This window comes from Phascolarctos cinereus, unplaced genomic scaffold, assembly GCF_003287225.1.
Source record: "Phascolarctos cinereus isolate Bilbo 61053 unplaced genomic scaffold, phaCin_HiC Scaffold_726;HRSCAF=1367, whole genome shotgun sequence".
Taxonomy (NCBI): domain Eukaryota; kingdom Metazoa; phylum Chordata; class Mammalia; order Diprotodontia; family Phascolarctidae; genus Phascolarctos; species Phascolarctos cinereus.
In genome coordinates this window covers 204,741,292-204,973,971 of record NW_027556098.1, presented here as the reverse complement: position 1 = coordinate 204,973,971, position 232,680 = coordinate 204,741,292, and the positions used below count along the sequence as shown (strand labels likewise).

Sequence of the window (232,680 nt, the reverse complement as noted above, 5' to 3'; positions counted from 1 at the left end):
TTTGGGGTTTTCTTGGTAAAGATACTAGAGTGGTTTGCCATTTCCTTCTCCATCTCATTTTTCAGATGAGGAAACTGAGGCCAACAGGGTTAAGTGACACAGTAAGTGTCTGAGGCTGGATTTGAACTCAAATCTTCATGAGTCTAGGCCCATGCTCTATCCACTGTGTCACCTAGCTGCCCTATTCTTTGTTACCAGGAAAAATGTAATCTCTGGAGGATGGGGAGGGAAGGTACTTCCCTCTCTCCCCAGACATCCAGAAGTAAATGTTCTTATAAAGATAAAAGGCATCGACAAAAATTTTGATTTTTTTTTTTAAGATACTCAGTTAGGGAAGATAGATTACCATACAGAGGTGAGGACCTATTTAAGATTTTTTGCGTTGTTCAGTTGTTTTTCAGTCATGTCCAACTCTTCATGACCCCATGTAGAGTTTTCTTGACAAAGAAACTGGAGTGGTTTGCCATTTCCTTCTCCAGCTTATTTTATGGATGAGGAAACTGAGGCAAAGAAGGTTAAGTGACTTGCCCAGGGTTTTGCAGCTAGTAAGTGTCTGAAGCTGAATTTAAACTCAGATGAGTCTTCCTGACTTCAGGCCTGGGACTGCACCACATAGCTGCCTAAATTTATTGTGGACTTAGTCAAAATGGTTGTGTGACATTGTCAAGGAATGTTCATCATGTAGGTGTACTAGCACAGCAGGTACAATGTGGAGGTAATCCAGTGTTAGGGTTTAGAAGTTATGAGTGACAGTAGGATAAAGAGACAAGGGATTTAAGGGTAGAGGACAGCATAAAGCTGAACCTGTTAACTGGAGGTCAATATTATAGAGGGGGAATGTTAGGATAAAATACAAAGGATGAACTGGGAAAGCAGGAAGGGTTGAAGTAACTAAAGGTTACAATGAGGATGAAGAATAGTTTTAGAAGGAGTGGAGGAGGTGGGGGGGTGGCAGAATAATCAGTCTGAGAGAATTGTTCCCCAATTCAGGATCAATGAAGTCAAACTTTCACAGTTGAAAATTCACATCCTTGTGTATGTTTGAGGTGGAAAGAAGGGGAAGATGGTGGGATTTGAGGAAATTACTAAATTTGGAGCCCAGAGTATGAGGGTGGAGACATTAACATGTATATTGAATTCTGTAAGTAAGCCACTTTCTAGAGATGCATGTTACCAGAAGGAATATAGAAAACATTTCTAGGGATTATCAAGTTTGGGTTCAGAGGAAGATTTTAAGCCAGGTGCTGAACTTCTTCTTCAAGGAGGAAGAATAAATAGAGGGCCAGGTGATAAAAAGTGACCAGGATCTTGATAGGATGAGACAACAGGTTGGCATATATCTCAAAGGGTTTCTAGAGAAGAAAACAAAGAAAGGGTCGTGATTTTGGGTGATCCTCTACTAAGGCTGCAGAGGCTATTCTCTGTCCATCTGACGTAAACAAATGATCAAGAGATTTTTAAACTGAAAAGGGGAGGAGATAGAGAGAAAATCACTCACAAATTTCTGTCAAGTCAGATACAGAGAATAGCAGGTAAACCACAGAAAAGAACAGCAATTTATAGAAGATAATGTCCAAGAAGAGAGGCACAAAAAAACCAATGGATTTAGATGTCTATTCACAAACATGCAAATCTGGAGTAGTAAACAAAGTGAACTATGAATACCAATATAAGAAGACAACACAGGCCCCCTGGGAATCCCTGTTACTTGCTGCCATAGGACTCATGATTGGAACTGGAGGAAATGGCATTTAAGATGATGAAAATGTCCCAATTTGAAGAAAAGAGAGAGAGAGAGAGAGAGAGAGAGAGAGAGAGAGAGAGAGAAGTAAGATGAGAGGAGTCTGAAAATTATATAATTACATGCTAATAAGCTCAACTTTGAAATACCTACAGACCAGGAAGAGTGGGCTTTAAATATGCACATTTAGTAACTGGGACTGGACCTTGATCATTGGTATGGGGAATTCCCAAGTGAGGAAATTCCCTCTGCCAATGCAAAGTGATACCTCCTCTGCAATTTAAAAATTTTAGGGAGTTGCTAGAGCACTCATAGGCCAAGGTCATACCAAAGGTTCCATGCAGCTAGTACCTGTTAGAGGCGTGACTTTAACCTAGGTCTATCAGGCTTTATGGATAGTTCTCTATCCACAGATCAAAAAATATCTATTATAGATACTCCTGATGAGGTCTAAAGGTTTAGGGGTTAGGGCTACTGGGATCCCAAAATCATAACACATGGTTCCTGCCCAAAAGAATTTGACTCAAGCCTTCTTTCAGCCAGAGACAAGGTTTATTAAAGATCCGCCATATTAGCCAGACTCTTAAGGAATATGAGCAGCTGTAAGCTATTGGCTAGATTGTAAGAATCTGAGCACCTTAATGGAGGCAAGATGGACCTTATATATAGAAAAGCTACGGGAAGGATCTTGAAGTGGCCAAGCAGTCTGCAGGGACTGTGAGGTAATAGTAATAGAAAGCCAGGGACCTGGACCTCAAGGCCAAGGGAGAATGGAGCCTAGCTAGGATTAAGGGTGGGAAATGGTTGGAGGCCATAAGGTGGGGTTAAGAAATGAAAGGAATTTTTAAAGTTATCTAGTCCAATTTCTTTGTTTTCTAGATGAGGAAACTGAGGTCTAGAGAAACAAAATAATTTACACAAGGTAGTAACTGGAAGGGTCAGGATTCGAATCCAGGATATCTGATTCTACATCCAGTGCTCTTTCAATGATACCACAAAGCCTCAATGTCTGTGTCATTATTAAATGTTTTAAATAATAATTATTGTCTCACCATCCTCCAAATATTACTAGTTTTTCTAATTGACAAAATTCACGATCCTGTCCTTGTGAATTTGACTATCATACAATTTCACCAGTAACTTAATTTTGATTTTAGATGCCATGGGTACAAGGAACACCTTCCATTGGACAGCATTTAACTAGGACTTTAGAGTGGGGTCAGGGTTAGGACCTCAAGGTCTTTCATGTTGGAGGTGTCCAAGGTTCTGATTGAACCTCCTCAGTTTGGGTAGGAGCAGGGTAGGAAAGGAGCTGTGGCTGAGAAATCATTGCTCACTTGGGGACCAGATTTTCAGTGTGTACAAGCTAACTTCAAGAGTTCAGTGATAATGGAACTAAAAGGATAGGAGATGTGGGGTGAGGGGTGGGTGGGGAGGAGGGCCTAAAGAAGTTGCCTCAAATCCAAAAATCAAACCAAAATTCAAGGGAAGAGAGACAGTGCTGGCAAAAGATTGTCTCTGAGCTTTGGGCTTCAGTAGTTCAGTACCTGTGTCTCCAAGAAGCTGTAGCATGTGCAGTGGACACACTTCAATAAATAATAGTAAATAATATATGCATAAATATGTTAGTAAATAAATATAAAATATTAGTAATATTTTGTAATATTAAATAGCTAATATTTATATATGTTATCTCACTTGATCTTTACAGCAATCGTGGGTGGTGGTATTATTATCATCCTCATTTTACAGATGAGGAAACTGAAGTTGAGCAAGATCAAATGATTTTTACAGCTAGTAAGTGGCTAAAACAAGATTTGAACTCAGGTCTTCCTGACTCCAAGCCCAGAGCTTTATTGACTATACCATCTAACTGTCTCTGTATTGTGTAGTTTTGGGTAATTTAGAAGAAATCATTAGTCCCTGAGAGTGCCCCTTCTGCTTCTCTTAGGCTGGGAAAGGTCACCTCAGTCACTCCTTTCAGACCACTTCAAGCTACATGAAAGAAAGTCTACTTCTGCCATGTTCTTCTGCTATAAGCTGTCATCACATAGTCCTGGAAGAAGACTCTACAGGAAAAAAAAAACACAAGCAAAAAGTACAATAGGGTGGTTGGGCAGGAAGAACCACCAGTAGCAGGGGTGACCTTACCCTATCTTTTCCCTTTGCCCCATGATCTGAGCTCAGCCTGCTCAGACTCCATGCACAATGGCATGTGCTCATTTAGTCTGAGAAGGGAGTTCATGGACAATGTTCCTGAATCCAAATGAAGACATATGATTTCTTTTGCAGTGTGAGCCTGGAATCTAGCCTCCTAGCAAAGAAAGTTTTTTTTTTAAACTGCATTGAGAGTTTCTTTGTGAGTAACCCCAAATTTGAGAGTTTTAAATTGAGTGAGTTTGGAGGTTGGACCTTCTAGGGGGCAAAGGGGGACTGCCTGCTCAGTTTTGCCTCTTGGAGAAAGAATCAGATTGCTTATTTGGCTCCACAGCCCAAGGAACATGAAGGGGACCTGCGACTTGTGGGATTTGAAGGGATTTGAAATGCCTGGTTCTACAATAACTATTTTGAACAGTGCAGGTCCAGGGAGAAGATATGTCATTTGTTTAGCAGACCCAAAATATAATTGCATTCCAAGGGGAATTTATGGGCTCTTGAAATGTTTTATGTATTTTCTCTATCTTTTAATGGCTCCTATGAGTCTTTTACATCACTTACTTTTTCTAATGGGGTAAGATGAAGAGTCTCATGCCAAATTTGCATTTATTACCTCGAGTGCTATAATGAGAGCTAGGGACCCTACTACCCACATTTAGGGAGATCTAGATATGAGCTAACCTAAGATAGACTGAGATTTCTTGGATTAAACTTCAAGTAGAGGTATAATGAATCCCACTCCACCCCCACCCCTCAGCCCACCAGCCGAAGAAAGAAAGAAAGAAAGAAAGAAATTTACCCTTCTGGGTAAGCATACAAGATCAGACCTGGGCTGTATGAGCCCAGAGATGTTTAAAAGTGGGATGGGGTGGGGGTGGAGGTTAATAGAGCACTGCTAACAAAGTAATTTCCCCGTATGGGTGAAGAGGGTACTAAGAACTGGTGATCCAGTCTTCTTAGTTAGCTATGACTCAGCCAATTAGGAAGCATAGTAGATGGAGCACTGGGCTGCAGTCAGGAATCCAGCCTCAGACACTTACCTAGCTGTGTGACCCTGGGCAAACCACTTAACCTCTATCTGTCTCAGTTTCCTCAACTGTAAAATGGTAAAAAATAATAGCACCTACCACTTTGGGTTGTTGTGAGGCTTAAAAGATACAGTATTTGTAAAGTGTGTAAACATTATTCGTGAAGTTGTAAAAACAAAACAAACAAACAAAAAAAACACAGTACCTGGCATGTAGTAGAGGTATAAGAAATTCTTCCTTCTTTCCTTCCTTTCTCCCTTCCAGCCTGGGCCAGTTTGGTGGTTCATGTTTGGGATTGGAATGAAACAAGACACTCATAGATCATACATTTGACAAAAGAAGTTTACTTATCAATAGCATAGAAATGCTATTCAACAAGGATGTAACATTAATGGAACTGGACAAAGCTTCCCTCACCTCCACTTTTGACATGGTGGTGGATCTTGTTAAGTTGTTTTGGGGTGTGTGGGTTGAGAAATCTGGAAACCACCACAGCTGCTTGTGATTCAGTCTTGTGAGGCCTGCTCCAGGTTTGCTGAGGCCTGATCTTTGCCTGCATTCCCCTGCTGAACTGCATTTCTCTCCCAGCCTTGCGCAATAGACCTTTCCAATCAACCATCCAGGTTGTCTTGGGCTAGAAATTTGTTTCACTCTGTCTTTTTGTGGGTTCTGCTGCTCTAGAATTTGTTTAGAGCCATTTTTTGCAGGTATTTGGAGGGGTTTGGGGGAGAGCTCAAGCAAGTCATTGCTTTTACTCCACCATCTTGGCTCCACCGTGGATCTTGTTAAAAGGGTGTTTGAAGCCTAAGGAACCCCTAACTTCTTGTGTGCTGGGCTTTTATACCTCAAGAGGGAATTTTGTGTATTGGGGACAGCAAAGAGGTCAGTTTGGCTAGGACATAGAGGGAATAACGTGAAATTAGGCTGGCCAGATGGGTTGGAAATAGACTGTGACTGAATATTAAATGCTGAACAAAGAACTTTTAGGTTGTCAAAACAGTATGGGAGCAGCTCTGTTATAGGGAGCCCTTTAGGCAATTATGGTGTAGTAAGGATAAATAATAATGAATTTAGAGTTAGAAATTCTCATTTTGAGTCACTACTTCAGCGTTACCAGCTGTGTGACCTTTGGGCTGTCATGTAACTTTTCTGAATCTTAATTTCCTCATCTATGAGGTGTTCCTATTGTGAAGTTCAGTGCTCTTTCATCTTCAAGAACTCAGCCCTCAGATGACCATATAAGTAATTTTTAAATAACAACCATTCAACACTATCTAGTGTTAGTAGTGTCAACAACCCAATGCTCAGGCTTCTATTTCTTTCTTGTATTAATGTCATTTTGATTCTTGATTGAGGAATCTCATGTCACCCATGTTTACTATGGAGACCCTCTCATCCTAGGTTTGTTTTCCTTCTTTCCTTCCTTCCTTCCTGCATTTGTTTTTCTATCTACTGTGTACCAGACACTGTTCTAAGTAGTGAGGACACAAAAAGAAATGCTAGAGCAGAGTTTATATAGCAGAGTAAATAAAAGCAATTGTAGAAAGGTGAGAGTACTAACAACTGGAGAGATTTAGAAAGTTCTCATGGCACTTGAGGTGAGGATGGTAAACGTGGGGGACAGTATGTGCAAAGGCAAGGAGATGAAATGGTGTATATTGGTACTAGTGCACCAGGATTTTGTGGGTCCCTTTGTATTTGGCCCAACCCTACTCTGCACAATTTTTATAGGTTTGGGTCATTCTACTGTTAGTCTCTATTTTGCTAGACTAAAGCATTCCAGTCATTTTAGACCAGTTTTAATTGTAACATGGCAGCCCACTATCATCTAATATTCAATCATTTTATACGCTCTTTCTGAACCCTATTTAGTTACATAATAATATGGTTCTTGAAGTGCATAGGCCATAAAGAAGTACGCACAGTTTTCTAAGTATTGATGTACAGTGGTTTTAGACAAGGGAAAGATAGTGCTTTCTATTTTGTTGACAATATCTTTCTCAGTGATTATGAAGATTATACCGTCCCTACTAAATAGCAGGATATTGACACATTGCCTAAGTAGTATTTGCAGTAAATTTCAGTAACAAAGGTCACAGAATTAACTGCATCTCTTCTAAATGACTCATGAATTATGTTAGTACATCAAGGACCTATGATTTCAAGTCACAGATTGGGAGAATGAAATAGGAAATCAAATATTTTCCACAATGTGGTCAATACAAACAGTAAATATGGACAGATTCCTGGCTGAATAGGGAGCTAGGGTTATTTTATTTGGTTTCCTTGTTTTTTCTTTTGAAAAATACATTTTAATTGATTCTAAAGATTGCTAATTATAGTCTGTGCCCAAAAGTCAATTAAAAAAAAAAAACAACACTTCACCATGGACTTTTTACGACTTTAAGCTGTTGTAGAATGATTTTGGAGTTTAGTGCCTGGGTAAAGTTTGTCTTTGGTTGTGCAGGTTGCATTTGCACTGTCAACAATAATTAAGTGCCAATTGAACCTCATCCCTTGTGGGAAAAAAAAATCATTTTAGATGGCCAGCCCTGAGACCCTGGTGATGCTTTCCAGAGCAAAAAGTTCACAGGATAAAATGGAAAAATCTCAGCAGCTCCTCCTTTTCTCTGTCATCCCTGTTTATGGAAACATAAAAATGTGAATGAGTTGCTGTTGGTGCAGTCTCTCCTTGTTTGTATCGCCTTAGCTCCATAGGGACAGAGGAGGAGTCCAGCCCAGGGGATGGGTTTCTACCTTTTACAAGCTTTCTCTGTCATGTAAGTAAGTAATCACTTCTGCTTGGATCCCAACAAACTGACTTTCAAAGAATCAAGCTGAATCGGATCACACAGTTAGGATGTAGCCTTTCTGCTGACTGGCATTTAAATCTCAGTTTCTATTGGTTTATGCAGTGAACAGCTGAGGGTCGCAGGAGTAGTTACTGTTGCTCTCTATTCCTAAATAAAGCCAAGCATTTTGCTGTTTCTAGATGGACAGTCATCAAGTTTGTCATATGGCCCTTTGCTCATACTACTCGTTCCCCAAAACATTTTCCAAAATCCATCTTTCTCTTCGTCCACATTGCCAGATTTCTGGTTGTCTTCTTATTGGTCTAAGTACCTCTAGCCTTATACCCAGTGACAATCATTCAGTCTAATATGCCTCTGTTAATAGTGTTTCTCTCTAACCAGCTTATGGTTGCATGATTTCTCTCATTACCAAAACCCTGCATTAATTCCTCCTCATACTTCATCCTTGCTTTGAGTAGAATCTATCTGATTCTACTCAAGTGAAATTTCACTAGTTCCATTTTGATCCTTCTCTCCTTCTGTGGTGCATTGGAAAGAGACCCGGATTGGCAGTCAGGGGATATCTGGTTTTGACTCCTGCTACCTATGTGATGTTGGGTAAGTCACCTCTCTGGGAGTTAGTTTTCTTCATCTGTAAAAGAAAAAAGGCTGGATTTGGTGACCTCTAAGGTCCCTTTCAGCTGCAAATTTATAATCTCTCTCGTGTCCCCTGAACAAAAACCAACCCTCTTCCTTAACTTCTGTTGATTCCGGTACTACACCTGTCTACCTGTCTCCCTGACTTGGACCCTCTTTTTCAGAGAAAGGGCAGGGAGGAGAGGACTTAGATACCATGTACTATGCCTAAGTGTGTTTCCCAGTATGTAAAGGGAGGCATATAATGCTTGTACTACCTACCTAGCAGGTTATTGTGACAAAAGCATTTTGTAAATTCTAAAACACTATGTCAGCATGAACTATGGTAATGATAGAGAGACCATTGAGCTTTAGACCTGGTCCTGGGTTTATCTTTTTTTTCCATACTCATAATGTTCTTTCAGGCAAATAACATAATCTCTTCTTTGCTTTTCCCACCATCAAAAAGATAATGAAGCTTCTTCTTTTCAGATTGTGCTATTGTGAGCTTTTTGTGAAAACCTTTGAAGTATTTCAGAATAATAGCTTATTCTGAAAGAGTGCTTTATAGTTTACAGGGTATTTCCCTCACAAAATCCTGTGAAGCAAGTAGGGCACATACCTCTATATTTATGTTTGTTTTTTTTTCTTTTTGAGGCAATTAAGAGTAAGTGACTTGCCCAGGGTCACACAGCTAGTAAGTGTGTGAGGCCAGATTTAAACTCAGGTCCTCCAGATTCCAGGGCAGGTGCTTTATCTATTGCACCACCTAGCTGCCTTTATATTCATGTTATAGATTTAAAAACAGGTTAAGGGAGATTAAGGAAACTGATCGAGGTCATATGGTAACTAAGGTTTAGAAATAAAAATCAAACCCAACTCTTGTGACTTCAAGTCCAATACTTTGTTTTAAAAAGGAGTTTCAATTGTTTTTTTCATTATTTAGTAAACTTCAAACCCACTTCGCTATGATGTCCTTGATTCGAATTCTATTATGTTCCCTTGGAAGGGGTCCTGAGACTTGAGAGGCCCATCTGGGGAGGAAACAGCCTACTCAGGTTTGAAAAAAGCAAGAACGAGTTGATTTACTACCGTTGTGGGCACAAAGAAGAACATTACTTGTGGAGAAAGAGCCGCAGGAAAACTTTTTGTAGTGAAAATCATGATGTTCTTTTTGTAGCAAATCAATACCCATAAAACTCAAGTTTGGAATTCAGACTTAGAAACCACAAAGTGGGTTTATTTTAAAATGTGTAGTCTGTCATCTCTATATATTTTTTGCTTCTAATATAGTAAATTCACAATTTAGCATTCATATGCTGAGAGATAGTTTCATATTTCCCCATATTCTTTCACTGACATTGAAACATGAAGAATAGTTTTTTTTTCTTTTTTAACTTCAAAGAATCCTGAAATTATAGAATGGTTAGGCCTGGAAGGAATGGTAGTGATCTTCTCAAATCCCCTTGCTTTCCTGAGGAAGGAACTAGGGCCTAGAGAAAGATAATGAATTACTTAAAGAGCCTTTCCCTTCCCCAAGTTGGAAAGTAGAACTTGCCATTGTATTCATTCATTATTCAGGGTGTCTAAAAGGTCTTAGATTTCATCGCTTATTATTATGAATATCATTATTAATAGCAATAGCAACAATGAAAGCAGACATTTATGTTCAGCTTTAAGCTTTGGAAAGAACTTCATTTACATTATCACACTGAATCCTAGCAACAACTCTGTGAGGTAGATATTCTAGCCACCATTCTCCCCATTTTATAGATGAGGAAACTGAGGCTCAGAGAGCTGACTTACTTATAGTCACACAATTAGGAAGCATCACTGGCAGGATTCAGAATCCAATCATTTGACTCCTAGTTCCAAACTTGACTTGGGGCAACCGAAAGAGCAAAGAAAAGACTGGAAAAGGTTGAAAAAAATTAGAATCTACTAAGAAACATTTGGATTATTTTTGTGTAGAGAAAAGGCGGTTATGACTTGACCTCATAGCTATCTTCAAGTCTAAGAATATATTATACATATATTACCCAGAGGAGAGAGACCAGCTGCTTTTTATCTGTCTTGAGGTTAGAACAAGAGGAAATGGGCTTAAAGGATTGCAGTTTAAAAAAAAATCACTTTAAGCCATTGGAGAACTTCCTCATAGTAAAGAGTCAAAAGAAATGCCCTTCTCTATTGTCATTTCAGGAAGGATAAAGCCCCCCACTACGTTCCTTCTGCCCTTATGGTTCTTTGTTTATATCTCTCTCCCTCCCTCTCTTCCCACCTCCCCTTTTCCTTCCCTCTCCTTTTCCCTCCTTCCCTCCCCCCTCTCTCACTCTCCCCTCCCCTTTCTTCTCCCTCCTTCTCCCTGTCCCCCTCCCTTTCTCCCTTTCCCTCTGATAACAATAGCTACTACTATTTACTCTGCATTAACTTCGCCTTGATCTTGGATTATAAGGTCAAAGGACATCAGACATCACCTGACAAAATGCCAAGGAATATCCTCTAAACATTCTGCTTCTCAGTCTATTGCCTTCCTCCTTCCTATTCCAATAGGAGTTCTCAATCGCATAAATAAAAGCTATCTCCCATCCATTACGAGCCAGCCATTAGGCTACCTGTTACTCTCCCTTCGTTGTTTCCTTAATAAGTATATTTTTTTAGTAAATGGGAGACCCAAGCAATATTTTGGTACACAGTATTTGATTTAGAATTCTTCTCCATTTATTTTGCCTAAAATATCTCTATAAAATTATTTTGCAAACAACCTAGAGTTTGATGAAATAAAATAAGAACTGTTGCTTTTTAAAAAATCTGAGTCGAAGGCCTGTCAGAGGAAAAAAGTGTTATAAAAGTGAGACATACCATCTAGGGCTCAATCTCCTCCTAAGTGACTTTTCAACTTTCCAACCTCCTTGATGTCTTAATTTTTCATCTATAAAGCAACAGTAAAGACACATGGGGTTGTGCTGAAGCTTCGTGTTTAGATAATATTTAGACCTATAAAAAGACAGGAAGTAGAGGAAGTACTAAGTTAAAGACTGTTAGTATTGGAAGGAACTTTGGACCACTGGGTCCAATGCTCACATTTTACCAATGGGGCATCAGCAATTGTGCCGATTCAGTGGGACAGGCTGTCCTATCAATATGCTCTCGTGACACTTTTTGTGTGACTCAACGTAGTTCAAGTTTTCACTGGGCAACAACCATGCACAAATTGCTATGCTTGGCAGAGCAGACATCTATGGATAACTGAGAGAGTCTGCACCCTCCAGGAATTTATGGACTTGTGAAGGAGGTTAGAGAAGTACACAACTGACAATAACGGAAGACAAAATATGACTAATGGATTAAAACACAGGTCCTATGTTGTTTCAAAGGAGGAAGAGATCATGTCTAGTTATGGGGAGAGAGGAGCAGAAGATGAAACAAGGCTCCAGGAAGGAAATATCATTTGAGCTAGGCCTGAAAGATGAGCAGAGGGAAAGGACCTATATGTGCAAAAAATATTTTTCTCAGTGAATTTATTATATTGGAAGCAAAAAATATATAGAGATGACAGACTATGCATTTTAAAATAAACCCACTTTGTGGTTTCTAAGCCTGAATTCCAAGCTTGAGATAATAATTTTTTTGTGCGAAAAACCGGAAACTAACTCAGTGACCATTAATTGGGAAATGGATAAACCTTGAACATATGTGATTGAATATTATTATACCATAAGAAAATAATATAATGGATTCAGAGAAACTTGAGAAGATTTTTTGTGAAATGATGCAATGATGTGAACAAAACACAGAAGATAATTTAGATAATGACCATCATAATAGAAATGAAAATAATTTCGAAGGGCTTATGCACACTAATCAAAGTAGTGGCCAATTATGACTTCATTAGGCTAATGACAAAGTAGGTTTCCAATCTCTTGGAAGAAAGGTAATGGATAAGAGATGCAGAATGAGCTGTGTGTTTTCAGACACAGCCAATGTCTTAGTTTATTTTGTTTGATTATGCTTATTTGTTACAAGGGAGGCATCCTATTTGGGGTCAAGTAGTATTTGTGGATAGTGATAGTGATGCAAGAAAAAGAAGAAAAGAAAGAAAACAGAATCAATTAAACATTAAAAATTCATGGAAGAGGGGCAGCTAGGTGGTGCAGTGGGTAGAGTACTGGCCTTGGAGTCAGGAGGACCTGTGTTCAAATATGGCTTCAGACACTTGACACTTACTTGCTGTGTGAGCCTGGGCAAGTCCCAATTGCCACACCAAAAAAAAAAATTCATGAAAGGGAGCAGAAGGAAGTTTAGAAAGGATGCAGATTGTTCCATATCTAATTTATGTTTGTATTTTTTTTGCTTTTTCCCACTCTCCCCTCACTTTCTCCCCCACCTTCTCCAGATTAGGGAGGACCCCTCAGACTAGAGCCAAAAATGGAATTGTTCCTCAGAAATCTGAGGTGGGGGTGGAATTGAAACATTGGGAAACCAGGCCCTCTATATTTATCTCAGTGAATTTATTATATTGGAAGCAAATTGCCAATTTTGTTACTTGTATGTTAAATTGAATATATGTTTAAAACTTAAATAAAAGAAGTCCATGGTTTCATATACAATTCTTTTCTTTATACAGTAAAATGCTCATGTTTATTGAGGTTCATAATAAAAAAAAAATTAAAGAACAAATAAAAGTTCAGAGTAACATAAGCCTAGCATAAAGATCATGTTTGCTCTCTAAGGATGAGATTAGCAAAGTATGGAAAAGCTTATAATCAGTAGGATGGCTATGTGAAATTGAATTTTTGGCCATGGCAACCCATGAAAAAAGAAAAACACAAAATGATTCTTATTCTTATGTACTCCATTTCTGCTTCTCGTGAGATCTCAGCAAAATGGTAGAAAAGGGGGCAGAGAGTGCTAAGGATCACAGTGTTTAGATTATTCAATTTAATAACAAACATTTATTAATCAAAAATGATCATTTAGTAGATGCCTGCTATGTGCCTGCACTGTGCTAGGTACAGGGGATATGCAGACAAAAATGAAACAGTTTTTACTCTTGTGGAGCTTACATTCTATTGAGGGAGACAACAGGTCCATATGTAAGTATTAAAAGTAATAGACAACATAAATACGTGGTAATGGGGGAGGGAGGAAGAAGCACCAGGGAAGACTTCACAAAGGAGGAGGAGTTTGAGCTCATGTAGCTCTCCAAGCACAGCTAAACTGAGCTTCAGGAGTTATTATCCTTTGCCAGTCTCTGTCCTTTACCCATCCTTGGGATCTGCCCTGAGTTCGTTGCTCTGGGGATGGCTGTGTCCTCTATAGAGGGCCTGGTTTCCCAATGCTTCAATTCCATCCCCACCTCAGATTTCTGAGGAACAATTCCATTTTTGGCTCTAGTCTGAGGGGTCCTCCCTAATCTGGGAGGAGGTGGGGGGAGAAAGTGAGGGGAGAGTGGGAAAAAGCAAAAAAAGCACAAACATAAATTAGATATGGAACAGGCAGTTTTATTACTCTCCATCTCCCCCACAAAAAAGGGAATGTTAAACAATAAAGAATTATAGAATGATTACAATCAGTTCAGAGGCTAATATTCAAGCCTTGTTGGGATATTTGCAAACAACTTTTTTGCAAGAGCTGCCTTTTAATTATTTTACATTTTCTCTCCACTGACCAATGCCAAGGAGACTTTCTTTCACTGATTTCTCTCTATAGCCAACTGTTTCTCTCTTACCTGTTGTTACCACTATTGTGGATTAAACTGCTTTGGCGGCTAATATCTGACTGCTTAGGTGTCCAGAAAGGGGAGAAAATGTCAGTTACCATTTGAGGTCTCATGAAGCCCTATCCCAGAGGAAGGAAGGAACAAACAGGATGTGGTCCCATCCTAGTCACAGGCTTGAATAGGAGACCACGAGCTCATGGCTTATGGCCTAGTGCAGGGGAAGAACATCCCCCATACCGACCTTCTGGAACTCAGATAAGCATCTGAGACTGTCAGGAAGAAAAAACTTGAAGTATGAGCAGAGAACTTTTAATATATATATACAACTCAATAGTCAGTTTAAAAAGTACTCAGGATTGACAGGAAGCAATCCCAGAATATTTATAACTGCTCTGAAATCAGGAGGGGAAGGAAGAACTCTTACATCACATAAACCCAAGGGGTTACTGCTAGACTGAATTTTGAAGGAAAGTGGGGTTTCTGAGAGATGGAAATGAGAATCAAGTGCATTGAGGAATGAGGTGGGGTGGGGTGGGGTAGCTAAGGCAGTGCAGTATGCTGTGGTAGACAATAAGGATAGAAGTGAGATAATCCCTGCCCTCAAGGAGTTTATATTCAACTGAGAAATAACATAGAGATCTATAAATACAAATATATACAAATAAAATGCCAAGTCATTTTGGAAGAAGGAAGAGAAATACCATCTGGGTGGATCAGGAAATGTCTTATGTAGGGGTTGGGACTGGCTGGTCTATTGCCTCAGCTCCAAGTTTGGAATGAAAGGATATCCTCATAGCTCATCAAAAAGAGGTTTATTTAGCAGTGGCAGTGAAAGCTATAGAGCAGATATTAGTACAGAGGAATGCTATGTTCAGGATAGGAACTATCCAGGATAGGATACTATGTATATCCAGGATACAGCCTAGAATTAGATGAGTGAAACTTCTCTTTTGCTGGTATTGATCATTCTGCTGCCTGTGCTCTGAAGTTTGATAGAGTTCTAGTTTCCTAAATGTTTTTATACTCAGGCAATGAAGAAACTAAATCAATGGCCCAAGCCTCAGACTCTTGAGACAATTAAATCTTTAAAATGCTTTCAATATTGTTTAAGGAAAAACTAGGCTAACTTGTACAAGATGGGGGGTGGCCCTTAGGACACTGTTTCTACAACCACAAATTGGAATTGATCCTTGAAGGGGACTAGAATTTTCCAGAAGTGATGATAAGGTGGGTGAATATTCAAGGTATTGGAGATAGCCTGAGAGAAGTGGAACATTACCTAGGTCCATTTGATTGTAGGGTATGTGAACAGCAGCAATATAAAATTAGTCTAGAAAGGAGGAAAGGTAGATTATGAAGGGCTTGATAGGCCAAACTGGTATTTTGTCCTAGAGGGAATAGGGAGCCACTGCAGTGTCTTGAGGATGACAGGTAAAACCTAATACCTAGGTTTTAAAAATGTCAAGTTGGTAGCAATGTGGGGTAAAGATTGGAGAAAAAAGTGACTTGAGACAGACCAAATAGGAGGCTGTATGGTCCAGGCAAGAGATGATCAGGGATTGATCTAGAATGGTAAGTATATGAATATCAAAGAAATGGATGTGAGAAATTCTGTGGAGGTAGAACTGACAATGTTTGACAACTTATGGGATATGACAGTGGAGAAAGGTAAGATAGATTGAAGATGCAAGGATGACTCTAAGATATGAATCTGAGTGACTGGAGTGTTGGCAATATTCTCAACAAAAACAGGGAAGTTAAGAAAGGTGTTTGTAGACTATCTACAAACATCAACTTAACTGCTGGCAAACTAAATGTGAGTGCTTTGTGAACACCCAATGGATATGGCACTGGAGGAACTGAATTATAATGCTCTTGGCATTTTCACTAAAATTGAAATATGGAGCAAAAAGGAATTTGCAGCTAAATGGAAAGATGGCTCACAGGTTCTACTTGTAGAGGTAAATTAAAGACTTGGGGGGGGAGTTGGTTTTATATGTCCAAAGGCAAGAAGAAACAACATTTAATGGGACATTTGGCCATGTCATATTACAGTTATCATAATGGCCTTTTTTTTTAAGGCAATTGAGGTTAAATTACATAATAAGCATTTTCCAAAAAAAAAAAGTCATGAGGATATTTATAACCTATTTGACACCACTAAACACCCTCTCCTCTTAGATACTTTACTCTGGGTTTTCATTTTTTCTTGGTTCTCCTCTTACTTGTCTGATCTCTCCTTCTCAGTCTCCTTTTCTGGATCATCATCTATTTCACACCCCCTAGTTCTCAGTTTTCTCAAAGATTCTTTCCTGAATTCTCTTTTCTTCTCTTTCTACTCCTTCACCTCATCAGTTCCCATGGATAGATATCAGGTGACTTAATCCATATGTCCAATCCTAATCTCTTCCCTCAGTTCCTGTTCTAGATCATGGACTGTCTGTTGACCATTTCAAACTGGATATCCTATAGACATTTCAAATTCAACTCATCCAAAATATGTCATTACCTCTCCTCATACACCTACCCCTGTACCAAAATTACCTATTTCTGAGTATGCCACCATTCTTCTAGTGTCCCACATTGACAACCTCAACATTATCCTTGACTCCACATTCTCCCTTTTCACTTATATCCATTCAACTGCCAAATATTGTCATTTCTACCTCCTCAATATTTCTCACATCTGACCCCTTCTTTCTAGTCACACAACTATCTCTTTAATTTAGGAGAGAGTTTAATTAATAACAACAACAACAACAAAATTTAAATCCCCTCCGTCACCATCTCTTACCTGGACAATTACAGTAACCTTATTCTCTTCTAGCCTCTCTCCAATCCATCTTCATGCAACTGCCAAGATGTTTTTCCTAAAGTGCAGGTCTCATCAAATCATTCCCCTACTCATACTGGTTCCCTGTTGCCTAGGATAAAGTATAAATTCAATTTAACATTTAAAACTCTTCAAACGTGGCCTCAACCTACCTCCTTTCTGGCCAAATAATACATTTCTCCCCTTCCTACACTCTGTGATCTTGCCAAACTGTCTTGTGTAGTACTTCTCATAAAGAAGACCCTCTTACCTCTGTGTCTTTGTACTGGCTGTCTCCCGGACTTGGCATGGACTTCCTTGCCCCTACCCCTTGGAATTCTTTGCTTCCTTTAAGACTCAGCTGAAGCACAACCTTTTCCATGAAACTGTTCATGATCCCTCCAGTTTCTTGTGCTTCCCCTTCCAAAGTAGTCTTGTATGTATTTATTTACTTTACATATATTCCATACATGTATATTTATGTATGTGTCCCCCCCCCATAGATTATGAACACTTGTAGGACAAGGGCTATTTCATTTTTGTCTTTGTACCCCAGTGCCCAGCTCAGTGCTTACCACATGGTTGGTACTTAGTAAATGTTGGCTTGCATAATTGATTGATTGATTTACCAAAATCTGTCAAGAATATAGAAGTAGAGATAGGAAGCAGGGAAATTATACCAAGAACTTGATAAAAATATTCAAATTGAATTGACACACATTTTGAAAATGGGCACAGGGGAAGGTGTACAAAATTGTTGGAAAATATGGATCTGAAGTAAGAAAGGAATGAAGTCAAAAGCTTTTTAGGCTACACAAATACCTCATGGTTTCATTTTGCAAATATTTTCTTCAATTAAGAATTAAGAAGCATAAGGCATGATGAGCACCAAATAATATCACAAAAATTCCATTGATTATTTCTCAGTATGCAAGAAATGACTGATTACTGACCAAGGAGTAATTTCTTAATCAGCTGGCTACAACATCAGATTATTAATTTCTTAGAGCAGAAATCAAAATCAATGTCAGCTTATAATAAAGAGGAAAATTAGACTATAGGATGCAAAATAATTTTTTAAAAAAACTTGTACCTATTGATACTTAAAAATGAGAGATGGATAAAAATACCAGACATTAAATTTAACTGATGTTAATCAGTTGTCACAAGGAAGAAACTAAAATAACCTAGGAACTCCCTTGGCCAGTAAACATTGCTGTTATTATTGCTGTTGTTACTGTTTTTATAAAATAGATCTCCTTCCTCTCCTTATGGCAACCAAGGGCAGGATCATTTTAGCATATATATGTTTTGGTAAAATCTTATAGAAAAGGAGAGCGGAAATTATGTATAGTATTACTTCATAAGACAGAATTAGTAGAGAGAAAGTAAGTTTACAGGAAATTTGTTCATAGACATAATTTATCCAGATCACTCCTAGGGCAATTAAGGAGGAGGGTGGAACTAAGACAACAAACAAATAGGAAAATAAAAAGATCTGTCAACCTGCCTACAAAAGCTATTCTCTCCATTAGTGATAATTAATGATAATGAACTGTCATACTTAAAATTAACATCAGTGGGTTTCATGAGGAAGTAGAAATGCATTAAAGATAACGAACAAGTAGTACAGATGAACCACATCATATATGTACAAATAAGTCTGTGTTAAAGATTACAACATTTTGAAAATAAGTTATTGAGAGATCAATTTCTCAAAATATCTGAGAGGAGAGAACAGAGAACATTTGTGAAAATCACAGACCTTATTAATAAAAATATATCTAGAAAATATAAATAATCACTATCCCATCTGCCATATAGCTGTAATGCCATATGCCTATATTTCACATCTTCACAAAGCTTTCATGAGAAAAATACACAAACTTATAGGATATTCTTTATGGTGGTGTGAAATTAAGTAGGAAAGCTTTCATAAATGACCATACAGCAGAAAGCACCTTCATGGTCATACGACTGACTGAAAAGTTTAGAGAATATGAGAATCTAGTGCCCTTATTTTTTTCTATTGTGTTCCTCCACCCCCAATCCTAGAGCATGCCCAGTCACCATTCTTCTTTCTAGGTGACCATAAAGAAGCTTTAAGGGGAGACTGCTTCCAGTTATATCTGACTTATAACTAAGGCATTTATGTTGGGAGATGAAGCAGAATCCTCTGACTGCTCAGCTGGAAAAACTGATAATTCAGTGTATCTACAAAGGGGACCAATTTACTCTCCCTTACTTTCTGTCTGTGAAATATATGCACTTCTTTCTGAGCTATGTGGTTCTGGGAAGGGACAATTGTCCCATGATGTACCCTGCTTCTATGTAGCCATAGGCACATGGCCGACTCTGACTTTTTTTCTGTTCTTTTCTGATCTTAGGAGGTTAAATAACCTCCGCATGTTGTATGTGACCCGGACAGTGACATTGTGAGTTATAAAAAGTCTCGAGGTCCTGGGAGAGCTGTGAATGTGATAGCTGTGGTCTCTCCAGAGTGGCAGTGACCAATGGGAATAGATGCTTCTTCATTGGAGGAGTTGGCCAATGACAAGAGGTAGATTGACCTTATCCGGGTTGTTTAGAGGCACATAGATATTGGGAATGGTTAAAACAGTGTCAAGCTGAGGTGGAATGTAACATGGCTAATTAGCAGTATAGCAAAGCTGGTAAGACTTAAAGACCAGCCACAAAGCTGATTATAACCATAGTTATAAATTAAGTTAATGAATTCTATTCTAATAATTCTGTTATGATACATGCCATGATTCTTCCATATTTAGCATTTTGTATAAGAATAAATTACAGTTTCATACTTATTTCATTTTGAGTATTGTGTAATTCCTTTACTCCCTGCTTTGAGGAGTGCTTTCAACATGTTTACCCAGACTTTCACTTTTAATTAGTATTTTCCCCAGATACCAAGATTGGGGTTTATTATTGAGCATATAAATATAAGAATGGGGATCTGAATCCCCCTAATTAGAGGTTAGGATTTCTAAGTCCAGGAGCTATCATGTACCAGAGAGTGATACAAGATTCCAGCCTCTGTAGTTTTTAAGTGTTAGATTTCTTCAACATAAAAAGCATCCTATTTAGTAAAGCAAAATGCCACATTAAATTCTCTCTTCCAGCAAAGGGGGTGTCAAGAGGTTGTAATATATTATCCATAGAGGTATCTTTCTTTCACCTTTAAACATCATAGAAAAGAAAGAGAATAAGCATTTATATAGCACCTACTATGTGCCAGTCACTATGCTAAGCACTTTACAAATATTGTCTCATTTGATCCTCATAACAACCCAGGGTTCTATTATCATTCTCATTTTACAGTTGGGTAAACTGAGATAAGCAAAGGTTACATAACAAGTAAATGTCTAGGGCTGGATTTGAACTCAGATCTTCCTGACTCCAGGTTATCCACTACACCACCTAGTTGACTCTAATCAGAGATGATTGCTTGAAAGACATAACAATTAAGATAACTGTACCCAATAATTCTGGTTATAAATATCAAATGAGATATAAAATAAGAAATTATAAGCTGAACAAAACTGTTTGTTCCTTTGATGGAGGTTGTTCTATCAGAGTACAAACAGAAGATGGATTCTATATAAATAATAAGGTCCTCCTGAAGCTAGTAGTTATGTATGGCATTGTGCTTATTACGTAAAATTCCAGAATAATGAAACGCTTCCTAAATGTGACCCATAAAGACTCCAAAAAGGGCTATGTTATATATATATATATATGTGCGTGTATGTATATGTATACATACATATACATACACATACTAATAAATACATATTTACAATATATGTATATATGTATGTGTTTTTATATATATATACACATAAACATATTTGGACCAGAATCCACATAGTCTGTACATGCATGTGCATATATGTACATATACATACATGAGTTTATGCTTAGAATCTATACAGTATATATATTTATATATGCATGCGTATATATGTATGTGTATATATTTTTGTCATTGTTTAGTTGTTCAGTTGTGTCTGACTCTATGTGACAAAAATCCATGGGGTTTTCTTGACAAAGATATTGGAAAGATTTGCTATTTTTTTACAGATGAAGAATTGAGGCAAATGAGGGTTAAGTGACTTGCCCAAGGTCACATAGCTAGTAAGTGTCTGAGGCTGGATTCAAGCTCAGATCTTCCTGGTTCCAAGCCTGGTGCACTATCCACTGTACCACCTGGCTGCTTCATGTATTGCTTATATACACACTCACAAATGCTGTGCAGATTCCTATATATCTATGTCATTTCTCTATGTATCCCTCTATCTATCTGTTTATCTGTTTCTTTCTCTCCCGTTCCCCTCTCAAACAGCCACAAGATAGAAAGTTGGTTTACTTTTGAGAAATTCCAGAGTACTTTTATATTTTTTCTCTTAATAGTATTTTATTTTATTTTCCAATTATGTATAAGGATAGTTTTCAAGTTTCATTTTTGTAAAGTTTTGAGCTCAAATTTTTCTCTCTTCCTCCCTTCCCTCCCCTTTCCCCAAGACACCAAGCACTCTGATACAGGTTATACATGTGCAGTCATGTTAAACCTATTTCCACATTAGTCATGTTGTGAAAGAAGAATCAGAACAAAAGGGAAAAAAACATGAAAAAGAAAAAAAAAGTAAAAATAGTATGCTTTGATCTGCGTTCAGAGTCCATAGTTCTTTCTCTGGATACGGGTGGCATTTTCTATGGTGAGTCTTTTGGAATTGTCTTGGATCGTTGTTTTGGGGAAAAAACTAAGTCTATCAAAGTTGGCCATCGCACAATGTTGATGTTACTGTGTACAATGTTCTCCTGGGTCTGCTCACTTCACTCAGCCTCAGTTCATGTAAGTCTTTGCAGGTTTTTCTGAAATTTGTCTGCTCATCATTTCTTATAGAACAATAGTATTCCTTACTTTCATATACCACAACTTGTTCAGCCATCCCCCAATTGGTGGGTATCCTCTTGATTTCCAGTTCTTTGCCACCACAAAAAGAGCTGCTATATGTTTGTAATGTGGGTCCTTTTCCCTTTTTTATGATCTCTTTTGGATACAGACCTAGTAGTGGTATTGCAGGATCAAAGGCTATGCACAGTTTTATTGCCTTTTGGGCATAGTTCCAAATTGTTTTCCAGAATGGTTGGATCAGTTCACAACAGAGTACTTTTAATGACCTTAGGCTGAACCTTAAAACAAAAGCTCAGGTTTTTCTTCCTCAAAACAATTTGGGCCAAGTGACTTGCCCAGGGTCACACAGCTAGTAAGTATCAAGTGTCTGAGGCTGGATTTGAATTCAGGTCTTCCTGACTCCAAGGTTGGTGTTCTATCCGCTGTGCCACCCAGCAGCCCCTGTTTTTGTTTTTAAAGTGACAACAATCTCTGACAAATTAGAATTTCAAGACACTCAAAGAACAGTGGGGAGATACATGGCAGGTGTAAGCAAGACGCAGCAATTTGCCAACAAAGAATTGCACAGAAAAAGCAGGTGGAAAAATGTTATCAATGCAATGTAAGCTTAGAAATGGTTTTGCGATGGTTATTTAGTGAGACTGAGGGATAATTCTTGTGCTATATTGAGAGCCCTACAATGTCAAGAAATCTAGAAGAAAGTCTCCATTATGTTGGGTGGAACTCTGAGAAGAATTTTTTGAAAAACATGAATGCCAAACAAAATGAGACATTGTGATTAAATTGTGACTTAATAGTCAGAGTACCACACTGATAAAATCACATCCAACACACTGTCCAGAAGGACTTATATAGCAAAATTGTAGATAATGTTGGAAACATAGGTTTGAATCTCTGGCTAAGTAGTTTATATTTCTTTATGAAAGCAATGGAAAATCATCGATACAAATTTTTGAATAGATGGGTAACATTGATCAGAGGAGCAATTGTTTAATAGTATGTGGAATGGATTGGAGGGGAAGAAAACAACAGGCAGGATAAAAAAATAGTGCAGAGGAGAGTTAATAGAGGTTTAAAGTAGGAGATAGAATTGAGAGAAATATGTTTCAGAGGTAAAGTCAACAATACTTGGCAACTGCTTGTATCTTCTGGGCATAGGGAGTGGAGTTCCTAATGATTAGTGCCATTCCAAAGTAGAAGGCACAGAAATCTGTCTCAGCTATCTATGTATATCCCTAGGGTCCCATATTCCTCCTCAATGGAGTATTTCAAGCAAATGCTCCTGTCAGCAATAATGAAAGGGTTTCACGATCTGGTCACTTGGATTATCTGGCTTCTGAGGTTCCTAAGAATCTGTGTTCTTCTGCAGTTTTTAGTCCAGATGACTGGAAAAAAAGAGTGATGTTAATTGACACAGGTGAGATGCCTCAGTTCACAGTTCTGAGGAAGTAAGGAGAGGGTTCTTCCATGAAATGACACTGTTTTCAGCTGATGGATTAAGTAAAGCAAATCATCATTAGTTGAATTCTAACGCTCCTTTCTTGGTATTGTATTTCTGATCTTGCTCTGTTTCGAGGTACCTACCAGTGCTTAGGGGCAGCTAGGTAAGCCAGTGGATAGAGTACTGGGCTTGGAATCAGGAAGACTCATCTTCATGAGTTCAAACCCAGCCTCAGAAACTTACTAGCTGTGTGACCTTGGGCTAGTCACTTAACCCTGTTTGCCTCATTTCCTTATCTGTAAAATGAGCTGGAGTAGGAAATGGCACACTACACTCCAGTATCTTTGCCAAGAAAACCCCAAAATGGAGTCACAAAGAGTCAAACACGATTAAAACAACTCAACAACAACAGTGCTTAGCACAACCCTGCAAAGTAGTATGTGTTTAATAAACATTTATTGATTGATTGGCTGCTTTCCAGAAATTTTGTTGAGCATCCTGGATCTGTTACTTTGTGGATTGTTGATGTAATCAATGCCTCTCTGGACTTCTTCCTCTATGTAGGATTGGCCAAGTGATGGGCAACAGAGGAGTACGCAAGGAGAAATTAGAAGATACAGCACCTAAAGAGAGGTGTGATGGATAAAGTAAAGGCCCGAGACAGGTGTTATACATCTGGCCTTAAAGGGGGATAATGTCACCAGAAACTTGCCTTTAAGGATTCAAGGTTGGAGATGTGAGGGCAGGATTATGGCAACAAGTTTTTCCTTGCTGGTGCTGCAGTCCATTTCCCCTGCTTATAAGTGAGAACTAGTGCAGTAAGAAGCCACCAGAGTTTTAGCTGTTGAGAGTTTCAGTTTGTAATGGTTTTTGAGTCCATGTCCCCATGCTTTCATAAGGAATTAGACCTAGGTCCAGAACTCCTGAGTCTTCATTTAGTGACTAGCCCTACCGTAGACATGGGTGAATATCAGTTAGAAACTGGTATGTTTCTTATACCTCTTCGCCCACTTGCTCCATCGCTGCAAGGAAAACAATGGAGAACTAAGGAAATTACACTGGCTTCCCAGAACTCATGGATTTGGAACTTTCCATATATTTTTGGGGAGTTGCCTGCTTTTAGAAAGTGTAGGCTCACAGTCATATGGTAGACGTTTTATTATGTAGTGCTTTAATGTTTCTATGCTAAGAGCAAAACACTGTATACAGTTAAGCATGTTGTGCTTATTCCTGTGGTGAGGCACTTTATTCCAAACTCATTTGACTAGAGGCCATTATCAGGGAACTCAAGGAGGAGGCTGATTAAGGCCAGTAGGTGGGAGCTCAGAGTTGATTCTGATTGGGTAAATCCATGAGTTGGGATGGCCACTTTGAAAGAGGTAGAGCTGGAAGAGAAAAAGACATTCTGTCTCTGAGAACCATAGAGACCTTGGTACCCCTGAAGCACTTCTGCTCCATAGTGTGGAGTGCGTAACTGCTACAATGAGAATATTACTGCCCAGTTTCTGGTCTCTACTGTTGAATAGGCATAGCTTAATGGATAGCAGTGCCGCTTAGTGGTTAAATTGTCTTTGGTCAATGGATTCTTATAGGCTTGCTGACTTCCCCTCATCCACTGCTAATCCTTAGCATATAGCACCTTCTTCCCTCAATCCATTCCCAAAAAGCCAGGGGCAAAAAAACCAAAAGGTCAAGATAAGGAATTGACTTGGGGTCCAACAAAATGAATTTGACTTTGGACATGTTGAAATGCTAGAATGAACTCCAAATGGAGATCTTCGAGAGGCAATTTCTGTTCTCCTCCCCTTAAAAATATTTGGAGTATCTTTTGTTTACTTATCACCTCCATATCCCAATATATCCTATTTCCTCCCTCTTCCAGAAAAACATCTCTTCTAACAAAGTTCTTTTTAAGAGAGAGAAAAAAAAGTAGTGTAGCAAAACCAACCAAGATATCAACTAAGTTTGGCAGCATTTAAAAAATATGAACTCTGGGGAAAGATTCAAATTTTGATAACTATTGGTTTAGAAATCATCCATTTAGAGGTAATAGCTAAAACTATGGAAGTGGTTTAGGAAACTGAGGCTCACAGAGATTAAGGAACTTGCCCCATGTTATACGGGTGGTAAATAGCTTAGGCAGGATTTGAATCTAGGTCCTTGGATTCCAAAAGCATCACCTTAATTTCGAAGAAACCAAAGAAAAGACTGGAGAATACCATAGTGGTCAATAGTATCAAAAACTGATGAGCAAAGAAAACATGAAGAATGAACAAAGACCATTAGATTCAGCAATTAAGAGGTCATTTGTGATCTTTGAAAGAGCAGTTTCAGCCAAATGATATGGGAGAAAGCCAAATGCTAGATGTCGAAGTGTGTTAAGAAAGTAGAGGCAGCAAGCATATTCTTTAAAGCCTTTTGTCCATTAAGGAAGCAGGGATGATTGTAGTTTGAAGGTGGAGGAGGGTTGAGGGAAGGTCTATCTCTTCCTTTGTCATGGGGGCGGGGAGGAGGAGTGAATAGAAGAGCAATACTGAAGTGGAGAGGAAGGAAGTTTAGGGATCTCCAGTTGAATGACCTCAATATCCTCAAAAGACTGGAAAATGGGGTCATTTGTTAAAAGGAAGGGGATTGGAAGAACAGAGGAGTTGTAGGAGAATGGAAAATAGGTGAAAGAGAAGCTATGGGTATTATATAAACAAAATAGAATGGCTGGACCCATACCATGCAGTTTGTTTTAATAAAAGAAAAAGAACTCCAATAAGAGCTGAGTCATGCAGAAAAGTCCATTGGCTTAGAGTACTTCATTAGTCTGCAATTTATTCACATTCAAGATCTCTAGTCAAAAATTTCCGTGTCTTCCAGGTCTGTTAGTAATTTGTTTCCCAGTTGTTTTTATGAAGGTTTTCACTGATAGAACAGTTGTAGTTTTCTTCTATAAAAAGTTAAAGTTGTTCCAAAGTATTAGTTAAGTCTAGAGGAATACTTCACAGGAAGCTGGATCATCTAATCCAACAAAGTGTTTACTAAGCACCAATTAATCTCCAGGCATGATGCTAGGTACTGGAGATGAGACGACAAAAATCTAAAATGGTCCCTAGACGAAAGTTTTTGATATCCTACTGGGGGGAAGCAACATGTCCATAATTTAAAAATGCCCTTGTCTCTGGGAAAGATCTCATTGCGTCACTCCGATGGATGTCTAGTTGGGTCTTTTTCTTCCTTCTTTAAGAGCATATGGTCCAAGATGATTTCTTTATCATGTTACTAGTTACATATCGCTACAGACCACATTGGTCTATGAGTCACTATTTTCACTGGAAACTATGTGAGTCTTAACATATTTCAACCTGCTAGAAATTGCCTATTCCTTCTGAAATTAAAAATGATCTCTTTGCTTCCGATACCATTGTGTGTACATTACGCAAACAATATAGTGACTCATACGCTAATTAAAACGTTTCACTAAGGAAACTAAGCAACCATCAGTAGGTACACATAATATTTCGATCAGCTCATGGCCTAGGTTAGGAGACTGAACTTGTAGGGAGAGCCTTACTTATCTGCCACGATAATAGCCTGCAGTCCAATAAGTGCTTAGGACCAATAAACAACTTGGATTTTCTAACCATGATGATATAAGCTCACATGACTAATAACTCTGATACCTTAAAACATTCAATAAGGGTTTAATGTTATTACTAAGGATAACTAATGTTATCCTGCTTAAAGTGAGTCATACAAATCAGCAAATAACTATTTTTGCTACTCGTTTATTTAGGGTTATTTGTGCATATGACTCAGCTCATGTTATGAATAGAAACATAGGCAACATAATTTCAACTGTTTTCCACTTCAGAATCCAATTCAATCCAATATGCATTTGATTGGTATTTATGTGCCAGATACCTAGGGACTAGGTATACAAGCTAAAAATAGGCTTATCATTCTACTGGAGAAAATGGCATGTACACAGATTATAAGAAAATAAAGAATAAAGGCACAGAGAGAACTAGGTTTGTGATTATTTATATGTGGAAAGCATAGTAGAGGAGGAAACTCTGTCTACCAAAGCAAGTTGTCACATTCTCTGTCATCTATAACTCTGGAGGGTTGTGTAAAGTGACTTGCCCAGGATCAGATTTGCCCAGTATGTGTCAATAGTGGGACTGGAACCTAGGTCTTCTTCAGAAGTAGAACTGACACCCAGGTCTTCTTGACTCCGGTGATAGCTTTCTACTCACTGCAACAAAATAAATGCAAAGTGATTTTGACAGGGTTGTGGGAGAAAGTAATAACAACTACAGCATCAGAAAAGGTCTTATGTAGGAAGTACAAAAGAAAAGTATATAGATTACATGTTGTAGGATCTAGAATTCCCCTGCACAGGGATATTCGTGATCTTATACCCAGCCCCAGCCCCACCCCCAATAAACAGTGGGACAAGTCCAATACCAAAGGAAGAGGCCAAAGAGCTCCAGATTGATTACAGGTAGTAGTTTAATCAATTAGATGCTCACATTAGGGCAGTATGGTGGATCTCTGCCAAGAGTTTGATAGTCATTGATCTGGGAAGGTTGCCAGAATATAGGTTGAATCCCCACAAAGACCCCAGGAAAGCCAAGTGGTAATCATAGAAATCAGGCAAAGAGAGGAGGAGCTATAGAGCACATCATTACTGATTGGTAGATATTTTGAGTTTCTGCTTAGTAATGAGTTCATTTCCAAGCTTGGGTGTTATGCCAATGTTATTGAATGAATGCCCAAACACAGGGTTTGTGTACTGGTCACAAACTGGTCACGAATTGGTCACTGTGGCTTTCATAGGTCACAGTATCTAAGTTATGACTTAGGAGGAGGAGGTGTCTAAATTCTGATTTTTAACAAGTCACTATGTCCAGGCTTCCACCCTTCACAGAGTTTACATTTATGGCTTTCACTTCTTACTCTCTTTTATGACCTTTTCTCAAATCAGAACCCCACATGTTTGCCCTGATTTTTCAAGTATTAAACCAACAATATGTCAAATGTAGCAAACCTTTCCAAATAATTGGTTGAAGGTAGTAAAGGTCATTTCTGTAGTTTGTTGTTGACTCATCACAAAGGACAGTGAAATTGAAAGGATTCCCCTTACCACATACCCCAAGTAGAATATAAACTTCTCAAGGGCAAGGAATTTTGTATCCCCAGTTCATTAGCACCAAGGCCCGGTAGCTAGCAAGTGCTTAAGAAAGATTTGCTAATTTATTAATGTGCTAGACTGTACTCAAAGCATTTTTATTATTTTTTATTTTTTTAGGCAATTGGGGTTAAGTGACTTGCCTAGGGTCACACAGCTAGTAAGGTTTTTTTTAAGTGTTTGGTCTGAGGCTGGATTTGAACTCAGGTCCTCCTGACTTCAGGGCCAGTGCTCTATCTACTGTGCCACCTTGCTGCCCCCTAGACTGTACTCAAGACGCTAAGGTTTATAATTAATTCTCAATAAGCTAATATTCTAATGGGGAAAACCACAATTAATAAATACATATTTAATAAATATACATCTAGGTCCTGATAAATATGAATAATGAATTCAATGAAGTGGTTGTGTTATTTGGATTTGCACTATTAGATGTCATAATTATATATAAAATATGGTTATTGTTTTCTGTCCAATGGAAATATGTAGTGAAAATTTTTTAAAATAATTTGTAACTGTTTAATTACATAACATCACAGCAGAGAATAAGAAACTGCATTTCCGATTCAAGTTTATTACTAAATAACAGAGTAATTATAGAAAGCGAAGTCTACAAAATTAAAAGTAAAAACTTACTAAATTTGTACCTAAAAATAAGCCTCAAATGACAAAATATGATGAAAATGTTGTTACTATAGTTCAAAATAGTTCAGCATTATAGTCTGAACTGTCTTTTCCTTGTTTAAATCTTCATATATAAGCTGGTAGGTGCAGAGAGCTTTATCCACGTCTTAGAGATTGTACGCTCACATCTTTACACAGTGAAACTTTTAAGTGTAATTGGATGATGTGGGATGTTATCTGAAAACTGTAATGTTATAAAACAATAGAGCTGTCATTGAAATTTTTTTTTCAATAGCTAAGCTAAAAAACCTTTAAAATCAGCCTTTGCAAACAGCTCTAGTCACCCATACTTTCTTTTTTTTTAAGTACTAAAAAACTGGGAGCAATCAATGGTTGCAGCCTTTCAGAGCCTGAAGATTTCAAGACTAATAAAGAAGCATTGTTTCAATTTAAAATCTCCTCTTCTACTTTACCTTTCAATAAAAGTGTTAAATGATCCTTTTTCTTGTGTTGTGTCCTACTCTTTGTGACTCCATTTGGGGTCTTCTTGGCAGAGCTACTGAAATGGTTTGCCACTTCCTTCTCCAGCTCATTTTACAGATAAGGAAACTGAGGCAAACAGGGTTAAGTGAGTTGCCCAAGGAAACACAGCTAATTAAATGTCTGAGTCTGGATTGGAGCTCAGGTCTTTCTAACACTAGTGCTTTATCCACTGAGCCACCTAGCTGCCCTAGGTGATCCTTAGATACTTTAAATAAAACTTGAGGGTTTTTTTTTTACTTCTTAGAAACTTAAAAATAAGCCTATTTTATCCACATATCCTTCTTTGATTATTTTCCTCAAGATATCAGGGTGTTTAGTTGCTGTGTACTCATTTGGACACTGGCTGGCTCTTTAGTAATTTTCACATTATGAAACTGAACCTGATTTTTAAAGCAACTAGGCCAACCAATGCTTGTGGTAAAAGCTTCTTCACTATTTGTTTCATTTCCAGTTTTTTTGACTGCCTTAAATAAACTAGAAACTTTTGTCTAAGTAGCTGCTCTGCGAAGAGGAATGCATCCTTTATTGGAATCTTCAAACCATACAGCTAACAGACACCCAATTTCTATCACTGTAAAACTAGTAGTTATTTGCAAACTGCAAAAAGCTGAAGCAACTTTGCCTCTTTAAAACATTTAGCCTGTAGGCTTTATGATATTCTGTATTGTAAATTCAGATATTCTGACATCTCATCCCATTTTAGAGTTACTGTGTCCCAATTCATGCCTTTCAATTATTTAAAATTTTTGTTTTAGTATAATAACAAGCCTCTTCTTTTTGGCACTGTCAGTTTTCCCCTCTAAAGTATTCATCTTTTTATCAATTTTGTTAAGGGCATTTAAAAAAAAATTACACAATTGTTCGTAATATGATTCATAGCAACACATCATATCCACGTGAGTCAATAGGCAAGCATTAGATTGATGATGTAGCTGCATGTTTAAATCTCCAACTGACTCAATTTGCATTAATTGGATTCCAGCAAACATTAAATACAGCCTGTTTCTTGCATTATTTGAACTCACATTAACTGTGACCTAAATGTAAGGAGAATAAATACAAATACATACAAAGTAGTTAGAGAGGGAGAGAATTGACAGTTATGAAAATCAGGAAGGGCTTCATGTAGAAAGTGATGATTGAACAATGCCTTGAAGAAAGAGCTGGTATCCTGAGAGATGGGAGTAGGAAGTGCATTCTAGAAATGGGGGATGAGGGCCAATGTAAAGGTAGATGGAGGGCTGTATGGGAGGAACAAAGGGAAGGTCAGTTTGCCTGGAGCACAAAGCAGGGAGAAGTCATCTATAGTAAGGTTGGAAAGATAGGTTGGGGCTAGATAATAGTTTATATTTTATCGTAGAAGTAACAGGACCACGAGAGTTGCTTGATCAAGAGGGTGACGTTGTCAGATCAGCTCTTGAGGAAAATCATGTTGTCATCTATATGGTTAGGAGTGAGATTCAAGGCAAGAATGTCAATTGAGAGGCTATTTTAATCTAGGCAAGAGATAATGAGGGCCTGAACTAAGTGAATAGAGGAAAGGGGTCATGTGATAAAGCAAAATAAGCACTTCATTAAGATGATTTGACAAGAATAACTAGCGATTGCCAAGACATTTAAAATGGCTCCTGTGCCAATGGGTCTTTTGTGGAAGGTCAGTGTTTATAGGAGAAGCAATGGCAAGATTTTGCAACTGAGTAAATATATGGGGTGAATGAAGGAAATCAAGGAGTACAAACTTGGTACACTTGACAGAAATAAGGAAGTTTAGAAGAGGGATGTGTTTGGGAGGAAAGAGAATGAGTTCTGTTTTGGACATGTTTATTTTTGAAATGTCTCTTTGACATTCAGTTTTGAATGTTCAATAGGCAGTTGTTAATATAGGACTGAAGCAGCAGAGATTGAGGTTGGATATATAGATCTGGGTGTCAACAGCATAGAGAAGATAATTAAATTCATGTGAGGTCATGAAGTCATCAAGAAAAAATGTAGAGACAGGAAGGGGCCTACCCAGGATAGAGCCATAGGCAAAACTCACAGCTAGTGGCATGATATGGGTGATAAGCTAGCAAAAGAAATAGTCAAGAAGGGGCCAGATAGGTAGTGGAGAAAACTCAGAGATGAGAGAAGATGCAAGAGGGTAGGAGCATCCATAGGTTGAGAGGTCAAGAAGAGTGGGGACTAAGAAAAGACCACCAGATTCAGCAATTAAGAAGTTATTGGTAACTTTGTAGTGATCAGTTTCAGTTGAGTAATTGATCAACAGAACACAGTATTTGTGAGCTTAATAATAATGCTAACGGCATTCTTTATAAGTGCTTTACACGTAATATAGGCAAAGTATTTCCTTTTATTCAGGACTTGAAGGCTAATGAATCTCAACAAAATGAAGCCAGGGTTTTTAAAGGTTTTACAGGAAAGCATTTTTAAATGCATACTATGTGCCAGGGACTACACTAGGTACTGGATGTAAAAAGACAAAAATGGGGGCAGCTAGGTGGCTCAGTGGATAGAGCACTGGCCCCGAAGTCAGGAAGACCTGAGTTAAAATCCAGCCTCAGACCAAACACTTGACACATACTAGCTGTGTGACCCTGGGCAAGTCACTTAACCCCAATTGCCAAAAAAAAAAAAAAGACAAAAATGAAATTTTTCTACCCTCGGAATTTACATCTCCCTAGGACTTATTCTCTACCAAGATAGCAGAAGTGCAATGTAGTCATTCAGTATATGACTGGTAGCTATGGATGAGTCTGTGACCAGAATCTAGCAAAATAAGCACTTCATTGAGAGGATTTGACAAGAATAACTAGTGATTGCCAAGACATTTAAAATGGCTCCTGTGCCAATGGGTCTTTTGTGGAAGGTCAGTGTTTATAGGTAAATGATTAATGAATAGAAAACTCTGGGCCAAAGGAGATCTTTCACTCATATGGAGAATATGGGAGATTATTAATTTAATTTCACCTAGAAATTCAAAAGAAGGTCCTTATCAAGAAAACCAAGGTGTAATTGGTTTTTGCTTAGTCCATTGAAAAAGCATGAGCAAACATTAAATAAAATAGTATTTAAAGCTGTCTACAACAAGGGCAGGTGCTGATGGGGGGTAGGGCATGATTCCTGTCTTTAGGGGTCCAGAAACTACTATATCTATGTCTCACAATTCAAGATCTTCACTAGCAGGGACAGCAGGCACTGGGAAAGGTCAAGGAAGGAGAATTGCGGACTGGCTGGTAAAAGCACAAACAGTAAATCCATTTTTATGAAAATGATAAATCCAAGAATGCAATTTATGCCAAAGTGTCAATATTGCTCTATTTTTGTCTTATTTGTGTGAGAAAGGATGTCAACTCAGCTTAAAAGATACCTGTTTTTCAGAAATAAATGTTTTTTACTTAACTAGGCCCATTGCTCCTGGAACGAATCTTACTGTTGAACTACTGCTACAATCTGTTTTTCAGTTGTTTCTGACTCTTCATAACTCTGGGGTTTTCTTGGCAGATGGGTTTGTCATTTGCTTCTCCAGCTCATTTTACAGTTGAGGAAACTGAGGCAAACAGAATTAAATGCCCAGCGTCACACAGCTAATAAGTGTCTGAGGCTGGATTTGAACTCAGATTTTCCTGACCCCAGGCATGGTATTTTGTCCCCACTTGTAGAGGGGTGGGAGAAAGTAGAGGATAGTAGCTCAACATAGAGGATAGTCTGACCTTGGGCAAAGATGATAGCTTTTCCTTTCTGCCTCCTCCCCTAACTTTAACCAGGCAGTCCGCAGTTCCCCTTCCTTGACCTTTCCTAGTGCCTGCTTTCCCTGCTAGTGAAGATCTTGAGGTGTGAGGTATAGATTTAGTAGTTTCTGGACCCCCAAAGACAGGAATCATGCCCCCTCTGCCTATCAGCACCTGCCCTTGTTGTAGACAGCTTTTAACTTCTTTGCTGTTTGTGAAATATGCTCTACCCCAAAATAGTAGAGATGGTGAAATTCAAACCAGATAGAATGGGTTTTGTTCAGGATTTTATTTTTAGACAAAGTCAGAAGGGGACTACTGGGAGGTGGAAAGGAAAAGATAAAGTTGAGACATAATTAAAATGGATTTTTTTTTATTCTTGTGCTGTCTTTGCCTGACATCTCCACAGATAGTTAAGAGATAACTATACATGTCAAGGAAACACATTTAAAAAAAACTCAAAGGCATCCTGACTTGAATGGGATCCACGAATCAATACAATAGCCAGGAATACAGGGGAAAAAAATTCTTAAGTAAGATTTCTATCAATCTTCAGAAGATTTCTAAATAGAACCCCATGACTGTCTTTGAGGTCTCAAATATCTGGAGACTTTTGTTTTTGGAATGAATGGAACAGAAATTAATTATGTTGTTAGACATCTCATAGAAACCAACATACTTGGGTGCATAGGCATGATTTCCTGATATCATCCCAGAAAGCTGATAATTCATAATCTTTTTTTTTCCCCCGAGAGGCAATTGGGGTTAAGTGACTTGCCCAGGGTCACACAGATAGTAAGTGTCAATGTCAAGTGTCTGGTCTGAGACTGGATTTGAACTCAGGTCCTCCTGACTCCAGGTCCAGTGCTTTATCCATTGCACCACCTAGCTGCCCCCAAAGTCATTTTTAAAGAAGCATAGCTGAGAAATGATGTGTTGGATTGGTTAGAGAGCTGGCCTCAAAGTCAGGAAGGCCTCACATGGTGGGAACAGTAGCCTACCATTACATTCAGGCAATTTAAGCTAGTTTCTTTTTAGGGTATTCAGATCATCTTTGAGACTTGATTGGCTCAGGTTACTGAAGGTTAAGGCTGTTGACCTCACTTCATTATAGCTTGTGAATACGAAATGGCCAGAAGGAGCATCGAACCCTCTATTTGAAGCTCCAGCAAAGGAGATGAATCAAGCTCAGCTGAATCAACTTGACATGTCTTCGATGCCTGTTTGTGTTGAATAACCTTCCCTTGCAAAAGGCTAAATAAATCTCCTTATGTTAACTGAATGAATTATGAATGTTTCATTTTATTCCAGTATTGAACCTAAACTACCAGGGGTTTGACTTGAATCAAGTCCAACCCAGAGCACCTGAGTTCAAGTCCCGTGTTTCACACATTCTGGATGTGTGACCCTGGATAAGTCACTTAAATTCTCAGCAATCCTCTAGATGATTTTCTAAGTTACAAAGAAAGTATGAAGAAGAAAAGAGAGAAGCAAAGTTATAAAGAAGGTACATTGAGAGAGTTTCCTCATTTTCACTATGCCAATAAAATCAGGAATGCGGTCCTAGACCTAGCTAAAATAACAAGAAAAATTTGTGGTTATCCCTGAAACATCTTGCATGGACATATATAACTTTGGGTGCATACTAAGGTGTATTTGGTTTCCCTAGAATCTGAATCATCCTAATGTCCACTTTCAAACATTATAATAACTATTCAACAACTGAAATTTTGACTTTGAAACACTGACTTTCTAGCTATGCTGGTAAGCCATGAGCATGAGTCCTGTGGGTTGGGAAAGAGGACCAGGAGAGAGTTAGGAAGGGAATGATAGGAGTCTCTAGACTTTTAAGTTAGAATGAACGCTATATTTTCAGAAGGTAAGGGGCAGGATAGAAGCAGTTGGCAGCAAGATCAGGAACTGATATCTAAGATCTGCTCACCTCCTTCCTGACCTATTGCTAACCCTCAAATCTTTCCAGATGAACTAGTCTTAACTAGAATTGAAGATAAACAGACACATGAAGCATCTGGGATTTCATAAGCAGGGGAACTCTCAGTGTGGGAATAGCTATCCAATTTTGACTAAATAATTAAGTCCCAGGAAATTGGCTAAGGCACAGAGAGGTTAAATGACTTACTCTGACTGCAGAAGTTACCAAATATCAGAGGAGGGATTCGAATGCAAGTCTTTCTGGCCCTAAGCCTAGCACCAAGACAAACTGCAGATATTCTTGAATAATTCACCCTGAAAAGCACTGTTATTTTAAAAGTTTTTTTAAACATTGCTATGCTCAAAATTATGTCTGTAGAACTTTAAAAATTTTATTTAAAGCAGAACATGAATAAGAGTAAAGTCTCATCTTTTTGCCATTCTATTGGTCATCAAAGTTTTGATGATGATCAAAAGCCCTTTTGACATTGAGCAAACAAAGTTATAGGACACTGACCTTAACTGACTCAGAAAGCACTGCTCTGGAAAATCATAAATCTATCCCCTATGGGGTAATTGAAGTTCACATTTTGGAGCTAGCTGAAATATTTTAAGAAACAAAATTGAAGATGGAATGATTTGTTTTTGGCTCACTTCCTTGGGAGTTATTTGTGACCCATGCTCCTCTGAAGTCCTCTTCTTTATTACATTTAGAAAGACTACAAGAATCCTAAGGTGGGACCTAGAGAGGTCATATAGTTCACCCTTCTCTGACCTTGGAATTTAGGCAGACTCATGTTCAAGTAAAATGAAATGAATGAAAAGAATATAAGTGCTTAGTATGTGTCAGACATTGTGCTATGTGCAAGGGATTCAAAGATTTTTTTTTTTAGAGACAGGTCCTTCCCTCATGCGGCTTTCATTCTAATGGGAAGGACAGGTGACTAAAGAAGATAGTTTGGTTCGGGGGAAGTGGAAAGGGTGGATGAGGATGGTGTGGGTGGATGACTGGATGTCATGTGAAACTGAAGCATGCCCTGGTGTCTAAGACCAGCCGGTCTATATAGTGGGCTAAATGGGCTATTCTAGATACACTCAATCACCCACCATCAGAGTTGGGGCCTGCAGTGGGAACTCCAGATGTTGCTGGATTAACTTTCTGAGGGACCAGAGCATGTATTAAGGAAGACAGCGGGATCAAAAACCTAGTATCAGCTACAGCGTGGAGAGTGTTGGTCCAAGGAGAGTCAGGTCAGTAGCAGCATTCAGGTGGTAAGATGAGGATGGGTGACTGGATGCTACATAGCAATTAGAATGGAAGACTAGTTGAGTCTTCCTTCAAGCTTCAATTTAGGTACCAGATCCTATGACAAGTCCGTCCTGTTCTCAGTTGTCAGTGATCTTGTGTCCCCGAATTGCATTGTTTTCACTTATCTGTATATATGTGGTACATCTTCCCCTCCCCTTAGCAGACATTTGTCTTTATCTTCCCATTGCCTAGTATAGTGCCCTGTACTTAATGGGTACTTAATAGATGCTGGTTAAATTAAGTTAATTAATGGTCACTAGTGGGGCAGGTAAGTAGCACAGTGGATAGAGTACTGGGCGGGAAGAATCATCTTCCTGAGTTCAAATCCTGCCTCAGACCCCGAGCAAGTCATTTAACCTTATTTGCCTCATCTGTCAAAATGTACTGGAGAAGGAAATGGCAAGTGACTGCAGTATCTTTGTCAAGAAAACCCCAACTGGATTTACAACCGAACAACAGAATGGTTCATCAGTTTTGTTACTTGCAAGGAATTTTTTTTGGGGGGGCTAGGCAATGGGGTTAAGAGACTTACCCAGGGTCACACAGCTAGTAAATGTCAAGTGTCTGAAGCCGTATTTGAATTCCTGTCCTCCTGACTCCAGGGCTGGTGCTCTATCCACTGCGTCACTTAGCTGCCCCCACAAGGGATTCTTAAAAACACTCTTTGGAAAGCTCCCTAATACTTACACAGAAGCATAATGATGTGCTAAACTTAAGTGAATTGGGATCCAAACTCTGTTTCAAGAATATAGACGCAGTTACATGGCTCAGTGAACAGATTACTGAGCCTAGAGTCAGGAATACCCGAGTGTGTGTATGCACATATGTGTACACACACACACACACACACACACACACACACACATGCTTATATACATTCATGCATGCATGCACATGTATATGTATATACACACATATACACACTCATACATATATGCATATATATATACATACATGCATACCTCATAATTTAACAATAAACATTATTTTTTAAAAAATCGTGGTTTCACTGTCTCCCCAGGAATCCCCTACTTTATTGATAACAAACTTCTTTTCATCTTTTTTCATCATTCTTTCCATCTTCTTGAACTTAGGGAAAATTGACTTTTGCTAGAAGTTGCCTTATTTCTAGCCACTCTCTCCAGGCTACCATATCCTCCTATATAGCTTCCTCACAGGGTTCCTTAAATGAAGTCAGGGCCTTCTTTGATATCTCTTGCTTTTTTATGGATTGGAACACATGCACTATTCAAAGTCTATCCCTCAGTTTTTGTACTTTGTCAAAGGCTTTTTCTGTGTCTACTGATATGATTAATTGTGTTAATTCTTTTCCTAATGTTTAACCATTTTTTGCATCCCTGGTATAAATCCAACTTTATTATAGTGAATAATCTTTTGGAAATATGACTATAGTATTTTTACTAGAATATTTATTTAAAAGTTTGTATCAATATTTATTAGGGATATTGATCTATAGATCTTTTACTGATCGCTTCCTAGTACTTTAGATATCAAGAACATTTATCTCATTAAAGGAATTTGATAGAGTCTGTTCTTTCACAAACTTTTGAGAATAATTTGGGTAGCATAGGTATTAATTGCACTTTAGATATTTGATAGAATTCATAGCTAATTTCATCTAGACCTTGATGAGGGCATTAGTGGGGAACAAGAGGACTTTTGCAGGAGATGTTCAACAATGACCCATATGTTTACCATTTATTTGACAATTAACTGAAAGACATAGAGAAAATCAATTTATATTGATTTCTTGTTGATTATGAAAGAGTTGTTGATTCAGTAAAACAAAATGTTGCCTTTCCAGCTCTTTGATAACAAGATATGTATTCATATATCAAGATCCTTTGGGATTCATTGGAAGATGTAATAATAGAAATAACTTCATTCTATGATCCTCTGATAAGAAACATTAGGCAGAATTGAAATAACCTGCTCAACAGTTACTAGCCACTGTGTTGGAGGAGATCCGGTATAGAATGGAGGTTAAAGAAGGATTTCCTGTGGATGGTGAGGTCCCACAGATACTCTTGTGTTAATTGCAATCATTCCCTGGAAGATCATAGAGCCTCCTGAAATCATTCAAAGGACTTGGGCTTGATTTTCCTAAAAATGACTAAACAACAACAAATCCACATAGAGAATGCATTGAGTTGGGAGACGCAGTGTTTTGGGCTAGAAATATCAAGGAAGCCAGTGTGAATGGATCACAGAATATAATAGGGTATGGGGGGTAGTATGGGGTGTAAGAAGACTAAAAAATGTATGTGTGGTGGATTATGAATGCCCAACAGAAGATTTTGTATTTGATCCTGGAGGCAATATGGAGCCACTGGAATTTATTGAGCAGGGAGGGTAACATGGTTAGACCTGCTCTTTAGAAAGATCTCTTTGGCAACAGAGTGGAGAATGGACTGGAGTGGGGACATGCTTGTGTCAGGGAGACCAACATGCTATTACAGTTGTGTAGTTGTGAGGAGATGAGGGCCTGAACCTGAGTGATGACAGTGTCAGAAGAGAGAAGGGACCTTTATGAGTGATACTATGAAGGTAAAATCATCAGGCCTTGGCAAAAGATTGGCCATGGGGGGTGAGAGTGAGGAGTCAGGAATGGACAGAAATTGTAGGTGGAAAAGTGACCCACTGTGGGTGTGTGTGCTGACTAGGAAAAACTATCTACTGCAGGAACCAGCAATTTCTTTCATTAATTCCTGTTCACAGGGAAGAAGTGAACCACCAACTCCAGAGGATTGGGACAATTAAGGGCAGCTGTCTCCTCTCCAACTCAAAGAGGGAATTCTCTTGACAGGCACGAGAGATCATCTCACACAATCTGGTTTGCTGGGCACAACACTCACTGGTCACAACATTCCTATCCACCTCAGTTGTGAACCTGGGCAGCTGTTGCCTAACAAACCTCAGCTGCTTCTTTTAAAGTCTTTGAAGAGAACAACACAGAAGCACAAACCTGGTGTTAAGTGCTTGATTCTGTGAAAGATCCATATGGCATTGTTATATTTGAAAATTAAGGTAAACTGAGTGACAAGGTTCTGAGAATGACCAATTTATTAGTTAGGCTAACAGTAACCAGTAAATTGGGTCAGTGGTCTCTCTCATTGACCAAAGACTCTGAGGGTCTGAGGCTGCCAGAATCTTTTAAATCCTAGATGTGTCTTCCTTCTGCCTGGCCTGACAGTACATCATTTTGCCCTCCTCTGGCAAAGGTAAGGGGCAGCTAGATGGCATAATGGATAGAGCTCTGGCCCTGGAGTCAGGAAGACCTGAGTTCAGATCTGGCCTCAGATACTTAACTGGCTGTGTGACCTTGGGCAAATCACTTCACCTTGTATGCCTCAGTTTCCTCATCTGTAAAATGAGGTGGAGAAGGAAATGGCAAACCATTCCAATATCTTTGCCAAGAAAACCCCAAATGGGGTCACAATCATTCAAACTGAAGCAACTCCACAACTTCAAAGGTAAAATAATCCCAATTGGCTGACATTTTAATGAGGAGGTAGGATGAAAGCCACCTCAGATCCTACTTGGGAATAGTCCTCAGATAATAGGATTAGGCTACAGACAATGGGAGTAGAATGTAGCAGCTTTGGTTGAACCAACTAGAATTTGGGTTGAGTGGCTGGTGAGTGAGGTTACAAATGAATTTACATCTGAGTTAAGTGGGTGGTGGGTGAGGTAACAAAGTTGGACCGTACCAAGGTGGACATACAGACTAAAATAAGAGTTGAGACTCAAATGACCTGAGATTACCTGAGTAAAGGCAATTACAAGACAAAGCTGGATCTTTAGGCAAGTTTCTTAGGAATGTGTTTTTCAGTCATTTTTTCAGTCCTGTCTTGACTCTTCATGACCCTATTTAGGGTTTTCTTGGTAAAGACACTGGAATAAATAGTTTACATTTCCTTCTCTAGCTAGTGTCTGAGGCTGGATTTGAACTCAGGAAGATGAGTCTTCTTGACTCCAGATATGTCACTCTATCCATTATACCACCTATACGAAAGGGAGTGGCATGATATAAGACTGGAAAGATCAGTTGGAGCCAGGTTATATAGGGCTTTGAATGCTAGGAACAGGAATTCATAATTTAGTTCGTAGCTGACTCCCATCTTTACCATTGAAAGCTGCTGAGTGGAGGGGAGATGTGATTATAGTGATGCATTTTGAAATCTTTTATGCTCAAGATTAGAAGATTAATTGAAGATGGAGTAGACTAGAGGCAGAAAGATCAGTTAAGAGGTTATTACAATATTCTAGGTGGGAAGAGATGAAGATCTAAAATAGAACTGAGTAGTAAAAGTACAAGTTAACTTATAATAGAATGGTTTCTTATTGGAAAAGATAAATTATGCTACCTCTTGTCCAGGGTCAAATATGTCATGAGTTACTAATAGAATAAAGCTATTGAATTTAGTAATAAAGAACAACTACCTGTTAATGTTTGAACATGTCATAATAAACAGAAGAACTGAATGGATGGTAGATGAAATAATATATCACGCCTTAAATTTAAAGTGACATTTTCTAGTGAAAATTGACATCACCAACAATGAACAAATGTATAGATAGTAAGTAATTCACAAAATACTTGGGGGTTGAAGCCATTCTTTTATACTCAAAATTTTTTTAATAAACAAAAATGAATGTTTATAATCAGTCTAATAATACTTCTTAATTCATAGCATGAGACTCTGGTATCTGTTCTTTGTTTTCTGCTATCAAAAGTACTTATATTTTTTCTCCTCCAGACACCTCCATTTTAATATTCACTTCTTCATTACTTTCAAGGCCCCACTCCTGACTCTTTGGACTCCCCCTCCCCCAGCCCCAAAGTATTTCCCAGCAGTTTCCTCACCCTGGAAGATCTGCTCCCCAGCATGCTCTAGCAGTCTTCCTGTTTTCCCCATCTTTCAGCCTCCTTTGCTGTGTGGAGTCTGCTCCCATTGGAATATAACTGCTTTGAGGGCAGGGACTGATATATAACAGAGTTATAAATAGCTTCTTTATGTATTGGCCGGGTCTGCAGTCTGGGTGCTGGGTCTTCCAGGAGGCTGTGGCTGCACTTGACTTGGGCCTAAACTGAGCCCTGGTCTCCAGGGATCTAACTCTGACTCTTTGTTATTACAAATCTTTATTAATGATTCAGGTAAGGGTATAGAAAGCACTCTAATCAAATTTGTAGATAATAAAAAACTTGAAGAGATAGCTAACCAACTGGATCCAAAAGATCTCTATAATCTAGAACACTAGGTTGAATTTAATGACATGAAATTCAATAGGAATAAATGTAAAATTCCTACATGTTTTCCAAAAAGTAAATTTTCAAAAAACTAAAAAGTAACAGCATCATGCAATGGAGGAATGATTTGGCAGGAATTTTCTGGAAAAGATTTGGAAGTTTTCACGGAAGGCAAGCTCAATAGGAGTCAATGAATGCATTGGCAGATAGGGCAACAAGCATTTATTAAGTGCTTACTATGTACCAGTCATTGTTCAGTCATTTTTTAGTTGTGTCCATTTCCTTATGACCCCTATTTGGAAGTTTTCTTGGCAAAAATAACAGAGTATTTTGCCACTTCTTCTCAAACTCATTTTACAGATGAGGAAACTGAGGCTAACAAGGTTAAGTGACTTGCCCAGGGTCACACAGCTAGTAAGTGTCTGAGGCTAGATTTGAACTCATGATAACAAATCTTCCTGACTCCAGGTCCAGCACTCTATCCACTGCATCACTTAGGTGTCCATACTATGTACCAGGCACTGTGGAAAATGCTAGAGATAGAAACATAAGCAAAAAGAAAAACAGTCCCTACCCTAAAGGTGCTTACATTCTAAAGGGGAAAGTTAAGGCACAGAGGCAAGTGGAAAAGCATGCATGTCGTGTTGGCACGTAGCTCAGATGTTTTCTGGATTCCTTCTTCCAAGAGTAGAGGAGGACAGGCCCTGGTCCTGGTCTGGGGCACAAGAAGACTTACTGAAAGGCCTTAGATGATTCCTTGCTGGTCAGCACTACTCTCTACAGATAGTGCTTTCAAATACCTATCTACTTTTGCCTCATGGGCATTGAAAACTTTCAATAATGCATGTTGTTTTCCATATTCTTAAAACAGAACAGCACATATTGAAATAGATGGGATGGATTGCTGGTCTGAGATCAAAGTAAAACAGATACACATACAACTTCCCCTCCCCTCAGCCCCCCATCATAGTTTGAATGTCTTGTGTTCCAGCAGCACACAAAGAGACTTCATGGTGATGTTCTGTGTGTATATCCCAACAGAGATCGAGCATTCCTGAATTGACATCAAACAATACTTTTCCAGATCAAGAGGCGGAAGACTTTTCATTTCTTGATAAAATTTCATTTTCTTTTCCCACGTCTAGAATTTGCGGATCATTGTTCTGGACAGGACCTCTTTTTGTGCCTTCTCTCTATTGTTTGTCTTTTAGTTCTCTCTTTTCCTCTTGGTGCCAACATGCCCTAGGCATCCACTAATTTTTGCCAATGGTTTCACAGCTTACCCATTCCTTTACACTTGAACCAGAAAACACCTTGTTTCTGCTGGAATCCCTCCTCCCACTATGAGATGCAATGTGATTTCCAATCAGAGGATGTTGAGTGGGAAGGGACTTTAGAGAGATCAGCTGGTAATAGCCCCTTGTTTGACAGATTGAAAAAAAGGAGGCTCAGATCTCTGGGGCTGTTTCCTTATCTGCAAAATGAGGAATTTGGAAATCGTGCATCTCTAAGGTTCGGGGATCCCTAGAAATGAATTGCCTAAGGCTCCAAAGCTTTTTTGGGAAACAGCACTGGAGCCAGAAGCCAGGTCTTTTGACTCTTCTTTCAGTGAATTGTTACCTCCTCCACATTGCCTCCTCATTCATTCTTAGTTAACAGTGTACCTGGAACCAAAAGACTGTAAAGATTATTTGCTGTGGCTTAGCCTCTATAATTATTTGTCTATGTGGGTGGTGGGCTGCAGAAAAAAAAAAAGTGAAGTTGTCTGACTTTGGAGTTGCTACAGGAGAAGTAAAATGATTGCAGACCCAACCCCTGCCCTCATCTCTGAAAATTTCCTGGTTTGGGATCATCAATAATGAATGGCTCATCACTGCAATACTCAGAGGGAGCTTACATTGCACATCTGAGCAGCCGGTTAGTAATGTACACTGGATAGATCTTTTTCAAATCCCAGGGCAGCAGGCCATTCAGGGCTAGTATTGCATTTTCAATGAGCTGCTGAGTGAATGCTTGGCATGTGTATTAGTGAACAGGCACACAATTAGCTTATTGTTCCTTTCAGCATTGTGCTGAGAGGATCTAAGAGATTGGGGAGGTGCGGGTAAGGGGAGGCAAGCGAGTCATCGCTGTGAATATTGAAGAAAGGAGTTACTCAGCCCGGCTTCACTTGCTTACTCTGGAATCACAGCTGTTTATTAAGAAGCTGTCTGTGTGGCTTGGAGAGGGTGCTGTGCCTAAGGAAAGTCAGGATCCCTGACATCACTCTATTTAAGCCCTCCAGAATTCTTTGCACTTCTGATCACCCCCATCGCTGTTATGGAGCCCAACAGTCCCAAAAAGATCCAGTTTGCTGTGCCCTTATTTCAGAGTCAGATAGCACCTGAAGCAGCTGAGCAGGTAAGGGAAGGGGGGCAATAACTGGGGATAGAGGGATGGGGGCGCCTTGCTAAAATTGCTAATAGGCATGCCTTCTCCTTAAAAATAACATGCACAGCTACTTGTCAAGTGCCTTCTTGCCTTTGTGACTTTCAGGATCTGGGCACCAGAAACACACAGGTTTCTAAATCTTTTCAGATTTAGATTGCACAGGGGGAGAAACAGAGATTAAAACAGAATACTTCATTTGTTATAAAAATAGAACTGCACTTTAGAAAATAGACTTGTCACTTAATTGAAACCCAAATATTTGTGTTATATGTGTGTGTTTCTGTGCGTGCTTAGTGATGGAACAGGCGCAACACTTAAGGCACAATATTTTTTTTAAATCTCTGAATTAAAGATTAGTAACAATGATTTTTAGAACACTGAAGATTTTTAATACAGAACACATTGCCAGAAAAACACAATATTTGTTACTTACATGCATGTATCACATTTTAATTTGTGATTAACAAAGATAAACATCAATCAAGTATGTATATGAGTGATATAATAGTAAATTGAGTCAATGTAAATATAATTACTGATCTGCTCAGTAATTTAAAGAAAATATTTTAAATCTCACCATCTTTTTCTTTTTTTCTTTTCAGTGCTTATGTATTTCAATATAGGCAAACATACCAATATAAAGAAACCAAGTGAGTGTGTGCATAGAATTCACTGACATCTACATCATTCAAAGTTTATATATCACCTTTAATAGGCAGTATTGTTTACTCTACTGATGCAAATATCCCAGCTAAAGGATGATTTTAAAACTATAATTAGGACTGAGGTAAAAGCAAAGAACTAGTCAGGATCTCCTACTCAATCCATTTCCTTATAAAAATTTAAAAGTGAATTTTCTCCAAACTGCTTTCCCAAAGCTTAGGAGCATTAACATATATTGTAAGTGATTTAAGCAAGCTCAAAGTTTCCTCTTAGACTTGAAAAATCTTGAGTAGATCACTCAGACTAGATATTTCACACCCATGAATTTGTATCTATGTCGAATCTGACAGGAATCCTGCCTGATCAGATATCATTGGTTAAGCTTTCTATCCGTATTCTTTTGAAATGTCTACACAGAATTTACCTGCATAAACTAGAGATTTAATTGGAAGGGAAAATTCAATAAATAAAATAAAAATATAAAAAATTCTACCTTAAGGATCCCCAGAAACCCTTGATTTGCCAAACCAATGAAAAAAATACAGGTAATCTTAATTGTAGTCTATATTCACTGAAGAACTAACCTTTTGAAGTCATTTCTGTTAAGTATAGTGTTAGGAAGGGGAAGCTTGGGAACACCAGTGAAAAGAACTACTATCTCTAGTGATCTGTAGACATCTGATTTTAACAAGCTCAGTCATAGTTCTTAGAAGCAAGGATAGTAGATCTGTAGATTACCTCTCAGCATTAGAATGTACAGAAGATAGCTCTTTGTCATTACTGAACTGTCATAACTTCCATATTCGAATTTTATTTTCAGTTGCAGTTTTTGATGCATTTGTCATTTTTATTCTAGAGCAAAGATTTGTATTCTTTTTTTTAGAGTGTTATCACAGACTCCTGTGGCTTTCTTATGAAACCTATGGATCCCTTCTTAGAATGATGTTTTTTAATGCATAAAATAAGATACGAAGGATTAAGGAAACTAATAATCATATTGAAATACAGTTGTCAAAATGCTTTAAAAAAAACTTAGACCTCAGGTTAAGGATCCATGCTTCAGAGCAACATTATATGCTATGGCATGTGACTTCTCAGGGGAAGAAACTGCTGTTAGAGACTGATGATATTACATTTTGAGCCAAACCTTTTTTGCCAGGAAGACTTACACATGAAATTATAAGTTATCTGGATTATATAAACAGGGGTAGTAGCTGCTTTTCATTGACCTTGGTCTGGTCTCTGTTCACAGATCAGGAAAAGAAGGCCCACACCAGCATCTCTTGTGATTCTCAATGAGCACAACTCACCAGGTAAAGACATACAGTGTCAATTAAATTCAAGAAACTGAGTGAAATGGTCTCCGAGAATCTAAAAGCATTCCATTGCCAAAAGCTTTAACTTACAGAAATGGAGTTAGAGATAATATAAGTCAGCTGATCCATCAAATGGATGATAAAGAGAACAGAAGAGAAAAAAGACTCAATCAGTTTGTCTCTGAAATGATACACTGGCCACTTTTGGCCGTGAATTATTGTTTCAATCAGCATTTATCTGGGTGTCTCTGTGGCATTTGGTTCAGTACTCGTTAACTAGGTTGGTGGAAAACTGCTTAATTAGGTTTTAGAGCTCAGATTTCAGCCCTAGAGATGATCATATCTTTACAGAGTAAGCTCTTTACTTATATAAACCTTATTGGAAGGGTGGGCTGTGAGCCAAGGTTAGATGCAGCTAGCCTACTGCTGATGTCACATCTACATAATGCAATTGACAAGTAACCAGATCAATCTTTAGCCCTGCCCCTTTGAAAGCTATTTCCAAGAGCTGTATGCATTTGGTGAGGTTTTATTTTCCATTTCCTGTACAAAAGTAAAACAGCATTATTCTTTCTGATAAATTGTTAGGCGTTGTAGGATGGTGCAAAATTTCTTTGTTTTGTGAAGGGGAGTGAGTTAAATTGAGATATCTTCTATACTTGAAACTCTAATTAAAAAAATGAAGCCAGGCTTTTTAGAGATCATACTATGATGAAAAAAAATGCTTACAGGCTGTGCTGGGACAATGCTGAAAAAAAATATATCTGAAAAGAAAACATTAAAAAAGTAAGAATTTAGGTCCCTCCAAATGACATTAAGGAGTGGTTATTAAATGGCATTTGTAGAAGCAGGAGCTAGGGCTACAAAAGTCATGGCATCAAGTAGGTAATTTCGTAAAGTTTGGTTGTGGAATTTTTCAAAATGAAACAGTGAGGAACAGGGTCAGTGGGAAGTCTGAGTGAGGAAAAAGCAAAGAACGTAAATAGAATAAAGGTTCTCTTTAAATCTTTTTCTCCTTTCCATCTACTTCACTGAAATAGGAAAGAAAGAAAGAGAAAAAAAGAAGAAAGAAAATGAGGGTGATATTCTTTCTGTATTTCTATTGTACTTGATTACAAAAAGTGGTTCAGATGACTGAGGAAAATAAAAGTTACTTATTTCTACTAAAAGTAAATAAATAACAACCTGCTTTCTCTTCTGAGGTTAGCTATTTCAACCAATATTTCCAGGGTTTGGTGATGTTTGCTTTTGAGTGGTGAGTGTTGGGTCCCAGAGGCACAAATAACAAGATTCCAAACCCTAATGACTGATGGGATTCCAGAATCAAACAATTATAGAGCTGAAAAAGACCTCAGAGATTATCTAGTTCAGCCTCCCATCTGAATCATGAATCTGTTTTACTTCATTTCCAAAGAGCAGCTGGATATTACTGGCTTCCACTTGAGCATTTCCAACGCTTTCATTTCTGCTTAGCTTTAATTGTTAAGAAGCTGCTTTTAAAAAATGGGCCAAAATCTGCTTCTCTCTAATTTCTACTGGTTTATTGTAGTTTTTCCTGATGCTGCTAGAGTATCTCTCGAAGGGCCTTTCTAGTTCTAAATCCTTTGATTCCAATATTATTCATAGGAGTAATACTTCATCTTCAAATTCCACAAATGTAATCATGCAAGCGAAGCCATAGAGTTAGTCAACATCCCAAGTGAAGAAAGGCCACTCAAACCGACCAGTTGGCTCAGTAGATTAGAATTTATTAAAGAGAGTCAGAGGATTTGGGCTTGAATCCCAACTCTGCCACTTTCATACCTGAGTAGTCTTGGTCTAATCACTTAATCCCTGTAGGCCTCAGTTTACTCATTTATAAAATGAGGGGGTTGGACCTGTGCCTCTGAAGTCCTTTCAGGCCTTAAATCTAAAATCTCAGGTTACTGTTTTGCCTCTCATTTAAAAAAAAGTTATGAAATTAATTATCAGTAAGCATGAAGATTTCAGTATGCAAAAAAAAAATTGTATATGAAATCATGAATTTATGTGCCTGGCACATAGGAAGTGCTTAATAAATGATTGTTAATGGTGATGATTTCTGATATACACAGTTTGTTGAAAAAAACTGTCTAATAAATTTAACACACTAGTAACAAAATTACCCTATTTGTGTCCCTTTCTGAAGTTTTTGTTCTCTTCTGTTTTAAAAAATGTTCTATTGATGCTATTTTCTTTCTTTAAAAAAATCTCTATCACTACTTATTCATTCCCCTTTCCTGTCTCCCATAAAGTAGAAGTTTTCCTATGTAACAAATGTTGTCAACACAACGACTATATCTGAAATTGTGTTTCATTCATTCATTGTGCTTCAGTCTCTAGTAAGTGACTTACCTCTTTGACAAGAGACAAATGACAGGTTTCATCATCAATGTTCTAAGGACAAAATTGGTTGTTACACTACTCAGAGTTTGCAGTCTTTCAAAGCTGTCTTCCCTTAAATTATCGTGGTCATGGTGTAAGTTGTCCTGGTCCACCTAATTTGACTCTTTATCAGTTTATACAAATCATAATTAGATTCTTTGAATTTGTTATATTAGTTATTCATATATCACCATTTGTCTAGTCATTCATTCTGCACCTACTTTATTTCCATTTCTTTGCTACGACACAAAGGGCTGCTATAACCATTTTTCTACATATGAGTCTTTGGCCTCTTTGGAGTATGTGCCTAGCAGTACTATCACTGGATCAAAAGGTAGACAATTTATAGACTTTCAAGATTTAGTTCAGCTTACTCTCCAGAATGATTGGTCATAGCTTCTTCAGTATATCTGTCTCCCTATAGCCCCTTCGACAATTGCCATATATTTCTTTCATCATCAATCTGATGTATATGAGAGAGAATTTCAGAATTGTTTTAATTTTCATTTCCTTATTATTAATGATTTGGAGTCTTTTTCCATATTATTGTTGATAGCTCACCTTTCTTCATTTGAAAACTTCCTGTTCATGTCCTTTGACTCCTCATACCCTGGGGGAATGGTTGTTAGTCTTATATATTTGCATCAGTTCCTTTTATATCTTGAATATTAGACCTTCCTCAGAGAAATGCACTATGGAGATTTTTTTTCCAATTAACTTTCTCATCTAATTCTAAGTATATTGATTATATTAGTCCTTTGCTTTCTCACTGGGACAATTTTATATTTAATTCCAATCTCTAGGTGGCATAGGGATGTTTCCCTAATTACCTCTATTTTTTTTTTGCTGTCTTTAAGCACCATTTAAAAATATTCATTTAAATAATGCTTCTGAGGAACACTCCATTGCCTAAAGAGCTCTGATTTCCCAGCTTCCACTCCCTCCTTTGTGGGAAGAGAAAAGAAGAGAATATAAAAACTATTGACCATAGCAATGCTAAATTATTGGATTGCCATTAAGTGGATGATGTTGGGTTGCTTTCTGGGCCAGTGCTTTGTGCAGACTGTAGTTTACCACAATGTACATCTGATATGCTCTAAAAGGTAAGATGTATTTACTTATGATGTTTTAGGTGTTCAGAAATTATAAGGCAAGCAAGGAAGCTGAACAACATCCCCAGGTGCAGTGTTTTTTGTAGTAGGAAGAGTTTCAAATTGGTCATCACAACATCTGGCTTCTCCTTAACTAGCTAGTTGATCTTGAGAAAATCCTTTCACATCATTGAGGCTCATTTTCCTTATTTGTAAAATAAGGGAGCTGGGCTAGATTTTGCTAAGCATGAACAGAAAAACTCTGAACATCTTCCCTTGCACCTGCCAAAATATTTTGTTGACACACCTTAAATAAGCTCTTCTAAAAACAGTTCTTCCTTTATGGTCCCAAAGAACTATGTGTTCTATGGCAAATCTAACTGGGGTATAGCATTAATTTCTGACAGAATTAATTGAGTTTTTGATTCACTAGCAAATGCATGGGGGGACAAAGGGCATTCTTAGAATCATCTGTCATACATAGTATTTGAAACTCCCTATAAATCTTTCTTTATTGTCAATGAATAAGTCAAAGAAAATTAAATTCTCTACTATAGAGGAATAATTATTGAGCTTTCTCAAATTTGTGTTAGATATAAGTGTTTGAAGACCAGACTTGCTCATTTTTTTTCACTCCTAGGCTATTTGAAGAACTAAGTTCAATTTTTTAAGCCTATAAATGATTAACTTGAGTAGGTTAGACTTACAAATGTGCAATTTTATATGGATATTTACTCCAATAAACAATACTGGATAAAAACATTTTAAATAGGAAGTAGCATGATATAAATATAGTGGAAGCAGCAATGAATTTGAAGTCAGAAAGCTCGAGGTCAGATCCTGGCTCTGGTGTATACTACCTTTCTGAACATAGGTGAGTATCTCTCTGGGTCTCAGTTGATTTATCTGAAAAAAAAGGCATTAGATTAGGTCACTTCTAAGGTCTCTTCTAGCCCTATGATCCTGCCCAAGTTCAGGTTCTACTCCTCATCATTATAACTAGAGCTAACCAGATTGAGCACACACATGGCAAGAAGGAGCCACCTTTGTGCATGATTCCATATCTGCCCTACAAGAATCATCCCAACCCTTTTACTGCAGGATTTCAACTTCTCAAAATTAGGATCACTACACTGGAGAAGGAGCAGCTAGGTGGTGCAGTGGGTAGGGTACTGGGTCTGGAGTCAGGAAGACCTGGGTTCAAATTCAGCCTCACATGCTTACTAGCTGCATGACCCTGGGCAAGTCACTCAACACTTTTGGCCTCAGTTTCCTCATCTGTAAAAATGAGCTGGAGAAGGAAAGGGCGAACTACTCCAGTGTCTTTGCCAAGAAAACCCCAAAGGGAGTCATGAAGAGTCAGACATGGCTGAAAAACAACTGAACAACAACAAGGCTAGGTCTATAAAGGTCTATAAATGGTCTTATACAGTGAAAATGTTACCAGAAAGAATGACATATTAGCACACTTATACTTGCTGCCAGTCAAAAGAGACCAGGATTCAGAGAATAAGAAAGATCTAGATATTTGTCTGGGAGGGAACATGGTTCAGGAAATTCTGGAATTTGAGGATAGCAAACCAGCATAGGGTGAAATGTGCCACAGAATGATCTGAAATAGTTAGGAGTCAGTGTGAAGATGCTAGGTGTCTGAGAGGTAGGGAGTCAAAGACAAGCTTTACCACCTTCACAAATGTTTTAGGATTTACCCTGTGTCTGATTTAGTATGAATCATTTACCTTTCAGTACATCAAGGTTTTCTTCTAAAGAGATGAGCTAATGACGATAAGTATTTTGACAACATTATATGTTACATTTAGTAAAAAAATAGGATAGTTATTGTAAAGAAAGTATACCATAGTCCTAATCCTTGGACATGATATTTTTGATCCAAGTTTATCTATGAAGTAAGTCTACACTTGTACGTAGAAAAAAAATCATATGTCAGCTAAGATCACATACAGATATAAAAAGTAAAATAACAGTCGCTTCTCACAATCTATTAAAATGAATTGAAGATTTAACAAAAAATAAAAAAGACATCTGGAACCAATGATAGAATCATAGGGCTGGAAAAGACATCGAAATTATCTAGCACATCCCTTTATCTTTGAAGTATGACCACACCCAAACCAATCCAGACAGCTGAGAATTTACTCTGTTTTTAAAGCCCTGCATAGCAGATTCCATAACTTTCACCAGGCTCCTAGTCCAGTATTAAATGATCTTTATTGTTATTATTATTACACATGAGGCCTTTCTTCTCTTCCTTCCCCCAGCTACTAACTAGCATCTTCCTCTTTGAGGTTACTTTGAACTTGCTTCTTATGTGTTTTATGTTTACCTGTATATAGACATGTCAGTCTCCTTATTAAAATATATGCTTCTTGACGACAGGAATTGTTTTGCCTGTCTTTGTAACCCTGGCTTTGAGCATAGTGCCAGGCACATAAAGGGTGCTTAATAAATGTCTATTAATTAATTGCTTATTTGCAACCCTTTCTGATATTCAAAATTAACTTTTTCTATTCTGTCCTCCATAGAAGAAAAGAATAAAATCATGGAACTATAAAACACTATAGCTAAAAAGGACCTTTGAAATCACCTAGTCCAAGCCCTTTTTTTTAAATTGTAGAGGAGGCAGCTGAGGCCCAGAGAAGTTTAGTGACTTGCTCAACATTCCACAGCTATTTAGTGGCAGAATAAGGCAGAATCCCAATTCATCTGACCGCCAGACGGGGCCAGCACTGGAACATAGGTGTCTTGGCTCAGAGTTCAGTGATTTTTCCAGCACACCATACTGTCTATGTTTGCTAGCCTTGAATATTTAAAAACAGTAACAAATCACTCCTAAATCTTCTCTTTTCAGGGTTAAATAACTCCAGCTTTCCTGCTAAGTAGAGTTCTTCAACTTGCCAGATTATCATTAGGGGTCTTTGCTGAACATTCTCCAAATTCTGTGGCCTCCCTTTGTGGAGCTCAGAGCTGCCCATTATGGTTTAGTAAGGAGTCAGCCTCAACAATGCCTTCTGAATATTAAAGATTATAGCATTCATTCTTTTCTACTTACTACTGAGCAAAGACAGTCTGGTTACAATTAAATTTAATGGATCTGAGACCTATTAAAGATAAGTGAACTATAAGAGGCCTGGAGCTAAGTGAAGATTGGGATATGCATCCAGAAGACTGGGAGCCTTCTTAATAGTTCATCACATATCTGGGGGAAGCAGGGTGGTGGCACGGAATGAGCCCTGGCCATTAATGTGCAAAGGTTTTCTCATGATCTTTACTGCATTCCCTTTCATGTATGAATTTTCTGTGATGCTGACTTTGTCTTTGACCCTTTTTAGCACCAGCCTGGAACTTAGGGTGAAAAACAAATCAGTTCCACTTCCTTACGCAGCAACCTTAAATTGAATTAATGATAAAATACTATGTGCACTGCATGCTTATCTCCTGGTCACTGTATACTTGGCAGAGACTGATCCTGACCCAGTCAGAGCTTTCCAAAGCATGAAGTTGCTTTAGAAATCTTTGGTGATATTCCTACTGTCCTGAGACTCTACATTTTCCCTGAGGAGCTATGTAAGATATGTGAAGCCAGAGAGCTCACTGCTGTGATGAGTACATTCCAAATTCCTTACTGAATTTGGGGGAGGGAGGATCTGTTAAGATATGTTGTGATTTTTATCATTAAGAGGAAGTTACAAGCTAGGACTGGATGATTGGATTGGGATGGAGTGGCATAATAGATAGAGACAGCATGGCTGGGGTTGGGGAGGTCACATTGAGTTTCATGGAAGATTTGTACAGTCCTACTGTTGGGTGTCAAGGAGAGGGTTCTGGATAAGAGTTCAATTGTTCCTGCCATTAGAGATTGCTGATTTGAGACTCAGGTGACTTGGAGTGGAAGACACACAGGACACTTTCTTTGGGTTTAAGTTTGCATGTGACTGAGCCATCGTTCAGAGTACAGAGATAGGTTATTTTTCTTGTCCATTTTAATCATTACAGATTACCCAGCATTTCTTTAATTTCTAGGATTCTTAACCTGGAGTCTATAGCCACCCCTTCCCCCCCAAGGGATCTATGAACTTGGAAGGGAAAAGTAATTACAACTTTATTTCAATGTGATTGTTTTCCTTTGTAATATATTTTCTTTCTTGTTTATTAAAAGCATTATTCTGAGAAGGGATTCATAGGTTTCAGTAGGCTGACAAAGAGATACAACACAAACAGAGAGGATACTGTACAGTAAACAAAGATACTGGCTTTAGCATTAGAGGACTTGAGTTCAAATCTTTTCTCTATCATTAACCATCAGTGTGAACTTAGTCAAGTAACAACTAGTGTGTATTTAGGCAAGTAACCACCAGTGTGAACTGAAGTAAGGTATTTAACCTCTCTGGGACTCAATTCCTCAACTGTAAAAACAAAATGGGGGTTGGGGGTCGGACTACATATCTTCTTAGCACCCTTTCAGCTCTACAACTATAATCCCTTGTGATTTTATGTCATATTTAATTAATGAGATTTTCTGAGAAATTGTAAGAAAAGTCTATCTGATTTCCTTAGTTTTCATTTCTAGTGAGACAGTGAATGCCAAACCACGCTTATTGATTTAAAGACCAGACATACACATGAATTCCAAGGATGATTCTATACTTTAGAATAGATTGATTCATTTTTTTCCACATAACTGTTTAGTTTGTGCAGCCAATAGCTAAAATCAGTGTATGTAAGTACCAGCCAAAGATGAACAGTCAAATTCTTATAACCTGTCCCCATTCCCCACCCTCTCTACCTTTTAGTGTTACTATGCCTTCCCCTCAGCCTGCACTCTGAGATGTGACACTGGCCTCTTTGCTATTCCTAGAATAAGATACTCTATCTCTCTACTCTGTGCATTTTCACTGACTGTCCACCATGTTTGGATTGCTCTCACTCTTTATCTCCATCTTTTGGCTTTCCTGGCTTCCTCTAAGTCTCAGTTAAAATCTTATCCTCTATGAGATTTTACAGAATAAAAACAAAATAAACACAAGGTAGCAAGGGAGAGTGGGCATTAGTGGAGGGGGGAGGGGTAGAAGGAGAGGCTTCATCCAGAAAGTAGTGCTTGAGCTTCATTTTTAAGGAAAAGAGGTTTCTATGACATGAAAGTGTGGAGGAAGTGTTTCAGGAATGGCGGATGATCAGTGGAAAGGTATTGAAATGGGAGATAGAGTTCTGTGTTGGAAGAACAGAGAAAAGGCATGTTTGGTTGGACTGTAGAGTACAGAAAATGGAGTAATATACAATGAGGTTGAAAATTAAGTTTGGTCCAGATTGTGAAGGTCTTTAAAAGTCAAACAAGAAGTTTATATTTGATTCTAGAAGCAACTGGGAGCCATTGGAGTTTATTGAGTAGAGGAGTGACTTAGACATATTTCATATTTTCATATAATACATATAATGATTAAAATATATAAAATAAACTGTTCGGGTAGCTAACATTGCCAGAATTTGCTCAATAGGCTTTTGCTCCCACAGTACACAGTGAACAATCTCTGTCTGAGATAAATTATGAATCCTAAACTATTTATTTTCTGTGGTCCAGTACAATTGCCAACCTTCCCCTAAGGAAAATCACTGAGACAGCTGCATAGGGGATCAAATTGTGTGTGTGCATGTGCGTGTTGGGGATGGGGGGTTTTGAATATCTGGATTAGGAATTTAGGCTTTACCTTGTAGATAGAAAGTCACTGAGGATTTTTGATTAGGATAGTGGCAATTTGAGTGTTATTTTAGGGAGGACTTCTTAATCACAAAGACTATCAGGTACTAGAATATAAGATGTAGAGAAGAAATAAATGAGTACTTTATTTTTAAAGACTAGCTAACTATTATGGGGATCTTTGTTGTATTACACTAAAACAACTTTTGTTAATTTTTAAAATATTAATACTTTTCTAAATAATTGGAAGGCATTGTTTTATAGTGGGTAGATAGGCCAAACTTGGAGCCAGGAAGTCTGAGATACAAGTCCAACTGTTGATATATATGTAATTGGGTCAATATGGGAAAGTCAATTAACTCCTCAGTACCACAGACAGTTCCCTGAACTGATGAAATCACCCATCAGGACTAAAAATAAAAGTAATTATTAAAAAATCTGAAATTATATCTTATTTCATTTTAGTGTATTTTAGACAATATTTTGATTTTTTTAAAATAATATTGCCTTTCTTCTATCCCATATTATTTATTTGATATGATTATTCTTCCCTCCCCTTCCATGGCAGCTGATGAAATTCATAGCAGTTCAAAAGAAAGAGGGAACATGTTTGAAACTACATCAAATTGAATTGATAACATTTTCCGAAAAATTTTCAGAAAGGTCTCTTGGACTTTCACGTCTTTATTTCTAAGGGAATAGTGGATGCCAAACAACATGGTGATTTAAATATTATCAGTCACTAAATCAATTCCACTTTCCCTGGTGCTGTGTTTCCACGAGTATATTAGAATTTTTTTCATATTTCTTCCAAATTGTTCTCCTAAGACACTTATGCCTGCCAAGATAATGTCCCATCTTCATTCTACGTCCCCCCAAAGGAACACATTCTAGTAGATTCAATAAGCATCTGTGATTTGATTATATTGGGGAACTCTTTCAAGGTACTGAGAGATTAATTGACTTTACTATGTTGACCCAGATAGTTTATAGTGATAGTAGGATTTATACACAAGTCTTCATGTCTCCAAGGCTGATCCTCTATTACTATATAACATTGTCTCCTAATTCTTTACTAAGTCCAAAAAAAGTGCTGATATATTTTTAAAAAATATTTTACCAAAAAAATTTAAGGAAGCAAAACAGAGTCCCACACAACAGTCAGCTACTTTTTTCTTATTAAATCTCTAAAGAAAGATAATTGTTACTGTAAGGGAGACAAAGACAAAAACAAACTAGTTCTTTCTCTCAAGGAGCTTACATTTTTTATGGGGGAGAAGAGGGACAGAAATAGCATGTGATTCATAGCTAAGTTCTGGAGAATGTGTTATGCTTTGTTCCCTTTTTTTCTTTCTTCCTTTTTCACACCCTCAAAACATTTACACCGAAACAAAATGTCTTTAAGAAAAATTAAACTGCTCAAATTGAAGAATTGTTAGTGACAGGAATGGGTTAAGTGATGGAGCCATAGGTTCAATCAATCAATCAACATTTATTAAGCACCTGCTCTGTGTCTTGCACTGTACTAAGCACTGGGTTTGCGTGACTTCAGTAGGTAAATCAATAAACACGAATATGTTTAGCAACTTCTTTGCATGTAGCTTTCTGTTAGGAGCTATACGAGATCCTCAAGATTTAAAATAAATAGTCCTAACCCTCAAGATGCTTGCAATCATTTGCTTCTTTTCCAGTATATATAGACTAATGACTGCTTGTTTTTAAAAATACAGGCTTAGCTTTGAAATAAATATGCTGTATCATATTTTTTTTTGCCAGTCATGGTTTCATTGATCTGAAGAAATGTTCTCTTCCAATGCAGATTGGTACCTGCTCTTCAACTCTTGTCTTTGAGTGTCACTTGGAATAAGGAGAAGTTAAATGTCTTGCCTAGGACTATGAGCTAGTGTGGGTCACCGGGACTTGAACTCAGATTTTCCTGAATCTGACATCATCTCTCTACCCACTATGCTACCTTGCCTTTCACCCTGAATGCATTTAATAAGCAGATATACATGATAATATATACTAGGAGACCCTCATAATTAATGGAGTGTTATAGAATACAACCTGAATTTAAATCTTGGCAAATGACTTAATCTCTGTGGGCCTCAGTTTCCTCATCTGTAAAATGAGAAGATTAGACTAAATGGCCTCTAAGGTCTTTTCCATCTTTAAGTCTTTGTTGTTAGGTATTTTAATTTAATATGCACATTCAGTTTTAGGATATCAAAGTAAGAAATTCAATGATAGCTATTGCCAATGGCTTTTATTACAAATCATAGTTAAGAACAGTAAGTCAGTAGTGCTCATTATAAGACTTCCAAGAAAAGAATCTAGGTACGAGAGAAACTTGTAATGGTACTTTTATTTCTTTATTCTGGGATCTCTTTCAATTTCCAAAGCCTTGTACAATTTTTCTTCTTTTCTTCACTAAAAAACAAACCAACAAACAAAACCCTACCACAGTTCCCACTAAACATTGGTCTGAAGCGTCCTCATGCCCCCAACAACCTCCCTCCCCACTTTAACATATAGTAATTCTATGAAGGTGAGGGGTAGTACTAAGGGGACGATTTAGGAAGGTCAGACCATCTCATCCTATGTACTCTGCCTGTAGTTTTTTGCTAAGGCTAATGATAGGAAGACTTTCCCAATCCTAAATATTTCCCCTTTCCAGATATCATAGTGCCTGAAATCTTTTTTTATAAACCTAAATGCTGTGCTTTTTATTCTGTAATCTTTGCTTTCAAATTTTTAAGAGTTTTCATTTTTTCTCCTTATCTTTCCTTTAAACATTTTATTAAACTTCTAACCCTCCCCAGAAATTCTTAAAGCCACCCCAATATTTTTCCTGAAGGTGGGAGTGTGGGTCCAGTTGTTTTTGCTATTAATCCTTTCTTTTGGAAATTGCTCCAAACTTTCTTTTAACACAGAACAGGGATTCTTAACCTTTTTGTGTATCATGAACTACTCTGTCAATCTGACGGCACACTTTGAGGAAGCTTAGTGACCTACTAAGCACTGGACTTGGTGTTAGGAAGACCTGAGTTAAAATATTGCTTCAAACAGTGGCTGTGCGACCTTAGACAAGTCACCTTTCAGGCTCAATTTCCTTATTTGTAAAATGGGGATAATAATAATAGCCTTTGCCTTCCAGAGTTGTTATGAGGATGAAATGAGATATCCGTGAAGTGCTTTATTCATCTAAAAGTGTAAACGCTAGCTATTATTATCATCCTGGCAAAGCCTATGAATCCCTTCTCAGAATAATGTTTTTAAAAGCATAAAATACATAAGATTACAAAGGAAGTCAATTATATTGAAATACATTTATCTAAAAAACATATTTTAAAAAACAAGTTCACTGAACCAAAGATAAGAGCTCTTGTCAAATGAATTTAGCCACAGTTTTGGGGCCACTTTTTTTGTTTACTCATTTCTTCAGTTTCTCTTCTGGTTTTCCTATTGAGGATTTCTTTCATTTTACCTCTTTTTGTTGTGATTCTTTTACTTTATTCCCCAATACTATGGGCTTTTTTTTTAAGGTAATAATGGGGAACTGACTTATTAGTACTGCTACTTTAGCCATCTTGCTACAAAGCTCTTAAATCTTATAAAAAGCAAATTATTTTTATACAGTAACTAGCCCCTAGTATAAATTATTTTACTGATTGATTTTCTTCTACATAGAATAGGCAGGACATGAAATAGAGTGAGAATATCTTAATTGGTCTCCCTGGCCTGCAGGTCTGATCCTTTAATAACTTTCTCCCTTTGGACCAGGGAAGAAATACAACTTTCAGAGTCTTTAGGGATTTAGGAGTCCTTGCAAGATAGCTAGTCCAAGCCTTCACAGAAAGACTGTGATACTAACATTCTCAAGAATATTATAAGAATGGCAAAGAATGAAAAATTGGGAGTGTATAGAATCCATTTGGAATCCAGTTGCTAGAAAAGTTTGCTTCAATGGAGCTAAAGTAATTTTGAAACTGGCCTTCTTCCTGATGGTGGCAAAGAGGTTATTGTGAAGAGTAAGAATGAGGGACATATATGCACATATTTTTTAGCTACTTGGCTATTTGAGGAGAAATAGATCAGATATTCACATATCTTCATGATAAGATTTACATGCAGAAATGACTATAAGATGACTATAAATACTAATTTTATCAAATTCAATAGCAGTGAATTAAGCACATTTTTAAAATATTGTAAGCTAAAAATGGCATTATTGAAGTAAACATTCACTGAGCTCAAACAATGAGATTTTTCTTAATTTTATTTTGAAACTCAGTCCCTTTTTAAGCTTCTTTTTAAAATATTTCTCATTTCTCTTTATTTCTGGTAAATGTTCTATCCAAATATATTCACATATAGGCAGTCATATACACATACATGCTCTACATGTCGTAAAGTTAGATATAGGAAGTTACCATGTAGGACTTTTGCCACGAGCAGAACAAAGGATTGGCAACATTTTTATGTGTTGTTAAACCCTGCCTAGCTGTGTGAGGGGCCACAGGTAACACTTAATGACTGTGCTCCATGCTGCTGGTGGGAGTGGATGTTTGCAAACTGTATTGTGCTCCTGTCACTCTAATTGAGGTAGAAGCAGCTTGAAAAGTCTTGCCAGCACCCTGAGAGGCAAGGGAAAATAGCAGTGGCATCTGACTCATGATTAAAGGCTGGCATAGCAGGAAGGATGATTCCTGGTGTAGGATTGACCTCTGGTTTACTTCAGAGTTTCAAACAAAAAAGTGAATTCACTGTTCTCCATGAATAGATGTACTGCACAGTGCTGGATTATATTCCTTGTCCTTTCTCTGAGATATTTGTCACTAGAGTTAATGCCAAATAGATAGTTTCAATGGTCACCTCTATGTGGATGATTTCCAAACTTAAAGCTCTTGACATGACCTCTATCCTTCATTCTAGTTCTATATTTACAACTGCCTTCTAGGCATTTCTACCTGGATGTTTGGCCAGCATCCCAAATTCAACATGGTAAAAACCAAACTTATCATTTTCCACCAAAACATCTCCTCTTCCTGCCTTCCTTATTTCTATAAATGGAACCATTGTTTTCCTAGTGCAGTGGATCAATTTTTACTTCGTTTTTTTCCTTGTCTGTTACCATGTCTTACTGATTCTTCCTTTGAAATCTCACATCCATTCCTTTCTTTCCATTCCTAAGATTGTTGTTAATTCATTTCAGTCGTGTTTGACTCTTCATGACTCTATCTGGGGGTTTCTTGGCAAAGATAATGGAGTGGTTTGACATTTCCTTCTCCAGATCATTTTACAGATAAGGAAACTGAGGCAAACAGGGTTAAGTGACTTGCCCAGGGTCCCACAGATATTAAGTGTCTGAGGCTGGATTTGAACTCAGGTCTTCCTAACTCCAGACCCAGCACCACCTGGCTGATCCATTCCATTCCTAAGGCCACTACCCTAATTTGAGCCCTTATGATCTCGTGTTGATTATTTTGATAACCTTCTAACTGCTGCCCCATTGCATCACCATCTGATTAATTTTTCTTACCACTAAGATCCCATTATTCACCTGCCTCAAAGCTTCCATTAGCTCCCCATTGCCTAGAGAAAAACTTTCAAACTACACAGCTTGACATTTAAGACCCTCCACAATCTCATCTCAACTTCCCTTTTCAGGCTTAGTTCTCCCTCTTTCCTCATACAACCTTTTGCTTCTGACTCTTTGCAGATGCTTTTCCTTGTCCCATTAAATGCCCTTCCAACTTTCATTTCACTCCCTCCCCATTCCATTTAGCTCCATTTATGAAATCCTATTCATCCTTTAATGCACCTTCCCATGTGTCATTTACTCCATAAAGTCTTTCCTAATGGTCCTAAGAAGAAGGGATCTCCCCTTTCACTGAGCACTTTACAGCACTTATTGCCTGTTTCACTGGCTTGATCTTCATGATTTACTACTTTTTATTGTTATTTGTGGTCCTTTCTTAGTCCCCTTTTATAGGGTAGGGATCATACCTCGTATGTATTTTTGTGACCCATTAAGTCTGGTACAATGCTGCATGTATAGCAGTCATATAATAAATAGTAATTGGACGTATGAGTTGGGGAATGAGAGGAGGAAGTGGGGCCAGTGAATTATACTATCCTAGCAACTCTTGTGCTTTGCCTCCGTCTTGTTTGACATGTTTTACCAAATAGATAAGTACGTGATTGAATGTGACAGATATATTGCTTCTAATTGATTTATCTTGAGTCCAAATTTACTTCCTATAATTTGTTTGCCTATTTTTTAATAAGTTAAGATAAAGCAATAGGAAGTCTCCCTCTAAAGACGTCATAAGCTGCACATCCACAAGATCCATCATTTCAGGGTCTATTAAAAAACAAATCAGTAATTTCCGGATGAACCTCTACATAGTGACTCAGGATTGCAATTGCACAAAAGTCAAATGGGAGCAAAAGAAGTAAAAGAGAGAGAGAAAATTATCTACAACAGGATAGTATCAAAATGGCCATTTCACTCCTCCTTTATATTAGGAGTGCATGTGACTTGATAATGATAATAATAATAGCTAGCATTTATATTCCTCTTTAATGTTTGCAAAGTGCTTGCAATGTGTTATTTTATTTGATTCTCATAACAACCCTGTGGAGTAGGTGCTATTATTATCTCCATTTCATAGATGAGAAAACTGAGGCTGACAGAGTGATCTGCCCAGAATCAAAGAGCTAATAAATATTGGAGGCAGGATTCAAACTCAAGGTTTCCTGACTCCAAACCTGGCCCAGTATCCACTGCTATGCTTTGATAGTTTAATGGATCCACGACCTTCTTAATGTGGATTTTTGCTCCAATAATATGTAGATTGGAGTCCATCAGAGGTGTGCTTATAAATATTTAGCAATCAACTCTTCAGAAAAAAATATTAAGAATATACTTTAAAGTTTAATCTACATTATTAATTTCCCCCCCATCACTTTCTTGTTTATCCAATTAGCAAAACAAGAAGCCAATCCCTATTTGTATGGAACATTTGCAGATTTCTGAGGTGAAAATGTTCACATCAAAAATTTAACAATCAGCTCTCCCAGGCCTGTTCCAGCTGGCTGCAGTGCTCCCCTGAGTGCATCCATGCTGTCTTATCAAGTGAATGTCTTATAATATTCTCTTCTAAATCCTCCACAGGGGTTCCACTAAGGTGTGGGGGCCTTCTTCTCGCTCTCTTGCTATCATGTGGATACCAATCAGAAATGTGTGCAGTCCATTGGTATAATAATACCCAAATCAGTGTATGGTTAATTCTGATGGTCTGATAGAATAAAATATACATTGATTTCATGTTGGAATGTCTTTGATTTTGTTGAAATTTAAGTATGTTAGATTGGACTCCTCCACAGATGTTCTTCTCCAATGTGTCATTCTACCATGGAAGTGACTCTAAGTTCCTAGGATGATAAATTTAGAGCTGGAAAGGTCTTTAGAAAGTGTCATCTGGTCCAACTCCCTCATTCTGCAGATGAGAAAACAGTGCAGGGCATGCTCATTTAATCAATAAACCAATCAATAAACGTTTATTAAGCACCTACTATGTGGCAAACACTGTAATAGGCACAAAGAATCCAATAATTTCTACTTGGAAGGACCTTATATTCTAATAGGGGAGGGGGAGCAAGTGCATATAGAAGTATACACAGGATAACCTAAAAGAAAATCAATATAAATAAATCCAAGTAGATAAATATAAGATAGTTAAAAAAAGAAGGCACTAGCATTTGAGAGAATCAAGAAAGGCTTTATGAAGAAAGTGGTGTTAAAGCTTCATCTTGAAAGGACAGAAGGAGATGTCATTGAGAAAGTGTGGAGACAGAAGACAGAGCACCTTGTGTGAGGAATGAGAAAAGGCCAGTTTGGCTAGATCACAGAATACAGGAGTGGCAATGATGTACAATGTGACAGGAAAAATAATTGGAATCTGATTGTGGAGGGCTTTAAAGGCCAACAGAATTTATATTTGATCCTAGAGGAAGTAGGGACCCACTAGTATTTACTGAGAAAGAGAAGGATATGGTGAGATCCGCTTTTAAGGAAAATCCCTTTGGCAGCTGTGTGGAAAAATGCAGAAAGATCCCTTTTAGACATATTTTCACACACTTGATACTTACTAGCTGTGTGACCCTGGGCAAGTCACTTAACCCCAATTGCCAAAAAAAAAAGTACAACTGAAAGAAATGCAAAAGATAGTGCAGAAGTGGAATTGAAAAGACTTGGTTACTAATTTGGTATGAGAGTTAAGAAAGAGAGAGAGAGGAGATTCGGAGATCGCTTTAAGATTTAAGCATGCGAGACTGGCAGAAATAGTAAACTCAAAGGAAGGGGCAGGTTTAGGGAAAATGCAGAAAGATCCCTTTTAGACATGTTGATTTTGAAGTTCTGGTGAATTTGAAGCAATGAAGGCATACACTAAGGTGATAGCTGTGAAAATAGTTCTTCCACTTTGCCTGAATAGTAGAGGTCACAGAAGGGTGTAAGGTAAGACAAGGGCGGATGGGGAGAGTGACAAAATATTATGGAGCATCTTGAACGCCAAGCAAAAAATTTGAATTTTACTTCATAGGCAAGAGGGAGCCATTGAGTCTTTTTGAATACATGACTAAGATGATTAGATTTATTCATAAGAAAGATTAGTCTGTTCCCCAGTTGATAAATAGTCAAAGGATACGAACAGGCCATTTTCAGATGAAGAAATTAAAGCTATCTATAGTCATATGAAAAAATGCTCTAAATCACTATTGATTAGAGAAATGCAAATCGAAAGAACTCTGAGGTGCCGCATCACACCAATCAGATTGGTTAACATGACAAAACAGGAAAATGATAAATGTTGGAGAAGATGTGGGAAAATTGGAACACTAACATTGTTGGTGGAGTTGTCAATTGATGCAATTGATTCTGGAGCAATTTGGAACTATGCCCAAGGGGCTATAAAACTGTTCATACTCTGATCCAACAATAGCATTTCTAGGTCTGTATCCCAAAGAGACCATAAAAATGGGAAAAGGACCCACATGTACAAAAATATTTATAATGGCTCTTTTTGTGGTGGCCAAGAAGTGGAATTGAGGGGATGCCCATCAATTGGGGAATGGCTGAACAATACTATTGTGCTATAAGAAATGATGAGTAGGCAGACTTTGGAAAAACCTGGAAAATCTTGCACGAACTAATGCTAAGTGAGGTGAGCAGAACCAGGAGAACATCGTACATAAGTATCATCAACATTGTGTGATGACCAACTTTGATAGACTTAGTTCTTCTCAGCAATGCATTGATCTAGGACAATTCCAAAAGACTTATGATGGAAAATGCTATCCATATCTGGAGAAAGAACTATGGAGTCTGAATGCAGATCGAAACATACTACTTTTCCTTTTTTGGGGGGGAGTTGTGGAGGTGTTCTTTCTTGTGGTTTTATTCTTTGGTTCTAATTCTTTACAACATGACTACTGTGGAAATATGTTTAATATGATTGTATATGTATGGCCTATATCAAATTGTATGCCGTCTTGGGGAGGGAGGAAGAGGAGAAAATTTAAAACTAAAATCTTATAAAAGTGAATGTTGAAAACTAAAAATAAATAAATAAATGTAAAAAAGAAAGATTAGCCTGGCGTCAGTATATGAATGCTAGAGTATATCCATGTAAATAGGCCTTATGTATCATTGGAAATTTGGGTCTGAAGCTATAGATTTTGGAGTTACCTGTATGGTGGTGGCAGTTGAAGAGTGGCAGTAAATGAGATGGCCAAGGGAGAGGGTGGAGAGAGAAATGAAAAGAGGGTGAAGGACAGAATCTTAGCAACCACTCTTCTTGTGTGTCCAGGAGAGGATGAGGACTTAGTAAAGTAATTGGAGAAGGAGCAATCAGAATTAGGAGGGAACTAAGGGAGTTGAGTGTCTCTGAAGCCAAGGAAGAAGAATATAGCAAATATTGTTAAATGCTAAAGGAGAAAAATGAGGACTAAAAAAAGTACATTAGATTTGATGATTAGATGAGTATTGGTGACTATTGAGAAAGCAGTTTTTCTAAAGTGCGGGAGAGGAATAGATAATAAATTTAAAACAATTGAGAAAAGGTAGTAAGGAAGTAAAAGTCTGTTGTAGATGACTTTTTCAAGAAATTTAGTGGGGAAATGGAGGAGATGGCTGGGAAGGAAGTCAATGGAAGATTTTTTTTATTTTTAAGGATTGGGAGAGTATATTTGTAGGTTAATAGGAAGGAGTCAGTGAAGTAGAGATTGAAGATGCATAAGGTGAGCTGATAAAGTGATCGAGAGCATCAGGATAACTCAATTGGTAGAGGGGCTGCTGAGAGTTCAATAGAGAGAGGGTTGAGCTTGGAGTGAGAAACACCTGAGTTCAAATTCTGATTCATATACTTACAGTGTCATCCTGGGCAAGTGACTTAACCTCTGTTTGCCTCAGTTTCCTCATTTGAAAATGAGGGGGTTGGTCTTGATGGCCTCTGAAGTCCCTTCCAACTCTAAATCCATGTTCCTATGAATTCCAAAGGATTAACAAATTGAGAATGGTAGAAGTCATGAGGGTGAAGGATATTAACGTAGTGGCTAGTAAAATATTGAAGTGGTGATAATAGGGTTGGTAAGGAGGTAAATGATTCAAGAAGTGAGGAGTGGACAATGTGCATTGAAGAGCAAAGGCTATTAGATTAGGATTTAGGGAGAACTGGATTTGGATCATGCCTTTGCTATTTGCTTGCTCTGAAATCCTAGGCAAATCATTCTCCTTGAGCTCTATTTCCTTATCTGTAAGATAATATCTGTAGTATTTATGTCATAGCATCAAATAAGATAGCAAGTAAAGTGCTTTACAAATTTTAAAAAGTGCTATATAAATGTCAGCTATCCTTTTAGCCCTTCTAGTCAGGAGAAGGAAGTAGCTTCCTCTCTTGATCTAAGTAGGCTGCCTTATTAACTTTTTGCAAGCAACGTAATTTTTTTCTTGAAGGAGGGGAATTTGCTTAGATATGGTCCCTGAGCAGTTTTGACATTCAGAAGTCTTTGCTTAATGAAGTATCCCAGGACGCACTTTCTACCCCACCTTAATGGAATCATTTTTTGTGCATTCCCTATTTGCTTTGAAGGTGAATGGGGTCATATTTGCTTTTTTGATGTTGTTAGGTTTTTTGGGAGTTTTTTTGGTTGTTTAGGTTTTGTTTTGTTTTTGTTTTGGGGTTTTGTCTGGTTTTGCTTTTCTTAGCATGTCATGAGCTGTTTTTGGCTTTTTCCTTTTGGAGCAAACAGGAATTAGAATGTTGCTTATTATTGCACATGTGAGTATGCTTCAATCTCTGCCTCTTGAAATCCTACCCATATTCCAAGGCCCAGCTCAAATGCTCCACCCCTCCTCTGTGAGACCTGTACTGATTCCTATTTTCCCCTCTTCTGAATTCGCATCTCACTTTGTTTGTAGTTCCACAGGACTTTTGATCATACAGTACTATGATTATTGATACACAAGTCTTATCTCTTCTTCCACAGAATTGTTGGTTTTTAAATCCAGACCTTGGCTTTTTTTGGGGGGGGGCGGGGAGGCTGGGCAATGGGGTTAAGTGATTTGCCCAGGGTCACACAGCTAGCAAGTGTTAGGTGTCTGAGACCATATTTGAACTCAGGTCCTCCTGACTCCAGGGCTGGTACTCTATCCACTGCACCACCTACCTGCCCCTAAGACCTTGGCTTTTGTTGGTTTAGGAGAATTCCCAGAAAGAAAATGCAGCTCTGCAATGACCATGCAGTTTAATTTGGGGGGAGTTGCTCGAGCATTGAGAAGTTAAAGGACTTCTCTAGAGTCACTCAACTGTTATGTGTCAGAGGCATGATTTGAATTCAAGTTTTTCCTGTTTCAGAGCTGAATCTTTCTCTTTCTCCAAGTGTCTCTCTGTGTCTGTCTGTCTGTCTCATTCTGCATGTCTATCTCTTTGTTTCTGTCTCTCTCTCATGCCATGTTGCTTCTCCATAAGCTCTTTTGAGGAGGAAGACAATATCTCATTCAACTTTCTGTTGCCTGTAGCGTACCTAGAAACTTCCAGTGGTACAGGTAATATAGGTTCTGGAGTCAGGAAGACCAGAGTTCAAATTCAGCCTCAGATACTTAATTGCTGTGTGACCCTGGGGCAAGTCACTTCACTTCCGTTTTCCTCAGTTTCCACAACTACAAAATGGGGATAATAATAACACCTACCTCTCAGCATTATTGTAAGGATCAAGTGAGATAGTATTTGTACAGCACTTTGTGCAGTGCTTGGCACACAGGAAACGCTTAGCAAGTGCTTGCTCTCTTCCCTTTCTTAGTGCCTTGACCATAATAAATGTATAATAAGGTTTGTGAAATGAATAAGTGAGGGCTATACTAAAAATTTCTGCAGAGATGATCATATATAAAGTGACCTCTTTTGGAATATGATTTGAAAGCTTCCTTCCATGAACAAAAATTAATCCCTGAGTCATGTGTTAGCATCATCAGTTACTCCTTTTGGAAAAAAAGCCTGTTTGGATATAAATGTACTGTCCTGTAAAGAGTGTCATGCAAAGAGTCCTGGACTTGGAGTCAAGTGGTGTGGGCTTGAATCTTGTGACTAGGGGTAACTTAATACTTTACTGAACCTTAGCTCTTCATCTTTAAAATGGGGCTGATGATTTGCATTAACTCCCTCATAAGGCTCTTGTAGGAAAAGTGCTTTGTAAACCACAGACCTCTTGGATCTGAAGCTCCTTCTGACTTCATTGTTTCTGTCTATGGCACCAATGTTCACGTTGTCTCCCATGTCTGAAGTCTTGGCATGGACCTTTCATTCTTCCTTCTTCCTTAACCATTGTGTCTGGCCAGTTATGAAATTCTATTCACTACTAGACTTTGCCAACAACTAGGTGGTGTAGTGGATACAGCTCTAGGCCTAACTAGAGTTGGGAAGACTTATCTTCCTTAGTTCAAATTTGGTCAGACATTTAATAGCTGTGTGACGCTGGTCAAGTCACTTAAAGCTGTTTGCCTCAGTTTTCTCATCTGTATAGTGAGCCGGAGAAGGAAATGGTAAACACTCCAGTATCTTTGCCAAGAAAACCCCAAATGGGGTCACAAAGAGTTGGATACAACTGAAAAATGACACAGCAACAATAGCAACTCGACCTTTGCTTATCTCCCTTCCCCTGTCACCACCCAAGAATGAGCTCCCACTATTACACACCTGCACTATTACAACACCATGCTAATAGGTCTTCCTACTCCCACACTTTCCTCTCCCCATATTGATACCAGACTAATCATCTTTTAGGCCATCTAGTCCAACCGTATCATTTTCAGAGGAGGAAACTGAAGCAGACAGAGGTTAAATGATTTACCCAAAGTCAATGAGGCAGTAAGTAGCAGGACCAAAATTTGAACCCATTTTTTTTTTACTCCAAAACCAGCTGCCATTTAACTATACCACACGACCACATGTCATTCCTGTCCTCAAAAATACACCTAAATATAGAACAAGTTTCTTTTGTCTGTCATTCAAGGCTCTCGGCAATCTAGTACCTTATCTTTCTGGCTTTAGCTCAGCTTACTTTCCTCCATGGTCTCTCCTATCTAGCCAAAATGCAAATGGTGCCACCGCTTGGTCCAGCCTCATTCAATGGCAGCAGCTTCTCTTGTCCCTTTGCTCTTCTATATGTGCAGTTCTAGGCCCAGAGTCTTCTTTGTAATTCTCTGAGCATGCCCTGGACTCTCCTAGTTCAGTGCCTTTGCACAGAACATCCTCTCCTCTTGTCTTTACCTATTGAGATCCTATCCATTCTTTAAAGCGCAACTCAGATGCTACCTTCTCCCTGAAGCTGGTCCTAATCTCTACTCTCACAAATAGCCTTTTCCCAGCCCTCCACAGCACTTTGTCCTGAAATTTGCTGATGTATCTACCGTATCACATAGTACTGTATTGCTCTTATTTGTGTCTTACCGTGGAGTAGTGGAAAGACCACTAGATTTGGAGTCAAGTAAATCTAAGTTTCAAATTCTCCTTCTGATACTTCCCAGATATGTGATTATGGATAATCACAAGTTATTTGAACTTCAGTTTCCTCATCTATAAAATGGGGATAATTCTTGGAGTTCCCACCTCCCAAAGTTATTGAATCAGGTAGGATAATGTGTTATTAAGTGTTAAATGAATATCAGCTATTATCATTGAATGTAAGCTACACAATAGCTGGTACCACCTTTTAACCAAATTTTATTTTTCCTCCAGCATTTAAAAGTGTATGTACATAATAAAAACTACCTGGTTCTTGAATTGATGAATGAATACATTACTCATTAAATAATTTATCCTAGTTTATTGAATTAGCTTCTAAGATCTGGCAGGGCCTTAAGAGGATTAGCAGGAAAGATAGGTAAGTTTCATAATTATTTTTACTTTTTTTCCAATAACAGTAACTCACATTTCTAGGCACTTTATGTTTGACAAAGCTGAGGTAGGTTAATATTACCATGATTTATCCTGATTTTATAGATGAAGGAACTAAGGTGCAGGGAGTTAAATGATTTACTCAAGCTTACAAAGCTATTTGTGATATTAATCATAGCTGATGCTGATTGAGCACTTTTTAAAAACCTGACATGGGATTTCATCGGTATAGATGAAGAATTTGCTTCTGATGCAGACTGCTATCTACTCTGCCATGTATAGTCTCTGAGAGTTGCCTAAGATTGGGAGTGCTTAAAGGTTCAGTGATGGGCCCAGCTGGTAGGTACCAGAGGGTGGCATCTGATCCTGAGTCTCATTCCTACACCAGCTCTTTATCCACTACCCCACATGACCTCTGCAGCACATTAAGAATGGCAAAGTGATTACATATGTTATTTCATTTGAGCTTCACTATAACTCTATGAGACAGGTGCTATAATTATCCTCATTTTACCTATGAGGAAAGAGAGTCAGTGAGATAAGCTACTTGCCTACAGTACAGAATTACTAAAAGTGCCTGATGTGGGATATAAATCCATATCTTCATGATTCTGAGTCCAACATTCTTTCCATGTACCACTGATTACATCCATTTGGGGGATGGAGACAAGGAAAAGTATAGCACATGGCACCCTCTGGCCTAACTGGAGTGCTGCCACAAAGAATTTTAGACAACTAGTGGTCAGAATTAGGGCATGGTGAGCCTTACAGGGCTGGATATCTCCCCTAAAAGGAGAGTGTGGTTGCCTATAGGATGCAAAAATTCACTTCATCGTCAGAACAGGAACATAGATTCACCTGTTTCACAATTTTATTGAGGACTGGCTGTTTACATGTGCATATTCTAATGCAAAATGCTTCATTATTCCCATGGCTCTACAAAATCCCAGACCAGGTCTCTGAAGGAACTATTCTTGAATCTAATTGAAGGTGAAAGTTGCTGAGCACTAGGAAAAAAAGAGAGAGAATTCTCAATTTCCTCCTTGAGTCCCTCCATTGTAGGCTTTAGCACCAGAAATTTTGAACCAGTGTTTTCATTATTTTAATATAGAAATACTATGATCTGATTACATCTCTGGATTGATTTTTTTTTTTCGATTGGAGTTGTAATTTGGGACTCAAATCCTAAAGTTGGTTTTGCCTAACTTGATTAAACCTGGGTCTTTTCCATATTCTAGAATAAAATCTATATGACATTATACAGCCTGGACTTTGTATGGTAGGTAATAATTTTAGAACAATTTGATTTGTTCTCTTTTTAAATTACCCTAATCTGGTTGTAAAAGACCAGCAAATTGGATATGGTGAGAAGAAGAACTAGATGATGAGAAGCAGCATTGGTAGAGTGGGGAAAACAACAACAACAATAACAACACTAGACTTGGAATCACAGTGTTGCAGTGTAAGAGGTTGAGAGGTTGTGACCCCTCAAAGACTGGAATACAGGATGAGTCGTCTGGAATGAATTCACAGACTCAAGCGTTCTTTAACTCAAGGTGGCAAAGATTTATTTTTATGCTTTTCAGTGGACAAGGATTCTTAAAGGATCCTGTGAGAGACTGAGAATGCAGCTAGGGTTTATATGGAAAAGAGCATGGGAAAGAAATGCCAGGGACACTGATGAGGTAATCCAAAGGTGCAGGTGTCTTTGGGGGCTATGGATGGGAAAGTACAGGGAGTATACCAGACAGGGAGGGAGATGACAGAGGTATGGATCTTTGGAGTCTGGCAGGAGGAAGAGTCTTTGGGCTGGCCAAGGATAAAACTCCTTGGGCTGGGCAAGGCACCCCTCTCCCTCTGTCTTGATGAGAGAATGTTCTGCAACAAGGGAAAGCTTTCTTACAAGACAGGAACTACTAAGGAATTGGGAGGCTTCCAGAGACATGATCTGAGGGCTGGGGCCTGAGCAGCCCAGCTCTGTGTAGCTGTACCAGGGAGAGAGATAAAGGTCACACTGAGGCCCATGCATGAATAACTGCTAGGCACAGTGTCCTTGGGCTGGGGAGTGGTTGTCAGAGACAGTGTTTCTGAGGCTAGGGAGAAATTGGGGTACAAGTACAAGCACCCAAACACAAGCACCAAAGCACCCCATCAACAGGACTTGGGCTTAAAGCCTGAGTGTGCTAACACCTGTGTGACCTTGGGCAAGTCTCTTTATCCTTTGGCCCTCAGTTTCCCCACCATAAAATGAGAATGTTGTATAAGATGACCTCTGTTTCTTCCAGCTCGAAATCTATGATGCTTTGCATTTGGCTTCTTTTTTTATTGCAAAATAAAGATTTAATAATTCCATTCAAGACTATAAAGCAATAACAACATATAAGATCTCATTATGGAAATGATAGTGTGTGAGTATGTGTGTGTGTGTGTGTGTGTGTGTGTGTGTGTGTGTGTGTGTGTGTGACTGTGAGCACGGGGTACAGATGTTCAGGTATACATTTGTAATAATAATAATCAGCAAATGAGGCCTAGATTTCTTTTATTTTCCTCACATTTAAAAAAAATGCTTTCCACAGTAGCTAATTCTCTTGAACTTGTTTCTTTCTGCTAGGAAGAATGAGTTAATAGTAACAACCTTCTAGTTTCAAGTAATTTACCAGGTACCTCAAACATTTACTGATTCGTGATGCCTTCCTTCCTCTGAAAGCTCTGATTTATATTGATTTGTGTGTGTAAATGATCAATGTCAACAATACTAGATGGGTTCCAAGGAAAGTAATTTTCAGTGTAGACCTTGCACTTTTTACCCTATTAACCTCACTCTTTACACAAGAATACCATAGAAACGACTGACTTTGACCCCAGATGATTATTTGCAAGCCATTAAAAAAAATACAGATCTGGCTTCACATTACAACACTCCAGCTGCTTTATTATTTTGAGATAGAGTCAGATAAAGTCCTTGTTCTGTTTATTTTTCACTTTTATCATCTAGGTGATTATTAACACAAAGAATAATCATTTCATTGTGGGCAGATAGCAATATCCTGAAAGACTACTACAGTTGTATAATAATTCAGCCACGAACCTGCTATCAGGTTCTCACTTGAATAACTGAGTTGCTCCCTTGGATTCTACTTGAAGATGTTTGTAGAATTGGTTTGGCCAACTAGTTTCATTGCTAGAACTCTTGTTTTACATTATATAGTGCTGGGCACAATCCAGAATTTAGAATTCATTTCATGGCCTTGATGCCTGTTACATTCATATATTAATGTACTTATATAAGATAAGAAATCTTCAATATTTCAATAATGGGGAAATCACTCTCTCAAAAAGCAGCCTATTCCCTTGATGGACAGCCCTGATAGCTGTAAAATTCTTCTTTATACTGATTAAGACCTGCCTCCCTCTAAACTTCTAGAGATTGGCCCTATTTATACCCTCAACTACCACGTAGAAGAAGCCAAATACAGGATTCCACTTGTACTTTGCAGTTAATTTTCTTATTTCCCTATTTTCCCCAAAAGTTTTGTGGATGGAAGACATCCACAGTTGGGAAAGGGTAAGGAGCAATACAATTTAGATTTTCACACTCGTTTCTACGTGTCAACTACACAAATATTTGAAGATGGTGATCATGTCACAATCCTGTCTCTCAAAGACTTTTCTTTTTCAGAGCATACATCCCAAATTTCTTCAACCGTTCCCTTTTTTGGTATGGTTTCCAGATCATGCCAGTCAGTTTCCTCTATGGATACCACAGTTTGCCAGAATTGCCATTTTCAAAATATAGCACTCAGAATTAATTGTCTAGAAGTGATATGACCAGATCTGAGTACAATGGGACTGTTACTTCCAGAATTAGAACATTGTAGTTCTATTAATGTAAACAAAGAATTAAAATTTTCATGTAAACGTGGTGATGGAGTGTGGTCCAGGGCAAAGAGTCAGAAGATCTGGTTTCAAATTCTGCCCCTGAAGTTTGCTACCTTTGTGATCCTGGGCAAGTCACTTAGTATCTCTGAGCCTCAGTTTCCTCAGCTATAAAATGAGGGGGGATGGATTAGGTGGCATCTGGGGTCCCTTTCAGCTCTGGATCTATGATCTTCTGGATTCATACTACTACATTCCTAACATTTCTGGAAGTAATGCTCCAGTCACAGATCCTCTGCATTAAAATTAATTTACCAGTGCTTATCTGAGGACAAATATAATTTGCTAATAGAAAATGCAGTGTTTACCTGGTAATTATTACTTTAATTATACTGCTGTTTGTTTCTATACACTTCAGGATAACCAAATGAACATCTATTACTGCTGCTAATCTTTAAGAGAAAGACTGCTGCATAGTACATCACAGCACAAAAAATTGAGATTTTGATTCAGTCCAAGTCTAAAATAGTCTGGGTCAGAAGGTATGCTCCAAAAGCCCCAGTAAGTTGCCCCTGTTGCATGGGTTCGCTCTCTGAAGTAACTAATAAAAATGGGTATAAAATAGCATACATAAACAAAGACTTAAGGGCTGGGCATAAGGAGTTCTCTTCTTCTGTCTGGCCCCACATAACACAGCACACGAGACACTTCTTTTATCATTTATTTGTTGTTGCTGTTGCTCAGTCATTTTCAGTTGTGTCCGGTTCTTCATGACCCCATTTGGGGTTTTCTTGACAAAGACACTGTAGTCAGGAAGACTCACCTTCATGAGTTCAAATCTGGCCTCAGACACTTACTAGCTGTGTGACCCTGGGCAAGTCACTTAATCCTGTTTATCTCAGTTTCCTCACCTGTAAATGAGCTGGAGAAGGACATGAAAAACCACATTAGTATCTTTGCCAAGAAAATCCCAAATGGGGTCATGAAGAGTTGGACACAACTGAAAATGATTGAACTTTAACAACAATCTGTACATAAGGATCCTTGCAAGAGTACATAGTGATTCAGTTTTAAAATATAATGTTATCTATGTTTTATTACATTTTTATTTATTTTATTACATATTTCCCAATTACATTTTAATCTGGGTCCAGGTTATTTTCTAATGTTGGGGGGAGGGGACAGGCAGCCCACAGGCTATGTGTTTGATGCCTCTGTTCAAGACAGTTGTTATACCCCTTATTAAAGGGACCCACTGGTGTCAGATATTAATGTGTGTGTTATAGGACCTTGGAATAACAATTATAACTGGTCCTTGGCCTTCATTAAACTTCTAATAATGGAGGCCAATAGGATACAATGCCACTTTAAACTGTTATCTTTCCACTATCTTAATAAAAAATAGTTACCAGACAAAAATATATTTGAGATGAAAATCATAGCAAGTGGGTGAAATTGGTGAATAATGGAGATAATGGGGTGAGAACTGATAACATCATACAAAAGATCTCAGTCATGCTTTCAGCTGGTTAAACTGGATATGCTGGTAACGTGGTTCCTGGTGCTGAGTGGAAGTAGTTGTGTACATAAGATCTGGAATGTAGAAAGTCACCCACACAAACCATGTGTTTACTTGCTTGGCCCATTTCACCGCACACTCTAAGTCTGTTGTTGAGTCCTTTCAATCGTGTCTGACTCTTTGTGACCCCATGCACTTCAAAACATGAAACAGTTAAAAATATTTTGGGCCAAAGAGCACACAATAGCTGGAAAATGCTAACCTTGTTAAGATACAGCGTTAGTGTCTGAAGGCCATTTGCATTTCATTTTTATAGCACTTTTTTGTTTGGCTAGTAGTATGACTTCTGAAATATAATTTTCCTGTGGTTTAAAGCCAAAATGAAAATTTTATGTGTATTTGGCTCAGGACTTTGAGAAAGAAATTCCCACAGTATCTCCATCTTGTCATGTGTGAAATGCTGGTCTCTCTAAAAACAAGTGCCTCAAATGAACAAATTCTAGGCACAGGTTGTGCTTGGATCCTCAAAATGGGAAGGAAGTTGGCAGGACATCTGGCATCATAAACTATTGGCACAAACGTGTGTGGGCAAAATTTGCATGGACAAACAAAAAGCCAAAGTTAAAAATTTGCCTCAAGGCTTAGAAATTCCATGGAAGACCTCCTATTTTTTTTTCTCCTTTTTCTTTGGTTAACAATGTCTTCAAGCGTACAGTAGATAACTAGTATTAGCCGAATGTGTTGAAACATGCGTTTGAGACCACGTGCCATGAAAAGTGAGACACAAGCTGGCAAGGAGGTTGAAGCTCTTCTTGAGATAGCTGAGGTATTGTAAAAAGGCAAGAAATTTAATGATTTGAGCAAAGAACAAAGCCCAAAAGATGAGCCAAAGAAAAGCAGTGATGTCAGGGTTGAGGTTACTTAGCTTCCTTTCCCTCAGGACTCTGTTGTTCATTGTGGTATATCTATTCGACAAATAGAAAAAGAAGAATGAAAAGGTCGATGAGTGGGGGGAAGAATTGCTTGCTATTACCTTGTGTGTGGTTTTATGGTTTTTATTATAGAGTCTACAATTTTTGCTTCTATAATTTTTATTCTTTGTTAGCCTGAATTTGGACAGGTAGGTGGTGCAGTGGATATAGAATGCTAGTCCTAAAGTCAAAAAGGCCTGACTTCAAATCCAGTCTCGGATTGTGGGCAAGTCAGTTTCCTCAACTGTAAAATGGAGATAATAATAACATCTACCTTCCCAAGGCTGTGAGGCTCAAACAAGATACTTGTAAAACATTAAGCATAGTACCTGGCACATAGTCGGTGCTTAATAAATGCTTATTCCTTCTCTGTCCCTCTTCTGAACTTAAGAAACACCAATAATCATGAACATTTCCATATATAAAAACAGAAAAAGAGGATTGTACATGAAACTATGAATATCTATTATGTAGAGCTTGGGTTCAACATATTTTAACAATGATGATGAAGATAATAATGATAATAGCACCTATTCTATGCCAGGCACTGTACTAAGTGATTTACAAATGTTGTTTCATTCGATCCTTACAACATCCCTGGGAAGTAGGTGCTATTATTATCTCCATTTTAAAGCTGAGGAAACTGAGACAAATAGTTTAAGTGACTTCCTCAAAGTCACGTAGCTAGTAAATCTCTGAGACCAAATTTGAACTTGTCTTCCTGAATCTATTCACTGTGCTAGTCTCTTTGTGTGTGTGTGTGTGTGTGTGTGTGTGTGTGTGTACATACCAGATACTTAAAGTGTATATCTGTATGCAAGTATACATACACATACAAACATATTCAACACATTAGTTTCAAATGTCTTGCTAATGTGCGCCTCTGAATGCACTTCTGTTCTCTTCTAGGCATTTTTAAAAATGCTTCAACAATCCTCTATGATATTACCTGGATAACCTTAGTTTAACAAGTCAGGTCCTCTTTTGAGGCATCAGGACGAGCTTATCTTGATGGTGTCATTTTGTTTTACTATCATTCTATAACATTGGTGTGTTTTCTGAGAACTTTTTCTTTTTATGGTTGAAGGTCTTCAGTGAGAGAGAGACATTGGATTTAGAAAATATGTTTAGTGTTTAACTGAAATTTCTCTTCTATCACTGGGTGGAATTTATTGACCATTTAACATGTAAAGGATGTCGTCCTCCAGCTGGGTATAGCAAATCAGGCACAAGACTGAAAAAGAAACTGACTTTTGGTTCATATGATAGCAGAATGGTAAGATTCCTATTTCCTTAAACTTTGCAAGTAGTTTAAAAATTAATACTAAATACCTCATTTTGTTTTCATAGTTCTTTTATTTTATCATGTTGTTTTTGACAATGAGTGGGGAGTATCTGTATCTTGAAATGAAGGACAAGCTTAGATAAATTTAGAGAGATTCATTACTGGAAGGTTGCTTATTAGATGCCTGTTTTATTTTGTTTGCTTTATTCATTTATCTATTTACTTATTTACTCATCTACTATCTTATGTGTGTATGTATGTATCTATGTATTCATGTATGTATGTATGTATGTATGTATGTATGTATGTATCTATTGATCTATTGTACCTATCTATAACTAGTAGTTCATCAAAACATTTACTGCTATGAAGGAGTAGTCTGTGTATTGGGAAAGAATATCTCCTACTTTATGTCCCCTGTGCCCCTGAAGAAATTACAGATCCTTGAAGTTGAAATTGAAAAAGTTTAATGATTATATAATAGCCATCTGTGCCATAATAGGATGGATGCTAGACATTGGAGACAGAAGGTTTGAGTTCAGCATCCAGCTGTTATATTTACTAGCTTTCTCATCTTGGGCAACTCTCTATTTTCTAGGTCTCAGTTTGCATATTTGTAAAATGGGAGTAATAATACTTCTGCTAACCTATCTTGCTGAATTGTTGAGGTGAAGGTGCTATGATAAATGTGACTTACTGTTCTTCCCTTTTTCATCTGTTAAATTTTTTTTTATCTCATCATTATTTTGGGTTAGGCCCTCATACATTAAAACTCTGTGATTCATAGCCAAGCTTCCCATTTCAGAACTACCATTCTAATCCTACTTTCATCCCTCCTACAAACAGAGTCATCCTTTTGCATCAAAGAAGTATCTAGGAGAATTGGAGGCTTAGCCATCTTTGAAATCCCTGCCAATGATTCTATAGGCCAACTGGTTTTTATAAGCTTCCATTGAAGTTAGCTATTCCCAGAGGATTAACTAAAGTCTTAAGAACTGTTTCCTTTTTGTAATGAATGAATTTAGAAGTAATTTAAGGGAGAAAAACCCAAGCAACCCTGCATTTTGGAAAGAACTTAAATAGATCACATGAACAAGCAGATGAAAATTAAGTTCTGGACAAATCTTTAGTAAAGTCTGATAACAATGCGTTGAAGGGATCACTGTGATTTGAACAGATCAAAAGTCTCCCATAATTGCTCTCTGGTCTTTGTGTCATTGTGGCTTGAATCCCCACTGCATTAAATTAATTTAGGATATCATTTTGGGGCATTGTTAAGGTTTCTCTTAGATATTTTACTTGGGAATAGTAACATATTGTGAGAAATCAATACATTAGTAGTGATGTTATTAGCAGAAAACAGGGCTCTACAGAGTATAACTCAGAAAAGATTTGATGGGAGGAGTCCCAAAAGGCCTATCTCCAAAGGACAGCACTAACAAGAAAAAATGACTTTTATGTGATGCCTTAAAGTTTGCAAGGTACTTTATATTTCTTATCTTGTTTGAATCTCATAGTGTCCTATGAGATTGGCACTATACATATTACCATCACTGTATTACAGATGAGGAAACTGAGAATCACACCCCCTCCCACACTGAATGTAGGGGCCAGAAAGGAGGATCAGGACACAGTATGAGAAGAAGCTAAAATGGAGAAGGCTCCCAAATATCCTGTTGGAAAATAAGAGACACATCTTCCTTCAGAATTTCCTTTAGGCTGTCCTTGGCTGTTACTGTATTTATCGATAGATTGAAATAGAGATGCTTCAGATGCAACAATCCAACTAATTGTGTCTACATCGTGTGAAGCATAGTATTAGGCACAGAGGATTAAAACTTTGAAATAAAATAATCCACATATTCAAAGAACATGGAACATATTTGAATAAAAGCACAAAGTAAATTCTATTATTCCTAGAAACTTTCATTCACTGATTGGAGGCTCTTTGTTACTTGTGACTTTTGTTGTCTTTTGGCAATAAATGATGATACTAGTGTTTTGCTTTGGTTTCATTTATTTGTTTGTTTTGAACTGCATACAAAACCTGAGGGTGGCTACACAGGGAAATTTTTTAGGCAGGACTATGCAGGAAACATGTAGATGTGACAGGTGTGGAATTTCCCCACAATGAACCATAACACATCTCTTCAATTCCTTAAGGTTACAAAGCTCTTTCAACAACCTTCTCACAGAGGTAGCACAAGTATTATTATCCCCATTTACAAATGGAAAAACTAAGGCTCAGAGTATTTGTATAACTTACGCAGTATTAGTAAGAGTAAATGGCACCAGAGAGGAGATTCAGGCTCAAGTCTCCAGATTATAAGTCCATTACTCTTTTTTTAAAATTTTATTTATTTTTTAATTAATTTATTTTGATTTATCAACAATCACTTCCATATGTTTTTGAGTTTGAAATTTTTCTCCCTCTTTGTCCCTACCACAGTGCACAATCTGATATAGGCTATACAAATACATTCTTATTAACATTATTATCACATTAATGATGTTGTAAGTAAGAATTAGAATCAATAGGAGGAACCACCAGAAAGAGGAAACAAAGCTCAACAGAAGAAAAAAAAAGCAAATAGTATGCTTCAATCTGCATTCAAACTCCATTGTTCTTTCTTTGGATGTGGACAGCATTTTCCATCACGAGGCCTTTGGAGATGTCTTAGATCCTTGTGTTTCTGGGAAGGGTTAAGTTTGTCAATATTAGTCATTGTACAACATGGCTGTTATTGTGTACAGCATTCTCTTGGTTCTGCTCACCATTACTCTTTTCAATACAACATGATGTCCTCAAGCTAGATGGATGATGGTAGGAGTAGAGAGATGGGAGACATTAGGTTCAGGTAAGGAGCAGGAAGACTTAGGTCCATAGTACCATCAATTCAGAGCTGGAAGAAATCTTAAAAGTCATCTAGTCCAGCCTTCTCCATCAGTCAGTCAGCAAGCATTTATTAAGCCATTGCTTAATGAAAAGCAAGGTTCAGGTAAGTTCAATGAATTCGCCCAAGATCACACAATAAATACTACAGGTGGCATTTGGATGCATCTGGTCTTAGGGTCTGAAGATCATAGAACACAGAACTAGAGAGGACTTCAGAAGGCATTTCACTTTACTGATGAAGAGTCTAAGACTTAGAGAGGGACTTCCCGAAATTCATAAGGTAGGAACTATCAGGAGTGGGATTTGAATCAGATACTCTTATAGCAGTGCCAGTGTTCTTTTACTCTGATTTTGGATCCAGTGCTGTACCATACAGTCCTCCCACTTTTGTAATGTTAAGTAGTAACTTAGATGGAATGAATTGTCAAAGGAATATAGTCCTACCTCAAAAAGGAATTCCAATAGTGGCGGTCATATATTTAATTTGTGTCTGATTCATCACCATCTGAGACCACATTAGAGTTTGGGATTCTGAGCAAACTATAGTCTTGAAGGTTTGAAAATCATTGACTTAAGATAATACTTGAGGTAGAAAAAAGTAGAGACTTTGATTCTTGCCGCTTCTGAGCAGCTGCAGACCACTTCTTAGCATTCTTCTTACCATTTCTTCCTATCTCCCCTTTCCTTGCCCTTCTTCTCAAAACTACTTTCTAGGGTCTTAAGGAGCAAACTGGTTGTAGTTTGTGGTCTTTCAATGTGGTGTATGTATGGTGCGTGTGTTTATTGTGGGTGGTGACATGTTAGCATAGAAGAGAGGAGGTGGAGTACCAGTCCTGACTATATCATAGTAAAACAACATACCAGGAATTCCATTTCAATTTAATAGTTTTAAATGATTATAAACTATAATAAACCAAACTTTGTTATTTATCAGAGCCTTGTTTATATACACATTGTATGGTATCACTAGTTGTAGAAATAAATTAATGCAACCAATTCCCCCAAATAAATAAGAAATATCTACACCAACATAGAAAAGAGTTCTAGAACCAAACACAATTCTCTACACATAGTAAAAGTCCAATAAATATTTGTTGAATTACTAGCATGAAAATCTTATTCAGTTCCTCCATCAAACCAAGCAGAAAAGGAGTAAATTCTGTGTAAAAGAGAGCAAACTTTACAATTAATGTCTTAAGCAGTACATTAAACTTAGATCACCCAGTTTGTCGTGTCATACATTTTGAGAGGCAGTCTCACGTGATAAAGAGAAGAACACTGGCCTGGAAATCAGAAGATCATGTGGTCTGCTGGAATGACTGAATCTGGAGTCAAAGTGTCTGGGTTTGAAGGTCCATTCTACTACTTACTACCTGTGTGATCTTAGGCAAGATATATCATCAATCTGGGTCTCAGTTTATTCTTCATTAAAAGAAGGTTCCTTCCAGTTCTAAATCCATGACCTAGACCTCTAAGGTCCTTTATAGATCTAAATCTACGTCTTATGTAGAGTCTCAGCCCTGCTACTTATACTCTCGGTGTGAGAATAGTCAAATCAATTAACCTCATGGAGCCACAGTTTCCTCATCCTATAAAATGGGAGAAGTAATACTTACATTGCCTAATTCAAAGGTTTGTTTTGAGGAAAGTGTTTTGGGTCTGTAAAATATTATATCAATTATTGATTCAAATTTAGTCCCTACCATGTCCTTGAAGATATGATTGAAATGGTGACTGTGAACAAATGTTAACACTTTAGTACTGCCTGAAATTGATCAGAATTTGAGGGCATTGAACCAGCAGGAGAACAAAATGATGGGAATATCCTATTAAAGACGAATTACAACTTTGTTCTGGAGATGTCTGTCCATTTCTGAGGCATATAACATAGATGCTGAATGGCTCATCTGAAATAAGTGGGCAGGCATTGAGCATCTCTGTAAATGTCATGTGATGAAATTAAGAGATGGCTAGATTGGCCATTCTTGCAATCTTAATAAAGATTAGTTGCCTCTTAAGCAATGAAGTTCCTGAATGGCACTGACTGTTCAAATCAGGCCAAAGATCATTTGGAATGTCATGTTTCATGCATTTTTAAAAATTTGAGTTCCAAATTCTCTCCATCTCTCCAGCCTCTACCCATTGAGAAGGCTAGCAATATGATACCCATTATACATATGAAGTCACGCAAAAAAAAATTTCCATATTAGCCATGCTGCAAAAAAATGTAAGAAAAATAAGGAAAGCTAAAAACAATATGCTTCAGTTTGCACTTATTAAATAAGAATTTATATTTCTGTCTCTGGAGGCAGATAACATTCTTAATCATGAATCCAGTGGAATTGTCTTGGATTATTACTTTAACCAGAGTAGCTAAATCTTTCATAGTTGATCATCATTACAATATTGCTGTTAATGTGTACAATGTTCTTCTGGTTCTGCTCACTTAACTTTTCATCAGTTCATACAAGTCTTCTCAGGTTTTTCTGAAACCACCTCCCATACTAATCATTTCTTATAGTGCAATAGTATTCCATCACAATCATATACCATAACTTGTTCAGCCATTTCCCAATTGATGGACATCTCTCAATTTTCAATTCTTTGAACCCACAAAAAGAGCTGCTATAAATATATTTGTAAATATAGGTCCTTTTTCTTTTTCCTTGATCTCTTTGGGATACAGAACTAGTAGTGGTATGGCTACATCAAAAAGTTGTATAGTCCTTTGGGCATGGTCTCAAATTTTTCTCCACAATGGGTAGAGAAGTTCACAACTCCACAAACAGTGCATTAGTGTACCAATTTTTTCACATCATCTTTGGCATTTGTAAAATTTATTTTCTGTCATGTTATCCAATCTGATAAATGTTAGGTGTTACTTCGTAGTGGTTTTAATTTCCATTTCTCTAATTATTAGTGACTTAGAACATTTTTTCATATGACTATTAATAGCTTTGATTTCTTTTTCTGAAAACTGCCTGTTCATTGTATTGTGATATTTCAATGTGACCTGATTCAGGAACTACAATGTAAGATATGACTGGTGTCCATATTTTAGGTCAGCTGATTCAGATAAACTATCTCCCTCTCCCTCTTCCTCTCTCCTTTCCTTTCCCTCTCCTTTCCCTCTCCTTTCCCTCTCCTCTCCTCTCCTCTCCTCTCCTCCCTCTCCTCTCTTCTGCTCACCTCTCTCTCTCTCTCTCTCTCTCTCTCTCTCTCTCTCTCTCTCTCTCTCTCTCTCTCTCTCTCTCTCTCCCCCCCTTCTCTCTTGCTCTCTCGAACAGACACACACATTTAGTTCAAGATAATGCTTTTATTCCTTCCCATAGAGTTAATCAGAAATTGATTTTTTAAAAGTTTCCTAGCATTTATAGATATTTTTAAAAAAGAATTTCCATTTTCTACTCAAAATGACTCTACATTATTGAATGCTTACATAGTGCCTTTTCCAAAACAACTGGGGGGGGGAGCAACAAATACAGAGAAACAAAGTACAAGTATTGTTTTCTACATTTTTTAGTTGAGGAAATTGAGGCTCAGAGTGTGTAAGTAATTTGCCCAGGGTGGTACTTCTAATAAATCTCAGAGCTGAGATTCAAAGCCAGGTATTCTGAGATCATGTCTAGTATTCTTTCCATCAGACTATGCTGTCTTTCAGAAAAGGACAAATAGGCATCCTTTTCTATCAACAACAAAGGAAATTGGTTAAAAATTTAGAAACTCTGGCATCACTTGGTCAAAGACACTTTTCCACCCCCATGTATTATGTAGTATCTGGGTTTACTATAAAAACTCTTTGTTGTTGTTGGGGTTTTTTTTTCTGCAAGAATCAATTTACGGTAAAAAAAAAAACACAATAAAACACAACCCTTTTGTAGTCTCAAAATAGAGCTATGACTCTGATATTCTAGATTTCTGGAAGAGGATAATCAACACTTTAAAATTAAGTTTCTTTACTTCACTCTACAAAATAATGTGCCCCTTGATGCTAAGGAACGTTCATTACCCTAAATTAGTGCCTGTGAAAAGAATAGTGGAAGTCAAAATATAAGTTATAGAACTTATGTCCCCTACACAGCCTGGAAAATGGGATATGAACTAACCAATGAGAGTAATTCCCTAGAATTTTTTAAATTACAAATTCTACTTATAATTTATTATCAAAACTTTTCTTTTTAAGATTCAATGATTAAAAAAATGTTCATTAGCCACCTCTAGTGTATAGAATGATGTGCTAGAGGCTTAAGGATGTAGGCGGCCTTAATACCTAATGTTTAGCTATGACTAGTCCCTATCTTCATGGAGTTTATAGTCCAATAGGGAGTTTTGACACAAAAATAATCATCATGTGAAATAATAGATAATTATGCACCTTATTAGGAAAAATTAGAAATAAAATATTATGTGACATCTAAAGGGAATGATTTCATTAGAAATGAAATATAACCTTAAAAATTTTAAATGAAATTAGTATTAATGTGAAAACAATTTCACATTGTTTTATTCTCATTTGTAAGGAAATGTCAAAAATCAAGTCAACAAATGTTTATTAAACACCTACTAAAGCAGTGCACTGTGAGAGATGCCAAGGAAGAGAACATCTCTCCTTAAGTAGCTTGCAACCTGAGGTGATATGAATGAATAAGTTAAAAAGCGCTATTAAGTGCTATGTGCCAAGCACTGTGCTAAGGTCTGGGAATACGAATAGAAAACTGAGGCTGTCTCTTCTCTAATTGAGGTCACATTCTAGATGGTTAAGACAATGTATGTTAGAGTATCCAGTTACAGGGCAGGTGGAAGGACCTAGTATTCCTAAGGGTCAGCTGTAGGGTGGATGGAAAGGCTCAGGGATCGTTAGGGTATATTAGCAGATGATAAATCCTTCTGACTTTATACTGAGCCCCCTTCACCTCCCTCCAAGATCCTATTCCTTGTGGGAAGAAAGCCCGAGCCCTGAATTAACAAGAAGGTTGGTAGGAAAGAGGGGTCCATGGGTGAGCTGGATTACAGGACCAAGAGTACAGTCCCAGATGCTTCCCTCTGGACCAGACAGGATGGAGATCTGGGCTTGTCAACTGGGCAGGTGTTCTACGAAAGTGGAAGGGAAGGGGAAGGGGAAGGCAGCTCATGGGACTTAATTCCACTGGGCCCTTGAGATCTACCTTCTGGGTGATCTGTGGCAGGAAAGCTTAGGGCATAAGAATAACAGATAACAATCAGAAATAATAATAGCAGCTCATGTTCATATAGTTCTTTATAGTTTACAAAACCCTGATCTCAAAATAACCTCTGGGAGAGGTAGTTTATTTACAGTGTCCATTTGACCAATGTGGAACCGAAGCAGAGAGAGGTTAAATTACTTGTTCAAGGTCATACTGTTACTTAAACCATGCTGACCCAGCATTTGAGCTGTGACTGTCTGACTGTACAGCCAGGGCTATTTCCAGGAAACTATGCTTCCTGTCCTCATGAAGGATCCATGATTTCATCAGCCTTTCACCACTAAAAAGCCATCCTGTCTATGACTTAATAGATAGCAAATAGATAAATTTGTAGAGAACCTAGGTTCTTTGGGGTGAGGGTCCTTACCTCATTCTTTACCAAGAGAACCAAGCCCATTCATTCACTTTGAACTACTCCTTTTCTCCTGCTCATCTCACAGCCCATGAGATCAATGTCACTGTCTCCTCCTTTACTCCAGGAGTTCTGATAAAACAATATGTTCTTCTCCTGGACAACCTCACTGCATGGATCCCTGATCTAATCCCATCTCATTTTCTCTGAGCATACAACAAACTTCATTATTATTCCTTCTTTCTCTTTAATTGTCAGTCTCTTACTATCAACTAGTTCTTTCCCTGCTGACTACATACATAAAGACAGTTTTATGGACTCAGTGAACAGTGTGCTGGGCCTGGAATATGGAAGGTCTGAGTTCAAATTCAGCTTCAGAGACCTAATAGCCATATGACCCTGGGTACATCATTGTTGCTGCTCAATTATTTCAGTTGTGTCTGATTCTTTGTAACCCCATTTGGGGTTTTCTTGGCAAGAGTGGTTCATTATTTACTTCTCCAGCTCATTTTACAGATGAGAAAATGGAAGCAAACAAGGGTAAGTGACTTGGCCAGGGTCACACAGCTAGTGTCTGAGGAGGATTTGAACTCAGGTCTTCCTGACTCCAAGTCTCTATCCATTGCACCACCTAGCTGCCATGCTGGGCATGTCACTTAACCTCTAATCGCCTCAATTTCCTCAACTGTAAAATGAGCTCCCACAGCTACCACTAGTTCAGATGCTGTTTACATCTTGCCTGGATGATTGTAATAGTCTCTTAATTGGTTCCCTGTCTCTCCTCCCTCTAATCCATCCTCCACACAGTTGCAAAAATGATTTTCCTAAAGCCTAGGTCTGACTGGGTCCTTCCCCTACTCAATAAACTCCGCTGAGTCCTATTACCTCCAAGAATAGATATAAGATCCCCTTTTGGCATTTAAAGCTCTTCGCAGCCTGGCTCCACCTTGCTGTTTCAACTTTATTACATTGTAATTCCCCTCCATGGTTTAGCCCAAATGATCTTCTTGCTACTTCTCCTATGGGACACTCAGTTTCCTGTCTCCAAGAGTCTGTGCACTGGTTTCCCCATGCCTGGAATGCACCCATTCTTTAACTTATAGGATCATGCATTTAAAGCTGGAAGAGATTTGAGTTCAGTAGATCCAACCCCCTCATTTTATATATGAGGAAACTGAGGCTCAGAGAGGTTAAATGAATTTCAGGGTCACAGACTAGTCAGTATTTGAGGTAAAGTTTGAACTGAGGTCTTCCTGACTCCAAATCCAAACAACCTCTACAATTCTGTTTTTTGAAATCTTTAGTTTCTTTCAGGACTTTCAGGTCAAAGGCCACCTTCTGAATGAGGCCTTTCTTGCCCAGCCCCCAGCCTTTAACCCCCCCCTAGCTGCCAGGACCTTCTCCACCCAGGATACCCTCTTCATAAATACCTATATATGTTCATGTTATTTCCTTCCTTAGAAATGTAAGCTCTTGAAGACAGGGACAGTTTTCCTTTTTTCTTTGTACCCCCTATACTTAGCACAGTTCTTAGGGCATAGAGGGTGCTTAATACATGTTTGCTGACTGGTTGATAGATAGATAGATAGATAAGTTCTAGGGAGTTGTCAGAGGTACAGACTTGCCTCAAGGGCAAATAGCTGGTATGCTTCAGAGATGGAATTGAACCACCCTCCCTATCCACCCTCCTGGGGTCTTCCTTACTCTACATCCATTACTCCAAGCTTGCCTGACTCATTAAAGATATTGGATGTTTAATAACAATGCAAGGTTTCAATAGCAGTTCAAGACACAACCACAGAAGGACCAACACACAGGTGGGTAATTAATCAATCAAGAAACATTTAATAAACACCACTTATGTGCCAGGCCCTATGCTAAGCCCTGGTAATTCCAAGACAAAGGCAAACTCGTTTCTGCTCGTAAGAAGTTTGGGGGAAAGGCAGCGCTCCATTAGTTGTGGAATGAATGACCCAGACCATGGCTGCTATGGGAGTTTAAAGAAGGGTGAGATAACCTTAAGGTTTGGTTGTCAGAGAAGGCTTTATGATACAGCTGTCAATCCTGCTGCTCCCAGAACACAGTGTTAACCTGCCAAAAAAACACTCAAGAGCTAACTGAGAAAGGATAGAGCAGCTACAAGGGTTAAATTCTAGGTTCAGAATCATGAAGAAGCTTCATTTGAATAAATTTCTCTTCTACAATTTAACTGACAAATGGCCATCTAGCCTGTGTTGGAAAATCTCCTGTGAGGCGGAGCCCAATGCTGCCAGAGGCAGCGCTTTCTACTTTTGTGAAGCTTTGTGTAAACAAGTTTTGTATTTTCCCCCCTTACATTCTGTCTGAATCTATCTGTATGTAACTCTCACCCCTTGGTTCTAGTTTTGTATTCTGTGGCCAAGCAGGAAAAAAATCTGATTGTTCCCTCTTCCACATGACAGCCCTTCACATACTTAAAAACAAGTACCAATTTCCAGTCTTAAGTCTCCTTTTCTTCTCAAAAGCCATTCTTAGTTCTCTCAACTGATTATCGTATGACATAGTCTCTAGAACTCCCTCAGATCCCCACCCCAACATCCAGGTATTTCAACAACAGTTTCCAATTCATGGTGTGGTGTAAGCTGATAGAACAATGCAAGATCAGCAGACTATGAGGGTCTACTGGAGTGCAGCACAGGGGATTAAGGTGAATAAGGAGGGGAGTAGGTAAGTCAGCTGGAACATTGATGAGAAACAGTCAGGAAGTTTGTGTTTAATTCAGAGGCAGACACATTTCTAAGCAGTTGGAAGCCAGAGAAGGGAATCAATGCCAATTGCAAAAGTCAGACCAAACACTAGGCTCAGATTCCTGTTGCAGAACAAATGACGGAAAATTGATTTGACAAAATATGCATGCCTTTTACCTCTTTTTGAAGTGATTGTGTTTAGATGGCCATAGACAACCAACATTTAGAGGATCCTTCACCAGGGAAATTGTACTCCACAGGGTAAATTTTGAGATGGCTTAAGATTTAGAAAGGTAGAGAAGGCAGGTAGGTGGTACAGTTTATAGAGTGCCAGACCTGGAGTCAGGAAGACTCATCTTCCTGAGTTCAAATCTGGCCTCAGAAACTTACTAGCCTTCTGATGCTAGGTAAGTCACTTAACCCTGTTTGCCTCCGTTTTCTCATGAGCTAGAGAAGGAAATGATAAACCACTCCACCATCTTTGCCAAGAAAATCCCCAATGGGGTCAGACACAACTGAAATGACTGAACAACAAGAAAGTTAGAAAGGACAGAGGAAGGGATCTCCTTCAGTGGATATGGCAAAAACTATATAATGGAGGTAAGAAAATGAATGGTACAGACCACAAGTGTTTCCCAAAGTACAGAAGACAGTCTTATTCAAATAGAAGTCAGATATGTGGGTTCTGAGGTCCCTTCCACTGTAGAGGATAAAGGTCAGGTTGACTGGTAGGGATAGTTATGTATCAGAGAGCCTTGGAATGTCAAGCTAAAGAATTTGGACTTTATCTTGTAAGCTTTGGGAAGTCACTGGAAGTTTCTGAGAATAATATAATGAAAATGGTTTTAGGAAAATAGATCTGTTAGTCATGAGGAAGATGGACTGGAGGGGAGAAACACTTAGGGATAGGAGACTGTGTAGAACTCAAAGAAAATGAGAGGCAATGAGGGCCTAGGGAGAGTTGGTGCCTACGAGAATTAATTGGAAGGGCTTTGCCATTTAGGAGGAACAATATATAGGACTGAGGGGAGGAGGAAGAGGGAGACATCCACAGTGGCGCTCAGAGTACAAAGAATGTTGGTACTATTTATATAAGTAGGAAAATTAAAATGAGATTATTATAATTGTGTTATGTATTTCAATACTTCATTGATCTGTGATTTCTTTAGAGTAGGTAGGGGTATTTGGTAGAGGTATTCCTTCCACCAACCCAAATCACAACTTCTTTACAATTTGGTAGAAGGTATCTGGACAGCTAAATAACTCAGTGGATAGAGCTCCAGGGCTGGAGTCTAGAAGACTCATCTTTCTGAATTCAAATCCGGCCTCAGACACTAGCTGTGTGACCCTGGGCAAGTCACTTAACCCTTTTGCCTCACTTTCCTCATCTGTAAAATGAGCTGGAGAAGGAAATAGTAACCCATTCCGTTATCTCTGCCAAGAAAACCCCAAATGGGGTCACCAAGAGTCAGACATGACTGACAAATGAATGAACAATAAAAACAGTGCTTTAAGATTTGCAAAATAGTTAAAAAATATTATCTCATTTTATTCTCCTAGAAATCCTGGGAGGCAGGGACTATTATTATCCCCAATCTGCAGATGAAGAAAATGTGGCACACAGAGGTTAAGTGACTTGTCCATGGTCATACAGGTAATAAGTAAATCTGAGGCTGGATTTGAACTCAGGCCTGTTCTTACTATAGGTCCAGTGCTCCATCCATAGATCTACCTAGCTGCCTCTAGGACTTTGGTAGAAGGCATTTTCTTAAAGTATTATTAGATATACCATTGTTGTTAATTTTTAATGTAATTATACACATATGTAACTTTCTTATATTACTCTTCTCTATGTACTTCTTTAGCTTATCCTGACTATTTTCTGTTTGATGAACACCTACTCTGCTCCTCTTCCTCCATGCCTTTACTAAGAACTATGCCCTATGCTGGATTGGCTCCCACCCCCCCCATCTTTGTCTGAATCCTTTCTTTCAATAACATTTGAATGGATCTGTCATCTCACTGATATGGGTCTCCTTCCCATCATAGTATCACAACACATTTATGCCTGCTCAGCCTGTGAGACTCATGGTCCAAATTCCCTCAAAATTTGCTATATGGGGTCCGCCCATTATGCTGGGGGCCTTCCTCTAGATGCCTTTCCCCCTTTAGATGTCCTGATTGTTGATTAGCTGTTCTTCTCTTAAAACCCAGCTCAAATGTCATCTTTTTCAGGATGCCTTTGCTGATCTCCTGGGAAATTTTTTGGTTTGGAACTCTAATAACACACTCACCATGTCAGGAGGCAACTAGGTGGCACAGTGGATAGTGTTAGACTTGGAGTCAGGAAGACCTGAATTCCAATCCAGCCTCAGACACTTACTAGCTATGTGACCCTGGTAGAGTGACTTTCTCACTCTACCTCAGTTTCCTCATCCATAAAATAAGGATAAAAATAGCACCTTCTTCTCAGGGTTATTGTTAGGATAAAATGAGATGATATTTGTAAAGTACTTTGCAAACTTTACAATGCTATATTATTATTATTATATTATTATTATTATTATTATTATTATTATTATTATTATATTGATGCATTACAACTACTTTCTGCATATTCCCCCTATCAGTCTACACTGAAATGAAGGTTCTATGAAGGTAGACACCTTGTCCTACCTAAAATGTCTCCCTTGGCATGTAATACAGCGCTCTGCACACGGTGAATTTTAAATAATAATTTAAAATATTTTGTATTACTTAATCATTACTGTAACTAACAGAAAAATATGAGAGCAATGAATACATAGCAAAAGCTGTGAAGATTAATTATTAAGAGAGATAAGCTGGGTTCGAATCCTACTTCAGATGCTTACCAACCGTGTGACCCAAGGCAAGTCACTTAACTTCTCTGCTTCAGTTTACTCCCCTGTAAAATGGGGATAATAATAGCATCCACCTCAGAGAATGGCTTAACTCTAATGAGGTAATGTCCGTGAAGCATTTTTCATAAAACTTAAAAAATGCTCTATTGATGTGACCTATTGCTGCTATTAGGATTCCACAAGCAGCCATTTAGGCTGTTGTTAGTGCTACAGCAACTATCATGTCCTCTTTCATGAGGCAGTTTTGCAATGGTTTGGCACAAAGGAAGCCCTTGTCCTTTCAGATGGATCTGTGCATTTATATCCCTGCAACTGAAGCCAGGCTTATTAGCTTATTTTGGGTGGTTTTCTTCAGGGTAGGTAGCAGCATAAAAATCTCTCTCTGGTGGCAAGGTGAGATCATCTGATATAAATGTCATTAATTAGCATGTTTAAGAAATCAGTTCCCTGAAAATCTGAACAAGCTGAAACTAGCTTAAATGAGTTAGATGCTTGTTTGACATTTCATGTTGAAACCTCATTAGAAGCCTGACGAGTTGTCAAACTATAATATGCTTATGAAAAGAAACAGAGCAGATTTAAAAGTAATAAAAGAAAATGCCCAAAAATGATTTAAAGTAATAGTACATTGGTTTGAGGCTCAGTAATTATTTCACAGTGCTTTGAAATACTCACAGGAAGTCTCTGAGGTAAGTAGATGAAAAACTATAATTCTCATTTATGGCTAGGTAAAGCTAGAGAAAAAAGAGAGAAATGTTTTAGGTAATAAAAAATGCACTTAGAGACTTAAATCCTGAACTTTGGAGATTTGGAAAAGAAACACATACAAAGTTGTATGCTCTGGAAAGAGTGATCAGAACTTTGTTCCATGGTGTTGAAATTTAAAGGCATCAACAATACCAACCTGGAACAAATTTCTTCTCCCCCACATCCCTTTCAGTGGCCAAATCTAAGTGAATTCCTTCCTACCTGGCCTCAGCCCTCATCATGGCTACCTTGTCTTACATCTTCCTTTGGCATACTCCAATCCCATGTCTCCAGCCGTGGCCAGTCCTTTACTAGTCTAAGAACCTCAAAATATTTTGGACTTGCTCCCCTACACCTCCTTCCCATAAACCCCAGCTAAGCCCTCCTTGCTTTCCCTTTTTCCTCCTGTCCCACAATACAAAAATTTCCGGTTACGACTATTTGAGGACAACAGTGTGGTGTAACAAAAAAGTCATTGGCCTAAGAAATTAGAAAATTTGTGTTCAGGTCACAGTTCTGCCACTAATTAGCTGTGTGAAACTGAATGAGTCCCTTCAGCTTTCTAAGCCTCAGCCTCCCCATCTGTAAAATTTGGATTGCAAAAGCTATCTTAATGGGTTAGTGTGACACAGGTGCTTTGTAAACTATGACATAAAAGTGTTATTATTAGTATAACAAAGTCCTCACTTACGCTACTCCATTTCATCCTCAGAAGATTAACCCACTAGGTGGAAAGTTTTCTTAACCAGAAGTCCAGGATTAGTGACTATGACTCCAGTCAATGTTTGAGCTTTGGGGAAAGAGCATGAGATCATACTCCCTTTCTATCTTCCTGCCTTTCAACTTGACTTGCAACCTCAGAGAAGAAAACAATCATTCTCCTCCTAAAAGCTATCATCTCCACCTCTGTTTGGACTCTACCCCTCTCCTAAGGTGCCTGATTCTCTTCTCTCTGTAAAATTTTTATTCTTTCTCTCATCCTCCCTCCTCTTCCTCTTTTTTTTTTTTTTTGGCTAGGCAATGGGGTTAAGTGACTTGCCCAAGGTCACATAGTTAGTAAGTATCAAGTGTCTGAGGCCGTATTTGAACTCAGGTCCTCCTGACTCCAGGGCCAGTGCTCTATTCATTGTGCCACCTAGCTGCCCCTCTCTTCTTCTTTTTAAATGTTTGGTTGATGCTCTTTAAAAACCCATTCACAGCACTTTTCAATGACTCCTCCCTCCTCTAATTAGAAGTTTCTTTGGTGACAAGAAATGCAGTTAGGCAAAATAAATCAAACCCCTGTCCGTATCTGAAGACGTAAGCCTCATTCCAGTCAAACAATCAACAAGTATTTATTAAGTGCCTAACATGTTGTAAAATATTGTGCTGGACTCTGAGGATATAAATCCAAAGAATAAAACAATCTCTATGCAGAATGAATTTACCTTCTAAAGGGGAAACAACCAATACATAAAAAATGTATGACCCACAGACATAAAGCTTATAAATACAAAATAATTAAATGCAAGGTAGTTTGGGAGAGAGGGAATTAGGAGTTAGAGGGATCAGGAAAGGTTTCATGTGGAAGATGCTGCCTGAGCTGCATTTAAAAGGGAAAGACTCTTTGTGGGATAGGTAAGGAAGGAATGTGTTATAGGCATGGTGGTGGTGGTGGGGTGACCAGTGCAAAGATATGGAGATGGGAAATGAAACATCATTAGTGAGGAAAGGAGATAAGGCCAGATTGGCTGCATCACAGAGTGCCGAAGGGGGAAAAATATCCAAGGAGGCTAGAAAGGTAGGTTGGAGCCATGCTGTAGATGACTTTAAAAGCTAAACCAAGGAGTTTATATTTGGTATTAGAGTTAATAATAAGGTACTGGAGTGGGTTGAGTAGGGGAGTGACATGGTCAGATCTGCATTCAAGGAAAAAAGACTTCGGCAGCAATGTGCTGGATGGACTGGAGCGCTGAGAGCCGAGGCAGGAAAACCAATTAGGAGACTGTTGCAATAATCCAGGTGAGAGGTGATGACTCTCTCCTAGTTTCCCTATCTGGTGTCTATCACCATTCTCTCAAGAGGTGGGAAGCATGTTTTGTTATCAGACCTCCAACGTCAAGGTTGGCCATTGCATTGATTTGTCTTCCCCCCTTTCTACAGGCTTCTTTCCTTTCTGTTAGTGTCTGCACCTGTAATTGCATTGTTGTGGGGCATTCCCAGTGTGCAAACCCCTTCTACTGATACAAATCAGCAATCTTTTTTGTTCATAACGAACGGTCTTAAAATGTTGTCCAGCATACTGAGAATCAAATGACATGTGAGCAAAAGTAATACTTGAACCTGGGTATTCATGATCAGGGCAAGCCTTCTATGTAGTATACTATATTGCCTCTCCTCTTTCTCCTTTAAACACTCTTAATTCTCCTTTATGTTGAGAACTTAATTCTTTGATCATGCACTCCTACACTCCTTCCATCTATGGCACAAAATATGTGTATGTATGTATATGTATGTACACACATATATGCTTTTTATAATTTAATAAAAATAACATTTGTGTGGTACCTACTATATACCATTCACTGGGCTGTGTGCTTTACACATATTATCTCATATGAGCCTTACAATAACCCTATAAGATAGGTGTTACTCTTATCCCCATTTTGCAGTTGAGGAAACTGAGGCAAACAGAGGTTAGGTGACTTGCCCTGGAATACATTGCTAGTGAATCTCCGAGGCCAGATTTGAAGTCTTCCTGATTCCAGCAATTTGGCTCTTTAACTAGATATACTCATGACAGGATTATTCTTCCCACTATCCACTCACTCCCTTTACTTTGACTTCCCTCAAAAATAGTCATCAAGGGCATTGCTGATATCCTGCTAAAAAATGCATATTGCTGCCTTTTAGTTCTTATCTTTCTTGATCTTTCAGCCTCATGTGATACTTGGGATTATTCCTCTCTCCTTGAAATTTTTTTTTTCCTGTCTTGGCAACAATAATTTTGTTGTCCTTTTCTCCTCATGCATTTGTGGGTTCCCTTGCTCTGCTTCATTAGACAATTCTCCTTCATACTGCCCTTAAAATGTGGCTATCTTCCAAAGCTCATTTACTGAAGCCCAGCTCTTTTTCTCATTGACTGAAGTATTTTAACTATTGTCAAGAAACAAAGCATAGGCTCCTAGATTTAGACCAGAAGAGACCTCAATGGTCATTTAGTCTAGGCCCCTCATTTTACATGAGAGAATAGAAACCCTGGGAGATTAAGTGACCCTCTGGTTCTTATAGGCAGTAGGAGGTAGGATCAGAATTTGAGCCCAGGAAAGCTAATTCCATCAAAGTGCCTTGATTCCTCCAACTATTTCTCCAGCCCTTGCCTATTTTTATTCTTTACCTCCCAAGAATTACCCCATCCTACACTGCTTGCGTCTTACCCTACACTACATCTTACTTTTTCAATTTTCTTTCTGTCTTCATTGCCTAACATAGTACCTCCTGCCACATGTATTAAGTGTTTGATAGATGCTTGTTGATTGATTGATTACTTACAAACACTGGACACGGAAATACTGAAGGGACACAGGAGTCAGTATGTCAGAATAGGAAGAGCCCTGGATCTGAAGGCCTTGATTTGAATCCTGGTTTCACTGTGTATTTAGTATATGTATGCCCATAGATGAGTTACTGTAACTCTTGGGGCCTCATTTTCCCCATCTGTAAGATGAGGAAGTTAGACTAGGTCATTTCAAAGGCTTTTCCAGATCTAGAGTCTATGATACATTACTTATATTATTCCATCTATGGGCTGGAAAATCCAAGACAAAGTCTAAGTTTCTACCCCTTCACAGTGCTCAGTAAAGCTTATCAATTCACTTTTTGCTTTAAAACATTTAAAAATTATTAGAAACCACTGAGAGATCTAAATTCTACAAAAAAAAATTCAAAAATATCCTGGTAGATTTATGATTCAAAGATCACTTAACTTGGGTGACGTAAAGGAACTTTGAACTGAGCTTTACTAATTAATAAGCCAACGTGTCTATACTTCATTTTCATGGTAAGATAAAAAGATATATTAACCAACACCAGGGGTCAAAGTTATAGAGAGATTTTGACCCTAAATAAGGAAGAACATAGCTACAGCTGTCCAATAATGAGATGGGTTGATTGGTGAAGCAGTGAGCTTTCTGTCACTGAAAGTGTTTAAAATAGAAATTGGATGACCATATGTCAAGGTAGCTAAAGAGGGAATCTTATTCATAACCTAGGAGTTTGTGCTAGATCATTGCTATTAAAGTAACTTCCAGCTTTAAGATTCTGTGGTTTTTATTCTAATCTATTAGTGATTTGCAAAACAATTGAGTTTCTAACTTCTTCACAAGATTCTAAGATGACTACCATTCTTCACACCATCTCTTCTCAACTTATTTCCTAAGGTTTATTTTAGATGTGTTACCTGGCATAAGACAAACAGGCATATAGTTTTAAAAAGAGGACAAATACCAACTGTGACCCTGGACAAATCTATAAGTTTCAGATTTAGATTGGTAAAAGGAGTTTTGTCACTATTGGAATTATGTTTGGACCAAAGGCAGAAAGGATTAACATTATTCAACAGGTAATATGTTCAGTTCTTTAGAGATATTATTCAATTTGATTATCATGACATCCTGGTGAGGGAGGTGCTATTATTTCCCCATTTTACAGTTGAGGAAACTGAGGATAGAGGTTAGGTGATTTGTCCAGGGTCACATGGCTAGTAAGCATCTAAGGCTGGATTTGAACTTAGGTCTTCTTGACTCCAGGCTCAACACTTTATTTGCCACACCACCTGGCTGGCTTAAACATTTATTATATGAAAGGCTTGGGGCCAGATGCTAAGGATAAAAAGATTAAAAACAATATATTCCATGTCTTCAAGGAGCTTACAGTCTATCAGTGGGGATAAGACACATATAAAGACATGTATGATACAAGGTAGAATGTTACAAGGGCAAAAGAAATATCTCAGTGCTATAAGAAATAGTAAGTGGAAAATCCCCATCATTTTTCTTTTTTGGGGGGTGGCAGTAGGCAATTGGGATTAAGTGACTTAAACAGGGTCACACAGCTAGTGTCAAGTGTCTGAGGGTGGATTTGAACTCAGGTCCTCCTTACTCCAGGGCTGGTGCTTTATCCATCGTGCCACCTAGCTGCGCCCCAATCGCTTTCAATTGGGGGAATTCTGATAAGACTTCATGGAGGAGTTGGCACTGTAGTACAGCCTTGAAGGAAGGGAAGGGTTCCATCAGATGGAGATAAGAAGGGAATCTGACCCAAACAGAGGGAAAAGTCTGAGTAAACTAACACAGGTATGAAAAGAAAAGAAGAGATTGGGGAGCAGTTCTGCAATATGGGATTGCAAAATGCATTAAAGGTGATAGAGTTCAAAAGTCCTGCAAAAGGCAGATGGGAGATGGATTATGGAAGATTTTTAAATTGGCAGACCAAGGAGGTTGCATTTGTATCTTATATAAGGATAGGAGGCACTGAAGATTTTTGAGCAAGGGAGTGATATGATCAGATGACTGCAATAGGATGATTGTTTCAGCTGATGCAGATAGGATGAATCGGAGATTATAGAGACTGGAGGCAGAGAGACAAGTGTGTAATGGAAGAAAGCAAGGGAAAGATGACTTCAGTTTTAAACCTAGGTCACTGGGAAAATGGTGACCAACCAAGATTAACCAAGATAGGAATATTTGAAAGAGGAACAGAGTTTTTTGAGGGGTGGGTGGTAGGGCTTATATGATAAGCTTACTTTTAGAAATGTTGAATTTGAGATAGCTGGCATGACATCTGGGTGAAAATGTCCAGCAGACAGTTGGATATGGATACTGGAGTTTAGAGAGGGGAATGAGCCTGGGTGTAGATGTGGAAGTCATCTGAATAGAGGGAATAATTTAAGGCATGGGAGATGATGAGATCACCAAGGGAAAGACTTTAGAGAGAAGGCTAAAGACAGACCTTGGGAAACACCCATACTTAGGGGGTGGAATTGGAGCTAGCAATGGTTATAGCAAGAGTTGTCAGACAAATAGGAGAACCAGGATAAAACAGAACTATGGAAACTAAGACATTCTGAAACATTGTTTAGCCTCCAGATTTTCCATTCTCTTTTATTGCTTATGTATTCTGACAATTGAAGGGGAAGGAATATATGAAGCCAGAAAATATGATACATTTGGAAAAACAATTGGCAGGCATGGGCATAGTCATTGTTTTTTATAATTCTTTCTTGTAAGCAAAACTTAGTTTTCCAAAAATATTTTAATAACTCAGTGGATAAGCTAAACAACCTTCTGTGGACTTATTTCTTCATTTGCATGCAACATTGCTGTTTTTCTTGGTTTCATGGCAAATATATATGCTTTAGTGCCTGGTCACCATGTAAACAATGACGACTATCAGAACCAAGGATCTTTGGCAGTGCAAGTTGTCCACTGTTTAAATTCTGTGGGACATTTGTAACAGTAAATTCAAAGTTCATTCATTTCTATGAGTAGTTCTAATCTGCTAACCAACTGTCCCTAGGAGGTATTAAAAGGCATTTGTGTGCCTTTGGAAAGCTTGTCTATTAGGGGCATTAGATCACTTAATTGCCCCAGAATCCTCATTGATGACTGCTCCTTTGGTCATTGCCAATGAGTTGGAATTTCAGTTAACACACCAGCGGAAAACCCTGAGTGACAGGATAGACTGGATGACAAGTGTGAGAAAATGTTTTTTTTTTTATTCCAGCTGGACATACTTATATGGTTACAACAGTAATAATAGCTGAAAAGTTCTACTTAATAGCACATGCTCATTCCATGGAAGATTAATCTAAATGTGAAAACTGATCCCCAGAAATAAACATATTTAGAGGGAAAGACAAAGGAAACAAAGATAGAAACACCTCCAAAGAGAAAGAAATTCATGTGCTTTAGAGTTTATAGATTATACATAGATATATCATTATCTAAATAGATGTATGTCTATAGATATCTACGTAAAGAGGTCTCTACATAGATATATAGATATAAAGATATATCTCTCTGTTTCTCTCTGTGTCTCAGTCTCTGCCTCTGTCTCTCTCTCTGTCTGTCTGTCTCTCTCCCTCTCTCTCCCCTTATAGGTGTGATGCCTTATAACTAAGTTCTAGACTGAAACAACATTTCACTACCATCTATATAACTCAAGCAAGTCCCTTTATTCACTTTGAGCCTCAGTTTCTTCATTTATGTAATGAGTGGTTGGTCTCTAGTTTTAAAATTCCTCTCTGTATGTCTATAACAATACAACATAAAGATATCTGTATTTATGTCAAGATACCAGTATTTATATTGAGAGACAGACAGAAGCAGAGATCTAGATAGATAGATACATACATACATACATAAATAGATAGATCTATATCTATCTATATACAGATATGTCAATAACATTTATTGAGCACTTACTATGAGCCAGGCACTGTGCTAAGTGGCTAAGGGTAAGATCGGCCTATCTCTCAAGAACCTTACCATCTCATGGTGGAGATAACATTCAAACAATTATGTTTAAACACAATATATACAAAAGAAACTGGAGACAGTTTTAAAGGGAAGGTACTAGTGTTAAGGAGGATTGAGTAAGGTTTCCTACAGAAAGTGGAATTTTAGCTGAGACTTGAAGAAAGCCAGGGAAGTTAAAGGACAGAGATGAGGAGGAACAGACTTCCAAGCCCACAGGACAAGTAAAAATGTCTGGAGTCAGGAGATGGTATATCTAGAGCAGGGGTGGGGAGCCTGTGGCCTCGAGGCCACATGGGGCCCTCTACATCCCCAAGTATGGTCCTTTGACTTGACAGAACAAATCCCCTTAATAAAAGGATTTGTGCTGTAAAACTCAGACTCAGTCAAAAGGCCACACCCAAAGACCTAGAAGGCCACATGTGACCTTCAGGCTGCAGATTTCCCACGCCTGGTCTAGAGTGAGGAACTGGGAAGAAGTCAATAGAATTGGATGATAGAGTATATGGAGTGAGGGAGTGTAAGGAGCAAGAAGACTGGAATGGTAGGAAGTGACCAAGTTATGGAAGTCTTTAAAAGCCAGAGGGTTTTCTGTGTCTGCTTTCTCCCATCCAGATATTTATATCTATAACTCTATCTATCTATCTATCTATCTATCTATCTATCTATCTATCTATCTATCTATCTATCTATCTATCTGCCTGAATATCCATTGATATAAATAAACCTATAGGTATATGCAGAGGGATTTTAGAGCTGGAAGGTACTTTAGTGATCAACAGTCATTGAACAAATAGACAACTGAAGCTCAGAGAAGTTCAGTTAATCACTTGGATTACAAAGCTCAAATAGTGGAAATCTGAATGAGAATTCAGATATCCATTTGCTCTTTTTTGCAACATTACACTGTCTTTAGTTTATGAAAACATGAGTGGCTTTCAATTTCATAATTTGTGATTCACATTTTCACTGCTCTAATTAGCTTGGTTCTTAAGAGGTCCTTGTGAAAATGGGGGGGAAATATATCAACTCCATAAAAATGAGATTGTGGTGGAGTGGAAAGAACACTCCTTTAGAAATCAAGATATTTGCTTTTTAGTGCTGGCACTTTGTTAACTTGTGTGTCATTAAGTCAGTTACTGTCATTTTTCTATGCCGCTCCATGGGTTGTTGCCAGATGGTACTCTCATTGATGCTGCCCCTTGCTACTTAGTTGTTTCTAGCTTCTGGCTTTGCTGAAATGCTCTGCTTGGCTTTGTGCTCCAAAGAAGACACTGGACAGGAGCCATGTAGACTGCTATCTTCCTTTAAGTAGCAAGATGATTAGGAAAATTAATCTCTCTCTAGAATATCCAGTGACTGAATTCTTTAACTTACCAACTTTTAAACTTGGAGTTAACTACCTGACAATTCTTAAAATTGGGGTTGTCTCAGAAATCTCCTTGTTCTATCAGAAGGCTAGAAGCAGGCTCATGATGTCTGAGGAATTCAAAATCCACTTTTCCATACCCTAAAGTTTGAGATTCAGGAAGTAATGTCTTTGTATCACTCTCTCAGGCTACATACAAGCACATGTCTCCTGGGCCACGTGCTTTGGCCACAAGTCACCATTAATGATGGCAACATTCAACCTCCCCCTTGCTTCATACTGGAAGAGGTACAAGGAGAAAGGTGAAGACTGAGTCTTCAAAATCTGATAGTACTCTCAGGAGTTCAGTTCTTACTCCAGAATTGATTACTTTATCAGAATCTGAGCAGGGCCAGCTTGCTTTTTAAAGACCAATAGGTCTATGCCTGATCCTCATCTAGGTCATTATTAATTATTCCTATTGTGAAGGCAAAACTGGCATGACTTAATAATTGCTTTCCATAGAGTGGAAGGGAGAGAAACAAGGCAAAGATTACTTAAATTTTAAACCTGGGTCACTAGGAAAAGGTGATCAACCAAAATAAGATAAGATAGGGATGTTTGGAGGAAGGGTATGATTTTTTTTGGTTTTGTTTAGACTCTAAACTTCACAGAACAAATCCCCTTAATAAAAGGATTTATTCTGTAAAACTTGGACTCAGTCAAAAGGCTGCGCCCACGAACCTGGAAGGCCACATGTGGCCTCCAGCTGCAGGTTCCCTCCCCCTGGTTTAGAGGAATGGACGGAAGGAGGGATTATATGACAAACTTGTTTTTAGATGTTGAATCTGAGCTGCTCATAGAACATCAAAGTGAAATATCCAGCAGGTGGTTGGATATAGAGTACTTAAGAGCTCAGAGAGGAGACTTTATCCAAGAGCTCTGTCCTATTACCTTACAAAAGGGAGACTTTGCCATCAGGTTGGTTAAAAAACTTCTCAATTTGATCACAGTTCCTCAATGTACTTTCTTTACTGATTTGTAAAGTCAATAATTTAACAGTGGATTATTATCTGTTGTTGATACTGAACAAGACATTCATGAATGGAACTGCAGTCGTTTCTGTAAGACCTCTCATGGCCATTTCCAACACTAAGATTCCATGATTGGGTTTCCATAATGTTAAAAATGTCATGTTTCTACAATTATTATGAATGATATTTATGTCTTATTCCTATTAATCAGAATAAACATGAAATTGAATTAAATTTAAGATGATAGCAAACATTTATTAAGAACTCATGCTCCCTCCCTTCTGGCTATATCACCTGGAAATGTTAAACTAATATTAGCTTCTCAAGGACTTTGTTTCTTGCTACTACTTATTACATAATTTGGTAGGGGATAGGGGCAGGAAGGAACTGAATAAAATAGCAAAGCTTGTCCAGTATTGAGATGAGATGATAGTAAGGCTTTGCCATCACTATCTTTCGATCAGAGAGTTCTCTTGAGGATCTGTGATTAATCCAAAATTTCATAGTATTTATAGAACTTGTTACTTCTGGACTAATTAAATATAGCTCCATTGTAGAAATGTTGACAGCAACTGTATTTCTGAATGAAAGAAATAATGACAAGCTGATAGCTTAAAAAAAGAAAAGAGCAGTTCTTCACCACCACCCGCCCCCAGCACAATAATTACCAGCCTACTGAAAAACTACATCAGTGCACTTAAATGTATGAGAATGGGTGAACTTAATTCAGAATATCATACATATACTACTGTGGGTGATAACCCCTTAGAAGAAATGGAGCAGCCCTCATAGACAATTAAAGGATGATAAAAGCAGTAGTGGGGTATGATCTCAAAAATGACAGAATGCCTGTTAGAATCCAAGGCAAACTGTTCAACATCACAGTAATACAAGCGTATGCTCCAACCACTAATGCTGAAGAGGCCAAAGTTGATCAGTTCTATGAAGACCCGTTCTATGAAGACCCACAGCATCTTTTGGAAATAATGCCAAAAGAAGATGTCACATTCATCATAGGGGATTGGAATGCTAACATAGGAAATCAAAAGATAATTGGAATAATAGACAAGTTTGGCCTTGGAATACAAAATGAAGCAGGACAGAGACTAATAGAGCTTTGTCAAGCTAATTTGCTGGTAATAACACTCTTTTTCAACAACCAAAGAGGTGACTCTACATATGGATATCACTAGATTTCAATATAGAAATCAGATTGATTATGAACTTTGCAGACAAAGCTGGAGATTCTCTATACCAGGGGTGAGGCACCTACAGCCTCGAGGCCACATGTGGCTTTGTAGGTCCTTGGGTGCAGCCTTTTGACAGAGTCCAAGTTTCACAGAAAAAATCCTTTTATTAAGGATTTGTGTAGTTTGGATTCAGTCAAAGCATAACACTTGAGGACCTAGAGGGCCGGATGTGGCCTCATGGCCTCAGATTCCCCACCTCTGCTATATATAGTCAGTTAAAACAAGACCTGGAATTGATTGTGGTTCAGATCATGAGCATCTTATCGCAAAATTCAGGCTTCAATTGAAGAAAGTAGGGAAAACTATTAGACCACATAGGTATGTCCTAAATAACATCCCTTATAAATATGAAGTAGAGGTGGTAAATAGATTTGAGGGATTAGATCTGATGGATAGAGTGCCTGAAGAACTATGGACAAAGGTTTACAATTATTGTACAGGAGGCAACAACAACAACAACAACAACAAAATTTTTCAAAAAAAAAGAAAAGAAAGAAAGCAAAATGGTTGTCTGATGAGGCTTTACAAATAGCTGAAGAAAGAAGGAAAGTGAAAGCTAAAAGGAAAAGGTAGATATACCCAATTGAATGCAGAATTCCAGAGAACCGGAAAGAGAGATAAGAAGGTCTTCTTAAATAAGAAGGCTTATTTCTTAAAAGAAATAAAAGAAGACAATAGAATGGGAAAAACAAGAATTCTCTTGAGAAAATTAGAGATATCAAGGGAAAGTTTCATGTAAAAATGGACATGATAAAAGACAAAAATGGTATGGACTTAACAGAAGCAGAAGAAATTAAGAAGAGGTAGTAAGAATACACAAAAAGATTGTTGGTTTTTTTGTACTTTGTTCTCTAAGAGGACCAATGACAATAGGAAGGTGATGTCATGATTTGCAAGTGAATTGGATTTCATTGAGGTAGGGCTGTGTGAGGTCAGCAGCCTCACACTCTTCTCCAGAGCCATGTGGGCTTAGCAGCAAGATATAGATCAGGACAAATGGAGATGGCCCCAGATGCAGTGGGAGACCTTGGCTTTTTTAAGCTAAGGTTTTTCCCAGGTCATAGTTTGTCTGAGGCAATGCCCATTCAGTGATTAAGTCTAGGCAAGAAATAAGGCCAAAAATGACCTCTTTTACCCAGTCAAAAATGAAACAAAACAATCTGGGAGGGGAAGAACTTCAGGATTTCTGGCCAAACAGAAACAATTGCTATTTACACTCATTCTGAGCCATGAAGCCCAAACAATGACCAAGTGAGACTTAGGCTGGTATCCATTATTGGCCAATCAGTGAGAGCCAGAGTGATTTGGGCTTAAGGCATGGTCCTTAAAAAAGGTATCTAGCTTGAAAACCCCAAGATATCTCGAGAAGTTTCAGTAATCAAAATTTATATTCCTTTGGGCTGAGCACCCACAGGTAAGGGTATGATTCTCAATGTGAACAGAGGGAGACAGAGTTGGAGGCAAGATCCCAACATTACTGATAATCACCATGGTGTGGTTACCCTTATAGAGCCAGACATCCCAGAGAATAGTCAGGTGGGCCTTAGGAAGCATTGCTAACAATAAGGCTAGTGGAGTTGTCAGAATTCCAGTTGAGCTATTTAAAAATCTAAGATGGTGCTGTTAAAGTGCTACACTCAATATGCCAGCAAATCTGAAAAAACAAAGTAGCCTTTGGAAAAGATCAGTTTATATCCCATTTCTAAAGAAGGGCAATGCCAAAGAATCTTCATATTACTGAGCAATTACACTCCTTTCATGTGCCAGCAAGGTTATACTTAAGATTCTGCAAGCTAGTCTTCAACAATATGTCAACCAAGAATTACCAGAAGAGCAGGCTGGTTTTTGAAGAGGCAGAGGAACTAGAGACCAAATTGTCAACATTTTCTGGATTATGAAGAAAGCAAGGGAGTTCCAGAAAAAACTTCAACTTCTTCTTCATTGACTATATTAAAGCCTTTGACTGTGGGGATCACAACAAAATGTGGCAAATTCTCAAAGAGATGGGAGTACCAGATCATCTTACTTGTCTTCTACGGAACCTGCATGTGGGCCAAGAAGCAACAGTTAGAACCAAACACGAACAACTAATTGCTTTAAGATAGGGAAAGAAGCACAAAAAGATTGTATGTTGTCACCTTACCTATTTAACTTATATGCAGAGTACATCATGCAAAATGCCAGGTTGCTGGCAGAAATGTCAACAATCTCATATATGCAGATAACAATTCTGATGGCAGAAAGTAAAGAGGAATCGAGAAGTCTCTTGATGGGGGTGAAAGAGGAGAGTGAATGCTGGCTTGAAGCTTAAAATAAACAACAGCAAAGATCTTGGCAACTGATCCCATCACTTCCTAGCAAATAGAGAGAGAAGAAATGTAAGCAGTGTCAGAGTTTATATTCTTGGGCTCAAAGATCCCTGCAGATGGTGACTGCAGCCATGAAATTAAAAGACACTTATTCCTTGGAAGGAAAGCTATGGCAAATCTGAACAGAGAAATCACCTTGTCCACAAAAGTCCACGTAGTCAAAGCTGTGGTTTCTCCAGTGGCAACGTATGATTGTAAGAGTTGGACTATTAAAAAAACTGAATGCTGTAGAATCAATGCTTTCAAATTGTGGTGCTGGAAAAAAAAAACTTTTGAGAATCTTTTGGACAGCAAGGAAGTCAAATCAGGCAATACTTAAAGAAATTAACTCAGGCTATTCACTGGAAGGTGAAATATTGAATCTTAAATACTTTCATCACATAATGATAAGAAGGGACTTATTGGAAAAGACCCTGATGTTGAGAAAAAATGAAGGCAAAAGGAAAATGGGATGGCAGAGGATGAGATGGAGAGATAGTGTCATTGAATGAAAATCAAACTATGAACACATATATAGTAAAAGGCACATATGGTATAAGCATATGGCTAAGTACTGGGCCACAGTAATTGGATTTACTAAACTATGACTCATCTATATGTGTGTATATGATTATAAGTTAGAGATAATACATTACAGTTGCTGATCTGCATCAGCAGAGGGGGTTTCCACACTGAGTTTCCCATATCAATAAGATCATGGTCCAAACCAAAAATGGAAATGACAACAAAGTATTGTGTGGGTATGTATGTGTGTGTACATTTCTGAGTATATATCCTCTCCTCCTCACCTCTTTCAGTCCATGAATTTCCCTTCCTTCAAAACCCAGGTAGAAAATTAGTACCTCTAGGAAATCCTCCAGGATTATTATAGTTAATTCTTTTTGCCATTTTATAACTCCTCAATCTTTGAAAATTCCAGTCATGCTATTAAGTTGAACTTGATAGATAGTTTTTGTTTTAAAAAACACTCTTCAATTCTTTTGTATCTGTCTGTGCTGTTTCCTTGATTATGGTATCTTGTCCTTGAAGGCAAGACCTCTGGTGACCTTCTCTTTTCCAACTCTTTCTCAGCTCCAGCAACTAAATGCACACAATGATGAATGCTTTGCTTTCTTACTGTTACTGACTGAAAAGAAAGTATATAATTAAACAAAGAAATTGTGTTACCTTATTTCTATCAGTTTGTGAAAACTCAGTGAACAAATGGAGGTGTTTTAATCTAAACTGAACACCATTTGGCATGAAGTAGTTAAAACTAATGCAAATTCAAGAAATGTAAATGCAAGAATACATATAAAAACTAGTCACTATTTCCTCAAGTTAAAAAAAAAAAGTCCAAAGCAACTATCCATTAGAAAAATAGCCTAAAAACTTAAGAATATTCTGGGACCATTTTCCTTTCTGTAGTAATCATCTCTGCTCAGTTCCAGTTCACACCAGGATAATGTCCAGCTAATAAAAAAGGGAAAAAATGTATAAACCAGCACTTTCAAATCTATGGTACATTTGAAATCTGTTTTCAAAGGTTTGTCTTTTGCCAGATGTAAAATGTACTTAGTCAACCACTCCATGTTCAAGGCCATTTGTGAAGGGCTGTCTATTTGTTTCTGAAATATTTATTCAAATTGCCATGTTTTCTCTCATAAGAATCCATTTCTAAGAAATATAATGATGTGACTTCCCTATTTCTCCTGCCTATTCCACCACAAATATCTCAGAAAAGAAGCCATGTTCAATAAATTCTAATATTACAGTCTTATTTTAAATGAAAAAACAATCTGTCTTACAAATTGAAATAAAAAAGCACAATGGAATTTTTTTAAAAGTACATAGAAGCATAATACAAGCACTCACAAAGTGTTATTTAAATACTCTTCATGGAGATGTATCTGTATATACCCCTTTTACAAATGTGTCTCATTGGTTATTGGTGGAGATAATTTGGAAAACAATTTGGAATTATATGAGAAATACCACTAAACTATTCATGATAATGTTATCCATATCTAGGCTATACCTCAAGGAAGTAAAAAACAAAAAGATTCAATATATACAAAAATATTCATATGAACATTTTTTTGGTAGCAAAAAAGAAACAAAGCAGGTATTCATTGATCAGGGAATGAGTGAACAAATTGTGGTATATGGCATAATGGAATATTATTGGATCATAACAAATGAAGATGAAGAATTCTGAGATATAAGAAAAGATTGTATTAATTGGTAGAGTGAAGTAAGTAGACCCAATAGAAAAATATGCACAATTTATCATCAAGCATGTATTAAGCATCTACAATGCACCAAGTACTGCTATGGGCCTGGGGATACAAAACCAAAAATTAAAAGATGCCTGCTGTCAGGGAGCTTTGCTGTCATTGTCATTGTTGAGTCATTTTTCAGCTGTGTCTGATTCTTCATGTTTTCTTGGCGCAGATACTGGAATGGTTTGCCATTTCCTTCTCCAGCTCATTTTACAGATGAAACTGAGGCAAAAAGAGTTAAGTGACCTCTCCAGGGTCACACAGTTAATAAGGGTCTGAGGCCAGATTTGAACTCAAGAAGAGGAGTCTTCCGGCCCAGCACTTTATACACTATGTCATCTAGTTGCCTACCTCAGGAAGCTTACACTCTATCAAAGAACTGATACCCTATCACAGTGATGAAAATAAAATAAACAATGACTACAGTAATGTAAGCAAAAAGAAACATTTACATGGAGCCAAACTCATATTAACTGCAGTGATAAATCTTGGTCTTCAATAAGAAATAATAATTATTTATTAAGTGACTACTAGTACTAGGCAGTATGCTAATAGATGCTAAAGATGCAAAGATAATGAATGAAATAATCCCAATTCTTGAAAAATTTACATTCCAACAGGAGACATAAATACATTTTTGCAAGTAAATACAGGAATCCAATGAATTTAGAATTTAGGGAACTAGCAGTTGAGGGGAGTCAGAAAAGAGTAGAGTTGGATCTTGAAAGAAGAAAGGGATTCTGTGAAGCAGAGGAGAGGGAAGGGAATGTCTTCTGCTTAGTGGGAAGGCATGGAGACAGGGAGTGGTTTATCACTCATAAGGAATAGAGAGAGGGTTAGTTTGGCTAGATCTTAGAGTATGAGAAGGGGAGTAATATCCACTGGGATTAGAAAGATAGGTTAGGGCAAGGATGGTAGAGGATTTAAAACTGAAAGGAGTGTATATTTGACAGAGTTCCCGGAGTTATTTGAAGGGAGTCGCACGGTCAGATGCCTGTTTAAGGAAAATCACTGTGGTGTCAGTGTAGAGGATTGACTGAAGTGGAGAAAGAGTTCAGGTAGGGAGGCCATTTATGAGAACATTGCAATAATCTAGGCAGAAAGTGATGAGGACTGAACTAAGGCAGTAACTGTGTGAACAGAGAAGGTGAATTGCTTTTTCAACTGAAGTAGATGCTAGCTATTGAGCTTATTTCTAATAATAATGATTTGTCCTTAAATAATACTTTTATAAAGCTTTTATATAAACTTTTATGAAGTACTATAAATAGCAAGGACCTTTTAGAGCACTCTGTGCCATACCTAAATATTGATAGATTGTATTGTAGACAGGACAATTGCGAAACTATATAAAGGTTAAGATACTGAAGCTATCAAGAGCTTGGAAGAGAATCCAGTTACTCTGATATTTAATGTTGGATTTATCTTTATCTTTTTGGTATTCTTACAAAAGAACCATTGGTTAGACTCTGTTGTGTTTGTCTTAAAATATTAGTCATATGTCAGTTTAAAGTTAGAATAAGAAATACCCCAGATGAGAAAAATTAAATAAAATTGAATAGGCTTTTGAGACCATGGTTCAGTTGACCTTTTCTTTCTGATATCTATAGTAAAATGTTTTGACTTCAGATGATAGGATGAAATGAGTTAGAAGTATCTATAAAAAAATTACCAACTTTCTACAGCCATCAAGTATATTTATTGTGGAGAGTGACACCTTGTGGATTTCATGTATACCATCACTTTTCCAACTTGTAGGTGGAAGGGCTAACTCAGTCCAAGAGGAATTTAAAAGGAGATTTTTTTTTTACTTCATTGTTTCTGTTATCATAGTGATTTACTCACAATGGAGTAATTCAAATAATAAGACTATGAAATCCACAATAGCTGTATCTACAAGAATGGTGAAGAATCCATAATGATCCAATTAATTTATTCAATGCAGCTAGCCAAACAGGGTGAAGTGAAAGTGTAACACAAACTATACATCGTGCAATTTGGCAGTTAGATCAAAGTACAGCAACCCGATATTTGTCAAATGGCTAGTGCACTTAGGGCTATGTCTACACCACTTATATTCTTGACTGTGGTTCCTGGCCAGGGGTGGTGGAGGGGAAAAGTATTAGCTGCTTATATTCAAAGCAATCCATTCCATTTTCTTGCACCACTCAACAGATTTTTCCTTGAGTTGAGTCAAAATTTGTATATCTGTAATTTGTCAGAAATAATAACAATGATTTCTATTTATATAGTGCTTTTAAGTTTGTAAAGTGCTTTATAAATATTGCATTTGAGCTTAAAAAAAAACCTTATGAGGTAAGTACCACTGATATTATTAGCCCCATGTTACAGACAAGGAAATGGAGACTCATTGAGGTTAATCAAGGTTTGGCTTCTTGATCCTTCCTATCGTATTTTTTTCTTTCTTTCTTTTTTTATAGCCACCACTCTTTATCTCATCCTGGGTTCTTCTCACAGAGTTCCTATGGGGGAGGATATGAGTTTCTATATCTCCCTTACCCTACTGTTTCTGAAATAAATATACTCCTTTTTTCAACTTTTTTTAAAAAGCTGTTTATATTGTTAATCACTACAGAGTAGCCAAATTACAGAATCATGGAACTGCAGAGTTTGAAGACTATAGGACAACAAGCCTCTACCTAAAGACTTTCAGTGACAGGAAACTCATTATTTCCTGAAATTTCCTATATTTTCCTATACCATTTTTTCAGTATCCCAATAAGTACTTATATTGAGTCAAAATATGCATACCTGAATTTATTGATGATAAAATTTCTATTTATATAATATTTTGGGGTTTGAAAAGTAGTTTATGAGCATTATCTTAATTGATTCTCACAAAAATCCTACAAAGTAGTTATTGTAGGTATTATCTTCACTTAATAGACAAAGAAACTGAGGCACATTGAAGTGAAAGGAATTGTGCACGGTCACAAACAAGTAAGTGTGTGAGGTGGAGTTTGAACCGGAGTTGTTCCTGAGTCAAAGTGCAGGATTCTTTTCATTATACTTTATTTTGCTTCTAAGTTTAATGAGCTCAATCCTAATTTTTCTATCACAAGAGAACCCTTAAAATAATTGAAAATCACTCTTGTCTGGGAATAGTCAGTGTTGGAGGAGTTGTGAAAAGATGGGTACACTAATGCATTGTTGATGGAATTGTGAATTGGTCCAGACATTCTGGAAAGTATTTGTAATTTTATGAAAAGAGTAACTGAAGTGCCCATACCCTTTGACTCACATATTCTACTGACAAAAAGAAAGGTCCAGACTTCCAGGAGCAGAGCCAAGATAACAGAGTAGAGAAATAACTCAGCTGGGTTCTTCCATCACTCTATTCCAAAAATCTTTAAAAAAAAAAAACAGCAACAACAACAAAAAAACCACCTGAAATAGAATTCAGGAGTGGCAGAGTGGCAGAGACAAAAGAGTGAGAGGTTCTTCCAATCCAAGGCAAAATGAGAGGTCAGAAAAAGATATCTGTGATGAGGGAGGAAGCTGCCCAGAGCACAGGTGGATGAAACACCAGTGGTGAGACTTAATGATGTTAACAGGATCAGCAGTTTTGGGAGTTCTCAAGCAGAAGATAGTAAAGGAACCTGACAAATGGTCAGAAAGAGACAACAGGGTACCCCTGTGCTAATACCGGACATAAGAACAGATATTGTTTGGCAACTCCATTGCCTATACCCACTCCTGGATCATAATTCAAGGGTAGAAAGGAGCACTTTTGGTCATGCAGAGAGTGGAAGCCCTGAGGGGCAGTATTACTTCTAGCCTCCAGGTATCAGGAAAGCCTGAAGGGGGCAATATCACTTCTGGTCCCAAGTAAGAAGAAACTGCAAGGAGCAGTACTGACTGCAATCTTAAGGGATCAGGGAATCTTCCTGGTTAGGGACCAGAGTGCAGACCAGGAGAGCAGTGAGCACACTTCTTCCTAGATCACACCGCCTAGGAAGCACTGAAAACTTCTAAAACCCCAGAACTAGCTCTGAAAAGAGTAGTGTTAAAAAATCCTGAAGCTTGAGACAGAGCCTCTCCAATCCCCACATAGAGAACAGGGACCAACATTAACATCAAAGTTCCAAATCCAGAAGTGAAGTGGGAAAATGAGCAACAACAACAACAATAACAACAACAAAAAAGCCTGACCAAAATTTACTGTGATGACAGGGAAGATCAAGATACAAACTCAGAAGACAATGCAGTCAAAATGACCACAAGTATGAGGCAGCTAGGTGGCACAGTGGATAGAGCACTGGCCCTGGATTCAGAAGAACCTGAGTTCAAATCCGGCCTCAGACACATAACACTTACTAGCTGTGTGACCCTGGGCAAGTCACTTAACCCCATTGCCTAGACAAAAAAAAATAACCACAAGTAAAGCCTCAAAGAACAATGCAAATTGGGTACAAGCCCAGCAAGAATCCTTGGAAGAGCTAAAAAAAAAGTTTCAAAATCAAATAAGAGACATAGAGGAAAAATTAAGTAAAGAAATAAAAACAAAGGAAGAAAATTATGAAAAGACAATTACAGCTTGGTAAAAGAAGCACAAAAATATTCAAGAAAATAACAAAGCAAAATTTAAAAACCAAAACTGGCCAAATTGAAAAGGAGGTATAGAATTCACTGATGAAAATAACTTCTTAAAAAGCAAAATAGGTCAAATGGGAAAAAAGTATAGAAGCTCACTGGAGAAAATAATCCCTTAAAAATTAGAATTGGGCAAGTGAAAGTTAATGATTCCTTGAGACATAAAAAAGAATCAAACAAAATAAAAAGAATGAAAAAAAGAAGAAAATTTGCAATATTTCATTGGAAAAACAACTTACCCAAAAATAGATTGAGAAGAGATAATTAAGAATTCTTTGGATTACCTTTGGATTACCAAAATTCTTTTGGATTAGCCTAGACATCATATTTCAGGAAATTATCAAGGAAAACTGCCCTAATATCCTAGAACCAGAGGGTAAAATAGAAATTGAAAGAATCCACCAGTCAATACCTGAAACAGATCCCAAAATGAAAACTCCCAGGAAAGTCAAATTCCAGAGCTCCCAGGTCAAGGAGAAAATATTACAAACAACCAGAAAGGAACTGACGGGGTGCTTGGGTGCTTATGTTTGGGTGTTTATGTTTGGGTGCTTGTACTTGGACCCCAATTTCTCCCTGGCCTCAGAAACACTGTCCCTGACAGTTTCTCCCCAGCCCAAGGACCCTGCACCTAGTAATTACTCATGAGTGGGCCCCAGCAAGACCCTTATCTCTCTCCCCGGTACAGTTCCAAACAGCACCTGAAGGAATTATTAGTTTAAACTGGCTTTGTACTGGGTCATAAAGACATTCATCCCCACTGGACTATCTATAGTACCACCCTACCTCATTATCTACATCCTGGGCTCCTCATTAACTGTACTGTAGACTTAAGACATATGTATACTCCCTACATGTATCTTGTCAAACAAGACATTGATTGGTGGCAGACTGGACAACTCTCAGTTACCCGGAACTCTAGTTGACTTAGTGATGTAGCAGGCCTAAAACCACACCTCCATGTGCCCCCCTTATGGGCTTTTCCTAATGAACTCTGGGTAAAACACCTGCACAGTAGGTACAAAAAGTGCATGTTTCTTTAAGAACTGACCACTCCTTAACCAGTCCCTAATCCCACCCTGAATCACCTAGTTAGCATATTTGGCACATGTTTTATTGTATTTTATCCTATGTAAACTTTAACTGTACCTCTCTAAGGTTGCAGGAATCCTTAAGAATCCTTGCCTGCTGAAAAGCATAACAATAAACTTTGCCACCTTGATTTAAAGAATGCTTGAGTCGGTGAATTCATTCCAGATGGCCCATCATGTAATTCAGTCTTTGAGGGGTCACAACCTCTCAATCTCTCAGCCCGCAACAGAACCATTCAAATATAGTGGACCCACAGGCATGATAACACAATATTTAGATATTTATGATTATATATTATATTATATGTTATGTTATATGTCATATTATATTACATTATTTTTTGTTATTATATATTATATTGTATTGATATATTACATATTGTTTATTTATGACATTCTGGATTGCAGAAGAGTTAGGATTATAACCAAGAATAATCTATCCAGCAAAACTGAGCATAATCCTGTAAGGGAAAAAAAATGAGCATTTAATGAAAAGCCCAGAACTGAATAGAAAATAAGACTTTCAAATACAAGACTCAAGCATAAAAAGGCAAACTTGAAAGACAAATCATATGGAACCCAATAAGTTTAAACTATGTACCTTTCTATATGGGAAGATGAAAAAAGTACATTCTATGAACTTTATCATTAATAGGCCAGTTAGAAGGATTCTACATAGAAAGAGGGTGTGGGAGTGAGTTCATTATGTTGAGAGGATGTAAAAAAAAATAGATAGGCAAGAAAGAGGGAAAGGAGAGGGAAAATGGGAAAAATTATTTCACATAAAATAGGCATGCAAGGAAGAGCTTTTACAGTGGAGGGGAATGTGGTGTAATGATTGAACCTCACTCATATCTAAATTGGTTCAAAGAGGGAAAATATATGCGTACTCAATTGATAATAGAAATCTATCTTACTCAACAGGGAACTAAGAAGGGAAGGGGACAAGAGAAAGAGGGGATGATGAAAGGGAGGGCAGATAAAAGAAGGCAGTGGTCAGAAGGAAACAGATTTTAGAGAAGGGACAGAATAAAAAGAGAGAAGGATAAAGAGAAGAAAATGGAAGGAAATGAACAATAAGTAATTACAACTTTGAATATGAATGGGACGAACTCATCCATAAAAAAGAAGCAGATAGCAGAATGGATTAGAAACCAGAATTCAACAATATATTGTTTACAAGAAACATACTTGAAACACAGGGACACACACACACACACACACACACACACACACACACAGAGTTAAAATGAAGGGTTGGAGAAGAATCTATTATGCTTCAATTGAAATGAAAAAAGGCAGGGATGGCAATGATGATCTCAGACAAAGAAAAAGCAAAAATAGACCTAATTAAAAAGGAAAAGAAGGGAAACTGCATATTGCTAAAAGGAACTATACACAATAAAGTGATACTAATACTAAATCTTTATGTACCTAATGGCATAGCATCCAAATTCTTAAAGGAAAAGTTAAATAAATAACAGGAAGAAATAGACAGTGAAACTATACTCATGGGGAGCCTCAACTTTTCCCTCTCAGTGCTAGATAAATCTAACCATAAGATAAATAATAAAGTCAAGGAGATAAACAGAATCTTAGAAAAGGTAGGTATTATAGAACGCTAAAGAAAACTGAATGAGAATAGAAAGAAATAAACCTTTTTCTCAGCTGTACATGGCACCTTCATAAAAATTTACTATATAATAGGGCATAAAAAGCTCACAACCAAATGCAGAAAAACAAAAATATTAAATTCATCCTTTTCAGATTATAATACAATAAAAATTACATTTAATAAAGGGCCATGGAAGCACAGATTAAAAGCTAATTGGAAACTAAATAATTCAATCCTAAAGAATGAATGGGTTGTCTCCAAGGGAGCTCCACCCACCTAAATATGTCCAGATAAGAAGTGAGCCTATGGCACAGTGCATAGAACACTGGTCCTGGAGTCAGGAGGATCTGAATTCAAATCCGGACTCAAACACATAATACTCACCAGCTGTGTGACTCTGGGCAAGTCACTTAACCCCAGTTGTCTCATTAAAAAAAAAAAAAAGGATGAATGGGTCAAAGAACAAATCATCAAAACAATCAATTATTTCATTAAAGAATGACAAAAACGAGACAACATTCCAAAATGTGTGGGATGCAGCCAAAGCAGTACTGAAGGGAAACTTTATGTCTATAAATATTTATATCAATAACAGAAATAAAGAGGAGCTCTCTCAAGCTGTTGTGAACTGATTCAAGCACATCCCTGAGATCCTTTTAACTCCCAGTTAGCACTAGACTCATGCAGATTACCCTGGAGTTTCACTCAGTAATGTTGGAGATGTTGTATACAGCTGGAGACTTTTGACCTGTCTTCTTACACCTTTACCCAAATCAATTTTTTCCCTTTCAAAAACTTAGAATCATAGAGTAAGGAGGAATTTTAGAGATCATTTCAACCAAATTCTACCTGGAAAATAAATGGCCCCTGTTTACTTTCCTGAGAAGTAGTTTTCCTACCACTCAATTGGCTAACAAGTACCTGATGAATTCAGTAATGTGGACTGTTGGTTTTAGAAAAAAACATATCTGTCAATTCTAGAGCAAATTTAGGTCAACAAAGAAAGCAGCTTGAGCTCCTCGTGTTGGAATAATTATAATTATTTACAACTTAGATGTTACCCACAAGACAAAATACATCCTTTAAAAGGAATCATTTATTCTCCTGGAGAAAAAGTGACAAATCCAGATCAAAACTCAGCAGAAAAAGCATTACCGTAAAAATCATATTCGATTAGAAACATATCAATTTCATTTATGCCCAAATAAACTAGAGCTGCTCATGAGATGGTAGAGAGAAAGAGAATAAAGGGATAAAATAAATGATAGATAAGAAATTAAGAAAAATGAGGAATACCCAAAAAAAATTTCAAAAATTTTAAAATACAGAAATTAGGCTGATTTTCAAGCTCCAGATAGTGTTTTCCTTCTGCTTTTCTTTTGTAACCTTTGGAAGAGAAAGCAGAAATAATGATATTGTAACTGAGTCACAAACAATTGCTGGTTGTGAATTTCTATTTAATGGGCAAAGATCATCAGTCTTGATAATTTAACATCACTTCTTTAAATATTTCCATATAAGATGTCTCAAACCTGGCATTGATTGTCCTTAAAATGAATGATTTTACAGTTAGGTAAGGAAGATAATAATATTATCAAACTTTATTAATTGAAAATGGAAGCCTGTAAAATACATACATACATACATATGCACACATACACACATACGCACACATATATTTGTTGCTGTTGTTTGTCTTTTATTTTCAAAGAAGACCAGTGATATTATAGGTAATGTTTTGATTTGTACATGAATTGGATTTAAGTGAAGCAAAACTGCACTAAGTCATAAGCCTCACTCTCTCTTCCTGACTCATCAAAGTCCAGTGGCAGAACAAAAGTCAAGACAACTGGTGATGGACCAAGATGCAGTGGATGACCTTGACATCTTCAATGTCTGACCAAGTGCTAAGCTATCCACAGAACCTGCTTAAGCTGCCGTTGTGGGCATTGGAACAAATTGTTCTCATCTGCTCATTCCACCAGGGGAAATCACATGCTTGGAGTAGACATACCCCTAGCTCACCAATGGGTTTGAGGCCTGTCGGTTACTCTCAACCTGGTTTAGCCCTTCTGCTAAGATGGTTTATCAGGGTGAGGCACCTGTGAATGTTACAGCTTCCTGGACCTACAGATGAGACTTAGGTGAATCAGGTGGACACCAAAGTGGATGAGCAGCCTGAAATATATCATATATATACAGCTATTCAAGGACTTGACAATTAAGTGAAATTTTTTTTTTCCCTTTTCTTCAGTTACATGAATCTACCATTTTCCTTTTGGTCTTGGGTTATGACTGAATCTAAAAACTCAAAGTAAAACACAACTGAAACCACTGGCTATTGGCCTTGTCTTGAGCCCAGAGTCATGGGGCAACAACAAAGCTTAGCAGAGTTTCACCAACAATGCACGTAACAAAACCCTTTTCTGTGGAATGAAGCTTGGTTTTTGAAACAAGGAGACTTAATCTAAATTCTATGCTTTCCTAGGACACTTGTATGGCACTACAAAAAAAAAAGAAGAAAATTTAGTTTCCTGATACTTGTGTATAAGAACTGTATGATGGAAATTTCTTCTACTAATCAGTGACTTTCTACGCTAGAAAGACAAACTCCCAGGAGAGTTATGAGTTGCCATGCAAATAAAAGACCATTGGCCACAGACTTTCTTGAATACCTCTGTAGTTTATTTTCACCCAGTTGAGCAGACACACTAATGGACAAGCCACTATCTGGTCTGAGATACACAAGACCCTTCCATGTATATAGTTTATTTTCATTCCACTGGATAGCTTGACCACTGCAGTAGAAAGCTGTGGACGGAAGGGTCTGGGAAGGATTTTGCCACTGAATCTGTTTGTCACAAAAAATCTGCCCAGAAATAACAGTAAGGACATTATAGAGGCTTTAGAAGACCTTATAAATGATCCCTACTGAATCTGTTCAACTGATATAAGGCTTCTACATGAGGAAACTTCCAGAGCATGTCAAACGTAGGCCTCAGCGTTGGCCTTACCTTTTGCCATTACAAAAAGGATCAATTCAATTCAACAAATCTTCATTTAATTTCTACTTTGTACAAGACACTGAGTTAAATGCTAGTATATGGAGCTCAAACAAACAATTCCTGCCCTCAAAGAGATTACAATTCCACTGAGGGTTAAAACTTTTCTCTATATAAGTAAATACAAAATGTATATGAAATAAATCAGAGTAATTTCATGAGGCAGAGACTACTAATACCTGGGCAGGGGCAATAAGCATAGGCTTCATGTAGGAAGTTATACTTGCCTGCTGCTTTGGAGGAAAATAGGGGTGCTATAAGGCAGAGAGAGACTGTGTCCAAGAAAAATGAATTCACTTGACAGGGAGATAGAGAAATAAAGTACAAAGTATCAGGAGCAGCTAATAGGCCCACAACAAGTTTAAGAAACATTTTAAAATGCCTACTACGTACAGAGCACTGTACTGAGACCTGGAGAAGATATGAACTTCAGATAGGATAAGTCTCTGCCCACACAATAGGCACTTAGTAAACATTTATTGACTGACTGATTTAGGGAATTATTCTTCTAGGATTAAGGGAGGTTCTCTTCTTTTGCTCATTTGTGTTTTCTAGGACTTTTTCTCCATGGTGAGTACTGGTATCATCTGCTTCTTTTGTGGTTCAGTTGTTTCAGTCATGCCTAACTCTTCATGACCCCATTTGGGGTTCTCTTGGAAAAGATGCTAGAGTGCTTTGCCATTTCCTTTTTTTGTTGTTGTTTGCTTGTTTTGGGGGCTTTTTTTTTTTGGCTAAGCAATGGGGTTAAGTGACTTGCCCAAGGTCACACAGCTAGTAAGTATCACGTATCTGAGGTTGGATTTGAATTCAGGTCCTTCTGACTCCAAGGCCACACTAGAAAGACAAACTCCCAGGAGAGTTATGAGTTGCCATGCAAATAAAAGACCACTGGCCACAGACTTTCTTGAATACCTCTGTAGTTTATTTTCACCCAGTTGAGCAGACACACTAATGGACAAGCCACTATCTGGTCTGAGATACACAAGACCCTTCCATGTATATAGTTTATTTTCATTCCACTGGATAGCTTGACCACTGTAGTAGAAAGCTGTGCTAAATGCTGAGTATACAAATAAAGGAGAAAAAAAAATGGGTCCTTATTCTTAAGGATTTTACAGTCTAATGGGGGAGACAACATGTAAACAAACTAGACATATTCAGGATAAATTCTGAATAATCTATAAGAGAAGGCACTAAGATTAAGGAAGACTGGTAAAGGCTTCTTATATAAGGTAGGCCTTTAGCTGAGGCATGAAGGAAGCCAGAGAAGCTAGGAGGCAGAGATGAGGAGGGAAGAGTGTCCCAGGCATGGGGGACAGCTAGGGAAAATTCTCAAAGTTGGGAGACAGAGGATCTAGCTTGAGGAATATAAGGGAAGTCAGTGTCACTGGGGTACAGAGTGTATGAAAAGGAGTCTATGCTTTAATAATGCCAATTTGGCAGCTGTGTAGAGGATGAATAGGAGTGGGGAGAGAGTAAGGAGGGGAAGTCTTGTATTTCACCTAATGCACGGTAAAAAGTAGAAGCTTTTGGTATGGTGGTGAGTCTAATTCCTAGTGAGAATACTAAGGAAACTATTTTGGTATGGGAAGCAAGACTGTCAAAAGAATATTGGATTTGGAATTATAAGACCTGGGTTTAGATCCCAGCTCTGCCACTTGCTGCCAGTATGATCAAGTCAATTAACCTCTCTAGGCTTCAGTTTTCTGATCTGTAAAATGAGAGGGTTGAACTAGATGAACTCTAAGTCCCTCTATCTATAAATTACTGATCTTATGATCTTAAGACACACTTTCTGGGCCTGTTTTTCCTTCTGCAAAATGAGTTTGAACTAGACAATTTCTGAGGTCCTTTCTAAATCTTAACACAAGGGTGGGGAACCTGCGGCCTTGAGGCCAAACTTTTGAAGTTTGGATTCATTCAAAGGGCTGCACTTCAGACCTGAAGGGCCTGAAGGCCACAGGTTCCTCATCCCTCTTCTAATTTATTATCCCATTATCTTAAACCACTTCCCCTTTCGGAGGCTAGCTTTTGCTCATCTGTAAAATGATGTTTGGACTAAATGACCTCTAAGCTCCCTTCCATAAATCTATGACTCTATGAGGATACACAGTCATGGCCATATTTGCAGAATTAAAGCAACAATCTAAATCTGGCTACTTCTTGGTTATATTTCTGTTAGGTTTCATATATGATTGAGTGTATTTTTTGATCAGAGGGAAAAAAATACATTTAATCTGTTTCTCTTATGAGATTTGGGCTAAACTCTGGTCATTTTAATGAAAGTCACAGAGAAAGAATATACTAACCCATTATCTTCTGAAGGAAAGAATGTTGGACTCATTGCTATTGAAACCAGTCCTCTCAAGGGACAACTCATATCCCAGATTCCAATTTTTTCCTACAGGAACAGAGCATAAGGTTCTGCAAGCCTACATTTTAAGTAGCTATGGAAATAGTATAGCTAATTCACACTTTGTCAAGAACTGTTTGCCTCCTACACTCTTCACGCCTGCTAAAGTATAACCAATATACCCCAAACTGTGGCTCAGGCCAAAGCATGTGCTAATTATAGCTCTATCTGGCAGGAAACAGATCATGACTTCCTTCAGCCCAGAAACAAGATCAGTCTTACTATTGGTCACCTCCAACTTATCACTCAGTCCCTTAGAGCTAAGTTTCATACCCCCGTTCTTTAATCTCAGTGACTGGTTCCTGACTGGCCATCCAATCTCTCTGTCTCTCAAGATCTTTGCCTCATTCCTGATGTGCCTCACACCTGGATGCCAGATTCTTCTGACTGACCACCTTGACCACCACATCTGCCTATGTTGTTTTTTAAGCTTCTGCTTTCAGTCATAGATGTAGAGCTAGAGGGTACGTCAGAGGTCATGTAATCCATCCAACTCCCTGATTGTAGAAATAAACCCAGTCCCAGGAGTTAAAAAAAAAAATAGGCTTGTCCAAAGTCCTACAGTAGAAGGTGTAAAAATCAGGATTTGAAAATAGGTAGTCTGAAATCTACTTTTCACTGTATTATGTTACCCCTTTGTTAGAAGTTTATATTCCCTTTCTCCCTCTCTCTCATTATATTTGTCTTAAATGGGAACTCTAGTTACTGACTGTTGGTTCATACATCTTGATAATGTCTCTATTTGTGTCCCTTTCCTAGGTTATACTTGTGATTCATATGCACCTAGCCCACTCAGGCTCCAAACTCCATTTCCCCCTAACTCTATAGAATCTTGCCTTCATTTTACAAAATCATATAGTTTTAGACCAGAAAGACCTAACATTGAGGAAACCGAGGCCCAGAAGTGTGTCTAGAGTGACTCAGATAAATTGAACTCAGGTATTCTGAGTCTTTTGACCCTTCTCTGTTTGTCTCCTCTCAGTTGCGATTCCTTGCTTAGACTCTTTCTTAGCTTGTGGCTTAGTCTGCAGTCCCCATTGGCCTAGTTTAATTTCCAACCTGAGTTTCTTCGAGTCTTTGGTTCTTCTACCAACAATGACTGAGCCCTGACAGATTTACTTACTTCCAAACATCAATGATCGTATTAATGTGGATATTCCCTCTACCAGTGAAAGTAGTCGGCTTCCCTCCAAGCCCAAGTTCCATGAGTTGCCATGGTCATCAGCTGAATCCATCATGTAGTGGCCAAATCTTCTGGTGACAAGCTTGTTCACATTTAGTAAGGCTGATCCTCTGTTAAAAGAGATGTGCTGACTATCCAGCCTGCACTTGAAGCCTTCCCAGCATAGTAGGATCTGTCAGAGCTTGTGTTCTAATGGTTAGCCAGGGTTACCTCTCTCCCATGATAAGACATTAGAACCCATTCATAAAATGAAATTTGAAGGATCAGTATGTACCTAGCAGGAGCCTGGGAACATATTTTAATAGACAAATGTTTAAGTGGGAGATGCTTTGCTTGAACTATTCACTAGAGTAGAAGCAATTTTTTGTAGTTTCATAGGCTTCCGATTCCCCAATATGCATGAACGACTAATAATTCAACTCAGACTAGGTAGTTTTGTGGCAGTGACACATTTTTCTCTGCTTGAAGATCACAAGCAGTCACTTGGTATGTTATAGAGAAGCTTCCTGGAAAGAGAAGAGTACATTCTGCTCTCTCACAAAATAAATAAAACAACAAATGATTTAGCTATTCACATGGGCCTGGTATTGAAATGATCCATCCCAGTCTCCACATTTATAACTCTCCTAGGGAAGTAGCTTATGAAGGTTTGGCCCCAGTGGTGCAGAAGGAGAGAAGAAAGTGCTCATGCTAGGTCACTAAGCCTCTTTTTATAAGATATATTTTCCATATCAAGGCTACTATTTAAGGATCCCTATAGGATGGGGCAATAATTTAGATGCTGATTAATACATGATGTTCTGTAGAACTGCAAAGCACTTACTTTCATCTCAGTGTAAGACCATTGGAGGAGGAGGAGCCTCAAGCCATTCTCAGCACGGCAGCTGGAAGAGTATAGTTTAATGAAGTACTTTTTCAGTGAAATGGTATACAGGGGGATATATGAATAATGCCCAACAGGATTTGCCACAATTTCTTTTGGCAATTAAACATAATTACATACGTGTCAGTACCAGGGTTTTTACTGCTGGATGTAAAAAAACCAAACAAACAACCAGACAAAGGCTTATTTTTGTCAGCATGTTTTGTGTACTTGCTTGGTTTCTGGCGCTTTTACAGTGATTGCCTCCATGCCTGAAATACCACCACCCCTCACCTCAGCCCTCCAGTTCCCCTATTTTTAAGCCTTAGCTTAAATCCCACCTTCTGCAGTAGGTTTACTCAGGTCCTTCCTTCCCCAAAACTGCCTTTCCTTTGAAATGACCTTCCATTTGTACTATAGGTATAAAAACACAAACATATACATAAATATGTATATATACTATATGTGGTAGAAGGGGATTCAGGGAGGACTAGAACCTCTGGTGTGAGGGCTTACTGAGCCCTTTTCAGGGCTGCTTATCCACCTTTGGTGTCCAACTGTCACCCAGCTCTCACCTGTGACTCCAAGAAGCTGTAGCATGCATAACGGCCACACCCTGCTAAAACTGTCTTGGCAGATGGACTAAACCAATTTGAGGGTAACTGACAGGCCTCAAACCCCTTGGTGTTATGGGATATCTACCCCAAGCATGTGAAGACTCCCCCACCCCTTTGTGGAATGTGTGGATGAGAACAATTTGTTCTAATAGCCATGAAGCAGGTGCTGTGGAGCATTTATAGCTTGGTCAGACATTGAAGATGCCAAAGTCATGCACTATGAGGTACAACTCTGTCTCACTTAAATCCAATTCATGTACAAGTGAAGACATCATCCTCATGATGTCATTAGTCCTCTGAGAATGAAGGATAAATAACCATATATATATATATATATATATGTAGGTATATAGATCATGTCTCTATTTGTGTCCCTTTCCTAGGTTACTTGTGATTCATATGCACCTAGCCCACTCAGGCTCCAAACCCCATTTCCCCCTAACTCTATATTTATATGTGTATGTGTATAGTTATTTTCATTATGTCTCTCCCTTGCAGGCAGGGACCATGTATTTGCATTTCTTTGGATCTTTTATCTCAGTGCCTAGCACATAGTAAGCACTTCATAAATGCTCGTTGACTGACTGCTATATTTTTTCCCCTTTTCATCAACTTCACATTTCACTAGGAAAGCATGTTGAATTGGCAAGGAGAATACAAATAATTTTCACCACATAAGAGTATATATTTAGAACTTGAAGAAACCTTAAAAGCCATTGAGTCCCTTAATATTATAGATGATAAAACAGAGGTTCTGAGATGTTAAGTGATCTACCCAAGGTCTCACATCCAGGAGGTGTCTGAAGCAGGATTTGGATCAATAGAATTATAGATTAAGAGATACAAAGGACTTTGGAGGCACTGAAGCCAAATCACTAATGTTAAAGATAAGGAAACAACACAGAAAGGTTAAGTTTTTGCCCATAGTTATACTCCTAGTAAGTACCTCAGACAGGATTTCAATTTGGGTATTTCTGTTTCCAACTCAACTTTTCTTTCCACTAAGCCATGCTACCGCTTAAGGAGCTCTTGAGAGCATGCTATAGCAGATAGCACACTGCATTTGTTGTTAGGAAAACTTCATTCAAATTCAGTGTCTTGTACTTACTTGTCACATGACCACAGACCAATTAATTAGCCCCTCTGAGCTTCAGTCGCCTCATTTATAAAAAGGAGATGATCTAGCCTCAGCTACTTATTAGCTCTGTGACAAGTCACTTAAACCTGTTTGCCTCTGTTTCCTCATCTGTAAAATGAACTGGAGAAGGAAATGGAAAACCATTCTAGTATCTTTGCCAAGAAAACCACAAATGGGGTCCTAAAGAATCAGACACAACTGAAACAACTCAACAACAATAATAATATGTAACAATTATTTCATAAGGTTAGTGAAACTCAATCAAAATAATGTAGGGAAAATGCTTCCAAATACTACATAAATGTCAACTATTATTGAGAGCAGGATAAAAATAAAACTAGGCAGTGACAGGAGAGATGGGAAATATAGGTGGCTTGCAAGCATTAGCAGGGCATGAATGTGGAAATCTGCATGAGGTATGGGGAATGTAACATGGATCAATAGATACTATTTGGGGATAGAGAAAACTCAAATTTGGGGCAGTTAGGTGGTGCAGTGGATAGAGCTCCAACCTTGGAGTCAGGAAGACCTGAGTTCGGATCTGGCCTCAGACACTTGATGCTTACTAGCTGCGTGACCCTGGGAAAGTCACTTAACCCTGACTGCCTCACCAAAAAGTGAAAAAGACAAAAACAAAACTCAAATTTGGTCAAGAAAATGATAAAGCCTACATCTTTTCAGTACCTTTCACTATGGCCCTTACTTGTCGAAAAAATTGAAAATATTTACTAAGAGATTATAAATGAAGATTTTAAATGTTAAACTATGTTTATATTTTGGAAGCACTTATTATTTTATCTAAGAAAAAGGGATATTATCTAAAGAAAAATAGACAATTATTGGTACTATCAGCTTCCACTTTTAGCTATTGTTCCTTTTCTGTAAGCTAACTTAGGTAGCTATTTGTCTGGTTCCTTTCCCAAAACTGCTATTTGTAGGACATTTTAAAATTTGATGTGGTTTCAGTAGGAAAGGACCGTTTCTCCTCAGCACTGCTTTTGGGAAAGGGGGTCAGGAAATGGTGCCAAGAAGAGACTTTGGGTTACTTATTTCCTTACAACACAAACATAATCATGGGATCAGTCAATCAATCTTTGAGCATATGCTAAATATTTACTATGTACCAGGCACTAAAGTAGGAATTGAGAATACAAATACAGAAGGTTGACAGTCTCTGCCATTTTGGAATGTGGTACTATAGAAAGAGTCAGGGGTCATAAATTCAAAGTCTGCCTCTGTCACTTGCTATCTGTGTGGTTTTGGGCAAGTCATTTAACATCCTTTAGCTTCCATACATTTCCTCACCTGTAAAATGAGAAGGTTGACTACATGACATCTGAGATCCCTACTACCTCTCAATTTATTAATCAATTGCATGGAAAAGAGAATAATTTTTGAGACTGGGGAAACAAACTTTAAGTACTCAAATGGATCCACAGATTCCATAATTCCCTCCCCCAATATATCTCTCAATCCATCCATGCTTAGTCATCTTGTGTAATGATTGTCTATGTTTTCCTAAAGGTTTTCCATAGGAGATCCACTCTGTTTTGGAGGAGGCCTTCCTTGCTGTCTTTTGATATCAAGAAGGTATCAATGGAATAATCTAGATATCTACCTGTCTCCCCAGGCTCTTGCTACGTGGCCAACCCATCTTCTCTTCCTGTCATAAATTCCTTGATAGTGTACTTCTGTTTTTCTTTTGAATTCCTCATTGTTTATGACTCACAACCTGCTCACACCCACCGTATACTTTTCCTTATCCTTTTCATGATACTCATCTTAAAGCTTCAGGAGCTATCAGGAATGGGGAACCTGTAGCCTTGAGGCCACATATGGCCTTCTAGGTGCTCAGGTGTGGCCCTTTGACTGAATCCAAAGTTCACAGAACAAATCCCCTTAATAAAAGGATTATTCTGTAAAACTTGGACTCAGTCAAAAGGCTGCATTCAAGGACCTAGAAGGCCACATGTGGCCTCGAGACCACAGGTTCCCCACCCCTGGATGATGTTCCATATCTTGCTGCCATATAGCAAAACCAGTTAAATATGACTAAAAGATAGGTCTTTGCTTTCATACATCAGGTCAGTAAAAGAGTTCTGTAATTTCCTGAAAGTAATTCAGCTCTCTCTTCTCCTCTTCTTCTGTTGAACAATCTCTAAAGGGTGTCCATTCAGATGCAAGTTAAAACCTGGGAAGTTTTGAGAAAACTAGGTCTATACGACCCCAAAACATCTTAGCAATTAAGTCAAACCACCTAAATCAAGTGATTAACAGGCATTTAAAAACCATCTATTATGGCCTAGATACTATGTTAGACACTGGAGATATAAAAATAAAAGTGAAACATTGCCTGCCCTCAAGTAGCTTATATTCTGAAACAACACGTATACACATGTACAAAATATGTGAAAAATACCTAAAGATAACTGAACTGGCACACTAGGCAGCTGGGGGCATCAGGAAATTTATCGGCTTTTTAAAAATATGTTTACAATTTGGAAAAAAAAAATCACTAGATTGGATATTGAACAGCCCTTTGGAGCTAGCCCCTCCTCTGGATTTCCTAGTTTCCTTCTAGCCTGAGCTAAAGTCCAGCCTTCTGCAAGAAGTTCATCTTAGTCCTCCTTAATATATTAGTGTTGTGCCTCTGAGACTAGCCCTGATTCATCTTGTATATATCTTGTTTGTATATAGTTGTTTGTACATTGTCTCCAGCACTAGACTTTGAACTGCTTGTCTCTTCTTAATTTTTGTTTTTGCCTTTCTTATATCCCCAGCATGTAGCATAGTGCCTGGCACATAGAAGTACTTAATAAATGCTGATTAGCACACACTGGTTGTGGGACCTTGGGTAAGACACCTAACTTATCAGTGTCCCTGGCAAAATTTTCCAATCATGTAAAAAAAAAAAATATATATATATATATATATATATACACATACACACATACACACAAAACCAAAGGAACACCCATCTCTCTCTATCTCTGTCTGACTGTTTTTGTGGGTCTCTCAGCCCACACATTTCACTTGATATACATTGTTAAATACTGTTTCTTGCTTACTGAAGAGGCTTTAAAATGTGCTTGTCAGAGGGTGAAGCCAGTGGATGACATGCTAATGGAATTTATTTGTATAGTGTGGCTCTGTGAAAGGTCCCACCAGTGATGTCAGGGCTCAAGTCCTTTTGAAAGTCTCATTCCACTGCCAATTCATGAACTCCCACCCATGGGTGGTGATAATGTGGCTAAACCACTTTTACATTTCCTGCTCTGACTATGCTCTGACAAAAACCACATGACTGTGAACAGAATGATATCATATTTCTTTATCACCCACCACAAGGAAGATGTTCTGGGAAAACTGTGAAAGCTTCTGGCTGTTGTAGTCATTCTAGGAAAGGACAAGTCAATTCATGTGAGTGCTCTGAATCAGGAAAGCAATAGAGAATGTTATTTGGTGATAAAGACAGCACATAAAGCACATATTCACATGAATTACAGTTTGTGTTTTTACATATCTTTGAGTGATCAGGTCTGGGACTCCAAAGCAAAGTGAGCAGCTCGGGCAAAATCTCCATCTGTCTTTCAGGCACAGCCTTAATTTTGGGAAGAGGTAATTACCTTAATTCTCACCACTGCTTTGGTTATAGAAACCTGGCTGATGTACTTAGTCTAAATGTTAGCATTCTTTGCTTTTTTTTTTTTAAGGCAATTGGGGTTAAGTGACTTGCCCAGGGTCACACAGCTAGTAGGTGTCAAGTGTCTGATCTGAGACCGGATTTGAACTCAGGTCCTCCTGACCTCAGGGTCAGTGCTCTATCCACTGTGCCACCTAGCTGCCCTGTTAGCATTCTTGTAATCATTAAAAACCAGCATGGGCTTTAAGCTTTTCTCTATACACTTTTGTGGTTCAAAAATGCTTATGGTTGAACACAAATGGGCACGAACATGTCATGTTCTAAATTTTTCTCCCCCAAGTTGCGAGGGTATCAGGAAGACCTGGATTTAAGCCCTGCCTCTGACTATAGCTATGAGGCCATGGACATGTCTCAGCACCCCCAGGCCACTGTCTAAGGCTCAAAATTACAGACAAGTTGCTGACCTGTATAGAGGACAAAATTTCCACACTAATGAAATCATAGGTTCAGATCAAAAAGAAAGGAAGACAGAGAGAAAGGAAGAAATAAAGGGTAAGAAAGGAAGGAAGGAAAGAAGGAAGGAGTGAGGGAGGAAGAAAGGGAGGAAGGAAAGAACAAAGGAAGAAAGAGAGAGAGAGGGAGAGAGAGAAGAAGAAGGGAAGGGAAAGAAAAGAAAGAGAGAGGGAAAGAGAGAAAGAAGGAAAGAGGAGGAGAGAAAGAGAGGAAGGAAGGGAGGAAGGAAGGAAGGAAGGAAGGAAGGAAGGAAGGAAGGAAGGAAGGAAGGAAGGAAGAAGCAAAAAAGGGTGATAGAAGACCTTTGTTTGAAACTTGCCTTGGCTGCTAGATTAATGGGTACTCCCACAGAATGCTGAAGCAATTGACTGAAAAGTTAAATATTCAGTGACACTGAGTTCTTAGTGTCATATATCACAATTTTAAAAAATCTGGAGTTATGATTTCATTAAAATTCTTGTGAGGAAACTTTTTACCAAGGCAGAATAATATCTATCATGCAATTTAAAAATCTTAGAAAGTTGCCTGGGGCTCTGAGAAATTTAGCAACTTTCCTAGGATTATGCAGCCATTACAAGTCAAAGGCAAGACATATTTTTACTTTGAGACTAGCTGCTTTTCCACTGCTGCACACTGCTTCTTACAGACACTCATTTGTGCTTAGACACCCCTAGTATCTTGCCTGACAGCCTTCTTCATGTAAATTTCACTTCTTTAAAGGACTAAAATACAAGTAATTTGTAGAATAGAGATAGCACACTTTCTATCTGGCAGTTAGTAATAGGAAAGAAAATCTGAGGGAGGTGACTTGGGGGGGTGCATAGAGTAGGTAATGGGCAAGCATTTTAAATCTGAGTTGTTCTTAGTACAGAATTATTTGGAATTGCCATCTTCATATGGTTTTTTTCTCACTATGATCTACATGTTTAATTTTTCGATGTCATGATAATAATCACAATTTCTTGACAGATAACCAAAATTGACACTTAGACTCTGTAAGGGTGGGGGTCAATTGAATCACTCAGTCAATAATACCATCTGACTTAAAGCAAATGACCAAATGCTACGCTCTGATACTTAACCAGATGAGAACATTTCTCTATTTAATCAATCAATCATATACTTTAAACTAAATATTAAAAAGTCATTGGCTAATCTAGATGTCTTTGAAAGTCATTGGTTGAACTAGAGTGACATTGCATTGGAATTGTGTTCAGATTGGTAGAGAAAACTTGTCCATGACCTTTTGATCTATAAATTAGCAAGCCAGTTCAGAACCAAGAGATTCAAGCATTTGGGAGCTCAGTGCCGTAGCTTCTAGTGAAACTCCTGCGAAGCAATTGCTTGGGGCATGTGGGAGAACACGTCAGCTTCCTCCTTCCCCTTTACTATTGGAGGACCTGACAAACTTTAGAGGACTAAAGGATTTGGACTTTTCATTATCATGCTAGCAGTTTCCCCAGAACATTTTAATGACTGGTAGGAATGTCTGTATTAGGAGTCAAAGATAAATCAGAGTTGATGAGGAAAGGCCCTTACAAAGCTCTACAAAGAGCGAAGCAGAAAGGCCATACTATACCTAAGAGAAACTTAATGAGTATCCTGTAATAGGGAGTATCCCATAAAGGGGACCATCTTTCATGATGAAGTAAAATTATATAAAATAAATAAAAGTGATATGGGAAATCCAAGAAAACATTCACTCAGTTACAATAATGCACTTACTTTATCCTTCCCAAAGTAGAAGGAGAAAAAGTAGAGTTTTGTAGCAAATTATCTGAATGTTAACCTTAATAATTTTCTCTATTGTGTCATCTATAGGGCTGCTTACATACTGTAAATCATTATAGGTTTCATCTATATAGCATAGTGAGTAGGCACTAGATTTAGAGTCAGGAAGACTTAAGCACAATCCCACTTCAGAAGCCTGCTAAGCTATATGACCCTGGACAAACCACTTAACCTCTCTGTGCCTCAGTTTCATTATTCATAAAATGAAAGGGTTAGACTTGATGGTCTTTATGGTCTTTTCCACTTCTAAATTTCTGATCTAAAAAGCATAAATATGTATATTCTAATCAAGTTCATAAATACTCTAAACAGCATAAAATCAAGTTAATTTTATGCATGAATAAAATTGAGTCTAACTATATTTCTAGGGAGCTAGGTGGCATAGTAGTTATTGCATTGGACCTGGAGTCAGAAGACTCATCTTCCTAAGTTCAAATCTAGTCTTAGACACTTACTAGCTATGTGACCCTGGGCAAGTCACTTAACCCTGTTTGCCTCAAGTTTCCTCATCTGTAAAATGAGCTGGAGAAGGAAATGTCTTTGTGAAGAAAACCCTAAATGGGGTCACAAAGAGTCAGGCATGATTGAAAAACAACTGAACAACAACAACAAAAATAATTCTAGGTTTGAATTAGGGAAGGTGATGTTTAGCGTGTTTTCGTTAGTTGTTCATTATGTAAATCTTAAAAATCCTCCATTATATCTTCTACTTTCCCTACCTGCAATTTTTTTTCTTTAATAACAATATACGCAAATGATTGCTAGTTCAATACAGCCAGCTCCACCTCTCTCCTAAGCTTGTCTTATGCCACCAACTGCCTTTTGTTTATCTTGAGCTAGATGTCTTGTAGACACCTCAAACTCAACATGTCCAAAACAGAACTTATTATCTCCCTCTGGCCCAACCCCCACTTCTTTCCAGTTTTCATATCATCACCATCCTTCCATTCACCCAAGCTTACAACCTTGGTGTCATTCTCAACTTCTTTCTTGCAGTTACCTCAAATATTCAATCTATTTTCAAGTCTTGTTGAAAGATTTGAAAATACCTTCACAATAGTTCTCATATAAACCCCCTTCTCTCCACATAAATAGCTGCCATGTTGGTGCAAGCCTGCATAACCTCCAGTTTGAATGACTGCAAGAGTCTTCTGGTTGTTTGGCCTACCTAAAGTCTTTTCCCACTCCAATTAGGCTGCCAAAATGATTTTGCTAAAGCACATACGTGATTATGTCACTCCCTTGATACATTTCACTGGCTCCCTATTATGAATTGGATGAAATATAAAATGACTTGTTAAATGTTTGCCATTTAGAGCTCTGCAAAATCTGACCACATTCTACTCTTCCAGTCATCCTACACGATACGTCTCTTCATGCATTTTACCATCCCAGCTCTCCTGGCCCTTTTGCTGACTTTCTTTTCACTGGCTCTCTTTCCCATACCTGAAAGAGCTCTCTCCTCACTTCTGGTTCCTGTCTTCACTATCTTTCTTCAAGACTCAATTCAAATCTCTCCTTCAGGAGACTTTTCCAGTCCCTACTACTAGTAACTTCTCTCAGAAAGTATCTTGCATTAACACTGTATACATCTTGCATGCACAGTTATTTGCATGTTGTCTCCCCAATATAACATGAGCCCTTTGAGGGCAGAAGCTGTGTTTTTGGCTTTTCCTTCATATCCCTGGTGTGGTATCTGGTATATTGTAAGCACTTATACTTGTTAACTGACAGACTAATGATCCTTCAAGTACTGAATCTAATGTATTTTTGTCCTCATATTTCCTGATTTCTCTGAAGTGATTGACACTGTTGACTATCTCCCTCTGAATGTTGCTCAGTCATTTCAGTCATGTCCAACTCTTTCTGACCTTATTTGGGGTTTTCTTGACAAAGCTACTGGAGTGGTTTGCCATTTCCTTTTCTAGCACACAGCCTCTACCATAGGGTCATCCATAATTATTCCTGGCCTGGGCTATTGCAACTGCCTCCTAAATGAACTCCTACCTCTAGAGCATAGGTTCCCAAAGCAGGTGATACTACCCCCTGAGGGGTGTTGGAATGACACTGGGGGGCCTGTCAACCTGATTTACTTACTGCTCTTTGTACCCCATATTCCACCTCACTTCTCCATGTCTGTCCCTCAGGAGCAGAATAGTCTGTTTTTATTTGGTCTCTTAGATACCTCTTCAAGTTTTAGCTTGAGCTCTACCTCTAACATGATCCCTCCAGAATTTTTAAATTGAAGTAACACCATGTAGTTAGACTTTTCTTCCAAATTACATTGAATTTATATTTTTATACACCTGTTTACTTGGTGTTTCTTGCCAGTAGAATATAAGCTCCTTGAAGGCAGGTACTATTTTTTTTTTGTCTTTGTATTAAAAATGTCTAGCATAGGACCTGTTACATTTTTGTGCCAGATCAGTGGTTCCCTTAGCACAGGGAATTGTTGATGAGTAACTTTTCCTTTACAAGTGCAAATCAGAATCTTATCTTCAATTTATAGTCTTAGTGAGTTACTTGGGCACAGAGAGGTTAAATGACTTGGCCCAGTTCACAAACCAGTATACCTTAAAAATGGGCCATCAATTCAGGTCTTACTGACTCTGAAGCCAACTCTCTATCTATCATGCCATACTGCTTCTGACTGCCTGTTGTTGTTGTCATTGTTCAGTCATTTCAGTCCTATCCAATTCTTCATGACCTCATTTGAGATTTTCTTGTGGTTTGCCATTTCTTTTTCCAGCTCATTTTACAGATAAGGAAACTGAGGCAACCAGGGTTAAGTGACTTGCCCAGAGTCGCATAGCTAATAAGTGTCTGAGGCCAGATTTGAACTCAAGAAGATGAGTCTTCCTGACTCCAAGCCCAGTGCTACATCTACTGCACCACCTAGTTGCCCTCCTGGCACTTAGTAAGCCCTTCATAAAATTGTGTTTGAATTGAATTTGAACAATGCCCCCACATCCCTCTGAATTCACTTTTGTCTTCAACTTTCTATGAAAACCAAAGTCTCTAGGAGGGGTGTGCTAGTAAATATTTAATAACTGGCTCTTTGAAAATACACAATATATTTTTAAGTTTATTCTTAGGTTTCAAGTTATTTCTCCATCACTTTTTAAAGACTAGACAATCAATAAAAGAAAAAAGCAATTCCTGATTGGTAGTATTTGCAGATTTCTGACGTGCAAATGCTTACACTGTAAATTTAATTATCGGTTCTTATGAGCCCATAGGAACTTATTTCCGTGGACCCCTGGTCTCCAATGACCTTCCAGCAGGTTATTCAAAAGTTTTTCCTCCATGTTGGCATTTTTTCAGTTCATCATAGTATACAGTCTTGGCAGTCTTTTCTCAAAGGCTTGTTATCTTTCAGTTTTTACTGTGAAGCAACTAGATTGCTCCTTCTTATCAATTTGCTATTCCTGTTCCTCCAAGATAACTGCTTTTTTCCTACATTCACTCAATCAAACCCTTCTTCCACTTTCATGGTTTACCATTGCCTGTCAGATCTATTTTTCTACCATTGGGGAATCAGCAAACTGATGAACTTTCATTCAGAGCCTGTCATGCACGTATGTCTCCCTGTATACAGGATTCATCCAACTGAATACCTCATCACCATCTAAAATTCAATAAGACAAAGACATAAATTCTTTTTCCTCCAAAACTCTTCATCTTGTCCAAATTCTAGCACTGGAATGATAGCATTAAGAGCTGGAAAGGATTTTATATTACCACTTCAGAAAATTGAAGCTCTAGAAACTGAGGCTCAGAGAGATTAAAGTAAGTAGCAGAGATGAGATGGTACTGTTTACTCCAACATGTTGCTAATCAAAAAGAATTTGATTCCACTGCCCATAGCACTAAGGTAGGTTCAGTGGAGAGGTATAAAAGAAGTAGAAGACAGAGATATAAACTGAAGGTGTCAGACTTAACTTCTAAGGTGCCTTCCAGCACTATGTCTGTGATTCTAAGAGTCTTAGAAACATACTTTATGCCCTTAAAGAGTTTGGTTGAGACAAAACATAAATACATATAATAACCTAGAGAAAAACATTACATGTGAAATTGTACAGTATAAATTAGATGTGGTGAAACAGCAAGAAGAAAGGAATGATCAAGGTGTATTGGGATTAGACAACAGAATAAGATGTAGGAGGTCAGCTTTAACCTTTGAGGAATAGTATAGAAAAATACTGAAAAAAAAAAAGTAGTCCTAGGATTCTAGAAAAGAGGGAGTAATAATAATGTGTGTTTACATAAAATTTTACAATTAAGACTCATTAGATTCTCTGAGACAAGTAGTGCCAGTATGATTATTCTCATTATACAATGAAGAAATTGGAAAGTTACTTGACTTGTCCGTGGTCCTGTAGGTAGTAAGTGACAGGTTGCTGTTGCTCTTCGGTTATGTCTGATTCTTCATGACCCAGTAGGTCATACTGTCCATGGGGTTTTCTTGGCAAAGACACTGGAGTGGTTTGCCATTTCTTTCTCCAGTGTATTAAGGTAAAGAGAGGTTAAGTGACTTGCCCAGGGTCACACAGCTAGTAAGTGTCTGAGGCCAGATTTAACTCCAGGCCCAGAGCTCTATCCACTGAGCCACCTGCTACCTCCAGTAAATGGCAGGACTTGACTAACATCTTTTGTCTTGAAATCTTGTTCTTTCCACAACTCTTTGCTGAGTATCTGAAGATGAAGAATAATATAAGCAAAGTTGAAGTAGAGACTGAGGTGTTGGGGAGTAGTAAAGACACAATTTGGAAAAGTATTGGTGAGACAAAGTTGGTATTAACACCTTGATTTCAAATTTGAGTTGACATTTAGAAAATAGAAAAGAGGGAACCACTGTGAGCCTCTTAGCAGTTATGTGATTTAAGCCCTTTTTGAAGAAGAGTTTTCTGGTAGCACTATCTGGACAGATTGGAATAGGAGAGATTGTATTCAGGGATATCTGCTCAGGAAGCTGTTGGGCTAATGGAGATTTAAGGGCATGAGTTCCTTCTGGGATAGTGACTCTGGAAAAGTTAGTTATATTGCTAATAACTCCAAATTGTCTCAATCCTAAAATATGGTTGTCTTCTGTTACACTTTGCTATTCTTTTTTCTGTATCTAGTCAGTTATTTATTAATTCTGAATTATTTAGGAAGCATAGCTCACTTACCGAGCTTATCTTTATCTTTTCAGTCTTTCTTTCTTTTTTTTTTTTTGTATTTTGCTAAGCAATGGGGTTAAGTGACTTGCCCAGAGTCACACAGATAGTGAGTGTTAAGTGTCTGAGGCCAGATTTGAACTCAGGTCCTCCTGACTCCAGGGCCAGTGCTCTATCCACTGTACCACTTAGCTGCCCCAGCTTATCTTTATCTTTACCATGAAATAATTTCATAAATGATGTGTTATATGCTTAGAAGTGAGTATTTAGAGACGAGGCAGTTTAGGTGGTGCAGTGGCTAGAGTGCTGGCCTCAAGTTAGGTAGTTCTGAGTTCAAATTTGACCTCAGATACTTACTAGCTATATGACCCTGGGCAAGTCACTTAACCCTATTTGCCTCAGTTTCCTCATCTGTAAAAATGAGCTTGAGAAGGAAATGACAAACAACTCTAGTATCTTTGCCAAGAAAACCCAAAATGGGGTCATGAAGAGTTGGACATGACAGAACAATTTAAAAGATCAAGAGAATCTTCTCATTTTATCAATGAGGAAACTGAGGCTCAGAAGCATTCCATAACTTGCTAAAACCACACAAATAATTTTATGCAGATCTGGGATTTGGATTCAGGTGGTTGTTATGGGGTGGGGAGAGGTACAAGGTGTAGGGTAAAGGGAGGAAAATAGGACAAATTCCAAAGGGGAAATTAAACATTGGCTGCTTTGCTCCCAGTTTAGGTTTGTTGAAAACTGAACACCAACATATCCTAAGGAAACAGACCGGTCAATTCTGTTCTAATACAGATTATTTCATATATTTTGATTTTAAATCCTATTTGTGTTTGATAGAGAAACAACTGCTGATTGAAGATCAGCTCAGCTTTCTCAACACACCATGATGGCTAATCCCTCTAGGAATGAACTTCAAATCACCATTTGTGACTTTCCTAAGATTTCACAGGGACTTTTGTATAGGACAAACAAAAGTCAGAAAAATCTGGAGAAAAATATGTGTATCACTCATTTTTCACAGAATTAAAATATCTCAGGTTTGAAAGGGACTATACAGAGACCATCCAATCAAACAGGTGCCTGAACAAAAATCTTTACTACTGCTTGCTTGACAAGTAGTTACCCATCCTTCCCTTGAATAACTCTTGTGTTGGGAACCCACAGACTGTGGAGGCAGCCCTTTCTCCTTTTGGCCAGCTTTTTTGTTAAGCAGGCTTTCCTTATGTCAAGCCTAAATTTGTCTCTTTGCCATTTTCACCTATCATTCCCAGTTTCTGTTCTCTGGCAGTAGTTAGAACAATTTAATTCTCTCTTCTATATAATAAATCTTCAAATACTTGAAGATATGTATCATGTCCTCCCTAAGTCTTCTCTCCTCCATGCTAAGCATCTATAGTTGCTTCCAATGTCAATAATGATACTAATAATACTAGCTAACATTTATAGAGTGTTTATTCTGTGCCAGGTCACGTGATAAGTGCTTTACAATAATTATCTTGTCTGATCCTCATAACAATCCTGGGGGGTAGATGCTGTTATTATCCCCATTTTATAGATGAGGAAACTGAGGTAGAAGTTAAATGACTTGCTCAAGGTCACACAGCTAGGAAGTATGTCTGAGGGCAGATTGGAACTCAGGTCTTCCTGACTCCAAGGCCAGGGCTCTATCCACTCAACCACCTAGGTGCTACACTAGCTGACCTTCAAGATCATTCTGGTTTCCCACCTCTTGATGATCTCTACCTTATTAATATCCTTCTTACAATGTGGTACCCCAAAATGAAAATAACACTTCAGTTATGGTTAGAATAGGGAATAATACAATGGGACTACCAGGACCCTGTTTCTGGACAATAATCTTTTTTTTTAATGAAGCCTAATATTATGTTTTTGTGGATGTGTTATTGCACTGTGGATTTACATTGACCTTGGAGTTCATTGATACCCAATGCCTTTTGTAAATGAACTTTTGTTAAAAAGGCCTCGCATAACTTGAACTCTTAATTTGGTTTGTTTGGTTTTTTTCAACACGTTAGACTTTCTATTTATCTTTGCAGAGAGAGAGAGAGAGAGAGAGAGAGAGAGAGAGAGAGAGAGAGAGAGAGAAGAGAGAGAGAGAGAAGGGAGAGGGAGAGAGAGAAAGGGGAGGGGTAGGGAGGAGTGGTGGGAGAGGAAGATGGGGAAAAGGTGAAAAAAGCCGTCAGAGTGTTGCGATGTGGGAATACGATGGATGTTCTGAAGCAGTTTCTGCCCTCACGTCACTTAATACTTTGCTCTATTGTCTTGATTTTGTGATTGTTAGCTTCCCTACCTCAAATTCAAAAGAAGAAACTGGAAAACTAGTCTTTTCAGCCTGTATCTACATGATACACAGCTGATTTAGCCAATTCAGTGATAGGACTATTCCTTGGGGGGAGGGGAAGAGAATCAGATAAATTAATCTGAATGGCTATAGCAAGTATTTGGGTGATAATAGTTGATTCCCCCCTTCCTCCCCCCATACCATGTTGCCTAGGCTTCTCTTTTATATTAACTCAAACTCCCTTACATCGTTACTGTTTGTGTACATGTCCTTTCTTGTCCCTCTTTCCCAATAAACCACAAGCTCCGTTAGAATACAGTCCGTGTCACAGCTATCTTTGTATTCATGTACATGCTAGCATAGTGCCAATGCATATGGGAGGCATTTAACAGATGTCTCTTAATTTTGCTGAATTCTTTTTATTGCAATGCTGGAGCTGTGTATCAATATGGTGTTCATGTGCACTGACCAATGCAATAGGAAAAAATACAACCCTGCATGATTGTATCCTATTTTTTTCCTGTAACAACATGTTGACTTCCACATAGATTTTTGAAACTTGAACAAAATAGGAATCTTAAGACAACTTAATGACATTTAAGAATTCCACAGATCACAACGCTGCCGTTGTTGAAACTGTTCCTCTTTGATAATTCAAAGGTGATGAGGAAAGGATTTGCACTGAAAGAGTGAAGTATTGAATATAATGTTATCACTATCTTTCTGGTGTTCTACTAGATTTTTACAAGTATCACATCAAGTTCAAGGTATTATTTTTCTGAACTGATAATTCTATTTCTTCCCTTGAAAAATTAGGGAAAGCTGAAATTGCTAGAATTATCTAGAACTTTCCACCCAAGTATTAAATACCAGTCTTTTCCAGAAGCCAAAACAAAGTTAGCGCTAACAACAGTTTTAAATACTATTCATTCCACTACCAAATCAACCAGTACATTCCACCTAAAACTATTTTGGGTTGCTAAATTGGATGTTATTATTACACATGCTACACTAAAGCACAGAACAAGTTACATAGTCATTTGATCATTAACAGGTTTTTTTTGGTGATACCATTATTTGACTCATAAAATGGGTACAATTATCTTAAGGATGGAGACTAACCTAAAGGCGTGCTAGCAGCACAATCATTATACCCATACATTCTATAAGCCAAGCAGCCTGTAGGATGCCCCGGAACCTTTTCATCTTGGAAGATCATTTTAACCAGACTAGTCATCTCTTTATTTTTCATCATTTTGCACTCTGGACCTAAGTACCTTCCCCTATGCCTTTTACCTTTCCTTTATATGGTGTCTTGCCCCTTTAGAAAGTAAGCTCCTTGAGGGCAGATATTGACTTTCTTTTTGCTTGTATTTGTAACAGTAGCTGGCACATACTAAATACTTTATAAATGCTTGTTATTGAAAACTGGCCCATAGAGGATGGGAAAAAAGCCTACTAGTGCACAGCTCTAATTTATTTTCCTATTCAGTGGTTATATTTTGAGTCAATTCAAGGTCAAAACTGGCATAACTATTTCCTTTATAATATTAGTCTGTGTTAAGAATATGTATTTATGTAGAGAAATTGAGGAATCAGAGGTGAGGAAGCGTGATGGAAGGTACTTGAGAGAAGAATAACAAGAGAGAAACAGAAATGCTTTTATTACCAAAGATCACTATAAACCAGCTGAATAGATTGAGGAAACAGATGCTGAGTTTGTGAAACAAGTCACAAGCTTCTCATGGAGAGGTAATATAGTATTTCCGGATAACATATAAATTATCTGAACATCTGATTGGAGCTTTCTCTTCCAAACAGAGAAGCTAATAATTTTAAACTTGGCTTTATGACAATTTCATCTTTCAAAAGATAGAAGAATCAATTTCTGAACAAATAAGAAGGAAGTGATTTCTGGTATGAAACATTGTACAAAAATGCAAACTTCATCTTCAGGTTTGTGATAGATGAATGGACATTCAAGCATAAGCTCATAAGTTCCCTATATTGGGAGAGCAGATATTCAACGAATTCAGCAAGATCTAGTGTTTTGTAGGAAGTCAGCCCAGAAGGGATAGAAAATTCTTAAGAAGTAGGTTTTAAAGGTAAGAAGATAAAACGGTTTCATGGAGGAAAAGGGGAGATTTAATGAATAGAGTGAAATTTTTAAAGGTCATACAATGAATCAGTTAGCAAGCATTTATTTGTTAAATTATTTTTGAAGGCAATCAGGGTTAAGTGATTTGCCCAGGGTCACGCAGCTAGTAAGTATCTGAGGCATTTGAACTCAGGATTTAAACTCAGGTCCTCTTGCCTCCAGGACCAGTGCCCTATCCACTGCACCATCCAGCTGCCCCTCAACAAACATTTATTAAGTACTTAGTATGTGTCAAAAGCTGAACTAAGTTTTGGGGATACAAAGAAAGGCAAAAAAAACCATCACTGACCTCATGAAGCTCATATTTCAAAGAGGGAGAAAAATGCAAATAACTATGTACACACAACTACAGCATGAATGGGAATTAATCTCAGTGGGAGGCACTACCAACGAGGGTTGGAGCAAGAAGGGAGAGCCACCAGGAGGTGAGGTTTGAATTGAATCTTGAAGGAAGCCAGAGTAGCCAGGAGGCAGTGTTGAAGGAGGAAAATATTCCTGGAATATTTAAATAGCCATTTAAAAGGCACAGAATAGATACATGAAGTATCACATATGAGGAACAGGAGGAAGGTCTGTGTAGCTGGATCATAGTGTGAGTGGAGGGGAATAAATTCTAAGAAGAATGGAAAGGTAGGAAGAGTCCAGATTGTAAGGGGTTTTAAAAGCCAAACAGAGGAGGACAGCAAGGGCAGGTAATAGAGAATAAATATAAAAAGTAGTAAGTCAGTTTCAGTCAATATACATTTATTAAGCCCCTATTATGTGCCACAGGCACTGTGCTAAACATTGGAGAGACAGTGAAAGGCAAAAAAATAGTCATTGCCTGGGTGGAGCTCACAATCTACTGAGAGAAACAACATGCGAACAACTATGTACAGACAATATACGAGATAAATTGGACATACCAGAGGAGAGGCACTAGCATGAAGAGGGATCAGGAAAGTTTTCCTGTAGAAAGCAGGATTTTAGTTAGTACTTGAAGGAAGCCAGGGAAGCTCAGGAGATGGAGATAAAGAGGGAGAGCATTCCAGGCATGGGGGACAGCCAGAGAAAATGCCTGGAGCCAAAAGATGAAGTGTCTTGTTAGAGGAACAGCCAGGAGGGCAAAGTCATTGGATTGCAGAGGTGAGGAATAAGGCGTAAGAAGACTGGAAAGGCAAGAGAGGGGCAGGTCATGAAGGGCTTCGAATGGCAAACTGAGAATGAGTTATTTGATGCTCGAAGTGATAGGGAATCATTGGAGTCTATTGAGCATGGGGGTGACACAATTCTTTGTTTTAGGGTGATCGCTTTGGTAGCTGGGTGGAGGATGGACTAGAGCAGGGAAGACTTGAGGCAGGTAGACCAACTAACAAGTTAATGTAATAGTCCAGGAATAGCGAGGATGGTAGCAGTGTCAGAGGAGAGAAGGGGGCATGTATGAGACATGCTATGAAGGTAAAATCAACAGACCTTGGCCACAGATTGGATAGGGAGGGCTAAAAGACATTGAAGTGCTGAGTAGGACACCTAGTAAAGGTATTTCCAAGAATGCTAAAACTCAGAGTGAGCTTAGGTTGGCAAGGAAGTCAAAGCAAAAAGAGCTTTCTAGCAGTTTGGGGGAAAGGAGGGAAATCAAAGATAGGACAACTGTTAGTGGTGAATGATAAATAAGAGAGAGAAGTATCACACCACTTCACCTTCTTGTGCATGCCCCCTTCCCCCTCCCTGGGGAGCTACCTTATTTAACAATTAATAAATATATATTTTTAAAGAAAAAGAGGAAGGACAGAGAAAAATCAGAAAAATGGATCAAGAATCAAAAATGTTCAAAATATAAGCAGTGTTTCATAACTGAGGACCTCCTATCAAAGGAATGGGGTGGGTTGTTTCTCATACTGTTTATTTGGGATCTTGCTTTTTCTTTGTAATTTTGCAACATTCACTTTTGATTGTTTTGTGTTTGTTATTCTTCATTGCTGCAGTCTCTCTGTATGTTATCTTAGTTCTGCTTTCTCTACCCTGTATCAGTTCATGTAAGTCTTCTTATTAGCACTGACCCTATTCATCATTTATTACAGCATAGTAATGTTCCATGATATTCATGTGCTGCAGGTTCCCTACCCCTGGTTTAACTGCCCACTCCCCCAATCCTCAACCCCCTCAACTGGTTCTTTGTTACTATAAAAAGTGCTGGTATAAATATTTCTATGTATATGAGAGGGTTTTTTTTTTCTTTTCAATGACCCCCTTTAGTGTATATGCTTAGCAGTGGAATCTCTGGATCAAAGGGTATGAATATTTGAGTTACTTTATTTGCATAATTCCAAAATGCTTTCAGAATCAGTTGTACCGATTCACAGCTTCACCCACAATGCAGTAGTGTATCTATCTTTCAACATTGACTACTACCATCTTTCATCAGCATTAACAATTTTCTGATAGTCAAGTGACAGCTCAGGGATATTTTAATTTGCATTTCACTTATTATTAGTGATTTGGAGCATTTTTCATGTAGTTATTAATGGTCGATCAAAAGCAGTTATTAAGTTATTAAGCACCTAATATGTGCCACACGCTGCTTCCAGATGGAGATAAAGAAAAGCAAAAGAGAATCCCTTCTCTCAAGTAGCTCATGGTCTAATGGGGGCAACATGAAAGCAACTCTTTAAACTTTATTTACTGTATGTACTATTATATGATTTTTTTTCTCTAAATGAGGTTAAGTTGATTTTTATTGAATCTTGAGTGAGTGTTTTCTGTAAGGGAGTGTACCACACAAAGAGGGAGGTGATCAGGGAGCCCTTGAACCAATAGCCCTAAGCTCACAGTAAGCCTAAATTGAAGCTGTCAGTCTCTCTCCACCTCTCTGTCTTTGTTCCATCTCTATCTTTGTCTTTGTCTCTGTCTCTCCCACTCTTTCCTCTTCATAAAGGGGCTTTACATTTGTAATTTTACAACATTCACTTTTGATTGTTTTATGATTGTTCTTTTAATTTACATTGTTGCATGAAATTCCCTAATATGTTACTTTTTTTTTTATAGAAATAGACGAGAAGAGGGTCACCAACTCACAAGGAGAAGTAAGTTAAACTACATCTTTTACATACACATTTGAGTTCTTTGAAATATATATAGAAAATATAATCATTTAAAATTTATTCAAAATTCCTTAAGTTTTATGTTTTGTGGTAAAATATCAGGTACGGTCATGTGAGATTTACACCTAGGAGTACCTTCAAACGACCCAGTTTTGCCTGACAAGGTTATAGGCACTGAACCTGTGATTTCATTGGCCTGGAACAGAGCCAGCCATCAAACACACAGCCCACAACACTCCTAAGTGCACTTGAACCAAACTGAAACATAATTGTGAAATATTGAACATATTTTAATAAATAAAAATGTAATAACACATAGAAAATGCTAATATGTGGTTTTCTAAGTCAATACTTGGCCTGCAGGAATCCTTGTGTATGGTTTCCTCCCCCCCCTTCTATTTGAATTTGACACCACTGCTCTAGACAGCACCCAGAGGTGAGAAACTCCCTCTGCCAATATAGGTCAGCACCTGCGATCTAAGTTCTGTTCTCAGACAGTTGTCTAGAACACCAAGAGGTCATGTTTTTGGCCTAGGGTGGCACAGACAGTCTAGATCAGAAGTACACTTTGAACCCCTGACTTCCTGGCTCTTAGGCTGACTCTGTCCACTTTTCTAAACCTGGGGGCCTCCTTCAAAATACTCATTGTGAAATCCCTGTTTTTTATTTAAATCTGTTCAAATCCTTTACTTTTGTAGTTCTTGTAAATAGCTGCAGCAGTAACAATCACAACCATAAATACCTCTCTTTAAAAGAAAGTAGAAAGTATCCTTATATCACTACTGAGTCCCTACTCTAACTGAATGCCTCTTAAAGGCAGCTGGGCTGCGTAGAGGATAGGGATGTTGTTGTTTGTCCTTTCTTGGAGAGGACCGTGATGTGAGGTGACGTCATGACTTGCAAGTGAATTGGATTTAAGTGAGGCAGGGTTTTGCAAAGTCACAAGCCTCACTTTCTCCTCTGGAGCCATCTGGGTCCAGTGGCCAGATATAGATCAGAATGACTGGAGACCACCCCCACTAAGCAGGGCTTGGATAGAGTTAAACCTAGAGTCAAGAAAGCTGATTTTCAAATCTGTCCTTAGATATGTCCTAGCTACAGGACCCTGGGCACTTAAACTTAACTTTCCTCAACTGTAAAATGGGAATGATAATAATACCATCTACCTCTCAGGGTTATTGTAAGGACCAAATGAGATAATATTTGTAAAGCACTTAGCACAGGACCTGATGTATAACAGGTACTTGGCAAATGTTTTTTGGTTTTTTCCCCCCCTCCTTTCTCCTTGCAAAGTGCAATATGAACTTACAAAGGTAAGTTTAGGCTTTTTTCTCACTTTCAGACATATGCCCTTTATCATACATGAAAATCATTGAAATGATAATTTTAATAGTAATAGTGAAATCATTGTAATAGTTATGCATGGTATTGATTATTTCAATTTTAGAACCAAGTACATTCCTGGGAATCTTTACAAGCATGTGTCATTACCAAGGAGAAATTTTCTAGAGAGCTCAACTTTTGCTTTTGGACACATTTATGGAGAAAATATGCAATTCCTATGATAAGCCAGGAGGAGTGGAGCAGTTTGCTTGTGGTATTGGTCAGATGTGGCTGAAGTTATAGAATTAATCCCAGAGATCTCTGCCCCTGTCAGATGTGTCAGCAGGCCAAAGAGTGTGTGCACCATGTTTTCCTATGCTTGACTGTATCTTAGGTCTGGTGCCAAAGCAAACATTCAAATCAGTGAGGGAAAATAATTTGTCAGGGCTACTTGCTGGTCTCAAATAGACTAAATAACTTGTTAACTTAATGGTGATTTTCACTTTTCAATGGGTTATTTTGCCATCATGTAAATACTGCCATCCTGATGCTCTGTGTGATACTTTAAAGAAAGCATACAAGAAAGCTAAGGACCACATAATAAGATGAAAGGGGAAAAAATGTTGGCAGCACGATTTTTTTTTGGCTCACCTATTTTTTTCAGAGTAGATTTTGAGCACTCCCTCCCCCCAGAAACAACAACAACAACAACAACAAATATAAGCAAAGTTGGGATTTGTCAAACAAAAATGAACATTTTGGAAACCCAACCTCATTAATATAGGTGCCTACTTCCTAGACTTTGAAATGCAAATTGAGAAATCATTATAAAACTCATTGGCTTATCTGAGAAAGGGAGATTTAACTTTCTTTTCTTATCTGAAAAAAAAATCACCAGAGAACCTTTTCTGGTTTCCATACAGAAATGAGTTCCTGTTTTTGCCAAAGTCCTTCTCCTGTAACCTAAGCCTGACCCTGTATCTCATGAACTGGGATTGTTAAATGCAAGTTTCGTCAGGAAAAGGAAAGTACGCATTTGGAGACCAGAACAAAGAATGGTCCTCTGACTGAGTTATTTCAGCTAATGAGGAGATCAGACTGTTCATGTAATTTCAGGTTGGTTATACATAGGGATTACTTCATTGTTCCTGGGAAGCCCCTAAACGAGACATCTTTTCTAAGGTCCTTTATTTCGGTGCCCTTTTGTTTCTTCTCCCCAATTTTTTCTTTTTATTTTTTTTCAATTAGAATTTTTTCTTTCTTCTGTTTTCTGTTAACATCAGAGCTAGAAGCAAAAGAAAGATGATTGTTCTAGCTCTAATGTTTACTAGGGGAACAAGTTTTGAAAACTGACCTCCCAGGCTGCCTTTCCACAGGAAAATATACCTTATCACCTTTGGATAATCTCTCTTAAGCTTTTAATGTCCCTGACACACATTTAAGGGTGATTATAAAGAACTGAGTGTTTGAGTGGCCTGTGAGCTCAGGATAAGTCAATAGTATGACTACTGATTAGAAAGTTAATGTGGTCTTAGGTTTCATAAAGCCAGGACCATGGTGTACACACAGGCTTCAGGAGGATATTGTTCTGCTGGACTCTGTCCCCATCAAACGGCAGCTGAAATGCAGTTTTCAATTCTGGGCAACACATTTTTGGAAAGGTAAACTAGAGCACGTTAATAGGATGGTGTAGGTCCTTCAGATCATGCCATGTGTGGATCAGTGGAGGGAACTGAGATTATCTAGCCTAGAGAGGGGAATAGTGCAGAGAGATAAAATAGCTGCCTTTTGTTATTTGGAACAATGTCATACAGAAACAGGATTAGATTTATTCTGCCCGTTTCAGAAGACAGAACTAGTAAGGGCAGAAGCTAGAGGGAGTCAGATTTTTTGCTTGATGTAACCAGGCTGCACAGTGGATACAGCGCTGGACTGCAGTCAGAAAGACCTGAGTTCAAATATGCCCTCAGACACTTACTAGCAGTGTGACTCTGGGCAAGTCACTTAACCCTGGTCGCCTCAGTTTCCTCATCTGTAAAATGAGCTGGAGAAGGAAATGGTAAATCATTCCAGTATCTTTGTCAAAAACACCTCAAATGGGGTCATGAAGAATCTCATAAGACTGAAATAACTAAACAACAAACAGCCCTATTCAGAAAGTAGAATGAGCTGTCTTGGTAGGCAACAATAATATTAGCTAGCATTTATATCACATTTTAAGTTTTGCAAAGCACTTTGTAATTATCTCATTTGATTCCCCAAAATAATCCTGGGAGATTGGTACTATTATTATCCCCATTATACAGATGAGAAAACTGAGGCTAGGGGCATTTGACTTGCCCAGAGTCATACAGCCTATTACGTGTCAGAGGTTAGATTTGAACTCAGTTCCTTCTGAGTCCAAGTCCAGTGCCGAATCCACTGTGTCACCTAGCTGATTTCATGTCCTTGTTTCAGACTACTTTTGACTAAACTCTACCAAGTGGCGAAGGAACGTCAGAGAGATGTTTAGAAACATGCCACTAAAACTTCCTATACAGGTCTGCTGTGGTTTGAGTCTATGTAGATTTGCTAAGTTTTTTTTCCTCTCTCTCTTTTGTCCTCAGTCACAGAATGCATCTCCTAAGCAGAGGAAGCAGAGTGTGTATACACCTCCCGCTATGAAAGGTACTGTGCAGGTACTGTTTCCTGTTGTGCTGACATGTGAAGCTTTAGACACTGCTAGTGTTGTATCTGCTTTTAAAACAGCAGCAATAACAAAAGGAATCCATATAACAAATGTGGTCCACTGTTAGTCTAAAGTGCCTACTATGTGCTAGGTGCCTTGCTAAGTGCTGGGGATATAAAACGAGGCAAAAGATAGCTCCTGCAGCTGCTAAGTGACAGTGTAGATAAAGTACCAGGCTGGGGTCAGGAGGATCTAAGTTCAAATCTGGCCTCAGATACTAACTACATGTGTGACCCTGGGCAAGTCACTCAGCTCTATTTACCTCAGTTTCCTTATCTATAAAATGAGCTGGAGAAGGAAATGGAAAACCGCTCCAATATCTTTGCCAAGAAAACCCCAAGTGGGGTCCTGAAGTCAGACACAAATGAACCACAACACATGTGTCAGGCACTATGCTAAGCCCTGGCTCGAAATTTAATGGGGAAGACAAAATGCAAACAACTATGTACATGTACAGAGTAAGTAAAGAATAAATCAACAGAAGGAAGGCACCAGAACTAAGTGGGATTAAGAAAGGCTTCATATAGAAGGAGGGAGTTTAGCTGGGGCTTGGCAGGAAGCAGAGATAAGGAGGGAGAATATTCCAGGACATCTGGGGGACAGCCAATAGTTTCTTGTGGGAGAAATAACAAGGAAGTCAGTCTCTCTGGGGTGGGGAGTAAGATGTAAGAAGACGGGAAAGGTAGGAGGAGTATAGATTATGAAGGGCTTTGAATGCCAGACTGAAGATTTTATGTTTGGTCTGTAGTGTGAGTTCAAATCTGGACTTGGACACTTGCTAGCTGTGTGACCCTGAGCAAGTCACTTAACCCTGGTTGCCTTAGTTTCCTCATCTGTAAAATGAGCTGGAGAAGGAAATGGCAAACCCCTCCAGTATCTTGCCAAGAAAATCTTAAATGAGGTCATGAAGAGTCCCATAAGACTGAAACAACTGAACAAGTGCGATAGGGAGACACTGGAGTTTATTTAGCATGTGGGGGAGGGAGGGAGGAGGAACAGGGAAATTGGGTGGGGGTTACATTTTTGGTGGGTGAATGGAGGATGGGCTGGAGGAGGGAGAGATTTGTGGCAGGCAGACCAACTGATACACTATTGCAATAGTCTAGGCTTGAGGAAATGTGGGCTTACACAAGGGTGGTGGCACTATTGGACTATTATTATAAACTATTAACTAGCTACTTGAACTTGAATAAGTAATTTAAATTATCTGGGCCTCAACTTTCTCATTTGTAAAATCAAAGGAGTGAACCTAATGGTGTCCCTTCAGGTTCTGACTTCTCCTAATTCTAATTCAGTTTGACCAGAGGATAACATTGAAGAGGAGCTATAAAGATAACAGTTTTTTCAATTATATTTTTTATTATATATTTTTCTTCTCTTTTAAAATCTTTGGGCAAAATTAATCAGAAACCCTGACAGTTCTTTTCAGTGACCATGACTCTTTGGGATCCTGCCCAACTTCGAGGCACCCACAATACTGGAGATTGGGTGTTCTATAGAAAGTATTACTTTGTGTCCGCAGCAGCTTCTCCAAGAAGTCCTGTTGAAGCTGCTGTTGAGCATAAAAGTAACAGCTGTTGAAATAATGAGTAAGTATCCTTATTCAGACTCTGGCAGAGTCACAAAACCTAAGTTAGCTCCTCAATAGGTCCTGTAAATGGAACAGTGAAATGCACTGATAGTTGACCAACTGCAGCTGGAGGGCGGGGAAAGTGTTTCACTTTTTGCACAAAATCATTCCATTGCATGAGGATGAACATGTCAAGTGCAGCACATAATTTTGTTACCTCCTTCTTGGGAAAGCACATATGTACTGAAAGAGAGGGGGCCTTTAATAGCTGCCATTGTCTGCTCCAGATGCAGAGGGGCCAGCGGAGGAGCTTTGCCAGTGTGTTTGGAGAGGAGCCTGAACTTGGACAGAAATATTTCACCCTACGCTCTCGCCAGGCACTGGGTTTCTGAGAGAGGCTGGGAATGGTCTGTGCACAAATGAAAACAATTAATTGCTGCATGTACTAGTAAACTTTCTTCCTCTAGAGCAATAAAACAGCATGTTTATTCTTTCATGAGACTAACAAATAATCAAGATCATGAGCAACATGGTCTATTCTGGTACAATCCGTGTGGATATGAAAGTGCTGGTGGATGAATTTTATTTCTAGAAAGGTAGCTCTTTGAGTGTGTGCGAAATAGTCTTTTAAAGACTTAATCAACCTTAACACGAATAGAGAGCATAGAGATGCCGATGACTCTCCCCGAATTCTATTTTAGGTTAGTCTGTCCAAACAAAGTAGGGGCAGCTAGGCTGTGCAGTGGACAGACTACCATGCCTGGAGTCAGGAAGACTCATCTTCCTGAGCTCAAATCTAGCCTCAGACACTTACTAGCCGTGTGATCCTGGGGAAGTCACTTAGCCCTGTTTGCATCAATTTCCTCATCTGTGAAATGAGCAGAAGGAAATGGCAAACTATTCTGCTATCTTTGCCAAAAACAAAACAAAACAACAACAACAAAAAACCCTAAATAGGATCACAGAGTCAGACATGAGTGAAACGACCGAACAACAATAAAAATGAAGTAGTAATGTATTCTCTTCTCTGTAGCATAGCAGTTTTATTTTTTAAGAAAGACCTTAAAATAAATGTTATGAGGGCTAATAGCTGTCATTATATTATATCTGACTCTAGAAAGCACGGCAATATTATAAATTGGGGCATTTAGAAAAAAACAATCTCTGGTCCAGAGATGATTTCATGAATTTTCCTTAATCAACATGAAGAGATTTGGAAAACTAGAAGGAATATATTTCCTTCATAATTGACTTGACTCTTCCAAAGACTCAGTCAGTTCCCAGTGAGAAATGGGGGGATGACTGAACATTACCTCTTTCCCAGATCGTCAGCCTGCTGAGAATTAAGTGCCTCTTAGACAACCAGGGAATCCCTCAGACACACAAAAGAACTGGGGCCAGTCTGCTGCTGCCATACAAGCTAAATAGTAACAACAAAACCACTCAGCATTCTTCCCTAAGCTATACAAATCTCATCTCCCTTTCCATAAGAGCTTGAAATTAATTTTTAAAGGCAATAAATAAGTAATGGCCAAATGTGGTACATTCTACGTTAATTTGGATCTGAATGGTGATTTCATTGGTATGGGAAATGCTGAATGAGCTAACTCCTATCAAGGCAGATGACACCTCCTTTGCAGTTTATTTTTTTAAAGAGTTGCCTGGGGGCACTGCATAATTAAATGACTTGGCTAGAGTCACAGAGTCAACATTTGGCAGAGGTCGGAGAGTGGACATAAATTAAAGGATATAAATTAATTTATGGGACATACATTTTAAAACGAATATAGGATACAAGGGAGTAGAATTGCAATGCAGAGGCCACAGAGAACACCATTTCTCTGAAATGCAGACACAATGCGAAATATAGAGGAAAGAAATAGCTAGGAGAGCAATGCAGCTAATAATGCATCTGGCCCACTTCTGAAAAGACAGGGTATAAGAAAAATGGATTTGAAAAATATGAAGGGCAAGCCTGTGAGAGAAGAGAGCCAGTGCTTAAAGCAACATGCACCCTACTTCTATGCTAGAACAACTCAATGTGTCTTGTGTTTATGCACAGGGAAAATGGTCATGTGCCAAGCATAAAAGGCTAGTGGTCACAAATCTATGAAAGTATCTATTGTTCAACCACTATATACTAGTCAATGAGAATATAAAGAGAGACATGAAACATTCCTGTGCACATGGAGCTTATATTTTATTAAAGGGGAGAGTATGCACATAAATGAGCACAGCTAGGTGGTGCAGGAATAGAGTGCCAAGACCTGGAGTCAGGAGACTCATTATCCCCAATTCAAATGTAGCTTCAGATACTTACTAGATGTGTGACCTTGGGCAAGTCACTTAACTTTGCTTGCCCCAGTTTCCTCATCTGTAACATAAAGAAAATGGCAAACCACTCCAGAATCTTTGCCAACCCCAAACGGATTCATGAACAGGTAGACATGACTGAACAATGACTGAACAACAGCAGCAAAAATACTCATGAATAAGTACATACAAAATGGATATAAACTCTTACTAGGGTAAGGATTCGTTAATCCCTCTTTCCCCCTCTTTTACCACATAAACCCAGAGAGGAATTTAGAGTAATTATTTTTTAAAATTTCGTTATTTCCTACTCCTTCCAGATGCCCTCCTTTTTCCTTTACTCCCAGGGTGGTATAATCACCTGTACCATGTATGGACATATTCCTGTTCAGATTTTCCATCTATACATGTCATACAATATGTATGAAAGTGGCAGAAGTAAATCTCTGTGAGGAAATATGCTTACTTTTCCTTAATCCTTATATGTTCAACTCATTCTATAAGCAGAGAGATCTGTAGTTTGTCAGAAAAGGACAACTTCCTAACTAGTCACCCTCCACATTTCTTTGCAGAATGTATAGGGGTCAACCCTCTAATTTGCCAAATGACTAACTAAATTCTTAATTCTTGTTGTATAACTTGTGCCATGTCTCAGAAGAGAAAAATTTTGGGGCAGGAAACTGGCTGACTCATCTTCACTCTTGCTTTTTTTTTTTTAAACTGGAATGCATTTTACTGAGGACATCAGAGTGAGTGCTATTGATTTAAAAGACAGTCTAAATACTAACCATAGCAGCTGACCAAGTAACTGCTGTAAATGCACAGATCCCTTTTGGGCTCATATTACCATCTTTAATGCATGGCCAGTAAGTCAAGTGATCCATTTTGCTCCTGTAAAAATGTTTGCTTTGTTTTTTTAATTCCCTTCATGCTTGTGGATTTATTGTAAGAGAGTATTGCAGGAACCCCAGAGTCTAGTGATTATGGTTCTGATATGCCTAAGAGCTTTATTTGGAATGCTTGCAGAACTCTAGCTATTGTTTTCTCCAATGATAACATCAGTTTTTGTATCTCCACTTCATCCCAAATCCTATTCTTGTAAAACATCCATGTAAATAAGGACTTACCCAGGAAAGAAACAAAAGAAAATGCACTGAATAAGAATTAAACAGAAGGTTTAAAAAGAGCTAGTATTGTCTTCCTTTTTCATTTAATTTAATTTGCAATTTTTGTCTTTGCATTTGGAAGCCTTGCAAATCTTTTTCTCAAAAAAGCTGAAGATGTTTTAATTTCAACATCTCTTTTTGACTTATAAATCTAATACTAAATTTCTTTCTTTAAGGGATTATAAAGCACTAGTGGGTTTGACAGACCGCCCATGTTCTTGGATTAAGAAAGACCTGGGTTTGAGTCTTAACTTCCAACACTTGTTGCTATGTGATCTGCACAAGTCACACACTCCCTCTGTTTGAATATTCTGTTCTGTACAGTAAGGGAGTATTAATACCTCTGTCACAGGGTTGTTATGAGGTCCAAATTGGATACTATTTTCAAAACTTTAAAGCACTCTAAAATGTGCAGTATTATTGTCTCTGCTTGTGTTTCCCAAAGGAACAGTTGCAGCCAATTTATCTGTGCTTGTTTTCATGCAGGTTCCAGTTGAATGTTATTCATTCTTCATTAATGAGCATGGGTTCTAGATCTCTTTGAATTTTTTATGAGTTCCATCTACCACACCTCCAAGGTCTTTTCTCTGAAGGAAATTAACAATAGAATATTTAAAATTTTCTATCCTTCTTTGAACCCATAATTTATTAGAAACCATTGCTACTATAGTATGTGGCCTTGACCTACAACTGTAATTCCTTAAGCCAGTTTTTTTGGATCTAGTGACTGAAAGAGTATTGATAATAATAAGAGCTCACATTTGTATAGTGCTTTTAGGTTTGCAAAAACACTTTACAGAAATTATCATGCTTGATGAAATTCAATAAATCAAGTACAGTAGCTTTTTGTAAGCTAAATGACAGATGAGGTTTGATTGAAGGAACTGGTGGTGTTTAGCCGGGAGGAAAGAAGACATTTGAGAGTTTGATAGCTGTCTTCAAGTTTTTATTTGGAGGGTTTAAGTCAATAAAAATTTATTAAGCACCTACTAGATGCCAGGCACTGTGCTAAGGACTGGGGATACAAAGAAATGCAAAAGGCAGTCTTTGCCCTCAAGTAGCTTACAATCTAGTGGGGGAAGATAGCACACAAAAGAAAGCTGAAAAAAGGCGGGGGAAGGAAAGGTCCTGAGCATATCAGCATGATAAGTTCCAGAGTAGTACACACAGGTGGGAAGTGAACATGACCAGCCTGGATCCCCGCATTAAATGGAGGTCTGAAGAGGAGTTCTTTACTCTACTCAAGAGTAAGAGTGTATTGAGGCTGATTTGATCTTACAGGATAATGAGGTTCCCGTGGGCTGTCCCTTGGAAAAGGGGATATATTTTTTTTTCTTAGACCCAGTAATTGAACTTGGAACAAGAAGGAAATGTAGACTTTAGGCAAGCAAAAGAATCCTGACTATTAGAGGCATCACAAATGAAATGGGGTACCCCAGAAATGATGGTTTTTAAGCACAGGCTGGATAACCACTTTGTTAGGTTTGTGGTAGAGCCGATTCTAGTTTAGGGATTGGTCCCTCCTAACTAGAGATTCTGTGATTTTCTTCAGAGAGCTAAGCAACAAATATATTCTTCTCTAGATTTCTCTAATTCTCCAATCATATTTAATACTGTTTTTAGTATGGGATTTGCACAGTTGTATATGTACCCAGGAGAGCCCCAGATTGTAAACCTATGATAGTATAGACAAGGGTTATGCTTGAAATAGGTCAGTGTCCCTCAAACTGTGCTGCAAAGAACCCCAAACCATCCCATTTTTCCCTTAATTTTTAAATTTATTTTTTAACATTCATGTTCAAAAATTTTGAGTTCCAAATTCTCTTCCTCCCTCCCATTCCTCCCCCACCCATTGAGAAGGCAAACAATACAATATCAATTATATATGTGAAGTTATACAAAACATTTCCATATTAGCCATGTTGCAAAAAAGGGAAGAAAAATCAAGAAAATTTAAAAGTATGCTTCAATCTGCTCTCAGAATTCATCAGTTATTTCTCTGGAGGTAGGGGCCAGTTTTCATCATGGTCCTTTGAAATTGTCTCAGATGGTTGTCTTGACCAGAGTAGCTAAGTCTTTCACAGGTGATCATCCTTACAATAGCGATCTTCCTGTGTACAATGTTCTGGTTCTACTCACTTCACTTTTCATGCATTCATATAAACTTCTCAGGGTTTTCTGAAACCATCCCACTCATCATTTTTTATAGCAGAATAGTGTCCTATCTCAATTATACACCACAACTTGTTCAGCCATTCCCCAATTGATGGGTGCCCCCTCAACCCAAATTTTTTTAATGAACCTTATGTCGTTTGTTAACAAGCATCAATAATAAAAATTTTAGATGCTTTTACTACAAGAGTTCTTGCCAAAGGGCTCTCCTTCTGTGGAAAAGTCTGAGAAACACTGTCCTAGAAGAATAGATTGGAAGTCAAGAGAACTGAGTTCTAGTCCTGATTCTGCTACTAAATAAATAGCCTGTGACCTTGGGCAAGTCAAATCATCTCTCTTGGCCTGAGTTTCTTCCATTGTAGAATAAAGGAACTGGGTTAGATTCTTTCTAACTTTCGTTCCAGCTATGACATTCTATGATTTTAATTATGATTCTAGCCTGCATCACAGATTAAGACGTGGAGTCATGGGGGGGGGCGGGAGTGAAGAGAGAGGAGGAAAATTGCCATGCCTAAGGAAATGTTTCTGACAATTTTCACTTTGAATAATACATCTGCTGCCATTCAACAGTGACCATGCATTTTAAGTCAGGGCAAATCAGTACACTCAACCAAGAAAGTGGCCATTAACCTTAGAGCCTAGAGTTTTAAAGAAATTTAAGTCAATTTAGTAGAAATCAGAGAGGGGGCTTGCAGTACTAGTAATATCTTCAGAATTTCCTCCTTATACCTATTTTATCTGGTTTTCCTGAGAACTCAAATCTACAAAGGAATTAATGTATTACAGATATTATTTGGTAAATTCGGAAGACATAATTATTCTATCTGTCATCCATATGGTCACATGCCTAGTTGAAATCTCTATTTGGAGGAGAAAAGAGTAAATGCTGGGCATGTTGTGGCCTAGCCCAAGAGATAATTAATAAGATTACTATCCCCTGCTTTTGCACCCACTCTCACCCTCAGCTCAAGAAATCCTTCATCTCTCTGACTCTGAAACTCCAGGTTCTGTAGAACTAAATGACCATAATTGTTACAGGGTCAGGAATGAGAAGGGCTTAAAGCACTTTGCAATACACCTATTGTTAATATGTCACTTATCTTTCTGTCTTCTAATATTTGAATTGTGTGTATTTGGAGAACATTCAATAGTCATTCAGTCAATAAGCATTTTTAAGTTCCAGCGCTGTGCAAGGCACCAGAGATATGAAAATTCAAACAAACAAATCAAACAAAACAAATCCCCTTCCTCATATAGTTTACTTTCTGTTGAGTTGGGAGAATGCATAAGATGTCCTACTTGGGGAGGAGAGTTTACAAACTACCAGGTTGGACAGAGCATATGATATATGCTAGTCTACTGGTTTAGGGAAGTTTATATTCTACTGAGTCGGGGGACATATGACATAAACACAGACAAGTAGGATGTGATGGAGACAAAGAAGAAATGCAAAGTGCTTTAGGATAATTTGTCAAGAAAAGTTATAAAGGTAGATTGGAAACAGATTGTGAGGAACCTAAATGTTAGGACAAAGAAATTATATTTAATTTATGTGGCAGTAGGAAGACACTGAAGGTAAGTATCATATTCAGATTTTTGGTAGGTATGTAAAGGATGAGAAAGAGGAGAGAATATGAGGCATGGAAGAGTGTGAAGGAGACTAGAAGCAGGTTGACTAGAAAGGATGCCCCAGGCAAGAAGTGTCTGCAGTAGGGGAGGAGGGATGGCAGTGTGACTGGAATAGTCGAAGTTAAGTATAGCTAGGAATAGGTAAGTTTTAGTTAAATGAATGTGAGAAGGGCTGAAACAAATATTGTAGGCTCAATATATTTTTTATGACTTGTTTTTGATTATTAGTGAGTTACATTGTTTTGAAATACAGAGGACTTAGGAAATGGTGATTATCAAGTAGTGAATACTCACTCCATATTTCCTGCCCTTAATGGAATCAAGAAGGCTAACTTGGTGAATTCTTTGACTGAATAACCTTCTTGGAACCCATGAAACAGTATGCAAATGGCAAAAGATAAAATTGCCCAGGCATTTCTGAGGTAGAGTAAGGACAATAAAAAATTCTTTGTAATTTTGAAGAAAACAACAACTTTTCTTACAGGATTTAGCAACTTTAATTTAGTGCCTATCTATGATAGAGGAAATTAAAAAAACTGTTAGCAACAAAAACCGATGATTTATTCAGTGTTTGCCACTGTGCCTTCAAGTCACTTATAATCTATCTGGGGAGCTATTAAAAAGGAGGGGGATAATGAAATCAGCTTAAAGTATTCACAAAAACTAAGAAATGAAAGGAGATTCTGAGATTGTTCATATACTTTGAGAATCTCATAGTTCAGTTAGACCTCATCTCAAAGACCATCTATTCTACCTAATAAGAATCTATACAAATGGCTAGCCAGCCTTGAAGACCACTAGTAAGAGTTAGTCAACAACAAGCATTTATCAAGCACTTACTGTGTGCCAGGCATTGTGCTAAGCATTGAGGATATAAAGAAAGGCAAAAAGACAATTTCTGCAATCAAAGAGCTCACAGTCTAATAGGGAAGACAATAAGCAAATAGCTATGTAGGAACAAATTACAGACAGGATAAAGTGGGGGTAATATCAGAGAAAGGCATTAACATTAAGGGGAAGTAGGATAGGCTTTTTGTAGAAGGCCAGATTTTGACTGGGACTAGAAGGAAGCTGCAGAGGGCAGTAATGTGGAAGGAGAGTATGACAGCTAATAAAAATGCCTGGAGTTGGAGTTGAGAGATGGCATATCTTCTGGAGAAGAACAGCAAGGAGGACAATATCATTGGATAGACTAGTATGAATCTGGGATGGGAGGAGGGACAGGAGGAAGAGACTAGAAAATCAGTAAGGAGTTAGAAGATTCAAGAGGTAGAAAGATCTAGGCTTTGAATGCTCTCCCAAGGCACCTCATTCTACTTTGGGATAATTCTAACTAAATGTTAGGAAATGTTCCCTTAATGAGTTGAAATCTAATTTTGTGCAGCTATCACCCATTGCTCTGCCCTCTGAGGTCAAACAAAACAAATTTAATTCATCTACTATGTGACAACAGCCTTTCCAATACTTAAGGATAGCTGTTAAGTTCCCCAGAAGTCTGTTCTTCAGGCTCCTTCAACCACTCTTCTCATCATCTTGGTCATCCAGTTTTTGATGTGCCCTAGATTGTCAGTGTCTTTCCTTGGTGCTTAGAACTAAATATAATATCCTGACCAGGAAGGGGTTCAGTGGGCCTGTCATTCCCTAGTCTTGGACACCATCTCTTTCTTTTTCTTTTTGTGGTAAGGCAATCGGGGTTAAGTGACTTGCCCAAGGTCACACAGCTAGTAAGTTTCAAGTGTCTGAGGCCGGATTTGAAATCGGGTCCTCCTGACTCCAGGGCCAGTGCTCTGTCTATTGCACCACCACCTAGCTACCCCCACCATCCCTTTCTTAATACAGCCTATGTTAGCATTAGTTTTTTGCCCTGCTATATTATACTCAACTTATATTGAGCTTGCAGTCCACTAAAATACCAAATCTTTTACAGATGAGTTGCTGTTGGGTCCTGATTCCTTCTCTTTTTGTACTTCTGATTTTTTTTCAACCCAAGTATAAGACATTTTAGTTTAGTAGAATCTCATCTTGTCATCTAGCCCCACCTATACATGAATAGGAATAGAGCACTGTATATGTGACAAGTAGAAAGACAATCATTCCCATGAGAATCCAGAAGGTGGTCCTATCCCCACCACAGCTGAATTGTCACAAAAAGACTTCTCTGTAGAGAAGGTAAAACTTGAACTGGACTTTAAAAAAGAAGAAAAAGGACATGAAGTCAATATAGCACCAGATTTGGCTCCAATATCTATTAGCTATATGACCATATCAAGTCATTTAACTTCTCTGAACATCTGAAAAATAGCAAAGGTTGGAGGGTTGTTAGAGTATAAAGTGGAGAAGGTATGTCTTGGACTAGATGATCTATCTCCAAGGTCCTTCCAACTCTAACTTTTCTGATTCTTCTATTATCTATAAAATAGGGATACTAATTATGTACTCTACCTCTACCTAGTTGTGAGGTTGGGGGATATCTATATCTATATCTGTCTGTCTGTCTGTCTGTCTGTCTATCTATCTATCTATCTATCTATCTATCTATCTATCTATCTGTCTGTCTGTCTGTCTGTCTGTCTGTCTATCTATCTATCTATCTATCTATCTATCATCTATCTATCTAATCAATTGATAGATATAGTATCATGAGAGTAGGAACTAAATGAGTGAAGAGGATGGGGGAGATGATTTCAAGAAGAGCAAAATAAACACTCATGGATGTGGGAAGGCAGAAAGCATATTCATATTTGCACAGCTGAAAGGTCTACCAGTCTCAAATGATGAGATAAATACAAGAAGATGAAATTCAGTAGGAATAAATGTCTCCAACTCTTGAGTTTGGATTCAGTGCATCAGCTTCAGTAGCACAGAATGGGTAAGATAACACTGTAAGATAACAGATTATATAGGGGGGAAAGATCCACAAAAAGCTGAAAGCTTTCTTAATACTATAATCTTAATAGAAATGTCTGATTCAGTTATATGCTTACTGGGTCACCTATACAAAGCAAGTCAATAGACTCTCTTTCTTCTACTTGATTGAAAGATATTGTCCCCTTCAATTGTTAATGGCACCAATTGGCTATTTATTAGGCAAAGTTTACATAGAAGAACAATGAGCCATTTTTATGTGTGCAGTGACTGGGAAGCCTGGATTACCTGATGTTGGATATACCAAGTGCCGCAATCCTCAGAACCTTAATCAACTAGAAAAGTACAGGCACTGTTCAGGACCAACTTTCCTGGCCGGTGGGTGAAGGTGATTGTGGGTTCAGCTTTTAAGCATCTTATGCTGTAGTCACAGGACCAAGGTTAGCCCATTAGTGATTAGACAGCAAAGTTTGACCAATTGCAACAAAGGAATCAAGTACTATTACCCCCTGGAATCACTTCTACAAAATGAGGCAAAGCACACAATATATAAAAATAGCAGCAATCACATGGTTCCTATACACCTTCAGGGTCTATGCTGAAAAAGGCCCCTGGACCAGTGCAAGGGTCATTAATATGAAATATAGCCACAAAAGTTAATTTGATTAGTATCATGAGATCCTGTGATTTGAGACTAAAAGAAACCTTAGAAATCATTTAGTTTAACTTTCTTATTTTAAAGATGAGGAAATTGAAGCCAAGAGAGTATAGGTGGCACAGTGGATAGGGTGCTAGGCCAGGAGTAAGGAAGTTCAGAGTTCCAATTCAACCTCAGATACTTATTAGCTGTGCAACCCTGGGCAAGTCACTTAACCTCTGTTTGCCTCAGTTTCCTCAACTGTAAAATGGGGATAATAATAGCACCTACCTCCCATGGTTGTTATGAGGATAAAATAAGATAATTGTGAAGTACTTAGCCTAGTGCATGGCACCATCATAAACTCTCTCTCTCTCTCTCTCTCTCTCTCTCTCTCTTTCTCTCTCTCTCTCTCTCTCTCTCTCTCTCTCTCTCTCTCTCTCTCTCTCGTTTTATACACACACACACACACACACACACACACACACATATTTGTTCGTTCAGTTATTTTAGTCATGTCTGACTCTTCATGACTAATTAGCATGGATACTGGAATGCCTTGCTATTTCCTTATCCAACCCATTTTATAGATTTGAAAACTGAGGCAAACAGGGTTAAGTGACTTGCCCTGGGTCGCATAGCTAGTAAGTATCTGAGGCTAGATTTGTATTTAGGTCCTCCTGACTCCAAGCACAGCACTCTACCCACTGCACCACCTAGTTGCCCCAAATGCTACATATAAATAATAGTTGTTATTAGCTATTATTGTTATAAGTAACGTGCCTGTAAAGTAGATAGTAAGGGCAGAATCAACAATCAAGCCCAGGTCTTCTTACTCTCCCCACAGGTTTATTTATTCTGTTCTGATAGAAATATGGTATCTGGAATCATACAGGTTATAGTCCCATTGGGTTTTGCCTTTGTCCAAACATTTGGACACCATATATTAGAAAGGACGTTGACAAACTGAAGCACATGCAGAGGAAGGTGTTTAAAATGGTGAAACCAGATGTGAAACCAGACTATATAGAGATTTGTTGAAAGAATTGGCAATGTTTGGTCTGGAGAAGGGGAGAATTAGTGATGACATGCTAGTTATTTTCACAGATTTGAAGGACTGTCATGAAAGAAGGGTTAGAACAGAGGTTCTTAACTTTTTTATTTTTTGGTCATGACCCTTTTTCCATTTGGTGAAACCCATAAACCACTTCTCAGAATAATGTGTTTTTAATGCATAAAATAAAATACATAGTATTAAAAAAAATTATGTTGAAATGCAGTTAGCAAACTATTTTTTTAAAGTTCATGGATCCCAGTTTAAGAACTCATGGATTGAGGTAAGAAGGAATCATTAAGATGTAGTGAACAGTGGAGTCAAAAGGACCGAAGGGTTTAGTTTTAATTTTTAACAATGCCACTTACCTATGAGACTTTGGGCAAATAACTTGACTTCTCTGAAACTGCTTTATTTTATTTTATTTTATTTTTTGCCTCTGATGAGAATGTTAGATTAGTAACCCTACGATTCCATGACTTGTACTTAGTTCCCAAAAGCCAAACCAGGAAAAATCAATCAATCAATAAGCATTTATTAAGCACCTAATATGAAAAGAGGATGTTAAAGAGATTGTTTCAACAACAGCAATAAATACTTACTAACTCTTAGAGCAGTCCCAAAGTGGAATGGACTAGCTTAAGAAACAGCTAGTTCCCAGCACAAGAAGTATTCTATGTGAGACTGGATGATACTTGTCACTTTGCTTCCAGAGAGCATTCTTCTTCATATGTCAGCTGAAATAAATGACCTCTGAGAGTAGGTTTGGGATTCTATTATATCCATTTATAAATCAATATCTGCTATTTTATGAAATCATATTAGATAGACTGATATAATAGCCCTGTTTCTTGCAAGTAACTAAAGCTGTTAAACTAACAATCTATTGAAATGCAATAAATCAAGTATCTATTTCTAATTTTTAAAAAATTATAATTTGAGATATTCAAAAAGAAAAATAAGTCAAAAGTGCATCATCAGTGTTTAATCAATCAAACCATAATCTATTACCCAGAATTTTAAAAGTTCCTACTATGTGCTAGGTACTATGCTAAGCCTGGAGATACAAAGAAAAGTTGTGGGGTTTTTTTAAGTTTAAAAAAAGCTCCTCAAGGAGCTTATATTTTGATGGGGAAATATAAAATGGCTAAGGTGTTTTTTTCTCTTCACCATTAGCAAGTTTCTGAATGACAGAATTTAGATTTGGAAGGAAGTTTGTATACTGTCCAACCCTTTTATTTATCTTCCCCCCTGGTCCATTTCTTTCTATAACTTCCCTCTTCCAGTAGGTTATTCATCATACTTGCCTTTCATGAGCAGGACTCTGTCCTGGCTCAGTTATTTATCAGAAAAGGTGGACTTATTTTTTCAATTCAAGGAATATTTAACAGATTCCCAGATTAGCAACAATACAAATATAATTTTTTTTTAATGAAAAGACCAAGTACACTCCTATTCTTCTTAACCCTTTATTTCCTGTCATTTACCACCTTGCTCCCCCCTTCTCATCTTCCTCTTTCACTGCTTAACCAAGTTGGGAGCAGTGTAGACAGATAATCTGTTTGTAACTTGTTCAGTTCAGGGAGAACTTAATTCTGAGGTCTGTACTGGGGAGCTTGGGAAAAAAAAATCTGGTACAGATTGCTTTCCTATTTGGTAGTTTAGTCATTTCTTATTAGGTTAAAGGTTGTAAAGGACTTTTCTCCCCTGAATTATTTTTGTAGATTCATGAATCACAAATTAAAAACAAACTTAAGGTAAATGACCCAGTTTTGACCATGTGATAGCACTCAGAAATACTAAAATTAGATTACCATTTGGAAATCTCATTCAACTCATTTTGTTGTTGTTTCATTTTACCATAGCCGGTCACATTGACAAAGCAGGCAACAGCCTTGCTTGGTAGAAAGTCTGAAAGACGTAGGTTTAAATCTAGCCTCTGACTCTTGCTAGTTACTTGGCCCTAATCAACTCACTTAATCAGTATGTGCTTCAGACAACTTAATGGATATATCCAGTCACTGACATAGGAATCCTCCAGTAAGTCACAGATCCTTCTTGTATTTCTGTTGTTAGGTTATCCATGGAAAAATCAAAAGCTCTTTATGTGTGTGTGTGTGTGTGTGTGTGTGTGTGTGTCTGTGTGTGTGTGTGTGTAAAGAAAATAAAGGCATCCTTTCCCAAAATGCTTTAAGTCTTAGAAGAAAGACTCAGGAAAAGGAAAGGGTGGAGTTTTCTATTTTATTTGAACAGATGAATATCCCTAATGACTACAGTTCTTTAGAAGATTTTAAAAAATAATGAACTTAAGTATGCAGCCACAGTAGAGAAACAGGTCAGATCATTTTCCACTTCCCTCAAGGAATAAGCAACATTCAAATGTCATTAACCAGCAAAAGGGATCTTGTTAGAAAAAAAAAAAGAAAGAAAATGATCCCTTTGATCAGTGACAGTTTACATGATGGGGTCTGTAACATTCCAACTACATTGAAAAAACTCACCTTTTTTCGTTGTTAGGAACATCAACAAAAAATGAATATTCCCCCAAACAAAATTAAAGAAAAGAAAGGTGATTATTGATGGTATTACAAAGAGAATCTAAAAATAACAATAGGGAATAAGGAATATGTCAGTTTTTTCTACTGATCCTGTAAGGTAGGGATTTTGAGAGAAGGAGTCATCAGCCTTGGATAGGGTACCAAACTATGCATTATCCTCAGTAAAAATTAGGATTTCAATAATCACAAGGTGGAAAGTGAGAGAAGAGAGCTAAAATAATAGGATCATTAGGACCGAGAGCTGGGAGGTACCCTAGAGTCTAGTCCACCCCTGTTACTTTACAGATGAGGAAATCCCTGTCTCGAGAGCTGAAATGATTTGCTTGAGGTCATATAAGTATTAGAAGGCCCAGAGAGGATGTGAACTCAAGTCTTCTTTCTAAATCCATCATCTTTCCATGTACTGTAATAGAAGAGGATTTCAAATGGAAAGTGGAAAGAGAGGGCAGGGGAGGATAGGAACCAGGTTGGAAGGGCTAGGGCTACTATGGCAAAGGGAAATAGCAACTGGGTTATGCCACCTTTGTGACTGATCTCCACTCCTGATCCTAGGTGTTCCAACTAGGTGGGCCAGACACATTGGGAAAAAACCCAGGTGGGCTATAGGAGAGAGGAATGTTGGCTACTGTCCTACTAGAGAGAAGGGAGGAACCTCCTACATTCCCATGTCAGTGCCTGGGCTAAAGCCCCAACTTCTCCACTTCTCTTACCTCTACTACCAGATTATAGATAGATTTAATTAGATATCTTCTTCCAAAGAGTTTTTTTTGTTTACAAGGGTTTGCTTTCATTTTTAAATTAGTTCTGATTCAAGTATTTACCCTTTATTTTATTCCTATTGATCCTAAAGGCTGTGGTTCGTGTTAAAAACAGATTCAATTCTTTTCAAGTTGCAGTTCATTCCTATTTGAGTCAATGTACTGTAAAGAAGGATGTATGGCAATCAGTATGGAGGTATTAAAAATAGAGTGATCTATGCCTTCCTTTCTCACTAGGCTGCAACTGATGCATATCATATCCATTAGCATTAATGAGGGTTAATGCCCCACTCTCAGTCTGCTAAGATTTACAAACAGCAGCTCCTGTTAATGATTATGGCAAGTTCCAGTAACACACTATAATATATAGCAAGTAAACAGATGTTTTCCTTCAGTATTTTCCATCAGTCTCCCAAGATGTTTTCGGGAGGTTCTGTAAGACAGGAATTTCTTCTTTTTAGGTGTGGGGACAACTCAGAAGATGCTATTGATTCCACCATTCTGAACAAAAATATGCCAGGCCTTTCATTGCCCCTCACTTTCTCCTGTTATTCACTCTACATCAAGCTAGCTTGATCACCCTGTGATTTCCTTTTTGCAAAGCTAATTGCTATGTAAGACTTCTGCATAGTATCTTGAAATGTCCTGTTGCACCAGCAATAGGGAACCTCTTTCATTTTCACATCTGATCCACCTAGTGATGAAGCAATGAGGTCCTGACCCCTTTTAGGTTCCTTTTTTTTCAGAAGGATCTTTTGCAAAAAGTACAAAATAATGTTGCTAGTAGTTGTGATAGGTAGTAAGTGAGCCATGGAAAAACATGGGTGCAGCTGGCAGGATATTATAGGAACATGTACCTTCATGGACTGTCTAGGGTGCAGACATAGGACCCTTCTGTGGATGGCTACTAGGAAAGGAGGGATGTTTTAGGGAGCATTTATGGCCTGCCTTCCTGCCCCTCAGGGAGTTGGCTCCTCCTATTGAGTGGAAAGATGATGGAGGACTGCTTTCATCCAGAGTTACTGCACAGATGTTGGAAGGCTATAGAGAGCCATGTTCAGCAGAAATAAATCTCTTTTTTCTTTTTTAAACTTAATGTGGTAACCATTTTACTAGATTAGAAAGAATCCTAGAACCCTTTCTAGAATGTTTGGTTTAATAGTCAGGATATGATGCAGTGGCCTCCTGATTTAGAAAAGACTGAGAGGCCAAGGGAGCCACACTTTGCCTATGGGCAGCAGTATAAGTGACAAACATGGCTTCCAGGTATAGGGGCATTAAGACATCCGTAGCATGTATATATCTGTCTGTGCATTTATTATTGGGACATCCAGAACAGGCAGAAATGCATGCACCACAATGGACAATAATGCAGGCTAACGGATGCCTTACTAGAACCAATGAATGAGGGGTTGAGAGTTGATATGATTGGATACACTGGACACCCTGATTATTGTGGGCCAGGCATCAGGGTAAATTGTGTTAGGTCATGGAGAAAAATCACACAAATGGCATGAACCAGTGGGGAAATGCCCCTAGGTGGGTGATCAAGGTGAAAACTAGATCCTGCATGCCCTCATGGTGAGTGGCTACATAGAGGGTAGGGACTTCACCAAGGACTATTTAGTAGCTGCCACAAAGAGAACACCTCAGACCTAATAGAATGACTGTGTGACCCCTTTCACCTGGGGTTATTAAGTGGCCCTTAGAATGCTGCATGGAACTACATTTATTCAGTGTGACCTTAACCATATTATTCTAAAGAAAAGCCACCAGTACATTTCTTTTCCAGGTGCCCTAGTTTCCTATAGATGCTTTGTATTTAACGAGCAGTTATTAAACTAATACTACATACCAGGTGCTAGGTGCTAGGGATACAATGAAAAACATCCCTCAAGGAATTTATATTCTACTGGAGTGGGCAATGTCTGTAACAAGCAAACACATGAATTCGTGCAAACATGCATAAATACCTACCCACATATTTGTATATATAATACAAAATAGTGTGTGACAGGCAAGCAGTAACAATTGGAGGTATAGAAAAACACTTGAAAGGCACGATACTTGATCAGAGCATTAAAATAGAGATTCTAAGAGGGAGAAGTCAGGAGGAAGATGATTCCATGAATGGGTATCATCTTATATAAAGCCACTGATGTGGGTGATAAGACTGTACTGAATGGGGAAGACTGAATAGGCCAGTTTGGCTGCATGAGAGGGAGTAATGTGAAATCAGTCTAGGAAAACGGGTTGGAGCAAGAATGTGAAGGGCTTTAAATGCCAGGGGGAGAAGTTTTTATTTTATCCTAGAATGGGGTGGGGAACCTGCTAGGTCCTCAAGTGTGGCCCTTTGACTGAATCCAAACTTCACAGAACAAATTCCCTTAATAAAAGAATTTGTTCTGTGAAACATAGACTCAGTCAAAAGACCACACCCAAGGACCTAGAAGGCCACAAGTAGCCTTGAGGCTGCAGGTTTCCTACCCCTGTCCTAGAGGCAAGGGGGGGGGTGGTGGCACTGTTTGGTCACTGAAGCTTCTTGAGCAGGTAAGCAAAATGGTCAGATTTATAGGTTAGGAATATAAAATTCAGCAGTTGTGTGGAGTATGGCTTAGAGAAAAGAGAGACTGGAGATAAGACCAATTTTCTTTTCCCCTTGAAAGAGGGATAAGAGAAAATGTTGAATTTAAAGAATTGATGAAAATGAGGTAGCATCACCACTCCTCTGCCTCAGTTCTTCTGCCAGACTCCGATTTCTTTATTTCAAGTGGGCCAGTTGCCGTAGCTTGTGTTTAATTCTGCTAGTTGGCAGCTGAGAACTAATTTCATTTAATGTTATTGGTAGCCTCTATTCAGAATGGTTCTGGTTAAGCAGAAGTTGAAGCAAATGTCCAGTTATCTTCCAAAAAGGTGAGATTTCCAATGGGAATTAAATTTATAAGACGAGCATAATAGGAAAATTGGCTCAGGGTGTGGCTGTCTGCTTATTTACACAGATTAAGTAGAACTCTTCTCTTTATATACTTGTGTCAGTCTGAAGTTTTCTTAAGGCTTTTCCTCCTTAGCACTTGTATTCTTGTCTCTAAGCATTAGTCAGTAGCTAATTTTTAACCATGACTTTGTTATGTGAAATTTTAAAATTATATGGGAGGTGGGGATGGGGTGAGGAAATCCTGTTATCCCAGTTACACTATATATGCTATACTTTGACCATGAAATTTTTCTTGAGATATATAGCCAAGGTAAGCTTTACTTTTAATTAATCAACCAGCAAATATCACCAACCACTTATGATGCATGGGCTGTGGCACTATGCAGTATACCAAAAGATCAATGATTTTTCTCAGTATGGGGAGCTCATAGTGTGGGATTTCCCTTCACCAGTGCAGATTGCTACCTACCTAAGGCATATTAGATAAGTCCCAGGGAATTATTTAAGGCATATAGAAGTTAAATGACTTGTCCAAAACCACCACATATCAGAGATGGGATTTGATTCCTTAGACACGTCATCTTCCATACCAGTGGTTCTTCAAGTGTGATCTAAAGACCCCCAGGGATCCCTGAGACCCTTTCAAGAGGTCATTGAATTCAAAATTATGTTCATAATAATGCTAAGACATTATTTGTCTACTAAAATACTCCTCTCTTTTTCAACTACATATCTCTGTGAAGCCAGATTTTCTTCATATGCTTTAACCAAAACAAGATTTCATAGCACATTGAATGCAGAAACAGATATGAGAATATAGCTATCTTCTATTAAGCCAGAAATTAATGAGATGTGGAAAAAATATGTAAAACAATGTAACTCTTCTCACTACTTTTTATTTTGGAAAATATAATTGTGTTTTTCTTTCATAAAATAAATTATGTTAACAAGTAATGGACTTATTGTTATTTAAAAATAGATTAATAAATATTTTTTAAAAAATTTATCAGTTTTAAATTCTAATACAGTAAATAGTGATAGATATAACCCACATCAACAAAAGCTCTTTAGTATCCTTAATAATTTTTAAGAGTATAATAAATGGGTCCTGAGACCAAGAAGCTTGAGAACTTATACTACATGCAAAATCTCTTCAGCCTAAATTCTAGCTGGTGGAGGCTGGCCCAGAGATCACATGGATGAAACACCAGTGGTGGGACTAGTTGGCAGCAGTAGAAGCAGCAACAGATATGGAAACTGAGTCTCAGGGCAAAGAAGAACATTTTTGGTCAGGAGGTAACAGGGGCCCTGAAGAACAGTATCATTTCTGGTCACAAGGGATTAGGGCACCTTCCTGGATAAGGACTAGAATGCAGACCAGGAGAGACAAGATCACACCTCTCCCCAGATCATATCACCTTGGAAGCATCAAAAAATTCCAAAACCTCTGAAACTAGCTCTGAAAACAATAGTGCAAAAAAGCCTGAAGCTTGGGACCCTTTCTCCCCCATACCAGAAACAGATCCCAACTTTAATATACAGTCCAAAATCAAGAAATAGATTGGAAAAAAGAGCAAACAACAACAAAAAGAACCTAACCATAAAAAGTTACTATGATGATGGGGAAGATCAAGACACAAACTGAGAAGATGAAAATGAAGTTAAAACAGGTATAAGCAAAACCTCAAAGGAAAAAAAATAGCGAATTGGACACAAGACCAACAGGAATTAATGGAAGAGCTAAAAATGATTTTTAAAGTCAAATAAGAATGGTAGAGAAAAAATTAGGTAAAGAAATGAGGGCAGAGGAAGAAAATTATGACAAGACAATTAATAGCTTGGTAAAAGAGACACAAAAATACTGAAGAAAATTTTTTTTAAAATGTAAAAAACAAAATTGGGCAAATGGAAAAAGAGGCACAAAAATTTACTGATGAAATCAGCTCCTAAAAAAGAATTGACCAAATGGAAAAAGAAATACTGAAGAAAATATTTCCTTAAAAATGAGAATTGGGGGGCAGCTAGGTGGCACAGTGGATAGAGCACTGGCCCTGAAGTCAGGGGGACCTGAGTTCAAATATGGCCTCAGACCAAACACTTGACACTTACTAGTTGTGTGACCCTGGGCAAGTCACTTAACCCCAATTGCCTTAAAAATTTTTTTTAAATGAGAATTAAACAAGTGGAAGTTAATGAATCCATGAGACATCAAGAAACAATAAAAGTCAAAAGAATGAAAAAATAGAAAGAAAGGTAAAATATCTTATTAGAAAACAACTAATCTGGCAAACATACCAAAGAGAGATGATATAAGAATTATTGGACTATCTGAAAGCCATGATCAAAGAGCCTAGAAATTACCTTTCAAGAAATTATTAAAAAAAAAACCTGCCCTGAAATCCTAGAACTAGAGGGTAAAATAGAAATTAAAAGAATCCACCAACCAACACCTAAAAGATACCCCAAAATGGAAATTCCCAGGAATATTACAGCCAAATTCCAGAGCTCCTGGGTCAAAGAAAAAAAAACAACTACAGGCAGTCAGAAAAAATAACAAAATATTTAAATACTGTGCAGCCACAGTCAGGGTCACACAAGATTTAGCAGCTTCCATGTTAAAGGAATAGAGGTTTTGGAATATGATATTCTGGAAGAAAGAAAAATTAGGATTACAACCAGGAAGGGAAAAAATAAATATCTGATGAAATAGAGGACTTTCAAGAATTCTTGATGAAAAGATCAGAGCTAAATAGAAATTTTAACTTTCAAATATAAGACTCAGAAAAAGCATAAAAAGGTGAACATAAAAGAGAAAAAAAAGAGTTTTCAGTAAGGTTAAACTGTTTACATTCCTACAAGGGAAGATAATATATATACCTTCTAGGAATTTTATCATTATTAGAGCAGTTAGAAGGATTCTGTATATAAAGAGGGTATAGGAATGAATCTTTTATGTAGGGGCAATGTAAAAAAAAATTAATGGACAGATGAGGAAGAGAGATTCCCTAGAAGAAGGGGAAAGGGAGATAAAGAAAGACAAAAATTATCTCACATGAAAGAGGCACTCAAGCAAGAGCTTTTACTTTGGAGCAAAAAAACGATGTGGTGGGGAGATTAGAGGGCAACATTTAAACCTCACTTTCATCTAAATTGGTTCAAAGAGGGAAAAATATATAAACCAACTCAATGGGGTATAGAAATCTGTCTTACCCAATAAAGAAGTAGGAGAAGAAGGGGATAAAGGAAAAAAGAAGTGATAAAAGGGAGAGTAGCTAAAAGCAGGCAGTGGTCAGAAGTAAAACAAACTTTAGAGGAGATAATAGGACAAAAAGAGAGAAGGATAAACAGAAGAAAATAGGATGAAGGGAAATATACAGTAATTATAATTGTGAATGTGAATGGGATGAACTCACCCATAAAATAGAAGTGGATAGTAGAATGGATTAAAAACCAGAATCCAACTATATGTTATTTAAAAGAAACACACTTGAAACAGAAATACACAGAAAGTTAACTCTATTAAGGGATTGTAAGCAGAATCTGTTATGCTTCAGCTGAAGTAAAAAAAAAAAAGGCAGAGTTAGCAATCAGAATCTCATACAAAGCAAAAGCAAAAATAGACCTAATTAAAAGAGACTTGGAAATAAGTTTCTTATCAGTCTCTCTGCTGTCACTCTTTTGTTGTCCTTAACTGCTGCATTCTTTGAAACCTCTGGCATTTCTGCTGTCTGAGGTGTTTGAGAAAAAATAATCTCTTCATTCTGGTTTTCTTTTTAAGAATGCTTCAAATACCTCTTTATTATTGAATCCATCTTATTTCATTTGTGGTTAAGTTCAGATTTGCAAGACAGGTCATCTAGATCTTCATTGCTTTTAAAATTGATCTCTTCTCAGATTTTTTTTGTAAATACAGAATAGTCTTATGTTATTTGAAATTCCTTTTCTTTGCATTTGAAGATATTTCTCCTGATCTCTTGCAGAATTTGTTCTTTCTTCATGGAATTGTTCAATTTAACACTGTGTCTTGGAGGTTGCAGCCTTGCTTTTTTTCTGAAGGCACAAGCTTTTCTTAGGAGAGATTTATGGTTTGATATGTAATCCTCTTTTTCTGCCCCACATTGTATCTAGAAATGCTCTTTTGTTGTTGAAGTTGAGAATAAGAAAACATTTTTTAAAAAAGAAATCAAAAGAATAAAGCAAAGTTATGAAAGTTGTCTATAAGAAAGAGGATGAGGACCTAAATTATGGTAGTGGCTATTAGGAGGGAAAGGGAAACATAAAAACAACATTTGGCAACAGCGTAGATACGTGGGGTAAATAAGAGTGAGGATTTCAGGAGGATACTGAGATTTCTAACCTCAGTGACTCAGAGGATGGACCTATCTCTGACAGGAATAGGAAAATTTGGAAAAAGGGGAGGATTTTGAGGGCAAGATAATGAGCAAGTTTTCTTATGAATGTGCTAAATTTGAGATGTTTATGGGATATCCAGTTTGAGATGATCAAATGGCAGTTGGTGATGTAAGTCTATAGATCAGGAGACAGACTAGCTTTAGAAATGTAAATTTGGGAATCACCTTCATAGAGCTGATAATTGAACCATGGGTACTGACAATATCATCAAGTTAAATAATAAAAAGCAAAAATAGAAGATAACCCAGGATAGAGCATTGGGGGACAACCACATTTAGTCAAATAGGTTGGAATAGACCCAGGAGAGGAGAGTGACATGAAAACTTAGAAATGAGCCAATTTCCAGGAGGAAAGGGTGATCAGAAGTGTCATATGTTACAGATAAGTCAAGGAGAATGAAGGTTGAGAAAGAATTATTGAATGTGGCAATTGAGAGATCATTAGTAACTTTGGAAGATAGTTTCTATTGACTTTATGTGGTTGAAAGCCTGACTGCAGAGGGTTTAGAACTGAGAAGAGAGGAAGTGGAGCCACCTACTGTAAATGGATTTCTCAAGCATTTTTTACATACAAGGGAAAGAGAGATATAGGAAAGCTTACGAGTATGGTAGGAATAATTTTCATTCTCAGGTTTTTGCTTTAATCATATAATATAGAATTGTATGCCAGTTGTTTTTATAATACACTCGATTGTATAGGATTGTATACTATTATATTGCAAACTAGTCATTACATGCACATCTTCCTGTGGATGCATGCTGGACTTCCTCACAATGTGTGACATGCTCACATGCAACACTTGCTAATTAAGATCTGACAGTGGACTTGACCGCTGATGAGTTATAACTTGTATTTTGTGTGTTTATTTGGAAAATAATGTAATCACTATGACTCTAACTCTGTTATACAACAGAAGAAATGTGTATGAATTGTTTTTCAAAATCTTCTCCTCTTTCCTTATGCTTCTACTGCCCAATTATTTTTATTCAACACCCCCCAATTGTACCCAAGGCTACTACCACCCCCTTGGATCATTCCAGCACCCCCGGAGTGGTATTGCCCACTTTGGGAATCTATGCATAGACAGTGAATATTTAGAAAGAGAGGTAGTGATAACTAAAAGGCAGCATGGCTTCATCAAGAACAGGTTGAGATAAATGAAGCTTCTTTTTTAATGGAGTTAATACAGGGAAAACTGCAGGCACAGAAAACCTAGATTTTAACAAAGCATTTCAAACTCTCTTATTCCATCCTTATAGACAAGATGAAGAAACATAGACTTGATGATAATAGGATATTTGGAATTGGTTGAATGACTGGACCCAAATCATTAGTGGTTCGATGTTAACTAGAATGAAATGACTTAAGGATTTGTCCTTGGCACTGTGCTATTCAACATTTTATGAATGACTTGGCTGATGGCGTATGGATGTGAATATTGAATCCGCAGATGACACAATGATAGAAGAGATACACCTGTCATGAGAGATAGGATCCAAGGAAATTTCAACAGACTACAGCATCCGGCCAGATATAATAAGACAGGAATTAATGGAGATAAATGTAAAATCCTAACTTTTGTTTAAAAATTATCAATTTCACAAATATGAGATTACTGTGGTTGGACAACAGTTCCTCTGCAGCTTTGGAAGTTTGACTTTAAGCTCAATCAATATGAAGTAATAGAATAACAAGACAGCCAGAAAAACTAGCACAATGTGAGGTCACAGTTAATAAAATATATAAAGATCTATTATTTAGGTGTGGCTTAGGTGGGGTAGAGAGGGATGATTCTGCATAGGAACTTTCTTTTTTTTTAAATATTTATTTAATATTTTATTTTTCTTCAATTGCATATAAAAACAACTTTAATGTTCATTTTAAAAAATTGAGTTCCAATTCTTCCTCCCCTAATCCTTCATTGAAAAGGCAAGCGATTTGATATAGATTATACATGTGAAGTCATGCAAAACATGTTTCCATATGTTGAGAAAGAAAACAGACAACCCTCCAAAAAAACCAGAAGAAAAATAAAGTAAAAAAAAAGTATGCTTCAATCTGCATTCAGATTCCATTAGTTCTGTTTTCTTGAGATGGATAACATTTTTCACCATAAGTCCTTTGGAATTGTCTTAGATCATTGTATTGCTGAGAATAGCTGAGTAATTCACAGCTGATCATCATACAATATTGCTGTTACTATTTACAATGTTCTCCTGGTTCTACCCACTTTACTTTGCATCAGTTCATGTAAGTCTTTCCAGGTTTTTCTGAGAGCATCCTGCTCATTATTTCTTGTAGTACAATTGTATTCCATCATAATTAACACATACTTACTTACAGTTAGAGCTGTCAAAAGATAGAACGGACTCCTTTGAGAACTATTGGTTCTCTTCCCCTAGAGGCCCTTGTGCAAGGGCTAATGACCATTTATTGGTGATGATATAGAAGGGATTCAAGTACAGGTGGAAGTAGGACTAGGTGGTCTTTGAGTTCCCCTCCAGTTTTGAAATTCCGTTATCTGTGTATAACTAAACTATCTTATTTATGGTATTTTCCCAAGGTTTTAGTTAAGTTGTTATTCTGGTTTAACAACATTACAACAGTAGCTCATTTTAAGCCTTGGTCTTATGTACATTATTATATATTATATATAATGTTTCCTGAGGTCCACATGGTTACCTCCTTTGCTGCTTTAGGGAATTTATTTTAAATGAAAACCAGTCAGTCAGCAAGCATTTATTAAGTGCCTCCTGTGTGCTGAGTACTATACTAAGCCCTAGGAGTACCAGTACAAGCAAAAAAAAAAAAAGCCTGTCCTTAAGGAATTTACACTCTAATAATATAAAAGGAAGCTGAAAGGGGATGGATAAATAGGATGGAAACCAGGACCCTCTGTGGGAACATAATGGAGAAGTCTAGAGGAATGCGATCTGGTTGGAAACGAAGAGATGGCTGGCCTGGACTTTTCCCCTTAAAGGGAGGTTTGGGGAAGCACTCACCATCCTCCAATTAGAGGGAGGAGTTTCAGGGGCAGAGAGGACTTCTGAGGTGTGAGATCCAGAGCTGAAAAGATCTTCCACTATAAAGAGGTTTCTGGGGGAAAGATGGAGAAGGCTAGAGGAGTATGGCCTAGATGGAAATTAACAGACAGTTGGCTTGGATCTCCTCCTGAAATGGACAGTTGGAGGCAGAGCTTGCCATCCTCCAATTAGAAGGACTGTATTAAATAATTAAAAAGGAACCATATTAAAAAAGGAGGGGTGTATGTGTTATCATTTGATTATTCTTACTTTAGTCTGTAATGCTTTGGGCACTTCTCACAAATATTGAAATTAAAGGATCTATTCTCCCTCTAAACTGTAGACTAAAACCCTAATTCTTATTTATATGAAATGTTCATATCTCTATGGTGTCTCACAGTTTATAAAACGTATTTATCACAAGCATCCAATATGAGATAGGTAGTACAGGTATTAGTAATCCTATTTTACAAATGAGGAACCTAAGGCAGAAGAGTAATTAAATGATTTGTCCCTGTTCACAGGACTAGGAATTATTAGAGGCAGGCCTAGAACAAGTATACATGCTCTTTCTACTCTTCTGGGACCATCTCTCCTAGATTTACTGGAATAGTCCAGATATCAAATATTCTATCCCATAAAACATTAAAAGTTTCCTTTCTCCTTTCCTTCCCTCCTTCTCTCCCCCCTTCCTCCCTTTCATGCTTCCTTCCTTCCTTTCTCCTTCTTTCCCTTTCCTTTCTCTCTCCTCCCCTCCCTTCTCCTCTCCTTTCCTTTCCTCAGGCTGAGAAACATTACAATTACTCACAAAATGTGGTGCTGCAATACAATCAAAAAGAAACTGACTCAGGAGTCTGAAGACCTTGGTTCCAATCCCACCTTCAATGTTTACTCCCGGGGGAGGGGGGGAGAAGGTGGGCACTTTCTTAATCTCCCTGCTCCTCAATTTTGGCATTTATAAAAATGCTGTTATTGGACTAGATAGACTTTGAGATTCCCTCTAGCTCTAGGGTGATGACCCTCTGTGCCCAGGAGCATGTTTTTGTGACTCTCTTGTTTCCTATACCATATGTATGAGGATAATACAAGTAGAGAGGTTCTAGGCACTATGACAGTACTGATGGTTTTGAATTTTAAAACCAAGAGATATCACACTACTTTCACTATTATGAAAACTTGCATAACTATTCCAGTTGTGGGTAGGGGGTTGTGGGAGGAGGAATAATAAATGCTTTTGTCTGACATTTTTCCTTCAGGAAACTGGACTATTGAACCTAGCTGCCTCCTTATACCATGCTGCACTTTGGGAAGTCGGGGTTTGAATCTCATCTCTTATATGATGGTTAAGCTTAGACAAGTAATTCCCTGTTCCTGGACTGTTTTTCCTCCTTTAAAATGAAGTTGAACTAGATAATCTCTAAACCTAGTAGTCCATAATTCAAAGCTAAAAATCTCTCAAGGAACATTCTTTGAAGACAAAAGATGAGAGAAGCAATGTGGTATGGCGTATGGAGGGCTGTCTTCAGAATTAGAAAGACTTGGATTCAAATCCTATCTCTGACACGTGCTAGCTATGTAGTCCTGGACAACTTATTTAGCCCCTCAGCATCCTAGGCCACTCTTTAAAAATATAAGCAGCAAAACACTTACCGATCTGCATTGGACAAGAAAGTTTCTTCTCTGGTAGCTACCTACCCTGACTAACTCATAGGTTCAGAGCAAAAAAAAAAACAAAAACAAACCAAAAAAAACCCTATGAATTACTGAGTTGCATACATCATATATTTAAAGATTAATACATTGAATAATTTATCAGCATCATATACAATTTCTAGAATATTTAAACCACTTTCTCGAATGAAGAAGGTAGCTATGACAGCAGATCAGAAAAATAGAGCCTTTTAAAAAACTTTGACAAACAATGGTATGCAATATGTACATGCATTAAAGATGATGAGAAAGTGAAAAAGCAAAAATTCTGGTGCATCCCTCAATACAAATCCAAGGCTTTGCCAACATCTTGCTTAGATGCAGGAACATGGGCTCCATGTTTTACGATTAAGAACAAATCTTTTCATTTACTTCTTCCTACTTTTCCAGTCAAGTATTTTAATCCCTTCTGATCTCTAGGATAAATATGGTTTTTCCTCCATAATTATATAATTACTCAATAGACTAGAACAGAGCCCAACAGAGCCACTGCAGTAAATACTAAGTAAACAAAACTTCAACTCTCCTGGTAATTGTCCAATAGATACACCCTAAGAGTCATTTAGATCCCTTGAATAAATACCTTGAGGGCTGATGGGTTGAGGCAGTTGATTTCAGTATTTTTCTCATTGACTTAGAAATACAATGAAGTGTTCAAAATTTTTTTTTTAATTTATTTCTTGACTTTTTTTCAAATAGGCAAACAAATGTTTGTGGCAACAAGGCTCCCTCTACTGGCTCCCAGACTTCATTTTCATTCAGAACAAACAAAATTTAGAAACAAATAGAAGAGGTAAAATATATATATATGAACAAGCATTTTAAACTATGAAAAGAAATGAGTAAATTGAATTGTAAATTAAATAGAGGAACAATGAATAGATTTTGAATTTTAATGCTTCTAAAGTTTTTAACTGAAGCAGCTAGGTGGTTCAGTGGATAGAACACTGGGCCTGGAGTTAGGAAGTTTGTGTTCAGTCATTTCAGTCGTGTTGGACTCTTCGTGACCCTAATTGGGGTTTTCTTGACAAAGACACTGGAGGGTTTGCCATTTCCTTCTCCAGCTGATTGTACAGATCAGGAACTGAGGAAATCAGGGTTAAGCAGCTTGCCCAGGCTTATATAGTTAGTAAGTGTGAAGCCAGATTTGAACTCAGGAAGATGATCTTCCTGACTGCAGGCTTAGCATCCTATCCACTGTATCACCTAGTCAGGAATCAAGAAGCCCTGATTTTAAATCCAGCCTCAGACACTTACTAGTTGTGTGATCCTGGGCAAGTCACTTAACCTCTGTTTACCTTAATCCACTGAAAAAGTAAGTGACAAACCACTCCAGTCTCTTTGCCCATGGACAGCATTATTATCCTATCTATGGTACACAGAGTTACAAAGAGTTGTACAAGACTAAATCCCTGAACAACAACAAAGTTTTTAGGAATGTGTGTTTTTTATGCCTCTGAACATTCAAATTGCCTAGAATGAGCTTTGTGTTAATTAGATAATAACTCCTTGTAAGGAATGATACAGGTGCTAGAAATCTGGCTAGATATTTTCCTAGATAACTGAGAGAAATGTGAACACTGGTGTGTTTAAAAACTATACCCCAGAAGCCTGTCTACAATGCTTAGATTCACTTGTATGGAGGAAGAGTCTTTAGGACATCATCATGGTTGTGGAAGGTGGGGCAGAGAATGTGGATTGAGAGAAGGAGGTGTCTCTTGTATTCTGCTTGAATACAAAATTCTGTATGAAATTCCATGAGACTTCTTGCCTTACCTCATACTTAACTCACTAGCTAAAGCAGTGCTTTAGCTAACTGAATTGAATTAAGTTGGTCTCCTCAAGAAGAAAGAAAAGCAAAAAGAAAGAAAGAGGGAAGGAAGGAAAGAGAAAGAAAAAAACAAAGGAGGAAAGAAGGAAGGAAGGAAGGAAGGAAGGAAGGAAGGAAGGAAGGAAGGAAGGAAGGAAGGAAGGAAGGAAGGAAGGAAAATAAAAATTGTATTAATATTCTATTTCACGGTAAGAATCTTTCAAGAGTTTTAGAACCTGGGATTACATCATTCATATGATACATCTTATTAACAAAATGTTATCAAAGAAATTCAGGATAACATCACTTTAAAGAAGAAACATACTTTAGAATAGAAACTAGCTCATTTTTCCATCTGGAGATAACATAGGAAATTTTGCATGCACCAAAAAACAGTTGCTGCCAGAAGCCCTTCGTTGTGCTTGGGAGAGATGCTAGGTAAATTCCATATATTGATTAACAAGATTCAGAAAAAGAGAATGATATGACATATTAGTAACTGCAAATTAAAATGTTTATGCATCATACTTCTCCACTTTCTTCTTACAAATAAAATACCACCTTCACATTTCAGTTAATTACCAGAGTTCAAATACCAGATTTGTAGTAACTAGACAAAATGGAAAAAAAATCTGAATAAATCTAATAACTGAGAGACAGCTGTGGAGTAGGAGATTGAATGTTGGATTTGAACTAAGGAAGATCTGGATTTGACCTTAGATTCCTACTAGATATGTGACCTTGGGCTAATTTGTCTTGTCTCAGTTTGTGTGTTTCTTTATCTCTAAAATGAATATAGTAAAAGTTCTTCCTTCACAGCGTTGTTGTAAGGCTTAAGAGACATATATGTATTTGTGTGTATATGTATGAATATATATACATATGTATGAATATATACATACACACAAGTGTCCACACGTATCTATATCTATAAGTGTTTTTCAAAACCTAAAGTGGTATCTAAATATAAGCCAGCATTACTATTATGTATTCTATGATTTCTTTTGTCTGCAGGAAATATTCAGCTCCTGTAACTGCTTCCAGTTAAGCATATTATTTGTTACCACATGCACATGCGCAATCCCATACTTGCACACACATTAGGCATAGAAGAAATGTAAAAGAGTATAAAGTGCTTTGAATTAGGAAACCTATTTTCTAATCCTGGTTTTGCTAGAGATAAATCATAGAAACATAGTATGTTAGAGTTGGAAAAGATCTTAGAGATTACTTATTCCAGAGTCCTCAAACTTTTTTTGCCCATAGACAATATTAACCTTTGCAGTGGAGAATCATGACACACTATGGGAGTTGAGAGCCTTTAGAATTCACATGAAATTGCAAGTGTCAGTTGCATGTAATTCCTGTAACAACTAGCAAAACTGATGTCACACCTTTTGAGAGCCACTGATTTCATCTCACCTCCTCATTTCACAGATTAAAATAAAAAAGGTCCATAGAAAGATTTGAAGAGACTTGTTCTAGGTCACACAGCTAGTTAGTTACTGATTGATTTGGGATGCCAATTACCCAGTGTGTGTGTGTGAATATGCACATGTAATGTGTGTGTGTGTGTGTGTGTGTATATATATATATATATATATATATATATATATATATATATATATACACACACACACATGTATATTTCTATATATATACACACATATCTATATATGTATGCATGTACACACATACACCTATGTAATTTATTTTCCCTCTTATTCCCCCTTCTTGCTTCATTTTCCCTCCTGTTTCTTCTATTGACTGAAACATATTTTTCTACCCAACTGTGTGTGTGCATGTGTGTGTATTCTTCCCCACTTTAAAAAGTTTAGATTGTAGTGAAGTTCAAGTGTTAGTTACACCTTTCCTACCCCCTCCTTCTTGTTTATATGGATGTCTACTTGTACACCATGATTATGTAAGGTAATTTTCCAGAACTTTCCTTTCTCTTCACCCCCAACCCACTGTGTTCTTCTTCTCCTCTTTTTCCATTCTGCTCTTAAGGTCATCAAGGCATAACAGAACCACCTTCAGGCTTCTGTCTAATTAGACTCCCTCTATGATGCTTGATAGAGTTCTGAGGGAACACATGTATCATCTCCCCATATTGGAATGTAAGCAATTTATCCTTGTTTAGTCCCTTATGATTGTTCATTTGTGTTTACATTTTTATGTTTCTCTTAACTCCTATGTTTGAACTTCAAAAATTTTACACAGCTGTGATCTTTTCATTAGGAATGCTTGGATGTCCTTTCATGAAAAGGTACATTTTTGTACATGTGAGATTATAATCAGTTTGCTAGGTAAGTGATTCTTGACTGTAAGCTCTCAGAAATATCAGATTCTAAGCTCTCTACTTCAAAGTAGTGGCTATGAAACTATCTATAATCCTGACTGTGGCTCCTTAATACTTGCATACTTTCTTAGTAGCTTCTTGAAGCATTTCCTCTTTGCTTTAACATGGAAGCCATGGATTTTGGCTATAATGTTCATGGGGATTTTCATTTTGGGATTTCTTTAAGGATGTGACTAGCACATTCTGTATTTCTACTTTGTCCTCTGGTTCTAAGAGATCTCAGCAGTATTTTTTTTTAAGATTTCTTGAAATATGATGTCTAAGATATATATATATATATATATATATATATATACATATATATATATACATATATATATACACACACATATATATATACACACATATATATGCACACACACACACACATATATATGTGTGTATATATATATGTGTATATATATACATATATATATATATATATATATATATATATATATTTATGCTTATGGCATTCAAGTAGTCCAATGGTTGCTAATTTATTTCCTCCTTGATCTGTTCTCCAATTTAGTTTTTGCTATGAGATGCCTTACTTTTTCTTCTATATTTTCAGCCTTTTTATTTTTGTTTTCATACTTATTGTTGTTTCGTGGAGTTATTGGCTTTAATTGGGTCCATTTCAATTATCAGAGAGTTTGTTACTTGGCCAAGATTTTGTAGCTCTTGTGCCAAGTCATCAATTCCCTTTCCTACACTTTCTTCCATAGTTCTCATTTTTCCCCATTTTTTTCCTCTAGCACATCCATTTCATTAAAAAAAGTTAAGCTCTTTTTAAAAGAAACTCTTGCTTCATCTCTTTTAGAAGTTCTAGTTGATTTTGTGCCAAAACTGCATTTTACTTTGACTCTTTGCTTATACATGTTTTGAAGTCATTATCTTCTTCTGGGTTTTTATCTTGAGCATGCATCCCTGTCACCATAATATCTTATAGTAGAACTTCTTCCTTCCTTCTTCCTTCCTTCCTTCCTCCCTCCCTCCCTCCCTTCCTTCCTTCCTTCCTTCCTTCCTTCCTTCCTTCCTTCCTTCCTTCCTTCCTTCCTTCCTTCCTTCTTTCTTCCTCTTTTTATTCTTTCTTTCTTTCTTTCTTTCTTTCTTTCTTTCTTTCTTTCTTTCTTTCTTTCTTTCTTTCTTTCTTTCTTTCTTTCTTTCTTTCTTTCTTTCTTTCTTTCTTTTCTTCCTGCATCCAGATTATAGACTTCATGTTAGGGCTGCGTTCTGTGCACTTCTGGAGGGAAGTTCTGAGATGACCTTATTGCTACTTTCTCAGAATATTGAATATTGTGTTATTCCAGGCTCTCAGAGATAGCTCAGGTTAAGGACCTGCTACCTTTAAGTGTCCTCATAGTGAGGGCACTCAGTCCTGATTTAGGACAAAATCTTATGACTGTCCTCCTTGTCTGAGCTCTGCAAGTTCCTGACCTGGTTTTGGAGGTCTGTGAACAATAGACTGCTGCTGGATTTGGCCATTACCAGCTAGCTGGAGAGCTCTGCTGGTTCAGACGCATGGGATTGCAGGCTCCCCTTTGGTCTGGGATTCCTGCTATGGTTATTTCTCTGCAGGCTTCACACTGAGCTGGGTGCTAGAACTAAGACCCTTACTCTGTTCCCAGGTTCCATGCTGTTTACTTGCAACCTGTTCCTTTATAAATACACTTCCTAATGCCTGAATCGGCTCTTTATCCTGGAATGTTGCGACTAGGCATAGGTACCCTCCTCAGTTCACCCTGGATCTGACCTAGAACTGGATGGGGAGTGACAAACCTGCCTGTTTGCACCTGTTCTTCTCACAGAGACGTGGTATAGATCTGGGACTTCCTTTTATTCTAGCCCACAGTTTCTGGACTACTGGAATATTCCATGTTGCCTCTCCTGGCTAGACCAAATTGCCAATGTCTACAAACCTTTTCATGTGTCTCTCTATGCTGAACTGTGCTGGAAAAAAATGACTCATTGAGACTTTTTTTCTTGGATTTTAACATTAAGATTTGCTCTGGTGTGTTTTCTAGATGTCTGAAGGAGTTTGGATTGGGGGAATTGCTGAACCTCTTCCTACTGCTCCACTACCATTGCTCTACTTCCTTAAACAGTATTCTCTTTACTAGCTCATGCTGCTTTTCATTTAACTTCTTTGAGCTTCAGTTTCCCTATTTGTAAAATGGAGATAGCAATTCCTGCACTGCCTACTTTACAGAGTTATTGTGAACACTAGATAGATAATGTATATGAAATTGATTTATGAATTATAATGCTGTATATATTATATGCTTTAGTGGACACATGTTCTTATTAATGTAGGTAGTTCTTCTAATGGTACACAGAAGAATTTGTCCACACTTTCTTGTGATGTACTATTCTTGTTAATACATTTCCATAAATATTATATCCAGAATCTATCCAGTCTGTGTTGAGTGCTTTCCTTTTTGTCTCTTTATGATTTTATGATGTACTTATGCTGTCCATCTATTATCTTCCACTTTGGCTACATGGCCTATCTCTTTTTCTGATCATATATTTATTAAATGATATATTTTTGCCACTCATCTATTATAAGCTATTGCTGATAATCTTCTATGGACCACTTGAACCCATCATAATGGCAATGCAAAGCAGTTATGACTCTCTCAGGCTGTCCTCTGAAAAAATACTGGTGCAACTCATACTGTAAGTCATCCTTGACCATGATGATGTCAACAACCATTCTGAAATCAATCTCAGAGAGTTGCCCACTCTGAGATGGAGGACATTAAGAAGTATCTAAAGAAGCTACTAATTAGTGGTATTCCTCAGCCTTGATTCCTTATATAGCATGCACATTAGTGGCATAAATGTGGAAACAAGAGGCTATACAAACTGTCATGTCTTTTTAATAGCAGAGAACCTAGGAGTTACATTTTTAACTGTCATTCCAACAGGCATTTCTTCCTATTGAGTCAGGGAGAATGTTTGAGTTTAACACTGCTCTATGAAGATCTATGAAATAAGTTATGGAGAAAACAGAGAGAAAGAAGATGAGAACTTCTTTTTAGTCACAACTACTATTTAGTCATAACTACTATTTTATGAAGAAATATAATGAAAAATTATGATGAGGGATTCTGAGGAGAAACTGTTGGGAGTGATGGCTTGAAGACACTCTTTTCATGTCAAGGCTCTAGAGAAGCTATAGAAAATTTAAAAAATGATTTTCTTTCTCTGTGAACTCCATAACTTTTCTCTTGCAAAAAGGATGAAGAGGATATGCTATTTTGAGTGAACTAAGTGATGTGAAACTGTGTTCTCAGAAGAGAAGTCATTTGCAGTTATAGTAAGAGTATGAAGTAACACTGGCTATGATGTTTCTCACAGATCAAATGTAGTACATAATTATCTATGTCATTGTTATTGATTTTTTATTTATGAATTGTATACTATGCAATTAATGTTTAATTCTAGGACATTATAAGACATTATACACACACACACAACACACACACACACACACACACATACATACATAGAAAGAGGGGAGGGAGAAGGAGGAACTACTATTGGAAAAGGAGTTTTACCCAGCATATCAGATAGATAATATTTGATGACTTGGTTGGGGGCTCCTAGCTTACTTCATTAAATGAGAGATGTTTAAATTTTATTACTGAATTAGAAAATATACAAACATATTCTTAGATAACAATAGAGCTTAGGATACTAAGACTAAATATGGGAATGAATTGTGCAGTATGTTAAAAGGGTAACCAAAAAATAATAGTGGGGACCCCGCATCTCATGCAATTGTATTATGTGTGGAGTTCACATTCCTCACTTTTGCTACATTTGGTATAAAAAATGACTGGGAACATTACAATAAAAATGGACCCATGGAACTTCAAATAAATAGGCTAAATTGTATCAATACATCCTGCCAATTCAGCAGACCCTCTATTGCCAGATGAACAGTTATTCATTCTCAGTAATTGCCCTTCACAGTAGGCCTTATTATATTTCCATGGTAGGAAAAGACAAGCTTTTTCCTCCAATAAAAACAATATGGTTGGTGGCATTTTAGCAATTTGACCACAGACCGCAAAAATTTCTTTGGTACCAGCTTCTCTTTAGCAGCGCATGGCCAAAATGATGACTCATGAACTATTCGAAGGTTTTAGTCTGCTTTTATTACTTCACTGTATTTGTAAAGGCATTAGTAGAGTAAAAGAAGAAGTGGTTGAAAGTGTTGACTGGGCTGGAGGCTGCGGGTCAAAAGCGATCTATTGACAATTATCAGTGATGTAAACATCTCTTAAATATATGGGACACATAGAATCTCAACAGGGAGTGAATATTAACCCTTAAAGGACAATAGCACTTAATCCTTGTTTACCTGAGACTTTTGTGATCTGAAGAAATTTCTAGGCTTTACTGTTTATTGTCACAGATTCTACTTTGCCCCCAATGTTGCCATTGCAAAGGCCCTCAGTGATATCATCAGTGAATAGTTTGTTAGAAAGAATGACATGCATAAGGGTGGAAGAAAAGTTCAGAAAGGGAAAGTCAAGTCAAGAAGAGTTTCATGCTTACAATGTACTAACATGCCGTCAAGTAGCTCACACGATTTTTTAAACAATAGATTTTTATTGATATCTTTTATTTTTACTTCATCTAGTTTCCCCATGAATTACCACCCTTCTGTCTCTCCCAGAGAGGCATTATAACAAAGATTTCTTTTTTAGTAAAAACAGGAAGAGAAAAATTCAGCAAAATCAATCAATACATAAAAAAAACCCCAAATCATATGCAATGTTCTATGCCTACCTCTGCAAACAAGGGTTTTATATCTTTTCATGAAGGCCAAGCTTGTTCCATTAATTTTGCAAAATTCCTTCAAGGAGTTCACATTCTTTTTTTTTTTTAATTATTTATTTATTTTTAGTTTTCAACATTCACTTTCACAGGATTTTGAGTTCTAAATTTTCTTCCCCTCCCCAAGGCAGCATGCAATCTGATATAGGCTATACATATACATTCATATTAAACATATTTTCAAATTGGTCGTGTTGTAAAGTAACTTATAACCAAGTGAGAAACCACAAGAAAGAAGAAACAAAAAAAAATTTTAAAAATAAAAAACAGAGAGAGAGCACAAATAGTAGGCCTCAATCTGCATTCAGACTCCATAATTCTTTCTCTGGATGTGGATAACATTTTCCATCATGAGTCTTTTGGAGTTGTCTTAGATCCTTGCATTGCTGAAAAGAGCTAAGTCTATCAAAGTCAGCCATCACACATTGTTGCTGTTACTGTGTACAATGTTCTGGTTCTGCAAGGAGCTCTCAGTCTAACATAGGAGATATCATGCAAATATTTTTTTATGGACAAGATATAAACAGTCTAAGTGGAAGATAATTTCAAAGGGAAAGCATTAAAATTAAGGAGTACTGAGAAAGGCCTTCTGTAGAAGGTGAGAGAAGCAGAGTCTTGAAGGAAACTAGGAAAGCCAGGAGGCAGAAGTGAAAAGGGGGAGAATTCCAGGCATAGAGAACAGCCAGGGAAAGGTTTCAGGGTTGAGAGATGAGTGTTTCCTGTAAGGAACAACAAGCCAATGGATTGTAGAATGCTGAGAAGGGAGTAAAGTATAGGAAAACTAGAAAGGTAGAAAGGATTTAGGTTGTGAAGAACTTTAAATTCCTAATATTATTTTATATTTTATTCTAGATGTGATAGGAAGGTACTATAATTTATTAAATCGGGGATGACATTAGGATGGTCTTGATACCATTTGGAGACCACTAGAATGAGAGAAGTATCCAGGTCTTCAAGGACCTAATTAAATATCAATCATACACATATACAAATGCATGTATGTATGCACACACACATACACACACACACACGTACACACAAACATAAGCATGTATTAAGTTTTGCACATTCAAGTAAACTCTTTATGGTACCCATAGCCTTAGATGAACTGAAAGCAATTTTAAAACAACAGCAAACAACTCATGTTTATAAAGTTCATTCAATTTTACAAAACATTTTGCTCACAAAACGTTATAGAACTGATATGTTTGTTTCAGGAAAGTAATGCCTGCCAGAAACCTACTGTATTTGATATGGGGATTCAAAGGCAATGATGCCCATTATCCTGTTCACAAGTTAGAATTTTTGGCCTTGAAATGGACTGCCACCCAAAACTGTCTTTGGTCATTGACCACAATTCAGGCACTATGTCTTACCTGACTGAGCAGTATCCTAACAAATGACAAGTTTAATACTAACTGTCAGATAGCTTCCTTGGAAAATTCTATGTTCGGGGTTTAATACAAGCTATGAAGAAAAGGCTTTGATAGAGATTGTCACACAGGCCTCATGCGTCAATAACAATTATGATTTCTACAGACTGAATAAAGGGAAATTATGACTCAAAGAGAAGATGGCATATGAAACAGACACAGAACAGCATGGCAGAAACCCTGAGACTTCCCCAGCATGGTACAAAAAACTGATAGCTTTAAATTAACCCTTTATACTCAGAATCAATGAGATTGACTGGCAAAAGGCAAAAGACACAAGGATGACCCATGAGTTGAAATATTGGCTAAAAGGAGAGGGCATGCAATCAAAGGGTCGTAGGATCAGATATCTAGAGCTGAAAGGGCCTTCAGAGCCTACAGTTCAACCTCATTTTACAGATGAGAAAACTAAGGCATGATTCATATAATACAATATAAAAACAGGAAAACATAACAATTAACATGATATATGACATATAATGTAACATGATACAACATAGTGTAACCTATTACAATGTAAAGTAGGGGTATATAAAATATAGCACATAAGATTAGCAAAACATGTCAGTATTACATAACACATAGTGACTTACCATAGTTTACACGAGTAGTAAATATGTCGTCAGATTTGAAAATTTCCACTCAACAGTGGACAAAGAGTTATTGAAAGAATCTCCCTCACTGTGTAGATTCCCTACTAGCATCCACTCTGATTTGGGGCAAGATTTTGAGAGGAAGTTGCTCAGATAATTACCTTTGTTGTTGTTCAGTCATTTTTCAGTTGAGTCTGACTCTTTGTGACCTCATTTGGGATTTTCTTGGTAGAGATACTGGAGTGGTTTGCCACTTCCTTCTTCAGCTCATTTTACAGATGAAGAGACTGAGGCAAACAGGGTTAAGTGACTTGCCTAGGTTCACAGCTAGTTAGTATCTGAGGCTGAATTTGAACTCAGGTCTTCCTGACTCTAGGCCTGGTGCTTTAACCACTATGCCACCTAACTGCCCCAGACAATCACGTATCTCAGGAATAAATCAAGACCAATGCCTTACCACACCCAAGGGAATCCATGGTCTGAACAATTTAATTTTACCCAATTTGATAAGCTGGAAACTCCCAGGCCGAGTGGAAGGTTCAATGAGCCAAGCATTTTAAATGTGCTTACTGTGCTACGTGTGGGTGACTTGTATTTATTTTATAGGATTTATTCTATACTTGTCAATATTTGGATAAGAACCTCAACTGTCCATTGACTTGTACGAAAAGATAGAAAAGACGTACAGACTCATAGCTGTTTTTTCTGAAACATATTGCCTAACCATGGCTTTGTCAAGAACAATGAAAGATGGAAACATATAGTGTTCCGGTAACTCATTGTGATGACTTTCAACCTGGATACAGGGTCTTGCTATGCAACTTTAATGTTATTGGAAAACACAAGATAGTTAACAGAGGGTAGATCAGACTGTCACAAGGAATAAAGAAATTAGCTGGTCTACTAGTGTATAAAATACTTTAAGAAAGTGACTGGGGCTCTTTTAATACAATTTGGAACAATTGGTCATTCCCCACTGGGGAAATGATGGGACCACTAAATGAAAATGGAAAGAACAAGGGACTTTGGCCCAGTGAATTCTTCCTCTATAGGTTACAAACAGCTATCGAGGAGTTCTAATCTGAAGGTGATTCTGATCAGATGAGACCATATTTGGATGCATTTTTAGTGAATATGGAATTATACTAGAGCTACTTCAACTTTCACTGAATCATTCCAACCTCAAAAAAGCTAAACCTAGAAGTAGCCTCATTTATGCTTATTGTTCTCCTAGCTGAAATCTCAGTGAGAGGCCAGCAAAACTCCTTCTCACTTATAAATAGAAGACTTAACTGACTTAAACACTTTGAGTTGAGGCAATGAATGTGATGGTTCCTGTGCTGGAGATAGTACTACTACTACTACTACTACTACTACTACTACTACTACTACTACTACTACTACCATTACTACTGCCACCACTGCCACTGCTACTACTATAACTACTACTTAACATTTATATGACATTTTAAAGTTTGTCAAATACTTTACCAATATTATCTGATTTGATCCTTACAACGGTTCTGGGAGGTAGGTGCCATAATCACACCCATTTTACAGATGAAGAAACTGAGGCAAATAGAAGCTAAATAACTTCTCTAGGGTCACAGAACTAAGAGTCTGAGGTTGGATTTTAACTTAAATCTTCCTAATTTTAGATTCAGATCTTTGTCCACTGCTCTATCTAGCTGTTATATCATTGTAAATTTATGCTTAGCTTAAATTCCACAAAAGCCCCAGATATTGTCTAGATGAACTGCTATCTTACCATGTTTCCTCCATCCTATACAAGTGAAGTTGATTTTTTGAAACTTAGTATAAGACAATACGTATTCCTATTGAGTTTCATTTTTTTAAACAATTCATTGGGCTTTCTTTCATGCAGTTTGTTAACTTTGTGTCATCTTCTAATGTGTTGAGCCTGCTATCTATATATATTTATCCAAGTCATTGATAAAAGTGTTTATTAACAGCACAGGACCAAGCATAGATACATATGGTTATGCCATTGAAAACCTCTGCCAAGTCGTCATTGAACCATTAATGACTAGTCTTTGAGTTGCATCATTCAAGAAATTTGGAATCTATGAAATTTTATTACCTTATAGAGTTATAGAACACTTAGAAATAGTAGGAGGCCACTTCAGAGGTATACAATTTCCTCAAATATTGACTAGGCTATGTAGCGATGCCCTTGGGAATAATGAGTGAAGATTTCATCCACAGAGCTTGTAGACGCCTGATGGTGCAGGACAGCTTAATGTACATAAGTGATTTAGCAGAGTGCCTATAGAAATTTCTGTATGCTTATTTATTGTCTATGAAAACTAAATACCGTAAATTATTTTCTGAATGTAAAGGTGCTATGTATGAATGTTGTATAAGGTATCTTATAATTTCCAGCGGCTGCAAATTTTGACTTGCTAGAAGGAAAGTAATCCCTGCTGAGACCTTCCCTTTCCCCCCCTCTTTCTCTTAAACTGAATTTGGAGAACAGTAGTGACTTAAGGGTATCTATACCTTAGGAAAGTGGGAAATGCAATGATGGAGCAGGGTGATAATTAGCAGAAACCGGAAAGAGAGGTGGAAAGAAAAAGCAGACACCCTAAGAGAGGGGACTGTCTGGAGAGTGAGGGATGAACTGCCAAGGTAGGAAGCCTTCTCTAAGAGAAGATGAATTCTTGAGGATTTTCCCATCATGCATAGCAGAGATAAAGAACCACATAGGTTTCCCCTCACCTTGCCTGAGAAGCTGAGTCAGCAGGGTGCTGTTATTGCTTGTTAGCTCAGCCTGGGAAAGCAAGGCCAAAGGATGCATGGAGGGAGAGGAAGGGCAAAGGAAACACAGGAGGTGGGAGAGAGTCAATCCTTTGTTTCTGAAAGCACTGGCAGAGAACAGCAGACAAAGACCAGATTTGTGGAGGGTCCTCAGGCTGAGCAATTCTCATGTTTCTGATTGTGACTAACTCTGAGAAGCTATATCGTTCAATGCTTTCTTTGTTTTTTTTTCTGTTCTTGTTTTCAGTGTTTTCTTTTTTTTAGGAAACTACATGGCTCAGTCTCTAGGCCTGGAGTCAGAAAGACCTGAGTTCAAATTTGCCTCAAACACTTACTAGTTCTGTGACCCTAAGCAAGTCACTTAGCCTTTTTTCTCTCATTTTCTTGATCTGTAAAATTCAGATAATAATAGTACCTGCTTCCCAGGGTTGTTGTGAGGATCAAATAAGATAATAATTGTAAAGGGCTTAGCACAGTGCTTGGCACATAGTAAATGCTATGTAAATGTTATCTGTTATTATGTTAGTGTTTTTCTTACTGTTTCCATAAAACTTCTGTTAAATTGTGAACTATATGCTTGCAACTGGGGAGCTGATTTTAGTAAAGCAGGTGGTACTTTGCAAAAAATTTTTGCAAGCCTCACAGGCAATAATAGCTAAGGTGCTTAGGCCCTTAATGCCATGAAAGGCTCTGACATAAGGGTACCATGTGTTCTGTACTGGGCCTGGTTCGGGTTAATCTTCTGGTAGTTTAATGCAGTTTTAGAATACAATGAGACACTCATAGGTCATTTAACAGTTAACAAAAGGGATTAACTTAGCCATAACAAAAGAGTTTAAAAAATATATTGAGAACACCCCCAATTGATTCAACTATTTGAAGATCCCTTGCCTGAATCACCCATTGTGGTCTGCCAATTAAACATTAGAGCATGCCTAAGAGAACCTTTTATACCAGCAACCAAGAAATGAGGTCATAGTCTGGAGCTTTCATCTCCCGAGTCAGTCAAGGTTTGAGGATGATTTCAATACCTCTTAAGGAAAAACACAACAAAATTTCATGGGGGAAGGGTTTAGGATATTGCTTCCAGCACAACATGTATAAGACAAGAGAAAGGAGAACGTGTATAAGAATGGAGTATATTAAAAAGAAAAAGAATAGATGCATGTAGGAGATCTGCACTGATTCTATTGAGTCACTTCAGTTCTTTGGGCTTTTGTTTCAGTATCCATAAAATGGTGAGTTGGAACTCTAAAATTCTCCTTCTGGAATGCTGATTGGGAATGTGAAAGAAAGTATTAGTAAAATACTGCTAAAAGCATTTTGAAAACTTTAAAGCCCTATATAAATGTCAGCTATTATTAATCACGAAAACAAGGTTAATTAATAATAGAGAGAGCCATCAACTGGAAGAATACTCACTGATTCCGAACTATGCATTGTTGGTGTTGGCCCAGATGTAATCATAGGACGACTTATAGTTTGTAGATTTTAGAGCTGGAAGGGATCTTAAAAATCATCTTCTTTAACTTTTCATCTTACAGATGAGAAAAACTAATCAGAGAAAGGTCAAATGACTTGCCTAAGGTCATATCACAAAAGGACATTGACCTATGATTTTATTTATTTAAGGAAGTCTCAGGTGAGAAAACCCCCTTTCCCAATACAGTCAGGCCCATTCTCTGCAATTCAGAATTTTAGAGTTTCCTAGAACTTTGAGAGGTTAAGTAACTTGCCCAAAGGTACACAGATAGTACATGTTAGAGGTAAGACCAGAAGATCTGGTCTTCAAGGCAGACTCTACCCATTTTGTTTGTCTGCCTCTTTGATGAGTAGAAAGTAGGAACTCTATTTATATATGATCACTACTCTCTTAATTAACAGAGATATGAAGGAAGCAAGACATCAACTATATTTTATTTTTGTATTTCATATTCATAATTGTTCCTTTCATGATCATTAAAAAAATCCTTCTAGATTAAAGCCATGTTTGTTTGCCTAAAAAGTAGGTAGAACAGGTATTCACTGCTGTTTTGTTTTTCCAAAATTAGTAGAATTGGACTCTGCTCTACTTCTTTTATCGAATGAAGTATAAATATGAAAACAAACACCAAAGATTATGCTTTGAGAAAGTAGTGGGATTCTTGGTTGATGTCAGGGCTACAGCTAAGGTTCTTTTTACTGCTTTAGGCAAAGTGGGAAATACCTGCCCTTTGAGGCCTCTAGCCACTAACACTAGAAGCAAAACCTGGATAATCCTGAATCTGCTGTTTCTAAAGTTTTGCTGCCTTAGGCAGGTGCCTGCTAGGACAGAGGAGCTCCTTAGTTTTACTTGCTTAGGATCAATAATTTAATATTTTCACAATGAATGAATTTCAAAGTGATTGGCTGTGAGCAGGGCACTTTTTTGTTGAGGGCTTACACTGATGGGTTTGAGGATATATAGGTCATGTCGGGATGTTCCCGTTCCTGTCCATTATCTAAGAGCCATCCGAACGTAGGCTCTCCGACCTCTTCCAGGCACTGTCTGTCCCTTGAGAGGATGAAGGCTTTTCAATAAACCTTGAAAGATAATCTGGAAGTGAGGAGACCACTCTGGGGGGAACACCCCCCCCAGTTACTGTTACCATGAGAAAAATTAATTGTTGATACTTGGTTTTTTTCCACTCTGGGTTCTGTTCCCATGAATGGGGTATAATAACCCTAACCCCTGGTCCGCATGATTTCTCTCTCTCTCTCTCTCTCTCTCTCTCTCTCTCTCTCTCTCTCTCTCTCTCTCTCTCTCTCTCTCTTTCTTTCTTTCTTTCTTTCTTTCTTTCTGTTTTTATCTCTTTTTCACCTCACCGGAGATTAAACATAGTAGTGGACGCAGGTGTCTGCTACACTTTTTGATCTTTCTTTCAATTAAATAGAAACTAACAGATATTAAAGCCTAAACCAATCTTTTAGTTCTATGACGTGTTCAAGTTTAATCCAAATAAAAATATAACAACATGAGCCTTTTTACTTATCAATCCTTGCTGTCTTACCAAATATGGATGTGTATGTATATGTGTATATAAGGTTGGTACCCCTCCCTTAAGCATAGCCCATTTATGGTGTAATACATAAGTGTAAAGACTTGATAAGTGGTGTAACCAGGAAACATGGGGACATGATGAAATGGGCTTTTGCCATATAACACATTTTGCTATATAATATAGTTTGCTTGTTCAAAGTTGCTTGAATGGGGCAGTAAGAATGTAGTTTATTTATTTACTCTTTAGGATATTATTTCATAGATACAGAGGTGTCAAACTGGTGACCCACAGGCCTCAAGTGAAACTCCCAAGTACAGCCCCAACCAGATAATATAACAGAGAAATGTTTGACAAAATAAGTACAAATATAATAAAACATGTTGTTCAGTCATTTTCAATCATGTCTGACTCTTAGCGATCCTTTTTGGGGGGTTTTCTTGGCAGACTACTGGAGTGGTTTGCCATTTCTTTCTCCAGCTCATTTTATAGATAAGGAAACTAAGGCAAACAGGATTAAATGACTTTTTCAGGGTGACACAGCTGGTAGGTATCTGAAGTCAAATTTGAACTCAGGTCTTCCTTTCTCCAGGCCCAGTACTCTATCCACTTTGTAACAATAAAACATAGATAATGTCAATTTGTGATTTTCTAAGTCAATACATAACTGAGCAGATTTCTTTTTTTTTTTTTAACAATATTTAAATGATGAAGAGAAGTTCTGTCTTTTCAAACATCAGCGAATAGGAGATGGTCCAAAATGGTTTAATTTTTTTCTTTTTTTAGTAATTAACTTAGACATAAGCTCAATGATTTAGAGATGGGAGGGGCCTTGGAGACCTTCATTTTAGCCATAAAAAAAACTGGATTTAAAACAGGTGAAGTGGCTTTAAAATAGGTCTCATATTTCATAGCCTTACATATACAGATATGTTGACTTTAATATGTTCAAAGTTAATCTAATTTCCATTTGTAATTTACATTAAAAAAGAAATTTAGGCCCCTTACATAATAATGCCCACCATGGTCACACAGGTTTTAAATGACACAACTGGGAAATCTGCCCTTGACCAAATGAAATTGGCTTGACGTGGTTCCCTCATTTGAAGTTCATTTTCTTTCTGTTGAATGCTGGATTTTGTGCCAAAGACATGAATCATTGCTTTCTTTTATTGTGTTTGTGTGTGTGTGTGTGTGTTTGTATGTATGTGTAATATATATATATATATATATATATATATATATATATATATATATTACACATAGACATATGTATATATGCCTATCACAATTAAGGCTAAAGAGCCAAGCTGTGTATTTTATTCCTAATGTGGAATGTAATGTACAAATAGCATTTCCTGTTGTAACCTTAAGACATCTGATCAATGGGTAATGTTCTGGGGCATTTACTATGCTCTTATATTTGTAGATGGGATACCATGTATGGTTATAGTTTTTTTGAATTGAGAGCTGGGAAGGAGGACCTAGGGGATCACTAATTCAACCCCTTCCATATCATAGATGAAGAAACAGAAACTCAGAAGAAATAAGTGACATAAGTTACTTGCCCAAAAAAATACAGGTCTGAGATTTGAATACACATTTCCTGACTCCAAATCCAGGGCAACTTTGACTAAGTGTAAACCACAGAAGCTAAGCAGAAGGCAGGTATTAAAATCCTGATCCATTGCTTCCAGACCTGAGGATTCTTTCACTAGAGCACAAGTGGGGAACCTGCAGCCTTGAGGCCACATGTGGCCCTCTAGGTCCTCAAGTGCCACATGTAGCCTCAAGGCTGCAGGTTCTCCACCCCTGCTCTAGAGCCCTGTATGTAATTTAGAAGAAACAGAATTAAAGAAACCATATCTCAGACAAATTAGGGAAGTGCAGCATTTAATGATAGGGTTTTTTGGTCCAGTTTGTTTCCTCTAAGCCATAAAATCAGAGACAAGCTACAAACCCCATGACTGTGCTGAATATATAAGCTCAGAATAAAGTTATTCTTTAACAGGTGAACAGTGCCAATATGTCTGCAGGGCCAGGGAAGAAAAGGTGAATGAAAAGTGAATTATAATTCTAGAGAGAATTCTTGACCTCATCTCACATAGGTTCAAAACTACAAACATGGGTTTTTTGAGTCATGTTTAAATTGGAATCTTTACAAAGCTTTATAACCTACTACTGTGTCAGACTAGATTTTCTGAGGTTTCAAACAGGGTAAATACTTTATAAAAGTTCCTAGAGAAAGAGTGGGGTGGTAATTGTGTGATGCTCTGAGAAATACACTTATAGCAATCTGCCCTATGGGCTTGTCCTGATGAAGCAATTTTAACCTGGTCGATATAATTTTCAACATTTTATTTCTATGTGCATTTTAAATTTTGTCCTCTAGAAGCAAAGTGGTAAAACCATAGGATGGGGGAAGATGGGGAAGCGATTCCTTCACTTCCATGCCTAAGGTAGCAGTAGGGTAGTGTGCAAAAGCAGACCACTGGTCTTGGAGTCAGGAAGATGAGTTCAAATTTGACCTCAAATACTTAGTACTTGTGTACCCAGGGCAACTTCTCATTCAACTTCTATTTCTTCATCTGTAAAATGGGGGTGATAATAACACCTACTTCCCAGGGTTGTTGTGAGGATCAAATGGGATAACATTTGCCAAGTACTTAGCAGTGCCTGGCACATGGTAGGCACTTAATAGATGTTTGTTCCCTTCCCATCTTTCTTCATTCTTTCTCTGTCCAGACTCTCCAGTTAGTAGAAACTCACATATTAGGGGTAAATCATGAAGGGGTTTAATTCATTCAGTCACAAAAACTGTGACAAAAAGTGACAGTTCTTAGAAATCATTCAAGGACTTTTCCTTTTTTCCTCTATCCTTAAGGCCTTAGTTGGGGCTCATCTAAGGCATCTTGAAAGCTTGGTACATCTGAGTTAGAGAGGTGAATGGAATAAGAAGAAGAGGAGGAAGACTCCTGATGAGTGATGATTAATTGCCTTTGGAAAGCCTGGAATCAAAGTTTAAGCATTTCAGAATGCTGTATAAACTGAAAGACACTAGCAGATATCTTCAAAACCCTGGAATAGCCTGATGCTAGAATCTATTTTTTCTTGGATTTTTGAAAGATGGTGCTTGAAACTGTCTTTGCCTACCACTAAGATTCCATTTGCCCCATGGAAACCATCACCTTGTCTAATGCTTTAGTATTTGGCCTTTCCATTGCCTCATTCTTTGGGAATGGAAATTGCAACTAGAATTCAGAAATTCTGGTGTAGTCTGGTGGGACTGGCAGAGTAATGTTGGAAACTTCAGTGTGACTATATTAGGATCAAGGGATGTACTGAAGCATTAGGTCCCATCAGAGCATTTTCATGGCACATTTTGACATAGCTATATTCCAGTAATCAGAAAATGGAGCTGAAGAAACATTTCTGGACTTGGGAAGTACAGTGGGAAAAGGGCTGAAGGACTGATGAAGTCAGAATCTGGAGGCTTCATGGGGAATGAGATTTTGCTACTAATGGCTGCTGTCAGAAATTGTTACATTTGAAAGGCAGAAGGTGAGGAACTTAAACTCAGAAGAGACCTGTGGTGGATCCCACTTCTAAGACTTAGTAGGTATATGACAATGGGCAAGTCACCTCTCTAACACCCAGAAACCAAGAGCAGGAGATCTGTGTTCAAGTATTTAAAGAGCTGTTGTAGGGGTGAGGGATTAGCTATATTTTGTTTGGTCACAGAAAGTATAACCAGGAGCAATGAATAGAAGTTGTAAAGAGGAAAATTTAAGCTTTATGCCTGGAAAAATGTCCTGGCAACTAGAGCTGTCCAGAAGTGGAATGAGCTGTCTTATTGGGTATTCTTCATCATAGATCTTTAAACAGAGGCTAGAAGACCACTTGTTAAGTATTCTATAATAACAATTTCTTTTTAGTACAGGCTGGATTACACAATCACTAAGGTAATTATCTTCCAGCCCTAAAAATTCTGTGATTCTGATTTTATTTCAATACTTACCCCTCTCTGTACCCCAAAGAACTCCCTCTATAACGTGATCTTCTAGCCTCTGTTTTAAGACTTCCAAGGATGGAGAATCCATTGCCTCCAGAGGCAGCCCATTACACTTTGGGCAGCTCTTATTGCTTAAATTATCTTCTTTACGATTTCCTCCCAATATTCCTAGTTATGCTGTCTGGAACCACAAAGAACCAAACAATCTCTTTGGCCAGGTGTTCCAGTTCATGATGTTCCAGCTGAATACAACAGACCTGGCTTCCAATGATGGGGTCGAGAATTTCATCCAGATAGATTCTGACCAGCTTCTCTATAAGCATTTTTGTTGTCTTCCAGTCATTAAAAAGAAAGCTGTCCTGGAACCTGCTGGACTTGATTATCAGCCTGGGACTTTCAGGAAGTTTTTTTTAGCAAAGTACTTACACGGCCAAGTACCAGCCCTCAGACTGTCCAAAGACCTTGGTAGGAACACAGAGGCAGCCCTGGGCTTCTGGTAGCAACCCTAACCTAAATTTGGACCCAATCTCCTATATGACAATAAAGAGATATACTCCACCTCTCCAGGCTAAACATTAACAGTTACTTCCACAGATTATTATATTAGACAGACTCAAGACCCTTCACCATCTTGCTTACCCTCATTTTTCTGAACTCATGGAAAACAGAACTGAACACCAGCTCAGATCCTGTCTGAACAGTACCAAAGGACTCTTGTCTCTTTATTCCTGGAAGCTATGTCTCCTTTTAATACTAATCAGTTCAAATTTGTTCATTTTTTGGATATCCCCAAGACAGTGCTAATTCATAATGAGCTTTCAGTACATTAAAATCCCCAGGCCCTTTTCAGAAAACTGTTCTAAACATGCTCCCCATATCCTGATTTTTTGACTCCAAGCACAAGATTTTTTGGGGTTAGGTGGCACAATGGATAGAGTCCCAGGCCTGCAGTCTAGAAGACTCATCTTCATGAATTCAAATCTGGCCTCAGATACTGTCAGTGTGACCCTGGGCAAGTCATTTAACCCATTTGCCTCAGTTTCCTCATCTATAAAATAAGCTAGAGAAGGAGATGGCAAACTATGCCAGTATCTTTGCCAAGAGAATCCCAAATGAGGTTACAAAGAGTTGTGCACAACTGAAATGATTCAACAACAGCAGAAGACTCTTCATTTATCCCAATGAATTTCATCTTATTAGATTCAGCTCTAACCTGACAAGATCTTTTTCATCTGCTGCCCATAGACTGGAAAGGTAATTTGTTTCTTGTCCCTGTAATTTGTTTAAGATGTGACCTTTTACATCTTAGTCACATATCAAATCTGTGCCAGATTGCTGTCCTGTCTAGCTTTCCCAAAGATTTTTGTCAAATAGTTAGACCATATACCAGTAACTAAGTATTGTATACTAGGCTTCTAGGCTCATTTACTTCTTTATGTTGTGTACCTAACCTTTTTCACTGATCAATCTCTCTATTTTTCAACCAGTTCCAAATTGTTTTAATTATTGCTTTGAAATATAGTTTGAGAGCGGGAAGTGGTAGACCCCTTTCCTTTCTACTTTTTTTTCATTTTTTTCCCTTGAGATTCTTGACCTTTTATTCCTCTAGATAAATTTTATTACTTTTCCTGTATTTTTATATAATTTTTGGGTAGTTTGGCATGGCACTGAATGAGTAAATTAAGTTAGGAGCTATTGCCATTTTATTATGTTGTCTTGGTCTAACCAAATAGAATTAGTATTTTCCCAATTATTTATGTCTGTCCTTATATCTGTAAACAGTATTTTCTAGTTGTATTCATAGATTTTGTATGTATCTTGGTATCTAGACTCTCAAGTATTTTAAATGAAATTTCTCTTTATCTCTTCCTGCTGTGTTATATTGCTATTATACAGAAACTCTGATTGTTTGTGTGAGCTTGTCAAACATCTCACAACTTTGCTGAAATTATTAACTGTTTCAGTTAATTTTAATTGACTCTCTAGGCTTCTCTAAGCATAACATCATGTCATCTATAAAAAGTGATCACTTTGTTTCTTTGCCTAAGCTTATTTCCTTAATTTCTTTTTATTTTCTTATCGCTATAGCTAGTCTTTCTAGAGGTATGTCAAATAGAAGTGGTAACAGCTTACATGGTACAACCTTTCTTCACACCTGATCTTATTGGAAAATATTTCAATTTATTTCTGTTACATACAATGCTGGCTCTTCATTGTAGACAGATCTTGTGTAAGGAAATATCCACTTATTTCCATATTTTCTAATGTAATTTTTTCTTAACATAAATGTGGTTATATTTTGTCAAAACCTTTCTCTGTGTCTATAATATAATTAAATAATTTCTGTTGTTCTTTTTGTTAATATGGGCTATTATGTTATTGTTTTCCTAATGTTAAACCAACCCTGAATTTCTGGTAAAAAGCCAAGCTCGTTATAGTGTATAATCTTTGTGATATATTGGCTATAGCCTCTTTGCTAATATTTAATTCAAAATTTTCGCATCAGTGTCATTGTTTCTTTCTCTGTTTTGAAGGGAGCTAAATGATATAAGGGATAGAGTGATAGACCTGGACTAAGGCATCAACTAGCTGTGTGACTCTAGCAAGTTACTTAACTTTTGTCTGTTTCAGTTCCTTCATCTGTAAAATGGGGTTGATAATAGTACCTACCACCCAAGGTTTTTGTAAGGATGAATTCAGATAATATTTGTACAGTAATTTGAAAATGTTAAAGAGCTAGTTTCATATTTTTATTCTCATTCTTATGCTTATTATCTCTCTGTAGCTTAAGTGTCTATGATTTGGTATAGCAATTCTGGAAAGCTGTTTGGAACTATGCCTCCAAAGTTACTAAATTAGGCATGCCTTTTCACCCAGCAATACCACTCCTAGGCCTATATCCCAAAGAGATCAAACAAAGAAATAAGATCCCAAGTGCACAAATACCTTTAGAGCAGCTCTTTTTTGGATGGCATATAACTGGAAATTAAAGGAGGGAGCTATCAGTTGGGGAATGGCTGAATAAATTATGGTATGCCTGTAATGCAATACTGGTGTGCAATAAGAAATAAAGAGATGGTTTCAAAGCAACCTGGGAGGCCTCTTATGAAATAATGCAGAGTAAAGTGAGCAGAACCAGCAGAGCTCTTTATACTATAACATCAATAAGTTGAAAATGAACAATTTTGAAATACTTAAGAACTCAGACCATTGCAGCAATCAAGTATGATTCAAAAGAATTTATAATAAAAAATATTGCCTACCTCAAACAGAAAGGTGACTAATATGCAGAATAAGAAACATATTTTTGGATGTGATCAATGTGGAAAATTGTTTTGCTTGACTTCTTATATTATGGCACAGTAGCTAGAGCACTGAACTTTAAGTAAGGAAGACATCAGTAAAAATCAGACCTCAGCCATTTGCCAATTGTGTTCCCCTGGGCAAGACACGTAACATCTGGCTGCCTCAGTTTCCTCATATGTAAAATTGGGATAATGGTAGCACCTACCTACCATGTTTGTTGTGAAGATAAAATGAAATAATATTTGAAAACCTTGAAATACTGTATAAATACTAGCTAGCATTATTACTACAAAGGTTTAGTATTTTTTCCCAAGGGGGGAGGTGACAATGGGAAAAAAAATGTTTGACAACTAAAAACAAAAAGGAACCCCATACGGGACTGATTAGCAGCTAAAAGGAAAGAGAAGCTACTGGGGTTCTCCAACTAATTCTTTTATCTCCATATCCATTTTTCTATGTTAATGGTAAGGTAAGGCTGGAGCACTGTGGCTCTGTCCTAGGGATTATAATTCAAAGCTATACTTCTAATGGGACTGAGGTCCTCCCTCCCTGTGAGTCCCTGAGGTGCTCAATATGAATCATGGTGATTCTTACAGATGTTACTTTTCTCTTCCTTCTAAGTAACATGCTAACAGATTTCCTTACAGCTGCATGTATACTTCAAAATAATCCAGAATGAGTCAAACAGACTTGCTACAAGCTCAATGTAAACATTTAGACTTGTTGTTCAGTCTTGTATGACTCCTTGTGACCCCACTTGGGGTTTTCTTGGCAAAACTACTGAGTGGTTTGCCATTTCCTTTTCCCACTCATTTACAGATGAGGCAAATAGGGGTAAGTGACTTGACCAAGGTCACACAACTAGTAAGTATCTGAGACCAGATTTGAACTCAGGAAGATGAGTCTCCCTGACAGCTTGGAGTCACTCTATCCACTGTACCACTTAGCTGCCCCTATTACATTCAAATTCTGCTCCTATAGGGCAGGGACATTGAATGGCCAATAACAGGCTCAGGTCAAGCCTCTGTGGCTCATTATTTAGATTTTTAATGGCTTAGAATGAGTGTAAATGGCAATTCTGTTCTGACCAGACACTTTGAGGGGCTTCCTCTCCCAGACTGATATTCTTGTGATGGTAAATTAGGGCATCTTTTGTCTCAGTTCTTAGCTAGCCCTTAGTCATTGAATGGGCATTGCCTCAGACAAACTGAGACCTGGGAAAGACGTTAATTTGGAAAGGTTGAAGTTATCTACTGCATACTGGGTAGTTGACAGTCATTTTGACTTTTGTCTTGCTACTGGACTTCAATGTTTCTGGAGAAGAAAGTGAGACTGATGACTTTGTGGAGTTCTGCCTCACTTAAATCCAATTCACTTGTAATGGCATTGGTCCTCTTCCTAGAATGAAGGATGAACAATAACAAGAAGTCTGTGGCTGGGTTTGAACTCAGGTCTTCCTGATTCCAGGCCACTGCACCACCTAACTACCATGTTTAGCCTAGGAATATCTAACTCATTCCCATTTCTACTATAACTCACCTGAAACTAACCTCTGTTATGGTCTTAACGATAATCTTATCTCAACACTTTCTGAGATGTGTGATTCAGAGGAAGCAGGCTGGTGCTCTGAAAAAAAGAATAGGAGCTGAACAGTCAGAAGACTTAGGTTCAAATCCTGCCTCTGAAGTTTTCCAGTTGTATGGCCTTAGGCAAGTCATTTAAACTCTTTGGACCCTAGTTTCCTCACCTGAAAAATGAGAGGGTTGAGCTAAATTACCCCTGAAGCCCTTTCAAGGTCTAGCTCTTTAGTCAAATAAATCTCATTGCCAGAGCTAAAGAGTTAAGTAACAGCTGGCTTTTATTCTTGCTGAAGCAACCTGGTCAAACTGCCATCTCAGTTTTATAAATGGAATGCTCTGCATAAAGTGAAAAACCAGCCTTGGAAGAGTATATTTTTCAAACACCTGTCCAGCTGGAGCCAGATAATTCTAAAATGGATCCCAGCTGTTTAGATTAACTGAAACCAAGAACAACTAAACACAGCCACTGAAAACATTACCCCTAATAAATTAGTCGTTGGAATTACAGGTAGAAGGAAACTTTATTTTGGCTTCAACTAAATGAGGACCACCCACCCAGTAGCTGTGGATGCATTGTAGAAAGGCTAAATTGATTGCAGTGCATGGGTTAGACTGGCCCAACCATTACAATTTTGTTAGTGTTCCAAGTTTTTCCACGTATGAATTCAGATTGTGCTTTGTGAGAAATACTCATTTACACTTAGGAAAAAGTCGACCTTTTCTAATAAATGATTATTGCGTGCCTGTTACTGCCCTGATACTGGAGGCACAAATTAAAAACAACAACAACAACAAAACAGACAAAAGTGTTACATTGAAATAAAGAAACCAAGTATCATCAAGACAAATGATTTATTTAGTAGCGCATGCCATTCGAACCAGGTTCAAGGTACTGGGAAGCCAAGAATTCGGAATTTTGGCCTTTACCCAGTAAATATACAGTTTGAAGAGGATGGAAAACAGGATGAAAGGGTTAAGACAATTATTTTCTCATTGGAAGAGAGGATCAGGACACAATGACGTGAAGTGAAGGTTGACTGGAGGGGATTGAGAGACAATGCAGGAGACATCGAGGTTGTTTTGTGACATTCATTAAGTTGGGTGACTCTGGGGAGGGAGACTTCTTCAAACCCAGGGAACTTTGAGACATAACTTCACAAAATGGTGAATAAAGGAAAAAATGAAGTCACTAATGCTGTTTCTGAAATACAAAAGAATACCTGCTCTGTAGGAGATTTCATTCTACCAGGGATTGTAATAGTGAGGGAAAGGGGACGGTGAGGTCAACAAGTAAATTAAATTATATACAACGTACATACAAGTAATTTCTGGGGGATGGAGGTCATTAGCAACTTAGGTGGATCAAGAAAGGCCTTCTATAGCAGGTGGTCACTAAGCTATCCTCTAAGGAGGTGATGGACTTTGTTAAGTGATAGTGATAAGTGAGAAAATTCTAAGAATGGTGGGGATAGTCTTTGTATAGACACAGAGGTGAGAAATGGAATACCATATATAAGAAATAACAACATGGGCTGGTCTGTCTAGAATAGAAAGTATATGAGAGGTAGTAATGGAGCATAATTCTGGAATGTAGGTTGGAGCCAGATTGTGGAAAGCTTAAAGTGCCAAACATAGGAGTTTATATTTTATCCTGGAAGCAATGGGACTTTGATGACTAATTTTTATTTATTTCTCAATAACTGTAGTCAATCATGAGATATCTAGTATGTTCCACTTGTAGCCATTTCAGCTTCTTATAAACACAAAATCACAGGATCTTAAAACTAAAAGGAACCATAGAGATCTTTCTATCCATTTTATAGATGACCAATCTCAGGTGCAGAGATAGGTATTGAGTTGTTTGTATTTATTCAAGTCAGGGTTAAAACACAGGTCCCATGATACACCAGCATTCTTTCCACTATATAATGCCACTTCTCAGAAGTGACTGCTGATTTTTCCTTAGCAAATTTCTTTGAATTTCATGCAATACTCCGATGAATTTGTGATTTTATCCATGTGTGTATACCCTCCAACCATGACTGAAATCCATTTATGCCTGTGTATATTTTTGCTTATTTTATGGGTTTCTAAGGCCAAAGAATTCATCACCAGATGGCTAGGCTACTGATGATGAACCTTTTAGAACTTTGCTATATTGGCTCGAAGAAAGCAGACACAGTTTGTTGCTTGAAACATACTCAAAGACTTTCCTTCAGGGTGCAACCTGACAGGGCTTAGGATCTACTGACAACGTCTTCAAGACCCCAGGGCAACTTGCACTCATCAGATAGTTGAAAAACAAAACAAAACACCAAAATATCTAAAGCATGAAGTGGTAGATCTAATTACTCACCACATGCTGCAATGTTTTGGAAACAGTGCCGCTGGATAGCTTAGAAAGTCGATGGTAAAGGGAAACCAAGTAATATGGGACTGACTTTTTGAATAAAAATGGCTAAAATACATTTCCTGATGACTAATATATCATCACATAAAATAGATCCCTCAATCAGTTCAATTGACGTTTCCCATAGGCATGCAATTGTCATTAAGAACCCTGATCTCTTGTTAATGCTCCTGTTGTGAGTGAAAGTCTTGATAGGATTATTCCTCACCACTAGGACATAGAGTAGAAGATAACAGGTACTGTGGAATAGAGGGCAAATAATGATAACTTTTCATTTATGAATGATATCCATCCATTGACTTTCTTTGATTCAAAAATCACTAAATCCAATTGGTTCCTTTAAAGGATATAGAATTTTCTTGTCTACTTAGTCTTCTTATCAATATCATTTTAATTTATTTCGTCCTTTCCACTACCACTAGGACTTTAGTTTGGTTTCTTATTACCTCTTACGTGGACTTATCTAAAGGAGGAAGTGAAGTATTTTGAAAAAAGCAGTGGAGTTAAAGTCAGAAGACCTAGGCTCTAATTTCTGCTCACTTGGTCACTTTATACCTGTGGATGCTAGTCAAGTTTACTCTCTGGACTTCAGTTACCTCAATTCTAAAATGAAGGGGTGGACTCCATGTGACCTTTCAGTGCTAAATCTAAAATACTCTGATCCTAATAGCCATTTAAATGGCCTTTCTGGCTCTAGGTAACCCTGCTAGAATCCATCCTTCTTAAGGCTGATAGGGGAAAAATTTCAGATGCACAATGCTAATCATATCATTTTTCTATCTAATAATCTTCAGGTTCACCATTTCCTATTGATGTCAGGTATAGCTAGAAAGAGCACTGGATTTGAGGTCAGAAATCTCGAACTTAAATAAATCACTGCTGGGCCACTGCAAGCACTAATTGAAGAATTGTAGAGATAGGTAAAGTACTGTGGAACTGCAAATGTCAAATGTCTCACTTTCCAAGGAAGGGAAGAGAATGGAGTCTGCAATCCATAGCACAGTTAGTTGACTTTAATTATCGGCAAAATTCTAGAACTAAAGTACTGGTTAGTGAATATCTAGAAAAGGAAGCGATAATTATAGAGTGATCATAGCTTCATCTAAAATAGAGCAAGTCTGTCCAACCTCATTTCCTTCCTTGATAGGATTACTAGAGTAGTAAATCAGGAGAATGTTAACGATATAATGTAGGTTTTAGCCAAGCATTTGACAAAGGCTTTCATGTTGTCCTTGTGGGCAACAGAGATCGATGAGGGCTGAGAAGCAGTACATTTAAAGAGATTCAAAACTGGTTGAATGTCATGACTCTAAAAGTAGTCATTAATGTTTCAACATCAGCCTGGAAGGGCTTCTAGTCCTTGCCCATGAGTTGTTTATCACTTTTTGTCAACAACTTGGATAAAGTTAAAGGTGAGATTGTTATAAGATTTGGAGATTATATAAAACTAGAAAATATGGCTAATATGGTAGATGAGACAAGAATCCAAAATTTTAATGGGCTACACTGAAAAAAATCTAAGAAATAAATTTGATTGACATAAATGTAAAATTTTACAATTCAGTGCAAAAATCAACTAAACAAAGAAGATTTTCAAGAATACCTATAAAACTGTTCATCTGAAAGATATCTGGAGATTGTTATGGACCATGAGGTTAGTACAAGTCACTAGATTGATATGACAGCAAGAAAGGAAGGAAAGAAGCATTTATTAAGTACCATGTACTAGGCACTGGGCTAAGAGCTCTAAAAGTATCTCATTGGATCCTTAAAACAACCATGGGAAGCAGGTGCTATTATTATCCCAATTTTATAATTGAAGAAACCGAAGCAGACAGATTAAATGACTTGTTTAGAGTCACACAGCTAGTAAATGTCTAGGGTTAGATTTGAATTCAGGTCTTCTTGACACCAGGCTCAGCACTCTGTCCAGTGTACCACCTAGATGCCTCTGAAAACCAATGAAATCATAGACTTCATAAGCACAGTGTTTAGGATTATGGAGGTAATATAATCTTAATGTCCTTGTCAACCAATCAGAAAACATTTATTGAGTATCTAATAACTTAAATTTATGCTAGGTATTAGTCTAGAAGTTAGAGATTCAAAGACAAAAATGAAACATGTCTATAAATAAGTTTATGCAAATTACATAAAAATAAATGCAAGGTGAAAATATCCACTAGCGGCCGCATGTATTCTTATAAAAGGTATAGTTTGTACAGAATTTTGAAGGGAAAATGGATTTGTAAAAGGTGGAAGTCAAATGCGAGTGTGTTCCAGGTATAGTGATAGACTTTACAAAATATAGGAGAGAGGAGATGAGGTATCATTTGTGAGGAAGCACATTAATGACAATTTGGCTATACTACAGAATATGGGAAGGAGAGGTTAGAAAAGTATATCAGAGCAAGATCGTAAAGGGCTTTAAAAACAGAACAGATTCATTTTTATCTGATCCTACAGGCAACAGGGAGTCAGTGAGAATGATGTGGTTAGACCTACACTTCAGGAAAATCATTTTGGCAGCTTTGGGAGTTGGGGGGTGGATTGTGGAATGAGGAGACTTGAGGTAAAAAGATCAGTTAGAAGGCTATTGGAGTTTTCCAGGTGGGAGATGAGGAAGGCTTAAATGATGGGAGTAGGGTGTGTGTGTGTGTGCGTGTGTGTGATGGTACCATGAAGAGAGAGAAAGGGACATATGAAAGAAAGATATCAGACATCTTGAGCATTGTGTTCAATACTGGGCAGCATTTTAAGTGGGACATTAATAAACTGGAGAATGTTCACAGGAGGGAAAACAGGATGGTCAAGTGCCTTGAAATAATGTCAAATGATTGGTTGTTCAGATATGGAAGGAAATAGGTGGCTTCTGAGGTCCACTGAAACTCTATAATTATGTGTTTCTATGACCCAGATTTCAGTCCTGGCTCTGCCACTAACTACCTGTGTAACTTTTAATTTCTTTTCAGTCAGTCAGTCAATAAACATTAAGTGCCTAGCCAGGCACTGTGCTTTGGGCTCAGTATGTTTTGATGTGAAGTGACGAAGTTGGTCTAGGTAACAATTAAAATCTCTTCTAGTTCTAAAACCCTATCAGAGTAAGTCTGATATTCAGATTCTTTACAAGCCGGCTCCATTCTACCTTCTGAAACTTATTTCAATTCACACAGTCTATGTTCCAGGCAAAATGAGCTACCCTCCCTCCCCAATATTCTGGTCTCACTGTCTGTCATCTTTATACAGCATGTCTGGAATACCCTCACTTCCCTCTTCTCATTTTCCATTTGCTTCAAAATTTCTGCCTATGGAAATCATTCCCTTCCTTCAAGACCTACACGAGGTAGTACCTCTTCTAATAAATATCTCCTGTTCCCTTCAGCTGGAAGTAATTTATCCATGCTTGAATTTCCTGTTATTCTTTGAATGGATGTGGTCTATGCATTTATTGTCTACTTTGTGTTGGGTAGTTCAGTGGATAGAGTGCTGGGCTTAAAGCCAGGAAGACCTGAGTTCATATTTGGCCTCAGCCACTTAACTGTGTGATCCTAGATAAGTCACTTTACCTCTGTTTTCCTCAGTTTCCTCAACTGTAAAATGAGGAGCAATACTTACCTTTGCAGGGTTTTTGTGAGGATTAAATAAAATAATGTTGGCAAAATGCTTAGCATAGTGCCTGACACATAACAAGTGCATAGTAGGAACATTTATTCCCCTCTTCTTTATCTAAGGAAAAACATAAGCAAAGGCATGGAAATGGGGAAGTACATAGAATACATGGTGGTGAATCTTAAGAGATAAGACCTGAGAGATAGAGGGATACAGAATTGTGGAAGAATACTCAGTAAAATAGAAGGGCTGTTGTTTGAGAGACAATAAGGAGCCAGAGAATTCTAGAGTATATGAATGGCAAGACCAGAAAATTGTTCTGAGATGAAGGATGAAACTAAGTAGGAAGAGAGTGGAAAGAAAAAAACCACCACCAACCACAGGCCAAAAACCAATGAGGGCCTCATTTCACTGAAGCTAGTGCCACAACATAAAGCCATTCAATTCATTTAGACTGCATAAAGATTTTTCAAAAATAAGCTTCCATTGATATCTTCTAGATTTTTTGGTGCTGTCATTTTTGTTATTTTTAATATTTTATTTTTTCCAATGGCATGTAAAAACAAATTTTAATATTCATTTGTTAAAATACTGAGTTCCAAATTCTTTCTTGCTCCCTCCTTTCACCCTTCATTGAGAAGGCAAGCAAATTGTTATAGGTTATACATGTGCAATCATGCAAAACACATTTTCATATTTCCATATTAGTCATGTTATGAAAGAAAACACAGCCCAAAAAAAGGAAGTTAAAAAAAGTGTGCTTCAATTTGTATTCAGACTCCATCGGTTCTTTCTCTGGAGATGGATAGCATTTTTCTTCATAACTTCTTCAGAATTGTCTTGGGTATACTGCTGAGAATAGCTAAGTCATTCACAGCTGATAATCTTATAGTGTTGCAGGTATGTGTACACTGTTCTCTTGATTCTGCTCACTTCACTATGGATCAGTTCATGTAAATCCAGATTTTTTTTCTGAAAGTATCCTGGTTGTTATTTCTTTTTTCTTTTCTTTTTTTTTGGCTAGGCAGTGGGGTTAAGTGACTTGCCCAGGGTCACACAACTAGTAAGTTTTATGTATCTGAGGCCGGATTTGAACTCAGGTCCATGCTGAATCCAGGGCCGGTGCTCTTATCCACTACACCACCTAGCTGCCCCTCCTGGTTGTTATTTCTTATAGCACAGTAGTATCCCATCACAATCATACATTACAAGTTGTTCAGACATTCCCCAGTCGATGGACATTCCCTCAATTTCCAATTCCTTGATACCACAGAAAGAGCTAAATGAATATTTTTGTATATGTAGGAACTATCCTTTTTCAAAAAAAAATTCTTGAGGATACAAGCCTAATAGTGGTATTGCTTGGTCAAAGGGGATGTACAGTTTTATAGCCCTTTGGGCATAATTCAGACTTGCTCTCCAGAATGGTTGAATCAGTTCACAACTCTACTAACAGTGCTTTTAGTGTCCGAGTTTTTCCACCTCCCCTCCAACATTTGTCATTTTCCTTTGTTGTCATATTGGTTAATTTGGTAGCTGTGAGGTGGTACCTCAGAGTTGTTTTAATTTGCATTTGTCTAGCCAATAGTGACTTAGAGCATTTTTTTTCCCATATGACTGTAGATAGCTTTGATTTCTTCATCTGAAAACTGCTTATTCATATCCTTTGACCATTTATCAATTGTAGAATAACTTGTATTCTTATAAATTTGACTCAATTCTCTACATATTTGAGAAATCAGGATCTTATCAGAGACATTTGCTGTAATTTTTTTTCCACAGTTAGGATTACTGTGCATTTTCTTCCATCCTATCCCCTACCCCCCACCCCATTTATCTTTCTCTCTCTCCTTTCACTCTTTCCCTCTTTAACAGTATTTGGCTTCTGGCTACTGCCTCCCCCAATCCACTCTCCCTTTTATCAGCCCCACCCCTTCTCTTATACCCTTCCCTTTTACTTCTCTGTGGGGTAAGATAGAGCTTTATACCCAACTGAGTATGCATCTTACTCACTCTTTGAGCCAATTCTAATGAGAGTAAGGCTCAAGCGTTTTCCACCACCTCCCTGTCCCTCCACTGTAAAAGGTTTTTTGTGTCTCTTTCATGTGAAGTAATTTACACCATTCTGCCTTGCCTTTCCCCCTTATCTCAGTGCATCTTTTTTCTTACCCCTTAATTTCATTTTTTTAGATGTCATCCTGTCATAGTCAACTCATACCCATGATCTCTGTCTTCCAACCTTCCTAATAACGATAAAGTTCTTAAGAGTTGCTCATATCATCTTCCCATGCAGGAATGTAAACAGTTTGACCTTATTGAGTCCCTTGTGAATTCACTCTGTTGTTTGCCTATTTATGCTTTTCTTCAGTCTTCTACTTGAAAACCAAATTTTCTATTCAGCTCTAGTCAGGAATGCTTGAAAATCCTCTATTTCATTAAGTATTCATTTTCCCTTGAAGAATTATACTCAATTTTGCTGGGTAGGTGATTCTTTATTGTAATTCTAGCTCTTTTGTTCTCTAGAATATCATATTTCAAGCTCTCTACTCCTTTAATGTTGAAGCTGCTAAATCTTGTATGATCCTGTGACTTCATGATACTTGAATTGTTTCTTTCTGGCTGCTTCCAACATTTTATTCTTGACATGGAAACTGTGGAATTTGGCTATAATATTCCTGGGATTTGGGGATCTCTTTCAGGAGAATATTGGTAGATTGTTTTAATTTCTATTTTACTCTCTGTTTCTAGGATATCAGGGCAGTTTTTTTTTATAATTTCTTTTTCTGATCATGGCTTTCATTTAGTTCAATAATTCTTGATCTATTTTCTAAGTCAGTTGTTTTTCCAATAAGATATTTAACACTTCTACTTTTTCATTCTTTTGATTTTATTTTTTTGTTTCTTGATGTCTCATGGAGCCATTAGCTTCCACTTACCCAATTCTACTTTCTCAGGAATTATTTTCTTCAGTGAGTTTTTGTACCTCCTTTTCCATTTAGGCAATTCTACTTTTTAAGGAATTAAGGATTCCTCAAGTCAGCCATGGCCTTTTCTGCCTTGGATCACACATGAGTAATTTCTCTAATATACTTGTCACATATTATTATTTTGTTATATTTATCTGGGCTATACCATTTTCTTATTAAACCGTAGGTGCCATGAATACAGGGACTTTTTCATTTGTGTGTGTGTGTGTGTGTGTGTGTGTGTGTGTGTGTGTGTGTGTGTGTGTGTATTCCCCAACCTTCTCACAGAGTTCTCTTCACCTAATAAATTATTATTGAATTGTCAACATTTGCCTTCACTATGACCTCTTTAGTTTCCTACTGATGCTCACACAAGTGTATATTCTTAAGAGCCCATGAATATTTGAAGTTCCTTTTCATCCGGAAGCCTAACCAAAGCTAAATATCTTTTGATATAAATATTTAGTCTGACAAAAAAGGAGTGGAATTTCTCCCCTTTTATTTATATTCTGTACATTTTATTTGAGTAATGGTATGTCTTCCATAAAAACAATCATAGGTAGTAATTATTATTTAGTTGTCTTGAAATAACCAACCTTTATTTTTACCATGTTATTACAACAATCCATTTCATTTATTATTTTATTGGAGTGTAGTTTTCTTTATGATGACACATCAGTGTTCCATGATAAGGTTCCTTAAATTTCAGGTTGTGATTACCTACTCTACCTGGGCTTATTTATACCCAGCCTTTAGCAAGTTTGGTGAAATATGAAAGAGGGAGAAGGAAGGGAAAGCTGTTTGCTTTCTCTAGTACATATGCTCTAGGGAATAATTGCTTCCCTAGTGGGTTTCAATGGCAATCCCATTCAAAACAGAACCTCTGAAAATTTGATCAGAGCAATCGCAGGGTCAGAAAATAAGGAAGGAAATTGTATTGTATTGGGGAAAAGTGGGGAGGAAGAGACTCAGAGCAAACACACACACATGTGTGTATATATATATATATATATATATATATATATATATATATATATATATATATATACACACACACACACATATATATGTGTGTGTATGCATATATACATATATGTATATATACATACATGTGTGTATATATATATATATATATGTAAAATTTACTGATTCCATTTGTAGCTTTCAGTAGGCAAGTTTAAACTCCCAAAGAAAAGAGACAAGAAAATTTGACATGTTTAAGATGTTATAGGGATTTTCTGATCATAGTTAGTAGTTTTCCCAATACATCTATAGGACCAAAGTAAATTCCATAGCTCAAATCTTTCCTTTATGCTAAACTCTCACAATTTCTTTGTCTTCAAATAAGCTTTGAAATTTGAAAATAAAAGTACATAGTCTGTTTCTCAGGAAAGAAATAACTGTCCAAAATTTTTGTGATGTTGAATAGGATTTCTAAGGGCATTGGTAACATATTACTACTCACTTCCATATCTATAACATGAGTGGAAAGCAAGAGATGATGAGAATAGTCTATGTTACCCAGTTACTTTGGTATGCATTTTGTCACACGCTTTCTCAATTTTCTCATCCCATTTTCCATTTTTTTCTGGAGGCCAAACCACATTGGGTGATTTAAAGACCAGAGACCACTAAACTAATTCCACTCTCCATGGTGCTGTAGTGCCATAATATATACCTATAATAATTCCTAGTTGTTTGCAAATTACCACTTTCAAAAAAGATTATCCTTCCAGCACACTAGAAACCTATAAGCACACTGCCCTCTCTTCTTTCCTTTTCCCACAAAAGTACATGTCTATAGATAGTTGGTCAGTTGAAATTCCTAACCTATATACCAGAGAAGGTAGGGCTGCTCAAATCTTATTTTGCTCTTTTTTGTTGTTGTTGTTTTTTGCCAAGGAGAGAATGATCTTTGGACTGAAAAGGTATATAAAAATGGCTAATAGGGAGTATCAACAATCTAAGATAGGTAGGGAGACTATCTTATTGCCTTGAATGAGTCTAAGTAACCAAGTGTGGATGAATAACATTCTAGGGTACTGCAAGTACAGGTGGGTGTGATTGCTGAGTCACTGTTATTGTTCTATGACAAAGTCCAGAGAATATTTTACAGATGAGGAAAGTGGAGCTCAGAGAAGTTTGATGACTCGCCCTCTTACATCTTGGCTCTCACAACCCCTAGGGTGATGAGTTGCTCTTTCAGTTGGAGCTCTGAATGAGAAATGCTGCCAAAGCTGTTGTTGAAAGGCCTGTCATCATAGACTTAGCCTTTACTGAACTCTGACCTTTGCCACCAAGATAATACTAAGTGCTGCCAGAGAAGGAACATGTAGACACAAAGTCTCTCTTAGCTGCTTTCCTACTGGTTTCCATATATGGGAAGAAGCAAAAAGGCACATCCATATCAGGAAAGTGTCTTCTTGGGAAATCCTGACAATGCAGTAGTGTCCTTCCCATGCCCCAAGGGATCATCTCACTGTTACCCTTGTTCTATAAGTTATCCAAACCACTCAACAGCTCAAAATTAGGATAGTTAAACCTACTGGTGCCCAAAGCAAACTTTTACCCATCTTGAACATCACATTTACTTTCATGCACCCATAGCCATTTCAAGCACTGCAAGATAGCGAAGTTATGGGCAGATTTCTTGCTATTGCTGCCTTGGTGGTGATCCAGCCAATTATTATCTGCTTTGTCACAACTAAAAACTATGAAAAGCAGCATGCTAGAGTGAGTAGAGTGCTGGGCTTAGAATCAAAAAGATCTGAGTTTTCAATCTTGCTGAAGACACTAGATAATCGCACATCCCTAGACTTCAGTTTTCTTATCGGGAAAATGAGAAGGCAGGACTTGATGACCCTTAAGGTCCCTTCCAGCTATAAATCTATGATCCACTGTACCTCCCCAATGCTGTGGTAGCTGTTCTAATACACCCAAGATCACTTCTTATTAGAAGTAATGACTGAGCTTAAACACAGGTCTTAGATCTCCTGAGTATCATTCTTTCCACTTACCACAATGCCTATCATTTTAATCAATAATATACAACACTCCATTGTAGATGTGGATTTGGAAAGTGTCGGGAATTGGAATGAAGTTATAATTATCCTAGAACCCACACCAAACTTGTTTTCTTGAAGAATTCCATGACACAAAGAGACTTTGTTTCATTTGTCTCTTTCTCTCTCAAATGAATTCTGACTGGGAAGTTGCATTGTATCTAGGGCATTGTGGTACTGCTGCCTTGGTGCAGCCTAAAGTCACCGTTTACACATTCTTTGTCAGTGATCTTTAGCTTTCAAAGCAGCCCCTTAAATGCATATGTGACCTCTGGTAAGTCACTTGACCCCCTTGGGCTTCAGAATTCCTATCTGGAAAACAAATTCCAAAAGAGAGAATGGGGGAAGTTTGCAGACTCCAGGCTAGTGAGATGGAGTTTGAGTCTTGGCAAAATGCAAGATAGCATTACTGAAAGAATGATTAGTGATCATGCAGAAAAGAAGTAAATTATCAGAGCTAACCTGGTATGATGGTAGTGGTGGTGGCTAAGTATTAATTATTTACAACATTCCAGGTACTGTGATAAACAACTGGGGATACATTTTAAACAAACAACTCCTTCCCTCAAAAGACATATTCTAATGGGAGGTGATGACACATGAAGGGGAGTTAGAACACGGCTGAGTATGCACTTGGTGGCATGGTTTATAAATGGCCAGGAAGTTATGTGGAATCCTGGTTTAGGGCAAGATAAGCTAAAAAGCCATCATTGGGGTTGGGGTTGGGGGTGGAGGGAGAGTCCAGGTTGCGGTGAGAGAGGGAGCTGGAAGGTGAGGATGGCTGAAATAGAGGCAGCATGGTTTGGAAATAGGCAGGAATAGACCATCAAGAAGAGGTAATGTTGCACTAAGTTTTCCTTTTTTTGACAGGATTACTAGATTGTGATATTGGGGAAGTGCTACAGATACAATTCACTTAGTTTTTTTAGCAAAACATTGGCAAATTTTTTTTATGCTATTTTTTGGGGAAGAGATAGAGATGTGGGAGAGCAGATAGTGCAATTAGAGGAAATCAGAAATGTTTGAGTGGCTGGGACCAAAGAGCAGTTATTAATGAGTTAGTGTCAGATTGGAAGGAGAGCTGTAGTGGAGTTCCCCAAGGGTCTTTCTTTCCTTGGCCATGTGTTGCTTAACATTTTTGTCAGTGACTTAATGATAACACAAAGCTGGCAGGGGAATTTGATGACAGAGTTAAGGTACACAAAGATCTGAATAGTTTAGAGCTTTTGGACTTAATCTAACAAGATAAAATTTAATTGGGATAAATTTGAAATCTTACACTTGATTTTTTTTGAAAAATCAGACTAACAAGAACAAGATGAAAAAGGCATGGCTAGAGATGTGATGATCTTACTGGCCCGACTGCAAGGTCAATCAATGAATAATGTGATATGACAGCCAAAAGTTAATGCAGTCTTAGGCTTTATTAAGAGAAGCATAGTGTCCAGAATGAGGAAACACATTCTCTTGGGGGAATATGTACTGTGTCTTGGTCAGGTTGCATCTGGAGAACTATGTTTCAGGCACCACATTTTAAAAAAATACATGGATCAGCTAGAATGTTGGGTGGTGATATCTTGGGGGAGAATCAGGGTGATGAGGATCCTTGAGATAATGCTATACCAGATTCAATTAAAGAAATTGGGAATGATAAGCCTAAAAAAGAAAAGACAGGGTAGGAGGCATGATAAATCTTCAAAAATCTGAAGGACTGTCATATGAAGAAACACGGTGCAATGGAAAGAATACTGGATTGGGATTCAGAATACCTGGGTTCAAATCCCACTCCTCCCACTTATTACCTTTATTACCTTAGGCAAGTTATTCTGAGTCTCTGGGTTTCACGTTCTTCAGTTGTAAAATGAGGGAGTTGGATTAGATGACTTTGAAGGTCTCTTCTATCTCTAAATATATTCTCCATGATCTTTGTGGAAAATAATTTAGTCTTGCTCTTCTTGACCTCAGAGGGAAGACTGAAGAGCAATGGGTTATTTGTGGCAAAGAGGCTAATTTAGGTTTAAGATAAGGAAATAACAATTAGAGTTGTGCTTAAAAAGAAATTAGATGCTTCAAAAGGTAGCATGCTCCCCCTTACAAGAGATCTTCAAGCAAAAACTAGAGGATTCTTTGTCAGGTATGTCAAATGGGGGCACTTTTTTGAAAGATAGGCTAGGCTACTGGGCCTTGAGTTCTTTTTCTATTCTAAGATCCCATGATTCCAGATTGCCTTTAGGGTCTCTTCCTACTCTGATTTCTAGGATTCATTTAGCTATGATTTTAACACTAGCAATAACTCAATAGCTTAAATTCACTTGATCACTCTTTGCACTGTTTGTTGATTAAGTATAGGAGAGCATCTTCACCATTTTCGGAATTAGCACTGGTATATTTTTTGCCTCCACATGTTTTTAAAGAGTTTTTTAGTTTGATTCTTATATTCCATAAGTGCTTGGTCCCATTTCTGTTCTCTCATATTCTCTATTGCCTTTCCTAATGATGAGTATGCTTTAGTGTTTTAGCTACCACCCTTCAATAATTTTGTTCTCATTTCTTTTTCCCTTTTTTTCTTTGCCCTCCATATTTCTGTTCCCCTGGGATATGAGTATCTGTAGTATTTGATTTTTGTAGCCATTGCTGGTAAATGGAAACACTTTTTTCTTCTGGACAGCATATCAACCAAGCATCTTACATCTTCACATGTTGTGTCCTCGTCTCTTTTGTGCTCCCTTCAAGAAATTTTCATTGACTACCAATATTCAGGGATTCTGGATATTTGAGATTACCCCTATTCTAGGTGTTGGATAACTGATATTTTGCTCTACTATTTTCCTGACTCAACCATTTATCATGTTTCATGGTATAATTATCTTCTTATTGGTAGGGAAATTATATTTTGTAAAAAATATAGATTACAGATATGTTTTATATAAATATCTATACATCTATGTATCTATCAAATTCCCTATTTCAATAGCATTACCACTGGCAAATCCATTAATTTGAAACGTTGTGCCATCTTTGACGCCTTCCTTTTCCTCATCTTATACATAGACCAAATTCTGTTGATGCCATTTTTGCAAAATCAGTATGAGAAGGCCAGGGGCAGAGGCAACTTGCAGGGTAGAAACAGCAAGTTCTTCTTCATTAGATAACTTTAAACAAATAACCATATGGCCACCAGTAAAATATTTGTAGAAAGTGTTGTTTTTCAGGCTTGGGTTTGACTGGATGGATCCTGAGATCTTTTCCAACTCTGAATTTCTGTGATTATATAATATTCTCTCTTAAGACTCTTCTCTGTCAAGTTATAACTAGCAATTTTATTGCCTGAAATAAGCAGAAAGAAGTACTTCCTTAAATGAACATTGTTATGTGAGAATAATATAAGAAAAAAAGAGTCCCTAGAGCTGATGAATAGGTCACTATGATGATGAAGAGAAGGATAAAGTGCTAATCAGCTTTGGAAGGAGAAATAACATTATTCTCCCATGTTCCTTTCCCTTCTCTTTGTATAGACCTTACCCTAGGAAAACATTAACTAAAGCAGAAGGGGAGGGTGTGATACTAAGCAGTGACAACCAGAGGAAAGAGCTGCCAACATCTGGCATTCATATAGCATTATACTGTCTCATAAGAACATGGTGATGTTGTTAGAATGGTTATTACTAACTGTATTTTGCAGTTAGAGAAAGAGGCACAGAGACACTAAATGACTTGGCTAAGATCACAGTTAGGAAGTGAGAAAGCCAGAATTTGAGCCTGGGTCTTCTGTCTGCAGATGCTGTGGTTTTGTGGTTTTTTGTTTTAATTGCACCATAGCAACTTTTCTGGGAAAGGAGAGGCCCAGGGAGAGCCAGATAAGGCACCTGGTAGCCAGAAGGTGGTATGAGGATGATACCTAAGAAAGCAAGATGATGGGGCCCTCAAGATGGGCACCAAAGGGTAAAGATCACTGAAGAAAACATGTATTTTCCTCTTTCCCAATTTTTCATAGAACTGGCTCTCTTTTTTTTTTTTTGGTTGGGAAGAATTGGTTGAAAGAATAATAATCACAGCTAATTATATAGTGATTTTAAGTTTTTCATAGTGCTTTATCTATATTATCCCATTTGACACAAATGGGAAGCCCTAAAACCCCCTATGAAATAGGTCCTATTATCTCCATTTTACAGAACATATATGTAATATATATTATATATGTATATGTGCGTATATATGTGTATATATATACACATGTATGTACACATACACACATATCCATATCTATATCTATACCTATATCTATATCTATGGAGAGAGAGAGAAAGAGAGAGAGAGAGAGAGAGAGAGAGAGAGAGAGAGAGAGAGAGAGAGAGAGAGTGAATTTGCCCGGGGTCAAACAGCTAGTAAATATCTGAGATGTTATTTGAACCTAATTCTTCCTGACTGTCAATCTGACATTTTATACATTGTGACACCTTCTTTCCCCAGAAAGCTTTAAAAAACGTGAACAATTTTTGGAAACTTGAGTCATGTACATGAAATTTATAACATCCTATATTTTAAGGACAGATTTAGTCAGTAAATTGAAAAAGGAGGAAGGGAAGAAAAATTTAGAAATGATAACACAAAATCTGATTTATCTTTCTGGGGGTTAGAAGTCAATTTTGTTTTACTTTATCTAGCTAGAGCCCACCAGAGATCACTATTTAATGTAGTATGATGTAACAATGTTTTTCTTTGATTCAAGATGGGTCTTTGGCTTAGTTTTACTAAAGTAATTACAGAAGGCACTGGCAAAGTCAACCCATAAGTTGCTTCTAGTTTTTAAGTGCCCTGAAGCCATTGCCTCAGGTATCACGTATGGCATCAGTTTAGAGAGGGAATTATTGTTCTTACAGATAAAGATCTGGTACGTTCCTTTCCCCCTCAATAAAATATATCTTCTTGAAGAAGACAATGACACAATATTTCTTTTACTTCTATACAAATTCTTTCCTTCCTATAATTATATTTCTATTCTTTTATCTAAAGTTCATTTGTTCCTTATTGGTGCCCATCTTAGAATAGAGTTTATTGTTTAAATAGGGTATTATTTCTCTCCCTTTGGTCTTAGTGACTTAGCCTTAGTCTTCAATGAGGTGAGGTAGAGAGGAAACTAGGAACAGGTAATTTCTCCTCTATTTTTCAGGCCTTTGCTTTCTTCCAAACACATACAATTTCCTTTTGCTATCCCTTTATTTATACTGATCATTTCTAAATCAAATTTCCCTCCACCAAGAACTAGTCATACGATTATATATCTAACTGGAAACCTTATTTTCCCTGACTTTCAATACATGTGTAGCATGCTAAGTGTGGGTGTGGTACTTTTTCCCCCTGGGGTGGATCATTCACTTTATCCTATACTCATGTCTGGGAAGTTTTCCCAGAGGAGAGACAGCAAAGACCATTGAAGTATAGCAGCTCACCCTCAGGGTCCTGTGAGTAACCTTAGTGCATAAGAAATATACATCTACATTTATGATTATAGCTCTGAGCTCCCACAAATGTGCTTCCCATTTATATAGATCATCTACAAAGCTACCATTAATTCTTAGTTATAAAACATTCGCCAACTGAGAAGTCAAATGCAAGAACGAACATAACTTTTCCTTGATAGCAGGCTAAATCAGAAATAAAACTTAATCCTTACACTCATAAACCTGGGTCACACTCTCTCACCAATGTAAACGCTGTCTGTAGAAGAAGAGTGAGCACAAAATTATAGAAACCTAGAGATGAGGCATGTGAGTAGGGAAATGTGCCATAGGCAACTCACGATTCTCGACTTCAGGCCTGATTGTCTGCAACGTTATTAGGGAACAGTCTATATTACTTGCCTTCTATTCCTCTTCTGAATATCTCTGTTCTTCTGCAAGAGGAAGCTGCTTCTCTGCTATTATCATACTGCCAAAGAGGTCAGAGCTTTTAGGTAACATAGAATTGTAGAGCTTCCCAGGTCTGCTGCCTGGGTTAGGCACTGAGGCAGTGTGACACTTTCTGATGAAAAACTATTCAATTCAATAAACATTTATTAATCAACCAGCTATGCACCAGGCACTGTGCTAAGCACTGTAAATAAAAAAGGGGCAAAAGACAGTCCCTTTCCTCTAGGAGCTTACAATCTAATGTGGGAGACAACATGCAAGCAAATATGTACAAAGCAAGCTATATACAGTATAAATAAGAAATAATTAAAAGAGGGAAAATACTAGAATTAATTGGGGTTAGGGAAGGCTCCCTGTAAAAGATGGGATTTTAGTTGGTATTTAAAGGAAACCAGCTAGTTCAGTAGTCAGACCAGAAGAGGTAGAGTGCTCCAGGCATGGAGGATAGTCAGAGAAAATGCCCAGAGCCAAGAAATGGAGTGTCTTGTTCAAGAACAGCCAGGAGGCCAGTGTCACTGAGTTGAAAAGTATGTGTTGGGGAGGAAGGTGTTCTAATTTTTAAGGCATTAATTATTGCCTTCAGTGAGCTCTTATACCTCTTTCCCATTTGGTCTATTCAGCTTTTAAATGAGTTCTTTTCTTCAGTATTTTTTGTGCTTCTTTTACCAAGCTGTTATTTTTTAAAAATAATTTTCTTGCATCACTCTTTTTTCCCCAATTTTTCCTTTATTACTCTTTTTGTAACTCTTCCAGGAATTCTTTTCTCCCTTTTTCTGTATAGTAAGTATTTTCATAAGGAAGGAACTATACCTTATATTTGCCTCATTCTTGCCTTTTGTACCTATCTGATCTTTTGGCCTAGTTATGTAATTTCATTAATAATAGGGAGTTCTCAGTGAGGCATCATCCAAGCTGCTAGGCATCATCTAAGGGGCAGTTGATAAAACACTAAACCTAGAGTCAGGAACACCTGAGTTGAAATCCAGCCCTAGACACTTGCAAAAGTTGGGTGATCCTGGGTGATCTTTAATCCCTATTTGCCTCAAGTTTCTCATCTATAAAATGATGATAACAGCACCTACCTGTAAGGGTTGTTGTGAATATAAAATGAAGTAATATTTGTAAAGCATTAATATAGTTGTTGACAGGAAACTGGAAATGAGGATTTTATGGGTAAGATAAGAGTAAACCAAGGAAAATTCATTCATCCAATAAACATTTATTAAGCACCTATTATGTGACAGGCACTGTGCTAAGTGCTGGGGACACAAAAAGAGACAAAAAGTCTCTAGCCACAAGGAGCTTACAATTTAATGGGAGAGACAAGATGCAAAATATATATATATAAAGCAAGCTGTATATAGGATAAATAGGAGACTATTAAAAAAGAGAAAGCATTAGAATTAAGATCAAATTGAGAAGGCTTCTGGTAGAAGGTGACATTTGTGTTGAGACTTAAAGGAAGTCAGGGAAGCCAGCAGTCAGAGTGGAGGAGGGAGAGTATTTCAGGCAAGGGAGATGACCACAGAAAATGCTTGGATCCAAGAGATGGGAGTGTTTTATTCATGAAACACTCAAAAGGCAAGAGAAACTATGACTTGAGCAAAAAAAAAAATTGAGCCTCAAACATGAGACATACAATGGTGCTTGGACTCAGTGGCCATAGGGCTGAGTGAGAGTGACAGGAACCAAGCATTCTCCGTGCTGAGCAGCTTCTCGGCAGAATGCCAGCAGAATAGAGATACATTGGAGAGGAGCTGTCAGAAAGGAGGCTCTCAGAGGATGATGAGAAAGGAAAAACCCTAAGGCATGATATAGACCAAAGAGATTTTGCAATCGAACACCATGGTGAAGTCACAAGACAAGCTCTTTTTGGATGAAAGGAAATTGTAAGCCACAGGGAAATGAGTAGATCAACCATCATTCTCTGTCCCTAGAAGTTCACAGGAGCTTCTTTCCTGGGATTCCTATCCCTACCAACAGGACTAGTTAACTACATTTGTTGAGCAAAATATCATCAAGTACTGGGTAAAAACACAAACTCAACTCACTTGATTAAACTTTGACTGCATCTTGTCTTGCTGGACAGAATTTAAACATCTAAATTGGTGAGTCCTTCTTGACAAACTGAAATGCCATACTAGTGCCAATAAAAAGTAGATGGCAAATGTTGTGTCTTCTCTGCTTATCATGGATGGGGAGGAGCATAGGTTTAAGGACAAGAGAGGACGTTGGAGGTCATAGAATCAACCCTATCATTTTACCAGTACAGGAATGAAGGCACAGAGAGGTTAACTGTCTTGCCTAAAAACATACATATATTAAGTGCAAGTGCAGGGATTGAAACACAAGTTTTTTTGACTCAAGTATATTGGAGGAAATAAATTTCTTTTCTATTTTATTTGCGTCTCTGCCTTCCATAACATTTCTGTCTTTGTATCTCCATCCTGTGCCTAGAATAAATTTGGAACTTAATAAAGAATTGTTTGTTGATTGATTGATTTATTGGCTTCTCCCTTTTCTTAACTAAAATAAACAGTACCAGAAGTCCGTGCTTTTGAAGTGGTAACAATAATAGCTGATGTAACAGAGGTGGGAATATGCTCAAATTTTCCCTTCCTGGGGGTTAATACTGAGGATTGGCTGATATTCCCTGCCTAGTTCCACTGCATGTAACTTTGGGGGCCTGCTGATAGCCTTGTATGAGCGAAGGGCTTGTACTATGTCATGTAGAAGAGTTCTTTATCTACTGAGCTTGAAATAGGTGGCTAAACACAAGGGACCCTCTGTACTTTCCCTGATGGCTAGGAGGGAAGGAGATTACTTTGTACTGACCTCTAAAAAGCTGGATGGAGGGTCAGCTTGCCTTTCCTGTCTCCAGCCAGGACATGTTCTCTCACACTGCTTCTGGCCCAGCAGACACTGAATCATCAGTTCTCAAGAATTAATTAGAAAAGCTTTTGTCATTGCTCCCAGCAAGCTCTTGAGCCCCACAAGGCCCAAAGTAGGCCATGAGATGGAATGGAACCAGTCAAGGAATATCTACAAATGCTCCATTTAACCTGCCAGGAAGGACAAATCTGAACCCATGCTCCATGACTCTCATATACTCCCATTTAAATGGTACTTTTAAGGCCTTTGAAACACTTTGCATATAGTGTCTCAGTTGAGTCTTACAACAGCTCTGTGAGATAGGTTCTATATGTATCATTGTGATTTTGTGGATGAAAAACTTGCATTTCATGGAGATTAAGTAATTTGCTTATTTATAGTCACATAGATAGTTACTGTCAGAGGTGGAATTTCTACCCATGTCTTCATGACCTTAAAGCTAGTACTCTAACCATGACATGAAGCTTCTATAGGTGAGCTGAATCATTGCTCAAACATGGTCTAATACCTCCCTTCAGGACTGTCCAGGTGGGCTCATCTATGAGAGGAATTATCCTTCAAAGATACTGACCACGTGCTTTGTAGCAGCAAAGGGAAATAAAAACGAAATAAAGTTGAACCACTCTGATGAAAGCCCTTCCAGTGGCCCATCAGGGATGTTTCACATGGATTCTGTTTCACTTTCAAAGTGCTTTTGACCCAATCACCCTTCTCAGAGGAAGTAACAGAGAAAGGATCTGTGAATAGAAAAAATATAAACAGTCCAAATAAAAGTAAACATGATAAAAAGTAGAAAGATTCAAAACAAATTTGTGGTAAGTTGGTAACTTTCAGGATGAAATAAATAAATATAGGGCTGTCTTCATCCCTACATATGCACAGAAAAGTATGACCATTGGGCTTGAGACTCAAAATACAAATAATATCCTCCAATAATATCATCCAAATATCTATGACAAATACAAAAAAAGCAAGAAAATATGTCTATGAGATCAAGACAGCTAAGGCCTGGAGCAAGCCTGAAGCTCCTAAAAATGGTAATGAAAACAAACAAACAATAACAACAACAGCAAAAAAAACCCCATTGTTTTAAAAGCCATCTTTGTAGAGACAGACAAGATGGAAGAGACAGAACTACAGTAAGCCCCTACTCCCTCCTATTAACACACACACACACACACACACACACACACACACACACACACACACACACACGCCTCCTCCAAACAGGTCTAGAAAACTCACCAGACAAAATCCTGACTAGGAAAGCCAAGAAAAAAATCACAGTGCGTCATTTTTCCAGCTAAGGTTGCCATTGGGAGATAGAGTTCTGCAGTCACTGGGAAAGGGGTCAGGCTTGGAGTACATCTGTAGAGAATTCCAGGGTGGTGAAATGCTACGAACAGGGCAAGAAGAGGTCCCTGATACATAATAGAGAGCTCTAAACTGGCCTAGGGTATAGGAACTGGTGCCAACTGGCAGCTCTCTTGCTCACCAGCATCTATGATTGACAGTCCAGAATGATGTCATCATGAACCATACTCTATGTTCTAAGCAAGGAGCAAATCCAGAAATAAGCAGTAGCTATGTGTCTCAGACCCCAGTACTCTGCAGCTGAGATCCCAGACTCTCAATTCTAGCCTCTAGTCCAGTCTGAAGACTAGAGAGGCATAACCAGTTCAGGAATCTCAAACTAAAGGGAAGCCCCAGTCCATATAATCTTTGAACCAGAAGAGATTTTAGGTGGCTGATAATGACTGAGCTCAGCAGCAGTCTACGAGAACTCTAAATGGAGCAAGCCCAAAAATCTGTTGCTCAAACCCAGGTCAGAATTTGCAGAGCTCAACCAGGGGTGCAGAAATCAGACTTTGCCCTAAATTAGCCTACTCTGGAAACACTAAAGCTTTCAGGTGCCCAGTCTAAGCTGATCTCAGAGCCTGAAATAATATAATACTCAATACTTCAAGAAAGTGGTAGCAGGATCTGCCCGGGTATTCAATACAGAACTGTGTAGAGCCTGACCCTAACATAAAGTCTGAAGTCAGGAAGCAGGCTGGAAAAATGAACAAATAAACAAACACAAAAGAATTCCATCATAAAAAGCTATTATGATGACAGGCACACTGAAGATACAAATCCAGAAAAAAAAAAGATTCCAAAACACTGACAAAGCCTCAAAGAAAAATACAGCTTGAACACAAATCCAACTAGAATTCTTGGAAGAGCTAAAATAAGAATTGAGAGCTAAAATGCTTTAAAAAACAAACAAACGAACAAAGCAAGGGAATTGAGAACACTAGCGGAAAGCATTAGGAAAGAAATGAATTACTGAACAAAGATTAGAAAGGGAATCAACCATTTGGTACAAAATCTTGCCAAAGAAATAATCTCCCTGAAAATTAGAATGACTCCATTAGACAACAAGGTATATTAAAACAAAGTCAAAAGACTGACAAAAAAAAAAGAAAAAAAAGAAAATGTAAATATCTCAGCAAAAACAACTGATCAGGAAAACAAGTCAAGGAAAGAATTTTAAAATCATTGAACTATTTGAAACCATGACCTCCTCCCCCCCCCAAAAAAAGGGGAGCTTAAATATCATATTTTGGAAAATCATAAAAGAAAATTGCCCAATGCTCTTCAAGACAGAGGGTAAAATGGAAATAGAATATATTGGCCACCTGAAAAAAACAAAAACAAAAACAAAAAACCTCCCAGGAATATTATAGCCAAAATCCATAGTTTCTGGATCAAAGAAAAAAAATACTGCAAGAATCCAGAAAGAAAGTACCAAAAAGCCACAGTCAGAATCAAACAATACTTAGCAGCCAAGCACTATCAAGGAGCAGAGAGTCTGCAATACTTGATATAGATTTACAAGCAAGAATAAATTGTCTTTCAAAATTGAGCATAATTCTGCAGGTGAAAAATGAACCTTTAATGAAATAAAGGATTTTGCAGTGGATAGAGATCCAGCCTTGGAGTCAGGAGTACCTGAGTTCAAATCTGGCCTCAGACAGTTGACACTTACTAGCGGTGTGACCTTGGGCAAGTCACTTAACCCCAATTGCCTCACAAAAAAAAAAGAAAAAGAAAAAAAAGGAATAAAGGATTTCTAAGCATTTCTGATGGAAAGATTAGAGCTATGTAGAAACTTTGAAGTGCAAACATACGAGTTAAGAGAAATATTAAAAGATAAACATGAAAAAACAATTATAAGGGACAAGCAAGGGTAAGAGGCAGCTAGGTGGCACAGTGGCTAGAAAGCAGTGCCTGGAGTCAGGAAGATTTACCTTCCTGAGTTCCAATATGGCTTCAGACACTAACTAGCTATGTGACCCTGGGTAAGTTACTTAACCCTGTTTGCCTAAGTTTTCTCATTTATAAAATGAGCTGGAGAAGGAAATGGCAAACCACTCCAGTATTTTTGCCCAGAAAATCCCAAATGGGGTCATGAAGAGTTGGACACAACTGAAAAATGATTGAATGACAATTGAACAATAGAAACAATTGAACAAGGTTAAACTAAATAGTTTATATTCTAATTATAAAATGAGGAGATGATACATGTGTCCTCGCTGATTGATTCCTATCATCATCAGGGATCACAGAGGGAGCCTAATTAGACAGAAGGCCAGGAAATGGTTCTGTTATGTCCTGATGATCTTAAAAGAAGAATGGAAAAGGAGAGGAAGAGGAATGAATACACAAAGCATAAACGAAACAATTATCTCACATAATTGAACCATGCAAGTAGAAGTCTATTTAAATGAGGAGTGGGAGGAGAGACTGACTTTTAAACCTTCATAATCGCCTCTACTGATCAAATGAGGAAAAAATACACACACACACGCTCACACATACTCACACAGAGTTGGGTATAGAAAGAAGAGAGAAGGGGGAGAAGGGTAGAGGGTGAATAAGTAATAATAATTATCATCATTTCTATTATAGTATTTATATAGCACCTACTATGAACCAGGCACTGTGCTAAGCTCCTTATAATTTTTATCTCATTTCATCCTCACAACAACCTTTTGAGCTAGGTGCTATTATTATCCTGTTTTCACAGTTAAGGAAACTGAATCAGGCAGAGGTTAAGTGACCTCCCAAAGGTCACATTCCTGTAAGAATCTGAGGCCAGATTTTAAACTCAGGTCTTCCTGACTCCAGGTCCAATTTGTATCCAATGTACCACCTAGCTGTCTAAGGGAGAAGGTGGTTTAAGGGGAAAATTAGTAGTAAGAAAAACAAACTCTGGGAATATACAAAAATATTTATGTCTCTTTTTGTTGTGGCAAAGAATGTAGATCTAAAGGGGCCCTCTTCAATTGGGAATGTCTGGACAAGTTATGTGATAGAATACCATTGTGCTGTAAGAAATGATGAAAGGGATAGTTTCAGTGAAACATAGGACGGCTTGTATGAACTGGCACAGAGTGAAGTGAGCAGAAGGAGGGGAGCAATTTATACATGACAACAATATGGTAAAGGGAAACAACTCTGAAAGACTTAGAAGCCTGATTAGCATAACAACCAACCGTGGTTCTAAAGGAATCATGATGAAATATGCTACCACATCCTGATAGAGAGGTATAGGACTTGGAGTACAAAAGGACACTTGTATACCTACCTACCTACCTACCTACCTACCTACATACATACATACACACACACACACACACACATACACATTTGTTTTTGTTTTTCTCAACTAGGGGGCTGGGAGGGAGGAAAGGGGAATTTTGATTGAAAAAAAAATGATACTCAATTTAATTTTTTAAAGCTATCTTTGGAGCTAGGAAATGATAGCCTCATTGCTTAGGTAAGGTGATGTGATGTTAATAGGTGACAGAGAAAGCAGAAGTACTCAACTAATTTGCTTTGGTCTTCTATAACAGAGAATGGTTTTCAAGCTGAAAAGGAGAACAAATAGAATTCATTCAACAATAGTTGAATACTTTGCCAAGTGTGATTATTGAACCAGCTGCAAAAACCCTTAGTAATACTTTCAACTAGTCTGTATTTCACCTATGAGAGATGAAATCATCTAAAGTACCTGCCTGTTGTTCAGTTTAACCCAGGCACAGGGATGAAAATCAGTGCTGAGGTGCTGAACAACTTGGGGAAACTGGTGCCAAAATCACATTAATGTATTCGGCATAGTTGCTAACCCCATCCCACCTTCTGTCAAAGTTACATAGTTTGGGAAAAGGAAATTTTAAAAACCTCATCTCTGATACTAGAGTTTTAGCCAAAATTCTGACTGGTTAGAAATTTTAAGTATATGAAATAAAATGACTGTAGTATTGAAATTGAAAGCATGCCAAGAATGGATCCTGACCTGCTACTGTGTATGTGTGACTAGCTAGTTTGTTAATGGAGAAGCCTCTGGACTTTGACCAAGTTAAAAGCAATTGGATACAAAGGACCATAAGATTTGGATATGGAAGGGACCTTCAAAATCACAAATTTCAAGTCTCCCATTTTTACAGATGAGGAAATTGAGGCCTCTAGAGGTGAAGTCATTTGTCCAAGGTAGTAAATACAGCATCAGAAATTGAGTCCGGATTCTCTGACTAAATTACTCTTCCCACTGTACTAGGCTGGTTCATCTTGTTTCATTTGAAACAATTTAAAAAAACACAAACAAAAAACCAAAAGAAACAATTTAATTTAGTTTATCAGACCTTTTCTATCCTATCTGGTAATTTTGTACAAAAGAGTTTCCGCTAAGTACAGATTACACTAGATGGCCTTTTAGATATTATAGTTCTTTTTAGATTGGCGAAAAGATTAAGGGAAGACATAATAGTTATCTTCAAATGCCATATCACAACTCTGACTTACGTATTGAAGGTTTACAAGCACTTTCCTCACAATTATTGTCAGCTAGTTAGTGAAAGGATTATCTGCCTTTGAAAAGTGAGCACTGTGAAGAACAAGAAGTCCAGGGCCACCAAGTCACAGTACTCCACATTCTTGGCCTGAGCTCTGGGCTTCTGACTCCAAGACAAATGCTTCTGCCGTTCTCAGCTGTAGAAAGGAAAGTAGATTTGATGGCTTAACTAGCACCAATCAGTAGGAATTACAGACAGTCAGATTTTGATTCAGTAAAAGGAAGAATATTTTGAAGAATAGAGCTGTCTAATGGTGGAGCAGTTATCCCAGATGCATAGACAGGTTACCTTTACTGGAGGTACTTTCAGGTTGAGTGGTCACTTGTCAGGGATTCCATAAAGAGGATCATTGTTTGAGTAGGAGTTTGGATTAGATAATTTCCCATTCTCAAATTTAATGATCCTATGTGCACCCTGGGAAATTGAGTTCAAGTTTGGAAGATAGCTTTAAAGGTTAGGGTTTCTTACATTCCAATGTTAATGAAGTAGGATGAACTGTTTCCTCCCTAGATTAAAGATGATGAAATGACCTGTCAGCCAGAGCAAGAAACTTGACCTTCAAAGTCCACTAATGGAAAGTCTCCTAAGAAATCACTGGGCTCGCCAGCATTATTTTTGTTACTATCACTATGATGTTGGTGTTTTTAATTCTAAAATTCACATGCTCTTTCCAGTGCCCTAAATAATATTCCAATGTCACAAAGTCAGTTTTCTTCCTTAATAGAAAGTATAAGTTTCAGCCAATGAGAGTTCTAAGTGCTCAGCATAGCCCTAAAAGTGGGTATCCCCCAGGTCTCTATCCAGGGCCCTGTTTTTCCTCTTTATATGGTTTTACTTGGCAATCTCATCAGCAACCATGGATTCAATGATCATACCAGTGCTGATGATTCTTATTATCCAGCCATAACCTTCAGAATCACATATCCAACTGCTTATTGGACATCTCAAACTGAATGTCCTATGGGTATCTCAAACTCAATATGTCCAAAACTAAACCCATTTGCTTTGCACCAAACTTTTCCTATCCCCCAAACTTCCCTATTGCTGTCAAGAGTGCCACCATCCTCCAAGTCTCTCAGGTCTATAATCTAGGTCATCCTTGCATTTTCATTCTCTCTCACCCACACCCTGATTTGTTTTGTTGCCAAGTCCTGTCAGTTTTACCTTTGAAACCTCTCTTGCCTGCTTCTTTTTATCTCCTTTGACACTGCCATGATCTGGTGTAGGCCCTTATCAGCTCATGCCTGGATTATTGGACTAGCCTGCTGGTTGGTCTCCTTGCCTCGGGTCTCTCCCTATTCTATCCCGTCTTCCCACTTAGTTGTCAAATTGATCTTCCTAAAACATATATCTGACCATGTCACCTCCTTATTCGATAAATTCTAATGACTTTCTATCACCTTTAGGATCAAATATAAAATCCTTTGGCATACAAAGCCTTTCAAAACCTGGCTCCCTCCTACCCTTTCAGTTTTCTTATACTTTACCCCTCCCCCCACATATCCAGTGATACATCCTTGGTGTTCCTTGGGGGTGTTCACCTCTGGTATTAGGATTTGTAGAACCCTTTTCAGGGCTGCTTATCTCCCTTTGGTATCTACTTGTCACCCAATTCTAACTCATGCCTCTAAGAAGCGATAGCATGCATGGTGGCTCATCCCAGTAAAAACCGTCTCAGGGGATGTCTACCTCAAACATCTGAAGCATGTGAAGACTTCCACCAGCTGAATAGGCAGATGAGAATAATTTGTTCCAAGGTCCATGAAAGTGGTTGAAGCAGACACTGTGGAGTGCTTAGAACTTGGTCAGACAGTGAAGATGCCAAGGTCATCCACTACTTCCTGGGCCATGGCCAGTCATCCTGACTTTTGTCTTGTTACTGGATTTCTATAACTCTGCAAGAGAAAGTGAGGCTGACTATTTTATGCAACTCTGCCTCATTTAAATCCAATTCACTCGGAAGTCAAGACATCACCCTGTGATGTCATTGGACCTCCTCGAAAATGAAAGATTAAGATCAACAACTGTGCTACAGTTACATGTATTTGTGCATTTTCTCTTTTCTTGGATTTCTTAATTACATAATGAACCTGGGCTCTAACATTTTTTCATTCGGTGATTCCAATTGAGGAGCTTTTCAGCAGTAATTTTAAAAATCTGGCATCTCTATTTTCTCAGATTTTTAGACTTATTTCATGCAATATTTTTGTGGATTAATATTATAATCATATACTTGGGAATGGGGTTAGAAAATTTCCATTTCTATGACCCAAGGAAATAGGTCAAAAAATCAATTAACATGTATTTATTAAGTGTCTGCTATATGTCAGGCACTCTGTTAGGTGCTAGAGATAATAGGACAAATAATGAAACAATCTTTCCTCGCAATGAGTTTACATTTTCATGAGGAAGACAGCAAGTACATATAAAAATTTATATAGCATAAACAGAAAGTGACTGAATATAAGTGTATACACAGTACATAAATACAAGGTAGTTCGGGAGGGAGGTCACTAGCATTTGGGGGTCAGTGCAGTCTAGATTCATTGTTTCAAAGTTCTACTTTAGGTTACATGTCAAAAATATTTTAATAGAAGCATTAGTACAAAGCAGTGATTGAGAAATACTCAATTCTTTGCAACTCAATAGCCCAATCTGTGAATTGAGATGCATAAAGAATGCCAACAGTTATGATACTTTCGTTGTTTGTGAGTTATGGGAATGGCACCTTTTCAAATATTTCATGACGTTAATTTCCAGGAGTTTCAAATGATCTTGTGCAAATAGAGTGCAGGAATGCCAATAGAAATCCTGGGTCTGACGTGAATAGCATTTTGGTGTTACAATAGAAATCTGTTAGCTGGGGCTATAGGTAACAGGTTTTTAATAGGCTGTGACGCAATTCTTAATGGAGAAGATTTAATTGTAAAAGATAGCCTGCTTCTAATGGAAACTTGGCCCTCTGCTATTCTGTTGCTAAGTGAATTAAAAGGTTTACATAAGACTACATTGTTGATGTTCTGGAGGGGGGGGGGACAAAAGCGAAACAATGCCCAGCACCTTGAAAACATTCCACTTCGGTTGTTTGTTTTTCCTCCTTCTACAAAGCAGCAGATCTCACAGAAATGTCATTTACTCAATTCCATTTTTAAATGCACTTAAAATGAACATGCTCTTTCTGCTTTCAGGGGTTAAACATCTGAAAAACCAGAATGACTCACCATTCCCAGAGGAAGAAGAAGGAGTAAATGAAAGAGAAGATCAGTGGGAACACTAGTCGCAGAAATGAGGCGAGAAAGGTTCTTGTGAATAACTGAACTGCTAACCTTTCCAAATATCCCCTGAACCTCCACTGCTTGGCTTCTGGAAGCATTCGCCATCTTGGCACTCCATAATCTCTCAGTAGTGTGCCTTCAGGGAAGCACTCCACTGGATTCTAGCACCATGTGCATCTTCTTCCATAGCACTTATCACCCAGGAATAAACATTTATTTTACAGTAATCTTTCTTTGTAATGATTTAGAAATGCTATCTGCAAACATGTTAGCAATCTAACTTAAATATTGCCAGGGCTTAATTCCCAATGTCTTTCTGTTATGATTTGCATTAAAGGTCAACTGTAAATAGTACCCTTCTAAAGCTACAAAATAAATACAAAATTCCTTTAGACATGGTTTTGTGTCTGAGTCAAATCTGGAGAAAAATGCTTAGTGAAAGGTGAACATCTAAGTCACCACATTTATCACACTTAAGTATACAATGTGGGATTTAGCATATGCCCCAAAATGATGATGCTGGCTCTGGTGAATCATAAGACCGCACTATACTAAGCTCTTGGCACTCTATATAACTACTTACTTCTTCCTCTATGACTGTTATTTAATGGTATTTAAAATGAACACTAGATTTCTCATTTTTCAAGCTTAGA

General features: G+C 37.8%; 1 protein-coding gene across 1 annotated transcript; it reads left to right on the top strand.

Annotated features, from left to right (window-relative positions):
• Window positions 1–43,464: 43,464 nt before the first annotated feature.
• Window positions 43,465–232,419, top strand: PPP1R1C (protein phosphatase 1 regulatory inhibitor subunit 1C). Its single transcript, XM_021006408.2, has 5 exons — window positions 43,465–44,246; window positions 46,192–46,252; window positions 143,371–143,408; window positions 147,356–147,416; window positions 231,941–232,419. Exons 1-5 carry the CDS (start codon window positions 44,166–44,168, stop codon window positions 232,027–232,029), a joined length of 330 nt encoding a protein of 109 aa, XP_020862067.1. The 5' UTR covers window positions 43,465–44,165; the 3' UTR covers window positions 232,030–232,419.
• The last annotated feature ends 261 nt before the right edge of the window (window positions 232,420–232,680 follow it).

Bases quoted from the DNA above. Each gene is read 5' to 3' on its own strand.
- PPP1R1C (XM_021006408.2), top strand. From the start codon at position 44,166: ATGGAGCCCAACAGTCCCAAAAAGATCCAGTTTGCTGTGCCCTTATTT. The intron at 46,253-143,370 runs GTAAAGACATAC...TTTTTTTTATAG, and splicing joins CAATGAGCACAACTCACCAG to AAATAGACGAGAAGAGGGTC. The intron at 147,417-231,940 runs GTACTGTGCAGG...TTCTGCTTTCAG, and splicing joins TACACCTCCCGCTATGAAAG to GGGTTAAACATCTGAAAAAC.